At 41.6% G+C, this 288,358-nt stretch overlaps 3 protein-coding genes across 4 annotated transcripts in view; 1 reads left to right on the forward strand and 2 right to left on the reverse strand.

Annotated features, from left to right (window-relative positions):
• Window positions 1-17,776: 17,776 nt before the first annotated feature.
• HIVEP1 (HIVEP zinc finger 1) lies at window positions 17,777-137,082 on the reverse strand. The gene is made up of 9 exons (XM_058813762.1): window positions 137,014-137,082; window positions 71,601-71,654; window positions 45,858-51,796; window positions 39,527-39,660; window positions 37,979-38,154; window positions 35,870-35,974; window positions 24,626-25,143; window positions 20,785-21,774; window positions 17,777-17,878 (listed from the first exon to the last, which is right to left on the reverse strand). Exons 1-9 carry the CDS (start codon window positions 137,051-137,053, stop codon window positions 17,870-17,872), a joined length of 7,965 nt encoding a protein of 2,654 aa, XP_058669745.1. The 5' UTR covers window positions 137,054-137,082; the 3' UTR covers window positions 17,777-17,869.
• A 74,065-nt stretch (window positions 137,083-211,147) lies between these two features.
• On the forward strand, window positions 211,148-241,593 carry ADTRP (androgen dependent TFPI regulating protein). Of its 2 annotated transcripts, none has more exons than XM_058817061.1 (6): window positions 211,148-211,434; window positions 218,634-218,768; window positions 220,186-220,287; window positions 230,703-230,818; window positions 234,543-234,694; window positions 240,474-241,593. In XM_058817061.1, the coding sequence occupies exons 1-6, from the start codon at window positions 211,282-211,284 to the stop codon at window positions 240,515-240,517; spliced, it is 702 nt and encodes a 233-aa protein (XP_058673044.1). In that variant the 5' UTR covers window positions 211,148-211,281; the 3' UTR covers window positions 240,518-241,593. The 2 variants fall into 2 exon arrangements, with proteins under 2 accessions (XP_058673044.1, XP_058673053.1); XM_058817070.1 differs by having other exon boundaries at window positions 240,746-241,593.
• Window positions 241,594-272,301: 30,708 nt separating this feature from the next.
• Window positions 272,302-288,358, reverse strand: part of TMEM170B (transmembrane protein 170B) — a 20,361-nt gene continuing 4,304 nt past the window's right edge. Inside the window, exons 2-3 of the mRNA XM_058816915.1 lie at window positions 284,582-284,752; window positions 272,302-280,540 (exon numbers count right to left, since the gene is read on the reverse strand). Of these exons, the coding sequence (XP_058672898.1) occupies window positions 280,410-280,540; window positions 284,582-284,752 (302 nt within the window). The 3' untranslated portion in view covers window positions 272,302-280,409. The remainder of the gene's footprint in view (window positions 280,541-284,581; window positions 284,753-288,358) is intronic.

A 288,358-nucleotide genomic window follows, 5' to 3' on the forward strand; every position in this document is an offset into this window, starting at 1 on the left:
ATTGTTCACAGCATCTCACAGCCAGTTGCTGTGGCTCACTTGTATTTCCTGTGAAGAAAATACATCCTTTATTTCATTTTCATTCTGCTTTATGATCCTTAGTTCCTGTCATGGAAGATCCTTACATCCCTCCCTCCCAAACACGCAAGGTTTTGCAGATTCCTGTCATCACCCTGCACTCCTTCCTGCTGTACTGGGACTGGTTTCCCATTCTCCTGTGCTGGTGTAAGTCAGAAGTAGTACAGTGAAGTCTGCAGAGGCTGTACAGGAAGAGAATATGTGTGGTGTGGTTTATTAATGCAAGCTCTGGTGTACCCCTGCAATTTGGCCCTAAGTCTAACACAAGACATTTCCTTATGTTACATCTAAAGCTGTTTGGTGCCTTTAGTAACAGAGCAATAAACCAGGGATCTTTTCTCTTCTGTCCAGAGGGAAAAGAAAACAGGGACTTGAATGCTAAATTCAGTTTTCAGCTTTGTCAAGATATCGTTTCTGGTTTAAAGTTTTCTGAGCTTTGGTTTTAGAAGCATTCAAATTTATGTCTCATAAGTCCATGCTCACCCAGAAATTCAGTGAAGTCAGGGGAAAACTGGTCTCTGAACAGCTGTTAGTTTGGTTTTGAGTGCTTCAGAGGATCTTATTAAAATAATAAATTTCCATAGGAACTGCTACTGCAGCATTTTTTATTTTTTTTTTCTTCCCCAAGAGGAAAGTTATGCAAGGCCCTGGATGATATCAGCACATCTGGACAGCTCAGAGGCTGGGGGGTTTAGTGGAGGTAGATGATAAACAGCAAAGAAACTCACAGTTTTCTCAGCCTGGGGCAAGTGGTGGGATCCTGGAGAGAGAACTACAAACTGTGCCAGCACCAGGAGGGCCCTGCAAGGCTCTTTGCTATCCAAAAGGGCGCTGTGTTTGGCAGCCACCACCGACAGCAAACAGCTGCTGATTGCCGCAGTGGGAAGTGCAAGGCCAAGCAAATTCGTTCATGATTCCAGCACTAAACACTCACCAATAGCTACAGTTTGTATTTTTGCTCTTGGGGATCTCTGCAGGGAAGGTTTGTTCCCCCTCTTGCCTAAGTAAGAAATATTGCACAACAGGCAGGTGCTGGATGCCTTGGAGCAAGTTCCGCTCAGTCCTGCTGATAGGAAATCCACAGGATGTGCATGCAGGTGTAAGGGAGCCTGCAGCAGCTCTTGCGCCTCACAGCTACCACAGTGACATCCTTTCAGTGCCTTCAGATGCAAGCCAGGGCAGCAGCCACTTGCATTTTAGCTTAGACACTTGCAGCTCATAACCACAACTCCCATATCAGGTCCACAAGCCTTCAGGACACGACTGGTGGTGCAGGGAGGGCCTCTCTGGCCTGCTGCTAAAAACAGACCTGCTCGTTCAGGAGAAAGTGTTGCACAGTTTAAAAAAAATATTGCTTTCATTTAAGTTTCTGCACATATCTTCATGATATAACTGTTTTTCAATAGAGCCACATCTTAAAAATATTAATGGACAATCCATGTCTTCAAATGTAATTAGAAGCACTGATACAAAACTGCCTCTGTTCAGAAAGTTCCTGTGCTTGGCTAAACTTTCAGGGGCTGGTCATTACTCTCAGGAGTAGAGTTGCTTAAATCACGTTGCTTCATAATCTTCAGCAAGAGAAAAATCAATGCTGGAGTGCTTTGCTTGTGTAACAACACATTTTAGTGAGGCTGGAGTGTCTCTTCAATGAGATAATATCAGGCAGTTAAAATATGTAGAGAGAGCCTCCTGAATTCATTATGAATCGATTTTTATCCTTTTAATATTCTTGATTACAAAGGAGTTCCTGTATAACACATTGGTCTTTTTCTTTGGCAGTTCACCCAGAGCAGGCTGGTGGTGGGAATTCCAGCAGGAACAGGCTGTTGATGAGCTCTGCATAAACTGAGCCACATAAACTCAACATTAAAGTATCTGCAGATAGGCTGAAGAAGAGAGCAGAAGGAAGTGCCTAGTAGCCCTTACAATGACAAAAATAAGAACTCGTTATCAGTCTTTCTCAGGTGTTCTGGCCTGAGTGAAAGGGAGCTGGCTTCTCTCATACCAGCTGTGGTTTTCCAGACAGCTTTCCAGGGATAAAGTGATTTGACAGGATTTAGTTAAATAAACAGTTTCATTTACTACCTTGCAAGGCATGAAGAGTTTAGTACCGAGTGATGATAAATCATGGTCTCTCTTTAAAGGATTAACCACATGGGCTGTGGCAGCATGTGTTAGGTCTCCTCAGTCTGGACTGTCTCTGGAAAAGCACAAGTTTTGGGGGGTTTTGTCTTTTTCCAGCAGGATAACCTGTACCTGTAGGCTGAGCCCACACTCTACAGCTATGCCTGCCCCAGGTCATTTTTCCAGTGCAGTGGCATCATTCACCAGCCACATCTTCTTGCAAACTATCCTTCACAAATCCACCAGGGAAAGGACATAAATAGGCCTGACCTCCTGTTCTGCTTTTCATGGGCCACTGTAACTCTACTCTGCCTCAGCCCAATGAACTAACCAGAGCTTAGGAGGCTTATTCTGCTCGATTTTTTTTTGACAAATTGAGTACACTCTGAAAATTAGTACCTGATGTATGCATGGCTTGCATGTGCTGTATTTGACTGTCTTAGTTTGCTTATTTATAGATCATTAAATACAAAAATAGATTAAAGCCTTTGTATGCTAGAAAATATGTTTTGGATGGGGCTGATAAGCATCTTTTCATATGCTATTTTAATAGCAGTAAATACGTAGACATATGCGAAAACCAAGCGTTCCAATGGAAAATGTTTCAACAACAGATGCTGAACACTATTAAAGCAGGTTTTATGCTTAAAATCATGATTAAAATTATTTGAAGTTCCTAATATACTGATAATACCATTATTCTTCTCTGAGACTTCTAGATATTTTTGTGTCACTTGAACTGCAAAAGTATCTGTTTATTTGATAAATAATTTGTTGTATTTTCTTCTCTTCTCCCAGCTGCCCCTTTTTACACCCAGCCATATCCTCCCTCTCCTTGACCTGGGCTATCATCCCGTAGCTTTGCATTTGCTGCACAGAAACCCCCTTGCCCTGAGCTCTCAGTGCGGCTGAGAATCCTCCCAAAGGCTCTGCTTCTCCTCAGGAGGTGAGCTGCCACAGGGACCTGCATCCATCAGTGTGCTGTCATAGGCAATGGTGTTAGATAAAGTGTCCAGCTGGAAGGGGAGGAATGCTGCTTTTCCCATCATAAAATGCCACCCACTCCAGGGGCTGAATTGTGTCTAAGGCCCATTTGTGCTGATGTTTTCTATCATAGCAGTGCTCTTGCAGGATGCAGGTGGAGGAAGCATTTTGAGGCTTGGGGCTGTCCTGCACTCACAGGCATTTCTCAGAAAAGACCCCAAACCTGGGAAATTATACATGCGCTCCTCAAAACATGATGTTTGATCCGGGATCAGCTCTTTGCACAGGAAGCAGTGTTCTTCTCTGCAGTTATCCCCAAGTGAAAGTTGTTACTCATGCAAAGCTGTCACTTCCTCGGTCAATTTAATGCAGCAGAAATGATGACAACTCATGCAAGCATTCTTCCTGGCACATGGAATTTTTTCTGAGTAAGAAATAGCGATGCATCATTTTGGGGCTCTAACCTTTGGAAACTGCTCATGCACTCCACTCTTAATAAGCAGGCTCGGGAGGTTTTCCCCACCTCTATCTTAACATAAAGAAAATGTTTAAAACAGCCTTTTTGTTCTCAGTGATCCATAAAGAAGCATATTTTCAAATTTGTGCCCATGTTAGATTATTTATATCATTCCAATTAGTCTCTCCATGGAATTTGTTAACATGTTGTTGGCTATTTTCATCCTCCACATGAAGATGAATCTACTGGGTATCGCAGTGCTCAGATATTATGAGATTTTTTGATGAAAGACTTAAATTGCATCTGAGAAATACGAATTAGAGGGTCTAATGTCCCCCCAGAGGTTTAATTCAATACACAAAAGGAGCTGATCACTCCCTGCTGAGGTCATTACACGGGAATATTTTTTCTAGCAAACAGAGTAATTGGGACTAGTGGAGATTGTTTCCCCTGCCCCTCTCAAGAAAAAAGGATGGGTCAATTTTGGCTGCCTTCAAAGGTTCATAAGTTTTGTGAGTGATCATGCCTGAGATGAATTTTGTTGCTGTTGTTGTTTCTATAAGGAACAAAGAACTCGTGAGAACCGGAATTCATGCACAGGTATTGCTTGACATGGCGGCCTCCTCTTTTCCCCATTACAACATGGCACTGCAGGAAACCTCTGAGATCCAGGGCCCCAGAAACCTGGGTACCCAAACCTGGGTGCCAACGCCACCTCCTTTCACTATGAAACCCTTTGGAATGCAAAACACCCTCACAACATGTTCTGGGACAGTGAGAAGGAGGGTGCTCCTCCCAGAGGTTGCCCATGTCCTGGGTGCCTGGAGGAGTTCATGGCCAGGGTAGCTGGCTGCCACGGGACAGCATCATGGAGCTGATCCCACCCCATCTGCTGTCCCCTGTGACTGCTCTGTGGATATCTGAACTTAAGGGCTGGGCAGTGCAAGGCAGATCCAGCAAAGTCCCCACATACCCATTTAATTCCAGGATAAACAAACATGTGCTGAGGTCACCCCCAAGTTATGGCAGCGTGGGAGCCAGAGGGATGTCAGCAGGTCAGGCCGCAGGGTCAGGGAAGATGATCCCACTGCAGTCCCTGGTACAGCACCATTAACCCCAGCAGCTCCTGGGCAGTTAAAATTTAAACCCTTGCATAAGTGGTTTGCTGAACTGGTGCCAGAAGGACCAATGTCTTGCAGGACTGAGCCCATTAATTCTCACTCTCTGAGAAGTAGCAGGGGGAACAGATGAGCCAGAAAACTGAACAGCTTTGGACTGTTTGATCCAACTAGAAGGGAAAATTCCAAAGTTGAGGAAACCTCATAGGCTTTGTATAAAAAGACAAAGGGACTTCAGGGCTTTCATGCCACAGCCATGTTTGAGGCTGTGGCAACTACAGCTTTGCATGGATGCAGGATATTTTTGCACAGCAAAATAAGCCAAGACATTTTTCATCATGCCAATTTGTAGGCACAAATTAGGTGTATCACTGGTGTGAAATTCATCCTCTTATTTCTAACTTGAGAAAAACTTTCCTAACGCTAATTTTTTTTCCTCAATCTCCTACTGAAGAACAAAGCACTCAGGAGAACAGGCATCCAGGAGACACACTCACTCCCTGAGTGCCACTAAACTTCTTTAATGGATACAGATGATAACAAGTATACTAAAAACAGTAAAAAAATTATGACTCAAACAGAATTAATGTACTTGCAAAACAAGGCTCTCCACCACATGAGTTTCTCCCAGTGGGGAGAGGCTGTGAGAACAAACAGGTGACACTTTTTAGTCACATCACTTAACTGCACGCCTGGAAAGCTCTCGGAGCTGCTGCTGGTGGGGATGATGCTGTGAGACCCTCTGCAGAACATAAACATTGTGCTTCAGCAAAGCCTTTCACTATGGTGTAGATGGAACCATTATTTTTCCCCAGGGTTTTAGGCACTGGATTCTTTCAGGAGCCATTTAATTATTTTCGTTTTATTTCTGCTCAATCTGTATAGGAAAGCTTAGTAAAAGGACTGTTCATTTTGACAAGATTCCTCAGGGAAACCTCAAGACAAAATAGCAGTAATTTCTTCCACATATAACTCACCAAGAAAAGTAGCAGTGGAAATAAAGGGGTAATAACAGAAAGGGGAAGATTATCTTTTAAAAGCAATTGCTTAATACTAATGCACAGTGAATATATTTAATGTCTTAAATATTGGTTTACTTGGGGAAGACATGAGGAAATGTCAGGAGCAAAGAGACTCTTAGACCTAAAATGAAATTAAAATTGGCAAGTGTAAGAGGAGAGGGGAGGTAGGGGGAACGAAAATCCCACAAGTGGGAGTCCCATGGTCCTGATGAAGACTTGATGGCTGTATCCCAGCTGTGTGTTTCCTGCTGCTCGGTCTGCCAAGGCACCTGCTGACCTGCTGGCCTTGCTGGCTTCCTTTCTCCTTAGAGGGAGACAGCTGAGGCAGAGACCTACAGATAAACACACAGGTCTGTCCCTGGTGTGAACTTGCTTGCAGGGAGGGGACAAGTCATGAAGTCCTGTTCCCCCTAACATGTGAGATCTTTATTTCCTCTGCTCTGAAATGTCCAACATTGCTGATCCCCAGGCTCTTGACCCAACCCTACCTTTCTTCCCATCCTCTGGTACACTCCTGACTGATGACACCTTCTTTTTTCCAAGAGCAAGGACACAGGCATTTCAGGGCTCTGCCTGCCACTGGCAGTCCCTTCCTTGCAGGAGTGTCCCCATGCCCCTGCTGAGAGCTTGGTGTTACTGCCTGGGGAACTTGACCTGCCAAGCCTGGGAGATGCTGCCTTCCAGAAGAGAGGGGAAACCCAATCCATCAGTTATCAGTATCTTTTCTGATTACAGATCTTTCCTCATGCCTCCACAACCAAGGCATAATCTATGTTCTTAAACTGATTAGGAGACCACAATGCTCAAGGCCTGCAAAACAGCACAATATTTTCTCACCTGTACCTGTTCTGAACCTTCTGGGCCCTGAACCTTCAAACCCACACTCAACTCTGCAGAATTTTAGTTTAGTAGCAATGAGTTGCCCCTTGGACTTCATGGGCACCTGGCTTTAGGATTGATGTGGTAACCATTCCCCCAGTCCATTACACTGCTTGCAGCGGGTCAAGCACATAAATCATGGCAGGTTTCAGGCTTGGACTTTAGGATGTAACTGTGCCCTAGAAAATGTGTTGAAAATACTCAGTTGGATCCAGCTGTAAGCTGAGGATATTGGTGGCACTGAGTGCCTGGAGGGCAGGCATGGCTCAGTGTCCAGCACATATCCCTGCAGGTAGATTCATCCTTCCCTCACACCAGGCAACCAGCCAGACACTGGGATCTTAAAAGCAAACTCCCTTCCCATAAATTCATATGTCTATAAATTTTACAGCCATTTTACAGCATTAGGACTCTCTGCTCTATCTTCTGTTTAATTGGAACCAAAGAGGCTCATTCAATAAATTCTCTGTCAGCTCAGAAGTTGTGATTGAGCCATGGAGAAAGTTATCCAAATATTGACATAAGACTGAAAGGAATGGGGAACATCACATATTAAACTCATATTGGCTATGTATCCTCATTTGCCTTCTATCTTTGTAACAACTCATGTGTCTCACTTAAGCTTCTAGCTTCAGGTCTTTGCTGCTTCTTTATTCTTTGCCAGATTGAATAATTTTTTCCTTTGCCCCTCCCTAAAAAAGAAAAAAAAAAAGGAAAAAAAAAGAAAAAAAGAAGAAAAAAAAAAAGAAAAAAAAAGAAAAATACCCCACCCTTGTTTGAGATTTAATAGCTGGGTTTTCCAAGCTACCATCACTTATACTTCTTTCTAATCATGAGCAGGCTACTCTTTTGTTGCTAAAAGCTGATTTATTTCTTATTACCTACTCTTTTATTTTAGTGTGAGAAGCCCTGAAGAGCTTAAAGAGAGCCTCTTGAAGGAGAGACAGCAGCCATTTAGACTGTATGGCAATTTTTGTGACGGTTGCTCCTACAGATGACCCTGGCACAACAGATAGACACATGGATGTCTATCTGAGGCTCAGCTGAGGCTCCTGGTGCTTGGCCAGCAGGGCCATGTTTTTGCCATAATAACAGTGCCTTTGAAGAATTAAATTGCAGAGTTGGAATGACTTAGAGCACATGCTGATCCCAGAGTTATAATGACTGACTGGACTACTGGAGCTGTGTTTGGGCATTAAGGTATTAGGTCTTCCATATTTGATATTAATTCTCTTCATAGGGTTGTTCTCTCTAATTTTTTACAAGGCAGAACTCTTGGGAAAGGCAAAAATGAAAGCAATTATGAGAGAAACACATATTGTACAGAAAGAAAAGCCTGAGGCATGATTGCTTTTACAGCAGGCAGCTGCAGGATCCCATACATAACCAACAGCAATACAAAACTGCCTTCCTCGTGGTGCAGCAGATGTGATCAGCAAAGACTTGGAGGGACACTCAGGAATTTGGTGGGTATCAAGCAGACCTGGGGATGTTCTTTTACAGTTGTTGTGGCCATATCCCTCAGGCTCACACTGGGTCAAGAATGCACAAATTTCTGCTGAACAGAAGAGAGAAAAGCAAGTGGAGAGATACCAGAACTTGTCTTCCTCGCCTTATACAAACACTGTCTGAGAAAGATCCACTTTGAAATTATAGGAAAATTGATGGGAAATGGGAACAAGGAGGTAGGAAATGGTACTCTCTTAGCTGGAGACAGTCCTTGACAAAGAAGAGTCAAGGCAGGTTACTTCCACATCCCAAAGCAGCTGCAATCCTGAGCCTGCCCATCATTGCTTTTCCCAAAATCTTGCCCCATGCACAGACAACTTAGCTCTCTATGAACCCAAACTGAACTGGATTGATGCACTTCTAGTGCTCAAATCACTACCACAAGTATTAGAGGTCTGACTTGATGTTTATCACAAATAGATATTAAATATGAGACTGAGTGTAAAGCAAGCAGTCTGAGTCTAAAGCAGTCTAAAATCAGTCTGAGCACAAGAGTAATTCTTGCTACACATTGTGGCAGAAAGATCTGCTCATGTGAGCCCCAGTCCTGCTCCTTCCTCTGTGAGGCCACTGTGCCAATGAAAAATTCACCTACCCAGAGGCAGCAGCTTTCTTGCTGCCCCCTTCCATAGTCTGTCTCTCTCCTTAAGAGCTCCTCTCACAACCCACACGGCTCTCTGGCTGCTAAGCCCAGTTTATACCCCATTTCCAATCTATGAGTGTTTTCACACTGATGGGCATCTGCTCCAGGCTTCTTGTCTTATCTAGATCCTCAACCCATCAGCTCTGGGGCAATTCCTCACCTAGCTGTTCACATCTTCCATGAGACCAGGTAACAATGGTGTTCTCCTTCCCTTATTCTTTATCCTCTCCCTCGCCTTGCATCCTTCCTGACATAGCTGACTCCATATGGTGCTTCTCAAACTGGAAATCTGGTCTCTTCAGTGTCTGGATTATCCCTGAAATGACTGGAGAAGAGGAGGCTCTACAGACTCCTTTTGGCTCGCATAGAACAAAAGGACAACTTTCTCCTTTTCCTCCTGCCGATTTTTAAAATAGAGCTATTAGTTTTCTGCATTGTTATTCTGCCTGACTTAATGAGCCATTCCCCTCAAACACTTCACATTAACGTGTTTATGTATTTGCTTGCCTGGCTGGGTTCTTTAATAGCATGCCTTTGGTTCAGGTGCTCCCAGCAGAGGCTGCTCTGCCAGGCTGCAGGAGCTCTCCATTCACTGCAGCTGTGGCTCCAAATTATGCTCTGTGACTGACTGACTCCTTTTGGGGCAATTGCTCAACAGTAATAAGGAATTTGATAAATTTGATCTTTTTCAATGGGACCCATTCACACTGTGCCTTAGAGAGATGAATCAGTCTTATTCTTAGCAGGTTTTTTTCTGCAGTTTTAGCTGAAGGTCCTAGCAGGAGGATTATTTAAGAATAGTCTAGATTAAGATATCCTGCTAACTTGAATGTGGCTAGGAAGGCTGATGCAGGGAGTATCAATAGGTTTGGGGGATTACCGTAAAAGTAAATCCATTTTAATTTTAAACAAGTTTGGCAAGCCAGTGCCATCCTTGCCAGAAAAGGGATGTCTGATCTGGCTGATAGACTCTGGTGAAGCCAGTGTCCAGTGTCAGGCTCATTCTTTTGACAGCTGTTAGAAGATCTACACCCCCAGGGCTTTTCTTCTCTCTTTTGCCTTTGTGCTGGGTAAACTCGAGTTCTGACTGATGCAGCAGCCACAAGGAGGCAAGCAGTGAGAGCAAGCCTATCTACCATTCCTACATTGTGGAAAGCTTCCTGTGAAATTGGATTAGCTCTTAAATGTTGTGTGACAGAGCTTTATGTTCTAGGTTTTGTAAATGTTCTCAAGGAAAAAGGAAAAAAAAAATCACTCCTCAAACTCTCTATCGTTTGGGGACAATTATAGTATTGCCAGATTAATTATAGTGTTTCTACAATGCTCTCCTCTGATTCTACTGTTAGAACACAGCAGAAATCAGAGTCTGTTTTGACCTTTATTCAGAGCCTCCTGTTAAAGTGACTTTCACAACAGAACTCAATTTGTCACATTTTATTTGTACTTTAATTTTATTATTAACAGATTAATGAAGCTGGTAATGGGTTTCCCAATGCTCCCTTTGGAAATGTGAACTGTGTCCCTTCCTTACATCAATCTGCTGTCAGCAGATGAAGTGCCTTTGCAAAATGCTATTAACTGTTACCAGAAGCAATTAGTCAAAATAGCAAGTCAGCTTCAAAAGGAGAGACTCCAGATTCCCTCAGTGTGTTAGGAAAAGCGCATTAGTAGGATTTAATCTCTCCAGCAGCCACAAGCTTTAGGCCCTGCAGTAGGTGTCTGGGTAAATGACACATAGAAATGTGAACCTATCAGACTTTAATTTGCTTGAAGGAGCAATGCCAGGTTAAAAAAAAAATAGAAAAAAAAAATCACTTTCCAGTGTCATTAACAGCAATCCCCACAGAGCCAGAAATGCCCATCCTCTGTTGTAAGACACTGTCTCTGTGCCAGCGTTAAAAATCCATGAGTGAAATCCTGGCCTTCCCAAAGGCAGTAGGAACTGCTTGTGACAATGCTGAGGCCAGGCTTTGGCTTCTTTGTCCTAATTTTCTGGCCCAAACAAATATTTGAAAAGTATTTCCCATCACCTTCCCAAGCATCAAATTTCAACCCCTTCTCAGAGAGCTCTCTTTTTTTATGCTGGGCCAGAAAGTCACAAGACGATTGGTGGTGAGACACACACAACCTCCAGCTCCACTTCCCCCCTGGGAAGTGATGGCTTGGCATCATCATTACTCCAACAGCTTTATTGTCTGGTCAGTATTCCACAAGGAGGGCAGCCCTGCACATGGCAGAGGGGTTGGAATGAGATGGCCTCTAAAGTCCAAAACAACAACTAAATAAACCATTTAGTGCAGTACAACCCATTCCAACCCAAGGCATGGCATGATTTGCTGGGCCTGACAAAACTGTGTTACTGTGCACGTACAGAACATGAGGTGTGCTCAGTAGATGGTCCCCAGCAGGAGGAGGTAAGAGGCTGAGCCCTTTTGAGGAACAAGGCAGCACTGGGTAAAAGGCAGCAGTCCCCAGCTCCCTTATCCCTGCCCCAGATGAACTGGCAGGGAGGAATGTGGGGGAGGTGAAGCATCTGGTTTAATGTCCTACATGCCTAGCGAAGTCTCAAGCATGTGCTGTGGTATTCCTACTGCTTCCCAGACTGGACATACCAACAATTGCCCCCCTCCTCTTTCAAATGTTGGAAAACAATGCTATCCATCACTATTTCCAGTGCATTTCTAAATACAGGTGTATTGCATATATGGGTCCAATTAAAAGGAGAAGGTCATGAAAACAACAGCAATTCCACTGATACTGAAAATGAAAAAGATTATCCATTTGTCCTCAGGAATGGGCAGTGAGGTTTCTGTTTCTATGCAGAAGGTTAATATTTTTCATGTCATTTGGCTCTAATTCCTTCAAACCCAGTCCCAGCTCCTTTGGGTGGTTGCAGTGGCCCTGATGGCTGCCTGAGCTGGATCAGGGGCAAACTCTGGGCTCAGCTCACATGCCTCTCAGAGCCCTGCCATATGCCAGCACTCCCACACTGGGGGTTTTTTTGGAGGCAAAGAACGACTCAGCACCGGGCCTTGAGGAGATTTTTCCTCAAAGAAAACATAAACAGCTGAACCCCACCCAGGGACTTGGACAAACTACAGTCTGGATAAAAATGACCACCCTTTATTTTGCCAAGACCTCATTGATTAAAAATATGCAGATCCAATGATTTTGCTGAGTGTTTGCAGAGTGTGCTCCTGCTGGGTATTCTTTCCTCCACTGCCTTCAAGTGAGTAATCACAGTGCATAAGGTTAAAAGGGCTTCTTTTCCCTTCCAAGTGCAGAAGGATACAAGAAGAGTTAGAAGTCTAGGACAATAAAAGAAAGTCTGGCACAGTCCACTCTAAGATGTAAGAGCAGCACGTCCTATCTTCTTTGATAGGAGCTTCATGACAACAAAACACTGTCCTTTGGTCCCTCAGTCAGCTCTTTCCACTGATTGGTGGAAGAGCTTCTTGAAAAAATACAATGCATTCTTCAAACATTCCCATAAAAATGGCCTTCTGACTATCCAAACACATTGTCTGTCCTCTTAGATCAAGCATGGCTCTTACACTTAAACATAAGGATTAAAAGGCATCCATTAAAAGGAGAGTTTAAAATTCTATTTTAAAAAAAGCTCAGAAGCTTAAAAGACTAATTATTTGTGTAATCTTCAAGATCAAACGTTGCTGAAATAAAGACTTTAACTCCTTTATCAGATAAAACCTGTGTGCAAAGATTGCAAGGGGAGAAGAGACTATTAAGATAATCTAGTTTGACCTCATGACCTCAGGTTTTGGCATCTCATGGGCACAGGACCCTTTCAGTTGGTCATGTAGCTATATGGAAAATTGAATAAAACCACGGAGGATGCAGCAGACTACATAAACTTGAAAAAAACAGACCACAGGTGTTCATGTTTCTTTAATTTTTGTGTTTGTAGGCAAGGCTCAGTGCTTAAAGGGATAGTTCCAAGTCCTCTGCTGACACAGTTGGTGCAGGTCTTGCTGAAGCTCACGGGTGTCATTTTCCATCAGATGAGAATCTGGCCTGAGATGTTCACAACTGTAAGGGAGAACTAAGTACGTACAAAAGTGCAAATACCTAGAAAGGGCAAATTGCAGAAATCTTCGGGTAAACTACATTCCCAAAGTCTCTCTCCATTTTTCTTCTTTTTTGTCTTTCTACTTTTTATGACAAGAGCTTAGGATTATGTTCATTGTGCCAGTTTTCAGCAGGACAGGAGGGAGAAGCTGGGACACACTTCTTTGTGTGTGTCTTTTCTAATCTGTTAGAGCTGTCTGATGTCTTCATATCTAATACATTCGGGACCTTTGATCTGAGTTGGAGGATGTCTCAAGAAGGAGTGATGATTCACAGGAAAACAGGATATCCACAGGGGAGCCAGTTGCTCAGTCCAGCAGCATTAATCAGCATTAGATGTGTAAGCTCTTGCTCTGAAGCACTGTAAATAAGAAAAGCGTCACAGATCATTATAGGTGTGGGAATAAACAAAGAGAGAAACACAATTTAAACCTCTAAGTGTCAAAAATGCTTTCTGAACCACCCACTTGATTTTTTGGTGGAGCAAAACTGTCTGGTGTCCAGATGAAAACATGACTTCTGTTTTGCAAAGAGGCACTGTTTCAACACTTGCTTCTGTTCTGGCACCTAGACTGTTTTTGCAAACCAGGGACACACCTAACACTGGGTAACAGGTCTGAAATACAAGAGCTGCCTTCCTGTGCCCAGACAGCCCAACAGTCTGGTTACAGTGCCATGCTCTCCCTGGCTTGCTCTGTCTTGGTTTATCTTTCCCTCTTTCTTCTCTCCTGGCCTCCTTTCAGCCAGTGAGTGCCTGCAGCTGGCCTGGCCAGAGCACAGGAGCTTGGAGCAGCTCCTGGGAGGGAGGTGTAATTAACAGAGCTGTCCTTTCACCCAGGGACCTGAGGGACACCAACCTCCCTTGCTGTGTAATCCCTGGCTGATGAGGAGGGAGCTGGTGCTGCACTAGAGGATGCTGACTGCATCTTGCTGGCACCTCTTGGTGGCAGAGAGTGCCACCACTGTGGTGTTGGTAGCTGAGTGTAGAAGGAATGGGCAGCACCATCTCTTCCTCCTCATGCTCACGTGTTCAGGATGAAGCCCTTGTGGTTGGGTTGTACAAAGGGTGTGATCACTCTGGACACAGTGTTCCTGAAGGATACTACTTTGTTAGATCCTGTGGAGGACAGCTGGGTGCCAGAAGGGCAGCTGCTCAGGCTGGGGAATGTTTGAGCATTAGCAGAATCAGGGGATGTAGTAATGTTCTGTTCAAACAGGGAATTTTGGCTTCTTGTCAAAATTATTTCTGATTAGTCAAAAATTTCTGTCAAAACATGCCTTTTAATCCTTCATTTTGACTTGATTTGCCTTGATCATAAGGGATGGGAAGGGTTAAGTCACAAGATAATGGCTTTCCACTCAAGTGCTTCAGGTCTGGGTAGGTCCTGTTCACAGAATCATGTTTGAGTTGAAAGGGACCTTTCAAAGGTCATCTATTCCAACCCTCCTGCAATGAGGCAAACTCCTTTTGCAAAATCTGCTCCTGCATGAGGCCCAGCACTGAGCAAAATCCCTACAGGTGCACCTTGTCCTGGTGCTCCTGGGAGGTGGGTGGATGTTCTCAGTGGTGCTCCCTCCATGCTGTGTCCCTCACTGCAAGTTCATGTCCAGGGAGTGTCCAGGGATCATTCTTGCCTTCCACAGGCACTCTGTGAAAAATCCCTCATGAAAGTGGGGCTGCAACAGGGATGGAGAGCTGTGCCAACAAGTGGGCTCTGAAGTCACTTCCATATCTGGATCTGGAGCAGGAAGATGATGGGATGGCAAAGGGCTCTTAGCAGTCAGTGGTTTTAATGGAGAGCTTATTATTCATGATATGAAATGGAACTGTCACCTGTGTCACATGCTCTCTTTCTCAGAAGGAGGAATCCAGCCCTGAGGTACTTAGGTACCAACATCAAAACACCTCAGACCTGAATGACCTGAAAATGGAACTTCTGAAGCCCAAAGGGATGTTGTAACTGCCTGAACTCAACAAAAAGAGGAAATGCTGGGGGCATTTGACTTTATAAACAGCCTTCAGCTGGCCCATTTCCAGCACAAATGCCTCATGCATGGTAATGGATTTCAAATACACTAAAGAGCACAGCCACAAAACCAAACAAGCCTTAACATTTGACCTTATTGGGGAAAACAAGCCTACAATTACCAAAGAAAACTAAGCATGCCTAGCTAATTGACTCATCTCAGAACTCCAAGTTTTGTTTCCATGACTGAACCATTGGAATGTAAAGCCTTGCCATCTTTCAGCTAGCATGGTTTCCTTAGATCTCATGGACTATCTGAAAATCACCAGTCACCTCCTAACATTGTGAGTAGTCTGTTCAGTATAAAGAGGAGAAATGTACAAACATAAATGGCAATTACACCTTTTTTTTTGTTTTTCTTTCCTGATTTAACATTCCTGGAACAAAACATGAACATCAAATCAATGAATTACAGGCTGTTACACCCTTATTGCTGTATGCTCATCCACCCATGAACATTCCATATAAAATTACCTAATAATCAATTTGAAGTACTTTAAAGTAGCTTGTTTTCATCCTAAGTCAGTAACAGAATCAGCAGTCCAGTGTCTAGAATTAAGACAGGGGTCTTATCCTCAAAGATGTAAGCCAGAAATGGTGTTAAGTCTTTGGTGTTTTAGGTATCATTTATAATGACATCTGTAGGTGCTGAGACTCCTTACAGGAAACAGAAATTTCCCTAAGACATGGGAAGACAATTCTAGCCATGTTTTTTATAGTCATCCATAATGTAACATTCACAACTAGAGACTGGCCAGAAGTCATCTAAGACGGGTGGCACTTTCTGCTCCCATGAATAACAGGAAAGCAAGGAAAGGAGGAGATGGTCATACAGGTCTGAGAGGATCTTTCCAGAGCGATGAAGCAGTGGCCCATCAGATAAGTCAGCTAAAGGTATCTTGAGTGAGCACTCTCACTTGTGTATTGTTTGGTTTCCATGGCTCTTGGCAAGTCACTCATGCTAAAACTGAGGATTTAAAAATTTGTTTTGATGAAACTGTCCCAGTGTTACACACATGTTTGAAGGGCAGTTTACAGGTTTAAACTACAATGTTTATGAAAGCTTAGTGAGGATTATCTTGCAAAAAATGAGGACTTCTGGAGTAAGTTATATAGTGACAAATTAATTTTATATTCTGTTTAACCACATGTCAGTAAACTCAAGGCAAGAAAAAATCTGTTAAGAAGCCATACAGAATGTTTAGCCAAGTGTAAGGCATGGGGTGTCTGTTTCATGGTACATCTCTGGCTTTGAGGTGGTCCATATTGTGTTCAGCCTATGTAGGTTGTCTGAGATGAAATGCATGTGATGGGCACTTGAATTTATATGCAAAACACTGCTGTCAGACTTTCTGGCAGGGGACTGGCTGATATGGACCAACTGTGGGCTGCTCAAGCCTCAGGGCATAATTTACAGCAACCTGAAGCTCAGCAAATTACTTGAGAAAGAAAGGGACAAAGATGTGTACAGCAGCAGTAACCAAAGCAGGGCAGAGCATCCCTGCACCTACAAAGTGCTTTATTTCAGCTGGGGTCCAGAAGGTGGGAGTTGCATCTGGAGATGCAATGCTACAGGTCAAGAGATCTGAGGCCAGGTATATTGTCCATATCTGTTTCTGGTTTAGTTTTTGACCCAAGAAATGACAGGTAGGCCATGCTGTAGCTTATTAAAGCCCCAATGGGAACACAGGCACATTTAATAGAGTTCATGTTCCAAACCCATGATTATTGTTATTATATGGACATGCTGCCTCCAAAACCATGTACCCATGTCACCAGCAAATATCATGTATTGCAAAGAGAAACCAAGTAAGGTCTAAGATGAAAGAGCTACAGGCCACTGGCCACCAATTCTTTTCCTAGTGAGGGCTTTTGGCAGATCACAGGGAAGCATCTGCACAGATCCCACAGAAGCTGAGTGTCTGTACTCTGGCTGTATTTGTAGCCAGCCTTTAGCTGGCACCTGCTTGCACCCTCCTGCTGGGAATAGGTTGTGAGAAGATGCCAGAGTGTGCCTGGGTACACTGAGGGGCAAAACTTGTTCTGGCCCTTTGATGTTTAAACAGCTGTGCTGGATTTGCCAGAGGGTGTCCGACAGAGATCCCTGAGTAAACAGGGCAGTGTTATTTATTCCAATTCAGCTGTGATAATTCACACCATCTGAAGAGCAGCCTAATACTGTACTGGCAAGTTTCTGAGATATTTGCTACTGCTTTGAACAGAAGGATCCTTGGGGCAAGGCGAATGTGATTCCCCCATCACTGATGACTCTGGACAAGACAGTAAAAGTTACAACACAATTTAAAACAAAAGGAATTAATTCAGAATGAAAATGTAATTGCTAAGGCAGCAGTCACAGGCTTGTGCTCATGCAGGACACCCATGTGTGCTGACATATTTATAGATGTTGATTCCAGGCACTAACAGATGGGATGTACAGAGTTTAACCTTCTCTCAGGTCTCGTGACACTCCAAATGTTTCTTCTTGTTGCACAAGCTGTAGAGGCAACTCAAAGAATATCCATTTGGAAACACCCTAGAGGGAAGGGAAACTGTAATTTTCAGGACCACAGTCTTCTACAAAACTGTGATTTCCTACAGCCTTGATGTGAACATTAGATATATCTGCAACTACCTGCTAATAGTAGAGTTTCTGCTTCAAATGTGGCTAATCTGCTTTGTCTGGATAAGTGATGATTCAGTATTTGTCCTCAGATCTCTTGACCTGCAGCTTTACATCCTCAGAAGCAACTCCCATCTTCTGGGAGTTCTTCTCCATCTCAAGGCTCAATCAGTGCCTACTCTCTTGGTCCTTTCTCCCTGTTGTCCTAAAATGAACTTACCAAGTGACACATCTTAATGTTCCTCTTTATGACATATCTGTTGTCATGTCATTCTTACTCTTCAAGATATGCTTCCATCTCTTGCCCTTGGCATCTTCAAAACACCTAGAACAGAAAAGACAGATGCAGATCACCTGATTCACCAGGCTGAATTTTCCATTAAATTGGAGACTTCCTGGAATTAATCCTGAGCAGAATGCGAGCACACCACAAATTGCTCATCAAGTAAATATTTAAGATGTGTATACAGTAAATCTCTAGAGTTTAGTAAAATCAAGACTCAGGGGCATGTGCAACAGCAATTCCTTACCCACTGCTGCCTTCTAAAACTCAGGAAAATGATAATAAGTTGTGATGGCATTCAAAATTTGGGGGATAGTTTTACTTTGCTGTAAAGCTATCTGATTCTGTCATCTTTTTTTGCTCATGCTTTAGACAAATATGCTCAAATTAATTACAATAGTTCTACTTTGCTGGTAGATGACCATTTCAAAGGAGCTAAAGCTAATACAAAATTTCTTGAGTTCATTAACTACAAACTGTCACCAGATTCTACTGGAAAAAGCTTCAGGCTCTTAAAGCACATGTCACACGGCAATGTTTTGGTTCTAGCTTTGGCTGGTTGGGGTAATTTCACATAGGTAAAAATGATAATGGTACAAGACACGTTGACACCACTACTACACTTATAAAAAGAACATACAAATGCACAGTGACACTCCACACAGGGCTTGCACGTAAGACACTCACAAATCTGAAGTCCAGCGCTGCGGGGAGCTGAGGACTCTTAACTCTCATCAGGTTCAATGTGAGTTGAGAGTGCTTGGTGATTCGGGGGCTGGGGCCCTCAGTGAGGCTCTGCACAGCCCTGTCAGAGACAGGAGTAATTTCCCCTTTCCAGTGTGTGTGCTCCTAATGGCTAGATTAGTACAATTGCCTGATAATCACGAGTAATAGAAATGGCTTTCTGCTACCAAAGTGCTCTTTCTGGAAGTTAATAAAGCTCATTCAACATCGCCTACAGTTTTACAACACGCTGTAATGGAATAATGTAATGAGTACAATGTGAGTACTGTACAAAAGCTGGTGTAAAGTTAAAAATGGATCTAGGGTACTGCTGCTTTTGAATATGAGCAGTGCAAGGTATGAATTAGCTCCTTGAGATGGATACAGGAGTTAATCTGTGAACAATGTGGCCCAGCTCACATTCAAATTCGCTCCCTTTTTTTTTTTTTCCAGATTTGCTTCCTGTCCTTTTCTTCCAGTTGTTTTTTTATATGTTCATCCTTGTTAATTCCAAAAAAGTGATTGTGCTTTTAATTTACACCTTCCAGTTTCCTACTGGAATTTGGTTATTAAAGGGGTTATAAAAACTTCTGTAAAAATGTGATAAAAGGACACAGCAGGAAACCAACTGTACTTAAAAATTGTAGCATGAATCCCAAGTCAATTTGAAACTTCTAGAAATGTGTAGCCCTGTAACTTGTCAGACGTGTCTCCTGCCATTGTTGGAACGCCCAAACACTTCAGAGATAATTTAACATTGTTTTCACTATGCGCAAACAGAGGAGTATTAAATTTCATTATTCTGGGATCCATCCATGTTTTGTATGCCCAGTATGACAGGTTTGTTGCTAAAACAGCACATTAACTGTATGTGTAAAGCCTCTAGTCCCTTCTTCTTTCCCTGCATGAGTAAGACAGACTTGTACTTAGGGAGAAAATGGCTTTGTCTACCTGTAAATGAAGATCTCCTGAAACACAGTCTCCTGAGAGGTTGATGGTAATCGGTTATGCCAAGCCCTCATTACAGTAGTGGCATTTTCAGCAACGGCATGACGGATTTTGCAATTAACACACAAAGAAGTATTCCTTTCTTGTGTAACAACATTTTAATATCAGTAAAAAGTGGTTTTATAGTTCAAGATTACAAATAAAAAAATATTTCATTGTGACCCTTTTGCGATTTGTCCTCAGGCAAGTCTTCAAATTCTAGTTAGGAAAGAAACACAAGGTGGATGGATGCTCGCTCTACGGAAAGCTGAGGGACTCCCTCCCCACTGTGCAATTGCCACATGTTTTGAATGGAAGATTTTACTCCAAGTAAAGCCCAATGAGTTACTCTCCCTCCCATGGCAGGTGAAATCTCAGGGGCTTTTACCAACACCAGATCCTTTAAAGCTGAACCAGCTGGAAGGGCATGGAAGGGCACTGAAAGGAATGAGTCAAGCACCTCTCTAGCTACTGGACTGCATCAAGAAGGCACAACATAAGCAATGGTAAAGTCAGTAAACAAAATTTTACTGTAATATTTTGTAACACAGATACTGTATTTCTCTTTGAAGTGTAAAGCTACCGTCTTACACAAGAAAGATGGACAGACCCTTTTCCAAGACTAATATGGATACAATAAATATGGAGTTTTACATACTAGATCTGTACACAGAAACTTTGTCCCACAGCCATACAAATTTACATTTAACAGTGCAACATATAATTTAATCCTTTATTTATCTGACATAGGATGTTTACTTACTAAACACAAGCAACTACCTGGTTTTAATATACATATTTTATATATATATATTTTATATATATATATTCAACAATCTGTACAGGTTTCTAAACATAAAACTCCAAAAAGGCACAATCGTCTATACAACATGTACAAAAATGGCTGGAGCTGACAAGAAACAACAATTATTGGTCAAGAGTTCATGATTGCACGAAGATTAGTAATGGGTTTGTGTCAGAAAAATGTGCTTTAAGTAAAGGAAGGTTTGCAAAGAAACCTGCAAGTGTTATAAAAAAAACCCAAAAAACTCTAAAAGTAAAAACACAATGAAAAACAAAAACTAGGTTGCTATTACAAGTCTATCCTCATCGTCACTGCTGCCATCACTAAACTGCACCGTGTTTTGCCGCTGGGGCGGGGCGGCCGGCCTGGGTACCTGTCTGTCCGGGGTGACAGTTCGGTGGACTGGGGACTTGCTTAACGTGTTGGGATTCACCTTGGAGCGGGGCTCTGCTGGGGCAGCCCTCTTCAACTGGAGGGCAGGGAGGTCACGCTTTGGCTTGCTGGGGTTGGCGAGGTCAGTCTTTTCAGGATCAGCTTTCCCGGGACCAGCGGGGTTGGTCACGGGGTTGGGCTCGGGATGGCTCTTCCCGCCGTACCGCTGGCCACCAGCCACCGCCTGAGGAGAAGCATCGCGGCTGGCCTCAGCCGTGGGGAAGCCGACAGGAGCGGGCTCCAGCTGGACCTCGCTGGCTTTGGAGCCCACGGTGGGTGCCTCGGAGGCTCCGTGCCCGTCGGCACTGGCAGGGCTGATGGAGGGGATGAGGGTGGGCAGGGCGATGTTCAGGATCTGCAGGCCGGGAAGGGGTCCCTGCGGGCTGGGGTTGGTGCCCTGCGGGGCCGCACCAGCTGTCAGCACCTGGAGGCCCACGGCGTTGAGGGTGATTCCCGGGGGGTGCATCTGCGGGGCGATATTGGTGTTTGCCAGGCCCAGGATGTTCACTGTCTCCATGCCCAGTGGCGGCAGAGGCTGCAGGTTGGGCGTGCCGAGCCCCTGAATGCCCGGCACGCTCACCTGGCCGATGGGAATGCACGGCACCACGCTGTTCACCTCAGCGACTCCCACGGGATTCGCGGTGGTGCCGGGGGCCGTGCCGCCGGTCTCGCCAAGGGCGCTGGTAGTTCTGTGAATCACGCTCATGGCTGGGATAGTGAGCTGCACCGGCCCCGCCTGGATGGGAACGAAGGTGGAGTAGGTGGCCAGGCCGGCAGGGACCACCTGGATGCCCCCGATGGGCACCGTGCCGTAGGGAGTCTTGGCTTGCCGCTGCGAGTGCAGGGGCAGGTGGCTGAAGAGGTGAGTCTGGGGAGCTCTCGGCTCGGCAGCCGGCTTCTCCTCCGGGATTTCGCTGTAGGGTGACGGTGCTGTCGGTGTCAGCATGCTGGGGTCTGCCAGCGAGGACGGGGAGCTGATGGAGGGCGTGCTCTGGGAGAGAACAACACATGAGTGTTAATGTGGCAGCCACCATGCCTTTCAGCAACATGAAAACGAGGGAGCTGGGAGTGCTTCCCATGCCCCCTTTTCAGAAAGAACAACAACAAATGGTTCATAGTATATAGTGTTCAGCTTAAACAATGAACTGATTTCCTTCCTTTCTTTTTCCACCTGCTTCCTCACCCACTAATTGCATTTTCCTTTCCTAATTATCCTTGCTTAATTTCTCTCAGACGCTAGTGCTCAAAAACATTGCTGAGTATCTTTTGCATGTGTGTTTTAAGTGGTGAGAAGGCTTTGGAGAACTGTTTTACGTGGAAATCACCTCAGGCAAGATGGTTAAATAAGCATAAGCTGGCATTTTTGATGCACTAGGTTCCTCTCCTGAAGGCATTACAGCCTCCAGCATGCAGAGGCAGCATCGCGGCACATTTGTGCTTCTAGTGTGACAGACAGGGTGTGCAATGACAGGAGATGGCTGACAAGTACAGCTCCTGTAGAAGTGGGGGTGATGGGTGGATACTGGAGTGAGATGTGGGATCCACATCCCATTGCTGCCTCAGCTCACTGTGATTTATTTGGTGCACACACCTGGATTTATAATCCTATTTTTATCCTCCTTTTTCTTCTCTTACAGCCTACTGCTGACTAAGGCTTGCAGCTCCTTTCCTAGAACCTTCTAAAACGAGTATTCTGATTGCAATTGCAATCTCATGGTTATCTTTTTGTTTTTGGCACACTCATCACACACACGCACACCGGTGCAAATTTACTTAGTTTTTACAGTCCTAACTCTCAAAAATTCCCTAGAGCAGGCAAAAAACTCAAAATCAGAGAGAAATGCTTTTGAAATCTGCTTGTAGAAAATGTATTAGCAAAGAGAGATTATGATTAACTGGCTATGCAGTGCCATCCTGTCTAAATGAGAAGATGGATGTGAGAAAGAAGTCAACATCTTTCTCAGAACTGACACCTCACAAGAGATCCTGATGAACTGGTATGGATGCTTTTGAAGGAATGTACAACAGCCTTCCTGAGCTTTGCGGACTCCTTTTCTCTAATGCAAGATCTGGGATTCACAGTCATTCACAATAGGAACAGACTGTGGATTAACCACTGGAGACACAAGGCTGATGCTTCTTTTGGTCTAGGAAAGGAAAAGAAAATCTGGCAATTGCTTCCTCATATTATTTACATGTCTTCCTTTTTTTTTTTTTTAAATATATTAATGCAGACAATTATTAGTACTATATAAATCTGTATTTTTAATTGCATGAATATTTACTTGAAGCTTCAGTGGCTCTATTTAACGAGGGAGTACACTCAGTTAAATGTCCTTCTGGTATCCACTAGCAGCAATGGAACCTAAACTCCAAATACTAGGATACTTCCCATTTTAAGGCAGGCATATACAGTTATCAGAGACCACTTCATTTTATTCTCTGTCACACTACAAACTCGCTCCAATTAACATTTGCCACATGAACTCACAGTTCCTACAAGCCAGGATGAACCTGTGCCAAACAATACAATGCAGCAATAATTTTTACTGTTTCTCCATGTCAACAGTTTGCTACCTTAAACTGTATAAAAAATAAATCTAGTAGAGTAAATTTATAAGTTTTCAACGAAAAAAGCTACTAAGTACTTAAAACAGATTGAAATTTTTACTTTTTATGGTTTTGAAAATTTTCTGCTACTTTTTTTCAGTAACTGCATACAGTTAGGTTTAGGCTTGGACTCGATGATCTCAAGATTTTTTCCAACCTAAATGATTAATTCTTTCTATACAATATTTCTAAATACTGCATTCATCATGGAGAAGGCAGTGCCTTGATTACCCTTTTAACTAAACTATTGTGCATTTTTTGAGCATTGCTCTGAAAAGCCTGAATGCCTTCATGGTCTGTAGCAAGAATTAAAAATTCCAGAAACTGTCTTTAGGGTCAGTCTGGTAAGTGACTTGAACCACCCCCATCACAGTCCATTAAAGCCATTGCTGAATTGGAAAAGGCTCAGCACCTGCCACTTCTCTCTGTGATTTCATGGGCACAGCTAAAAAAGAAACTGCCAGAATTACTGAATGCTCCCACAGACCTGCACACAGACTGACCTCATCTTTCTGTACACTGCTTTGAAAATCCACATGTCTAACATGTGCATGGGCAAAACACATCCTTTTCCAATTAAAATCTTCTTTCGGCTTGGACAAAAGCTGAGAGCACTGGGAACTCAGGTCTCAGCCCTGTGTTCTTCTCTCCTTTTGTTATTGTGCAAGGGCAATCTCCTAGTTTCCTTGAACATCTGGTGCTCTTTCTAATTCTACTACTAAGCATATTTGGAGATTAGATAAACAACTGCACCTTTTTTTTTTTAGTGAAAAGGCAAAAAACTTTGGGACTAGATTAATTTCCCTTTGGAATTACCAATTATTGTATCATCACATTTCAGAGTGAAATGATTGCTGAATTCTATCACTTTCCCCTGAAAACATAACAACCACTGTATGTTCATTCCATGCATTAGTTATTTCCTTCTGACTTGTAATACAATCTACCAGCTCCAAACATCAGCTGAAATGACCATATTACAATTAAACCTTTCAGGAAGATTACAATCAAATTTAAGTATTAGAAAAGCAATGCTCCTACAACATCCTTGTGTCTACAGTCCTATATATTTGTGCTTGGACTAATTTTAACTCTTCTGAAAGACTCATCACCAAGAATTCTAAGAATGAAGGGAAAGGCAAACATTTTGTTCTTTGAAAAATCTCCAAGAAGATTTTTTTTAGAAGGAGGACTTAAAATCCTACTCTCTCCCTGGTTTCAGACACTCCTACCTTTGTATGAGCTGCAGTTGATATTAAGGAGAGGCCCAAGGCTGTATGTGGATCAGGGTAATCCACGGACATCTGGCGACCTGGAGATGCAGGAGCAATGTCCGTCAGTGCCGCATCAGCACCGCAGGGACCCACTCCTCTCTCCTGGGCTTTGTCCTTGTGTGCTTCCTGATGGGTGGACTCTGCTGGCGACCTGGAGGTCCTGCTGACCGACTGCACTGTGCTAAGGACAGTCATCTTGGTCAGCAGTGCTTTTGGGAGGCCATCCATGGAGTCCGTGTGAGCCCCGGTGAAGCAGTCTGGAAGCCTGATGTCGTCGTCGGTGCTGGCGGCATCCTGCAGGCCGTGGCGAGAGGGCTGGTGCTGGGGGCTGGCTGTCACCGAGGGCGTTGTGGATAGCACTGACTCAGCCTGGCTGTCTTCATCATCGTCCTCGTTGTCATTCTCATCTTCATCGCCACCATCAGACTCCTCCACGTCATATCCTGACCGGTCATAGCCAAATCTTTGCTTCTCACCTGCAAAAGTGGAAGGAGAAGTTAAGGCAATGAAGGCCCTGGACTGACTGGGAAGGAAGCAGGAGAGAACAACTAAAACCACCAAAAAACCACATGACACATGTATTTTCCACTCACACCCCCCACTGCATCAAAGCAACAGGATAGACTTAAATTTTGGTTTTTATTTTCTGGCTTACATATTTAACTGTACAGCTACACAATCTTTCATCTTCTGCTTCTATGTTGTTTTTAACCTTCTGGATTTGGCTGTTTTCCTTCATGCCACTTGTAACCATTTGCTCAAAGTCACCCTTCACTCTTCTGCTTGGGGAGCAGTGAGCAGATTCCCAGTTCATTAGGTTCCCAGTGCTGACATGAGGGGCTGGTCTGTCAACCTCAGCGGTGGGATATTTCTCTGGCTGGCTCTGACTCATAAGTGGGTGTCCTTATACCTAATGTGAATCATGGCTGCACAGGTTTTTGAAGGATGCAAACAGAAAGACTGGAGGCTGTTAGTCAAGAATCTGTCTTGTTAACAGGCAAAAGAGACCAAAATTAGACCCTAGTAGATTTCTTCACTTCACTAATGTTTTGAAGGGTTTATTAAAAAATTACCTGGGATGTCCTAGGAGCCAAGAAAGCATTAATTGTATCAAAACTTACCTATGAATCTTTGTTTGCATAAAGAAGCCCTCCTTACAGCCAAACCTCTGTCTAGGGGTAAATTCTCTACAAAACACAGTTATACTGCAGCTTTTCACCTTCTTTTGTATCTGACTTGGAAAGAGTTGTCTTTAGTAAAGCGACAGAAAATCCCATCTGCTCTGTCTGATTTCAAGCCAGACTGTCTGGGATCATATTTTACAAAAGACAAAATGCTTTGAATACATTAATATTTTGTATTTGATTAAATGTCTGTCTCTTGAGCTGTCCAAAAAAACATATCTGCATAAAAATTATTTGGCTCTGTAAAACCAAAGATGTCTGGTTAGATAAAATCTGAGAGTTACACAGCAACTTACCATCAAAATGAACATTTCTGAAAAAAATCAGACTGTTACAAGAATTTGAATATACTGCCCATACTTTAGGCTGCTAAGTTACCAAAACCAAAACAAACATTTTGAACTCCAGATGAAATAAATGGGTTTAACTGAGCTACCTTTCAGTAAGTTACCCACTACTATAAGCCTTTATGGTTTCAAATGAGCAATTCAATTGGGAACTAATAGCTTCTTTGGAAAAATCCCTCTGTAATGACTTTCCCCCTCTTTGCCTACACACTAATTTGTACATTAGCTAAATATGGAAACTAGATTTCTTATATTTACTACAGCAGATGTGAACATGTCAGACATGTCATTAAAAATACCCCAAATCCTCCAGGTCATTGGAATGATCCTAACAAAAATATTTATCAGAATTTTAAATAGTCTTAATTTATAATTCTCATCCACCGACAAAGCTGTTAAAAATAGAAAATACATTTTAGTGGAAAAATTAATTCATTAACTTCCATTCCAAAATTATGGCAAGTACGATTGTTGAAGATATTATTAACAACAACATGTGGACTGACTAAATGTTTTTGGTATTTTTTTCCTATAATTCTGTCATTTCTATTCTTCATATAAACAGTATTTTTTCAGTAACTTGCAAAGCAAACATATCTAAAATGTTAGAACATCTACATATGTTTGATTTCTGAATGGTACCTCTGCCTTCAATACCAATGACAAGTTAGGAGGGTCCCAGTGCCCTGAGCTGGAGGACCATGGCTGTGACAATGATAAACTCCCAGTTGACTCTGAAGTTGTGTGGGAACTGCTGCTCCAGCGGGATACCCAAAGTCTATGGGGTCTGATGGGATTCATCTGAGAACACTTAAAGAGCTGCTGATGTCATTGCAAGGCCTCTCTTGATTATTGAGTGGTCCTGGGAATCTGGAGAGGTCCTTGCTGACTGGAAGCTGGCTAACATTGTCCCAGTTTTCAAGAAGGGCAAGAAAGAGGACGCCAGAAACTACTGACCAGTCAGTCTCATTTCTGTGCCTGGTAAGTTATGGAGAGGATTATCCCAGGAGGTATTGAAAAACATCTGGAGGACAACACAGCCATTGGTCACAGCCAGTACAGCTTCATGGGAGGAGAGTCCTGCTTATCAAACCTGATTTCCTTGTATGACAAGATAACCCATGTAGTTGACCAAGGAAAGCCAGTTGATGTAACCTTTCTGGATTTCAGTAAAGATTTTGATAGTGTCTTTCAGAATCCTCCTGGATAAAATGTCCAGCCCACAGCTGGACAAGCAACACATCATGTGATGGGTGAATAAATGGCTCACAGGTCAGGCACAAATGGTTACAGTGAACGGGGTGACATCAGACTGGTGACCTGTCACTAGTGGGGTTATACAGGCTCCATCCTCAGCCCTGCACTCTTCAAAATCTCCATACATGACTTGGACAGGACTGGAAGGGACACTGAGCAAAACTGATATAAAACTGACAGGAGTTGTTGACTCTCTCGAAGGCAGAGAGGCCCTGCAGAGAGACCATGACAGATTAGAGATGAGCAATCCCCAAATGTATGAAATTCCACAAGGGAAGGTGACAGATTCTGCACCTTGGGCAGAACAACCCTGGATGTACAGACAGACAAGGGAATGAGAGGCTGGAAAGCAGCCCCATGGAAAGGGACCTGGGGCTCCTGGTCAGTGGCAAGCTGAACATGAGCCAGCAGTGCCCTGGCAGCCAGGAGGGCCAGCCCTGTCCTGGGGGGCATCAGGCACAGCATGGCCAGGCAGGCAAGGGAGGGGATTGTCCTGCCCTGCTCTGAGCTGGGGCAGCCTCACCTCCAGTGCTGGGGGCAGTTCTGGGAGGCACAGTATAAAAAAGATATCAAGCTGTTAGAAAGCATCCAAAGCATAACAAAGATGGTGAAGGGCCTTGAGGGCAAGCCTTACAAGGAGAGACTGAGGTCACTTTGTTCAGCCTGGAGAGGAGGAGACTGAGGGGAGACTTCATCATAGGCTAAAGCTTCCTTGTGAGGAGAAGAGGAGGGACAGACACTTCCCTCAGGTAACCAGTGACAGGACCCAAGGGAATGAATGTCCTGAAGTTGTGTCAGGGAAGGGACAGGTTGGATATTAGAAAAAGGTTCTTCACCCAGAGGGGGGCTGGGCACTGGAACAGGCTCCCCAGGGAAGTGGTCACAGGACCAAACCTAAAAGAGCTCAAGAAGCATTTGGACAGTGCTCTCGGAGACCTGGTGTGACTCTTGCGGATGGTGCTGTGCAAGGCTAAGAGTTGGACAGCAATGATCCTTGTGGGTCACTTCAACGCAGAATATTCTGTGATTTCCTCAATGCCTCTGTAACAGATATTGAAGACTTCTCCATGTGTCACATCTAAAGGGCGACCTACAGCTTTCTTGCAACTCTTTAAATAATGAAGGGCACATTGCAAAGTCTTGGAGTTCACTCTGGACTCCCTCTTAAATTCAGTCTCTTTACCAATGTCACATAACTATTCTCTATGAAATCCTACCAATTCTTGCCTTTTTTTTCTCCCTCTCTCCACATGAATCACATTTTCTATGAAAGCTGATGTCAGTCATGAATGATTGTTTCTACTGGCAGGAGTAATTACCTGAAGTGATTAGACTGACTTGATGCATTTGTAAAGCAAGGAAAAAATATGTGCAAACAATGATTTAGAAGAAACCATCTTCTTTCAAATCAACATTTAAAAATGCTACCGGATTTACCAGCAAATGCTGCTTATGTAGGAATTTTCTGCATACATCCCAGCTTTCTACAACAAAGCCATGGAAAGAGAAAGAGAAACTGTGTGTGGAACCGATTCCTTACATGCAGGACTCCATGGGATATCATTTCCTTCTATTGTTTCCCTGTTTACCTCCACCCTTTGTGCATTTGCCAGCTTCTATTTGAGTGTGGTTTTACCTGGAGCCAGAGCCTGCAGTGTAGGCGAGGTGACAGCGATGAATGTGGTTCCCTTACTCCCACACCGCTTTGCAACATCAGATGAGTAAAAAATAAGATTCCTGACTTGCTTGTTCTGGCAATGCACAAAGGAATGCTTTGCTCTGGCTTTTATACATGAGTGCACATTTGCTGGAACAAGAGATGCTCAAGCTTTTCCAATCAGTGATCCCACTAAGCATCGCTGTGGAGTTCAAGAGGATCCAATGCTGAAGTTTTAGAAGACCCAGGTAGGGTTATGGGTCTCCTCTGAAGGAGGCATCAGGCTGAGGCTGTGACCACTCTTTGTGGTGGAAGATTCTCTTCCAAGCAGTGTCTTTTTAACTAAGCGGTATTGGCTCCAATCCCATTTTGGTAATTGTACCCTGCCTACTAAAGTTCCCTGGCAGTTTTAATTGGGGAAAGATTAATTCTTTGCTTCCTATCTTGAACTATGCACAATTATAACCATATGCTTATGTAGCTGATATATACATGTATATATATATATAGATATATATATATATATATACATACATACATATAACTAAAACTGATTCAGTTTCCAGTGGGAACAAAATTACTTCTGTGTTTAACTTTGTATGAGGTTGTAAAATGGTGTACGGTATTTTCAAAGGAAGGATGTATCATAAATTTAAAGGCTCCTAACATATGGAGAAATGGCTTTTGGCATGAAAGTTCAGTTTCTTTTTTAAAAAAGAAGACAGGAAAAAAGTTTCACACTATTAAGTGAAGGCTTATGAAAGCTAATTCTCTTACAAATTTGTACCTCAACTCTCACCATTTCAACAGATAAACTGTTCAAGACAGCCTCAATTTTTTACAAAGAGTCTTTTTGGAAGAGTAGGTGATGCCTTTCATCCTCTGTCAACTGCTGCAATCTTTTCTTTTAAATTCTTAGAAAGAGTCTTTCTTCTTCCTGGACTTCACACGAGTAAGTGAATTTTACAGACCTGAACTCTGCAGAAATTAGGAACAGCTGGAAGTAAAGGCTTAATAGAAACATGGACAAAACTTTTGACCGGAGATTTTGTTCACATGCCAGCTACAATTATTTTTAAGAAAACTGAAGTTTTTATCCTAGGTATCAAAGTGTCTACAAATCATAGGCAAAAATACCTTAGTCCTTAATTTATTCCAGTTCTCAGTTGGTCAACTCTGTACTGTGTTTGTGGTATTGGTGCTGAGCTTCTTGGACAAGGCTCTGTTACAGTGACATTTTATCCCAGAGCAGAAAAGAAAGAACTCCAAGTTCTTTAGCACAATAGCATTAGCTGGAATTATCAGCATCCTAACATGTCCATTTGTGAAGTGCCTGGGGCTAGTACGTCCACATATTGCTATTTCCATAGTTAGGATGCTATGAATTGGTTAATTGAAATATGTCTCCTTATGTACTTTGAAGTTTTTCATTTTATTAGAAGTATTCCCCTATAGGAATCCTTACAGTATATGGTTTCAACAACAGCCATCTAATTATCATCATACTGCAAAGTACTAAAATAAAGGTTCTTCAGAACTTCAACTTACAGCTTTTAATTTTAATTGCAGTATCATTGCCACATGACCTGACTTACTGAGGACCTGCTACAGATACAGCAATTTCTGCACCAAATCCAGTGATGAAGTTCAAAAGCTTGTAACTTTGTCACATTTAGTTATAACTTACTAATATTTAAGTAGATTGTCACATAAAGAGAAAAATGTTCATTTTCATTCTTTCAGTGGCAGGAAGACAAGAACGGCTTGAAAATACAAGACTGGACTGCTCAGTTTTACAGATTCCTAAGGAAATGTGCAGTTATGTAGATAACTATATGACTGCCATTAGCTCTACTTAGGCAGACTTTACTAAGTATCTATTCCTATCTATTAGTATCTAAATCTAAGTTTATTACATGTGTTGGCTTTTAGCACCTGAGTAATACAAAGCAGTGTTCATTGTCTCAAGTTCTGGAAGTATCTTCAGTTATGGATTGGCATTTACATAAAAGCATTTAAAAATAAAGCATCCATTCTGTATTTTATATATTCTCCATCAAACTCAAGAAAAAATGTTGACTATGGCAAGAAAGGCAGAAGTATTTTTCAGCATGTCATAATATGATCATAAATCAGAAAGTGAGGTCTGTGTGTCATCAATTCACTCCATTCTTCTAAACACTTACAACTTAGACTTGCCTTTCACCTGTTGTATTAGACTTGCAACAGGTCCTTCCACAGCCATTCACACAAATTGAAAGAGCAGTAAACAAGATATGGTCAAACAATGCCAGCATCTGTACCCAACCCTGCTGTCCTCCTGTCACTCTAGGCCTGTTCATAGCCTTCAATTATCGGATTTCAGTCTTGCTTCAGCTACTGTCCACTGCTCTACAGGACTCACAGTGACATCTACTGGGTTAACTTCAGACTGGTGATCACCAGGGCTCCTCAGAAACGAGAAGAAAATCTGTGGGCTTTTGACTTTCATTCCTAAGATGACAGAAAGTAATGAAGTGAAACTACACCAAAAAGTAAGAGCAACTTCTGCTTAAAGAGATTATTTACACCTCAACCTTCTTAAGTAATTTGTATATTGTAAATCAAACCTAGCACTAGGTAGTCTAATGTCAGGCTGTGGGTGTAGGGCTTCAGCATGCCTAATGTACATCTAGTTGAAAAACAGACACTCATATTAACAAAAAATAAAAAAACAGTTACTGTAAACTACACAGAGCCAGCCTTCCATTCTTTTTATAAAAGAAAGATATTATTGCAAGGCTTTTCATTTATTTTCACTTCTTAAATGCAGATTCAGTGAAAATAGACTGAGTCATGGTTAAGCTAATGAAGAGCCATTGAAACTGACTTAAAATCTACTGTAAGTAACATATAGCTAATTAACTTAGAACTGTGGTAATAATACTGCAGAAAATGAAAGCATTTTCTTAATATGTGGGTGTGTAGATATCTATAAACACATATCTGAAACTTACAATTATATATTTTTACTGTTAAAAATAATGAATATTTTGGGATAGAATTTCTGCAGAGAAACCCCTTAAATGTTCTGCCCATCTGCTGATTTCATTATCAAGAAATTCTCTTGTGCAAGTTCACTCAGACATACCATAACATTCATACATTAGCTCATTACAAGTTCAAAGTTTTTAACTGTTGTAATTTGAACACATATTATTGTTTTTTTTAAGACTAGATAGAAAAATGTTGTGTGAGTGTGTGAGCAGGGCCAAAGAGGATATCCCCAGTTGCAGTCTGTCACACTAAACAGTTCACCTCCTCTGACAATTTAATTCAGATATTAACATTCCTCACATTGTAACCCTGTATTTTGGTGACAAGAACATTCCACAGAGCAGAAGATGAAAGATAAATGGATGAGGGAATCGTTTTGAATACAAAAACCCAGGCCAGAAAGTATTTACTAATACCCAAATGATGAAAAGTCCAAATACAAAGAATGCTATGTTAAAAGCTCTGATCACATACAGTCTCAGACAGCTAGAGAGCATCTTTCTTTTTTCCCGAGACACCACAGCACAACAAAATTTCAGCTTCTCAGATTACTGAGAAAACAGACTCTGTGTGTGTGTGTCTGTCTGTGCTCAGGATTGTGCATGAGTTTGCACTCCTGGTTCAGTTTGCATCCATTTAATCTGTACTGCTGTCGGTCACAGCTGGCTTCTCATATGAATCAAAAAAATTGTATATTCAAATAACTGTGATTACCCAGACTTAAAAAAAAAGCTACAAAAGACTGAAATCAGCAAATTCCTTTGGTGGCTTTCTTAAATTTCTGGGTAAATTCTCTAACTCAAAGTGGAATTTTAGTGGAAGACATACAGCTTAGTTATTTTAAGCAAAGGTGCAGACATTTCTATTACCATAAGAATAATCAGTGTTCCAAATGTTCAGATAATGAATTAGGTGGAGACAGACAGATAGACAGACAGACATTCTACAGGTCAGGAAACAGGCCATTTTCACACAGACTTCAGGAAGAAGTATTTTTTCTGAGGTCATAATTATTTCTTATCAGATTTTCTGCACCTTCCTCTACTGCTTCTCACGTTGCCTTCCAGCTGAGGAAAGCGATGGGAATAGACAGACCACTTTTTAAGAGACAGAACATTTCTAACAACCAAACCCCAAACATTTAAGCATTTGAAGATTTGGTTTTTAAAACATCTGAAGGATATGTGGCACAACTGTGCCAGCAATGCATGCCAGCAGGAGGAGGGGTGGAAGCCCCAAAGATGTAACTCCACAAGTGCAGTTCAGTACCCACAGCCCATCACGCTGTCCCTTGTGGGTGACGTGCTGCTGCCAGGGCTGTCCCTGAGCCCAGACTTGGCACAAGGGGTGCTGGCCCCAGTGTGAGCTCTGCTGCTCTGCCCCGGGGAAAGGGCAGCCAAAGAGGTGGTTGAAGCTGATTCAAACACTGCCTAAAATTAGCATGTTCAGGATTTCAGAGAGGGCAACTGAACCACACAACAAAAAACACACATGTAAATGCATCACACTTTTTTTTCCCCTCCTGATTCTGCTTTAAAAATAGGCTGACAAAAAAGATTCTGAATTATCATGAGAAAAACCTTCATGGCTGGCCTGGTTAGCAGACAGATGAAATCACATTTTTGAAGTGCAGGGTTGCTCGCTGAATTTCCATGGATAATTGTAAATGCCCTGTGCTCTGCAGCAACTCGAGAGGCTGGACTGGTTTGGCTGCAGCAAATGCACCTTTATCAAGGGTTTAATCACCCTGATTTTTGGATAAGTTTCTAGTGCTGAACTTTGTGCTGCACTGTTGGTTTTACTATGGGTACCTGAGCCAGATCCTTTGGAAAAGGCAGGGTTTTATCACCAAGTGGTTATTTTGGTTTGGGGCTCCAGTTAAAGAAAGAAGTGCTACATCTTCTATTTTGGGGAAAACCAAAATAGGCATTGTAGCCATAAAATTAAATTCTATGAAGAATTTCAAGGATTATGTAACAAATTCTTTAAGTGTCTGTGCTTTTTTTTCAAAGAGTATTTCATTTATTAGGTAATTACCTTGCTGAGCAAAGAACATATTTCAGGGCTTATATAATATACTTATGCTATGGTCAAACATGCCGGTACATGATATGTAAAAAGGGAAAGCCTCTCTCTTTTCTCTTATTCAATTGAATAGTCTTGAAGTCAAAGGAAAGCATTCATTCAACAAATGTTTGAAGTGGCTTCCTTTGACCCCATGTTACTAAAAATTCAGTTAACATTTGAAACATTTCCTATTGCATTATAATTACAAATGCAACTTTTAATGCATGCAATTTGGAATATCAATTTATCAATCAATAAAATGTTTTCAGTTTCTAGTAAGTGGAAATATCTGTTCACTTGTCGCTTACAGAACTCACAAAAATGTCAAATGCTAGAGAATATTGCTTTAAAATGTGTCAATTTTTCTGTCATATGAAGACTGAAAATATTAATAAAAATTGTTCCTCTGTAAGAAAAATACAGTAATTTACCCTGCTGCTTATCTTCTGTATTATTTATCTGGTACCTCAAATTGGGAAGGGAGACATATTTTTTGCTTACGAAAAAAGAGTACATTGAAGAAAGCCAAAAATGGGAAAAACACAGGTTTCTTTCTACCTAGTGCACTTCTGAATCACAGCAGCTGAGTCATATTCCCAGCATTATTTAGAATTAGATTCAAAATGATTCGCTTATTCTGCCAGTGGTTGTCATATGGAAGCAAGTGCATTCATCTTTCTTTTCTCTTATAGCTTAAATAAAGACCCCCACTGTTATCTTTTCTCCAAGCCTCATCCACAATCTAATAAACTATTCCACTGGAGGGAGAAAAATACACCAAGGCAAGGCAACACGATTCATCTCCCCACAGAGGAATGCGAGGGAGGGAAAAATGCCATCGCTGCACTGAGACATGCTGAGATCCCAAACTGTCCAAATGTACAATCCTGCTCTCCATCTCACTGGCCCTGCTGCAGGCACACCTTTCTTATCATGACAAGCAAGTCAGTCATGAACCTGGTTTGGGCCTCTTTGACTGTCCTTGATCTCATGTCCTCTTCAGTAGAATCTTCTTGGGATGTGGGAAGTGCAGAATTCAAGTTTTTTAGCAAATACATTCATTCTGAAAACATTCTCATCACTAATGAAGAAGTAGAACAAGTCAAGATGAATGATGTTTTTAATTTCTGTATGTTCTCTATCTGCAGATTCATCCCAATTATTTGTGACGGAGGACAGAATTTTATGCTGGAAGATGATTAACCTCCTTGCAAGGCACTCAGCAACATATTTGTTATTTGTGTGGCATGTTAGTGATTTAATTTCCATGAAATATGCATCCCAAAACTTGGACCATTCCATGCACAACTATTTTCAAAGAAGCACTACACTTGACTGCATTTTTTTCTAGGCAAACAGCTGTTTTTCTGGTATTTTCAATCTTGTCATATTTATCTGTGAAAGTGATAAAGTTAAACTGCATAACACTTTTTGAAAAATTCAGCAGCAATTTATCCTTAGCATATGCTTGTCATTTCTTTCAGGGAAAATTTTTCCAGTGTTTCTGGCTCCCTTGGACTAGCTCTTAAGATTTTTCTCTCTGTATCTTTTCCCAGTACAATAATTAAAAATCTTCGGAAAAGAAAGGGTAAGAAGTTGAGATGACAAAATAGACACAATAATTCAATAAAGAAAGAAGACTTTAATTTCTTACCAAATTCTTCTTCTCCATCCTGGTCATCTATTAAGCCTACTGAGACTCCCAAATCCATGCATTTCTTGCTATGTGCCTTTGACTTCATATGCTTTGTTAAATTGCCTGAAGAAAAAACAAAAAGAAAACATTATCTGATCTGTGACTATACAAATGTCTACAAATATATGCTCAACGTGTCCATCTCTTCTTCAGGTACATTTATAACAACCTCCTAATTTGGTTTCACACTTGCTAGAACCTTGTCCCTCAATGCAAGCTGTCAAGGGCTGCAGGAGATTCACCATCCTGAATGCTACCAACTCACTGTCTACATTTAGGAAGATTTTTATTGAGATAAAATAGAAGAGGATGGAAATTCTAAATTATTATGTGTTTTGTACTGGTGTAAGAGATCCCTCCTTTGTTTATGGCAAAGTATAAAAAGGGGTGATTCAGTCTTCAGAGTCATATTGACAGAAAACTATCACGTGAAACTGAAGTTCGTATGTGGTAGCTCTTCCAGTATTTGATGAATTCTATTTTTAGTGTAAACACTTTCAATGCCAACTTAAGCAAACATGCTAATTTTATTCAAAATCAGAGCATGAACACATTTGATCTGAATCTCAAAAGTGAATGTGCAGCTGAGAGGCCCCACAGGCCGCTCTCCCTTTCTCCTTCAAAAACAAATATGGTAAATATCAAGAAATGGCTAAGAGTGGTCCAGATCTGTAAATTATAAAATGCATGTTACTAGAAGTAACTGCCCACATCAGACTTCACAAAAAATGTTTTTTAGAGCTGTTTAAATAGGAAAAATTAAAGTGTAATGCTGATCTTCGATGGTTATGGAGTATTTTATTTCTGCTTTGAAATGAAGGTGGTAACTCATCCCAAATGTTGAAATAATTGTTGTGAATATAATTGACTCACAAACAGAAAATTTTCCAGTCTTTGCACACTTCATGAAGCTGCTGGCTACACTGTCCTGTCATGACGAGTGGCTTACCAAACATCAAACACCCAACTGTGTGACCTGACTGCCAGCAGCAATGGCACGAGCCAGGCACAGCAAATGCAGAGGAGGATGTGAATACAAATATCTGCTATGACTGACACCAGGGAGATCTTTACATGGGCAGAACTTAATTACTTGAACTTGGCCAGCACCCCTCCTCTGCAAAAACCATAATGAGAATTTACTGGGTTTGCACTCCAGTGTTTCATCATAAAGGCAGTATGATGACCCAGCCTGTCAGGATGCAGTGATGAGTTTTGACACATCTGAAGTCTATTCATCCCACTTTGTACAGCACTGCATTATTTCTTGGAAGTCTTCCACCCAACCACTGCATAGTCTCAAACCCACTAAAAACACAAATGTTCCTGAGGTTACAGCTTGGGGGAAATTGTTGCTAAATGATGTTCAAAGTCAAGAAAAATTTTACTGTTTTTTTTTTTCTGAAATTATTTTGGCTGTGAACTTCTCCTGTCTGTTTCACTTGAATTCTGGATGTACCACTGTTTAATATATTGCCTGCATAAACTGGGATACACTTAAGTATCTAAAGTTATAAATAGGCTTTAAAAAGTAGACATCCACCTCTGGGTCTTAGAAGGTCAAGTGGAAAGTGAACCTTTGTCCTTCAAGAGTTAAAAAAAAATAAATTTCAACATAGTAATTTATTAGAGGCCAATTTCTTTCCTAGAGCTATTGGTTGAGTGCCACTATGAGTACAATACATGTCCATCTCCTACCTCCAAAAGACATTGTAAGGGATTTAAAATTCTGTGTCCCATCTCTATCTAGGGTGAGCAGCTAACCATCTCACTTGTCTCCACCTAACCTTCATCATACTCCCATGATTTCCCTCTTCCACTCCTATTTCTCACCCACTGTGGCATGCCAGACAGTTCATTCATATGAAGATGTGATCATATGAATAAATATACAGAATACAAAGGAAAAGCAGGAAAGAAATTACAAACATTTGAAGCATTAGATAATAAAATGCCACAGAGAGGGAACCTCTTTAGTTCATGAACAGTCAACTGAGAGAAGAAAAGAATTGTACTTTAAAGTAGAAAGAACAAAAGGGAAAAACATACCCAGTAAAGTAGCCTTACCCTTAGTTTTGAAGGAAAAGTTGCAGTAATTGCAGTGGTAAGGACGGACATCGGTGTGTGTGCGAATGTGCTTCTTCAGCATGCTGGGCTTCTTGCAGCGTATTCCACACTCCTCACAGATATACTTCCCTCTCCCTCTCCCTCTCACATACACATAGTCTTCATTTGACTTGTACCTAGTAACAGTACCATGAGAATAGGCAATCAGTTGTAATGGAAAAATGAATCTAGCTAGAATACCTCATCTACCAGAATTTTTAAAATAACACATTAGATGAAAATCCATGACTGACAAAACCAATCATGCTCATTGCCTGCTCACTTCTGCATGTATTTGTTAAATTTGTATCTATATTTATCACTAGCTAGTCATAGACCTGTTTAGGAATAGAAGCTAATCTTTTTAAATAAAGGTAGTGGTGATACTAAGTATTTAAAGATTTCAAATTTCCTCTTAGCAACACAGGAACATATCTTTTAAAGGTGTCCGTTCTTGGAAGCAGGTTTGAGCACCTGCTTGAGGGAGCTTTAAAAGAGCATCTTGGAAGCCCTGCCTTGTGCAGAAAAGGAGTAACATTAGTTACAATGATGAGAAAGTCTTTAAAATTCCCTATCAATGTTCTCTGGACTCAGCCTATGGGGACTGTCTCTAGACAGAAAAAGTCATTCAGATTCAATTATGCCCTTCATATTTCCACTCAAGGATGTCAAATGTTGTGTTACACTTTTGTGACCTGGTCCTTGAAATGTCTGCATCTGAGCAGAGATACAACAATATTTCACCTGGGCAGCTGGTAATGATTTAACTGCTGGCCTAGACTAGATTCAAATTGGGAACCAGTAACTAAAGCCCTAGAGCTGACCATTGAGACTAATCAAACATGAACTATTTATGCTACCAAATTTTACAGGTGTCACTGGCACTTTTCTATTTAAAAATCCCCGTTTCTATTTAAAAATTTTATAAGATGTTGCACATAGTGCAACACTGTAGCTAAAGCAACAGATATTTATATCAGGCAGCAGATTTGAAGTATTATGGTGCAGGGAGGAGGGCTCTCAGTAAATATTTCCATGGCACTTTTCAAATCAGAGCTCTCCAGCCGGTGCATGCCGCAGCAAGCTGCCAGACAGAGACGGCACTGCAGGCTGCTGCTTAGCCCCTGGACTATTTCCTCTCCAGCTACAGTTATACAACCTTGCTGCAAATAGGTATTATTTATCATCTAAGAGAAACATAGGAACAGAATTTACATCTCTGGCTGTATCTAACTGCTCTTAGCACTGATTAATGCTCATTCCCTGGGAAAAAAAATGAATCACACAGCCTACTGTTCTTTATTTTATTACCCCTTCTCATAACTCTCATGGCTCCATGCTACTGATGACTTTCCATTTTTCTTGGAAACATAAACCAACATCCACAGACCACAATATGGCAACTGTTGTTTAAAATAAATCAGTCAGGAAGCAACATCTCTGCAAAGTCTAGAATCTAGGAAAAAATATCTTCCCAATGATATCTAGTATACAAAGTACAGTACTTGCCCTCCATCAAATATTTTAACTCTTCTTGGTACAGTTTTGATAAATGAATTTTCTTTATCATGTTCAGTGCTCGATTCAGAGTTTTCCTTATTGCTGAATTCAGCTGGAGTCAATTTTTTCCTGTTTAATCCTCTCTGAAAGAAAATGAGATACGCTTATCATTAAAATTAGCGTCTTTCATATGCTATTGAAATATTCAAGTTATCGTGAATAAAAGCATCATAAAAGCCACAATTCTAATAATTGGTTTTTAAAACTGTTAAGATACATGAAACAAAAAATATCTTTTGCTAAACTTCTTCTCTACTATGCATTGCCTGTTTGTGGGCTGCTAAATCTATACAGAGATTATGGCCCTGTAGGAAACCAGGAATGCTTTGAGTCTGAAGCAGGACATTCCTTTTCCTTGTCCTAGGAAGATAAAGGTTATGCTTTTTAGCTCACAAATAGCCTTCAGAGAAAGATGTGTACAATCAAACCAAAGTGCTTCCCGAACAGCAGCACCTGGACCAGCCTGTCTGCTGACCCAGGATACAGCAGCACCCCATGCCCTGCAGGAGCTGCCTTCCCATGGCACAGCAGAGAGGAGAAGGGAGGGAAGGAGGGGTGTAGCTAAGGAGGTTATTAACAGGTAACATTTCTGAGTGCTAATGGTTTTCAAGAACTACAGCTCTTTTGCTCTGGAGACTGACTGCTTCCCATTTGATGAGGTTATTAACAGGGGTTCCAGAACCCTCCCAAAGCAAGATTCCACACTTAATTTCCCACTGCCAGACCAAATTACAAGAAAAAGCATACAGTTGTCTAGCAGAACAACATTATATTTCTTCACTTTACTTGAGGAACTTTTTTTTTGTTTGTTTTAAGGAGGATGAGGTCCTCCAACATTTGCCAATTAAAATCTACTCCTTCCAACCCTAGGATATTTATAAAATGGGCAACAATGAAGGAATGATCCAATTAGCCAGCAATTATTACAGCTATATTTATAAACTGTTCTACCCACGTAGCTGGCACATTTACCTCATTTGCTCATATTGATCAGTGAATAAAATGATGAGAGGAAAAAAAGTCTGGCCTTATGTTTTTCACTCATTACAAAATTTAATGCTGTAAGCTTATGAATTCTTGGCAAGAGGAATGACTTCACTGGCTAGCTTAAAATGACTGATCAGTTATGTTGGTTGTTACATACATTGAAGGGTGACATCATTCTGGCCCATTGTCCTTCATGCAGCCTCAGACACTGCCTTCACTTCTAATTCTCACAGGATAAGGAATTAACACAGATCAGAGGAAAAGCATCCTCCTACTCAATTGAAAGTCCCAGGAAGCTGCACATGCACAAGCACTACCCCAATCCATACACCCTCACACAGCCCCCTGCATTGATTCAGGCTGCATTTTCAAATGTCTGAGCACTTTTACCAAGCACACATGACAACTCTGCCTGTGTGTAGGAAGAAAGAAATTTCACCCTGCATGTTTTAACAGCATTCATACAAGGTGAAAGGAGATGATGCTCTGCTTGAGAAATATCAGAAGTGAAGCCTGCTCCAATAATCACAACTCAGCCACTCTGCAGTTCCTATACACTACCTGGCACACAAACTACTTTTGTTTCCACTGCAAACAAAGAGTAACAAGGTGAGATTTGTAGCTTAACAGGAAGAGAGCTGTGGAAAATACAGAATACACACAATAAACCAAACACATGAATATTTCCAGCAGCTGAAATAATGCAATCTTTTAGTGTCTGATCCTTCAATACTATATACCATTTATTTTTTTTACAGATTTATTTTTAAATGTGAAAAGACAAAGGAAAAAGAAATATTACAGAAGTCCTAGACCCACGCTGTTATCCAAACTATGATGAAACTGTTACAATAAATTGTGTATTTACAAAAGTATTTAGAATGAAAAAGCTAGCATGAAACCAAGTACTTCTCACGCTTCCACCACCTAATCTTTCTTTAAACACATGTCTATGTACAGATATAAGACAGCCCAACTTTTGTGTTAAAATTATTTTACCTCCTCTGCTGTACTTAAGTTTAATGGTTATTTGCTGCTTTAGGAAATTGCTCCAGTGTCTTGGACATGTAAAATGGTGATATCAGAGTAAAAGAAACACTGAGTTTCTGTCACAGAAATCTACAGAAATCCCACTGACAATGAAAAAAGCAGTCTGTTTAGCTTTTTCTGGAAAATTTCAAACTGATGATGAAAATGACTTGGCCCCTCTGCACATTTTAAGAGCAACCAGTCTCTAACCAGCACAGGTTTCTAGTGTGGAAATCCTTTAATGCACCTCCCCTGAAATCCCCCCAAACCCCACAAGAACTGGTGGAAAGGGCAGAAAAACAGCTGTGCTGGAAAATGCTCCTCTCTGTGATTATTCTGCCTTTTGTTTTTTAACAGAGTCACTTGTCTCTCGACTGCCATAGAGAAAAGGGCCATGATTCACTCCTACTTTACTCATTTTGCTCCAATTTAACTCCACTGTTCTCAATTACTAATATAAAACGGAAAAAAATTGCTCTTAGGGCTGTCCAGAGACCAGAGTTCAACAGATACTTCTAGTACCTTACAACATCTTTTGGAAATAAAACATGCTTGCAGCCTGAATCATCAAAATTATAAATTTCAGATTAGAATATCCATTAAACATTTTTCCCACTGGCACACAGTCACTTGGGGAAAATGTTTTTAATATCTTTAACCTTTTACTAGTTTACACATAAAAATCTTCTGCATTTAACTACTTTCCAGTGGTGAGCTGGACTGCTGTGGCATATCATCCAAGAAAGGAAAGTTTTCCACAGTTAGGAGAAACTTTCCATTCTTCAGCTTCCCTTGCTCAAAAATCATCACCCTGGAATATTGCACACACTACTGATTCACTTTAGTGAGAAGAGCCAAGATCAATGTGGAGGCTTGAGAAAGATATAACACCAGTGAATTCAAGTGAGAAAAACTGGTGAAAAGTAGTAATAAATGGAACAATAAAATAAAAAGAAGATGGAGATAAAATAAGCCTTTTCCATGCAGGTGAAACCTCCTGTTACATTTTAACATGCTGCACTCATTCCAGGAGCTTCTTTCACAATAACATTTTGTGGTTTGTTTTCTGAATCACTGGAACGTGGCAACTTCACCTATTGCCTCTGAGCAGTGAATTGTGAAGAGCAAACAAAGTCCCTGGGTTCCTTTTTGTTTGCATTTTGTTCACGTGTATCTTCCTTTCCCATGGTACCTATTGTTGAAAGAGCTGCCTTTTTTGGTGACAGTGATTAGTAGTGGTTATGCAGCAGCACGAGGTGTCTGTAAACATGGTTTAGTTCAGGGGGCAAACCCAGAACAGTTCAGCAAGTTGCTTTATCTCTGTGAGAAGATCAGCAGTTAGAGCCCCACGAGCAGAATACACCAAATGAGTCTGGAAAGGGCTGCGGCTCTGAGAGAGGAGGTGAGACATAACAGTACTGCGTTTTTATTATTATTCATAAATTGGATTGTGGTAGCACTTAAAGCTCTCTGTCAGATCAGGGTTAGAATGTGCAAATCACTTGAGCAAACACAACCCCCAACACCTGCAATCCAAACCATGGTTCCCCAAGGAACTCAGGACCCTGCCAAGCTTCTAAGCAGGAAATCAACCACTTTTTTTTTTAGAATGATTTGCTATTTTCTTTGTTGGTTTTGTTTGTGCTGGGTTTTTTGACTTTGTGTTTGTTGGTTTTTTTAAATGGCTTATTAATTTCCAAAATGATCGCCAATGTTTTCCATCCTCAGACTCCAACAAAAAAAATACCAAAACAGTGGAATTACTGGACCTGAGCTGAGGAATTTCAGTTTTTGCTTTTTAAAAATATGGCTTCTGTGAGGAAGATTACAAGCTGGCATCAGCTATTCCATTACCGGGTCTAACTGGAGACTGGTAACACAGCGGTACACTTTAACAGCAGCAGCAACATCATTCTGGAAAACAGCTGAAATCCTGCTGCTGTAATCATTAGAAGGGAAAGCAGACAAACTCCGGAAGAATTAGATCAGGTCTTTGAAATTTTTTACTTCTGTCACGGTACACCTTGCTCATGCAATCTGAGGTGCCAATTAAACTTTAATTGGTGCTATTTGCTGCATTTTTTTCCTTATTAATGGCTCTGAGCAAAGCCTGCAAATCAGCCCAAGCAGAGCTTAAAAACTCTTCATTTCCATCATGCTCATGTGCTTCATTCAAAACATCAGCAAGAAAGACTGAAGAAAGATTAGTAACTGTGTTTCTTTTGTGGCAGAAGCACTGCAAATGTACTGACAGCTGCCTATTACAGCATTTAAGCACTCCTGGAGTGTTTTAAAATGGTGCTGTCAAAATATTTAAAAAAATATTATTATCCATTATTTGTATTCTAAACAGAATTTGTTTGTACAGAAAATCTGTTTTTAAGAGGCATACAATTGCTTTGCTATCACACAATTTCTTCTGAAAGACTGTTCCTCAAAAATAAAACAAATATGACTCGATGACACAAGGATGTGAGACTTGCCTTAGAAAGACTTGCTCAACTACACACAATGAAAGAGCTAAACATTTGTTTCCTTTATGTTTTTTTTTAAATTTAACACTATTCAAGTGCAACATCTCATTAAATGTATGAGGAAGCAGACTGAAAAAAAAAAAAGCAGTATGAGTTTAAACCAAGGCAGCATACTAACATGGAACCAACAACTTGATTCAAATACAGCACTAAAAACAAAATCAGCAGCCTATATGCATTTTCTACAGGGAACATTATGGATAAAGTTTTGAACTCCAATATAAATGTTAGCAAGTCTCCCACTGATTTCAGGAGGACCACATTTAACTCCACTGCCCTTTTGGCCTTAAAGGTTTTAGCATATTTTCCTGTAATTCTGAAACTACTTCACTTATCACACAGTTTCTCTTGCTATTGCTTTTCTCCCCACTGACAATGTTGTATCTTAGCAAAACATTTAGCAGACACAGAAACATTCCAGGGTGACCTCTGACAGCAGCAGTTTCTGTTCCTCAACACCCACACAAACAGGGGTCTTCTCCCGAGCCTGTGGAATGTCTCCTCTAGAGTGACTGCTGGCTTATGGACCCTGAATCCCAATGTCTGGGACCTTTTGCTGATGGCAGTAGAACAAATTTCAGTTATCTTCACCCCCTTGCCAAACCATTTCCATGCCCTGAAGGATCATGGAAAAAGGAAGGTCTATGGCTTTGTGGATGCCCTGTTTTTGCCAGCTCCAATGTGTTTGGCACCAAAGACACAGTGCATGCAGTGCAGAAGAAGGAAAAGCACGAAACCATGCTGCACGCTTCAGAGAGCTTTACAACTTCAGTAGATGGGACAGCAAAATCCACTACTGGGTCCATTACAGAGACACAGACACCTGCTGCCATAATGCAGGGCTAAGAGCCACCTTCACCCGTGCAGAGTGGTGGTTCAATCCCTAAGGACACCAAATCCAGTCTAAACCAAAGAGCTTTAGTCCTCTCTGAAACAAAACTGTCCAGCAAGTAAAATCTTGATCACATCTGTGCAGGCCCAAAACAGCTAAGGAAATAACACGAGACTATTTTGCTCTGCCACTTTGGACTCTGGAATGATGTGGTTTTTTATGTGGGTCACAACCTCTGCCTGGATTATATTCCTCGGCACAAGATTTAATGTTATCTTTGGAGCCATATCAACCCAAGAAGTCGTCAGTGGTTTTATGGCAGTGGCAATTTTGTTTAAACCTTGCTATTTTTGTCACTATTTCACACCACTGATTAACTAAGGTAGAAGAAAGGGAAATGTTCCTCTCACAATTAGATGATCAGTGATGGTGAAAACTGTTTTCATGGTGTATCCATGGACACCTGCTCAAGCTGACTACTCTTTTGAAGCAGAAAATACCCTTATTGTTCTTTCCTTAGCTGAATTTTAAGGAAACATATGTAATTATGATCTTAAATTAAGTTAGAAGTGTTTAAAAAATATTTATATCAGACTTACTTTGTTCTACCCTTTGCATGACAAAAAAATAGCCAGACACATTTCTGCCACAACATTCAATACACAGATTTAAGCCCAGGAACTAATTCCCATTAAAAAATGATAAATCCTTATTCAATTAGGTTTCCTAATTGAATTACTTAAGATCTTTTTAGCAGTTTGATCCAGCATAATTAGAATAAATAAGCACATATATGGTATGTGTCAGGCATATTACATTCTCTAAAATAAGAAGAAGCATGATTTCCAAAGCAAATCCTCTGTAAATGATCAGTATACATCAAACATAGCTTAAGTACCTTGGTCAAGCTGTTCTTCCACTTGCTTGAATAGACCAATACATCAGATCTGGGGTGAGTAGTTCTTGCTAGAGTGTACAGTGGCTTTTCAACTTTCTGTTTGGAATTGAGGAGGGAGAGAGCTACCTTTGTCGACAAACCGAGTGGATTTGGGTTGTTGGGACTAATGGTCCATGTAGAATAGGCAGAGATTTTTTGATCATTTTGCAGCAGGTGCAATGGTTTTCTCTTCATGAGGTAACACCAGGTAAAATTTGTTGTGGTCTTGAGGCTTGGAAACGACAACCTCTGCAATTCTCCTGCATTCATCACAGCCAGCGTCGCTACAGGCTTTGCTTGGCCCGGGCTGCTGATCTGGGTGCTCTCATCACTGTTAGTTGGGGACCTTCTTTCTTGGCTGCTACTTACAGCCTTGAGAAGAGAACTATTCACTGGCGACAATTCAGAAGGTTTCCTAACTACAAATACTGGTGATGTGGAAGACTTAAGGTCTTCAGATTCTGGTGACTTTTTTAGGGTTTCTGAAACCCCAGTGTCAGATGATTGATGGTCAGGCAGGTCTGAAGTACTGGCCTTGCTGTTTTTTTCATGCTGTGTAACAACATCAGGATCCAAGAGGTGATTTTCAAGAGGCTCTGTGGTGCAAACCTGTCTTACCAAAACTGGTTTCTTTTGCTTACTAGTAGGGTCATTAGATCTAACGTTCAGTGAATGCAATGGTCTAGCATCTGTCATACAAGCAGCTCCACTCTCATCTTTAACACGTTTTTGTTGTTTTTCCATGGCAATATCTAAACTGTTTGCTGGGGAAAGCATTCGTTTACTTGAAGCTGTAACTTCTGGCTGAGGAAAGAGTCCACTAACGGGCACTTTCTGAATGATATTTGAAGAGCTTGACAAAGGTGAGTTTCTGGTTCCACTTTCCAGTGGTGAATTTTCAAATTCAAATGAATTTGGCAAAGTCCTCTGATGATCTTTGTGAGATTTTGGCAGCTGAGTTTTGCCTTCAAGCATTGGCACCATCACAACATTTGCTTTGCAGAGGGACTGATTTCCCTGATCCTGGGTCACTAAAATGTGAGGCAGGGGTGTAACAGTTGCGAAGCCATAGGATGGCATGCTGCTCTGAATACGGACGGGAACCACAAAAGGAGGAATCTGATGGATCTGACTGCTGCAGTTATTAGGAACAATTTGCTTTAGAGGAGGCACAGAGTATGGATTAGACACGTCAGAGAGTTTTGTCTGCACTTCAAAGGAAGATGCATTCTGGTCCACTCCAACTTGATTCGAACCAGTCTGAGTTGATAAAGTATTTTTTAGTAATTTAGAAGAGTATGGCTGACCTATATGTAATGTTTTAACTTGAAGTTGATACTTTGGAGCAAAACAGTCCTTTTTTTCATCAGGATGACAAGAAAGTGAGTCCGCGCTTGCTTGCTCCCCTTGGGCTGATGTTTTAGTAGACGGCTGAGAAGGCTGATGAGTCAAGAATGGCTGACCTTGATTATTCAACATGTGATCTAGAGGCTGCTGAGGCGAAGACAGGCTAACAGGATTACAATTTTGAATAGTTGAATGAGGTCTGGAGTTAGTCTGTGAGTGCTGAGTACTTGAAGGAAACTCCACCGAGAGTTTGCCAGAGGTCTGCAGCCTGTGCAATGGCACTGTGGGCACATCTGTGGCATGAGGTGCCTGCAATGAAGAAGTCGATTTCACTTGAGGCTGTTGATTTTCAGGAGCAATATTTAAAGATATTTGTCTTACAAATGGCCCCCTTCTCCTTTCTAGCAGAGGCACATGTCCAGCAGCTCCGTTTGCAGACAACACTTTTGGAGCGGCTACCTCTACAAGCGGGACAGGTTTTGATGGAGACATGCTTCCACAGTCGAAAGACTTACTCCTGTAGTCCACAACCTCCATTGAGGGCTGCGTGCAGCTGATCTGCTCTGAGGCAGCACGTCTCATTTCCCGGTAATGAGGTCCAGGCACTGCCAGTGTGTGTGAGCCAGCAGGAATCATGAGGAATTCTGACGACTTACTAATGGGCTCTGCTTTGGAAAGGTTCTCAGCCTTTACAGTTTCATCTTTATCAAGTGAAGTTGAGAAACTGGAGGCATGAGACAAGCTACTCTCCCGACTTAGGCTTCTGGAAAGTGTGGAGTCAACACTGGATTCAGCAGATGAATGTTCCATTTCAGCCAGCCGAATTCTCTTCTTTTTCGGTGGAAGCTTTTCTGTTGGCAATTTTGACAGCGTTTCACTGCGTTGTGGCCAGTTAAACCTTTCTGTCTTTTCTGGGTCATTGCATTGGTTTTCTTGCTCTCTGTCTGGTTCTTCTGTGACCAGTATTTCAGGAACCTGGATGTTATGCTGGCGAACGAGTCTTGATGGCTGAAGTGGCACACTTCTCTCATTAGAAACTAATTGGCTTCCCTGAACTTCCCCTCTAGGTGGTTCTGATGACAAGGGCTGGTGACGCTGCGGAGTGCTCAGATGAGAGTGTCTGTCTTCTTGGATTACAACTGTATTCAAAGAGCGGTGCTTTGCACCCTTGTTGGGCTCTTGAGAAGAAACTGGGGATACTCTTTCAAATGACTCTGATTTCTCAAATGAGCTATTTCTGCTCAGTGAATTTGTGTGCTGTATTACTGAAATGCCAGTCCCTTGTCTTTTCAACTCCACCTTTTCTTGCACAGCTGAACTTGCCTGCTTTTCAATGAGGGAAGCCATCTTTGGCTCAGTAGTCTGATCTGTGCCACGAGCCACAAGCTGAATTTGGGAATTCTGAAGTAGGAGTTTGCTTGGTTGTTGTGATCCTACCACAGTTGCGGCACTGTGTTTTGACAGACTGGAAGAATTTGCTGGCTTGCTTTGGCCTTCTGCGTTTTTCAATGGTACACTCGTATCATTTTGCTGTGGGTCGTCATCATCACCAACACTTTTCATTTTCCTTCTTTTCCTTATCTGGGGTGTCTGCTCCCAGACACCAGTTGAAGTTGTGACTCTGTAGTGTAGAATTTGAGGCTGTGTACTGTTTGGAGCAGTTTTGTGCTCAGGCTCTCGGACTGCTGCTTTAGTTTTAGGTCCATGCAACTCTGAACAATAAAATTTCTTGTGGTTTTCAAAATTTTCCAGTTTTCTATATCTGTTCCTGCAGGTTTCACATTCAAACATTGTTCCTCGCACCTGAGGGGACTTCTTTGTTTTTTCTGAATTTGATCCCTGTGCCAGAGATTTGCTCCTTTGCAATAAGGATTCATTTGATAAATTACACCCCAGATAATTTTCTTCTACAGATCGCACAGGTCCAAGACCTTGGCTTTCACCAGTAGAAGAATCTTCTATTGCTGCCTGTCTGACCAGGGTCCGAGGATGTCCACCTTGGTTCAGTGGAGCAGCAGGTCCCGACACAAAAACATCATCGTATAAAGAGCCAATTTTATCATCAAATGACTGGCTTCCTCGAAGAGGATGAGAGGGAGGTATGACATTAGGAGGTACTGCTGAGTAACTGGTGGTAGGCATGGAATTACTTCGTGTTATAGGTAAACAGTCAAGGGATGGTACAGAAAGAAGAAAAACTTGCTTGGATTTCTCAGTGGGTGTGAAAGGAGACTTTGGTATATCAGAGCTTGAGCTAGTTCTTCTTCCCATGGGCTTTAAATCAAACTGGAAAGAGTCCTTAAATATGTAAGATTTTGGTGAATCTATGCTTCCTCTTCTTGAAAGAGATGTTCTTCTTGGTTTCACACTATCTAACTGTTTGTCATCCACAACAGCTTCATTATCAGAAATTAACTTTGAGATACGCTCCTCAAGAGTTTTTGTTGCCAAGGGTGGTCGCATTTGGCCAGAGAGAATCAGATTTTTGTCAGCACAAACAGTTTGTACCACTGATGCTACCATGCCACTTGCTCGTGGCACACAGGGCAGATTTTTATTTGGATCTTTCTCAGAGGTCAACAATCCCCTTATAAAAGGAGCTGGAGGGCTCATTGTTTGATCGGCACTTTCGGAACGAGAGAAATAACCGGAATCAGTACTACCTAAACTTCTAGGGCTCAAAAGACATTTTCCTTGCTGATCCTGAGAACCATCAGTAGCCTGTTGTCTCTGGAGCTGAGCATGCACTGGTCCTCCTGTAGATCCTGGCTGTTCCTCTAACAGGCCTGCTTCTACTTTCTGATGCTGCTTTATGTCATTCTCCTTGAATGAGGCTGCATGTGTTAAATTTGTCTGAAGGGTTGTGACTTTAGAATCTCCTTTTCTCTGTGCTGCAGCAAGCTCAGGTGCTGGCTCTGTCACTTTTGGGCTATCGGCCCTCAATGGAGAAACATTTACAGAATGAACCACTACTTTTGGTAAAGCTGCCCTTACTTGAGGTTCTGCATCATGTAATGAAGAGTCACCTGATACACAGTCTGGGTTGCTTACTGGAATAGGGCTTCCTTTCTGCAGTGTTTCTGCACTTGAAATTACTTTCACTAATTGTGCAGGTTCCAGTTCTTGATCATCTTGTCTTTCATCTGCAGTGCCTTCATCTTCACTTTCACCGCTTTCTTCCACATCTGAATGAATGCTAAGTGCTTTGTCTGAGTCATGAGATAAGAAGAGGCCACCTGAATCTGGTTGCAGGACAAGTCCAAGTTTGATAGCGTGTGCATGAGATTTTTTGTGCTTGTAGAGATTGCTTTTGGTTTTAAACGAAAACCCACATGTCACACAAGGATATGGTCGCTCTCCAGTATGGGATCGGATGTGCTTTTGGAGAACACTGGGCTTGGCACAAGCCCGATTGCAATACTCACAGACGTATTTCCCCAGCTTTTTAGGCTTCTGGTCTTTCAAGAGGTTACATATTTGTTCTACACCATGGTTTACAACTGATGCTATCTGGGCTGAATTATACACGGGACCTATAGACAAGTGTGTTGAACTTGATGTGTTAATTGACAATGAAGACGAACTAGCTACTAAGGGGTTTTGAGAAAAAACCTGAGTTACAGTGGAAGATGAGGTGTGAACAACAGATGAAGTTACTGCTATGCTGTAGATCTGCTGGAGCTTGGGGTTTTCTTGACTCTGCTGTTGCACCAGCGATCTAGTTAAACTTGGACACATAACAACCTGGTGATTTTGCTGACTGGTTTTAGTAATAAGGTCTTGTGAATGAGAAACTGATTGGCCTTGTGCTTGTCCAGTCTTGGCTGTTGTTGCTGCATGCACATTGTTCAATGTACATGGGTAATAGGGAGGTCCAGCTGCAAACTCCTGCTGTGACAAAGACGACTGATTTTGGACACTTATTGTATTGGACGTGAGACTAGAAGAGGTGCTTACAGTTTTATTTGGTCTCAGTTTCTCTATCTGCATCCCATAAGGGGGGCACTCTTGTGCTAAGGTGTTCAGTTCAGGCTCCATAGCTTTTAGTAAGACATCGAATGCAGTACGCGTACATGGGGACGACGTACTGCAATCAACAAAGTTAATACATTCATTACTGTCAGTCTTTGTATTACTTGATGAGGAGTTTGAGAGAGGCTTCCTCTCTGCTGAGTTCAGTTGGTTTGCATCAGTATCCCCTGCTGCCTGTTTACACAAATCTAAGGACTGATGCGTCAGTGAAAGCTTTGTCTGCATTGATGTCTCAGATTTGGTTGTTTCAACACTTATCTCACCGCTAAGTGCTCCCCCATTTTGTTTGGTACATTGATTTCCATTTTGCACGGGCAGGTGATCCTGTGCTGTGGCATGTTCGGAGGCATCCGGAAGAGCTTTCAGCGGTGAAGGGTCTACATTTTGCTTAACCTTGGCTTCAGCAGGGCTTCTCAAAGGCGATTTTGGTATTTTTTTAAGATGGTTTTCAGAAACAATCTTTTTTCTTTTCACACCCTTAATTGTATCTTGGGTTCCTCTAGTACCAGCATCGGTGATTTCTGTGAAAACACAAAAAGAATAAAAAGAATTTTTTAAAAAATCAAATTGGATAATGGAGTATATTTTTTATTTATACCATTTTACCATCTCTAAGTTTCAACAGTAAGCCCTGGGGCAACAGGACTGTCCGTCTCTCCAGCCTCCAATACTTTCAGCTAACAGTAAATGTATCTTAGAGAAGATCTGCTATGTTCTCATCTAAAATGAGCAACGCTTTCTAACTGATGCTTGAAGGCATTACAAAAGTAATTCACCGTAGGAAAAGCTTCAAAGTAAATGTAAGAAAAGGAAGGCTACTGAAGGAATATTTCATCAACTCCTTTTCAGACATGTAAAAGAAGCCTCTCTCTTGCACTAGTTTAAGAATTCAAATCATTATAGGAGGAAAACGAAGAACCAAGACACATATGTCATGTTTGTCACTTTTTCCATCTATATGTTCCCATAGTCAAGGAATGAACACAACTTCTTCATGGTTATATTTGTAAGTAGATTTATCATGGAAATGGCACAACCACCCACACCATCTGTCAAATACTGTATTTCAGAGCTTCAATTACTGAATTTCAATAGCATTTCAGATGAGCAGCTACTGCAGATGAATAAAATCAGTCACACTTAAATGACTTCCTATTTGTGCATCATGAAACAAAATAAACTAAATTTGAATTATTTCATTACTAGCTACACTTGTTGCTGATTTTAAGCAGATATGCGTGCAGAGTTTCGGGGGGTTGGGAATAGTAAATGAATTGGAGCATTTTTCAGCAGAATAATTTTGTAGGAAGCACTTGTATTTGTAGACAGTCCAATTCCCTCTATAACAAAAACCACAAATAGATTGAATTTCAGTGTTGATACACAGAAGCCTTTTTTTTAGTGGATACCCAAGTTACATGTCCTTGTCTACCTCAAATGTAGAATAATCTATCAGCTAATTTGTTTTTGTTTTACTTCTATCCTAACATAGTCAGAGCCACTGCCTCCACTAGCATCACTGGTAGGGCAGAGGAAGATAAATACTAAATGGATGTAAATTCACTTTTTAGGCTTTAACAACTCCTTCATCACGCTGTTAGCAAACCCCCTACTTGTCTGACTGCCAATATCAATAGCAAAGGAGGAATCCAACGTGATTGATGGCTCTGGGAAGGTTCAGACACACACATTTTGGGAAGCAGCACTGAGTAACCCCAGGCAGTTTTTCCTGCATGAGTAACTCAGGAACAGAGGTTTATGTGCAGTTCTAGGTGAAGAACAGCCTTACAGCAACACATAAAGGGATGAAATTCTCGCTGTCAAGGAGGCACGTGGAAGAATCTCAGATTTCCCAGTACTCATCAACCCTACAGCCCCTTGGACTGGCACACACTGTGCTCTTGCAGAAACACCAGCTGAATTCCATACTGTGGTGGGAGGAAAGCCAATGCATTGTGTGCATCTGACAAGAGATACTGCAGCTGATGAATCCAGAGTGAAATTCCTGTTCCATTTAGAGAAAATCCAGGCCATGCTTAAAGCCTGCCTAGCACAAGAGAATGCAAAGTGACCAGTAGGGAAAAAAACCAAAGTTGTTATGCTGTCTCCATGCCAGAGCACAACCCAACTGGGATGTGTGGTAATGCCAGATACCTGGAATTTCAAAACTTAAAATCTGCCTCAATGCCAACTTAATTATACACATATATTCAGTTAGGGTGAATGGATATTCAATTACTCTGCAAACTGAAAGATTAAAGACTACATATCACACAATGTGCTGGTTTTGGCTGGGGTAGAGTTAATGTTCTTTACAGTGGCTAGAATGGAGTCTTTGCTGCTGGCTGGGGTGAAACTACAGCACACATAATTCATTGCAAGTGTGGAATCTCCGCAGAAGCTTGCGCATACCTCTCCCAGCCCTGCTAGAGAAAGCTTACCTATGAAGAGTAAGAGTGTTTTGCTACATTCATCAGTCCCATGAAAGAGATGCTTGAATCCCTTGCCAGAACTACTGGCTCCTAGTTCTAGTAACTTTGTGCTCCTCTTGGGCATCCAGAAAGAAATTTCTGTGGTAATTGTTCACTTAACCTTTAAATGAACTTCAGATTTATTGCTGTATCATAAAAACCTATTCCTATTAGGCTGGATTTAACATACTCAAAGCCAAGCTGTCTACCATCACAATTTTCCATTGCTTCACAATTTAATAGTGACTTAAACTAATAACTTATCGTTCATATTATTAAGGGTGAATTCTTTACAGTTCATAGTCTACTGCGACTGTTTTTTCTTCAATAACAACAAAAATCAGTTTTATACAAATCAAAGAGAAAATAACAAGGTAATTACATAAAAGCGTGCTTTTAGCCATGGTTTGGCGATCTCTCTGAAACATGGCCATGTTAATTGCACATAAGTGATTTGGTTCCTTTTATGCACATGCTGCAGCTTTTGTGCTGTCACAGTCACGCCCCCACACCCATCACACTGCCGGTGTTTGTACTGGAGCACTACGGGAAGAGCTGGGCAGATTACACAGCTAGGAAGGTAAGAGTGCCATGAATTGCAAACATCCAAGCAAATGTACACAAAAAAGACTAAGCTGTCTCATACTGCAGCAATTGAACAATCAAATTATGTGGTGTTTCCTGATGTATTGGAATATTCAAAGCTACTGTTTCTGGGTTTCAACTGTACAGTGCCAAGGAACAAGGATATTCAACCTGCACAATGTACTGGTGAACTGGAAACCAACACAGCTGAAAGATATAATGTGGCTTACAAAAGCCTTAAGGGAAGTAAAAATGTATCTCTACTCTATCAACAAGCAATTAAAAAGATTCGCTCACTTTGAATAACAAGATCCGAATTTTCCATAATATCTTTACTGCTTTGCTTCTTAAAATGCAGTTCAACACATGCCAAAGTTTAAAAATTGTTTGGGAAATTGAAAAGAAAAGAAAAAAGAATAAACAAAGGCAAGCTATGCATTGCATTACATATAGAAAAAGGGTTTTTTCAGTCTTCACTATAATTGTGCTGCTTCTATACCAATAAAATTCCAGTCTACAGAAATCATGAGAACTAATTTATTATTTGTATTTCTGCCTCTACAGATTTTCTGATCCTAGAGATGGAGTCACGGAATTGCTTCAGTGTACCCGTCTATAAAATCTTGTAAAATGTACTTACTTGACAATGACTTTACATGGCTTAAAAAATGCTTAAGTCCTGTCTTCTGCCCTACTCCTGGATAATTTAGAAATCTTTATTATTATTCTTAATGGAAATATTCACCTTATGTTTGCTAATAACCAAAATTTTGGCATATCTGGAGAAAAAAAGGAACTACCAACAACTCTGCTTCACTTATTTTTAGCTTGCCATTCTTTTTGTGTAAGTCTCTTCTTTGTATTCCCAGATTATGTTGAAGATATTTCACTGCACGTTTCTTAATCTACAGCTACATGATTGCACAAAGGTCAACTGCATCAGTGTTTCCAGGGTCATCAACAAAACTGGCAGAAAGCATCGATCCCCAAATGCTAAAGACTCCTCTGCCTTGCAACTTTAAGGAGTGCGATGACTTGCCAGGGCCTTCCGTGTACCCACATCCACAAACCGACACTGAACAAAAAGAGTGTAAAAACATCCTGATGTGCAAAAAAAAGTATGAAGTTGATCTGCTTTTCTTTCTCTCCCAGCCATGCCATGTGCTCTGCTCACCCCCTCTGCAGTCACCCAGCCATTCTCATAATTCAGTGGTAATTTCCCGTTTCCTCTGGGGGTGAAGTGGTATTTTTGAGAACTGCTGTCACCTCAATCAAATGTCAAAACAGAACTTTTCTCATAAGCTGTATTACATCAAATAGAATTAAGTTACCCAGGCCAGGAGAAGAGGGGACAGTGCCACTGTGCTCAATACCTCGCTTTTCACATTCCAGGGACACCAGAGTATCTCTTTGGCTTTGCCTGGTTGGCTTTGTTCTCCCTGCTCTCAAGATTCTCCATTTAATTCCTTTGCTTCAGCATGAACTCTGCACTCAAAACATGACAAGAGAAAGCTGATGTTTCTAAACATGATTTTGTTCACCTACAATTTCTCTGATGCGCTTCGCTCTATGCACAGGAAATAGAACAACAGAACACAGGTGTGATGGTGCAGATAGCAATCTGCAGAGTAACTCACACAGCAAATAAGGGAAGTTATAAGTGATCTGATGTTTTGCTTTTAAAGCATTTACTGGTGAACCAGACAGTGTCTTGACAAAATGATCTCAATGGTTTTGTTTAAGTAACTTCCAGAACTGCCTGTCTCAAAGCCTACATGTTATTATAACACCCACTCTCTTTCTCTCCCTTCTAATAGAGCTACAGGCTTGAACTTAAAGGAAAGAGTAAGAGGGAACCAAGGAAGGGCACCACTCCCTTCTCCCTCAGTGCCATCCTGTGAACATGGAGCACTATCTATCCCTGCAATCCAATGAGTGCCATAATTTTCATCACATGTACTCACTTCACATTTCAGAATTTAAAAAAATCACGGTTGGCTCCCACACAAAGACCAGACTTCAAAATCCAAGTGCCTGATCTTTCAGCTCCTAGTCTGTACTTTGGCTCTCAGGGCACTGCAAGTAAGACCAAGTCTCTTTCAAAAGTCTTCAACTACTAATTGATGTCTTAAATGAATGGCTAAGAGGTTACTGTGACACCTAGCAATGCTAGTGATCCAAAGACGGAAGGGTCCCCAAAAGAGAGAGACTGTTACTAAAGACTTTATTTTCATTTAAGCTAAGCTTTACATACACTTTAATTTTGATTTCACCAAAACTATCAAAAGCACTCATGAATCACCTCACTGGATCTGTTTCCATGAATAAGTAAAGAATATGATTATGAAATAAAGAAATAAGAAATAAAATATTTGCTGGCAAATATAAGGCTACCAGAACTCACATTAAATGCAGCAAGGACTAACTTGCTGCATTTATGCATAAATGTTATTTTTTTAATAAGTTACCTTTTAACTTCATACCACTTCCTATGTGTTAAGTACAGCCATAAATATTTTCCCTAACAACAAAACCTTGATTACATAACCGACCCATACAACTATGAAAATGTTCACAGCCAACAAGTCAACACGAAGATTTGAACATGATTAACACAAGTGCTATGCTGAATTTTAAGTACTAATAAAATCATATTTTAAAGCAAAACTATTTGAACAGTCTTATTTCAGTGCCTAATTTCAGGCTTCATGAAGTGGCCAGAGGGTGATTGCTCCCTGTTTCAGAGGTCAGGAGGCAAGTGACAGAACTTGGGGCACTCCAAGCCAGCAGTGCTATTTGAAAGGCCCTGTCAGCAGGATTAATGCATGTTTATGGACTTTTATTACTGAGAACACCAGTCCAAATATATCAAGAGCAGACCCTTAAAAACACTCGATTTGTATGTAAAGCACATTTTAACACAGATTAATTAAAAAGAAAAGTAAGGAGGAGCTTTGACATTCAAAGGCTAAGGCAGTATGACAGGGATTGGATCAAGTGTTCATTTGTGCCAACATTTGTCCTTTTGTTCATACCAGCCAACAGCAGATGATTCCATATAGCATGTATAAAGTGAGTACAGCTTCAGGATTTCACACTGTGAGCACATCATTATTTTTCTTGGTGTTTTTAACAGACAATGTTGATATGTGACTCATAAAAGGTATTGTACTGGCTGTCAGGCATAGGGTCCCCAGTCCTCTTTCAAGGGTCATTTCCACCAGACTTTTATACTGGAATGACTATTTTATCAGCATAATTTCTCATTATTAACCAAAATACTAAATATCCTACTAACACAAGCTCCAGGAAAGGTGCTAAAATGTAGTACCTGCACCCATTTGAGTAGTGCCACTAACTTCAATGACAGCACACATTTTTGTAAAGTCAAATTAAATTTTAATGCCCTCTACCATCACACCCTAGCAAGCCCATAAAATCAGTGTTTCTCAAGTTCATATGTTAAAAGTAATTGTTGAGAAAAATATATATTGATTGATACACACCAAGAAATCACATTCAGCTCCTCTGCCACTGACTGAATTTTCCAACCTGAAAATTGGTATTTCACACCATCACAAAACAATTCATTTGGGAAGGGGCCTCAGAAAATCTCTAATCCAGCCTCCTGCTCAAATCAGGGCCAGCTATGGGATCAGACCTGAGTCCATAGGGCTTTGAACTATAAAGTATTGGAAACCTCCAAGGAGACAGTCTACACAGCTTCTGTGAGCAACATTTTCCACTGCTTGACTGTCCTCCTGGGGAACAAGCCAGTCGGCATCACTCTTGTTTCAACTTGTTCCTATTGCCTCTCATCCACTCACCATTCTCCATCATGACATCTGACTCCATGATAACCACCTCCAAAACCACCTTTTTTCAAGCCTGAACAAGCCCTGGTTCCTCAGCTTCTCCTCAGAGTGCAAATGCTCCAGCCCTGATGGCTGTGCTGCCTCAACACCAAACTCACTGCAGTTTTCTGATGTTCCTCCTGCACCGGGAAGAGTGGGGTGCTGCTGGTCTAACTGGAGCATTTGAAAGCGATCTAAGGGTTGCTGAGTAGAGGCAGATCATTCATTCCGCTGATCTGGTCATGCTTTCATGCATGCAGACCAGGATGCTGTGGTCTCCCCTGCAACCAGGTGTGCTGCTAGCGGGTGCCCAGATGCTGCCCACCATAACCCCAGGGCCTTTCCACAGAGCTGCTCCTGGCCTGTCAGTCCCCAGCCTGGGTCTCCTCCTACCTGGGTGCAGGGCTGTGCATTTGTACCCGTTGAAATGCTCCTCTGGTTGTCCACCTGGCCAGGCCTTACCAACCTCACCTGGATACAGCAATACTGTGGGAAAGAGTGTCCCCTTGTCCCCAGCTCTATAATAGAAGCCATTTTATCATAGTTATCAGAGTTTCCATTGTTATGAGATTGGAATAGATAAAGATGAATGTCTGCAAAGTACTTTTGCTTATGTTCATACCCAAGACACTGCTTGCATGCTTCCACAGGTCTTCATCTTGTTAAGTCATCATGATCAGAATGCACACCAATGATACTTCTCTTGCTGCACCAGGAACAGCAACCCCAGGAATCCTGCTTTTCTGTTTTCCTTTTTGCTTAATTCCTTTTCCCATTTGCAATTTCTATCATGGAACAAATCCCACAACTAAATTCTGTTTACATTTCATCTTACTAATGGCAAAACTAACAGGTACCTCAACAAAATCAATGCAATATAAAAACATTCTGCTAATATGGAATTCTGTGGTTTTCAACTACAGACATTCCAAGAGATACCCATAGTGCTGGCTATCAAACATAAGCAATTGCTAAGAACTGGCAAATATAATTTAGTAATGTTTAGTACAAATGGCAAAGCTTAAACTACACAATCTATTGTTTCCACTAATTCTGTATTTACAGGATTGAATTGTGAAGGTATGTTACCTATGAAGGTAACACTGAGGAAAGGAAGGAGTATTTCTTGCCTTTGAGTAATGTTTCCCTGAAATAATAGGCCTGCCTATATTTCTCCTGTGAGAGAGATAGAAGCTGGTGTGAGAGTGAGCAAGGCGCTCCTCAGCCCCCAGGTTTCAGGACCTCCCTCACCAGTGTTTAAGTTGTAAAATTACATTGAAGCTGAAAGGGGAGAATAATGTTCTGGACTGATTGAAGCTACAATGAAGAGATACAGATATGATCCAGTAATTAATTCAAACCATAAAAGGTTCCTCCCCAAGAAACAGGAATACACATAACCTCATAAGTGAAATACTGCAACTGACATGTTTAAAGGTTCCAGCGACAAAGGTGTCCTCTGGGCTAGTCCTCACATATGGTGAAATACCCCTGCGAGGGCAGAGCTGATTAGCTTTATAAATTGTGCAATAACATTTTAGCGTAAGCAAAGGGAGACACCTTTGCCCTCAGGCACAGGGCTTGCACTTATCAGGAAGCTCTCCCATGATACAGTTTCATCTCAGATGTGAGAGCCTGCCAACCCTTGTTTGGCCTTGGGACAGGTAAAGAGGAAATGATAAGCTGCAGTCTGGGCCTGTCTTCCGGCGGCACCTTTTCAAGTCATGGCTACTCACATCAAGCCACCCTTGACTTCTGATGGGGTGTAAAGGACATAACTGCCCTAGCTAACAGGACCAAGAAATACCTTCTTTGGAACAGTTTGGTTTCATTTAGTGCATCTAGCATCTCAAGTGAAGAAAGTAACAACCAGCAGATTTTTGGCCATAAAATCAGTATGCTTGATGAGGAAGACCATGAAGATCAAACAACAATAAACATCTGACAATTGAGGTAATATAAGAACATCAACTGAGACATTCCAATGTCCATATGCAAACAGCAATCAAATGCAACACTTCGACACATCTGAAAACCTCTGACCAAAGTGAAATAGGATTTTTTTCCCCCAAAAAGAATTAATTTCCTGCCCAGCAAAACACACATTAAATGAAACATGACATTTGATACTGATCAAAATTTCCCACCATTATGGTGTAAGAAACCAGCAGAGGCTGAACCACTTAGAAGTTTCATAAGACTTGACATTGAAAGACGGAGGAAAGCAATGCAAAACCAGCAGACACTGACCACACAGGCTATGGTTAATGCCTTACTACACACATGAAATGGCAATGTATGAAAATTCAGCAAGGGCATATACTGCAGAATTTTAAACATCCTGCAAAAAATTTAAAATATTTGTTATATTAAGTAGCCCTGTGGCATTCATGTACTGGCTCTGCATTATAGCCCTTTAACAGCTCTGTATTCCTAAACTACACAGAACCCTTCATACCAATCTAAGAAAAGTAATCACATTTTAAGTGCTTACTTAAGATAAAGCACATTGACTATGAGTAAGTGGCAAGACAATGCTATGATAACTCACATCACCAGCAATCACAGCCTGAGAAGTTCTTTCTTGCTTGGGCAATCCAAAGACAAGCAAAAAGAGACAGGATGCCTCCCAAAAGACATATTAATGAGCTCCGAATCAAAGCCAAAGCAGAAACCAGTTCCACCTAATTATCCATGTGAAAATAAAAGCTACTCAAATATAAATAGTTAAAGAAACTACACTGCCAGAAATTAACTAAAATATCTCAGGGACATCCAGAAATTTTCCTTGAGTATCAGGCAATGTTGTCAACAGTTTCACAACTAAAGTACCTGTTTGTAATTTAAGGATATCCAGTTGTTACTGGAAAGTCAGGGTTTGGTTAACAAATTATTAGAACAACTTCCACCTCTAACACTGCTGAAGAAGAAAGGCCAGGAAAACAGAATGGTAGACAGGCTCATGAAACAGCAGCCAGTGTAAGAGTTTTCAGCAGAGAGCAACTGCTACATGGTCAGATGAGACACTGAATACATAATATCCAAACATGAGTCTGGGGAGAAAAAACAGAAATAAAAGGAGCAAGATGTTTACTAAACCATCCCTGCACATAATGATGTTCAAACAGAACAAGCTCCTTAGCCACATTCTCTGCATTTCTTTAACATAATCTTCCATTTGAAAAGCAGGGATCAAATGGAGCAATTTCCATACTGCCTGTAGTAACTCACCAGGAATGAAGAGTAGGAAAGAGCTCACACCTAACAACCTTATTTAAAGACAGAGAAAGGACTAGGAGGTTTGGCATAGAGAGCAGGAAAAGTCCCATACAGCAGGTCTTTCTTTGTGACTAAATGGTGCTGTGAACATGACAGAAGTAAGAGTAATCAAGTCCATTTGACTGAAATCTAGAAGTGAGAAATGTCCTAACCAAGGAATATCCAGATTGAGGTTTTGTCATGCTGCAGATGGAAACGATGATCTCCCCCAGGGTAGGTTTCCTTCAGCATCAGTGGGAAGCCCCAGTTCCAAGCTACTCAGAGTCCTTCCCCCAGCCTCACCTGCCCTTTATCCATAAATGTGCACAGTCTCTCTTTTTGCCCTCTCACACATCCACACGTTCAAGGAGATTCCTGGGAAAGGATCCATGCAGGTCAGCCCATAAGCATATCGTTACCAGAGAGTGGTACATTTAATCCAATTCATCACTCATCCATTTGTATATTATATTTTCCCTTCTGAAGCACACCAAAGGAAACTTAACAACTCTCCGAGCTAAGGGAGTATCAGAAAAACATGAAAAAAACCACTCATTACTCATATGCAAGGCAGATTGCAAGGAAGCTAACAAGTAAAAACCTTGCATTTCCACAACTGGCTTGCTCCCAGTTCACATCAGCTAAAATTAGCACCCTTTTGAATTCACTATGCGCGTGTGTGTAGGTATGCTCTCAAATTAGCCAGTTTGTTAGCTCAGCATCCTCCCACCACAAAAATGAGCTTGTTCTGGCCTCAGATTCTATAAAGTTGAAAGAAATCCTTCTATTCATTAAAGCAGGACTAAGCTCAGAATTTTGTTGTGTCTGAAAACATTGCCCCCGATTTAACAATGTACTGTACAGTGGATTTGGAATAGATACTTTCCATTTACTATCAGGAAGATGCTTTTCCAATGATTGTTTTATAATGTCAGTTTGTAAAATGTCCCTTTTGAAAACTGTACTTGCAGGTTGGAATCTCTTTTGCTGAACTGTCACTCAGAAAATTTGCCATACTTGTCAGAAGAAGTCAAAATACTATCACTTTAATATCCCATTAATGTTTTAACCAAGTTCTCCTAATAGCTCCAAAGGATGAAATTTTCAATTTAAAACTGTAAATCTGTTTGTCTGCCTGTCAAAACAACACCAGCTCTTGCTATGTCTAGCACCAGCAGCGGATATACCAAGCAGATTTCATCTGCTAGTTGTCTAAATGAAATGTACTAACAGAAGAAAACTAAAATAGACATAACAGATACAGACATTGACTCACAATGCAGGAGGTCTACAGGAGCCAGAAAACTTCCCTGGGTTAAGCCCATATTCTAATGTTGTCTCTCAGAGCACAGAACACGTAAATATCTCCATTTTTATCAGTTTGTCCCCACTGGCTAAGTGGGAACATTAAAATGTACTTAACCATTGAAGACAAGAGCAAAGAAAAATGAGGTTAAATGATATCACAGACTATTTCTGTTCCTGCAGAAGTCAGGAGAGTTTTCTCACTGTTCTTCGTTGGCACAAACCCCTCTATTGAATGTGCCTGAAAACAGAAGGGACCTTTCAAGTTGTCACTGTTGTTATTAGCAGTATGCAATGTTCCTTCAATGTGAAAACATCAGAGATTTCAAGAATAGATGTGACTTTATGAAAATGTAAGATCTTGTACAACATGAGCTATAGACATGAATAGTTCCTGCATTAAGCCAATCATAGATGTCTGAGTTGATGTAAATATTTTAGGAAGACATTTCAGTCTTGAATGAAAGCCTTATATATTGACACAGAGAACAATTTAAATAAATCATCTCTTAGACAGATGTATTGACATATTTAAATGCAGATACAAAATACTTTATGAAATCAGGTACCAGGAAAATGCACAAGTGAATTGCTCGAAATCCCACTGCTAAGTGGTAGTTTTGAACACTTGGAAAATAAAAGCTAGGCAGTTCTGGTGTAGGTAAAAAAAAAATTAACAAAGCTAATCCTCTCATCAGCATTAAGTAACAAACATGACATTAGTGTAATTTGCAATTTTTGAAGATTATATACCTCCATTTAGAATGACTATATTTCTCACCCACAGGGTTGGTGAAGATAAGGATGAGAAGATGAAAAGAATCAAATGAAACTCTGGATCTTGGTTGTGTACCTTGCCCAAAAAGTAAGACAGTTTCCTACAAGTACAAAATGGAAAGAAAATGTTTTGGACTAATGATACTACACTGATACTACACAGCAGCAAAGCATCCAGAGAGCTCCTGTGCCTGCGAACCTCCTTGAAAAATTCAAGGAAACATCTGAGGAAGATGACATCACACTAAGCTGGTAGATCAAAACATGCAAATTGTTAAGCATCCCATTTCCAGATTTTTGCCTTCCCCTTCTCATTCCACTTCCTATTTCTCCCAAGTGAAAGAATATGGTATTGACTGCAGCTGTCTGGCTGTGCTCAATGCCAGGCTTGATAAGCCTTTGAGCAAGCCAGTCTAGTGAAAGGTGTTTCTGCCCATGGAAGGGGTTTGGAAGAGGCTAGAACGAGATGACCTTTAAGGTCCCTTCCAACCCAAAATATTCTATGATTCTGTGATGGCCTAGGGAGCAGGGCACATCTCCAGCACGAAGTGCTCCCACCTGTTGTTTTGGAGAGGTATAGTGGCAGAAGGCAGGAGTGGGAGTGCCTGTGAGGAGGGGAGAGGAGGGAAGGTACCTGGCTGCTTCTTTGGGGCTAGATGGTGGGCTGGTGAGAGTCATCTGTAAGCTGGGACATGACAACATGAAAACAGCAGCAATCTTTAAGGTAAGACATATGCAATGATTTGTTTATCTTAACAGAATGCTGGCATATTTATAATAATTGATTTCAAACTCCCTCTATGATTTTGTCAACAACATGCATTCATGTAACAAGAGGGATGATAAAGCGGGGAGGGTTAGGAAAAACTCTCATGATACAATATATGTCCACCATCAATCTGTAGCAGAACATATATTTGTGAACTAAAGTCTCATGCTCACATTTATAAAGACAAATCTTCTCACTCAAATCTCAGTGCTGTTCAGTTTACTAGAAAAATAACATTCCGGTTAAAAAAACAGCAGATGGGCAAACAAGGTAGAGGGCATTTAATTCTGGTTGTCTCTCCTCCATGCCAACACACTGCTTTGAAGGGACTGCAAGTGTGGGAGGGGAACATATGTGCATGTGGATTGTGCATCTCAGAGAGTACTTGGTGGTGAATGCAATCTCTCCTTTCTTTCCTCTTTCTGTGCACGACAGCTCAAAGGTCCACTCACTCCAGGGGAGGTTCCACACAGCTATACTGGGACTGAAGGAAGCAAATGGAGAGTCATGTTCTGCATGCCAACAGAGACTACAGAGCCACTCCACCAAACACTGCTTCAACCTTTAGGCTTCTGAGATGTTATAGATGGATAATGAGGCAATTGGCTCTCGCAATTAAAGGATAACTATTGTGTGAATATTAAGAAAAGTTTTATTGATGTAGAGTTATGTTATTGTAGTTTAGATGGCCTCTGCTCGCCCCATAGTTCCTTTTCTCCCCCTGTACTGTGACCATCAGACAGCCTGGGTTGTCTAGGACAGGTAGACAGAAGATGTGCACATGTGTCCCTTACCTGGAGCAGTCGGGAATGGAAAAGCTTGGTGCTTAGGGGGTGTGGCATGGCAACACCTGATCTCCAATTAAATTACAAGAAAGCAGTAACCACCGGTAAACGGCAAAGAAGAGCTGACTGGCAGACTTTGGGAGGGGCCGGGGCTGCTTATGCGACCCCTGAGGTATAAAAGACTGAGCATCCATCTTGGAGATGAACTGGCCATGTGGTATCCATGAGGGCAGTTCCCAGCCTGTGAATTTTTCCTTATATAGTCCTTTTGTTGTATTTTTGTAAAAGTTTAATAAACCTTTTTAAATTTTCAAAGTGAGCAGTTGTTTCTCACAAGGGAAGATTAGCATCCACCGAAAATGATGATGGAGGTTTCAGGCAGCTCCATGACAGAGGCTGGAAATAAAGGTGTACTTCAACAGCACCCAGAAGTTGCTTGGACCTTGCTGGAGTCCAGATCAGGGCTTTGAATGGTTCTGTTGAGGTGGTTTCTCGTGAGCACTGACAGAACCTCCAGCCATTCAAACAATCACTGATAAGTCAAGCAAAACTCTTGAACTGGCCAACAATGTTTCTGTATCTCAAGATAAAGGTGAAGAGGCTCTACTAATATCAAAGCATAGGACTCTGGAAAGAGAGCTGATCTGGGTGAAATTCTGCTACTGTCTCAGGGACAAACTGCGGTACCTCTGAAAGGGAATGCTATCATCACAACAGATCTGCCACAAATGGCCTCTGGAATAAGTGAGAGCAACTTAGAAGTTCAATTTCACAGACTAGAAAGTGAACAGCTATGCTGAGGGTCTGAAACTGATGACACAGAAGATTGAACAGCTTAGTATTTAAATTCCTGCACCTCCAGCTGAAGGCAAGAAAACGAAAAAGGTCTTTAAGGAATGTGGAAAGGATGGAGTAAGAAACTACAGCAACTTGATTGATAGGCAAATGACAGACCAAAATAGATACTAAATAGACCTTAGCACAGACCCTTTAATTCAAGTGAGTACTCCAAAATGACAACTGGCAAACTGCAAGGGACCAACATAATGCACTGACCTGAAACATAAGTAACAGCTTATTCCTTTCCGGTATTTATGGCATTGCCTTTTCTATGGGTGAGACTAGGTGTGCTGCAACAAACTGAGCCACCGCAACACGGATCCTCCTCGTTCGTGCTATGGAGCACAGACCTTGAAGGAAAGGTGTAATTCAAGATGTAACTATTCCCATGCTTTTGTCTGAACAAAGTCAGCTGCAATTGTTGAGGTGGCATGTGATACAAATCCTCAAATCCATAAAAGAAAAAAAAAAGGCTTTTCCTTGAAGATAGACACAGAGATATCTTTCTGGGAAGAAATCAGGAGAAGAGACTGGCAGATGCCTGCATACCCTTAAGAAGGTCTGGAAGTACGAGCTTAGGATGATTTGTTATACCATATACAGCCTGCAGAGATAATAAGTAACCTGTTTAAAATTTTACCTATTGAATAGGTACAAACAGTACACTAATCTCCCCATTTCCTTTATGTGCTATTTATGGCTGGGATAGAGTAAAAATTCTTCACAGAAGCTTACAGGGAGCTGTGTTTTGGATTTGTGCTGAACACAGGGTTGGTAACACAGGGATGTTTTCATTACTCCTGACCCGGGCTTGCACTGTCAGGGCCTTTTCTGCTCCTCACACCACTCCACCAGAGAGTGGGCTGGGGGTGCACAAGGAGCTGGGAGGTGACACAGCCAGGACAGCCGACCCCAGCAGACCCAGGGGATATTCCAGACCATATGGCATCAGGCTCAGCATATAAAGCTGGGGGAAAAAGCAGGAAAGGAGGAATGATGCAATTTGTCACTGGACAAATGGCAGTGGACCTCTGCTCTCCTGTAGATGGACGAACACCTGCCTGCTGATAGGAAGTGGTAAATGAGTTATTAGTTTTGCTTTGCTTGAGTGCCTTTGCTTTACCTAATAAACTGTCTTTATCCAGTTTTCTCACTTTTATTATTATGATTCTCTCCCCCATCCCACTGTGGGGGAGTGAGCAAGTGGCTGTGTGGGGCTTAGTTGCCAGCTGGGGATAAACCTTGATACTGCAGAAAGTCAAAAACTTGATCAAACAATAGGCAGCAGCTTATTCAGAGGGATGAGATCACACCTGACAAACAACTAGGACAGTCTGCAAGTCTAAACTCCAGTGAGGCTGATGAACACATGAATGTCTCCAGTCTATTACTGACCACCCTATAGTCTGAGGACACAATAGCCATGAATGAGAAGGAGAATGAAGGAATCCATCTTCATCTTACCCAGAAATTTATCATTGACCCTTCTGGTGATAAGCAAGAAGCAGTTACCTGAAATGAGGGAGTGCAAACAGCCTGAGAGACCCCGGGATTGGTAGGCAATACAGAGTATATACATCTGTATCGCCTATCAGTGAGATGAGATGGTCCTATGGAAACCTTTCATCCATTTTCTGGCAAATCTTGGTGCTGCTAGAGTTTGTCACCAGCTTGAGTGTTCTGATGTTCCCCAAACATCCAAAAAGCAGAGAGAGATTTAGGTGGCAGTCAGCATTGCTGACACCAAGTATGGAGACAGCCAAGTTAGTTCCACTAGTCCTAAGGAACACAATGGCAGTGTTGGTGGCACTGATGTATCTAGGACCCAGAGTGCTGGGACAGGCAAAGAACTGCTGCAGTGGTTAAAGCAGGAAACAAAATGCTTACAGCACTTCAGAGGCTGGACTGTTTCTGAGGATGACCAAATCAGATGCCTCTGTGGTAATCACAATCTGACAGAACGTGACTTGTCTGGAAGTAGAAGGCGGAGAGACACCCTAGGAATGGCTTTCTTAGGAGGATGGCCAATGGCAGATCAAAGATAAAGCAGATGCATTCACCTGAATGTTTCCCAGCCCACAATATCCACTGAGTCCCACACCACAGAAAACTTCAACTGCATTCTCAAGGAGAGATTTTGAGTAGTTCAAGCTCACCATCCCTTCTAGATTTTAAAGAACACCATGTGGAGCAAGAACTTCTCTGCCACATTAATTAAACCTGTACATGTGTCAGAAGACAAAATTCAGCCCTAAAATAGGGGCACACCCAGGGTGTAAAAGAGTGTTGGGAAATAGCAGCAAAAAGAAGGGGAAGCACAGTTTCCCCTCCTGAAAATTCAGAGTGGCAGCTGGCAGCAGAGAGAAGATGAACCTACATGAGAATTAGCCACCTTCCACACTCGCTGAGCAGGAAGCTGAGCACAACCTCTAATGAACGTGCTTCTGGCCTCAAGTGGTTATTTGAATCAAGGCCATTTGAATAATTTGTGAACTATCACTTCAAAAAACAAAAAAGCAGTTGGAACTTTATACTAAATAACCCCAGTGCAAACTTGAAAACTATGTCTGCCCATTTACTGCCTCATTTGTGCTTGAGTTCTACTCCAATTTGCACTTAATTGGATTACTATAGCTAATGACAAAATGAGGTGTTAAATACATATATTTCTGTAGTCAATTAAATTCAACTTAAATCCCAAACATGTACAAAGTTATGACTGATCAGAGCACAAAGCTACTCAGCAGAAACTCAGCACAAATAAACTTATGGAAAACTCCTCCCCACAAATACACTGGGCCACTGAAAGCTCCTCTGACAGAGCAACACTTAACTTATGATAAGTTCCACAAAATTACATTTCTTAATCATTTCAGATAGGAAATAAACAAAACTAAAGTGATCTAGATGAACTGAAAACCAAAATAAATTAACCAAGAGGAAAAATATACAGTCATACTTCACAATCTGTATACACAGGATTGTGATTTACAATAACTTATGTGAATATGTGCATATTTTTTGTTTACTTGTTTAGCTCAAAACATGTATTTTCTTTGTTTCGGCAGCCTTCAGAGTCTAAATCTTCAAATAAATAATTTTGTTTACTTCATATTACCAAGAATGTGATCTATTCAGGCATGTAAGAAACTAAAAAAATCCCATAGGCGTAGAGGACAGTTTTAATTTGAAAAGACTAACTTTATTACCTCAGTTATTTATGTATCAGTTTTCAATGTAAAAATTTATTTTTCAATTTCCAGCCATAAGAATTTAGGCTAGAAGCCAAAAGTTAAGTCAAATCTCTCTTTGATTCTGAGGTGCTTGAAAGCTGAGTGCTACCACCACATAAACCTTTGTAACCCCATCCCTTTCAGAGTACATTGCTAAGTTTACCCTAGAGAATTTATCTTCCTTTATGCAAAGATGTTATTGGGCCACACGTGAGAACAAATGCCTAAGAGCAGAGGTTAGCTTGTCTTTAGCTTGAACACATCTATCACAAAAAATCATCCAGAGCAGTATTAATGTTGTGAGACCAACAGCAACAAGAACAGACAACTATACCTTACTTGCCAAGTTTTTCACATTTGGATGACAATACCACTTATCTATGACACACTAAATAGAAATACATAAGAAATACTTACTAGAAGATCTAGTTTGTTTAAAAGTCTCTGCAAACATTTGCAGGTCTGCTATCTAGCCACTTATGTTTTATCTCTTCCACCTTTTACAAATACATAGAGCAGTTCTAGTACTCATATGAGACTGTTTATAATAAACCTTCTGAAATATGAAGCCAGCTACAAGTTAGGAGAGAAAAAAGCTGAGCAAAATATGGACAAGATTTACAAAATCGTGAAAGCAGTCGATAAGGTGAGTGTAGAACTGCTATTTAACAATTCACAGTGCTTGAGCTAGGGCTGTTTCCTGTTGAAAATGGAAGAAAAATTGGAAATTGAGGAGAAAAGATAAAATCTGTATTTTTAATGTTATTGCTAGTGAACTACTGCAACTTGCTGCCAGAAAATGTTGGGTGCAAGTAGCATTTAATCAACTGTACTCATAGATAACAGCTCCATGAATGTCTAGATAATAAAGGGATGAGGCAGACATCCCTAAATTCAATGTATGTGGACTTCATAAGGGGAAGACACTAAAGAAATTGGCCAGGCTTATGTGGTATCCTTTAACAGTACATCCTACTCCCTCCATGGGAGGCCAAATGCTGGGCCAGAGAGACCCTGCTGAGATCCACTTGGGTATGTCTTCTGCTCTCTAATCTTTAAAAAGTTTTGAAGTTCATTGTTTTGAAAGATAATAAACCTTCCAGGACAGAGCATCAACAATTTACAACACTGTTCACAGATGTGTCACAGGCCACCACCACTGCAAAGGTGAATGCCTACCCAGAAAAAGCCAAAGCACTGACACCAGATACTAGAAAATATCTCATCTGCTAAATCCAGCAGCTCAAGGAAGTGAGGCTGGTGCTGCTCCAAGCCCCCAGATCCAACCAGTAGAAAGGCTGAAAATGTTTTCCCAAGAGAGACATATATCAAACACCCCCCCAAACATACATACATTCATATATATGGCTGGACATACAGATCCTGGACAGACACTCTGAGCACTCCTACCTTATCCTGCTCCTTGATCTGGCTAAGCAGGGCAAAGGTCCACTAATGGAAATATTTCTACGTCTCCAAGGGGGATTTCACCAGCAGCTTGGCTCAGAAACTCAGTCTGCCCAGTAGCCACCCCTGGATCCCAGACTCCTCAGCTGCTGCACCTGGACATATCCCTCAGGGTTGCAGCCCAACTCTAATTGCTGGTACAGAGCATTCCACACCCCCCAGAAACTTTTGTCCTGCATCTCCTAATGTGTCCCACACCTCCAGCTAGCAACACTGTTAGTCCAAACAGTGAACTGCAGAGCTGCTCCCCGACTCCACATGGTGACAGTTTCACTCTGGGACACCAACTGGGGCTCTGCAGGAAGAGGCCTGAGAGGAAACTGGGCAGGATTACTCTTTTTCTGAGTCCTTAATTTGTGTTTCTCCCTGCCCCTTTGCTCCTCTAAGCTGTGGAGATGATCTCCCATGCCTCTCCCATGACGGGCCCAGTAGTAACCTGGCAAAGTTCTGTTTGGGCTCCCCACTCTGTGTCTGGGCATCCTCATGTATCACTGCAGTCAGCCATTCTTGAAATGCAATGAGTTTGCACCAGCTTTCTAAGCTCTAACACACAGATTAAATCTGCCACAGGTCATCTGTTTCTTAAAATAAGCTGTGATGATCAGTCTCTTTCCTCAGCATGTTGCTGGAAATCATCACATACTGCTCACCATAAACTGCGTACGGTTGTTAATGATTAGGTAAATGACATAAAGAACTAAGGGTTAGCACAGGCTGTGGTCAGCAGTGTGCATGGCCCTGATGCTACAGCTTCAGCAATCTCATCAAGGTCAAGGCAGCTACTTGAGTGGATAAAACAAAACCTTTGTGAAGTGGGACATTACAGACACAGCCCCTGATCTGCAAACAGACGTGCCTGGGGCCTCATCCAGTGCCCAGCCCAACCAAGCCTTTTCACTGACACAGGAAGGCTTTGCACCAGCCTCTAGGATCACAATACTTTATTTACTTTCTATTTTATTTTTTGGGGGTTGTTATTACCTCTCTGTTGGTCTTCTGTTCCATTAAGTTGTTTTTGTGCTTCTTCAATTTTGTCTGCAAGAAAGAGAGGTCACTATTAAAACACATATATAAAAAAGGCAAGATTGCAGTAAGTCATTTACTGAAATCAGTCTTGAAATATCTGTTTATATTTAGGAGTGATATCATTCATGTATAACTATGTGGTACATTATGAGTAATACAGCCATATAAAATTTTATCATGTTTTACCAGAGAGGCTATTGACATGCTAAATTACACGGAACCACTGAAAGAAAAGCACTGGCATTGGATCTGCAGTTAACAGCAAATCCCACTGCAGCTTCCTACCATCTATAATAATGTGTGCAGTCAGGGGACTCTTTGGAATAGGTATTATGGTGCATTATAGAGTGTTTTAATACATTTTTGAAAAATGCTGTTAGAGCAAGTCAATGTTGCATTAAACATAGTGAGAAGAACAGCAAACAGCATTTGCTAAGTGAAGCAATGGAGCCAATCCTCTCACATGGGAGCACAGGGAGTGAGAGGTAGTCCCCACCTTATTTCTTTGTGAAACAACCAGAAATTCCCACATGCACAGAGCAGGAGCAAAAGGAGGCCCTGAGTCTTTACTCCCAGTCTGTCTTTGCAGTTCACTTGCTGCCCCTCAGACACACTGGTGTTGGAAGGAGAGCTGTGCTTCACCTGCTGTTGCACAGAAGCTCCCATGGAAAGGGGGGGTCCTTGTTCTGCATGTGTGCATGTTTGCATGTGCATAGTAAGAAGCAAGAAAAGGTGTAACTGGACCGAATAAAAATTCAAGACCAAATTTTCTTTTGATAGCAAACAGTCCTCTGAGTAGGTTGAGGATAAAAGGTTGTGTTGGTAAGAAGTAGCACCACTGGGAGAGGCTGAGCTCTCTTGGTGTTCTGAGCATCAAACTATGGCCTGACTGACCAAGATCTGAGCTTGGAACGTGACTTTCAGATGCAAATGGTCATTTTCTAAAATACCTGTGAAAACTTTTTTCCTTGTATTATTTTTCTTCTTCTTTTCCCCTGGTGGGGTCAGTTTTTATTGAACTAAATTGAAAGAACAGAATGTAACTGGATTAATCCTAAACCTCCCAGACTCTACTGGTGCAACTCAAGAAATGCCAGACTTCATGGCCATATACAAGAGGAGTATGACAGCTCTGCAAAGCCCTCACCTCTTTCTTCACAAGCATGGAGGCTTTACTCACTCTGACTTTTACAATACAAGCTTTCAAAAAAATGGATATTTCTTCAACACAATTCTTAAAAAGTGGGTTTAAATGACTTCTCTTTTATTTATCAGCTGAATCACTCAAGCATGTTGGAACCATTTATTCACAGTTGAAGTCTGATATGGTTTCTCAATTCTTTCCTCCACAGAACCAAATAATTACAACTGAATCAAACTCACTCTGGTTCTGCATTTCTGTTTTTCAGAACAAGTACCAGGTTTCCCTTCTGATTAAAGCTCAGTAATTTCTCTGTTGTACACTGTCCCAGAGAATGGACCAGAAGATCTCACAAGGGTGCTAACTGAGCAGACTCTCAAAGCTTCTCATGAGAAAGAAAGACACCACAGCAATTTGAAAAGCCGAACTTCTTCCTTCTTCCCCTGGGGTTAGTGAGACATGCATACATATTTAATGGGAAGTTTTATCACATTTTCTTTTATACTGACTTACTGGCTGCTGAAGATCAACACAACTCAAAAAGAGCACAATCCTTCACCATCTCTTTACCAAGCTGGTTATGCAGGCTTATTTTAAACACAGAAGACTCGATATTTAATGCTTGCCTGCATTAAATACTACAGCTGAAATACTAAATGTATTAATACATTTTTTTTAATAGAAAGGGATGTAAATAACCATTTCCAACAAAAAAAGGAGGAAATGTAAACAAAGCATCTTTTATATAAGTGTCACTAATACTCTTAGAGGAAAATGCATCTAGCAATCTCATATGGTTTTTCCAGACTGTTGCTTTACAGGTGATGGAAATAAACAATTTACAAAGTTGCAGGATAGTTGATAAAATATATGAACACATAGGGAAAAAAAAAAATCAACAAATTATCCATGTAAATGGAGCTGTAGGTTTTAGCAAAAGGCAACAAGAAATCAAATCTATAGTTTGGCTCTCAAACTCACTTTCCCTATGTTAGAGATATGTTTAATGCACAATACATGGTGTTTCTGTTCTCAGAGTAAATGTTCTGTCAACAAAGCTTACATCTAAGTACGTAGACAACTGCAGTTTTATTATTAAAATTATTATCTGCATATTTCACATAAATGCTACAAGAAATATATGCATTTACATTCACAATCATCCTACTTTTTAGAGGAAAATTACTTAAGTATTTCAGAATCATGCTATATGAGAATGCCAGAAAGATTAAAGGCTTTGACCTCCTTAACTGAATACTGAATAGGAAAAAAAAATTAGTTCCTATCAGTAATTCCCAACCATTCCTTTGTCAGACTGTAATCCCAAACAAAGAACCACAGATAACAGAAATAATAGCTAGGTAAACAGGTGACTGGTACACAGCCAGAAAGTCTCCTACATTTTCCCCAAGGAGTTATTTCTGCTGTGTGTATTTCTTCATACCTATGGCGGTATCCCTGCGCAGAACAGTTTTGAACGTTCTGAATACTGAAAAATCTGGAAAACTAAAGCAGTGATCTGGACTGTAAATGAGACATGGGTATTAACATCAGTTTGGGGCTAAATGTTTTCTGAGGGCCTACATCCTCCTAATGGCCAGCATCACAAGCTACCTGCTCTGGCTATTGCACCAAGGCGTGTCCAAACCATTGTACAAAATCCCCGGCAGCTGCTTCCCACCCTGCTGCATTTTACAGCTACAGATCCTACACAGGCAACTGCCTGACAGACTGCTGTGCTCAGGCTGCAGGGAAGAACTGGGTTATCCCTAAGGGCCGTGGAGCAGGTGGCAGGAGCAGGCTTAGAGCCAAGTACCCCAGCAACACCAAAAGGCAGCCTCCCCAGGTCTTCTGCCAACTCGCACGTACGCCAGCAATAACCTGCTAACAAATTTACATTATCCAGTCATCTCCTTCTCTTGTGTGCCATTAAATTAGCTGTATGTCAAACATCTTAAGGAAAATTATTTCAGACATCATACCACATTCTGTCATAATTGTATTATAGGTGCTCTAATGGTACATACCTTTGAAAATGCTTTATAAGCAAAAAGACACCACACAAAAAATCATCTGTAAAGCCCAGGAGGAGCTGAAAACCAAGAAGTCCTCCATTTAATTGCAAATAATATTATCCAATCCAATAATTGTTTGGTCTAATATTATTTCAGAATTAAACCTGGGATACTGTCTAACCTGAACATTTTACAAAGGAAACATTTGCTTATCAATGAAATATTATCTACTTCTACTAGGATAAAACCATTTAACTAATGGGAATTTCTAGTACATGGTAGGTATAGCGCTCTCTTAATTTCCCCTAAGAGCCAGAATAGTACATATCTTGACTACTTTACTGTAAGACCTATCCTAATGGTCCATCCCTTCAGCAGACAGCCTCCTGGAGTAGCACACATCTAGAAGCAAATGACAGTGACAGACACACTCTCACTGAAGATGGGACACTTCTCACCAGGCACTTACTAGTGGAGGTGCAATGGAAGAGGAAATCATCATATGCATCACTGTAGAGAACGGAGATTCCATGTGATAGCACTGCAACGAGCCACAGAGCCAGCTTTTGGCCATTCCAGGCAGGTGCATGCCACAAAAATGCAAATCACAAGTAGCATCATGAAATTATTTTATTTATACATTATAGATATACTTATACACACAAACACACCTGCATATGTGTAAAAGAAAATGAAACAACGTGTACAATGGCTTTTCTTACTCCAGCATGAAATCTTCTCACATTATTCTCCACCACAGCTCTCCCAGCAGGTATCTGCTGTGTGGAAATACCATCAAATTCCTTGAGGTTTTAAATATGTAATGTAACTGTGCTTTTTAGGAATGCAAGGAAGGAGACTGGCGTGCAGTAAAATATGCTTCTTGTTTTACACACCTCCTGCTGTGATAGATCATTACAAGGATACCAACAGTCTGAATTAGATATGGTGGCACTGCGGTGGGGTTTTAAATGAAAAAATAAACCAGATTTTTCAACAGCTTTACAGTCTCTATTTTTGGTCTTCACTGAGAGATAGACCTCAGAGATTTTAATTAATTCATAAATAAAATGTAATTTACAGGGTTTTTTTCAAAGAGATTATCCCAATAATGTATAAAACCCTGAATATGTCTAGTATTCTATGCATCACATATGCATTACAAATTTTCAGGGAGATCTTAAAGGTCTCACTTATATTGTGAGTTAAGGAAAATAAAGATTTATTAACTTCAGCAGGGAAAGCAGAAATACTGAAGGTGTGAGGTCGGCAAAGTATAAAACCAGTAACTTATGACAGCAATTTACGCTGGAGCAGATTACATTTTCTAGTAAAGTGTTTGTGGGTTTGGTTTGTTTCATCTCTCTGGGGATTTTTCCACTGACAAGTGTCCCCACAGCAGCATAATGAGATGACTTTGTCCTGTTGCACAAGCCACCCCGCCCCACACAATGACAGCACACAGAGGAATTAAGTCACTGAGGAAGACCTACTTTTAAGCCTCCAGGAAAGCTTACAAGGGAGTGGTTGGTGTAAGTTCATTAAGTTCTTGCAAAGCACCCTAACAGGAGGATTTTTCATTGCACATATTTGCATGTGTCTGAACCACTGCAAATACGGGGATTTTTTGGCTTATTACTGAAGATGTACAGTTGCTGCTCTGAAAAAATAAGTGTTTTGTTGGATTTGGTTTTTTAATCACAAATACTCCGAAAATTAGCAGATTTAGACCATTTTGGATGCTGAAAACAGGCTGTGACATCAAAACTTTGAAAAATACAAGCTTATATCTTGCCTGAAAGGCTAGAGTTATATCTTCAAGTATTTAACCAGAACAACTGGAAGGAAAATATCAGCACATTTTTTCCCCTTCAGTTAAAGACAAGAACAATTCTCAGGCCTTAGGCCTGAGTCATCCTAAAAATACCTCCTGCAAAACAGCTTCAGATGACAGCAGATTTTCTTCTTGCTTTCTCATAAATCGCACTCTCTCTTACCTTGCTGCATCAGAAGACATTTGAAAAGTAATTTAGAAAATCACTTTGCATGGGTTTTAAGATGGACACAAAGAAAGATGTCACTTCAATTATTTTTTCTTGCACTGATCATCTAGATCAGGAGCAGAAAAGAAAATCAAAGTGACAAAATATTCTTCAGCTGGAGTACATTAATGCAATCAGTCTGTATGCACTGGGCAGTATTACTGAAAACAACTGTCAATGTGTTTTTATTTGAGGGGGGAGAGGGCTGTGCACAGCTTAAGAAAAATACTGATGAAAGTACAAAATGCTGCATTTTCCACCACTATAAATTCAGAGAGCAAGTGAAAAGAAGCTGAGTCCCTGCATGAAAATCTCAGTCTTCAGACTATTGAAACCACCAGGCTCATGTGCAAGTAACAAAGTGCTTCACATTTCACTGGATGAGAAATGTGCCTGAAAGCATTTATTATTAAATAAATTAAAAAAAAAATTTAAAAAATACCCTGAGCACCAGACAGGTGGTGCAGAATAGCACATCTTATGAATCATAGAATGGTTTGGATTGAAAAGAGCCCTTAGAGATCATTTAATTCCAGTCCCCAAGCCACAGGCAAAGCCACTTTCCACTAAACCACTCAAAGCCCCAGCCAGCCTGGCCTTGAACATCTCCAGGGCTCAGATTTGACACAGAGGACCTGAGCCCAGCCCCACATCCCATCTGAGCCATTTCACACCTCCCCCAGAGGGAAGACTCTGCTGCTTCCAGCAGCAGTGCCCATGCAGCGCAGGAAGGGCAGCCACATGAAGCCAAGGAACGACGCAAAGATGATGCAAGCTTGGCACATTTCCCAGATGGCAGGTTCCCTTGGCACAGGACGCAGAGTTTAATCCCAAGGCACCCTGCCTGCAGCTGTGGGTACCCACCTGGGACTGGGGAGCATGCAGAAGCGCCCACGCTCCCCTGCAAGGGGGCTGTGATGCTTGCCTTTCCCTTTTGCTAGGAGGAGGAAAGGCTCTTTACAACCTGCTAAAACAAGAACGCTGTTGTCCTAATGTGCTTTGGTTAACTGAGATGAATCCCAAGACTTCCTTTAACCAGCTCATTAAGAAAAAAATAAAGGAAAAAAACCCCTAACCCAAAACCCCAGAGTCTTGTCTGTGCAAGGAGCCCATTAGGTTAATTGGGAGGCGGTGCAGCCGGTGGGATGCTGCCTCTTGGGGAGCGCAGAGGCTCGGCAGGCCCCTGCACGTCCCCACACTGCAGGAGAGCCTCCAAGCCCGAAACCCAGCCAGCCAAGCTGGGGTCCTGACTGCACCCTGGGCATGGCAGCACTGTCCCTCTGTGCTGACGGAGGGGACCCTGCACCCAGGGGTGCAAGGGCTGGCAGACACAGGCAGCTGAGGATGCCTTTGATGGCCCCAAGTTTCCACCACCGCCCTCCTGCCACAAAGTGAACACCTTCAAAGCCGGCAGGCAGCAGCAAGAAGGCATTGCATGAAACCCACTGGACCAGGCACTCTTCTCACTCAGATTTAAATCTACTTTTAATTAGAAACCACTTTTCTGTCCCCATACACTTCCTTTTTCCAGTTTAATGAGAAACACTCAAGATTAAAAGGAAGAGATCAGATGAGGAAAGACAGTCTTTTCATCTTTATAATTTCATACTGTGGGAACTTGACACTTTTTGGCATATGGTTTGTTTTGTGGTTTCTCCTTCCCAGTTGGAGCTTAGAGAATCACAGCACCACAGCTTAGTGAGTTGCCAAATGCTGAGCCTGATAACTGATAGCATGGATGTCCCCAGCCTACCAAAAATGCAAGGTAAAACAGATTAAATCTCAAGTTTGTCCAGTACTACTGGGTCTGAAGATTGTTTGTACAGCTCTAAGAGAGGGGGTGAAAAAGACCTCCTAAAAATGATATAAATTCAAAACTCTTAACAACTAGTAGGGTGATGCAGCAGCAGTCATCCTATTAATAGCTATAAACTACCTTTTTAAACATCTAAAATGAGACTTTAAACAATTTTAAATGCTCCACTAGTCATCAAAACCTTGACTAATGACCTGTTTGATCAGTTTTTCAGAAAAATTTGATGCATTTTCATTTTAATGTCAACTTTGAATGCTCATCATACTCCCTGCCATATATAATTATTTGCATTTAAAAATGAAGAACTCATGACAGATACTTTATATAACCCCGTTGAAAACAGAAAATTAAAATCTTCCTGTTATTATTCTTCATTTGAAGAAAAAAAGACGCTCGTATATTTGAAAATGCAATCAGTAATCTCCAGTTTAAATTTGTATCAGCAATGATCTGCTGTACTGTATATACAATAAAACAGCCAATGCAAAGGCTGTATATAAATTAAATATATAAAGCCTTTATCCTTGCCATCACATATATTACTCAAATATGGTAAGGGCTCCTGATGAGGTTGGCAAGGTGTATGTGCATAAATTACATTAGCACTTCACATACGAACCCAAACTCTTGTCCCTGTGTCATTTATTTGTTATTGGGGAGCTTTCAATCTTGTGTCTGTTTGTTTGTTTCCATGGTTTGAATTTTTATTATGAGGCTTCTACGCTCATTAAAAACTGAGCACAGAAGGGGATGGGGAGGAAGAGAATTTTTGGATGACGCCTTACAGAAGGATATAGCAAACAGCGAGGCACCTGTGGGGAGAGGCACAGTAGCTGCCAAGCATAAGATTTCAGAAGTGTAGGTGAAGTATCTTCAGAAATCCCTCCTGCCTGGCACCTCCTCAGCCTGCGTAAGCCAACGCACAAGGGTGGCACTTGCCAGGGCCGGCTCCTTTCCACCGGCCCCACAAAACCAGGTGATCCTGCATCCTGTGTGTGCTTCTGAGAGCACCCAGCTGAGTCGCCACAGATAATTCCTTTACACATTGTCTCCCTCCGGTACCGAATTACAAACACAAGTACTGATTGCATTTCATTTGCATAGCTCCTAATTAGCCCTCTAGCACAATAATTACCCCATCGCTATGCTGATCCTAGGGCATTGTTCTATCCCGCTGCCAAATTTCAGCTGCCTACCTAGGACAGGGTGATTATTATCACTAAAATCTGCCTAATAATTACTTAACAGCCTCTAGGGTATTCACTGTTCACAAGCTTTGGCTTTCTAGGTGTTTCTTCTATACCTAACCCAGTATCACTGTTAGAAGTTAAAATATTAAAGCCACGAGTTGCTCTAGTTCACCACCTTATCCAAGCTGCAGCTAGGAAGCTAGGAGCACCTTCATACCTTCTGCTCTGAGACAGGTTCCCTCCCTTGGCAGGTTTACTGGCCTACGAACTGTTGTCCCCAAACTGGAAAAAGGAGAGGTTTTTGATTATATATATATATATATATATATATATATATATATATATATATATATATATAAAATTTTTTTTTAAGTCACACACAGAAATTAAATAAATGCCAGTGAAATAACTGAAACCATTAAACAAAAAAGAAACAAACCGAACTGACAGCTTTTCTACTCACTGGAAACATAAAAAATATGTGTAGCCCAAAAGATTTTGTTCAATTCTGTATTTTCTCAGATGCAGATCCTAAACCAAAGCAAAAAACAGTGAACCAGCCACTCCCCAGAGCCAAACAGGAGAAAAAGTTTCCATGTATCTGTCTGATACTCTGAAAGCACTTGTCTCAGCTGCATGGCTGGTGAAGGAGGGTTGCTCAACAGAAAAAGGCACAAAACTGGTTCAACAGGTACAACAACACCAAGAGTTGGTGTTTCATCACCTGAGACAACAGTGTAGAGGCTTTCTGCAAGTTCTCTGAGGGGTCAAACTTCTCTGTTATATCTTCTTCTATTTCTGGACTTCCTCAAACACTATTAAGTTTACAAGGCAGACATCAGGTAAGTAGATTCATTCAGCACAAGTAACCTACAGCACCAAGAACTCTGTTTAAGCAGAGATGAGTTTTCTTAAGATTAGCAGATAACCTTAAAAATTATTGCTTTACCAAGATTCTAAAGTGTCTACAGAAATGGTTTACAATATGAGATCTTTAGTAGGACTTTGGATACTGAAGTTGTTACAAATACCTGATACTAAGATGGATAATAAATAGTTCTGCTGGCTAAGGAAAAAGGCAGTTTTTGAGGACTAACAAGAAACCAAAACAAATTGAAAGCCCACAAGATAAGTCAGGTGTCCAGCCCAACATCTTGCCTCCAACAAAAGTTGACAGCATAAGCTGAGGGAAAAGCAGAAGATTAAGTTGCAGATTCTGAAACCAGGCAGCTCTGAAGTGAGTCCCAGGAGCTGTTCTTGAACTTCACGGGTCCCACAGATTATTCCTACATTAGTTTCTACAAGTATCATTTGAATCCAGGGGAGCTTTTCATACTGAATCTATGTAAGCTTTTCACATCTTTCTTCAAACTCCAAAGGGCTTCATCTACTTGATTCATTCCTTACACAAAAACTGTTCAACATACTTATGACCTTTGGCAGCTTTTGCAGTGCTATTTTATCCTCTTTGGAGGTGGAAGTGAAGAGGGGAAAGACAATTAGAAGAAAGACATCAGAATCGATCCCACTGTTAGAGATGAAGGCACACCACAGATGCTATCATGACAGATATGTTTTCCTGTACTACTGCGTAGATATTCCTAATGCTTTATTTGCTTCTTGACAGCTAGTGAGTATACACTTGACTTTGCCACACAAATACATGACCCCAAGATCTTATGCCCAAGTGTTAACATGCAACTCCATTTAAATGAAGAGTTTAAATAATTTTCTGTGGACATCACTTCACATTTATCTGCCCTGAATTTCATTTGTCATTTTTGCAATTTGGTTGCACAGCAACCTAATGTAATTTTGAAATTCTTTGCAATTTCATTTGCATCTTCATCTTCACCTCCCTTGATAACTTCCATCAAATCAGCAACACTGTCACTTCACTATTCCTGCTCTTTTGCTGGATCACTCAAGCAAATGGGAATCGACAGTAGCACATTTCTATTAACTGTAAAACAGAAAGCAATGTTTGTCTGCTAAGGAGCAGGTATTGACTGCAAAATGTGTAAATATCAGCCTCTCAGTAAATTTACACACAAGGGAGTTTTCTGCTGGGGTATGTTGGGGGAGTTCACTTGGTACTGGATCTTCTTTAAAACTTTGCACTTATTTCCAACCGCCTTTATTTCCAACTGTCTTTAAAATCCAGCCAGCCCAAACACTGTCATCCCTTCACCATGTATAGCCCAAGGTACAAAGCACCTCTGGGTCTCTACCTCCAGCCACCCTGCCCACTCCTTCCTCACCAGCTCCTGCCTGTGCTGGAGCATCTTCACATGGTACTGCAACAACTGGAGTGACTCTGACACACAGCTTGGGCCTTTGCCGCACCGAAGGGCAGCTGCCTTCTTATGCTATGCCGTAAATCCCCTTCCAACAGGGCTGCTAAATCACACCTTCGAATTCAAAATCACTCTTTTAGCATGACTGAACATTAAACTCAAAGTTTTTCATTAACTTGACTAAGGTATCTCATTTTTTTGCTTACCTGTTTATCCAAGAACTTAGTAAGTCTTAAATGTCAGTCTAACATATGAACTGTCATACTGTCATCAGTGAGTCTTAGTGCTCACTGAAAAAACCAAAAAAACGTAAAAATCCACAATTCACTTGCTATACTAGACCTTGCTCTACAGACTCTGTAAGCTTATTTTTCCATAGTAATTTTCTATTTTTGCCCTGAATTTCACATGCCAAATAAAATGTTACTAGCTACTGCTTTAAAGTGAAAAAACAACATCAGAAACTAGATTCATAAAATGAAAAACACCTTTGAAAAGATAGTCAATACAAGCTGATGTAGAACTAGGTGTACCTGAAACACAAAACTTTAGCAAAGGCACGAAGATATGACATTTTTTATGTTAACAGTGTGCTGCAGCCACAAACAGGGGCTTAGCCACTTTAAGAGTCTTACAAACCAAACAACCCTAGGGAGTTCATGTTCTTTTCTCTGGGCAAATTATAAATTGGTGGTAATAAATATACATATGAAGCCAATACCTCATTTCAGTGACTGATTTTACTGTTTCCCTCTATCTGCTCCCATCCTCCTTCAAGACCTGAGTCAAAAACTAGGTCTAAAGTATCCCAGTGAGCACTTGGGTCTTTTCCCACCCAAGCTGTCTTCCTGACAAAGATGGCAGGAGTGAGGATAAAGCATCTCTCCAGAAACTGATCATGCGCTACCTGGGTTTAGGCAGACCCTAAGCAGAGCAAGTTAGCTGTGTGGTGATTACCCTACATCACCCAAATTTTCCCAGACACACCCCAAGGAATGACTTGGGGAAGGAGGGGACCAATCAGCAGGCTTTCAGTGAGGAAATCAGGCGTGCCAGGGAGATGTTTGGTACTGAAAGGACAGCTCACATCATTAGGAAGGGATAATTTCTGGTCACAACCACACAGCAGCCTGCTGAAGCTGTGCTTGGCTTTAAGCACCAAGCTGCTACCCTACAAACCACATGAGCCATTTTCAAGCTCCCCTCTGCTTCTCTTCTCAAAGAGATTTCTGCTTGGAGCAAGATTGTGCTGGTCCCAAAGTACTTGTTAAAACCTGTCTCCAGCACAGCCAGCTCTGTCTCTCCTCCTCCATGCCTGCTCCAGCTGGAACCAGGAGCCAAGAGGGGAGGCTGGCCCCAGGGCTACCACTGCTGCAGCCTCCCTGCTCCTGGTCCCACCCACAGGCACCCTGCCCAGCCTGGCTCACCCATATGGACAGCAGTGCCCTTGTCCCTGACCACTGCAAGAAGTCAAAAGTGCTCAGATCATACAAATCCAGTAAAAGGGAATGGAGACAACTGAATTTATACAGAAAGGGAACAGAACAGTGAAATCTTTAATCAATCTTCCAAAGCAGAGTCTCAACCAAAATGATTTTTCTTTCTCTCTCTTCAAGGAGGGCTAAGAGTTTTTAAAATATTTGCCCTAGCTGGGCATGAATCAGCATGAAATCTGAAAAAAAGAAAATCCTGAAATGCTGTTTTTCTCGTCCCCCAAGAAAGATAATACATTCCCTCCCAGGAAATAAAAGAAAGGAGGCTGAAGTATCTGGCATTCCTTTTTTGATAATCTCCATGATACCCTTGGATAAGAAATCAGGTCTTGAAAAAAAATATCCTGGAATACTGACACTGTAAATTTAACTAATTGAACTTTCATGCAAAAAACCCTGATTATTATAAGTAGCTGAGAAGGTTTTGTTCAGTAAATAAATAACAGAAAACAAATATGGCAGTGCAGATAGTTACGTGTATTATTAATATGCTATGAAGGGTGTTGAAAGATGAAGAAACAATTTTATAGATGAATTCACCTCATCCCACAAGAAGTACAGTTCCTATTGCTATGGAACAGCAAGCTACTATGAATTATTGAAAAAAAACCCCAACAAGTAAAATCTACGCCGATTGAAAACCCAGCCCTCTTCCCCTCTTTTTCTAGGCTTAGTGGTGAAATTTTCTTTCTGTACTTGCAAGCTTAGGAAGACAATTAATGAGCTACTTAAACACCTACAAAATGATGGCACTCAGCAATGTGAACATCACCCAAGTGTTTTTTCTCTGTTTTATTTAGAATTCACGCTCAATTTTGTGCTGTCTGATTGAAGATGAGGGGGCGGTGAGGAACGTGGGGGAGAAAGCCACAGCAAGCTGCTGCACACACCGTCCTGATCCTGCATTTGGAAGTGAACAATTCAACCTGGAGGGAGCTTACTTCAACAACCATGTGCCAAAGTGAACATCCAAGGATTTCAAGTCCTCAAATAAATATTTTTTTTGGCCTTTAACACAATGATTTTAGATTAGTCAACCCTGTGCCACAACAAAGTAGAAAGAATTACATCCAACTTTATTAACTAATTTACAGTAACATTTTTTTTGTTTTGTTGGAACAATAACTTCTGGAAAATTTGGTGTGTGGGAGAAGAGATTATCAGAATGTGACACTTGACTAAAACAATGAAAACAAAAACCCAGTAGAATGTCCTGAAACTGCTTTTTGGTTTTGTTTTTATTAAGTTTGTTCGGACATTTTCTCGGTAGCACTAAAATTAATGATTCAAGAAACAGCCCCAAATTTCCTGAAATATTCATATTTTAAAGGGCATGTCCTCCCTACCCCTATATATACTCTAATCTATTTATTTCAGTTTTAGATGTTGAACCTATTTACAGAAGTTATTTTCTCTTTTTTTTTTCCAACAGCTCAGCTAAAATAAATTCCTGCTTGAAGTTTCCATGTTTCCTGGCAGAGAAAGGCTAACTGAGACAAAAATTGTGCATGGTTAATAGGAAGAAAAGAAACATTGGAAACTTCACTTGCATAAGGAAGGGAAGGAGGACAGAGAATAAAGCCAACTGGATGACCTCTCTTGCTCTCTGATTTCTCCTCTCTGAGAAGGTTCACAGTGACTGGTAAACCACGGAGTCTCCTGGGCCTGAGCACCTGGAGTTGTGTTGAGGGAAAAGGCTTGGCCAACTTCTCACTAAAACTTACATCTTGAGCATTTCAACCAAGCTAAGAAATCATAGTGATGGCCTGCCAAGGAACAAATGTTGCTTTCCTAAGACTTACTCTTCTCCACTTATAATCTTCTCCAAATTCACTTTGTTTGTTGTTAAAAATCATCATACAGAACTGCTGGAATGACTGGATTTTCTGGCACAGAAGAAACAGGAGAAAGGCTGGGCTCCGTGCTCCTCAGCCTCTCTCAGGTTTTGTCTCTTGCCAACCCCTCCTCAGCAAAGAATCACAGAGCAAGACCAAGTTCCTCCCATCTACTGCCACCAGATTCACCTGGTGCTGATATTTAGGGCTGTGAGTCATGGGCATCCTCCAAATGCACAGATGTGTTATTGCCCATGTGAACTACAGTAGGTTAAAGGCTTCTGATGCCTCTGACTTAAAGGGAGACCTCATTTTCCTCTCTTTCTTTATGGTTCTCAAAAATAGAAATAGTTTGCTCCATGTGGAGACTGATGAAAGAAGGAAAGGACATAGGAGAACAAAGGCAGCATAAAAGCACAGTGACAAGAAGAAAAATATTATTAAATACAATACAAGGCATATAAAAAGAGGCTACACTGTAGAAATGATGCACTGAAATGATTTCCTTCTTTCGCTTCCTTTTTCCTGAGAAAATGGTAGATCAGTTCATATTTTGAGGAATCTACTTAGGAGAAACCACAGCAACTACGAAAATACTAAACACATGATTTCCCATTTTCTTTCCCTTTTTAACAAAACACTGAACAATATTTTATCAGTGATTAAATTTCATTAAAATAAATACTCTTACAGCAGATGACCTGATATGACTGCTTTCATATCTTGGGCAGTCTTTCTGTACAGCTTCTACAATTCATAAATACAAACTGAATAATCTTGGGTTAATCCTGAGACAAGACTAACCAATTTCTTATAGATTGTCAAGTATTTGGCTTTTGGTTTCATGTTGTAGAATAAGTTTTAAGCACAGAATACTTTCAGAGAAACAAATAAAAGAATAAATCAACCAACCACACCCAAAAGTCAACAACACACCCCACATCCTTTCTGTTCGTATCAAGTTTATGGTTTAGGTGTTTAAATACTTCAGTTTTCATTTAATCATTTTAGTAATCACTCTCCAGCCATATTAAACTGAGACAGTTTTATTTTTAAGAACTTCCAAAAATTATGCTTTATTTAAATTGAATACTCAACCACTATTCATTAACAACTCAAGCCAAGATTCAGTAACAGAATCCAACCTTAATTACCAATTATCAACTAGATAAAATTTTCACACCCCTAGTAGATGATCTTTAAGATTTTGGTGGCTCTAATTTCATTACCTCACATGCTACAGTAAACAAAAGATTTGGAAACTATCACTCCAAATTTAGCACAAAAGCAAGGACAAACCCAGTGGCAATCATTAAATACCCCTTGAAAAATTAGGATTCAAATATGGAAAAACAGACAGAGTTTTAAAATTACTACCAGGATATAGTTCTGAGCATGCAGATAGTTTAATTTCCTGGTTTAACTCCTGGTTGAACTACAGGCTGTCTTATGGTACCTTGCGAGTCACCTCCTTACAGGACAGCTGGAAGAATGCAACCCAACCAGCACATTAGCAGCCTAAACTTTGGACTATGGGAAAGTGTTTGTACCTGGAATGCTGTGTTACAACAAGAATGCTAAGGTAAAAAGCCACAGTCAAAGCACTGAAATACATAAAGAGAGAAATAGGTCAAATCCCTGTACCTTTTTAAACTACTCATAACATTCAATTTATGACCTTTTGGTCTGTGGCGCTGAAGAACTGACCTGCAAGTCTTGATGACTCTCTGAAAATAACCACATAGCACATAAAGTTCATTCCTGAGCACTTTGCTGGTTTATTTTTTTAATTCTTTGTAGGAAGGGTCAGTCTTCTCAATAAAATATTAGGCTGCTTCAGGAGAAATACAGACAATACAACTATATCAGAAATAAAAAAAGTTCAAAGAGCAATACAAATACTTACAAGCCTGCAGATGACTCCCAGTGAGAAGAGTCTGAAAGTTTACAGCAGCTTAATTTACAGAGAGGTGAGGAATATTTGAAATAAGGGTATATTAAACAATCAACGATACAGGGAAGGTCAAACTGAGCATTAGTGGAATAGAAGACCAAAGTGAAGCTTTGTAACTTTCACTTCTTATGTCAAGTTGTAGGTCTTACAAGTTGAACTTCTCACCAATTTATCTCAGCTCCCATTTCCTCCCTGCTTTCAAGCAGACATTTAACATGCATGTGTTGGAGATTTAGCTTTCCCATTGCAAATGAATTCATTGATCAATGCTGTTTGAGAAACACTTTAAAGCACAATGAGATATGAGCTCCCAGGCTTTTATCCTGGAATACTGAAGCTGTGTACTGGGGAATCTCAGCACTTTCTTTACTAAGAAGAAGACATCCTAGGTAAGGACAAACAGATAACACTCTCAGTAAAGATCAAATGTGACTTTCAGAACACCACCCAGCTACTAACTGCACTGCCTAAAGATTAAAAAATCCACAAAACAAAATACCATGGTCCACAGCCAGTTGTTGCAAAATTGCCCACTGAACACCTTGCTATTCTCTCTTAGAAACACTTTACAGGAGTCACTTTGAGACAGGACCCCGACAAATCACACTGAATTTCTTTTAAAGAACTGAGGAAAGAGTTAAAAATAATTCTGGTTGCTTTAGAAACTGACATCCTTTGTTTTGCTTGAGATGAAATACCATTACATGCATGCAATACTCTTTAAACTTGCCACTGTTCCAACAATAACTAAAGCTATTCTAAGAAACTACCACCCAAAAGGAGATCACCACAAAGTACAGTAAGTTTGCTGCTGCAAAGCTAGACTATACTTGTAACATTACCAAAAATGCTCAGCCAAGCCTAGCTGGGAGTGACCTCAGTGTAACCACCAAAACATGACAGTGACTGCTGCTCACCAACTCCATCAAAACCACAACAGCAAGAGGAGGTTTCTATTTTCAACAACAGCTTGCAGCAAAAGGTATTTTCAGCAAACTTGATGCTCAACCCAATAACTAACTTCTTGTGTAGAAACTAACATTTCTACACAAGAAAACTAAAATACTGCTAAAATTTAATGATCAAGGTAAACCCATGTGGTTTTACCATGCATTTTTATGGCTGCATCTCACCCAAATTGCAAACTTGTAGACTGACGAATTCACATTCTCTTGTTTGCTGATACAAACACTTCAGCTGTAGTGAGAAGCACACCACATCACTGACACTTCAGTATTTCTTTTAAACAATACAGACTTTTAAACTTGTAAGCTGTTTCAAGTTGGCACTACTTTATTTCAAACCATCTCAATTAATATAATTCAAGCATGGAAAGGAATTTTTGTTTTGCAATACTTTAGCTTTCACAAACCCATTCCCAGGCCCATCCATGCGGAGTCACCTCCCACGCTCTCCCCTCCACCTGACAGCCACCCATGGCACACAAGAACACAAACTGCCTGTTTTGACATCTGTCCTTCCCAAAATGAACCTCAAAGGACCACTTTGAACCAGCCCAGAGAAAACACTTAAAACAATGTTTTGAAACATACTGATGTTCCAGTAATAGCTATGCTTATACAGTTTACAGTGCTGCATGTGACAATATATATGACATGACTTCTAAGTCTTGATCTGTCTTAACAATTTAGAGATTGTTCTGACTAAAATTAAAAACACTGATAGGCAAAACGAAGCTCAATATTTTGCAAACTAAGCTGCCATGTCTCCCTCTACATATGCCTATGAATGTACACATTTTAAGAATGCATAATTAACTGTAAGAAAATAGTTCTCAGAAACCAGAAAGCTAAAGTATTTATATCAAAAGCTGAATCTTTCTCACTCTATCTGCACAAATAAACCCACTGAAGCTGCCAGCTTTGTCAAAGTGAGCAAGATTAGGTTCTAAACATAAATCAATTTAAGCAGTCAGAAATCTACAAGAAGTTCTAAAATTGCTTTCAAATTCCTTGCATACTCTTACAAAATAAAAGTCATTGATATGTCTCTGGAAACAAAGTTTCCAGTCTCTGGAAACAAAGTTAAGTATTTTCTAAGACAGCATTGCAATCACATTTCTATTAGGGACATTTAAAAACTGATTACAATGCTGGTATTTCTACATAGCATTTTTAGGTGGTTTGTTGATGGGGAGGGGGGAGGTAGTGGTGGTGAAAGAGGACACTGATCTTACAACTACAATGTCATTTAAAATCCCAAGTATGCATCCACACTGGTCAGTCAGATTTGCACTGCTCTGATTTGGTTTAATTTTGTTGGAGTTGGTTTTTTGGTTTTGTTTGGGGTTTTTTTCTGGTTGCTCTTTTTTGCTTCCAAATTTTGCTCTATATTTATAGGCATAGAAGTCAGTAAAGTGACTTGATTTGTGAGAGGCACTACAATCAGATAGATCTAAGATAAAAATAAAACTCATTATCTTTAAGGTTGCTCTCAAAAGTCAGCTATCACACTGGCATCACAAGAAATTAATTCATCAGTATATTTTTGACAAGCACAGTTTTTTCCTCTGAAAGGTCATTTTTCTAAATTAAGCTAAGTATTAAATATCTTTGCTGTTCTGTCACACATCTCAAACCTAACTCCTGAAATGTTTTCACAGTAAAATCAAATTACATTTGAAATAAACATCTGAAATAAAGTTTCACATGCATTTAAATTTGACATTTGTACCGTAAGCAATGTAAGCAAACACTAAGGCCTGTTTGAACGTTTTATAAACTACTTTAATGGAAAATGTGCTTACTTGGTAAATACAGTATAGCCTAGTTTAGCCCAGAAAGCACACTTGTTTTACAACTCCCCTAAATGCACACTGTTAAGCATGAGAAGCAGATCTGGAAATCAGTGCTGTTCATATCACAGTCTGCTAGCGAAGGATTAGGACCATATTTACTGAGCATGTGCCAGAATCATAAAATAGTTTGGGTTGGAAGGGACCTTCAGAGGTCCTCTAAAGCAATCCCCTGCAATGAGCAGGGACATCTTAACAAGACCATCTTGCTCAGAGCCCCATCCAACCTGGCCTTGACTGTTTCCAGAGATGGGGCACCTAACACCTCTCTGGGTAACCTGTTCCAATGTCTCACCACCCTCACAGTAGAGAATTTCCTCTTTATATCTGATATAAATCCACCCTCTTTCAGTTTAAAGTCATTACCCCTTGTCCTATCACTATAAAGTCCCTCCCCATCTGTGTGAGCTTTCCTTACTGAACTAGGGAACCCAGACTGATATCCTGACGCTGCGCCCTGCTGCATGCCACCTTTACATCCCCCCGTATCTTTCCCTTCTCTCTTCAAACAGCTCTGGAATGGAATCCACCAGAGCTGCTGTCCAGGACTTTGCTTCTGACTCCTACCCTGCCTCCAGAAGGTGCTTTGCTGGGCTCTTCCAACCAGCAGGGACGAAGCCTTGGGACGAGCTATGGAAAATACCCACCTCTCCCCTTCCGCGTTAGGAAAGGAAACCTACCCGCAACACCGACAAGAAAAAGCAGCTCCGCAGGATAAAAAACGGGAATCCTCTGGTGCCAAGCACACATGCCAAAGACAACTTCTCTTTGTGAATAAACACAGCACAAAGAACAAAGGTTCTCCTCCCCTTTTGCACCTACTGGAGGTTCCTCTGCGATGAGTGGGTTTTCTGCAGCGCCTGCCTTCCTGGCAGGCGAGGGTTACAGAGTGTCTTCACTTATGTAAGTGCGTTTCTTGAGTACACAATTACCCAACACACCCAAGGCACTCCAAGGCTTTTTTTTTTTTTTCTTTTTTTTTTCCCCCTTTTTTAAAGAAAAATCAGTTCCTTTCCAGCTGGAACATTTTTGCTTTTTCAAACCTAGGTCTGTAAGCAAAGCCATAGGAGCGCTCTGAATGTGGTGCACAGAGACCCTCACTATCCCAGTAAAAGAGACATTAATTTCTTGGCAGCACAACTCTCTGCCTGTGTACTGAAACGTAGGCTGAGCTCCAGACTTGCAAGAGACCTCGACATTCACAAGAACCTCCTCCATTTTCACCTGTGCACCTATTTTCCTCCTACAGAAGGTCATCAAGTATCTGCTGAACATTCCTTCCAAAGCCACAGAAGACACCTACGCCAGCAAGCCCCATCACCAGGAACAAACACCCCTTCTGCCATCTCACAGCAGAAAATACTTGACTGTGTTCTTCCTAAATTAAACATTTCAACTCATTTTGAAAGAGTAGGATATGAAAAAACAAGAGAGTATTTGCCCAGGAAAAGGCAGTGGGGCCTTCTGTGGGGAGATACCTACAATTGTTCAGCTGCAATAACCTAACTCTGCATTTGAAAGGCCATCAGTGAAATCAAATACAGACCTGTCAGGCAGCACTGAATAGACCACAAGAGCCTTATTACCAGGATTCGTACCTACCACAGTTTTCTTAAAATACCTTCTGCCTCCTGAACAAGTCTTCAGCTAAAGGCCATTCAAAAACTGTGGAAAGCTTCCCTTTGGGCACACATTCAGGAAAAGACACAGCAGGAACATTCTGTGTAGGTACCAGTCACATCCATCATCACTAGGTCTGTGCCAGGCAGAGTGCGACAGAAATCTCTGATCACATGTTGGTAGAAATAGGCCTTTTTAACTGACATCCTGAATAGCTGAAAGCATGAAGGAATCCAAATAATTCCAATGCTGATGTAAGATTTAAATCACACTCGTGGGTTTTTATTCGCACAGGTCTGAAGGAGACATGAGGCAATCACTGGTGTTCATATCACAGTCTGCTAGTGAAAGATTAGGACCATATTTACTGAGCAGTTGGACCAGCACATATAAAAGGGAAAAAAATACTAAGTCCCTTTCTCCCAAGAAGTTTAACTTATCCATACTCTTAAAAAAATACTGTTCCTATTTCACAAACATTGCAGATGCCCAAAACCCGTATCTCTGCTCAAGACCCTACACATCCTGACAAAGTCGCTGTATCTGTTCGGGTGATGTTCACTCTTTCCCTAAACACTATTTTTGATCATTTTATCCAAAGCAAAATGGTGGAACTCCACAACTATAGTGGGCTTGGAGGTATTGTAGAATTTGCTTGCTTCATTGCTGTTGTAGTGTGTTCTGTTAGTTTGTTTAATTGCTCCCCCATTTTCTGTATTGCTCCCCCATTTTCTGTAATGGTTCTGCCCTCCCAGTTTTTCCCGCCTTATCTTTGTCAGTTATTATGTTCCCATGGCAACTCCCGCCATGGTATTGTCCGTCATTTGGTTACCCTGGTTACTCCCGCCACAGTTTATGTCAATCCTCTCTGTTATATAATTTCCCCTCCCCTGTGTTTCCTTATATGTGAATTTGTTCTCCTCCCTGGGACCAATCACTCCCCACTCCTCCTAGTTTGCCAGAATCTTCTGTGCTTAGGGAGACTTGATTGGCTGTGGCTCCGGGGCCCCTCCTTTACATTGTTTCTATTGGGTTTTCTCTCATGCCCGTTATCCTAAGTCCACTCCCTCGCCTTCTCCTATTGGTTCCTTTGTAAACCCCTCCCTGAGATCCCTCCTCCACTTTATAACCCTGCTGCACCCTTTGTTCTGGGTCACACGCTGGTAGACACATTAGATTCAACACCTGGGTGTCTGTCACTCCCTGGTTGACAATAAATCTGACAAGTCCCCAGTGAGTGTCCGGACTCTTTACTCTTGTCAGCCAGCAGCGATTCCGTCCGCTGTGAGCACAGCCCGAAGCCTTCTGACGCCGAGGGTGCACACACATTTGCAGCTGGGTGTTGGCCGCCCTTCTGCCAGCCGGACACCTGACTTTAAGGCCACACCTCGCTGCACATTGCTATGTTATACCCGATGACTGCTCAGAGGTCTGGAACAATACTTTAGGAGAAAGGAAGATGTGAAACATACCCAACCTGCAGCCTGCTCCTTGCCATGTTCCCACAGCCACCCAGGGCTTTGGGAGAGTGCATCAGTAAGGAAAGATCCCCAGGTGGCCCCCAGGGCTGGTGGTGATGCCTGGGCAGCTGCACATCACCACCAGAACTGCTGCAGAGATGGAAGCAGAGATGAACATTCCCACACCTGGCATCACCTCTGCTACAGAGGTTCTTCCAGACCCCCAAGATACTGATGGAGCTGTGAATGCATCATGTTGAAAGGATGTTGACAAATATTTGTCCTTGTCATTAGCTGGAGTAGAAAAAAAAGGTTAAGTTGTCTGAGAGAAATGAAATGTTTTAATAAAGACAAGGACAAATATGAAGTTGTCAGGATGTAAAAAAGCAACCTCCATAAAACTGCTCATGTTTTAATCTATGCAACCAATAAAGACACAGTAAAAATAACCATGCTACACTCTGCTTGAGTGCTGTTGACATAAGATCTATGGGAGAGAAAATAAAAAGTAAATAACCAATCAGTCTGCTGTTTCACTGCTGATTGCTGAAGATACACAGCAGGAAATGATACCTTCTGTCTCATACAGATCAACAAGACTTAGAGCAAACCAAAATTTTATTTCCAATATTTCATTTCCAGTTCAGACTTGAGATGGTTGGCCATGTTAATTTACAAATTTTTGCTTTATATCATATGTAATTAATATTTAAGAAGTAAAATTTGAAAACAAACAATGCAACAGTAAAGCTTTCTCAAGGCATAATGCCAAGCAAAACCTCAAAGCTGCACTAAACCATGCTAGCAAACACATTTTGGGAATATCTTGTACAGACCAATAAGAAACTCTGTGCTGTATTATGGAAGGGGCTTTAAGTATTATACTGCAAATCCTGTGTAACAAGAAGCAGATCAAATATATCAATCCATACACTCTCATCTGAAATTTCCCCTATAAAAACTAGGTTTTAAGAAAACAGGTTGACAATAAATGTCAACTGGATACTAAAATGCATTATATGGCACATTATCCTCACATTTATCCCCAAAACAAGTAATGTATATCCATAAAATCAGAGCAAAATAAATTGAAACACATCATGGGTGGGAAACACACTCTTATGGACCATGGAAACTTCCTAAATCCAAAGTCAATACTGGGACTCTTAATAAGATATTCCAGCATTTTGAAATCCTAAATTCAATTTTCTTTAATGATGTACTGGCCATTTCTCCTGTTCTAATACTACCAAAGGACACATCATTTATCTATAGTATATGGTGGCTGACACCTATCTTTCCCTAAAACTCTAAGTCCCCATGGAGATGACAAAATGACGCTGCCAGAAGGAATCTGACAAAAAAAATTCTGACAAAAAAATTCACTACCAAAATCTAAGCTATTTGTGGAAAGGATGAGCTTCAGCAAGTTTTACAATACAAAATATTTTCTGGAATGAAGTTTCATCTTTCCTAAAAAAACACAACAAAAAAAACTCAAAAAACATTTGTCCAAAGCTCCAAAGCTTTATTTCACGTATTTTAATAATTTAAACTAGAAGCCATTTAGACTTTGAAAATTCAAATTCAGTACAAAGTCTGTAAAATTTAGAACAAGTAATTCCTCATTTAATGCAGATAATTTCAGAAAAACTATAGAAATATGACAAGTTTTGAGTTTTCTAACATTTTAGTTTTTATTGGTTTTCTCCCATTAAATACAAGTTATAAAGGAAAACAAAGTCACTTTTTTAAAAATAATGTCAATACTGTCCTAAGAATCTAATTTCAATGAGCTTTAATTGTACATGCTTGAGTACAGTACAAATCTACTGTGAAGGTCATCTGACAAACTCCCAATGAATGGCATGGCACACACTTATTAGGAGTGGATTTAACATCTGTTGCTTATTCCAATCTGTGAGTAAATTTACTACTGTTTAGGGAACTCCTTCTGAAAACACATCTGTTTTAAGCAATTTCAACAGGGATATGCTTTGCTTTTTGCACTAACAACACCGTAGCCATTGTAAAGTGACATTTATGTATGTCAAAATGCAGGGCTTTTTCTCTGTTATACATTTACCTGTCCCTTGCAGGCACACACAGGTGAATATCTCACACAGAATAAATTAGAATTAGATGAAGCTGAAATGCCTCCCCCAACCCCATACTCCAGGTGAGCATTTGACTCTTCACCAAAATTCAGTCAGTACTCAGGCCGACTATAAAGTTCCCAAGGATTTTAAGGGAAGCAGAAATTGGTCTTTCAATTTTATTAGGAAACCAAAACTTCCTGGCACAACCCCACAACATCAACCTATCTGTGGGAACTCCCTTGTTATTACTTCCATTCCCCTGTGGCAAGAGACTGCAAACCAGCCAAATCTCACACAAAGGTTCACTTCTCCATCGCACCTGTGGAATCCCCAGGGTGTAGATGAAAGTCAGGACTGACTGCCTTGGAAAATGTCCAAGGAACAGAGCAGTAAAAACTGCAGGCAGCAAGTCACCTACCAGAAGCTCAAAATTCCCTCTTTTAAGGTAAGAGGGAAAAGGGAAGGGGATTCTTGTTTTTGACTACATAGCTCAGTGATGGGAAGGCAGAAGAGAATGTGTGGGATGATGATGGAGAGGTGAGGGAATTTTGTAGTGAGTGGAAATCTGGTCTCTGGGTTTAGGAACTTGTCATGGGATATGTGGGTTTGGTACCAACATCCAACACAACCTTCCTGTGTACTTTATAGTTTTAGTCCATGAAACAAGATTTCCACCCTCCAAGAATTCATTGGAAAGATAATTATATTACTAAGGAACATAGTGGCTGCACACATGAAGACTTACAGAAATACTTAGATACTTTATTGCCAACTACTTACATAGAGACGCTAGAGTTAGCCCCTTGCCTGCCCTCCTGAGCCTATCTTCTCATTTACCTGTGCCCTTTCCAATGATACACAAAAATTGTAAGTCAGCTTTTTTCACTATTTTACAGAATCATGGAATGTTTTGGGTTGGAAGGGACCTTAAAGATGATCTAGTTCCCACACCCCAGCAATGGGCAGGGACACCTTCCACTGGACCAGGCTGCTCAAAGCTTCATCCAACCTAGCCTTGAACACTTCCAGAGATGGGGCATCCACAGCTTCTCTGGGCAACCTGTGCCAGTGTCTCATCAGGTACAATTACTGCATCCAAGAGTGGCCACAAACTCCTCCTGCCCTTACACATTCTGACAGGCAGTACTAACTAGTGAGAGCAGAGACTTCCAAAACATCTAATGAATCAAAGTGCTGAAAACCAGAGCTCTCTTAAACCAGCCTGGTTTTCAGCAGGGGGCTTTCTGAAAGTCAGACCTTATCAGATTGTCTCACAATGGGCCCACACAAAGCTACTGCTAAAACTTTTGCAAAAACACAACTGTTTTGTATGTGTCTCCTAAATACAGTGTAAACCAATTATTGTGTACAGACAAAGCAAAACTGGGGTATTGAGAAAGTACCCTCTTCTTCCAACTTGTAGTAAGTAATTTCAAAATCAACAATCTTCATAATACAGTTGAGAATTTTCAAAAGGCCTTTGTGATGGGTTTTAACTAATTCATTTTCCCATAGAAACTGGTAATCTCCTGCCAATTAAAACAGCATTCAGCTAACTCAACTCTCAGGTGTTCCCAACAATCACACTCATAACTCCTAGGTGAGGTAACAACCCATTTCAATATGTTAGAAAATGATCTTTAAAGATAAAACTTATTATTAAGTCATAAAGCCCTGATATTTATCTTGCAATGATGATAAAGACGTATAATAAGGCATGAATGTTCAACCAGAATGAATACTGTGCTCTGTATGAAGTGGTTTACAATCATATACTCTATAATATATAAAATCCAAACAAGTAAAGACCGAAACAGTATGGTAAATCTGCAGAGGGTCTGAAATGGACACTTAGACCATACCAAAAGATATCCATGTGGTTCTTTAAAGACAGCTCTGCCTCCCACTTGACACATCCCCTCTGGCTGAGCTAGCTTCATCAAGATTCAAAAGCCTTATCCCTGCTTCTCACTCTTGCTGTACTACCCACCTCCTGGATGAAAGACAACTTGTGAATTTTTAGGATCACTTTTGGTAAAATATACTACAAAAATGTGCACCATCAGATTTAATATCACAAAAAAACTTGCAAATATGGGAAGATTTATGCTTGGTGTTCTTCTGAAATCTCCCTCTAAACAAATTCCATGTTTGAGCTCTAGGCACCTCCTAAATGTCTTTCCACAACATAAGCAGGACTGGATGAAGCAACATTAACAGCTGATCCTCCAGTATGTGCTGTGTTCTGTCATCAATCATCTCCAGTGCCATCAGCACTGCTGGGGGTTCTAATCAAATTATGGTCCATAACAGACAAATGAGCAAAAATTCTTCTTAATTTAAAATGTCATTAATTCCATTAAAACTATATTGACTGTAGTAAGGGTCTGCCATTTTTAAATAGTGCAAAACCGTGTAATTCCCTGTGACAAGCATACATATACCAAAATAAAGATACAGAGATGGACTAGTTCCATATCAGGGAATTGAAAATATCTGAAAGACCTACAAAACATTGATTAACACAAGTCATAAATCCAGGGAATTTTAGAAAGGCTATAGAAGTGACACAGATGACATGGCATGTTTCTTTTCCTTCAAGGAGGAATTACTTACTGAAACCCTACACTGTCAAAGGTAGCAGTGAAAGTAGCAGCAATTAATGCTCTCAGCTGCATTTTCCCAGCCTATCCAAAATAATTTTATGGCCAGGCTTCATCCATCTTAATTTGTTTATAATTTTGCCAAGGTAACTGCAATTAACTTATCAAGTTTCAGGCTGAACTACTTTGGGGTCAGGGGAGATGGGAGGAAAAGAAAAGTTAATGCCAAGTCATGTGTTTCCCTCAGACACCTAAATAAATAACTTGCTGGTGATGCAGAACAACACTGCATTTAAAATAAAAAGGAGTCAACTCCTATAGCTCAAACAACCAAAACATAAAGTCACTTTATCTCTTGGAAAGTAGCAGTCAGTATGAGCAGTCATATGCAAAAACCAGCTGAATTATGCATAAAATCCCTTCCTGTACTCTTTTACTCTAGAAATGAGGCAGAAGTAGTATTTCCAGCTTCTGAAAAGTTAAGGTGTAAGCTAGTCTGGGGGCAACTGAAGATGTCTAAATGCAAGCAAAGTTCTCATATTCAAACACTTCCAGTTCTCTGAGCAAACAACAATTGCTCATGCCCAGAGAGCAAGAGCCAATTTTGCAGGCTGCTTCAACAGGTACCAGGCCTGCTTTGCTAAATAAACACTTCAGCAACAAAACTATCTAGCAAATTCCCCATGGGAAGTTTCAAAACCAGAAGGCACTAGAAATGGCTGCAGGCATATCTTCCACCCTCCAGGCACCCCTGCTTCCCAGGCAGGGAGCTCAGAAACTGATTCTCAGCTCCTTCCTGCACCACCTGGAGTGAACTGAACTGCTGAATAACCCTGCTACAATAAACCCCAGCATCTGGCTCTCTGTGCTGCTCCTGTGCTCCCCACAGTTCAGAACTGCTCTAAGATTTGGCTTTTTGTGATGCCAGCTCTGACTTCTGCTTTTTTAGAACATCAGCATGCATGCACACAGGTAGCACCCAGGCTCTGCTAGCTAAAGCAATGATGCTCTACTAGAGTGTCTTCATACAATAAATGCTCAGCTTCTGGAAAACTGGCTTGGTTGAGATTTTGTTGGTTTCCAAGTATAACTGGGAGGTAAAGGCCTTGTCAGAGTTGTAAAACCCAGTGGTAAAGCTACACTACAGCTTTGCCTATTCATACAGCAGTGTCCTCACTTCAATGGTTCAGAGTTCTCATAGTCCATTTCTGGGTTTTTCATAGAAATAGTATCTGCAAAAGTGAAATGCCTTTTCCTCCATAATGGCCTTGAAGCTAATAACTATTTTAGAGCAATTCCAGTACAGTCGGAAGCTGTTATTGGCTGTTTATGTAACAGTGAATTAACCCCCACTGACACCTTTCAGGAATTGAGAACCATAGCACACAAAATGTGCTTTGCGAGAGCTTGTTAATATATGGTAAGTGCAAAAGCCGTCTCAATTCAGAAGACTGGCTTTCAAAGCAAACATGCTTAACCTGCAGTTTCAGTCACGGAAGAAATTACTCAATTAATTGCAGGCAACAAAAACAACAGGGTTATAACTAATGTACAGTATATGCTCTGTGGGTGTAACGCAAGCTCATTTCCCAGCAGTATTCTCTCTTACATTTCTTACCCCACTGCTGGAGAACTGTTTAAGAATGTTAAATTCACTTAAGACTTTTTCCCCACACACATCTCTTTTCTGGCAATGAATATTATTATTAACACAGGTAGGGGCTGCTCTCTTAAGAAACATGTTTACAACACAGTAAATTTGGAGACCAGTATTTTTCATACTCAATTCTAGACCAGACATCATCTTTTCCAAATTTAAAATCGAACATCTGAATTTATAAAGTTTTTCCCTGCTCTAATGACATCCTTGCAGCGACAAAGAAGACACCACGGCAAAAGGGTTCAATAAATCCTCACCTGCTTCTAGGAATTCTAGCAGGCAAAGAGTAGTGAGAAGATCAAAAGCAGAAGAAGACCCCACCAGAGTTGACTGCTCCCACTCTGACATTGAGGAAGAGACAGTGTAAAATACTAACAATGATTAAAGACAAGGGAAAGGAAACTTACCCAAGCAGACACTGATGCCTTCTCCCGTCATTCCTTCCATTCATGTAAAAGACATCTGTCAATGATTTGATCTAGGCTCACTATCAGCATAGGGCTGGTACTTGGACTCGCTGCTTAGAGATTCTCAGGGTGTGTTTATGTGCACATCTTACGATTAAAATGCTGACAACTAAATGTGATAATAAAATATGCAGATGAAGATTAAAAGAATCCCCTTCCAGCACCTGCCAGGCAGTTCTCAGCAGGCACTAGGAATGTTCATAAAGAGAGATGCCTCCCGTTTCCATCGAGGCCAATTTCTCAAACCCACCTCTCTCAAGCCCTGCAGTATTTTTCTCATCCTGGCCCCCATGCGAACGCATCTAATCCTCTTACCCCGAGAGCCACCCCCGCTCCCTCCCTCCCTCCCTCCCAGCTTTATTTTATTTAAAACGATGCCTGCAACAGCCCGGAGCTGCCCGCCGGGTCGCCCCCCCGGGACACCTGAGCGACCCTGCCACATCACGTTAGGCGCCGCGGAGTGACGGGTTAAAACGTAATCTGTCCCTCTCCCCCGGCTTACGGATCCCAGGAATCCTCCCCCGCTATCTCGCCATGGCAACGGCACCACCGGCAGGGCGGCGGGGCCGCCGCTTACGCAAGAGCCGCGCAAGGCCGGGCCCCGCGCACGGCCGGGCCCCCGCGGCGGCCTCGGGGCGGCCCGGCCGGGGCTGCGGCCTGGGCTGTTGCCGGCGCGGGGGGCGGCGCGCTCGCCTGGGGGGTTCTCCCCTCCTTTTTTCTTGTTCCTTACTCTTCCCCTCCCCTTTTCCCCCTCCTTTTTCTTTCTCTTCTTTTTTCTCTCTTCTTTCTTCTCCCTTCTTTCTTTTCCCCTTCCCCGTGATACTTTTTTCTTCCTCCCCTTTTCTCCTTAGTTTCCCTCCTTGCCCTTTTTTCTTTATTCCATTTTTCGTTTTACTTCCTCCATTTTAGTTTTCTTTTTTTCTTGTTCTTATTTACTTTTTTTGTAAAGGTGTATCCCTTTACACCTCTATGTACTCTTTTCTTTCCCCCTTTTTTCTTCCCATTTTCCACCTTCTTTATTTTGTTTTCCCCTCCTTCTTCTTGTTTCCTCCTTCCCCCACCCTTTTTATTTTTTTCTCCTTTCCCCTCCCCCCATATTTTTTGTAGGGCTGGTGGGGTTTTTTTTCCTCTCCTGCTTTGTTTTTACTTTTCTTTTTTTTTTCCCTTGCATTTCCGACAGCCAACCAAGCAAGAAGCAGCTGGTACAGATTTAACCCTCTGCAATCCCATCTCCCACCATGGAAAACTGAGCACAGCCAAGCCGTTGGACAACCTAATTCCCATTCCTACTTCCCGGGGAACGGGCGCGGCAGAGAGGGCTTGCGCCTTTGAGTTCTTCAAATTAATAACCCTGGGAAGGGCAGAGAGCCGGCAGATGAAAGGCAAGGTACGGACTTTGATCGTGCAATCGGAGCCATGCGGGCAGGCTCCCGAACCATGTGGAGCACCCCTGAAGGTCAGCCTGGGCTGATCAGATTGCAGCAAGAGAGCCACGGAAAGCAGGGCAAACGGAGGTGGAAAAATCTATACACCCAAATATCTGCCAAGAGATGAAAGAAAAGTTTGCCTCTGATGCTGGGATTTATGAATAAGGTAAATGAAGCCGTAATCTAACACTTGAGAAGATGCTTAGGTCTTCCTTCAGGAAAACACTTGAGCATGTGCTTAAACCCATTACTATTCAGGGCAGCCCTTAAGCGTTTGCTGAAGGTTAAGCACAACCTTCTTACAGGGAGCCCTTAAGTACTGTGCTGATTAAGGTGGGTTTTTTCCCTTCTAAATCTGAGCCACTGTGAACCACAAAATTAATTGCCCTCATTATATTTTAATATTGTCTCTGTCTTCTTCCAAATTAAACCAGAGAATGCAAACAGAAGATAGTACTTATTTTACATTAAGAGGCTAAAGTCCAACATTACATTCTGTCGTGTTTTATTTTTCTTTCGGATCAGCTGGCTGCACAACACCATGCATCCCTATGAATGAATACCTTTCATGAGGAAGAGCGAGCACATGGAAAAGTGATTGCTCTGCTACTCCTAAACTCTGGAATTCTCTTGATGTGCTGTTACAAGCCAGAGAGGATCACACAGAGCACTGCATACATACGTACATATGCTTTATCCAGTGATCTCTGTTGAAGCAAACCTGAAGAAAGCTGCAGATGATGTACACATTTCAGCTATTAAAGGTCATGGATAATTCAGCTATTTATCAGTTCAAGTAAGGTCAGTGTTACATCCACGGGCAGAGAGCTCTGCCTGTTGCACAAATGACACTGCCTGCCCTTAATGCCCCGAGAAACTTTTGACAAGCTAAGCATATGTAACAAGCCACAAGCCTTACATACAACTGCTGCAGTTCATTAACGTTCTACAGGAGGGTATCATATCTGAAATGGGTTCCATTTCTGTATCACAGCGCATTTCCTCTCCTCTAAGCACTCCACTGGTGATTTCTGAGAAAGAAATTGTATCCCCTGATGGAGAAGGAAAGCTCACTAACTAGTGAATTGGTGGTTGTGGCTCTCCCCAAGAACCATTCTACTTTGCTGCTATTTAGGAATATTGTACCCCACATACTAAACTATTGGTTCATTTACTTTCTTCATACATACAGAAAAAGGGACCTTGGAAAACATTATGTGCCAGTTTTAGACTTCTACTGAAGCTAAAATCAGGGTCTTGGTTGAATTCCATAACATACAGTTTTGGAGGAAAACACGGTTATGTAACTCTTCTTTTTCCCTTTCTGGGAGACAGCCTTGGTAGAAGAGTGTGTGAGAGGTAGTGAAATCTTTTGCAGGCCTTGAAACAGATGGCAAAGTAGGAGGGCAGAAGGTTACCTTAAGGTCAGGGTGTTTCCCATCCTTATTAGTTATATCCAAATGCTACAGGCAGGCAGGAACACTTCTGCTACATTCACCTCCAAGAAACAACTTCTCACTTGAAGTAATTTGCCCTGCAAAATCCTGAACTAAAGGCAGTATCTTCTTCCTGGAAGCCTTGTTATTATAAACAAATAAGGACAAAGAAATGAAGCATAATCTCAAATGTCTGTCCCTAAATAACCAATCTACCTTTCAAGAACTAAAGGTCTCACCATGCTCCTATACGTGGCATGGAAGGTGGTCAAAAGCGCTGAAGTTTGAAACCCAGACACCACAACTTTCCTGATGTGCCTCACTCAGCCCTTCAAACAGGAGAGCAAACTCAGGAAGTAGTAGGTTGCATCTTAGAACCATTTAGTCATTTAGGTTAGAAATACCTCTAAGATCATCGAGTCCAACCACTAACACGGTGCTGACAAGTCCACCACAAACTATGTCCCTAAGTGCCATGTATACACATCTTAAATACCTCCAGGGATGGTGACTCAACCACTTCCCTAGGCAGCTGGTTTGAATGCTGAAGAATCCTTTTGTTCTTTCATTCTGAACCCAACTGAATATTAAATTGTCATAGAAACATAAAAAGAAGGCCCCAGTCATGCTGCAAAAAAGTCCCAGAAGTGCATTCGTCTGTCCATGGATAGTGAAATTAACCATGAACTTTACAGAGTGACTCCTTGCATGAATGCTCTAAGATTTCTTTTTAATTATAAGAACAAAAAGGGGGGAAATTAGATGTTAAAGTCTTTCTCACTGTTCTCACAGCTTAAATACCTATGGGCACTAAATCAACACAAGTACGATGATGAAATTAGTAAGTAAACAACTACAACCTTCACTGCTGCACAAAGAAGCTTGAAACCAAAGATCAATATGAGTGATCCCAACTCCAAATTTGTAACACAAATCTAGAAGAAAATGCCTCCTTATGTGAGATCATAGTGGGGCCCAAGTGGCTTCAAGAAAAAGCACACATGAACCACTCTCCCCTGTGAAAGCTCAAAATTGGATGCTCAAGTTAACCACCCGTGAGTTTTCCCACAGAAGCAGGACCTTGAACAGAGTGTTACTGCTGGCACCAGATGCCCTGCAATGACCTGGCAGCATGTGATTACCACATAAGCTTCTCTTTCCTCCCCCAAAAACAAGCACAAAAAATGAAGGATGCTAACAGTCAGTGTCATTAGGCACTGGAGATCATTGCACCTGTAACTCCCTACATTTACTTCCCTCTTGGAGGATTATTTTAACAGTCTACTAAATAACGTTAGCTAGCAATGAAACAAGAACAGATAACAAACTGAGGATCTCAATTTTCTACAGCTGAACTCCCAGCCTCTATCACTGGAGTAAAAGTCCAAGTGATGAAATAAACCTTGAACTTTGTTGCTTTACTCATCATTTTTTGAAACAAAAGAGCACCTTGTCCCAGACACCGCAATTTAGCAACTTCATCTGTATACGTGTCAGAAAGAGGGAGCAGAAAGCTCCAGCCAGCTAGTATCCAAACAAGAGCATTCCCCTGATCAACATCATTGACTGGAATTGCACTTGAAAGGATGCACACCAGTGCAGTTACTGTCACACCCTCAGGACTCAGTTCCAGGTGGGAAGCTGTGCTCCCAACCCAGTGGTCTCAAAAAGTGGCAGCAACCAATCATCTAGATACAAAATGAGTGGGAGAATGAAAAGGAGGAACCATTTACCACCAACAGGTTCGGCAGAACTCAGCCTGCATCATCCTGTTAGCTCTCCCAGAAGCAAGTGAGCAGGAAGGATGACAGAGAAGAGCTTTGAACTGGAACTCACTGGCAGAGGAAAGGGTGGGGGGGTTGTAAGGATCGTAGCCTTCTCAGCTTCCAAAGGCTTCCAAAGTCCCCAAAGGAGTTATGGGTACCTTGTGCATGTGTACTGGTTCTCCCTCTAATCTCAGCCACCTCAATTGTTCCTGAGCACGAAACCCAATTTCATTGAAAAAGAGGATAACAATCTGTGTATTCCTGATGCAAAACATTCCACTGCAACCCAAAAAAACCAAAAGAGAACTATTTAACTAAGTATTTTCCCCATTTTTTGTCTAAGGTAATTCCAAATAATGAGCAGGGGAAGGGAAATTCACTATGTTATCCAGGTTCATCCTAAATCAGATTGCAAAATGTATTAGAAAAATATAGCATTTCACTTTAGATATGATTGAATAAGAATTCCTACCTGGGCTTGTAATTATCTTAACTAGACTTTCCAATGGTTTTGTCCTATTGCACTCTGATTTAAACAGGTATAACACAATTTTGAATCATATTTAAGCAAGGTACCTCAACCAATTTAAACTATATTTAAACCACAGTATTTTTACTGCTAAAGAAACCTAACAGAGGAACAACATGCGTAGAACATCTGTCGCAGTGACTGAAAGAAGTCTATGACAGGAATAGCAAACAGTTATTTTCTTTCCTGAGATGATGTCAATCTGTTGAAGCCAAGTATCAGTAAGTAGATTGTTTCTAAGAGGTACCTCACTCTGGCCTGTCTTCTCCAAAACAAAGATGATTAAAATACCCCCTTGCTGCATATCCTTGTCTGCTTGCTTATTATTATCTGCTATTTCTGTATCAGGGGAAACACTCTTTGTCAAAGCTAGTAAGCATGTTACAGCACTATGTGAAAAAAAAATCATTTGTTCAAGTCTAAAAACCTCCACCTAATGAAATTCAAATTTTAACATACATCAACTATTATTTACATTTAGATTATCAACTGTATGACTCAACACAATCCCTAAGATACAGACCTCTAAGCAAGGCTGTCTGTCACACAGCATGTTCTGTAGTGATGATCAGAACCTCACGTTCTTTATGACACAACTTTGCAGTTACTTCATGGAAGATGATGACAGAATGGCTCTCACTCCATGCTAATGCTGGTTCTCCAGGATGGATTTCAATGTGGTGGTCAAAATCAACGTTCTTTCCTACAACAAGTGTCCTTCCTGCCCAGACCCTGCAGAGGTGGAGAATGAAGCTGAAGGAAGGAGGCACTGCGGGGAGTGATTTGGCTCCCTCTGAGCACAAAGGTATAGGAAATGGAGATGTTCATGGAAGGACTCACAGGATTCATTACAAGTTCTTGGTGTATCACCACCATGGGTCCAACTGTGGGGACGCAGCAAACAGTACCTCTTCTGACTGTCATCAGGCTGAGGTTCCAACCCATTGCCCAGTAGCAGCCACACACTTTGTTCCCCGGAGCCAGGATCTACTGGGGCCCTTAAGCCAGGCACAGAATACGTGATCAAGAGTTGCCAGTTACCCCACATCACCCATCTGACTGACACTATCAGCACACTGCTAGGGCAGGCACGTCTCTCTTGAGCTCTGATACAATAAGCCTGGAGGCTCAGTTGGAAGAAGATGGGTCTGGTAGGCTGCCAACATGAGAGCATGGATGCCTTTAATAACCAACAACAGCTCTGCATGACATGAGGCAATGCAGCCTGTGACGGGCCCAAGGCGGCCGCGTTTGCACGGCCTGGGTGTTTCCCTTGTGCTTGGTGCTAAACTTGGTTTGGGAGAGGTAACCAGCACCATTATTAATGTTCTCAGATCAGCCTGGGAAAGGGATTCTCATCAGGTCACAGCCCTGCCATGAACCTGCTGGATATGGCAGCACAGCCACAGCTGAGAACACCAGTGGTTTTCTATTAAAAAAAAAAAAAAAAAAAAAAAAAAAAAAAAAAAGTGACATAGCTTAGGAAATGTTGTGATAGGAATTAAGACGGAAACTTCAAAAAAGCAGCCAAACAGTTTCTGACCAGTGAATACAGATGTGAAAACTTTCTGAGAAACTGAAGTATCAAATAGCTAAGACAGAACCAAGCATCAGCACTCAGAAGAAATTACTGAAAATTACTGCAAGAAGGGTGTGAAATGCCAAAGGCTGCTGATTATTTGAAGAAAAAGAAATCAAGCAAGGACAGGGATACTTACATATTCAATAGAATAGTTAAATATAAAATACAGACTTGACAGCACACTTTATCCCTCTGCGTAGTGTTTTCTTTAGCTATAGGACTGTCTACTTCAAAAGGGATTGCTACAAAGGAATTATTGTAAACTTTCAACTTAACTTTCAGCATTCAAAGTATTTTGTGTGCCAATCAAAAAAAAAAAAATCACAATTCAGCCACAGTAGAGAGCTCATTTTGGGTTCTTCTACAAAAAAAATCAGGAAAAGTTGGTGGCTTACTCCAAGACTTGCCTTATTGCACCCAGCTCCACGCATGGCTCAAACCCTACTGTACCTTTATGGAAACTGATGGATACAGATCCCACCTTCCTGAGAGCAGAGATTTGATTTCACTTTGCATCCACTGCTCCTTCCTTTGAGCTCTCCAGGGGCATGTCAGTTCTTTGCTCCTCTCTTCCTTAAATTTCAATTAAGGGACTTCAGCAAAAGCTATCTATTTTAAACTGGTAGTGTAGAGACCTTTCTAGAGCAATAGAAAGGTAGGACAGAATTTTCTGTGTAGGTAGCAGACAGGCAGGGCTCCTTTTTGACTATTCATTTTAATGCTGCCATGGATTTGTTGTAGTATTAATTATGCAGGAGAGCGCCTACAGCTTTGTATAAGCATATTTTTGAATTATTTAGAACAAAATAACATGGAAACAGTAGTTACTCAGCATTTCTGCAAACTGAGCAACTCAAATTTTAGCCTTGATCACAGAACATGCTAAACAGCAACTGAGGTAGTCACCAATGTTCAAGCCTCAAAAGATGAAGCACAGGTCAATTCTACAGGTGATTGTCCCATTTGTAGTAGTGCACATGCTCAAGGACAGAAGAAAAGTAGGATTATTAAGTGCACTACTTTGTGGATTCAGGTGGTCAGCTACTTAAAAACACAAAACAAAACAAAAAAGCAACCCCAACCCCTTCCCCCAGACCACATTATGGGTGGAAGATACACTAAATTGAACAATATAATTAATTTTTTGCCATTCTGGTTCAAAGTATCCCAAGGTAAAAGACCCAAAGGGATGTAAAGTTCTCAGAGTCCCCTGTGATTTCAACCCAGTCCTTGGTGAAGACAGTAATAGCTGGCTCAGAAATTATAAAGCAACAGAACTGCTATTTGACAACATGGTTTTGCAGCCACCATGAAGCATCCTTCCCTCCTGGCTCCCAAACCCACCCCAGCCTCTGGCCCTTGCACAGGCTGTGAAACCATCTCCTTTCCTGCTGAGGATGGAAGCAGCGTGGGGCAGCAGCTTTTAGCGAGTTCCCATCAGGCTAACGAGGAAATGTCGAAACGAAGCAGGGTGCAGTCATAGCTGTGTGACTCTCTGAAAGAAAGCATTTAGAAACAGATTCATAAACAAGGGGATTGTGGCTGTCAGTAGGGGCTTAAGACCCATAATCGGGATCAGGCAACACAACGCGAAGTGCGGCATTCGCCACAGCACTTACTACACTTCTGTCCTTCTTCCAGCAACTTCTGCTGACTCAGGAGCACAAGCTGCTGACATCCCTCCTGGGAGTGCCTCTCACACACTCCTTCACACACACACAATGTGAATGTGGAAAGGGGTATGAAAGAACAAGTATATGTCAAAGAACTTAAAAAAAAAAAATCCGTTCTCTAACCACCTCTCTTTTTTAAAAATACTCTCATTAAGTGCTACACTGAATGAAAGCAGCTGAACAAACAATCTTGGGATTACTGGAAAAAATACAGTGCTGAAATTTTGCAGGATTTTAGCCCACTACAAAAACACATAGTTTTTTTGTCCAATCTGGAAGACAAATTGTTTCAATGAGTGAGGATTTCCCCTCTTTCCATGAAGAAAAAACTCACTGTGCATGCATAGAACATTCTAAATAACCAAAACCATCATGGGACTTGCTCTGCATCGGTCCCCACTCCAGACACTGCAAGGCAACACTGCTCTTCCATACAAGGGATTTTTAAAAAGTCACACAAAAATCTAAAGTACCACTTCTTGAAACATACAAAAAACCCCTATTGTTACAAGAAAATGCATACACACAAACTCAGCTGAATTCATCTAACACAATAATCACTTGAACTGAATTTTTTTTCCATAAGGAAGATGAAAAGGTAACACAGAAAAGCAGCTTGGGCTGCAAAGTGACAGACTTCAGCAGGCACCAGAGCAAGAAGACAAATGTTAGTGTTAATACTATTAAGAACACTGTCTTGCATATACAAGCAAAACATTTCTTTGGCAGTCTCCTAGCCTCAAACACTTTATAACCTTGATACCCAAACTGAACTTCAGCACATTTTATGCCAAAATCCCTTTGGCATCTGCTTTAGTAACTGTCAAAAAAAAATACTCCATGTCTTGTCCTTTTTTTTCCAGTGAAATGTTTATTCCGGTATTTAATCAGGTAGATTTGCTCTAAGCCATTGTCAGCCCTTTTTCTATTTCACTATCCCAGGCCAGCCTCACAAACAGGTTTCTATCTTTCAGCCTAACTTGCACTGTCCCAGATAGGCAAGAGTTCTGTGAAAGAGAGCTAGAGGTTACAGCACACAATAAGCTAGATAAGCATCACCAATATCAGATTCTTGCAAAAAAGCAAATATTGTGTTGGAACAGACAGCAAGAGAGGTCTGTGAGGAAAGCCTGTTGCTGTACTCACCATCACTAGATGTCAACAGGAACATTTTGGTCATGTTTCACTGCTGCTCTCCATGAGATATGTGGACAAGTCGGAAGATATTCAGAGAAGAGTAGAAACGGGACAAATTAAATATCTAATCTAAACAAAAGGAGGCTGAAGGCAGAGAAGGTAACAGTCTTCAATTGTTCAGAAGGAAGATGCAAAGAGGAAATGAATGTACTTTCAAATTTAAAGAAGAAAGACTTTACCAAGACAGTGAGAAAAGCTTTCTCACAGAAAGAAGAAAAGCACATTAATAGATTTCATACATATATATGTATATATATATATATATATATATATATATATGTATACATACATCATATATATATATATTGTATCTTTTTATTGGGATGAGAATATATAGCTATATGTTCTGTAGAGAGATGCCAGTTGCTCTCAGAAATTACTTTGCCAACCCTGTCTTAGGGTAAGCAGGTTAGATCATTCCTTGGGCACACAGTTCAGCCCTTTGGTTCTGCATGCACGCAAACTGCCTTGCCGTTTGTCCAGCACTAAGTGCCCTCTGAGGCCTATGAGAGGAGCACTCCCTTTATTTTAAAATACAGACACAAGAGAGGCTTCAGTCTTGCTGTCCCTGGTAGTCCTGGGTGAAGGGCAAGTACAGCCTGCCCATCAAGAGCAAGTCTAAGGCAGAATGATGAAAGATGAGGTAGCCACGTGGAGTACTGCAAGTCACCTGAACTGCACAAAAACCCCAGCATCCTTCCGATCAGCTACAGAGAAAATAAAACGAGCGGTTTGCAGTTAGCTGCTAAGAGATCCAGAAATGAGAAAGGGAAAAAGTCTACTGCAACACTACCTTTCACTTCTTTATACTTTACCAGCACAACACATAACATCAGCCTTTCTGGCATGACACCCTGCCTCTATATAAAGTACATAGCTTTTTCCTCTCTTTTGTGTAATCTGTCTGCACAGATTACTAGTGGTTTGAGGCTAAAATCTATTTTACTTATTTACATCTTCCTTCAGAAAAGCAGGGATCTTGCTCATTTGATTGTAAGTACTAACCAGCTGTTAGCTGTCCAAACAAGTTGCATCTCCCACCTCACAGTGAACTCAGCTACAGCTACAAGTTTGGGTTCAAAGTTCTTTTTCCCTACTAATATGAATCTAAACCCATTCTCTGTCAGTTTAAAGCCATTACCCTATGTCAAAGATCACATTAAAAACATTCTAGGTTGGGGCACTTTGGTGAAAATCGACAGGACTGCAGTCTGGGTGAAGATCTCAGCCACCACACATACATGCTCCTTTGGCTTTTCTTTTTACCACAACACAGAAACTGGCACTATATTAAGAACTGAAGCTCTCTGAGAAAACAATCCAGGCAGAGCCGAACACCTCGGTAACAACAGTACTGATATTACTAACACACGCTTGCCTTAGCACAGCCTTGTCCACAGCACATGCATAACTAATATTCAGCAACTTGTTTTGGAGTCACATCTCATGCAAAGCAACTCTTGAGTTTAACTCCTTTTAACAAAAATGTAACTGCTTTAACTGCTTTTAACAAAAAATTTATCAGAACCATTACTGGGCAGACACTTATGTGGTATAGCCAGGACTAAGGGTGCTTATCTGAAAAGCATATTTTTCTTCCTACACATGCAGGGGATTGTTGGAACACTGGGTTTTGTTTCTCTCTTTATATATATACATATATATATATATATATATGTATATGTATATATATATATATATATATACACATATATATATCTCTCAAACACACACACATTCTCTCTGAACTTCAAGGAAAATAAAAAGAAGTTATTTTATACTTCTACTCACCCTCCTTTTTTGCTGAAGAAGCCAAAGCCTCATGCAAGGGCATGGCAGACCTGGCTTCACTGACAGGGTACCAACAGCTGGCCTGAGTGAGGTTCATGTGGGCCACAGATGTCACGCTGCACTCATTTGGAAAGTACACAGCAGCCACTCCTCAACTCATTTTGAAATCACAGAATGGTTGGGGTTGGAAGGGACTAGTCCAACCCCCTGCTACAGCAAGTTCACCTACAGCAAATGAGAAAGGCCACTTCCTGGTTTGTATAAAGTTCATCAGAAAACCACTGTTTCCCACAGCAGTTAACTAAAAAAAGCTTAGATGGGCAGGCATGTGCAAGGCTGTTTTTTTAAACGTTTCATGGACTAAACCCTGTCAGAAGGGTGGACATTCTACAACAGCTGTTTTACCAAAACCAGTTACTTCCTTTTTCCTAAAAACCAAGGGCACTAGTATCAGCAAGCTATTTGGAAAGTGAGGACCAAAATTAAGGAAAAAGAAAAGCAAAACAAAGCCATGGTTCATATGAGAGAAAGTGCTGCCCATTTAACAACTTTCACTGATTCCACCAGAACTTACTGTATTAATACAGGCACCTGAAAGGTAATTGAAAAAAAATGGGCTTTAAATTCTGTTTTTGAAGACCAATGTGCTTGGTTACACAACATGTAATAACCGAGTTTCTTCTACTTGGAGCATTAGGCAGTTATAAAAGACTCTAATGACATCATAAACCTTGCCTGTGTTTGATAATTTCTTAAGGGATTTGATAGAGGAAGCAGAAAGTTACAGAAATCTCAGTTTTACTTCTTAGGTTCCTAACCTCAGCAGAGAAGTCATGTGGAAGAAACTAATGTGAGTCACCAGATGAAAGAAGGCAAGTAAATACATTTTAAGTTACTTTTAAATTAAAATAAAATCTAATAAAATAAGTCAGCTTCAGGAAGCTCTGGCTGAAGACTGAGCATCCAAGGGTAAGAACACTACTAAGCTTTAGTGTTTTGTAATAAAATCTCTAATTTCATGCTGTGTTCAAGCCAGCAGTTACTACCTGAATGAGCTTCCAAATTCAGTGGGTTGGGCAGCAAGGGCTCCATGCACGTGTGGCAATCTGCTGTTGAAAAATGCAAAAAGATCTGCTCTATCCCAGCCATGGTCCATTCCCCACCTGCCTCCAAGGTGACCCCTGAGCCAGGGATGATGCACTCACTACCTGCAAGGAGGGGTTTTCCCCACACACTGCAGTCCTTCCCCAAGCCTCTCCAGCATCACATACATCCCATCACTTGCACACAAGACACATGTGTCGAAGGCTTGAAAATTCTGCATGGCCTCTTTTCCTTTAGGAACAACAGAGTCACTGTTTACTAGAGAATGACTTAACAGTGCTGCTTTAGCAGGATGCTGCTGGCCCTACTTCCTTCGGATGTAAAGGACGATTCCTTCCTTAGGAGCTAGGAAGGATGAAGCTATTACTCATCTAATGACAGTAACTAGTCATTTCTACTATATAGCATGTCCTGCCCTACCAGGGAAAACATAAATATGTACTGAAGAACCAAGTTCTGCCCCCAGAGTTACAGTAATTTAACTCCAGTGGGGAATAAGCATGCCCAAGAAAAACTCAGAAGGGGATTTTTTCCTTCACCTTTTCTCACACGTGAAATATATGCACGTATAGCAATATCCCTGGTTTGTTGTTCTGGTATTTGTTTTCCATTAAGCAGTATGAAACTTGCTTTAGCAAATATGTTTTGTGGGTTGTCATCCATAGCTTGTTAACCACTATATTCATTTAGGGACTACACATATGCTTTTTCAAATATAGACATAAGGGGAAGTGAAAATCATGCCAGAGAGCATTGGTTAGTTCCCAGGAAAGACAGCATCTAGAATTTGGCAGCCTTTAGACATGAGAAAAGTACAAACACAGTCAGACGCAAAAATTTTAAGTCATTTGTGTGGACCGTTTTTTTTTATCTTGGTGATCCCAACTTCTACAATTATTCATAGCCTAAATCAGTCTTATTTCTGAATGCAAAATACATACCATGGTTTCCTCATGTTGTAATGTACTAGAAAATGACATTTGCAAAACACCCTCCCACAGTTCCGAGTCCTCCCAGAACCTTATTTTTGCTGGACATTTGACAAAAAATACTGTTGTAATTTACCATATTGCTACCAAATCTCTTACAGATGGACAGTAGGGTTGTTAAACAGAAAATAATGAGTTTTCACTGGCTCACCAATAAAGCAGAAAAGGAAAGTGATCACAGCAAATCACCAGAACACACTGAGACCTGGTCACTACCACCCAGCAGAAAGTGGCACAGCAATCCCCAAGGTCAGGCTAAAATTATTTCAATTACCTTCACACATGAAGCAACAGAGGTCATGGATCCTCCCAAGAGACACAGTCAGCAAAGCCTTCTGCACTTCATGAAGCCTGGCTCCCTGCTTGGACAGGGATCAGCCTCCCTGCATGGCACCTGCCTTGGGTGCAAGCCCAAAAAAAAATCCTTATTCTCCAGCATGGTGTCCCTGGGTAGCAGCTACCATCAGTGAGCAAGGAATCTGTACCTTACATTCATGCACAGCAAAAAATGAGCTCTACTAAACCCCTGTGCTAGCAACGAGGCTCACTAATTGGGAAAACACACCCATTCCAAGCTGTCTGTTTGGCTTACTGTTTTCTTATAGCCAAGATGGAAGAATCTTATCTTAAGCTTGCAGCATTTTTCTTTCAAATAAAAAGATACTATTGGTTCTGTTAAATAAGCCAAAACAAAAGGAACAAAACAAAACAAAATGAAACAAGAAAAAAAAAGAACAACCAAAGAATACCCTTAAAAAGCCCCCAAATCCCCATCATCAGCAGAAGTATCTAAGTGCAGATAACAAGAGGAAGCTGATGTCAAACATCCCCTACAAACACTCCCTCCAGAGGGCTGTTCCCCCTGCAGTACTAAATTCCAGCCTGTCCTAGGAGCTGTCTGGCTCCCTTCCTCACGAGTGCTTCACTCCCAAAGTGTGGAGTTAGTCAGAAGCAGATCTGTGCTGAAGAACATCATGGGGCAGGGGAGACAGGCACTGCAGTGAGGCTGAAGGCAGAGCCTCCTCTCAACCACAACTGCTCTGATCTGCTGCTGCTCTCACTGTGAGGAAGACATGGCCATCACTTGGTGGTCATCCATGCACTGCCCTCTCTTTTCTTCTCTGGGAATGGCCCTGTGCCCACTCTGGCTTGTCAGTCCACTTGGTAAGAGACAATGTTTAAAGAGAAGTCTGAGTGCTGGAACATGACACTGATGAGAGCACAGGTTTGGTAGCCATCACCAAAGGTCAATTTGTTCTCTACTGATGCATCTACTTAACACTTGAGTGGGATGGCCCCACACAAGGTTGAGCCTAAGGTATTTAATACATTGCAACTGCAAAGGATATCTGTAGAAATAGCATATTTTTATCACCATTGAAGAAGAAAAAGCTATTTATATTGACATTATAAGGAGGCCTTTTTGGGTTACAAAAAAACTCAAGCAAAACCTTCAATTATGTTCAACATTTTAAATTCAAAATTAGGAGTTTATTCTGCTAACTGTGATTGCACTTTGAAAGGGGAATAAAACCATTCTGTGTGCTTCCTTAAGGTTTAAGAAAGTAATTAAATACTTCATGTTTATAATATTTTATTCACCTCAGCTCCTGAAAAATATTTAGACGCATAGGGGGCCCATTCAAAATTTTGATCTAGTTTACTTGAAAACTATTTAAAGGAAATATTAACTGATACATACATTGCTGAATCCCTCTGCCAACACTTGCTGATTATCCCAGCAGTTTTCCCTGCTATTGCTATATGAAAGAAACAGCCAGCTAATTCATTAACCAGGAGGTGCTGATTACATACATATTGTTAGCAAAAGCAAAAACTATACTTTTTTCCCCTTCTCTCAGTTACAGTAATTTTAGGTGCTTGCAAAACAAGCAGAGAGAAAACATTCAGCCTGAAACCCAATAAATACTTAAATAATACTTGGGCATTGCCTCCTTAGGAACCCAAATAAGACACGGAGAGCATTTGTACACTCAAACCCTAGCTAAGCACAGCTAGGAGCTATTCTCACTTAATTATTCTATTTAAAAAAAAGGTAAATGTCAACAGACACAGAACACTTGGTTTTGTTCCAGAACTGGAATATTCCCTAACTTTACATTTATACATCCCTTAAATTCAATTTAATTTCAAATGCATTAAAAAAAAAAAAAAAAAACCAAAACAAAACAAAACTTTTTTTTGCATGGTCCAACTACAGATGATGTGGTTATACACATAAAGAATGGATGCTGCCTTCTAATAAAATGATTCAACTGGTTGTTTTCAATTTTACAGTCCAGTTAAGGAAGGTCCCAAAACCATGAAAAATTACTTGGAATTTTTATCAGCACTTCCTGCCCATATATATTTATGAATACCAAAATTTGTAGTTACAATAGACTCTCCAGTTGTTTTCAGTAATTCATCACTGTGATGGCCAGAGCCCCCAAAAATTACTAACTGTAGAACAGGCTAGTAGCCCAAGACTATTCAGAAGCCCAAGCCCAAGTCTGTCATGGATTTAATGCATCAGGTTTTGTCCCCAAGTAAAAGTAATAGTTCATGTTAATGTCATACATAATCACAATAAAGTGTTACTGCTCTAGAAGACAAAGTGCTACCTGATACAATAAAGTGCTTCTAGTGCATGATATAAGTGAATTATTATAAGGTAAAACACAGGAATTTTAAGGATGCTCTTCAGCATCAAGACCTGTTCACAAATAGATTTAAGGATATGATAGGATCACCAGGATCAGCATCTTGGTTGCCACATAACTGAAAACAAAACAGGAAAAAAGGAGCTTAAAAAAAAATCAACAGAAACACGATCTGAAATTTTATTTCTTTAACTCTAGGTAAGATTTCTCCTTAGAAAGGGAGATTATAAAGGCAAAAGGCATCTGTACAGAGCCAGATTCTCAGATTTTTGTAGCTATAACATATCTTGGCCAAAATCGTAGAGAAACAGGTTGAATAGAACATATAGCAACAGTCTCTATGTAATTTGGTTTATGCTTTACGTTTTTTGTTTGTGCTAACTCAGTAATCAAGGACTTAAACCACCACCTGACTGAAACAAAACTAGCTTTTGCCTGAAGTTCCTCCAGCATCTCTAGTCACTTTGCAAGGTCACACTGAGGAGTAGTGATATCAAATGCCAGGAAAAGCAAGACTTTTTGCCAAGCAGGCAATGTCCAGTGCCTCCCTGGCACAGGGCAGACAAAACAAAGGCAAAGACAATCCGTGACTCTGGGAAACGTCTGATTTCACTTATTTAGCCCTCCAAAAGAAAACACCGAGACCCATTACTTTAATTGAGGAGAATTTTATGCAGCATCTTACTTCATCAGATAATGTTCAGGATGGCAAGGCAGTATTTTCACCACTGCCAGCTGCTGATGTTCAGCAGCTCTTTTCCTTCTTTCCATGATAAGCCAAAACATTCTACTTAGTAATATTATTTTGCATAATCTTGGGCGGAATACTAACTACAAAAGGTGGATTTACCTTCACGGAGCCCAATAGCTAATGGCAGTAACTTTTCAGAGTCAATGACAAATATATTACGTGTTTTATAGTTCCTACAGCATAAGGTTGGTAACTCATGCAGTATTTTCAGAAAAAGCTTTCCCTTATCAGTCTGGTCAAAAATCACATTGATTGGCATTAGGTTCACAAAGGGTAAAACTGAGTAATTTTTGTAGAAGAAGGATGTCTAGTGCAGTAGCTCAATACTGCTTCTAGCACTTGTCATGTGATGGTTGCTGAGGGAATGGGTCGCAATACCTCAATTCAATGAGCTGCTGAAGGCGTGCCCCAGCCCCCGCCTGCAATAAGGTACCTTTATTCCCTTCTCAATGTCTCGCACAACAGCTGGATATCCATGCCCAATATTATTCTGTGCAATGTCCTGAGTTATACCACAAATGGCTTACGTAACACAGCTAAACCAAACTGCTCTGAGGGCAGCGATGAATGGGGACTCTGTTGTTGCAGCCCTTGCCAACTGCGTGCATCGCTCTCGGTTCCGCTAGCACCGAGCGGGGACAAAGGCTATATTCTCTCCTTTATGGCAGCACAGCACAGTGATGATGCTGTAAATTAAAGAAAGCACAACATGCTGACAACAGACTCATTACTACCTTCTTACTCTCAGTTCCAATACATAAATATACCATAGAGTTCCTCACATTGTGCTGAAAATAATGGGAAAGGGGAATAAATGTGGAACAGCCTTTGCACAGCTCAAAAACATAGATCCCACTTCCTCCATCTGGATCTAATTTTGTTGGGTGTTTTTGCACCAACCATCTATCCTCATTCTTACCTTTTCTTCTGCATATTTTCAGAGCATATCAGTAATTTAAAAAACAATCTTCTCTGGAACAGTAAAATCTATACTCCTATGAGAAACTCCACCACAGCGTGTTGTAATGTCATATCTCTATTTTCACTTCAGGCAAACAGAAAAAAAAAAGTTTGAGGAAACATCTAACTTTCTTAACTCGATGTAGACATTTCCCATAGAGGTAAGTAAATTACACAGTTCTGATTGCTCCACAACCCCTTGTTCTACCCCTGTTCCCTGTCCACTTCTCCTTTCCCCCCCATATGTAAATATATCTGACCTGGGCTGTCTGGCTGCTAGGTGTGAGATCAACATCATCAGGATATTGAAGGTAACCTAAACGGAGACTTCAGAAAACGCATATCTAATAATAAAGCTGTTTGCAGAAAACTGGGAATTCCAGAGAATATTACAAGCCTAGAAGGATTAAGTATGCATACAGAAAAACCAGACTCAATTCTGATGTCCCCAGAGAAAACACTTCTGTATCAATACTGTGCTTGCCTTAGGAACAACAAAATGCTCATCAGCATATTTACTATCTCTAAAATAAACCCAAAGCAATGCAAACCATCCCCCCAAAAAACCCAAACAAACAAACAAAAACCCACAACAAACCATGCACAAATGTTTGGCTATTTTAGGAAGTTTTATGAGGATTTCGCCCAGTACCATTACAGTACCATTAAGAACTACAGAGATCAAAGACTAAAGGGTACCTGACCATGCCCAACACAGCCACCAGTGCCTCTGGCTGAACAGCCCCAGTTATACCTAGCCTAGACAAGCCACTGGTTAAAAAAAAAACAACCCAAAACCACCCTGGAATTGTTCATAATATGACATTTCATAGAGATGACTACATTACAATTTCCATAATGTTAAGAAATCAGATTCAAAATTGGAGAAACATTGAATGTAATCCTCCTGCCAGGAATAAAAAACAAAAAAATACCCTGAAAGTTCTCAGGTTAACAGCGCCCTGAAAAATTCCTCTGTACATTTGGGATATATTCTCATGCAAACAGAAATACAAATTAAAACAGTCACTAACAGGAAACATATTTTCCTTTTTCTGTGTTTCCAAAGGAAGTAGAGAACTTGGTGCAAATGTTACCCTTTTCTCAAAGGTGGATTTCTACACAAGTTAAGGCAAGCAAAAAGTCACTATGTGAAAGCTTCACAACACAGAGGAAACATGCAGCCCATCATAGTCTATGACAATAATTAAAATACTCTCCCAAAAAAAATCCTGAAAATAAGCTTAGGAAGAGTTCAACCATTATTAACAGCTTAGACTTTAAATACAGGCTGAAAAATATAGCTACTCATGGGGACATGTTGGGCTAAAACAGCTACTGGTCTAAGTAGTGCCCAATGCTAGTTTTAAACCGGATTTGTTGGAGAAGAAAACACAGTCCTGAGCTGACTCTGTGACACAGTGACTGACCTGAGTGCCAAAGGGCAGTGCTGACAGGTCTACAAGGATCTTTTGTTCACTTTCAGGGCTGAAACTGTATCAGCTGTGGCAAAAATCAAGACAAAACCCCAAAAGGGCTGCTGACCTCTTCCACATTGCTTCCAATTACATATTGTACTTTAAACCATTCTTACAGAGGTACTGGAGAAATCAATCCAGTGACAGCCTGACCCTAATCGACTTCTTTGCCAAATAAATAAGTAAATGTGAGTAAAGCCTGAGCAGCTTGTACTTGCTGCATGCAGCCACAGCAAACAGGTTCCCTATACCACTCACCTGGTTCTGCAGGGATTTAATCGGGAGAGGGTGTACTTTGCCATGAAATTCCACAATCACTGAACCAGGATTTTCCCCAGGGAACATAGTGTATGGCAGGAGCAGGAAAAAGAAAAATTAAGGATTTTGATGTTGCACAAACATGCTTATTTACCTACTGGACATGAGCACTGAGAAACACCCAGACTCATAAGTCTACTAACTTCCATGCAGAACTTAACACTTCAAATTAGCAACCACTCAAAAATATGCTATGTTTAAACATCCCAAAATCAAAGCATTTTGGGTTCCCTTATACAAGATTTTCTACTATTTTAGAAGACACATTGTCTGCCCTGTAAAGTTCCTCTACTCCGTTTGGTTTTTTCCCTTTTGAATTTCCCTTTTACTTACTGAGAATGTTTTGAGGTAGGTTTTTTGGGGGGTTTTCTTTTTAAATATTTACTGAAACACTCCATTAGAAAAGGGCTGCACTAATACAAAACTATTTTTTTAAATCAAGTCACACATTTCAATACCATGTAATTACCTTGATAAGAAGTCTGGCAACTTCTGTTTACATGCCTTAACTTGCTCCTTTGTGTTCTGTAAGATAGTTTGAAGTCATTAACTGGAAGTTACAGTATCCTCTCTGGTAAACAAAAGGAGCCTTCATCCTGCACCCACAGTCATTTTGTGTCATTAATCTGTTGCATGATTCAAGCACATCTGGATTTCTGGTAAGAGCTTATGACCAGTAATAAAAACTATATATAACCTAACTCAGTTTGGACTCCTGCATTCAACTGTCAGAAGAAGCTCTCCCCTTGGTTGTAGCTGTATTGCTCAACATGCAGTGTGCAGGAATTGTTGTGGAAACATTTGGTATTTTTAGGCCTGGCCTCTCAGTGGGAACTCCACACTGAAAATAAAGGTATCGTTTATACACTCAAACCCCTTACTGAATCCTCTGTTACAAATTTACATATGTGGGGGGAGGGTGAATTGCTCAGTTATAAGCTGGAATTTACAAATGTTTCTAACACCTGCTGAAAATAACTATGAATTACGCTCTTGACATGAGTACATGCTTTTCATTTTCTGCAGAGAAAAAGACTCAGCCTGATACAGGACAAGAGTACATGTAAAATGTATCAATATTGAATGAAAACCCACAAATCTGCTTTTCTGATTTCTAGTTCTTGTCTTAGTCGCTTAAATATGTTCTTTTAATCTAATTTTTAAGGTTAGATACTCTATATATAATTTCTATTGAGAAAAAGGAAAAGAAGAGCAAACAATGTCTAAAAATATTTCCATGGGCATTAATCATGAATAGAAAGGGATAATCAGGAAGAAGCAAAGATGACTCAGCTGGAATATTGGAATATTTACCCCTATCCTTCTCTCAGCTGCATGCTCCACCATTAGTGTCAGATAAAGAGAGTTATGGACAAAGCTTTTGTTTGAAAATTTATTTATTCACTTAACTGCAAACTACTTTTCTTTGGTGACTGTATGGAAGATTTTGACCCTGAGCTTGGAAGCATTTCTGTACTTCAGCACCACAGGAGTGCAGTTATTAGGAAGGGGATGAAGCAACAACCACTACTTGGAAGGGAATTTCTGTAGCAATGCCTCAGCTCCAGTTTCTGAAGAAAATGGGTGGGGCGATTGGATGTGCTTCTGGAAAAAGCGCATGTTTTTTTCCAATGAGCTTTTTACTTAGAAGGCTGCATTGTTATTTTAATGAATATTTAGAATAGCTAGCAAGAGCTCCAAAAGAAGCTAATTAATGTGTGGACCCAGCAGTTTTACCAAGGGACCAAAGAAGCAACTTACCAGGAGTGAGACATCCTTTTCTCCATGTGTTGGCAGACTCCTGGATGATTTGCACATGACAAAAAAATTGACGACGCAAAAAGCAGCAGTGTGGCTTCACGCACCCACGCTGCAGCATCATTAGCCCTCTACAACTTCTAAAGACTAAGTAAGCAGATCTGCAGTTCTAACATTGGGATTTACATATGAAGCAGAAGGAACAAACCAGGCTCTTTAAAATTCATTTGCCAAACACATTTTTCTCACTTGGCCACACATGAGGGATAAACCCATGTCAATTTTCACCAATGCAGCATTGCACCAAGGTCCTCGGCACTCCTGAGCACACAGTGGTGGAGAATAAGTTTTCCTCCCTCTGGGCAGCCAAAAGTCTATTCCCTCTATCTTCCCATGAGGATCTCACTCCCATGATTCATGTTTTATGGTTCATAGGTTAGTGCAGTTCCACAGGCATGAAGTCAGCTGCTTCACGGAGGTTGCATACAGATGAGAATTCCACAGCCTGTACATAACTGGGGCCAGGCTCCACTGAACCTGCTGGTGATTCAAAATCAAGAGTATGTGCCCTACTCCAGTGCACAGGCTGGCTCTACAGAGTTCTTCACGTTCAGCAGCATACCTGCCATATTCACGGCAACAGCCCAGCGAAACAGAAGACACAAACACAGTTGCAGGGACACAGAGAAGGACTTGGCCACTACTGAAGAAAATTAATTCTCAGCAGCAAGATATCCAGATGTTAATTACTTCTCAGGATGAATGAAAGTCTAACTTTGTCTTCAGGCACTTCATTTCAGTAATTCATTCACCACATAGAGCTTCCCTCAGATAAAACTCCTAAGAGGAAAGCGCAGACTGGGCAGCTGGTGATGCTGTTCAGTCATGTCCCACTGGCAGTGTAAGGCAAGAGCCCCTGCACAAACACATCTGTATTTCATTAATCTATACCCTATAGTAGTAGGCACAAATACATGAGTGGGTAGCTCTTGTAAAGAGAACCATAGAGCTCAAACATTTTAGGAAAGGATCTGTTGGAAAACACTGGGTCATCAGCAACCACTGCTACCCAGGCCAACCAGGAAAGACCCAGCTTCATTTCCCAGCACGACCCTAACTGACCATTCCAAGGTGCCTACACACCTTGGTTAAGCTGTCTCTTAATTCTTCTGTGCCTCCGCTTCTTTGCTTCGTGGTAGCTGAAACAGCAATATCTTATTTTCAAAGGTCTGTTGAAAGAAATGCAGCTAAAATTATGGAAACCCCAATGACAGTTGGTGAAAAATGTGAAAAGCAGAAGGGGAGGATAAAAAAAATAAGCCCGTAATATCAGTTATAGACTTGCTCACCATGAGAGGAGGGCGATTGTTCCATTTGTCGCTTGCATATGTTTACTTTCTATTCCTTCCCAGTCCTCAAAACCTCTGCCAGCTCAACAACAGAAGTCCTTCTGTGTAAACAGAAGTCTTTGCTCTACAAGCCCAGGTAGAAGACTAATAAGAAACCTTGCAGAGGGTATCAAACCTAATGCAACAGAAATACAGCACGTGGAGGGGAGAAAAGGTTTGTGTCATCAGAAGGTACAGAAAGGATATTGAGTTTGCTTTGGAAGAAGGAAGAGTCAAGTCATCCTATGCAGGAATTCTCTGTCCAACTCATGAGCACAGTATATTGTCTTTCCTTTCAGGTAGTCACATTAAGAGGAAGAGGAGCCATGGCTTTTCAGAAGTGCCCCACCTTCCTGATGTTATCCCTGTGTGAATATCCCCTATCAAAGTTAAATCACTCTAAAATTTCTTTGCAAACAGCTCAATCCTTGTGCAAGATGTCAGTTTTTAAAGAGGCATCATTTAAAATGCAAAGGGTAAAAAGAAACAACATAAAAACAGAGTCACGAGAAAGCAAAGGAGGGGAGGAAGGGAGGGAAAGGATTCCGTTTTGCCTTTCTACAGAAATTGTTTTGATACAGTATCCCTGTTGCATGAATTTTCCATATGCCTGTGTCAGATCTACTATTTCAAGCCACAGAGCTGTCAGATGCTTGTTTTTCATGGCATGCTTACGTGGCAGGCCAACCTTTCTGTTGAATCAGGCAGTTTTTCACAAAGTTGGGATCTTCTTTAACCCAGAAAGATGTGCATGCTCCTTTGGACACAAAGCACCAGCTTTGCAGTTGAAGCGATTTGGCAAAGCAAACCACCATCTCTGGTCGCTAACAACTGTCATCAGAATCAGTGCTTTGGCATGGAAAAAAAACACATTATGAGCAACAGAGAGAACTATTCTTTACACATATATGAAGCAATGGAAATGCAGATTTAGACGATCAGATGCTATCATAGTTTGGCAATTCTCAAAATAATAGAGAAAAAACTTACAAACTTTTATACCAGCTCAACTTGCTTTGTGTTTAACAAAATGAGGAGCAGGAGAAATTTAGTTCATGAACAAAAAGTCTCAATACTTAATTTAAAACTTAGTTTTGTAACTTAAATGACACAAACATTTCTTCCTTTAGTCATATCTGATTATGAAACTCCATAATCCCACAACGGAAGTGAAAATATCAGTCACATCAATATCACTTTACAAGTGCACATTCTTCACCTTACATCCCCAGCATTTAGCATCTGAAAGATAATCTCCATTCTCCATGCCTCATATTTTGCTAAAATAAAATGGCATATTTAAATACAGCCTAAATGCTAATCAGGATATAAACATTTAAATAACAGAATGTAGATCCGTTAATCAAAACTGATTACCAGCTTGCTTACCATTTACTGGGGGCTCTTCTGTAAAATACTGCCTTAGTTACTGTTGCCAAAATTGTGTTTTTAAAGCCTCTTGGAGAAAAAAGCTGATTACTTACAACATTGGCTCAAGAGACACATTTTAGGACAATGTTTCCTAGAAATGTGAGACAGCAATTTACTTGCAGGTAACCACTACATAAATGTGCATTTGCATTAACCCTTTTCTGTTATCTTAACACCAGGCTTTGTCTCCTCTTTCCCTTTTCCTCATAAGATTTTAAAATATTTCATATTTCTGAATGCCCTTGCAGAACTACGTGGTTAGCCAGAAACTTTCAGCTCTGGAAAACACTGACCACTACATCCTTTTCAGGCCAATAGTTCCCACTTGTATGAAATTAATATTCAGATTCTCACCTGTTTGCAAGTACTTTTTAACAGTTTTTATAAATTAATACATCCAACTACAGAAGGCCAATGCTGGTGAGCTAGGACCATCACTGGCCATGCTGTGCAAATTGATTTTGCAATCAGACTGAAAATCAGAAATTCACAAGCAGCATCTATAATATTTTACCACTTGACTGCAGGCAATACTAAGGTCTACAGGAAAATATATTCTAATGGCTTCAATCTACCTTTACCCCTGAGGCTACAAAGTGACACAAGAAAGGAGTCTGCCAGGCATGTGGGGCACCTCAGCCTGCTTGGCACACTCATGCTTCCTTTGACTGAAGAGATCTACTGGAAAATCTCATCAGTGCTTTGCTAAAGCATGGACATTGAACATTCAAAAGAAAAGCTGCTAGAATGTCAATCTCCTACAAACGGGAAAACAGAGAGAACTGCTCTGCCAATCATCCTCTCCTTCTCCTTCCCCTTCCCCAAAAAAGAAAAAAAGAACTAAAATTACTGTAAAAGTTGGGAAAATATTCCAATATTAACCTGTTTGGGGGTTTTTTTTTGCACTTTCAAGCAGTCCTAGATGTGTTTATACAGATCTATGAGAAATGCAGCCATATGCACACCTTCTCTTTTATCTTGGAGACACTGTTTGTAGAAACACTGCCTAAAATAATGGGGTCAGTTTTCAGATATACTGAAAATCCATTACTTGTCCTTGCTTCCCAAGCACGTTACATACAGGTATCCCATCCTTCAAACTTGGCTTCTCCACAGCCAACTTCTTGTTCTGCTTTTTCAAAGCACTATACAGATGTTACTCCTGAAGAACATGCTTTAACTGGATTTTTTTTTATTTACAACTTTGTTCAAGGAAAAAACTGAAATGTGTGAGATGTTCTCACTACCAAAGGTTTTTCAGGTTTTGAAACAGAAGGAAAAATCTGCCAGGAATAAGATCACACTATGAATTTTTCTGTTTCCTAGATGCCCATTAGACTGTTTGTCATACTTGCATTAGCAGGCAAAATCATAGAAAAGAAAAAAAGCACAGAAGAAGAAGAAAAAAAGAAGCTGTTAAAAAAATAAAGGAGAATATGCTCTTTATTTATTTTTGAAAAGGCATGATAAAAGTCAGCCATAAGATACTGGGGAAACATTAATAATTAAAATGTGTTCAAAATGTGTTTTTTGCCAAGCCCACATCCCACCTGGGTGCCTATGAAAATGTCCCACGAGCTCTGCTATGTGCCCCAACTGTGTGTGATGCCCTCTCACTCTAGGACAGGATTCTAGCCAATTAAGGGTCTAAGAGAGAGAAGATTGTCCCTTTCAACAGAGAAGCAGACCCACATTTTAGAGCCAAACAAGACAAACTGGTATGCTTTCTTCCACTGCAGCAATGGATTTCATGTACATGAACAGGGATGGCAGCCAGGTTCTGCAGCCATTCTGGTACCAGACCTTGCTGAAAGGGCACTAAGGACCAATTGCATTTCATAAGTCTGACAAAAGGAAAACCATATGGTATGAGAACAGCAATTTCTCCTGATAACTCCAAAAGTTACATCACCATTTCAGAATTTTAAAAAAGAAAAGGAAAAAAAGCATGTAAGGGAAACACTATTCTGAACATACTAACAGATGCATACATCTGGATATAGCACACGTAGGCAGTGTTCTAAAATAAATGTAATATTTTATTGTCACAGAAATGTACGTTGTTTAAAATAAAGAAAAATAAAACAAATAGGGGAAGATAAAATTAAATGTTCCATAAACTGTTAACACAAAAAAGGGTACTATCACACCTTCTAACAAATATATGCAATACTTGAGAAAATTGTGAACTACATAAAGATATGTTTGAAAAAGACTAAATCATTCTTGCAATAAAGTTTAGTACTTTCACAGTTCCTAATCTGCCTCTTGGCCACAAAAGCACTGCCCTTACACTCTTTTACAATTCCAGGCATTAAACTATGCCATGTACATATCTTGCTCTGCCTCTTGACAGTGGAGAATTACACTTGGATATATTAGGTATTCTTCTAATAAAATTATACTAATATAGTATTTGAAACACTATTAATACATACACCATTGTGTTTTCTCCATGGACCTGTGACAGAAATACTTATTTCTGTAAGAAATCCTAAAGCAGGGAGGAAGGTAAAATGCATACATCTACTGAGTATGAGACATCACTTCAAAAAGCATGGTGGCTAGAGATTCCTTACAGTAATGGAACACAAAACCACCACAGCAATTATATTATAAGTGCCACTTCCATACACTTTTTTTCTTTTACCTGGCTCTGTATTCTGCCTGCATTGCAACCTTTAGGGTAAGAACAAGCCTGCAATCTCCCATCTGACTTAACAGAGCTCAGTAGTTAAAAACAATGCCACTTAATATTAACTTACCCTACTTCCCAGCCCCCAAAATTAGGCCAAAAAATCAGAGGAAATCATGCAGTGTGCTGTGGATATTCCATGACTACCACTGCTGGCAGGGAGTAAGCCACATATTTCATAGGTAACTAGGAACACACACACAGTTGTTTTGTAGCGACACTACACCAAGGGCTCCTGCTGAACTGCTGCTTTTCCTCCCTGCAGCTCATTCCAAACCTTTCCCAGTTTTAGCTCAGGAGGTCTATCCTGGAATTTACAAAGGGCACTTGCTGGGAACTTATCTTTAAAACACACAGGAATTCAGCAGGAAGAAAGTTCATGGGTATTTAAAATATGAACATGCATTCTCTACTTTCTGTTGGTAATCAAAGATGTTAAATCCAGTTTACTGGACTGGCCACATGCATACGATAAAGATTAAATTTTCAATTACAGATACTTTTTCAACTTTGCCTTAGCAAAATCCTCCTTCTGCTTTTCAAAACCTGTGGATCCTGACAAAGAGATTTCTTCTTCAGCCCTCCACTAAAGGTCGTACAGGAATTGCTAAGCCATCACAGTCTCTGAGCAGCCTCATTCTGAGAGAAGCTTTAAAAGCATTTATAAAGCTTTTATTTAAAAACAAACAGCACTGCCTCACCTACTGAACTAGAGCTCCCCTACTTCCCCCATAAATGCTTCACTGAAGGCTCCAAAAATCTGCCATCGTATTTTCCCCACTCCTTCCTCTACATGTAAATATTCTGACTTATGATACATTTAAACAAGTGGTAGGAAAGACTGCAGTTTGCCCAACACATGTGATTTGGAAACCTAAAGTCCACTTTATTCATCTGTTTTAACACAGCAAGGAAAATCTTACTTTTCCAACTAAGAGCCCCAGTTTCTCTCTCCATAATCTCATAAGCCATTTCTGAACTAAAATGCCTAACACAGAAGTCCAACATACCAAAGAATGAACCAGCCTAGGAACTCTGTACTGGTATAACCAGCTCTTTAAAAATGTGTGGCTCTAGGAAGTCTCCTTTATGTTTTCCAGCATAAATATTTACAGCAGTTTGCAATTTGAAATCAAAATATCTGATTGTAAGAAGAAACTCAGAATACACACCATGAAGGGGAACAATTCCTGCATTAAAAACCAAAACCGAACAAGATAATTCTCAAAACAGTCTTTTGCAAAGTTTCCTGAATACATTAAGGTGGGCTCTGAGTGATTGTTTTGAAGGTAGCAACTGACTATGGTTAGAAAAAAACCAGTTCTTATCTTCTCAACAATTTTGCAAAGGGTTAGGTCAAACAGATGCTCCCACCTAACATACAGGCAACTGCGTTACTGAGCTCCCTGCCCAAGGTCCCACATGCCTGTCTGGCCAGCTAAAGACTGGGAGTTCTTTCCACAGATAAGAATCCTCACCTGGAGCAGCAGGCAAGTACTTGGAACACAAGCCCTTTCAATCATAGTAATGCTGGCGTCATTATTTGTTATTTGTTACTTATTCCTCTGGTATTTTTATTAAGGAAAATTAATTAGAAGTATTTTTAAATGGTAACAATGTTCTTGGATAGTTTATTGGGCTGGATATAAGATATGGCAGTAACACTACCACAACTATAAAGCCCAGTGGACTGAAGACTTCAAAGTTTGAAAATACTGATAGGAGTCAACTGACAAATTTGCATAGTTCTGAAGCCCTAAAAAGTCAATTGTGAAAACACCAGACCACAAGCCTTTGCCTTTTTCAAAACAGCCATTTAAGGTGTAGTTGACCATAAATCTGCAAGAAGGCTCTCTTAACCAAGGTTCTCTGGAATTTTGCTATGTACATGTTTCTTTCAGATGGTTACATATTATTGGCGGCTGTTGGATTTTTCATTTGTTTGTTTTGGTTTTTTACACACAAACACACACACACCCTCCTGCCACTTAAAGTTACCTTAAATACACACAGCAACCCAAATATGGATTCTGAGATGCGAGGATTTAAACCCCAGAAAACCGAACAAAAAACCATTTCTCCTAAACGCCCATAAGAAAGCTTGGTTCTTAGAAAATGTTATTGTTTCTGGTCTAAAATGACTGGTCTTAATTTCATCCCAAGGTCAACTGCCTGCTGTAATACAAATACTTGCAAGAACAACAGCTGAAATCTTACTTTTTGTTTCTCTTTCCACAGCTACCATTTTCTTCATGACCTTCCTAACACGCTGGAGTTCGTGCTTCAGCAAATGTCAAATTCTGTAGCATTTCTTACTCCACGCTCAATTAGCAATAAAGAAGATATAGATGTAAAGGTGATGCAGATTTAAAGATGTGCATTGTTTCCACTTCACTGAATTCTGAAAGAAATTTAAACTGGCTTACACATAGCTTTCAAGACCCAGTCCTCTGCTACTTTTTTGTTTCCACAGGAATTAAATTTTTTTGACATTACCCTTGACCATCCCTTTCCAGCTCAAGACTGGTATCTAACTGCAATTATAATGCTTTTCTATTCCATAAATATACAATTTGTTGTTTCCTGAAAGCAAAAGAGCAGAACTAAGCTCCTTCCTCCATTCTTTTATTTTTTATTAACATTCTAGCAAGTATTTATTTGCAATCCTGTTAGCTGGAATACCATTCTTACACCTTCCTCCTTCACATTATTTTAACTCCCTCTGAGAGCACCTATTTTCACCATGGTCTACATCCAGCAGATTCTCTTTGTATTATTCCAATTCTCTTTTCCCAATATTTAGCATGAATATGCAAAAATCTATACATACTCAGAACTGTCAGTGCCAGCTACAATCAAGTTTAGTTTTCTGGGCCTCCTTATTAATTTCATAAATCTCAGCTGATTTTTTTCATTCTGAATGAAAGTTCTATGCCAAATTTTAGAGACAGTGTTTTATTTTATTTTTCATTAAGGTGTCAGCTGAGACCAGTTCAGTTTCCTGCTGGCTTACCAGTACAATGGAATTCCTAAAGTCATCCATTAAGAACCTGCATCACTTGTGAAGTTTGGAAATTCGTCAGTAGAAGAAGGGTTCTGGAAAGCAAAGCAAAGAAAGCAGAAAGAGGGAACACACCTTTTGTTATCCTCATGAAAATCTAGACCTGCTTTTGGGCAATTAAAGAAGCTTTAAAAAGCCTGCTGCTCACAGATGGCAAATAGAGGCTTACAACATAGTTTCACCATGAGTTCAAGCAAGAGGCTCAGGGCAAGTCCTGCCTCTGCACTGTCTCTCCCTGTCTGTCACTGCCACCAGCTCCAGCAAGGGTGTACAGCATCAGGGAACAACCAACCCAGCCCAAAAAGCCAACCCAGATGATGCTGGCATAACTTGCCCTGGGTGCCACTACTTCCATGGTGGGGCCAGCAAACAGACAAGCGAGAAGGGCAACAAGCATCTGAGGTGGGCAGGAGGCAGGACCACTACACCACCTCCTCTTCCAGCAGCAATGGCTTAAACCAGGCTCAAAACCAACTGGGAAATGACATTAAAGGAGTTCCTCTCTAGAGACCTTTCCTGCCAGTGAGTATTCCCTCCTGGCTTCAGGGGCTTTCTCAGCAACACTGTGAAACTCTGACACATGATGAGGAACACTCACTGATGGGAGAGATTCCTTTCTCCAGAGCCCTGTGCCAGGTCCAGGCAGGGCACACCAGCACAGGCTGCCCGACTCACACAACAGAAACCTGCGCTGCAGCTTGAGATCCTAAAACATCGATGACTCATAGAAGAACTTTGTGGTTAGATATGGTGGAATGTCTTGGGCTTTTAGTTTGGTATTTCAGAAGCTAGGAAGTAAGCTTTAAGAATACCTTCTAAATGTTAAGACTGTGAGGTGAAGCAGCAAGAAGTTGGAGGATGCCAAAAGCAAGGGTGTTTATGCAAACGAAGCCAGTTGCAAACTGAGCTGTGCTCACTGCTTGGCTCTGTTTACTACCAGTTTCTTCATCATCTTTTCCGTTATTTAGCCACCAAGTGTCTGCTTCACAACACCAACAACTTCATCTTCTGAGTCATTAAAAGCTGATGTGGAACTGGTATCTTCAGTTTACAGCAGAAAACAGAGGCATAGAGAGATTAAGAGACAGAGAGAGATTAAAAGATATGCCAAAATTGCTGGCTAATTTTGATCTTCAGCTTAGATCACCTAGACCTTGATTTTTTCTTTTTTTTACTGTACCTTGCACTTTTGCAGTATTTTGCACCAAACTGTCACTATAGTCAAACAACTGTTTTTGCATAAACTCAGAACTTGTGCCTGGGTATCTCAAGGCAAAGTGCAGCACTCACCATTAGTGGGTGGCTGCAAAGGTTTCTCTGCAAAGGAATTTCTCAGTCTCAACACAAGAAACTCACTGGTAGATGCAGAAATTCAATAGAACTGTCTTAAGGCAACAGTGACCAGTGTTACCCACACTAGTGTACCCTGCCCTTTTGCAATCCACTCTCAACAGGCTTTTGTCCATCAACTGTGGCTACTGACAAAAGATCCCAACCATCCTGGCAGTGAATAGGTCTACACCCTGCTGAAAACACAAGATCAAATTTGGGAACATGGCACAATGAGACAGAAACAATAGAGGTGATTGGAAAAGGTGGCAAATTGCAGCTTTAAACATAGCCTTTCTTACACCATGGAGTATGTGGGACAGTTTATTTCATTTAGACATCATTCACATTACAATAAAATTTAAGGTCTGCAGGCACATTGATATCTAATTTGCAAGATGCTGGACCATACACACCATAAGACACAGACTAAAGATCCTACACCTTTAACCAGTAAAACAAAAAAAAAGCAAAAAAAGAAACACTATCCTTCCACATCCCAAAAGAGAAACTCAAGACACACAGGAAGAGAGTACTTCTGTGGTCAACAGGAGATCTGTCTATTCACTGCATTACAGGTGGATCTGCTGGTACTCCAGTAGGTGATAAATCAAGAGCCATCCATTCTCTCTACCTTCATGAGAGATGTCTGGAGCATGAGAGATGTCTGGAGCACAGATTTGGCTTGTAGAAGAAATTATACAAAACTATCTGACATACAGAAACAAAAACTGCTGCCAAATCGTGGGATATTTTCTGTAGCAAAGTCATCAAGTCAAAACTCTTCTTGTTCCAACTGTGTCTCACCCTTGCTCCACAAACTTAGGCAAGACACATACGCAACACCTTTACAAGTAAGCTACAGAGTGCAGACCACCAGCACTTCTGGTGTACTAATACTGCACCAGCAGCCCCTCTGGAACATCCTAAATTAGGGCATCACTTTTGTCTCAGAAACAATACAAAGACCCAAAAGTCAAGTGTGCTTTTACACTTCTTTTGACTCAAGCAAGCACAAATTCTAGAAGCAAGCCTTGAGAAAGCTCAATATTTTTATTAAGGCATTTGATGAAAATCATGCATAAAGTACAGCACACAAATCTATTCATAACTTAGACTACGAAACCAACACTAATAAGGAATATCAATCTGTCAGCTTTCAACACAGACAGACCTATTTCAGCACTAAAAGCACATTACAATCTTAAAACAACACAGAGAGACTTTGTTGACTCACACTTGAGAAGCAGAAGATGCCCAGCTCTTCTGGACATTTTAAAGCCATTACATACACAGCTTTCCAGCAAACTTAAGCATGATTTTTAGATTATTGCAAAGCTATCAACCTATTCAGCAAAGTTACTCATATTATACTTGCATTTCCTTATCAAATGCAAAGCACTAGAAGATTTGGAAGCGGCTGTTGAACATTATGGGCCTGTCTGCCATTGTTTCCAAAGAGAAATACTGATTGAGAAGGAAAAAAAGCAACAACTTGTCTTCTGAAAAAATAACAGAAAGCTTATCAAGAAAGAGACAAAATTCAAAATATTTGTTACAGTTTTGTTTTGGTAAATCACAGCACTGTGCTAAACAGGGTACACATAACAAAACTTTTCATTTTAAACTCTGCAATTGGGAACTCCTAAGTAAACAAAAACATGAGCCGTTTTTCCTTCTATATCCTCACAACCATCTGACAACAAACCAAGCCCACTCAGCCCTGCTAAAAGCATGATTCTCTAATGTAACTGTACTTCTGGGAATACATTACAGATTCTGTGAAATGTTTTGTTACATGTGTGGATCAATTGGCCATGTAAATACAGAGTGCAGCCACATGCAAAGGAGTCTTTTTGTTAGTTTTAGTGAGCTAAAACAGTAAAGAAAAATAAGAAAATGAGACCTCTGGGTGTCTGAGCAAGACAGGTATTTTCCTCTTTTGCAAATATTGCCCTTTTTGTTTTCTGAAGGAGGAATCATGCTTTTGATTAGCAACACAATACACACCCTTAATATTTAAAAGACTAGGACAACATCAGGAACATCTGCTTATGAACTTAGCTCCAGTCACATCACTAATGGACAACCCATACCAGGCTTTTCCCAGCCATACCTTTGGCCTTCACCTCTGAAACCACTAAACACTCCCCAGAACTTCCATGCACCCAATCCACATCTTTCTTTGAGACATACAAAACTGTAATTTCTCTCAAATTTTAGCCACTCAGCCCCACTGCTGGGGATGACAACTACTTGTAAGTTGGTCAGGAGACTCAGCCTGTATGACTCCCCTTACCAATGCAGCCCACTGGTGATGGCAATGTGTTTCACATTAGGGAGGCATTTGCAGCGAGGAGCAGGGAAGGCTGATATGACAAAACAACCTAATGAAACAAGGGCAGCACAGCACATGCCTTATTGCTACCTTCATATTCAACATGCTCTCTTTCAGATGCAAACAGGCATCAAAGCCATGTCACTAATACACTCATGAAAACAAATGGTCAACTAATTAGATTAGTTTTTATTTGCAAAATAATGTTTCCCATACCCCATCTTATATAGGTTTCTTCTCCTGTGGTAAAATCAGGTCAGTATAGCACTATATTCAATCATCTATAAGCAGACAGCGAAATCTTCAGAATATAAGGATCTTCACTGATCCTAACACTTTAGGGCAGCTGCTTTTCTGCCAAAGGCTGTCAGATTTCACAGAATATACAAAATGAGCAAAACCAAGCCACGACAGAAAGCAAAGAGCCTTAAGGTTTCCTAACAAAATCTTAAATTTAGCTCTCTATATTAAACAATGTTACTTTATTTTCCCCAGACAATAAGGTTGCTTACGGTAAACACAGCCAATATTAAAACCTTCAAAACTTATTCCTTCATTGCAGCAAACCTCAAATTAACTAATGAGAGTGTGTGGGGGGGATCTCTATGGTGGTTTTTCTCCTGTGTCTTTTCTTGGCAGGAAGGGAGAGAAGGATTGTGTTGGGGTTTTTTTTTAAGGGAAAATACTTTACGTTCTTGAACATGGTTATTTATTCTCCAGGCTGATTTGGACTGCAAGTGCAACCCAAATAACTCATCTAATGCACAACAGCATAGAGAGAGTTTCAAGGGTTCTTCTACAGTGATCTCCAAAAAAGTTAAACATTGATGGGCTCTGAGCAAGTCTGGTTAAAGCTGTTGGCAACTTGATTGCTATGGGGCAATGAGAGGAGCTGGCAGCAGGGAAGGAGAAGCCGGGTAAGGCCATGGAGTGTTCTTTGTACATAGCACAAAAGGTGACATCAGGTTTAGACAATGTAAAAATAGCTTTTAACCTAAAAACCTGTAAAAACACAGGTTACTTAATCTTACACCTTTGTTTTTCAAATGTTACAGAACATATTGTTTTAATTGCCAAGGTTGCTGAGTTTCACCTTTGACCATATACATTTATGCTTTTTTGCACACTTAGTTGTCATCAATACCAATTACCATGGATTAAACCACATGCTAAACCACCCTTTTTTTAAAGTTTTAATGGTTAGTTAATAGCATCAATTTAAGATGTGTCTAACTTTGCATATGCACAAATAAGCTGACAGAAAACAAACCTGTGAAACCTTTCAGTTTCCCCAAGTTCCAGCACAAACTGAGAGTTCAAAGCAAGTATTTTCTGCAATGCTCTCAGGGACTGATAAGAAGACTAAAGAAAGTGAAATCCAGTTTTCTTCATTATCTGGACTAGAAATGGAAATTGTGTACAACTAATGAGAAGTAAACTGATTTTTCTAATCACTTCACCTCTAACAACAAATGACAGTAGCAATATCTGCTCACAAGGTGTTGAAGTTTACAGCAACCTGTGTAGTTTTGACAATCATTGAGCTGTTCCAACACAATTTCTAACTAAGGGCTTGCTGTATACACTGCTATTTCCCTTCCCGACATTTAACCCATCTTAATTCATTCAAGAACTCCATACAACTATTTTTCCATTAGTTGTAGAAAAATAGGAACTGATGAAAACTGCTGTAACGGGGTTGATAAAAGCTAAATGACTGGAGAAATTATGCAAGGAAAAAAGGCAACTAATTTCTTACACAATTAAAGAGTTTAATTAGATTATTTATTTAAGTGAATAGAGAGCTTTACAATAGATTTAACTCCTATTAAGTTCCAAACAACACAAGAGTAGATATCAGAGTACTAAAATTAGATCAGTCTCATATTTGATCAGAAAACATAAGCTCAGTTATGTCAGCAACTTGGTAAGCAGCAATATTGAAAACTCAGCTCTGATTTATTACTTCACATTCTGTAAGAAGGAGAAATGTAAAATTCCTGATCTGTGAGAGAGGTTTATCCATCATAGCAAAATGCTACTCAGCACTTCCTGAATAAAGACACTGCAAAAATGTCTTCTCCAGCAGAGACTGTTAGTGGTAGCAATGACAACAGTCTGCAAACATGAGGTCCCAGATACAGCTGTATGCACAAGCCCTTGAGAGACTCTCAACTGTAAACTAACTGAGACACATAAGAATGTTTGCTGTGTTTTGACATAAAAATGTTAAAACCAGAATCAAATGCTGTTCCTGCCCCTAAAGCTTTATGTTGGTGCTTGTGCTTTTGTGATGGTTTTTTTCCTCTGAAGGGATGCTTCCATACTGCAACTGTAAAATTAACCTGAAAAAAGCTGATGACAGCTACATGTAAGGGTGCAGGTGGAAGCATGTTCTTCCAAGAGCTGGGCAAAAGGGCGGGGATGGAAGCGTGTTCTCCCTCAACGTGGATGTCTGCTCTTCAACTGACCTGCATTTTCCCCCTCATTTAATTCCTCTAGGGCCACTTCTACCAAGGCAGTAACAAATATCCATAGGATCAGATTCCTCACATTCACATGGGATTGGGAAATTGCACTGGGATTTTGTTCTAGGAAATGCCAGGACATGTAAGCTTGCCAGTTTGCAGAGCAGCTTTCTCACCTGCTTGCCCCTTACAGCCAAGCTACCATGTGGCTGTGCAAAGGCAGGAGAGCAAGGAGACCAAGGTCAAACCTAGCAGTGCTCAAGGTAGCATGGCTGATAGATAAATAGAGAGAAGCCATGCATGGGAGGAGGTTTTGATCCCCTCAAAAGCAAGCTGAACTGACAACTATTAAAGAAAAACAACTACCAGCTGCAGGACGTCAAGTTCTGCCATGTCACACCCATTTCCCACCTCCCCCTGTATTTCAACCGTAAATTCTCTGATAAGGAAACTGCTTCTTCCTTTGCATTTTCAAAGTTCATGCTGGCTATTGCTGTAAGCTGGAGAATATCAAGAATGCTGTCAAGTACACAGACTGGAGCATTAAGGACATGTTCCAGTTATTTCTCTGTGGAAATTAGAGCGGTCTCACAGACAACTCCTAAAACTTGCTTACAAGTTACTTTTGGAACAAAACCAACTTCTTAAATACATATTCCTTTAACCTCGTAATTGAAACTGCAACTGAGTTTCCCAAGAGCTTTTCCTTCTCAACTGAGAGCTACATACCTCTCAGATTTCTGGGATGTATCTGCTTTGTCCGAGGCATTTTCCTCTAATCTCATGCACCACTTTCTCCTCTCAGAAACGGAAAGTACAGCAAGCAGAGAGATGGCAGCTCCATAAACTTGTCAAAGGGCTCAGTTAATCCGTATGCTAAAAAAACAGAGAGAAAGTTATGAGATGTAGGCATCAATAAGAAAAACAAAGATACCTATCTGATTCCTTTCATCCTCAAATGACTATGGAAATTAGCAAGAAATATTTCTGCACCTATGATTTGCTAAGGGAACTTTCCTGTCTGACAGCCCAGGAGCCACCCTGGCAGTCACACTCCGACCACCAGAGTTACACTGCTGGGACCGAATTCTCTTCCCAGCAGGCTTGACTCCCTCCACTCTCGCACACAAGATTTCCTTGCCGGCTCAACCCACGTTTCCCACAGCAGAGTCACAGACCCCTGGTCCCTTTAAGTAATTTTTTCACGGTGCAAGAACAGAGTAACAGCCCAAGCTGGTGCCTCAGAGGAGGGATCCTCAAGGATCCCCTGGGCTGCTACTTTTAAGTCTGCTACTGATCCCAGACTTATGCGTGCCAGAGTCGGGGGTCTTCCAGCTGAGTCCCGGGTTCCCGCTGTGTCCCCGTCCCCTGGCAGGGCCACAGATCCTGGTGCCCTTTGTTGTGCAAAGTGTCGGCACCACTTCCCGGCCTCTTGCCCCGGGCTCCCGCCACCCAGAGCTGAAACTGCAGCTCCCAGGGCGGCTGCACAACCTGCACGGAACGGATTCCTCAACAGGTTCTATGGAGGCAAGCGTTCCAGTACCTTAGGAGAACCACGTGAGGCTGAAACTCCTTTCAGGATTACTCAGGAAGCATGAGAAAACGAAAACACTTTTCCACATTGGTCAGCTGTTTTCTAGCCAGAAAACATCTTCCAGCAACCCTCATCTCATGCAAATAAATCCAAAAAGTTAAACAAAATTTGGCATCTGGCTTTCAGATACACATCTTCAGCTTCGGGTGGGGGAAGTACAGAGGGGAGGGCAAGCACACAAAGCATCATCCGATTTGTAACATTACCTACAGAATCCTTACAGGCAGCATGTAAGTTTGTAAGAATTCTCCATGGGATATTTCTGCTGAAATATCAGTGTACAGCCAAGGATCACACTAGCTCTTGACCTACCTGCACTTTCTTACTTTTCAAACATTCTTAGGAATCGCTAACAGTTCAATGAGTGTTTTGTTCACTTTCTGATACAGGATGTGAAATGTCTCAAAGACCTATGGAAAACTACCTACACACAAAAACCTAAAGAAGAAAATAACTGGTGCAATTACACTCTTCCATCTAAACAAAATTTAAAAATAACAAGTTTCTGCTCTTTTTAAAATAATTCTACTTCATGTTAACAAATTTTTCTTTTTAGTAAACATTAGAATTTTTTTTAACTGTATGAACTTTGGAATGGCTCCTAATATAGGCAAATTGATTAAGGACAGCTGTTTGAAGCAGGAAGGATGTAGAGTTCTTAGCATTGGTTGTAAGTATTAATTTAGGGGCACTTACATTGTTTTTCAAGGCAACATGTTTCTGAGAAAATTTAATTCAAACTCAATTAAAATAGACTACTTGCAACCACCCCTTCAGTCTACATACTGTTAAGGAATATAATCATTAATTTTTAATGCTTCTTTTGTCTGATGCTGCACAAAAAGACCCAAACAGGAGAAAAAAAAATACTGCAACTGACACAAAGGAAAGCTGGAAAATGTTATTCTGACTGAATGATTCTTCACTAGGGTATTACCGCACGTTGAAGGAAAAAGACGGAAAAAATCCGAAACAGAGCACAGTGCCTGTCAAGCTGTTAACTCATAACAGTTTATCTTCAAGCATAACAGAAATATTTAGAAATCAAATAAAACCTTATAGTAACAGGTCCATTTTCCAGGTCTTAGGTGCAAACTGGAAATGGAGAAAAGTGGCTGGATGGCTTGAAGCGACCAGCACTCCCTGAGCCCCAGTCCCCACCTTTCCTCCGGCTCGACTGGGAAAGTCCTTGGGGCTGGGCTGAGGTTTCTGAAGACGCTAATAAACACCGCCACTTCTTTACACAAGTTATTCGGAGCGAGAGTTTGAAATCCCCCGGTGTCTCCGTAAATCGGGAGCCCCTTCCCGACGCTTCCCTGCAGCACAAATGACATCCTACTGACGCTTCAATGCCACCAAGCTTCCCCGCTCGCCAGCAGGACCCTCTCCTTCGGGGAAGAGATGGCCGTGTGAGAGACACGGCGGAAACACCGGGCAGGACCCACGCCAAAAGTCATTCCCTCTCCCGCTTGAGCAAGGAGAAAAAAAAATAAAAAAAAAAGGCGGGGGGAGAGGGAGAAGAGAGGGAGAAACGGGCCTTTGCGATCGCAGCGGTCACATCGCCCCGTACCCACCCAAAAATGGGGGAGCGGGGCGGGAGGCAGCCCACTGCAGGGCCCGGGGAGCCGCGGGTATGTGCGAGCGGGACTGCGAGGAGAAGGGAAGGGGAAGGGAGGGAGGCAAAAAATCCATGAATGAATAAAGAGGGAGGAGCCTGGGAAAACCCCTCTGCAACGCCGCACCGAACAAAGCGCTGCACACATGCCGCGGGAGGGTGGGGGGGAAGGGGGACAGAGGGACGGGGGGCGGCCGCGGCCCGGCACCCGGCGGGGACGGCGGCGGGGCCGAGAGGAGCCGGGCCGGGGCTCCGCGCCTCCCAGTGCCCCCGAAACCCCGGCTGCAGACCCGGGGCGGAGGGGGGGACGCCCGGACAAGCCCACCGGGAGCCGGGGCGCACCGGCACCCCCGGGGGCAGCGCGGGCGCAGCCGGAGCGCGGAGTCCCCGCGCGTCCCGGAGGGGTCGCGGCGGAGCGCGGTGGGCTGAGGGGGGAATCGGGGCCTGCGGTCCTCCCCGTCCCCGCCCGCCCGTCCCCCCCCGCCACCGGCGGAGGACACATTGTGTTGTGGCTGCCGCAGCTCCACGCCGAGGGGGGCGGCGGGGGGCGGCCGTCCCGCCCCGCACCCTCCTCCCCGCAGCGCCTCCCGAGCCCCCTCCCGCCCCGCGGGGCCCGCTGCAAACCTGGCGGAGGGGCCGGCGCGGCGGCTGATGGCGGCGGCAGCGGCGGGGAGCGCGGCGACCCCTGCGCGGCGGCGGCGGCGGCGGCGGCGGGAGGGAGAGAGAGGGAGGGAGGGAGAAAGAGCGGGGGGAGCGGGGGGGCCGGGAGCCTCCTTCACTTGACAACCTCAAACACAAACATGACCCAGCGCCGCCGCCGCCGCAGCCGCCACCGCGCCCGCACACACACGCACACACAGAGCCCGGCAGCGGCACCCACCCCTCCTCCATGCACCGTCCCCCCGGGCCGGCCAAGGCGCCGCCCCCCGGCACGGCCCCGCTCCGCAGCCCCCCGGCCCCCGGCCGCGCCCGCCCCCCGCGGCAGCAGACCCCTCCTCCGGGAGCCCCATCCCCCACGTCCCACTCGGGAGCCCCCATCGCGGCCCTGCCCCTCGGCCGTGGGGCGGTGGACGGGGGGGGACACAATGCGGGGGAACGGGGGGCGGGGGAGTGGGAGCCTCCCCTGGCAGGCGGGAGAGGCGGGGCGGGCCCGGCGGGGGAGGGAGGGAGGACGGGCGGGCGGGTCGGCGCATCCGCCGGGGTCCCCTCGGGGAGAGCCGCGTTCCCCGCCGGGCCCGCCTCGCCCCTCCCCCCGGCGCCCCGGTCACCGTCGGGGGGAGCGCGGGGGGGCGGGGGGTGTTTTACCTTCTCTCACTTTCTATTGCAGGAAGCGCGGCCGGAGCAGTGACGTCACCGGGTCTCCCGGTCCCGCCCCCTCCCCGGGTCGGGGGAGGGGTCACCGAGGGGGTTTCCTCGCGGCCCGGTGGGGGAGGCACGGCCGGGGGGCCGCCGCTGCTGCCGCCGCCCCGCTGCCTCCTCCCCCTCTTCTTTCTCCTCCTCCTCCTTCTTCTCACCGGTGGGACTGCCCGGGCGCCGCCGCCCCGGCCCCTGCTCCTGCCCCGAGGCAGGGGGGCACCTCGCCGCCGCGGCTCCCGGGGGTCTCCTCAGGGGGGGTCCCCGCTCGGCGCGGCACGAGGCAGCGCCTCCCCCCGACGGCCGAAGCCGCCGCCGCCGCCGCTCGGGGCGCTGCACGGTGCGCGTCGCGCTCCCCCCTGGCAGGGCCCGGCCCCCGGGGCACCGGCACGGCCGGGCGCGCACACACACACACACGGACGGACACGCAGAGAGACCGCGCTGACGCGGAGATCCCGGAGGTTCCTCCCTGCCGCCCGCCCGGACGGGCTTCCCCGCGCCCCCGCCCGCCCGGCCCGCCGCGCCCCGGCGCCGCCGGGGAAACTCACCGCCGCGCCGCGCATCCCGCCGCGGCTACAACTTTCCATCCCGGGCGGCAGCCGGCGGCGGCAGCGAGCCCCTCCGCCGCTGGAAGTGGGCGGGGGAGGAAATACGAGGAGGAGGCGCGTCGTGCTCTCCGCCGCGGCGCCCCTTTTTTGGCCCGGGACGCGGGTTTTGCCGGTGGGGGCTGTGCTGCCGCGGTTGGTTTCCTGCATCAGCTGCGGGGGTGTGTGTGCACAGCACACGTGTGTGTCTGTGTGTGTGTGAGCTCTCCGTGCCGGGTCAGCCTGCCCGCCCCGGGGCTGCCCTCCCTTCTCCCGCACCGCTGGCAAGAGAGCGCTGGGCCGCCCTCCAAAAGGCGAGGGGGCCCGGGCTGGGCTTTGCGTCCTTAGGAGGGGAATTTGGCATTTTTTTGTCACCTAAACTCCCCGACAAAGCAGTGTTGGCAGCTTTTCATTGCCACTCGGGTTTTCGATCGGGTTTTGCTTTTGAATCCAGTACATGATGTCTTTAGCAAACAAACCCAAATAAATGTTTCTTGCATCACCTCCGTGTTCTCCCTCTTCCCGTGCCCGCACTCCCCTGGCAGTCTGTGTGCTCAGCTGTGAGCACCTTGGCCCTGCTATGTCCTTCCCTTCGGAGTTCAGTGTCCGGACCAGATCCTGCCTTAAGCGAACAGGACCACCATTCTCAAGAATTTTCAAGGTTTTTACAGGGAGTTCTTTCAACCTACATTTAATCATGTTTGTAAGACAGATGAGTATTTTAATCCCCATTTCACAGGGGAGAAACCAAGGCAGGAAGATGCAGAGTAGCTTGCTGCATAGCTGTGGACTGACATGACACCACTTCTGCCTGAGCTTTTGGCCACAGGCGCTGTCTCTGGGCTATTTTTCCTCTTGAGTTCACTTAAATTATACCTTGAGAACAATTCCAGCTTACAGTGGTGGCAGGTTCTCTGCTGTGGGTAACCTGTCCTATGTCCTGCCCAGAGGCAACACGGGAGGCAAATGTAAGTGAAATCCCTGGCCAGTTTGCAACTGGTGGTTAGGGCAAGAGATAGTATTCATCGCTGAACTGGAGATTCATGGAAAAATCAGACCCTCAAAGAGTATCTTCAGGAGAAATGTGTTCTGTTGCTCCTATTGGACAAGCAAATGATGATTCTTTATTGTTAGAGACAGTGCTTGTCTTCTCCCTTGTCTGTCCCCCCCTCCTTTGCCTTGTTCTTCCTTTGTCTGGTTTTTAGACTTGGGACTCTGACTTGCTAAAGAACAGAGTTACTGTTATCCTAAACACATCAGCATGAATATGATCCTACAGGTGCCATAAGCTTAAATTAGTGTACCAAGTCTGACCAGTGAGGATCACGCAACTTCTGAAGCTAGGTCTGAGCCTCTACTTGTTCTGCTCAGCTGTCCCTTGAAGTCTGTCCTGCAGGCCTCTGGGACACATAGCATCTAGATCCTTCTTTGCTACTCATTGTCTGAAAGCCTCAGATTGTGATCAGCAGTCATCAGGAGAAAGTGTCAGATACTGGCCCTTCCTCACAAGATGCCTTAGGAAGAAGGAGCCATCACAGCTGCTGCTGGTGCCAAAGGGAGTTCTAGGTCACTCATCTTTTCACTCATCTTTTTGAGTAAGTTCAAAATAGATGCTCCAGCCTGCAAGTTGACATGAGACCATAGCAAACCCCCTGCAGCCTGCAGGAAAGGTTTCTTCTGCTAGAAGTAGTCAAACTTCCTCCCACCCGTGAGTGCAAATCCAGCCCTCTCACCACACCTATGTTCACAGGAATATAATAAGTGCCCTTCAAGCACAACTGTCTTAACAAGACAGACTCAATGAGGTGTCCAAGAGGAGACAGGTCCTCAGGGATGTGTATCATATGGTGGCAGCTGATCCTCCTCTGAACATAAAACCAGTCATCCCAAAGTCAGTTTGGGTCAGAGGACAAAACCAAGAACTGAAAGTCTGGCCCCTTGGGGTTATTTCCAGGGCCATCTGAAAAAGCAGCCAAAGAGGCAGCTGCGAGCCGGGGACTCTCCTCAGCCTGTTCCCCTCCAGCGAGCACAGCTCAGGGCCAAAGGGCTGCCTGGAGCACAGTTCAGTGTCGTTCCAGCAGGCTGCCCCCTGGCCAGGTAAAAAATGCAGTCCTAAGGGCTTTGAAAAGGCAGCATACCAAGCTGTTTATCCCAGGCAGAGCACTTCATCTTTTTTTGTCTGTTTTTCCATCAGTAAAAAGGAAGTGCTTGCCCACTCAGTAAAGCACTTTGGGAAAAATACTGTGGATGATTGCTAGTAGGAGGCACAGAGTAATCTTCTCAAACCTGCAAATGAGGGAAATTCTTTAAAACTTTTCCGTGAGATTTAAAACACCACATCAATATGCACATAGGAAAAAAAAAACCCCACACCACCTTCACTGCAGAATTTAGATACTTTTAAAATTTCACCTAAAAGGAGTCCTGCAGGATATAGATCCTCTTTAAATGACTATGTGTATAGCTGAACAGGGAAGATTATTGAGGTTTTCTTCTCTCTAAAACTCCTCTGTATTTTCAGGAGGACACCTATTTTTAAACATCCTCTAGTTTTACTCTTGAAACCTCGTTCAGAAACTGGTTTTCTGTAATGGCTCACAGGTATTTTATGTATAAATATATACACATACACACATTAGGCTCTCAAGAAACCACGATACATTAGGTAGTCTTGAATAATTCATTGTTAAGCACCCCATAATAAATCTCTAGTTGAACAGTATGTGATTTTGATAGAATTCTTGGGATAAATTGAATATGAAGCACTGTGGTAAATTTAACTATGCTGAGCGTCAAATGTGAAAACTTTACATTGTACATTACATCCTGACATGCAACTGAGAATCATTATTATTAAGGCTTCGGGGAATTTTCAAGGGAACTTCTGAAGTTCTGAAAAGAAAAAGAACAAGACTGAGTGCTGTTCTCTATAGAAGTTGAGATTTTCTCAGAGAAGGGAAATTCCATAAGTAGTCTGGATTGAATTAACATAAAGGTTTCACTAAAAGAACTGCTGTCTATTAGCTTATGCTCTGAGGCTTCTCATTGAGCACTACATATAAAATTCAGAGGATCTTGGCTTACCTGGTACCAGCGTGTGCTTAGAGCTTTTCTAGGGCTTGCCACTCCTGCACCAGGGCTGGAGAGATAGGGCAGCAACTGCTGATGTGAGGGGAGGTCATTTCCCCTTTTCTGTAGCAGTAGCTGTCACCCCAGATACTCACAGCTCTCCCTTGTCAGCAGCATCCAGACGCTTTCCTGGAGCTAGGCAAAGGCAACAGCACAGAGACCTGGTCATGCACTGCTCCTCACAGCCTGCAGCTCCAAACAAGAAGCTGGTCTTCGTTGGGATACTTTGCATGGCAATATCCTTCATCTCCCCCCTTCTCAGGATGTCCTGAGGATGGGTTGCTTTTCATTGTCCCATAAGTGGGCTCAGTTCTTTCTGATTTGGAAAAACTGGCATTAAATAATGCAAACTGTTCCATCGAAGAATTTTGGCACAATCTTCCTTTTTATTTATGCATATACACTGCAGCTCTGTGTGGTGGTACCTGGTACCTGGTAGTCATGTGGCCAGGAAAAGGTACAAATCTGTCCAGCTTCAGGTTAATCACCTGATATAGGGCACAGTTCACTGACAGAGCTTCACCTTTTTTCCAGGTATTATTAACCAAACATTTCAATGAACTTCAACATCACTGATACCGTATCTACTTATTTATACCATGTTCATCTTAATTCTATCAGAGCATCTCAGACAAGAATACCTGTGTTTAAGAGGCCATGCTAAAATCTCTTTTGGTGACTTTTTGTCCTTCTCCCTCTTTGGAAGAGTCCCAGCTGCTGGGGTGCTTCCCCAGGGGTAATCACAGGACAGCTCATGGAGGCAGGGGAAGAAATCCTAATTTAACCCTACTTTTACCACCACTACCACCACCACAGCCTGACATCAGCCTTCTGTTCCTCCCAGCACACGAGGCCTCATGTGGCTGGTCACAGGACAGAGATCAGGCAAGAGACCAGCCACAGGCAATGAGAAGAATGCCTTCTGACAGAGTCCCTGTGAGCTGTCCTTCAGTACTGCCAGCCCTGGTGACACCAGTGCCGGGCCCACACCTTATGCAGCATCCTTCCTGCAGAGACACCTGCACAGGCCAAGAGACAGGGAGGCACCCTCAGCCCTTCCCAGGCTGGCCCCACTCCCTGTCTGGCCAAACCATTTATGATGGCATGCCAAAGTCTAAGGAGGAAAACAAAAAATGATTAAAATTGTACTGGTTGAACCACTGTTGCCTTTTTGTCCAAGAGGAAGCCCCAGTGGCGGGCAGATGGTGTGGCCCTGCTGCTGACCTGCCCTTAGCAGAATAAGGAGCAGGCTGGACCTGGACCACTGGCAAGCTGTGAATGCCTCATACTCAGCACACCACACATTCAGCAGGGTTTTGTGGGATGTGACATGAAGCACTTATAGGAGGGAGATAATTGCCACACAGAATTATGAGCTCTGGAATGGAGGATTTGGGAGAAGGCAAAGGCTCATCTCAAGTGCAGGGTATGATACCATTTGGATTATATAAAGGGTTGGGCCCGCACAGACTCCCCACCTCCTCCCAGAGATGGAGCTCACCCAAGGCCCTGAGCAGAGTCTTGTGTCCAAACATGAGGCAAGTTTGAGCTTGGGCCGGTGCTCTGAAATTAGTGTAGATGTACCCATGAAAAGCAAGTCCCAGAGCTTTTGGCTTTCCACTGAAAATTGTTTCTGGCTTTTCACAAAGAGCTGCTTCTCTATAGGTCAGCAGGCTCTGCCCTTTCACAGCCCTTTTACTCCCTTCCACCCTGGTATTTTTGCTTCTGAGTTAGACAGGTTTCTGAACTTTTTCATGAAGTTTCTCATATTTTCCACTGCATCTCCTTTCTACCTCGCCCCACCAGTTCACTCTGATCTTTCTTTCTCAGTAGCTCTAGGTTCTGAACTGTTCATTTAAATATGGTGTGGCTTGCCAGCCTTTTTTCCTAAGCCTTTTATTTTATCAGTTAAAGAAACAGGAGACACATGAGGCACTTAACACAAGTGCACCTTGCCAAGATGCCTCCAGTGATATGCTTTTTCTCTAGGTTTGACCACAAACATTTTAACATATCTGAATGATTAAAAAGCATTCCAACCCGTGCTTTCTTCCCCAAGTATTTTTGCCATTCAGTGGCCCTCTAGTATTGTTTGCCACAGACATGTGTGGGAGAGTTCTTTTAAATATCACTTTTTGAGCATGTTAAGTTAGCTTAGCAGCTCAAAGGTTGCAGGGTTAAAAGGAAATAAGCAAAACAGAGTTCTTTTCTGTGGAAATGTTTTTCCTTGCCTCCTTCCCAGTGCAGATATGAAGAGAAGAAATCCACAAAGGAGAAAATAATCCCCATTCTATTGAAAAGTCTCAAATATATTAAAATTTATTTGATGACTGGAATGTTTACTTTGTAGGCATATTGCAGATCACTAGGTACAGATCAACAACAAAGCTTCAAGTTCTTTTAGCCTTTATGTTCCTCAGAACTGTGAAGTGGCATTCAAATAGTACACAGAATATTTGCAGTGGTGCATCACAAACCACACAGCTCACCTTTGTAAGCTGTGCTCTATCATTTAAAGATGTTCAGTCATCCTTAAATCCAAATGGCTACAACAATAATTAAACATATGGCTTTGCTTTGAATTATTGTGGTTCTATGTAATTTCCCTGTTTATGTGGTCTCCTGAAAAATCATTTTCTCTAGTTGTGGCCAGTGAATTTATAAATCTTTTTAGTCTAAGGCTAAGAAGGTCAAGCTCCAGTGCTGAGGAGTGTAGAAAATTTTAAAAACACACTGTAGGAAACAAATGCAAGCAGAAAACACAGCACTTGGAATCTTGCAGCTGCCCCAAAATTTCACAAGGCCAACACTGTAAAAGCCATGGATCTCATTATCCAAAAGTCCTATCACAGCAGTATGACTGCCTCCTTTACCCATTTTCACACATGGATCAACAATTACCCACGTAGCATACAAGACAGAGGAAAGACAGAGGAAGGAGAACTACAGTGATATGAATAAGAAACATGGGTCAAGGCTGGCTTCTCACTGCAGTAAGGACAGAAATAATTGGGGCTTGGTTTTTCATGGATTAGCTGATGGCAGCTGATGGCTGCAACACCCAGTCCTGTTTGCCCCTGACCCGAGCTGTTCCTCCAGTCTGGCTTGGCAGCCTCCACACCGACTTCTTCAGCTCCAGCTGCACATTGCACCCCTTCCAGAAAGCTGTGCCATGGCTTCATCACATTCCAGTTGAAGCTCCTTTTCATCAAAAAGGAGTAAGACATTTCACAACTGACTCTATCTTCTGTTTAAACACTAGAAAGGCAGCATCAAAACATGTTCTAGGGTGCAGCAGCAGGTCTCAAAGCTGTTTGTCTGTTGGCTTAAGAAGTGGTACAACAGAAACAGCACACTATTTCCTTCAGAGGTGAATCATTCCCCAGCCTTGTCTTTATAGCAAGTGGTAAGGCCTTTTTTAAGTCACAAAAATGTGGTTTATATATTATTTGGACCAAACTGTGGAACAACCATTCTGGTGAATTAAATGTGCGTACATTTGTGGAAAGTAGAATCTGACACTGATGCACTGTTAAGCTTGCAGATAAGCTCATGGAAACACAAGAAAAAGCAGAAGTTAAGATATTGAATACTCCACTGGCTTAAATTGTCAAAGTTCCTTCAAAATACTTAGATTATATTATTGCCATATAAATACTACAGGAGGAGCAGCCAGTCAGCCCATAAACCCCAAAAATGGTGTGCACTCACTTCTTAAAAATACTGGGTTTTTCTACTTGTCCAGAAGAAATCCAGTTTGGAGGCCAGGCCAGTTGAGATAAAGAAAAACCAAGCTACATGAGGCAGATGCTGGACACAGATAGGAGACAAGCCTGTGAAGAACAGCTCAGCTCCCCAAAGGCTTCAGGCACCAGAGTGCAGTGAGGGGGAAGAGTGCACAGCACAGCTATGAGTCCCTCTAAGGAGAGGCATTTCCTTTGTGGAGTAATTTTTCCTGCACCTATCTTCAGGAAAGAATTTGTGTGTCTGTTAAAAGTCCCACTAATGTACTCTCAGAAAACCGGAGCATGTGCTTAAGGGGTTCTTGTATCAAGTTTTACAGGCATCATTTGAGCATGTGTATTATCCCCTTGGCTTAGTGGGACCTTGCATTCCTGGAGTCCCTGATGATCTTACTGTAGCCTCCACAGTAAACTCAAATGAAAAAGGAAAGTGAATTTTACTAAATCAAGAAAGTTCAAAATTGAAACATTATTGAACCCCTCCTCCCCCACCTAAGGTTCCATTTTGGGGTATCTGATTCTGTGAACAGCTTGCACAACGAGGCACTGAGGTCAACGGGGCTAACAAACCACAGGTTGTGCTTTCTGTTGAGTCAGAGGCTTTGCTGGCAAACATTCAAAGCCAATTCTGCAATGATCCACCATGCATGTTCTTATTATCAAGACAGTAGTGCCATTCTGGTGTAATGTTTTAGAGATCTTTCTCTGCTAAAAAAACATATCCGTGCATTACTTTTTGTTGTCTCTTAAACAGAAATACACAAAGCTGTAAAAACACTTGTAATTATGTTTAAAAACCAATCACATTAAAACCAAAGCTGATGCCAAGAACATATTATTCACACAAACCAAGAGATGCAGAAACACTTCACTCCACTGCTAGGGACTGCAGGATAAAGTAAACAGGATAATTCAGTCTGGTTTATGGAGGCCAAAGTCATGGCACCTACCTTTGTATCTCCCCTTTTTGTCCCACAGGCTGCATACAAACTTTTTAATATACCCTTTCCACTACACATTCTTTTTAACTTCTTCATTCTCTACTCCAATTCCCAGGGCCTGTCTTCCTGCTGTGTTTTGTCTCTTTATCCAGTTGTTCTCCACACTACTCCTCTCCCAGTTTCAAAGCACCTTTTTCCTACCCAGACTGTGTGAGGAGACACTGTGTTCCATCTTTTTTTTTTCTCAATCTGGATGTATCTTGAGAAGTTGCAGGTTAGGAAAGGAAGGATTGAAGCTTCCTTCACTCATTTCTCTATCATCTTCCCTCTGGACTGACCATTTGGTGGATACCTGTTAGGCATCTCCCAGTGGAAGCACAGAGAAGACATGGAAATACAAATAGTGGCTTCTTGTTTTCAAGTTTGGGACCTGCTGCCCAGCTCTGTTACTACTGAGGCCAAAAACATTCCTTGATATTGTGGGGTTGGTTGAATGCAGTGACAAAAAGTGATCAAAGGGTGGTTCTGGAAGCTTACTGCAGAATCCCAGTCCCCTTGTCCTGTAAAACACACGTGGATCAGTCTGAGAGATAAGAAGTACCGAGTGTGACCTGAACACTGAGCTCTGGAAACACAAGAGGCATGCCAGTGCACATTTCTTACCTAGGCAAGCAAGGCTTTGCAGTCAAGTGAAACATTGAATAGAGGATTATCTATATTTGTGGGCAAAGTCCTTTAGCTAAATCTGAACCACAGATCTTCACATCTGAAAATAAAACCATTATCTAGATTTTCCTCCCATGGTGCAGATAATACAGCAATGCTGCCAGAGACTTCTATTCCATATCACTGCCTTCTGCTGTATATTCTGCTGCTTTCCTGCTTCCAGGGGAAGAGTAGACAGTTAACAACAGCTCCTTTCTCCTTAGGCAAAAAGATGGCTTCAGTTACAGCACTTCTGTAGAGTGGGTAGGAGCCACCACCTTCTGTCACTGTGACAGCACAGCACCTCACCTCTGTGCACTCACACACACGCTTGACGAAAGAAGAAGAGAGAGCAGCAAATCCAGGTCTTTTCTCCAAGGGATGGCAAGCCAGGAACTGAGCTGACCCCATAGCCTTCCCTTCAGCCTCAAGTGACCCAAGCAGGATGGGCTCAGAGATAGCAACCGAGAGTCCAGACCATAAGGGAAAAGCATGCTGACAGGGCAGATCCAAGATCAAACCAGGAAGGCAGAACCAGGAAGCCAGTTCATAAGTCAGGTCCAGTGACAGTAGGGCCATGATGATGAGACAGTGGCCAGTTTAGCCTGGGAAACCAGTCCAGACAATGAGTTCCAGAGAAAAGGTCTCCATAGCAAGCCTAGACAGGCTGAGTTGGAGACCAAAATACCCCCAAGAACTCAAGCGGAGGCTGACAGTCCTCAGCTGAACTAAAAAGGGGCTCTGCTCACTTTTAAGGTGGTTGGGTGGAGGTCTCAGCTGGGGCTGGCCAGGTTTATTGAGAACTGTTAAGTGTTCTTGGGACTCTGATGGAGAGAATGAGCAAAAGAAACTGCAAAACATACACATACATATATACATATATATTTATACACACACAACCTATGTGTTACTATGTTAATTCTCTGTTTCTCTAAGCCTCCCTCTCCATTTCCAAACATCTTGTTTATGATTTTAGAACCTCTAAGGCGTGGAATAGACCTTAACTCTAAAAATCTATCTGATGTCACAAAGCAAGCAAAAGATTAGGAAGTTAAAGAAAGACATAGATGCAATAAAGGGATTGCAAGTACTTTAAGGAAAAAGTTTCAAGCTCCAGATAATATGGCCTGCATTCCAATTTGCATCCAGGCTACTTTAAAATCTATTCAAGGGCTTCCTAGTTTGCTTGTCTACAAATCATTATAAACCTGGAAAGAATTGTTCTTGCACTTCCAACATCCTTCCACATACTTTCTTTTTTTTTTAATTTGCTTTACTGATTTGTACTTTTACCACTACCTGTTGTGCTCACTTTTAGACTGTTTTCCCCAAATTGATTCTCCCTTTGATCTTTCTGTTCCATAAGGATAATAACTTCTCTAAGGTCCTCTCTGTTTTTTATGGTCTTTAGTGTGACCTGTACTCCTTCCTAAGTTAAAAATCAACTGAAAAATTAGTGCTGCTTGCCTTGTCCCTGCTCTCTAGTAGATACTAGTGAGTATCTGGCACATCAGTCAGGTTATTCCAAGCAGTGTGCAGACAGACTTGAATGCAAACACACACAGGGCTGGGCTTGCAGGTGCTGGATTTCCTGGAACAAGATTACACTCTAATTATCCTGCAGTAAGACATTTCAGAGCTGTTGAAAAAAAGTGTACAAAATATGAAACAATGATTCTTATTAATATCTTACTTTACCTCATGTCTCAGCTTAATTTGGTTTTCTCTGTGTTTACAGTCTGATTTTATTTGATAATTATTCCTGGCCAAATTATCTGAAACAATTTTTAAAGCATTTAGTTTTGCAAATGTTCCCATACAAATGCAAATCCCTTAATAGAGTTCAGTTATTATGTTTATTCTTCCCTCTTCATTGCAAGTTTGTGTAATTAGGTTTTAATTTAGTTTATGTTGGAATTTTTGAATATTTAAAATCCTGTCCATGTGCTACCATTACCTCGAATGGACCATGTTGAAGTCAGATGGATTTCCAGGCTGTGGATAGATGTCTTCTTCTTGTGTTACTTTTCCACCTGTGATTGTGTGCGTCCGAGTCCCACCTGAAGTTCACAGCTCCTTCTGTGCCAGCAGAAGGGGTTGGGTGGACAGTCCTTGAGCTGCTCCACTGCACATGGGCTAGTTCAGACTGCCTTCTTCAGTGGTTTGAGATAACTGAGCTCATTCTGTAATGAAGCAAATGGTGTATGTAAACACATTTCCACCTGCTGGCTGATCAGTGGGAATGGAGATCTCTGTGCTTGAACAGTCACCAGTCCCTCTCAGAGCACCATCTTCTACCAGCAGAGACAGCCCCACAGTAAACACGTGCTTATGACCTGGCTTAGCTAAAACCTGGAAAACAAGGATGCTGCAAAAGCTGCATTACCTTTGGAAAGAGACGGGGGATGACCAAGAACAGTGCATGGTACTGCAGTGCAGTACAGTGCAGGACACCACGAGCGACTGCGCGGGCCATTTCCCACTGGCTTGTTCTGGAAAATGCAGGTGTGGAGCCAGCACACGGCAAACCCTCCCAGATTGCACAGATGACTCAACAGAATGTCAAAACCATCTCTGTGGAAGAGTTATTCAAGGATGATTCATGACCACCGTCAGGAGGAGATTATCCAGAGAGAGGACAAGGACAGTTTCAGCTTCTCAAATTGCTTCAGAGAAAATGCATCTGATTCACACTAAGCTCTGGCCACCACAACTGCCCATCATGCCCTGATCTCTAGAGACTGGCAGCTGCTTACTTGATGGAGGAGGTCTGAAATATTTTAGAAACTACAGAGCAGCCCATAAGGCTGGAAGCAACAGTTTCACACAAGGGAGATTTGGGCAGGGACTGCAGCTATCTGCATCCAGGAACACTCTCACATGCTGGAGAGATGCAGTGAGGGCTCCTCTTCTCACCTAATGAGCGTGTTTTATCAGAAGAGGAGCCTCACATCTGAGAGAGTAAAGATGAGGACAGTGAAAAGAGAAAACCAAACTTGATAGAAAGAGCATTACACATGCACATTTGAGCCCAGGCAGCTTCTTGCACCCTTTTCCATCTCTGTAATTATGGAGGGGCTGCCAGGATCCAGCCTTCAATAAAAGGCATCTGTTCCTGAAGTGAAAACCAGCACTTAGTTGCTAACAGCACACAGTAACTCTACACATCAGTGCAGAGCAGGAAATGAAAAACGCCTTTTCTAACTATGTTATAATGGCAATTTTAGGTAGATGGAACATTAGCAGCAGATGCCAAGCTGGAAGCTGGCCACACCATTGGCTTTTCAGCAGCAGCTTTGGTCTTTGGAAGCTTTTCACAGGCTGACAATGCTTCAGAAGAGTCTACTTTTGTCTGGGATTACAAAAATCAATTGCATCACTTGTACATAGCATGAATGGTTACCATGTGGACAGCCTCTTCAACCAACTGGCATTTATTCTAGGTTATCACATCAAGAGTGCCACAGGAAGCTTTCTCCACCTTTGTGGTGCAGTTTGTCAGAAGATGATTTCCATTTTTAAACTCAGTTTTTCTCATTCAAAGAAGAATAGATTATTTTTCTCCCAAAGGGCAAAATTAGTTCCCTCAGGAAAGGTTTGTGTGGAAAAGTGGTAAAGTGTCTTTTAAGGCATTTCAAGGCTTATGCACAACACTCATGTCACTGTAGTGGTGCACCTCTTGTCTTTTAAATTTCTATAAAATGGATCTTGAGCTCTAACTACCTTTCAATCCTTCTTTCAGTGCAGAAAACTGTACCAGGTGGTGGGAATGATAGTTCTGCCAATGTCAAGCCTCCTTGCCATTGGTAAATCCTTTTCAATCAAAACAGATGCATTTCATACATGAATATCACTCAAGGTACACCAGAGCACAGGGGCAGGTTTCCCAGCTCAGCCCACGTATCTTCACTACAGTCTTTTGGAATAGCAGAGACAAACCAAAATGTCCTGAAAACCATCTGGTTTCACTCTGGGGGAGTTGCCTGACTTGCTAATATGAAGTTAGCAGAGCACCTTATATATCCTTTTAACTTCTCAGAGGATGACATGAGGATTAAGACTCGGGCATCCTCACCACTAGTCGATGCTTGGTTGCTGCCCTCAGCCTATTTGCTTCCCTTTTCAAAGTACTCTTGGGACCACTGGCTGACACAAATCAAAGAAGCTTTCAGACTCCACCTTCAGTTAGGAAACTTGTTTTGTCCACTTCTGGCCTAAGATTTAGGTTATGGGTATGGTTTAAAAAACATCTCCCTTTTCAACTTCCCCCACCACCACCCCCCAGCCCAGTTATGCCATGTATCTAATGCAGAGACTTGGGACACACTACTTAGCAACTCTGTAGTGAATCAAACATGTTACACAATGGTTTGATTAAAGGAATCATTCCTTTTCAACTGAGACACCGTTATGTCATGGATCTGCACAAAACACTTTCCAAAAGATCTTTCGTCCAGCAGTCCAGAGCAGCTGTTAATATTTAAGGAGCACCAGAAGTTAGTAAGTGTCTCTGAAATACCTATGGGATTTAAATGTTCTCTGTGAGGTCTACTTGATAGACTCATTGTAATTTTGACTGGGCCATAGGACTGATTCATCTGCCCCTTGAGTATTTCCTAGTGCACAGCAAAGAAAAGGTAGCAAAAATATATTTCCATACATATGCATGGCACACATTTACCTTATGTAACATGTATTTCCATGTGTACTGACATATAAAAATGTGCTCAGAATACATTTCACACTGTAAAGTTCACCACTTAGCAGTTGGGAAACACCATAAGAAATGTCACCTGTGCAGCATAGCTTAGTCCTGTGCAGTGAGTACTGGAGCCCAGCATCGTGTTGTGCTCCTTTGCTGTGCGTGAAGGCCAACCCATGCTCTGTGTGTTGCTGAGGGGGGGACCCCAGTGAAACAGGATCAGATGTGTTTTGATCACAGCTCATCCCAAGAAAGAGTCACTGCCCTGGCGCTAGCACCAGCTGCTCATCACCCCTTCTCTACCAGGGACATAATCACACTTTCTGATCTGCCAGCACAGCTCCATCTGTAGTCATTTCCTAACTCAAATTCTGTCAAATGATCCAGTTTTTTGGGGAGGCAGCACGGGGGTGTGTGTGCTTTTAAATGGCAGTCAAAGCAGTGCCCACGCTGAGGCAGATCATTTTTGCAAAGCCGAGGAACAGTGAGATGTGCTCTTCTACCAGCAGACCTGAGAGGTCAGCAACCCGTGAGACAGGATCTGCTGCAGCCAGAAAATTGTGTGTGATTGCACCATTAATGAGCTCCTGTTCAATATTCCTTTTTACCATCTTGCTCAAGGCATGGTACCAAACCTTAGTAATGGTGCCACTCAAACCCTGTGGTGGAGACAGAATTACTAATATCCATAACACCCGCCACTCTAATATCACAAATACCCATTTGTTCATTAATTTTAAATGCCCAGTTTGATTATTTTTTTTTCTTTCAGAAGCTTTAGCATTATATAGCACTTTACTTGACAAGGGAACAACTTACATTGACTTTTGCTGCAAACATAAGCAGCAGCACCTGCAATCTGGAATGCAGTACATAAGAAACACACTTGCTTAAATAAGCTGTCAAACTGTCAAAGCTTGATTAACATCTTATAGGAATTAGAGCAGAACCAAGATACAGCTCTGACAATCTCTAGTCTCTATCCTTAGTTCTTTGTCTCATGCAATACCCAATTGACAGTTTCTACATAGAGTGAGGAACGGGACCCTGGGTATGTCCCAGAGCAGATCCATCCTGTGTCTTCAGCAAAGAAGTGTCCTGAGGGGAAAAGTATGTATGATGATGCAGTTAAAATTGTAGGTCTCAGGGCTGACAGCATTTTGCAGCCTTAATTCTAGCATTGCCCAAAAAGTAAGGACTTTATGTTTTTAAACATTAACAGGAAAAAAAAAAAGGCCATTATTTCCTAGGTTTATAAAAACACACTGAAAGTGCAGAAATGTGCTTCTGTTTTCTCTCAGTACCCCAGCACACAGGAGCCTTCATACTGCCCTTGAAGGCATCACCTACTTTAACTAAAGGACAATTTTCATTAGTGTTTGACCATGGCCTGGTGTATCTGACAGGCTCTCACCTGCCATGCACGTTTGTGTATGTGAGTGTGTACACCACAAACATACACACACTTTGCCAGTGGGTTTCAGTGCTGTTTGCTGACACTGTATGAACCAAAGAAATATATGCTGCAAGAGACACACAGAGTCATAGAATCACAGAATTGCTTGGTATGAAAGGACCACAGAGATTATCTGGCTCCAACCCTGTTGCTAAGGGCAGGGACACCTTTCACTGGACCAGGTTGATCAGAGCCCCATCCAGCCCGGCCTTGAACACTTGCAGGAATGGGGCAGCCACTACTTCTCTGGGCAACCTGTTCCAGTGCATCACCACCCTCACAGTCAAGAATTTTTCCCTAATATCAGATCTTTCAATCTGAATCCATTCTCCCTTGTCCTGTCACTACATGCCCTTATAAGAAGTCCCTCTCCATCTTTCTTGTAGTTTCCCTTCAAGTACTGGAAGGCCACAATTAGGTCATCCTGAACCCTTCTCTTTTCCAGGCTGAGTAAACACACCTCTCTCAACCTTTCCTCATAGGAGAGGTACTCCAACCCTCTAATCATCCTGGTGACCTCCTCTGGACTCGCTCCAGCAGGTCCATGTCCTTCCTTTGCTGGGGACCCCAGAGCTGGGTGCCAGTGTTCCTGGTGGGGTCTCAGAAGAGCGAGCAGAGGAGCAGAATCCCCTCCCTTGCCCTGCTGGCCACACTGCTTTGGATGCAGCCCAGGACATACTTGGCTTTCTGGGCTGGAAGCACACATTGTTGGCTCATGTCCAGCCTCTCATCCACCTGCACCCCCACATCCTCCTCAGCAGGGCTGCTCTTGACCTGTTCATTCCCCAGCTTATCAGGGGTTGTCCCACCTCATATGCAGGACTTTGCTCTTTATCTTGTTAAATGTCATGAGATTTCCATGGGCCACTTCTCAAGCATGCCCAGGTCCCTCTGGATGGCATCCTGTCCTCCAGGCATGTCAACTGCACCACTCAGCTTGGTGTCGTCTGCAGATTGGCTGAGCATGCACTCAATCCCTTTGTCTGTGTCTTTAATGAAGTTATGAAATACCTCTGGTCCCAGTACAGGCCCCTGAGGGACAGCATTTATCACTGATGTCCATTGAGACACATGTTCTTCTGCTTTTCCTTCCCAAGCTTGACTGATCTGTCACACCCCACTATGATGCTTCTGCTTTGATTCTTTTCCTTTGGCTCTCCTCAGGCCTATCCATTTCTCCTTGTCAGCTGAATCCTTTCCTTCCTTTGCCCCTTCCTCCTCTGAGCTGGGAATCCCTATCTGAGGCTCTTTGCCAAACCGCACTTTGCCCCACCTGAGTCTCTTCCTCCCCTCAGTCCTTCTGCTTCATAAGCATCCCCTTGCTCTACAGGCTTCCTGCCCCTGATGAATGCTCTGCCTTTGCTGCCTTGCCCAGACAGTACCAGTTCTACTCCAAAGATTCCTCCTAAAAAGCTCCTCAGCCCACCAGGGTGCCTTTGTAGACCCTGCATCCAGCTCCAGTCTTCTGCCTTTTCTTATCCTGACTACTTTCCCCTGTCCCATGGTCATTCTGATTTTCCAAAGTCTTGCATTGTTGAGCCAGTTCTGACTCTACTCGCTCATCTTCCATACTCATCCTCCTTTTCCATTTCCTTTTCAAGCTTGTCATCTTCCTTTTAGCTCCCTCTATCTCATTATCACTTATACCCTGCTTCCCAGACTGCTCTTCCACAACTTCTCCTCCCTCTTGGAGCTACCAACTGCTTGGCTGGTAGCATGTGGATGGATTATCGAAGATGGAAAGAAGGGCACCCAGTCTAGTTTTGTCCCTTTCAACCCAAGGCCTAAGTGGGAGCTGCTGCTGGCTCTGTCCTTACAGACACCTTGACATGATCTCAGACACCTTAAGTACCTTTGCATGTCAGCTGCACAAATAAAGTCTCTTGATTGCTTACAACTTGAGAGCTTAAGCTCCAGTCCTCAGGGAATGGCAGGCCAGACCTTGGGGGTCAGAGATCTGGCACTTACACAACTATCAAAATAGCCAGGACTATCTTTATCCTTCTAATACATTACTATAAAGCCTATATTGAATATCGGGATCAGTTACCTGCATGTACTTACATTAAACATTACAAAATATGTTTCAAAATCCATTCAATCTAATTAGACCAAAAACTACCCGCCCCAAGAAACTAACCAGGAAAAAAACCCTCCAAACCCAGATGGAAGTGCTATTGCCTTAGTATAATTTACTAGTTCTGGACACTCTCTGGGAATGCTGATAGCTTGCTCAGCAAAGGCCATTTACACCATGCTCTGAAAATCCCGTGAGGTTCCCTCCTGAGCAGGTACTGAGGACCTGGAAGGACACAGTCGTGAGCTCCTAGCAGAGAACTCTCACACACTTCCATCATTTGGGATGGAGCACACACTGCACTGATCCTCTGCATTCACCTTCCCTCCACCACTCCTGCTGAGCTAGCAGAACAATCCAGGTAACTCAGGACTTCCCAGCCAGTGAGGGGCCAAGTGAATATGCTCTGCTGGTGTCTGTGGCCTTGTTCTTGGGAGCTGGCAGTCAGAAGAAGCAGCAGGAGCACAGGGACCTGGGGCACAGGAAAGCAGCAAAGACTCTGTCTGGCAAGACGAAATGGGAAATTTCAGCTGATGTGGGCAAAGGTGGAAGCTATATGCTGGGGACAAGGGCCAGGAGGAATAGTGCTAAGAGGTTGGCTCCAAAAACTTTGGTAACCAGTGGCCTAGAGACACTGGCAGCTTGCAGTAATTAATGTATTCCATTACCTCATGATTTTATGCTTCAGATGCAGATTAATAACACTCATTCAAAGAAAGAATGACATCATCTGCATAAAATCCTTTCCAGTGTCATACAGTACTCTCTTGCTCTCTGATTATTGCTGGTCTACTGGATTAGTGATGGTGTTTCAGATTTTGTTTTACAATTAAAAAAATATAAGTCCCTCAATCCTCTATTCAAGCCCATTTTGTAAGAATCTTCTTAATGGAGAAAAGGACATTATATCCAAATATATATTTTCTGTCTCCTCCACCTCCTCATTCCTACAGGAAACTTTCTGCAGAGGTTTCGTGTGTCTTCACAAACTGAAAGGAGGTTGTAGTGAGTGGGAGTCAGGAGTCAGCTGTGTCACAAGTACCAACCAATAAGGCAATAGGAAATGGCCTCAAGTTGTGTCAGAGGAGGTTTAGATTGGATATCAGGACCTTGCCCAGGGAAGTGGTTGAGTCACCATCCCTGGAGATATTTAAAAGAAGTGTAGATGTGGCACCTGAGGGCATGGTTTAGAGGTGGACTCACTTGTGGTGGGTGAATGGTTGAGCTCAATGATCTTAAAGGTTTTTTCCAACTTAAATGATTCTATGATTCAGCCTTCATCCCAGCAGGGTTATCTGGGGGCAGTTTGCATACTTGTGGGATTTTTTTTTTTGAGGAAAAACAGTCATTAGACTCCTACACACCATTCTGCATAGGCAGCACAATCTAGCTCTGCAATTTTTTGATGTCATTGCCTTATTAAAAATAAATAATCTCTAAAGATAACAGGGTAAAGGAAATAAGCCAGACAATATTCCTTTGGACAGAAAGTCTCTCATATGCCCATATGATACAACCTGATATCAAAGTACTACTTGAATTTCAGAGAAATATAGTTTTTCTTCAGCATTTTCACAAAGCTTCCATTAAACACCAATTGAGTCCACACACATGTGGCAGAAGGAGAAATACCCGAGAGTGCATATAAAAATAATTGAGTGAAACAAATTCTAAATACTTTACTGCTTTATTTGTCTATTCATTTTTCAATAAATTTCTAATCTGAAACCTGCAATTAAGATGTTGTGCTATTGGAAACAATAGGCTGGGTTTACATATAGCTGTCAATTCCCACAGAAGGTGCTGGGAAACATTCTGTAAAACTCTGTCTACACTATGCAAAAAGGAAATCACAGATGCAGCTAAGCGAGCAACATAATAATAATTTCCCTGAAGTCATCTGCTTGAATTTTCAAATGAATTCACCATGAGCAGGCTCAAGTTCAAATAACATTCGTTTTCCAGCAGCTTTCTCTCAGTTCCATAGCCCAGACCCTTGTGGAAAGGATACTTCCAGGACCTTAGAGCTGGGAAGATTTTCTTGTGTCTGATTATTGTTCCCTGCTGGGGCTTGCAGAACACACTGCATCTGAATTCGTATAAATAACAAAGCCCTGTCTTTAAAAGGAAGAGCCAAGGAAGGAAGAGGTAAGGCAATTCTTTCCATTAATTCCTCTAAAAAGATACTGTCTGTTCAGAAACACCTCGCTGCCAGCTTGAACTTTTCTTAACTAACCCAGTCTTTTCATGCCAGTGATCTTCCCACTGTTTACCCAGTATTTATCCACCACTCCCATAATCTCTCCCAGCATTGGTTTTGACAAGGTAAACAAGCTAAACTCTTCTGGTATCCTCCAGAAAGTTTCTAGGTAGTCCAATATAGAAAGTTTCTAGATGGTCTAACAAACAAACAAACAAACAAACAAAGCAAGCCCCCAACCTAAACAAAACCAAAACAAACTAACCAACTGAACAAACAAAAAAAATCACAAAAGCAGACCTGTATCCAGGCCTACATATGGAGGTTTCCATCAAATGTCTGTCACCTTGCAAATATCATATAAAATCTCAGTACTGTTCTGTGTTTTTGCAAGAAAACAGACTAGCCCCAATGCTCCAGAGGGAGGGAAAGGACTGTATTGTTTAAACCCCTGGCTGAACATAACCCAGTGCATCTTAGGCCTGTTTTTCAGAAATGTTAAACAGCACCGGCCCTCCTCAATTTCAGGTGGAGTTGAAGATGCTCAGATAAGGCCCTTAAAATCTTAAAATCACAGTTTGGCTCTTGAGGTAGGTGTAGAATGTGTCTGTGTTCACACAATAGTCTGATACAGCATCTCATGCCCTCAGGTACATTTACAGCTGAGAATGGTGGCAAGCTCTCACACCCTTAGAAACCCTTTTGCTCTTCCAATCGCTTCAACTTGGCCCTCTCATTCTCCAAGTGAATCACAAGTGGTCAAAAACTCTCTGAAGGAAGTGTTCTCTGCCCATTGGAGAAAGCTGACTCATCCACACAAAATCCTCTGAAGAGACTGATTACAGAAAATGTCCAATTGTTGATGCTATGTGACCCTCTTGCTTTCAGAGATCTTTCCTGGGACTTGTGCTTGGGTAATGGATAGATGGATGAAATCTGCATACTGTAGGTGAAAGAGAGGTGAAGCTCTGTCTTTGGTAAGGGATTAGATGGGTCACTAACACTTTCAACAGATTTAGATAATGCAATAGATATGGTAAAGATATGCAACAGATATGATAAAGAAAATAGTGCAAAGAGTATAATTTTTACTGTTTGTTATTAATGTTGGAAGAAAGAAGGGGTAGGGCCCACAAAAGGGAGAGGAAAACTATTGGCCCATGTTGTAGGGTCAGGTCCAGAGATAAGAGGCTCTGCATTTCTCAGAGCAAGACCCCAGAAAGCTCTCAAAAATGTTCAGCAGGATTAGAAAACTGAGGCATAGTATGGCACACAGACATGTTATTGTTTTGCCTAGATCTGTATTTCTCTTGTGCTGCCTAAAATAGTGTTGAGGGAGCTGTAAGGGGGAGGATTGGGATGTGGTTGGAAACCTCATGCAAATGCTGCAGTATTCACTTCAGCTATCATGTGTCCCCGAGGAGGTAGCCTGCCAGAATATCCACAGAGCTGGTGCTCTGGGAAAGAGTTTGATTAAGCCATCAGGGAGTCTCTGAGACCTGAGACCAGTCCCAGGGTCTGCATCAGCAGGAGCAAACCATTACACGGAGGTCAAGTTCACTCTGACTAAAGATCTGGGTTGGCACCAAAGGCAAATCAACTACAAAGCTTTTGCTCATACACTTGGCACTCAGCTCCAAAACTCCTGCTGAATACCAAGGCTGACTGAATTCCAAGGTCCCAGATCTCATAAGGGGATGCTCAGAGAGGGTCTGCACTTTGGGAACCTTTTGAGAAATCCAAAGTCGTGAAGCAAAGACATGCAGCAGACTGGACCAAGTCACACAAGGAGGAGGGAGGGAAGGGCTACAGCACCAAGATCTCCAGAGATCACCATGTGGAATGCTGGTGAATGATGAATTGAATCACCTTGCAGCTGCCTGGGAAAATGGGAGATGCTGTGATTTTCAGGCTCACTGGTCCCAGTCCTGCCAGTCACATGGAAAGCCCTCGGATGAGAAACTGAGGGTTTCCAGCACCCTCCCTTGTTCATCAGCCTGCCAGAAATGCAGTGACCCAAGGGTTTTCCCTTTAATGGAAAAATGTTGGAATTTAGGTTTCATTCCAATTTGAAACAAAACCAGATTTTGCAATATCAAAATCCTCCACAAAACGAAATGACTTTTCATAGCACAGCTTTACTGATTGATGCAGACTGCATGTAACTGAGAAGAGCCTGATAAGTGGGTGTTTCAATCAGAATTTCCTGGTCTGTCACTTCCAAGAAGACAATCCACTACAGAACTGATGGCTGCAGTTTTGCAGGAAGGTGGTGAGAAAGCAGATTAGGGCACAGCATCGGTGCAATGTCACACAGTGTCTGGGTGCTGCTGCTGGTGTGACACCTTCTCAGGAAAAGGTCCTTTCACACACTGCACCTTCCCTTTTTGGTGCTGCTGACATGCCTAGACCGTGGTGAGAGCCTTTTCCTCATGGACACAGGCACAGTTACCCGGCTCTCTTGGCTTAGAGGTGTTCACACTGCAGGTAGCAAAGCTACAGCAATTGGGGTTAGCTGAGCTCCCCAGTAAAAGTAACTGATTTAAGGTGAATAAACAGGAAAATAAACTGGCAATGGAGGAGCTCTGTAGATGAGGGAACGCTGCATCAGATGTTTTTGCACAGAAATGACTTCTGTTTATCACCATTAAGCTCACACACATGGCTTCAGTTTTTACAGCAGTTGCCCAACTTACCTGCTGCGTGTGGATGATAAGATACTCAACTGTGAGGAGGATTCAATTATTCTACTCCACAGTTAGTTTGGTAAATTCGCTTGATAGTCTGGTTTGAGCGACACAGTGTTATTAATATCTGCAGGAGGCACAGGAGAATGCTGCAGAGTAATATATCTGAAATGAAGGCTCTAAGACATGATTGAGACAATAAAACTTCTCCCTTGTACAAGATGATTACTTTAAACTCACTTCTCTTTAAATATCAAAAAGCTGGTGCCACAAAGATGGGTTAAAAATACTTATTTTTACTATTTCTTTTACTGGAAGAAGATTAGAAAAGAATAAGCACAGACTTTAAATGACGCTAACCAGAAAATACAGCTTACAAAACAAAGAAACAGACTTGTATTGCTTTTTTCATCTCTTCACCTCTGAAACAAATCCTGAGTTTAGCTGCATGTATATGTTGTCCTTTCTCCTGTAGGTGTTGCTTTTTTGCTGACTTTTTTCATGTTATTAATTTGTTTACCTCCAGCAGCTATAACAAAGTGGACAGCCTTCTTTCCCAAAAGAAGAGCAGAAATGGGTCCCCCTTGAAGGAATTCCCCACCTAAGGAAACTGAGGCACAACCTGTTCCTTCAAGCTACCCAAAAACAGGGAGCACAGATTTCCCATGGGTTTTATTTAAGCCATTTAAATTGTTTAAATAATAAAATAAATGAATAACATTATTCTTGAGACACCCAATGACAAGATGTCCCAGATGGTCTAAATTCTGTCTGTCTGTAGGTGTTTATAAGTATGGCACTCCACTCCCCTCCAAATTCTGATTTTCTGGATGCAGTTTTACAATGAAAACCCCAGCTCTGCAGCCCATACTTACAGCAAGCACTTGCACTGGACCTCTGCACTGTGGCACCCAGCTTGCACCAGTATGGCCAAGGCAAGTGAAAATATGCTCCCAGGAAGGTTTTCTGCAGACAGAAAAGGAGAAATCTGTATTGAACAAAGTAAGCAAGAAAGTACGTTCAGTACTTAAAAATCAATATTCTCCGGGAACTTCACCTCCTCCTTAAGGTATCTAATTACTTTTGAACCTCCATTCACAGTGACATGTAGTGTTGAAGGGGGGAAAGCTAATGGGAACTGTTTGTCTTCCTTTATCCTGCAGAAATGTCAGGTTTAAGAGTTGTATTTGTTACAAGCACACTCTTTCCTTCGGGAAACATTACATATTTAATCCACTTAGTATCTTGCTACCAAGACAGGTGCTGTTTGGAGCAATATGTATCTTTTCAGTGCAGTCTGGGATCTCAGTTTACCAATAAATAAATTACAAAAAATTCAAGAGAGTTTTTCTCTTTGGCCAGGGTTGTAAGGCACACAAAATCCAGGCCTGATTGTAGCACAACCTCTTCTTCTACTCTACCAGAATACACAACCATTGCAAAAAAAAAAAAAAAAAAAAAAAAAAAAAAAAAAAAGAAAAAAAGGAAGCACAGTGATTAACACAGTGAGCTCATTTGAAAAATATCTGAAAAGTTTCTAGGAGCATTTCCACTGACCTGCTCTTTCATACCAGACATCTTTTGTTCCCCTCCTCTTTAGGCTGCAAGCTGTCTGTGAGTACTTACATGTGAGCAATAGTTTACACTGGAACAGTAACATTTCTCTGGGGACTTTCAGGTGTATGCACAAGGTGTGGAGGTTTTTATTTTGTCCAAAGAGGAGCTCTTCCAGGACAGGCCAATTGCTTTAATCAAGGAGAAGGAAATGCAGCTACCCATTCTCTTTCAATTTTTCCCCTCTTTTCTATTATTTTGTTTCAAATTAACTTTACACTGAATGCTAAGCAAAATAAACATCTCCCATGGAATTTTAATGAATGAAAGAGTAAATTCCAGAACTTTACAAAAGAGGTAAATGAACTGAGAATCCTCTCTGGTGTGCTGGTGGAAATGTGGAGTAGCCCAGATGAAATTATTGAAGTAATTACACATAAAGGAATAAGTATGAATTAAAAATTCATTCACGGTGCTAGAAAGGATCAAAGAAGAGGAATGATCAGGTAGGAGTAGGGATGATGGTACACAGACTTTGTCATGGTAGCATAAGAATGAAACATAGACAAAGGGAATCAGTCACCCTCACTCACACACAGGGCTGCTGCAATACTGGAGAGTATTTTGTTACTTGGGAGAAATGCTCGGCATTGCCTTATGGGGTGTGCATGCCTGCAAAGTTCAAATATTCTGTGTGAGACCTATCTGGCCTGGAGGGAAATTCCTGCTGCCCCTATATTTAACTTGCATTACAGAAGGCCAATAAAATTCCCCTTGGAGTTAACTGTCTCAGTAACAAGTGTCCAAAATTAGCAGGCAGCCTTTTTTTTCTTTTTTAAAGAGTCTAGAGCAACCCATAGAAATTTTACTAGATTAAATAATGTTTACCCTATGCTAAAGTGGGATGCCTCCTGAGAGGAGCCTGGCTTGTGGCAGGGAAGGGGATGTGAAGGGCATCTGGACCCTCACAAATGACCACCCCCTCTGGATCAAGCAGTGTGGCCAGGCAAGGGCAGGTGCCATGCTGGAAGTGGTCTGGGACATGCTTCCAACTGCATCACTTCCTGCAGCATGGGAAGGTGCTCGTGCCTGCGTCTTGTCTCTCTAGCAGCATCCCTGGACACCTAACCCATCCAAGGATGGGCTGAATGGGGCTCTGAGCAACCTTATAGAGTGGATGATGTCCCTAGCCAAGGCAGGGTGTTTGAGCTAGATGTCTTTAAGGTCCCCTCCACCCCAAAGATTCTGTGATTCCATGAAGAGGTTTCGCACCAGGCACATGCCAAGAGGTGGCGTGTCTGGCTGGGGCAGGGTGAGGCTGGAGATGTGCAGCAGCAGGAAGGTGTCAGCAGCACTTGCAGGGCAACACCAGCAGCGAAATCTCACCAGCAGCCTTGGGAGCAGAGCTGAAGCTCCCCACAGCCACTTATGAGGGACAGACTGCAGCTCTTCCTTGTCACCTCTTCTGCCCCCTCCTTTAGAGGCAAGCCATGTGCTCACCAATTCCTTTGGCAGTTGTGGAGCTGTTGGAGGTGACAGCACAGGAGAGGATGTTTTATGCTCCCCGATTTTGCTGTGCTGCACCTCAGCTACACTGACACCACCAAACTACAAAACTGATGAAGTGAGCAGGGACTTCTGGAGATCATCCAGTCCAACTTCCCTTCTCAAAGTAGGGACAACTATGAGCAGTTTTTGAGAGCCATTTTTAGCTGGGTTTGGAAGCATTGAGATTTCACAACCTCCCTGGACACCTATCCCAGTGTTCCACCTTTGGAGTGAAGGCTTAAACCTATATTTCAGTGTGTGCCCATTCTCTCTTGTCCTGTCGCTGGGCACCACTGAAAAGAACATTTACATCACTTTACACTGAAGAAAGTTACTTCACATCTTTCCTTCAGATATTTATACACACAAGGCCCATCTCGAGCCTTCTCTTCTCAGCATGAAACAGTCTCATCTTTTTGAGGACAGAATACAGCTGCAGGGCATGGCCATACAACCACACTGATCAGTCAACAGCTTATGGACAACCACTCCTTTTTATACCTTTGCCCTGCTATTTTCCCACTTTTGTTCCTGCTAAAATCATCTAACTCCCTCCCTTGTACCATCTATCACATAACCTAACACACTAATATTGTTGTAGAAGGCTCTCAGATTGATTGAGCACACTTTTGCCCTTCTGAAGTCCATGATGGCTCCTAGCCACCTACTTGTTCTTCATATGCTTGGAAACCATCTCCTGGATGAGTTTTCCCGTCATCTTCCTGGGGATCCAAGTGAGGCTGACTGGCCTGTAGTTCCCCAGATCCTCCTTCCTGAAGAGAGGGAGGGAATTTTATTTTTTCTTCCACTCCTAAGTTACCTCTCCCAAAAGTTAGGGCCTTTTAAAGGTTGTCAAGAGCAGTCTCACAATTTGTCAGCCAGCTCCCTCAGTGCCTGTGAGGGCACTCTGCCAGCTCCCATGGGCTCAAGCATGTCCAGTTTGTTTAAATGCTCCCTAACCCAGTCGTCTGGTGCTGAGAGCACATCTCCCTTGCTCTGGGCTTTCCCTCTGGTCTCAGGGCCCCTGGATTGCTGAAGTCCAGTCTTACAGTAAAATCCAATGGGAAGAAGGCATTGACCTTTTCTATGCCCTTTGCCACCAAGCCTCCTGCCCTTCTGCCCCATACAGCACCAAGCCCATATTTTCCCTAGTTTTCCTTTTCCTATGAATGTGCCCAGGGAAGATGTTCTTGTTAACCTTTACTGCCCCTTAAAGATTCAGCTCCATATGGGCTGACTTTTCTTTCCCCAGTCATGCACTCCCAGTGTCTGTGTATTCCTCCTGAATCACCTGCTCCCACTTTTCCATACTTCCTTTTTGCATTTTAATTTGGTAAGGACCTTCTTGTTCATCCATGCTCATCTCCTGCTGCCTTTGCTTGATATCCTGCTCATTGGGATGGTCCATTCTGGTGCTGGGAACAGATGACCTCTGAAAATCAATCAGCTCTCCTGGACCACTTTTCTCTCCAAGGGTCTTTCCTGTAGGATTCTTCCAAGCAGATCAAAGTCCAAAGCCTGCTCTCCTGAAGACCAGCACTGTCATGTTGCTTTGAGCCTTGTTTCCTTCCCTCAGGATCCTCAACTCCAGCATATCAAATGCTGAGGAGCAGACAAGCACCTTGTTCCCAGCTTGGATTCTGGCATAAGATGCATATGAAAAGCCAATTCTTCATGTGCTTGAACGAGGAAAAAGATTGAGTCTAAAAATAATAATAATAAAAATTATAGATCTTCCTTTGGAAATGTTGGCGGAAACATTTGTTGTTGTCTCTTTTTTTGTTCCCAAATGGCTTTTATGAGAATATTTCTTAGTGCTTTTACATAACATTTTATATTGTGTTAAATCACTGACCAGATTTCTTTGAAGAGAATTCTTGAGGGGCTTTTGCAATGCTAGGAAAAGAAGAAAAAAAGGAAAGCATATCCTTTAATTTCTTTCCAATTGGAAAAAGTCAACCCAAATCAACAGGGAAATGGTTTAATTTCAGGCTCCTAGAGAGATACTAGAAACACTGGCAAGGAGGAGAAAAAATAATTTTAAAAGGTACAGCTGATACTTCATGTTCATTCTGAATGTTTTGTATTGTTTTCCTTGTCTACTAAAATGGTGTCAACAATTGTTTTAAAGATGCAGATTTAAAATCTCCTGCTCAATCAGATCCATAGTCTTTGTTTGCAAAGAAGAAAAGGCCAGTGTTCCTGAGAGGCAACACAGCATGATGAATTCAGACTGCTACCACTGCCCTGCTTTTTGACAGACACAGCTGAACCAGGGAATTTTTTATTTCTTTTGATGAGGGTAAGAATGATCTCATTAAGGTTTTTCTGTTCACTGTTTATGGCTTTTAAACTAGATACATCTAATGGCAAGGTATTTAAATTGGACTTCATATAAAATTTGTGCAAAATAATCTGATACTAGATAAAGAATGTACATCATAAATATGGCAACAAAAGTCCGTAAAAGCACACAAAGCAGTTAGTGTGGCTAAAAGGTTTACAGAGGTTGCTGGCACACGTGGCAAGTTTTGGAATCTGTGAACACTGGTGGAAGGAGGTTTCATCTCAAATGGTAAAACTTGCATGTTAACTATCACCAGGCAGATTTTCCATTCTGTCTTGTAGCCTTTGGGAGCAACAGTGTGGAAGATGGAAGAATACTATTGCCCTTTCCATGGTCGTGGGTGTGATGGACATTAAATCACCAATTTGTGGGTGGTGCTCATTTTGGCACCCCCAGGAAAACCATCTCTGTCTGCTCTGGCCCCTGACTGAACAATGACCGTTTTTATTTCCTGCTTTCCAAGACTCCTGTGCAAATAATTTTCATTTTAAGACCAGAATGAAAATAATTTAAGAAAGACTTAGTACTCAATATCTTTACAGAAATAAATAGCTTTTCTTTTCTCAAGAAAGCTCAACAGCTTCTCTATGGGGGAATTACTGACTGCCAAACTTTCTTCTGATCATTGCCTCAGTTTGGCATTTTCACTTGAATGTCTCACAAGATGAGTACTGGTCCATAACAAACACTCTTGACTGGGTTTCTAATTGAAACCATTAACATTTTTTGAGTTCTGTAATAAAAAAAAAAATATAATACAAATCAGGCTGAAAATTTGGGGGATTTTTGATATCTAAAAGTAACTCCTAAACTTGAGAGAAAGAGTTGTTGTTATTCACTGTATAAGCCACTGGAGCACATTCCAGCACAGATAAACGAAGTCTCTGCTGCATTAAACATAGATAGCAAAACAAAAAGAAGTCTGCTTACAAATCCAGGGAGATTTTTGTGCATAAAAGCAAAGCTGCTGAAGTTCTAATAGGATTAAAAATTAGAAAAATATGCAATTGCAACCTAGTATTTCATAAAAAACAATTAAAAATTATTCCACCCTTTTTTAAATACCGGTGCCTATTAAAACACAGACATATTCATGTGGCTTTCAAATGCATTCCAGTAGAGTGTAAACTGACAAGTCACTGCATTTCATCACACCATAGTCAGAAGCAAAAAATGATGTCGCATTCTAAGCACTCATTAAATGCAGAAATATGCACTGAGGATGTAAATGTTGTATAGATTCCCGGGGAAGTTTATAATTTATGTTCAAAACTAAGATTCATATTAAATACCCAGCTTCAAATCTCCTTGGACAGTGTCTCTCCATAGATTTCTAAAAGTGTACATTTATGGAGTAAACAGAATATTTAATGGCTGCTAGCAGTATATCAGATTTGTTATGCTTATGGCAGCTGTGGTCATCAAATATTCATGCTGATGGTTCTTATGCAATGCTGACAGCTTTCTAACTTGTGAAAAGTAATGGGTGAGTGGGAATTGATGAGATAAGTAGACTGCTTTATCTAAGAAGGGTGACCAAGCTTTTCTGTGGCAGAAAGAAGATTAAGAGTTGCATTCTCAGAGAAAGAGGAAAAATCTGAAGGTGTATTTCTTTAGATTACAAACCAGACACATCTCTTGATCTTGCCATATGTTTTCTTATTCTTCTCACTCTAACTGTCCTTTTCAGCCCCTGGGATTTATTTGTTGGTGTCAGGGTCAAGTAGTGGGAAAATGGCTCATGAGTTTCTGCTACTAGACAGACTGAGCTGAGGTACTGGGTCGTTTCAGTCAAGCTGGGGGAAGAATGATAACACATACATAAACCAGTCCCGTATTTCTTATTCAGGCAGTTTGCCCTTGCTCCAGTGAGGGCAAATGAAGAATTTTACCTCTTTAAGGAACATAGGGGATGGTCCATTAGAGGTTTTGTTGTTGAGGCTTTTTGTTGTTTTAATGGACTACAGTCCTCAGTGTTGGCACATCTTTATTATATTGTCTCACTACTGCTACTAAACTGTGTACTTCAGTTTGATAATTTGGCCTAATTGCATTGGAAAAAAGCTTCAAGTTAACCAATTATCCTGTACCATAAGCCAAGATCAGATCATAGGAAATTTCAAGCACACATGTTCTTCATTCTCTTAATAAATTTTTATTTTGTACAATAGCCATTACTGTGCAGTAGTTACACATCCTTCATATTATCTGATCTCAGCATCCGGCCTTCAGGCTTCCAATTCCTGGGATATCTCTGTTATAAGTCAAAGAAAGAAAAAGTATCTCCATAACATTCTGGAGAAATAACTCATGTCCAGTACATTTTATGATCAATGACAGTGACTTAATCACCAATTATGGTTTTCTAGAATTAAACCACTAATATTATCTTTAATTCTTTCGGTATGAGTTTCCTTACCTATGAGACAACACTTGAAATAACTTTGGTTCTCATGTGTCTACCTTGTTAGTTTTTTCAAGTGCTAAGTAAAGAATTGCCATAAAATAGTTCAGAAAGTCCATGTACAGTGTGATGTGAGTTTAAGCAAAACTATATATGCAACTTAAAAGTCTGTTTTTCAACCATGAGATAAACGGTTTCAGAACATATGCCAAATCCAATGCTCTTTCCAATAAAAAAACAAAAAAACCCTCCCTCATACTTAAATCAAGCAGAACTGTATCTGCACTCCCAAAACCAACTTTCCTCAAACAATGATGCAAAGGCACCTGGGTAAGACCAACTTTCTATTGCAGACCTTGAACGATAGGAACATTACTGAAAGGATAAAAGCCCTAAACCATGGTGCTACTCTCAGATTTATCATAAAGGGTGAGCAACTTGAAACCAAGTCCTGCAAATTTGACTTGGGAGGTGCCTTAGAACAGACTGAGCAATAAAAATAAGGGGTATAGTCAGAATGTCTACTTTTTGTCTCATGGAGTTCTCCTCAAAGCATAAACTACGGTTTAGTGAGGATGTGCAGTATTAAAACTTTTCACCGAATTTCTTTTGCTGGAAGTTGTATTGACATGATACAAATAAGGTTACAGGACACACAAGAATTTTTGTAGTAAATAACGAAGGGATAACTAAGTCTTCCTGCTAGAGGAATTTCTTTCTTGTGTTCTAGCAGTCCAATGTTCCCTCACTTCCTGAAGAAGGACAAACTGTGTTCTTGCCCAAACTAAGCTGTTTTATTCTCCTCTCCCAGAAATCTTTGTGCTGTATCTTTTTAGGCAAGAGACAGGTCCTATTCATTTTGATGTCCCAAGTGAAGTCATATTCATCACTCATGCTGTTCTAACAAGACTTTAATTTTTAAAATTGTTCATTACTTACAAAAGGCTGTTACAAACATGTAATACATAGGCAAAATGAAATTCACAGTCATCTACTTCTCTGTGTTCTTTTCCAAGTACAGATTTGTTTAAAAAAAAAAGATATTCCATCCATCTTTTGACATGTTCTAGGTTCTCTTGGGCTTCCTTTCACCAAACACCAAACCCAGAGGAAGCTGCTACCTCAACTCTGCTCTAATTTTCTGCAGCCTTTCTGTAAACATTCTCTCACTACAGTTCCATATTCCCCTTGTGCCTTTTTTGCCTCAGACTAGTTGAAGTTAGCAAGTGTAGATCAGCAAAGGCTCAAAAACAGAGGGTGAAAGAAAAATACACTGAAAAGCCTTGTTTTCAGGCTTTTCAGCCCACTGGAGCTTTTTCCGTATACCCCCTCCCCCCGTAGGACCTAAAGTTTTAAAATAATTCTTTGCTTTTAATCTTATTTTTAAAACCATTCTTCTAAAATACTGTTTAATGGCCATCAGTTGTGTTTGAAACGAGATTTATACTTTATCAGTGTACTATAACATACATGAATAGACTATGACCACTATTTTTATTCTTTAAGACATCTAAGCATTCTCCACGAGCTCCTGTCTTCCACAGGGTAGAATAAGTCCACCTGCTGAACTGTATGCCCTTTCCCCTCATCTTCTATGTGCAAAATCTATATGGATGGAAAGTTCAGCAGCTTCCAAATTAGCTTTTACAGTGGGAATTTGTATTGGCTAAAATTGGTTCCTGGTGGAACAACAGCTGGCCAGCACACATGCTTCTTTTTCCAGTGAGGTTTCTGCTTTCTCCTTCAGGTGGTTTATGGGTTTTATATAATAACTCATGTGTGAAAATACTTGACTGGCAGTAAAACATGACGAAGAATTTATCAGTCTATTCCTGCACCTAATTCATAGGTCTGTAATTAGGGTTGTGAAAATGAGCAAAATCTTCTCACATAAGACTTTGCTTTTTATTCCTGTGCTTAGCCTAAAGGTATGAAAAAATCCTTTGCATTGTCCTACACAATATTTTTATTTCTTTTCCTAGAAAGGCTCAGCAAATTTGCACAAAATATACAGTTGTTTAACCAAAGTCTTATGGAAATTCTGCAAACCCTTGTTAAGTCTGTAAATGTGAGTTATAATAAAGACAGGAAAATACACGTGATATAAGGCAACACAAAAAAGGTACAGCAACTTTTGCAATATTGAATTTGATTCACTTCTCACCAAATTAACTTACTCAACTGAAATTAATAGAGTTGCACAGCTATCCAGGTGGTGCTAGCAAGACAAGGATTCAAAACCCAACTGTTCCTCTACTTTCTCACAAGAGAATGAATCAGAACCCCACTGGAGCCCGAAGAGCAAAACTAGAGAGAAGAAGCCATCCCATTAGGGGTGAAGAACAAGAAAAGAGCACGTGCATGGCCTCTAAGGCAATGACCACTCCTCTTCCCCACACATATAGTGCCTTATACATAGCATCCCTCATGAAGAGTTTTGCAGGGCTGGTAGAACAGATGGGAATAGCAACAAGGAAGTGGCAGCAGCCTTTGGGATATGTTCCTGTGCAGAGCCATATAAGCCCCTAGCAGTCAGTGTTTAGATGGGTACCAACAATTTGCTGGCTCAGATCCTTAGCACAAAGCAGCTGGCAACCTTTGAGACTTGAAGGAAGCAAGCACAGCCAAACTAAAATAGCTTGGATCCTCAATGATGTGCAGTAATGCTTCTCAATAAACAATTCCATTTGGCTAAGAGGAAAATGAATACTAATAAACCAGCTGAAACACAATAATATAAATTATTTCTAAGATGCTGAGGAAAATCCAGAAGTGTTTTACTAGGAAAGACAGACCATGTGGATGGAAAGACTGTATTACATGCAGTGGCTTTCCTCTTCTGATGATGAATTACATCCATCCTATTCTTTCCTTTCCTTCCTCTCTAACTCCATTAGGACAATGATACTTCAACACAAGGAAACAAACCTTTAATTAATAGTCTATGGAGGAATTAACTTATCTGCAGCATACTCAATCCCAGTATGATTTCTCAGTGTGATCATTCCCTATTCTTCTGTCTTCTACCTCAATATTCCTGTCTTCAGGAATATTCCTATTCTTCATTTTGAACTTTTGTGTTAATTTTTAAACACGACATGAAATAAATACTACTACAATATGTCTGAGTGACAATTACACTACTTACTAGGTCAAGCCATTGTGGATGCTGAATGCCTTCTCTGTGTGAACACACCACAATTGTATTTCAGAGGTACTGATGATATTTTACGTTTCTTCCTTCCTCTCCCCTCCCATGGTTTACTGTTATTTTTTTTCCTCCTTTTTGCTGTTTTATATGCTGGCCAAGTATAATTTTTAGAAAATTTCTCTAAAAGTAAGATATTAAAAAGCCAGTTGCACACATTCCAGTTTGTAGCCAAAGAATACAAGATAGATGACAACCATTGTATCACACATATTACCTGTGTTTTTATATGGCTTCTAACAGAGAAAGGAAAAAGAAGGCAAATCTTAGATTTTCACTTACGACAGCTCTCTTTGATAGAAATAGATCAAAATTGAGGGAATCAATTATTGCAATCTATTGAGGTAAAAGGTATTTACCCATTGTAGCTAAAATACTTAGCATTTCTATGTACAGATTCTGCAAAGTGCTGAGCATAAGGCCTCAGTAATCCCACAGTTATGGAGATGCTCAGTCCTGAACCTACAGCTGGTTCTGTGGCAGTCAGAGACTCAAACAGCCAGAGGAGAGGGACTGGAGGTGCAGCCTGAGCCCTCCAGTTCCTCCCTGGAGTTGGGTGGAGGCAGAGACATCACCAGCCTCACACAGCAGCTTCCTACCTGCTCTGCAGACGGGGAGCAAACCCTCTTCTGGGTGAGAGCAGGGAAAATGGCCACTTTTCCTACCCTTCCCACAAAACTGTCTCCCTGAAACAGCTGACAACCTGCCATTCCAGGGAAAAGAGTGAGACATCTGCCTGTAGTAATATCATCTTGAATTGTGAATTAATCAAGTCTCAGAAGTTGAGCTTAGGTGTTACAAGCTTCTCTGGGGAGCTCAAATTTACCTGAAAGAATTGAAAGAGTTTTAAACAAAATTATAGCTACAATTTAGCACAGGAAACGTGTATAGTTCTGTTTCTTATCGCTGGAGTGCTGTAAAATTGAAGTGAATTTTCAATGTAATTCATTCAGAATGATTCTTGTTGAGTAATTATCTTCAATAAAGATCTGTCAATACAGTTTCAAGCTATTGTCATTTTATATCAAATATAAATTAGACAGTATAATGAATTCAGGTGCACCTAAACTCAATGTCAGATGAAATTCTTCTATGATAATCAAGTGAAATAATTGCTCTAAGGAGATAAAAACAAAACCATTTAATACAATAAGAGTAAAACTCCTTCTTTCTGCATTAACATAGCATAGACGATTTTGCAAAATCATCTGGGGTGTACATTTCAGGAAAATTCTATCTGACAAAGTTTTCAGGATTGATTTTTGGAAATAAAATGCCATTATGTTGGGTGGTATAAAATAGCATAGCTTTAAAATAGATAAAATCATGTCTATTTAAACTGGGTGAAGATTTGCCATACAAACACTGATTTAAGCTTGTCAAGGTGTTTAGATAAAGGCTGTGTAGCCAGAATCACTGACAGGGTGTGCTGCCCAAGGGGTTAATTTAGCAATCCTAATATTTTCTGAGACACAGAGACAGCTGTTTAAATACTTTTTGGTTAGGGCATCACCAGCTGATGCATGGCCTGACACATCAGAGCAAGAAAGAGTGTCAGTTCAGCAGCTATTATGACTGGACCTGGAAAACAAGGCTGTGCTGGATCAGAGGTTAGGTCACAGCTCCCATCAAGACTAAGGGCAACTGAGTGTCTTTTTCCCACAAGACCTACTCTGGGGTTTATAGTGAGTGAGCACAAAGCAGCAGAAGCTCATTGTCCTCCATCCTGTCCTCTGAGGCCAGCAGTGGCACAGCCATCAGGTTGTCATTTTAACAATCTTTCAAAGTGTTAAAAGTAGTGAATAATTTTTAAGGAGAAAGAATCTGTGCTTTCAAGTCCATGCATTGTTATTCTGCTGTCTTTTTTCTATTTCTAACTCTGAATGTTTCTCCAAGCCAGGCTGCCACAGATATTATTTAAATTTGTCCTGCATAACCACAATAACTCAACACTTATTATTTCTGAATACAAAATTAAGCTAAAAACCACTGCTTTTACACATCTATAGTTAATGAACAGAGAAAACCCAAGGATAGTTGGAGAAAAGGGGACACATTTAGAGGCTCTTTCTTTACAAGCACAGCAGCAAATTGAAACATGGATGATCCGAAGCAGAAAAGCCAGCAGCACCAAGCAGTGCCACACCAGAGATCTGAAACCAGCATTCAGCTCTTGTAAAACAGAACAGAAGCTACTGAGAGAGTCCTGTCCTGACTCTGAGTAGCAGGGAGTGGTGACAATGGGGTCCTGAAAGACAAATGGCTGCTGAAATGGCTTTTTTTTTTCAAGTTACTAATAACTTTTCTAAAATCCTCCACAAAATGTGGTCTTGTCCAGTGTCAGTACGGCTTATGTGCATAAAATAGGACAATGCATATGACAGGAGGAGTGTCTGTCCAGTAAACACAGCTCATCTCTCCAAAGGGATTTAATAACAAAGCATTTTTAACAGACCTTTGAGTAGTCAAATCAATCCTAAATGGGAGACTGGTGCTGCAGGATGCTGAGCTCTCAACCTCCAACTATATCTGTGGGGATGTCCAGAGCCTTGTTGGGTCAAGTCTCTCCACCTGCATTTGGGGATCATTGAGGTGGAAGTCAACAAAACCTTTAAGTATTTTAAGAGTCTGCACAAGCACATGCTGTGAGGTTAGCTCCTTAATGCTTTGCACCTGACATTAAGACTAGATTATGCTGCAATTTACAATTATTTCTCTTCCTGCCTGTTTAAATCTGTTTTCTGGTTGCTGTAAATCCCTGCTTTGCTTTGCAGTGCTCCTTGGCTTCAGTTTCTCTATTATTAGTGACAGACCTGTGCAATACATCAGCTCAGACAGACAGACTGCAGAGTTACTCTTACATTTACCCTCTGCCTGACCAGGGACCAGCAGGAGTCACATCCAAGTACCCAGTAAAGCTGGTTACCCACAGTTCAAAGTAAGGAATGACCTGTAGTGCAGGAATGACCTGTTACTTGCACTTGTGCCATGATAAACTGTGTCCCAATGGAGAAAAAAGGAATTCCATTTTGAGAGACACTGGAGAAAATACTGATTAAACCCTGTTTTCTTGCCCACATTTGATATTTTATAGTAGGGTAGTTAGAATTGCTGTTTTGCTTCTTCTTTTACTTGCATTACTCATTACATTTCTCTTATACCCAGACAGAGCAATCTGGAAAGATTTGTTTCTCTGAAACAGTTAAGTGACCATCTACATATATAAAAACACAGATTTATTTATGCTTTTGCAGACTGCAATATAAAGCAGCATTTTTATAATCACAGGAGAGTGAAACAATGGAATTCCATTAACTTTGAGCTGGGCACAAAGAGGGTTACACTCCATATTGCCTTTAACCTGTTTTTATGAAACAGAAATCTGCAGTTGTATTGGCATTCAACAGCACAAAGGTAGGTAGAATAAAAGCTCTTGAAATTATTTTCCTCATTGTACATTTTGGAGCTGGTTGAACAGAAGGGGAGAAAAAAAGGTAAAAAAGAATATGTAACGAAACCTAGAGTATTTGTCTACTAATGTATAATCTGGTTAAAATGTTCTTACCTTTTGTGAAAGCAGAAGGGATCTAGTGAAAGAAATTATTACAGTAAACAGAGCTAGAGCAATTTGAAGTTAACTTGGGTGAAATCAGTACCATGGGAGCAGTGTGTACATTTATAAAAGCACGTGCCACACACGCTAGACTCACAAATGGGCATCTGTCACTTCTGGTGCTGAGCCACAGGGCTGAGCTTGGCCACACCAGCACTGTGGTCCCTCATGACATCTGTTCATCAGCAGACATCATCCCCTTCCAGCAAACACTGTCCTCTCTCCCACTCCTTCCCATCCCTCAAACACTGCACAGAGGGCAGGAGTGCTCTTGCTCCCTGTTTGTTTGGGGACTTGGAGCATTTGGCCACTTTCTAGGCCACCTGCACTGTCCCTGGGGACCTGAGGAAGCATCACCAAGGAGCCACAGTCACCAGCCTACGGGATGACCAGGTGACCACTGGATTCTTTCTGCTTTCCCCTGAGATGCCTGGATACTGGGACATGAACTGAAGTACTGAAAATCCATTTTTCCTCACAAAAAACAAATACACTTGCATAGTTACTCCTAGGCCACCAATAACCATCCCATGTAGTTTGATGACTGCTCTGGCAGCTTGATGGACAGAACTTGTTCACTTTCTGATTATAATCCACCTCCATTTCTCCTGCCAAGCTGGAGAATGGGGAAGGCATGTGAGCAGCTTGGATTTGGTTTGCTTTCTGATTTCAGATAGGTTATTTAAGGGTTACACAGCCCTCCTTGGGCAGAGCTGGTGTCAGGGGCAGGCAGCCCTCAAGTCAGAAATTGCAGTCTTGCACTGCAGTTCTTGACTGCCTTCAGGGTGCTGCCCTGACCCAGGAAACCTTGCAAGCAGAGAGCAGAAGCCAATTTTTATTACCAACTTCTCTGGAAAGAAACTGCCTTAAAGGTGACAACAAAGTTGTCTTCTGAACTTAGACCAAAACTGACACATTTAGAGGATGAACACATGAATCTCTTACACAGCACCCTCTGGCAATCCCCAAGTAATGATTTCACCTATCCTGCATCATGAGGCCACATTCCTTTTGCCCTCAACTCAGGGTCAGACACATGGGCAGGCTGGAGGATTGTGATCAATAACTTCAGAGATGTGCATCCCCTTCAGGACCCTTTGGAACATCTAAGAACACAAGGAGTGCAGAGGCCACTGGCTGCCTATCTGAAATCTCCCAGGGCTGGGTTCTGCCCCCACAGTTACTGTCACACATCTTGCAGCTTGTGCTTGAACCTGGCAGAGAAGCCAAGAGCTTTAAATGGCAGCTGTTTTTCTCCATGGAGCCCCTTCCTGTGGGGCATCCCACTGCTACAAGGGTCACCAGCTCAGGTGTACTTTGTTGGGAGCCTCCCATGTGATGGCAGAGGACCCCAGGACTGAATTACAGTAAGGGCAAGATTAAGCATGCTGATTTTTTTACCAGAGAGTAGCTTCACTTTCCTGCCCCTACAACTTCTTTCACTTCTCATCTCTGTAGAAAGCTGTGCTCTGTCAGGCTGTACAAGCCCTTGGCTTGCATTTTCCTGAAGAGTGGCCACAGCCACTAGATCATGCTCTCTGCAGGAGGAAATAAAATGTGCCACCGTAGCAGTGGTGTGTGCTGGGCAGAGACTGCTCAGATGGGCTGAGCAGGTAAGAGCTCACACACAGACCTGACAATGTGCTTTAAAAAAAGGCAAACACAACGGGAGGCCCCTGTGCCACGTTCACCAGATGGTCTCACACCTGCCAGTATCTTCTGCTGGTCTCACTGGGGTAACCACAAAGCTCTCTTTTCCTCCCCCAGGCCATTGCATCTGTGGAAAAACAGCTGCCACCTTACAAGACATCCCCAGAAGTCAGCCTCCTGCAAGGCTGTGGGCCTCAGTGTGGTGGTGACAGCCCCATGTGACAAAGGGCAGTGTGAGAGCAGGGCAGGATGTCTCAACAGGCATGGCAGTGTGTGTTTGCACAGATGTTCCATGCTGGGCATGATCCCCCACTCTTTGCTGCTGCAGGAGTGCAACAGGTCGGAGTCGGCCTCTCCGGCTCCCCACGCTGATACACGTGTTAAGTTCATTATCCTGTTTGCAGCTCCTTTTCAGGATAACTGAGATGTGAATGTTTGAGCTGTGTCAACAGCACACACTGTTAGACCTCCAAGGAAATTAAGGCCCCGAAATGATTGCAAATGGAAAACCTTTTTTTTTTTCCTTTTTAATTAGTAATCCAACCAACCATTTAATAGAGAGCAAAATAATCACAGAGGGGTGAAGGCAAGGTATGTAAACTAGATTTCTGCTTGACTGGACCTGCTCTCTCAGGGTGCAATTGGTAACACTTGTCTGCATTAATAAATCTGCACCTACCTGAAACACATGGGAAAAGCTGGAGAAAAATGTCATTGTTGGTTTCTACAAAGATGTTTCTAATACTCCTATTTGCTTCCAATTGTTCCTCAAAGGCCAACTTCAATCCCACTCAACTTCAATTTCACATTATTTTGAGAAAATTAAGAATATGTTTTCCAATTGATATTTCCACTCCTATCACTGAGGTTTGAGACCCTCATTAAAAGCCGTTAAATCTTGAGGAATAATTACACTGTTTCTTCTTAGATGAGGTCTGTGCCAGTAGGGCTTCTTAGCTCCATTTATTTACAAAAAAAGTAAGCTTTTGCAAAACATCCAGTCCTGAAAGATACTCTTACATGTGCATATCTGAGTTACATTCCCCATTAAATTTTAGCCCATACATTGAACCCTTGAGTCCTCCTTATTTTAAGAAACGGGCTTTTCAAATTTATGCAACCGTATCTCAAAATCTGCACTCTTCCTTTGCACTGAATTTTTGTTCTGTGTTTTTTTTTCCCAAGCTAACCCAGCAGGAGGTATTCTTGCTGAATATTTTACCTGAATATCTAATCTGTGTCAGCTCCTCTGCAAATAGCTTTTGTGGGGTTTTTTCCAATTTTGCTTGTCAAGAGAGCTCATTGTTAGAAGGGATGGCTTGGGCATTAGCTGTGTGTGAAGGGAGCTGGCACGGCCCTGGTGCTTCATGTCCTTGGTGAGAGCCAGGAGCTCACATGGTGCATGTCCCTGGTGCTTCAGCTCCTCGGGGTGAGCCAGGAGCTCACATGGTGCACGTCCCTGGTGCTTCACCTCCTTGGTGAGAGCCAGGAGCTCACATGGTGCACGTCCCTGGTGCTTCACCTCCTTGGTGAGAGCCAGGAGCTCACATGGTGCACGTCCCTGGTGCTTCACCTCCTTGGTGAGAGCCAGGAGCTCACATGGTGCATGTCCCTGGTGCTTCACCTCCTCAGGGTGAGCCAGGTGTTCCCTGCTGCCAGATCCCAGCCTCCCCTGGCATGCCAGGCTCTGCTGGAGGAATCCCGGGTTTCACTTCATTGTCTTCTGCCGCCTCTCACACAGCAACCACACACATCATTGCAGGGAGGTCTCCCAGCCATGGGCAGGGCAGCTGTGAAACACGAGGCAGCTTCTCCACATCCTGGGCTGCGTTCAGACCTTCCCTACATCCCAGGCTGGGTTCAGACCTTCCCCACATCCCAGGCTGGGTTCAGACCTTCCCGTGCTCGAGGGTGACCTGCCACATGCAGCAGAACAGGCATCGGCTGCTTTCACTTCAGCCATTCCCACTGCCTCCGACAGAGGCTTTCTTGCCTTTGTCTTCCCTCTTTCCCAGTGCTTAGGAAGGGGGAAGACTCTACCCTGTCAGAGATGACACGTAGGAGGGTGAGATTCAGAGATAGTTGGCAGAGAATTACCACTCAGGCTAATCTGGTGAAAGGCATATTTTAAAGCAACGAAGGAAAAAGAAGGAGGATAAAGTACATTGCTTTATACTGTGGGGTGCCTTCGGACAGAGATCTGTAGAGAGTCCCAACATACAGGGTTGTTCCAGTTCACAAAATGAGAAAGCAAAGCTTCTCCCTTCCAGATTCATCATTAACTCCAGAAAGGGAAGATTATAAATGCTGGACAAACGCTGGAAATAAAAACATAAATCTACCACAGAGAGCGCACTATTCAAACAGTGTTACTCATAGCCTGCACCCCTGAATAGCCCCACCGCTGCTATTTATAACACCACAAGCACCCTTGGAGGTGTGGAAAGTCCAAACACTACTGGGACAAGCATTTTCCCACCCGTGAGAACAGAGAACCTGTTTGTGCCACGGCAGTGACTCGGGAGCGGCTGGGGCTGCTCTGTCCATCGCCTGTTTGCAGGGCAGTGGTGGGACACAGACCTTGTGTGCACCAAGCTGCAGCTTTGTGAAGCCCAACGTGTCATATATGTTGCAGACTTGCAGAGCAGTTTTAGGCTAAGCACTGGAAAGTAACCAGTTTTCTTTTCAGGGGGTATTTAATTAACAAAAAAGAAAAAAAAAAAAAAACCAACCCAAAACAAAGAAACAAAACAAAAAGATCACGGAAGAATGGAAGAATTTGTGAATAGAAATATGTCCAGAAAACTCTTTCTGTTGTCTGAGGCTCTGCTGTTGTATTTGCAACAGGAACTCTTACAGGTTTGTCCTTTTCCCTAAGAAAAATTAAGGCTCCTTGCACCTTGAGGTCACATGTCCTTGAATTTTCTCAAAGAAATGTCCTGTGGCTTTGCTAAGAATTTTTTCTGGCCATTTCAAATTCACTATTTCACTTGTTCTAGTCAAGGGGTTTATATGCAAACTTTCATGCAAGTCTTATCCTTTAGTAAGCCACAGTAACACACTTGGCACTGGAAGTATTCAACAAGGAAGCCTCCTTTGGTGTGAAGGGTTGCACAATGATGTATGAAGTTTAGCCCTTCCAAAAATGTCTTCTCATTCTCTTCCTCTGAACTCTAGAATATGCCATTCATCTGAACCTATCTAGAAGACATCTGATGCTTGAGGATGAGAGAGTTTATCTGGCTCAGTACCTTGACTGCTGTCTCTTGGAAAGTTTCAGCTGTTGCAGAAAATAAAGAGAATGGTAGTGTACAACTGTGACTTTTTTTTTCCTTCTGGGACCCAAAGTCAGGATTTTGTTTGGTACATGGAGATTTTGTTTTAAACAGATACTGCATCTAAGTGGAAACGAAATTTCTGCTCCAATCTTAACATAAAATTAAAATGTGTAATGTTTATTCCTTGAGAGCACCTTGACAGCATAGAACTTCCATCATCACATTCCAGAGTAAATATATAGATATGCCTATCTGCCAGGGACAGTGACTTAAAAACTAATTTTCAACTGCAGAAACCGCAGCCTCTGGCTCTTGCCCCTTGGGGCCAAATCCAGTAAAGAGAAAAAGGCAAATGTCACATTTCCCTGCCAGTGAAGTTTCTGACCACCCAGAAGGCTATTCAGCCCAGGGAGAAGCAAGCAGTTTTTTATGCAGCTTCTATAACATCTCCTGCCAACCCTATTTAGACACAAACCAGGCCGGTACAGGCAACAAACAGACTCTACAGGGGCTGTAATTCTGCATTTTAGAATCATGGTAAGGGGTCTCACAACACTGTCCATGGTGACAGGCCCTACAGAAACCCAGCATAAGAGGCAATACTTGTCCTGGGGAGCACCAGAGCCTAGAGAGAGGAAAAGAAAAGCTCATCTCAGTGGGAAATATGCCTGTGATGACCCAGCCCAGCAGCCAAAGTGCAGAAGAGCAGACAGATCAGACAGGGAATCACAGAACCATTTAGTTTCACAAACCCCTTTAAGGTCATAGAGGCCAACCATAAGCCTGACACTGACCAGTCCATTGCTAAACCATCTCCCATACCAGTGATTCTCATGTGCTATTTACATTTTATCCTGCATCTAATTGTCTGTGACCTTGTACAAACAGCACTGAGATGGACAGGGTAGGGGCAAGATAAAGTGAAACTCTGATTCTCAGGTTTTCTTTGGCAGGCCTCTTCTCCTACACATTATGTGGGCATTTATCTGATTTTCTAATCTAGACCTGGTTTAAAGCTTATCATCCTCAACACAAAGGACAGCAGCTCTCATCCTGGCAGGAAGGGGCACTCCAGCAGTCTTGCTTCAACTTCCCTCTCCAAATCAGGCAGATTGGGGATTTTATCATGGGCTTTCCCCAGTGATTTCTGAACCACAAGGCTGCTGACTACTCTGCTTAAAGATTCAGCATTTTCTGGTGGAGCTGCTCCACTCTGTGCCAAATAACTTAGTGTGAACAAATGTGGTTTGGTCACTCCTGTTAAGCTTTAAGGGAAATAGGACTAGGGAAGGGTTTCATAAAGACAGTCATGATCTACATCACATCATGTCATGAACGGAAATTGCAAATTTCCTCCACACAGAAAGAAGGAACTGAAGTGGAAAGTGCAAACCCTGGACAACCCCTATTGGTCCAACCACAGAGTGAAACAGAAACAAACACAGCTGAAGGAGGAAGCAACGTGACCAGCAAAGTGTCACGTCAGCACGGCTCCTCTGGAAACCTCCTCACCCAGGTCTGCCTGCCCGTGGGTGGGAGAAGACTGAATGAGGCAATGAGGAGAGAAAATGTCTCTTCACTCTGCTTGTCCTCAGCTCAGCAGGGTTTCTGAAAAATCCCTTGTGTGCTCTGGATGTGCACATCTATTGGCATCCATTACCTTGCTCAAGGAAAACTCTCTTAGCTATTTGAGATCTGAGCAAATTTCTCACGGATGCAGAGCAAATTATCAATACAGGGATGGCCTAGGCAAGGGGAAAATGCAGAGGTTTGAGAGCCACCTCCTCACACAGCTCAGTTCAACATAATCTGGCTTCTTGAAGATCTTGTGTTTTGTAGTTGATTTCAAACTCCCAGGGAAGCTTTTCCTGTGGTTGGGACACTCATAAAGTGTCTCTCTCTCATGTGGGTGTTCCAGCAGTTAACACCATCTGCAATCATGTTGCAGATATTCCCTGTGCTGGAGTACACTTTTTTTCTTTCTTTTTTTTTTTTTTTTTTTAATGGAGACACTAATTTTCACATGACTGATTGAATTTAGTGACATCTCAGACATTTCCCCCTCTGAAAAATGTGCCTAAAAATGACCAAAGGATTCAGACATTGAGAGATTCAAGCCAGGCAGCCAAAGTGCTGCATAAGACTTGCTTCCTTAGAAAAGCCATGCTAGAAAACAATGAAATTCAAAGTAGCTGCTTTTCTGTTCTCTTAATTCTCTAATTCTAACAAGCTAGTCTGCTAGTATGACTGGAAAATTTTCCATTCACAGAAGCTGCATATCTGTGTCTGTAAGGTCCTTGAGATTCGCTGAAATTTGTGGGTGCCCAATCCTCTACAGAGGTGTAGAAATCAACCCTGTGTTTAACAAAATATTCCCTTGTTTGCCAGTGTCTTTTGATGAGAATAACTAATGAAAATTCTGTTGACTATTGTCACAGACCACTCAAAGAACAGATACAAATCTGTGCAAAATTGAACAGATTCTCTTCTCAAGAAAAAAAATTAAAGCAAGAAAAATGTTGATTGATGGTGTTCATCAACTTATATAGCTGAGGGGTGAGCAAACAACCTCACTTACAGGCTGGCAAAGGTAAAAAGGAGGAAGATGACAGGGCAAGGGAAAGGACCATGCTCCACACCCACTGTATAAAATCCAGGGAAGCTGGAGCTGCTTCCTCTGAAGAAGCTCAGACAAATGCCACAGAAACACCTGGGAGAGTGGCAGTGTTGATTTCTCAGTGGATCAGTACTCCAGGGTTGGACAGCCTGGCTGGGATTTCCCACACCCCCTACAGCCTTACCACCCTCAGGGCAACCCCTGAGTCAGGTGAGATGCACATGTGCTGCTGGCAAGAAGGACATAGCTGCAACCCCAGAACAGCCCAAGGTGGCAGATAATGCCAGCCTCTCTCACTGGGGGCTGGGAACATCGACATTTGGGAGGAGGAGGAAGAAGAGGAGGAGGAGGAGGAAGTTGGTGTCCGTGACATATCTCACACATATGGCAGAACCACAGCAGCTGAGAAGGCTCCTGAGCCAGGAAACAGGATTACAGATAACTGAGAGAAGTTTCTCCTGTGTCCTGGGGGCCCATAACCTGCCTGTGGTGAGTTTTCTGCCTGGGAGCATGCCTTGTCTCTTGACCAAATCTGGGCCAACAGCCCATCATTTCCAACAGTACCCAGCTTTGTGTTGAGGAGAAACTTGTGGTTTGAAAAGTGACTTTGTCATCCTATATATAAATAGCAGACACAGCACAAGCTGCATCATGTCTAACTGGAAGACAATCATAACTTCTCTGGATTTATTGTTGACTGTGAACACACTAACATGAAAATACTATTTTAAAAGTCTGAACGCAGTACATGTTTTCTCCGTCTGTGTTCTTAAATTGATAAAATACATCTGCTCTGAAGAGCCATTACAGCTTATCACAGAAACTTGGATCTAATTTATTGCCAGCAAAAAGCTTTCTTCAAGCCTCTTTCTTTTTCAGATGCTCTACCATATAACATGATAATTCACATTAAGAATGCATTTAAACACTGCTGAAAAGACAACTTGTCCTGAATAAAAGGTAGCATTCAGGGTGATGGTTAGGATAAAATATAGCCAAGATTGGAATTACAAGCTTTAGTGATTTGGAATGCATCAAGTCTTGCCTAATAACCCTATATAGCCAAAGTGGCCTACAGCCTGCTGAAAATCATCTCTCCTCAAATCAGCTTCCTTTTGAGTCCTCAAAATCGCCTGCCAGACGTTTGAGAAATCCAGATCCATTGCTTTCACCCAATACACTTTCTTTACCCTTTTTTGTGGCTTTGGGAGTGCAGTCATCAGGCAAAACTTGTTGCTTCTCAGAGGTTTTAAAATCAAATTAAGTCAAATCAAACAGAGGGGTGTGCAATACCAAACATAATTGCTGACTGTGGCCATAGGCTGAGGACAGGCATGGTGATGGACAATCTGAGCCCTCCTCCTCTAGAGGGTTGAGCAGATATCACAGTATCTTCAGGGACAGTCAGGGGAAAGAGCTTACAGAAGGAGCCTGAAGGGTCAGTAGGGTCTGCATGAAGCAGTCCTGCTTGTGAGAGGTCCCTGTGCAGGAGAGGATGCTGCCACAGCCCATGATGTTCCATAATTATCACCCAAATTCCTCCTCATTCTCTCCAGATTTTCATAACTTTGTTATGCATTCTGCACCAGCCCTTGGCTCTTGTGCTCTCCTTCCCCCTCTGGATAGCAGGGTGAGCACAGAGCAGGTGCTGGGGAAAGGCGATGTAAACATGTCCCTGGCATTCCCAAGCAGCACATGCTTCTGTAAGCAAACTGTGTCCCAGAAGCTGTGCTCCTTTTGCTCCTTCATCAAGGATGCTCTCCAGATCCTGCATGTTTCTCTAGTGGCTCTGCTGGATTTGGACAGGGAGAGCTGCAGTTGCCTGCTAGAGTTGGTGCTTGTTCACTTGCTCAGGTCTTCTCCTCGGGTCCTGTCTCAGTGCTCACAACATGAGTGTAAAGGCACTGTGGGAAGCACTATGGGGTAGAAACTCCCTTCTCCTAAAGAGAAAGTGTAAGGCCAGACTTTATCTTCTGGCACAAGAACAGATCCAGCCTTCTGGGTGATCTCAATGATTTCCAGGCAGCTGGCAGCTTTTTTGCAGCCTTGTCTTAGACACTGTTCCCTGCTTGCAAATGGAAGTGAACCACTTTTCCCAGGAAACAAGGGGTGCTGAAGTGTTGCCCCACCAAACCCAAGCCCTAACCCTAACTCTAACCCTGACCCTTTTTTGTTCCTGTCCAAAGCTCCCCTATTGAAGGCCCAGGGGGTGGTGGGGCAGGGCAACCCATTGTGCTCAAGACCACTGGGACTCACCAGGCAGAGTCACACCCCTGCTCCAAGATTTACTCTCCAAGCATTCAGCAGCCTCCCTCCCTAGCACTCATCAGCTCACCAAAGCAACCATGCTGCTCTGGCCACTCTAAGATCTCATAGGGCAGCAATACTGGGCTTGGCCACACTTCTAAGTTTGTTCCTACTTCTGTTTTAGTTTCATTAAGTGCCCCTTAAAAGCTGCTGTTTTGAGCATTGCTTTCTTAATTCACTGGAAACACAGAGTCAGTCCATTGCCCCTGCTCAGTGCCACTGGCAGATGCACTTCTGTGCAAAACTCATCTGCTGACATTGGTGCTTTCCTGAGCATCACCAGCAGAGCACAGCTGCACACAAGCCAGGAGCTGCAGAAGGCAAATGAATGTTGCACATTAAAAGTGCAATGTAATAGATTAGTAGAAAGAGGGAAAAAAACCCCAAACCACCACATAGGTAACTCTGCTCCCTCAAAAGGACCAAGTTCAGTGGCAGATTTAGTCGTTTGAAAGCTAGCAATGCTCTTGCATTGTTGCTTGAACAATGTGGGCAGATCTTCCTCCGTCTGAGCAGAACTCAGACTTTCCTGGAGGCATCTCTGCAGCCATGGGTAAATCCTATTTTTTTGGCAGTACCTAAGCATTACTGGGGATCTCTTTTCATGCACTCAGCTATCCATGTAACAACACATCAAGGTCTCCAGTGCCAAGCACGTAGACATCTTTGTGGACATCTACATTAGATGCTTTGGAAATGCCACCATGGAGTATGCTCCTCCAGACACTGACTCCAGCTATTTGCTTGCCATTAGAAAAGGGCCTGCTCAGTCCAACACCCACAAATCAAGAGTGTTGTGCAGTAATACAGCATTGTTCACTTTCTTTTCTCAAAGAAAAAAAAAAAAGAAATCAGATTTCATCGCTTCTTTATGTGTTACAGTTGTTTAAATGAAAGACTTTGCTTTGAATTTTCCTACAGTCATTTTCTGTCTTATTTTTGCTATGCTTCCAAATAACATTCACTTGGGCATTCACTTGGGAAACACAAGAAAAGGAAAATGTTGAAAAGCTATTGATCTGCCAGGTGGAAAACTCTACATTTCATTTCCAGGACCTTTTTTTTTTTCAGCTTGAGAAACAACATATTATCTGTTCAGTAAAATTCTGGAATCATAAAATTGTTTTATAACAAGAACAATCACAAAGACAAATTGTTCTTTGAATTTATTTTGAAGCCTGCACATATATTGTATGCCATGCTTATATGTATAAGTCAGTTGTGAATACAGCTTTGGGTCTTGTTCACAAAGCTGATTACAACAAGAAAAGAAAAAACTGCTAGCAATGCTAAAATTCGTCCCTATGGAAAAAGCATCTCTAAAATGACTTCTCATGTGCCATGGAAGATGCCAAATTACAGTACCTCCCTTTCCATTAGTCACTCCACAACATTGTTCCCAGTTGCCACATCTTGCTCTTCCCCAGCAAGAAAGCAAAGAGGGCCACCAGACTCCCTGCTGTCCTCAAGAGATAGATTGAAAACATTTCCTTTTTGTTTTGTCTTTTAGGAAGAGGAGAAATGGACTATGCATTTAAAGAAGAGTTTGAGATGCTGCAGTTGTAAATTTCCACAAAAATACTCAATGGCAGAACTGTGAGAACCAAGAAGGCTCTGCTTAGGGGGGCTTCAACACCCTGTGCTACATATATTTTCTCAAACTATAATAAATTCTCAGCTTATCATGTCACTTCTCCCCAAAATAAGGTGCCTGTCCTGCATTGCCTTTGGCAAAGCCTATACTCTAATGTCTCCTGGTCCTTCAGCAAACACAGAAGCAGCAGCAGATACTCATTAATTGCCTACCTCAGCCATTGCTATTGTCGGACCTAAGGAGGGGTGACATCACAGGTTTCTCTAACTTAATGAACACTGCCTGCACTGCAAGGGTCAGAGAAACCCTAGACAAAGATCACCTGATGTTGAAAAAGAGACTTAAAAAAAAAAAATGGTCAGAATCCTGTTCTTCCTGTATTTGCTCCAGCGCGGGTGAAGTTGTAGAGAAAGAATAGCTTTTAAAGGCACAAAGTGGATTCTGGCATGTTTCCCCTTTTGTATTCCAAGCTTCAAGTTGGAAAAGGCTGCATTGAGGGTTGGGTTTTTTGTTAGTTTAGTTGTGCTGCTAGACATATATTTAATCTGTTTCCCTGATATTCCTGTTATGAGAAGTGGCAGCCAGATTTAGGGAGACATTTATCAATAGAGAAAGCATACACACAATTGCTACAGCATGGTCTAAAACAAAGGGAGTTCACTTTTCATTACCCTGAGGCATTGAAAAGGCTCTGCCATTCTTAGTATTCCCTCTCTCTTTCCAATATCAAGTTATTGGGAACTGGCACCCATCCTTTCCCCATGAAGACATAGGAAGTTTGCAAGCTTTAAGTGAAAGCTCTGGAGGTGGATCACATCAGCCTGGTTGGGGTGACAAGAGACCCTGTGCGGATCATCTGGTCAAACTCCCCTGCTCAAGTGAGGTCACCCAGAGGTGGTTGCTCAAAACCATGTCCAGAAGATTTTTGAGTATCTCTGAAGATGGATATCTGTGCACTTAGAAGCATTTGTTTACCTCATGTAAATGCACAAAAGTGCCTTATATTACCCCAACTGTCCTTCCACAAGAAATAAATCTCACAGATCATGGATCGGTTCCCACAAAAGGGAAAACAGAGCAAGCCTGCATGGTCAGGGCAGGCATTAATTTCTCCCATGACACAAATCAATCCTTTCATTTCTTGTGAGAGAAACAAACTCACTTTCTCTTTTCTCTGCATTTTACCTTTTTTGCCCCTCCAAACACCCACACTTTGCCTGTGGCACTGGCCCACCAAAGGGAATTACCGAGATGGAGGGAGCCCTTTGCCAAGATGTCCAATAACCACACAGACAACTTTCTAATCATCTTGCCCCATCACGAGGTGCAGTAGGGGTGACAGACCTGGAATTTTTACATGGGTCAGATGGGTGGTTTTTTGGACAAAGGAGTGACTAAGCAAGTTTCAGTTCAGCCACCTTCCTGCTCTTCCCCTGGGGAAATACATGCCCATGGTAAGAACAAAGAAGTGGTTAAATATGGGGTTATCTGACTAGATCTCTCACCAATCTTCCACACTTGGGAATTCCTTCAGCCACCAGTACATACATTTCTGAATTTTGATAACATATACTAGTGCAGCTCTGAATATTCTCATTAACCTTGTGACTGTTTGTTTGGGAGTCACGGTGGGGGTTTTGCTGTTCTTAGGGGGCTTTTGTTTGTTTGTGTTTTTCTTTGCCTGATTTTTGTTTTGTTTTGGTGGGGGATTATTTTGGTGGGTTTTTGTTGTTTTTTTGAATTGCAGCTTGCTAACTTGTGGACTTTACTGACTTGTGGTGGTAACAAACTTTTCAAACAATTGTCCCTTATTTAAGGAACTTTTTTCACCATATGCTCAACAAAGTACTTTTAGAAGCTGGCACAGATTCCCAAGAACTTTCCAGTTTTCCTGTTAGGTGTTATAATATCCCTGCTCCAGCATGAGTGGAAATAATTAGGAGACATCTCTCTGGGCTTCAGCAGGCTAAGAGTGAAGTTTCCAATTTGCTCTCTGAGAGTTTTTGTAAAATCATACATAATAAGTTGCCCTGAGGTGTGAGTCTTACTCAAGAAGGTGTCTGGGGCAGCTGGGGCTGAGGCCTCCTTCCCTTACCACTAGCAGGGAGATCTACAGAACTGTTTTCCTGTATTGACTGCACTTTTAAAACAATCTTGTCTTGTATTGCAGGTTTGCTTATCCCAATTGCTATCCTAACTTATTTCTTCATTAGAAGGATGGTGTGATTTTAACAGCCCAAATATTTTGGCTATTAATTAATTTTCTTGCCTAGACTGAGAATTGAAAATATCCTATTAATGAAAAAAAATCAGCATGATACATTTGGCTTGTGTCAGCTTATATTTTTCATTTGCCTCATATCTCAGCTTTGGTAATCAAGTTGATTTTATTTTTATTTACACTTAAGTGCCACTGCCCAACTCAATTAACTCAATTGCAAAGGCTGAAATAGGGAGGGGACAGAATCCTGTATGAAAACCAGCTGTTGACATTGGAATTAAAAAAAAAAAAAAAAAAAAAAGGGAGAGAGAAACATATTCTGCATTTCTTTGCCTATCATTGCCTAATTTGTGGCAAATCCCAGACACATTCCTAAGGGTGCAGATGATGACAGTGTCAGAAGACTCATTGTTCTGGAGGTCACAGGAAGTCAGTGGTAATCAGAGGACCCAAGTTTCCCCTACAGAGATACTGCTAGTGTTTTTTGTATTTGTCCATAACAAGGTGAAATTTAAGCTGACAAACCTGCTTCAAAATCAATGCCTTGGAAAAGATATTGCATATGTTTTCACTTCTACCACATACATTTGATTGTTATGTCAGGGTTTTTTTTCATACTTTTTCCACAAACACAAGAAGTGCCAAAACATGAAATTCTCTATTAACTGTGCAGTCTATCCCGTAAGCAGACTACAAATCACAGCATTACTCTTGTCCTTAACCCTATAAAGTGCATTAGAAAATCTGACTTATGCTGTTTCAAAAAGCTCATACCCTAGAGATGGGGTTCAGCTGTGACACATTGATATCACACATAAAATATCTCTCCTGCATGATGCCACCCAGTCGTAGAGGTACAACACCACAGCCCCACTCAGATGCCCAGTAAAGCCAGGAGGGAATCACAGCAAGGCACAGGCACAGAATTTGCCTGCCTCTACTGGCAACAAATACAATTGACACACAAATCTCAGGGGTGCTAAAATGCTTCACTCCAAGGAAAGGCCAGGACATCCCAGGGAAGCAGTCCGCCAGACACTGATAAATCATCCCATTTACACAAGGCAGTGAGAGCACCTCAGCCACACTTTAAAGAACACAACTTTTAACCCAGCTCACAAAGCCCTGGGGCAGCACTGTACTGTTTGCTCTTTTTCCTGAAGTCAGCAAAGAAGCTCTGGATACCCCATCCACAGTTGCATCCAACACTTACCCCCAAGTATTCAAGTCCAGGTTGTATGGGATTTGGATTAATCTGTCTCATGGAAGGTGACCCTGACTGTGACAGGGGAGTGAAACTAGGTTATCTTTAATGTCCTGTCCAACATAAACTATCCTGTGATTCTATGTCTTACACAGTGTTTTCATATTCTCTCTTGCTCCATCATTCACTGCTTGATTTGGTTTCACACGCTGATGAACTCCTGCATTTTACTGTCTCTCACCTACCAACTCACTTTAGTTTCTTTAATCAAGCCATTGCTTCTCTCTGATTCAGCAAGCCAGCTAGTTCCACTTGAGTAACCATCAGCTTCACATACCAAAGGCTGTTTGTTTTATTCCTGCAATTTCAATTTTCACTAGCTCTGCCTACCTCCCCAGGCTGCACTTGGCAGCAACATGAGGAGTTGCAGGACACCAGCAGAACAATCAATCTGTGGCTACACAGCTCCAAGGAAGCAGCTCTGCAGTACAGCAGCAGACAGCAGCTCCCAACATCTTCCTTTTGAAGGGAGACAGCTTCCCCATAAATGCTACCCAGCAGAAACTCAGTCGCACATCAATTGCTATTGATGAAAAATTAAGACCTGAAGATCTTGGAATCAAACTCAGAAATGAATAAATGATTCATAAGAAATTACCTCTCTCTTCCTCTGTGTGCATTTTGTTCACCAGCATTTCCTAACTTTTATACATGTGTCGTCTGACATAATTCATCAAATAACTTAATCTACATGACAAAAATTATGCACATAATTTGAGAGCAGACTCCACAAACACTTAATATTCAAAATTCAAGCTGTGGTGATTAGTCTTGATTGAACACACAAATCAGCCAGTGTCTTACTGTATTTGAATGATTAACTCCATAGTTTTTGGAAAAAAACTCCACACTTATGATTATGATGAATTCAGAATCTGCTTTTTTGGGACTACTCTGATATTTGCTTGTGATTTTGCCACCCCTCCCTTTTTTTTTGGTTTGAATTCTATAACTCTCTCACCATTTAATCCATTTGCAGACAGTAAACAGAAAAGGAGAATGTATTCCAGAAATGTATTCCAGGATGCATTCTGGTAGAAACTTGGAATTGACTTTTTGTAAAAGCTTTCTGCAACACTTGCTCTGACCTCTGATTTTCCAGGCAAATAATGAATTCATGCTGGTGAACAGTGTGCAATTTGATGATACCAAGTCAAAAATGCTTTAGAATTATTTTTCTTCTCCCCGCTCCATCTTTCATTCCTAGGATCAGATCAGTACATATGAAAGACCATAATCTGGATGTCTTCCATTTAACTATTTTCAGAGGAACATCTTGAAAGTTTCCTTTCTCCTTCTTAAGATGAAAAGTTCTTTTGAACTCCATTGGCACTTCAGTGCCAGAAATGAGATCAAAATGCAGGGTTTCTTATTTCTTCCCTTCAGTGAACACCTGGAAGAACACCAGAGGCTATCTGATATTCTGAATATCTGCCACTTTTCTCCTGGTAGCAGATGGTCTCCTCATCCTTGGACACTGCTGTCCTGGACTACACTTAGAAGCTCAGAGTCAAGGTAGAGTGCTTTAGAACAAAAAAAAAAAATCAATTACTAGAACGTAAACATCAGTATAAATACCTCATTTGTAATCAGTTTTATTCCATTGTTAGGGCAAAATGCACATTTCACCCCCATGTGGGAGATGACTGAAGCAGTAAGTATACAGCAAAGCAAAACCACCATTGGAAGAGCACAACTTCCCTTGGAAAACAGCCTTAGAGCAAAATCAGAGAAGCACAAAATCCTGCCAAGACATCAAGTTTTGCTGACATTTTGTTTTGGAAATAACATCAAAAAGTAAATGTTGTCAATACCAAAAAGGAATCTGATAGCAGTATTTACAGTTTCGGTGTGCTAAAATAAAGTTGTTTAACTTAATTCCAAAGCCACCTTTGCTTCAAATTTCAGTCAGTCGTGGTACCTGACTTAATGCCTAAACCCTCAAGAAAAACAGTGGGCTGGAAATGCTCCAGTTACACTGAAGTATGCTGAGAGGAAGATTTGACTTTTATTATTGTAAATATTTTGGGCAAGAATAGCGCAATTTGGGAATGTTAGTTTGAATTAACATAAAGTCACAGCTGGAAAAAAAAAAATCAGAAGGGATAGTTAAAGAAAACCTCAATCCTGCACTCAGCTCCTGGTGTGGCAGCAAGGGGAAAGTTGTCCAGATGCTGCGGATGTTCAACTTCTACCTGGCAGGGAAGATCTAAGGATCTTTTGGGGTTTGCAGTCTCTATACAAGGGGGAAGGAGATGCTCAACATCCTACTGCCAGTGATGGAGCAACCACAGGGCTGGGACTTCTGCAATAGAAACCTCAAGAGCGCAGAAAGGATAGCAAGAAATTTGGTGGGTGTATGGAAAAGGGAAGAGCAAACAGGGCCAGCTGCTTCTGGATATGGGGCAAAGGCGTTTTCCTGAGGTTTCTGCAGGAGGGAATTCCCCAGCAGCTATTTATTGCTGTTTCTGACTTTAAAAGACAAGACTTGGAGAAATACAGCACAGGGGCAGATGGTGCTGAGAAATACCCATCCCTCCATCTCCCATTTCTTCTTTAGATGAGGAAACCAACTGAAGCCTGCTTCTGCTCCTCTAAGCAGCTGCATCACACACAGAATTTATATGCATATTTCTTTTTATGCATCTTTTCACATGCCCAGGAGGAGGACAGGGCACGGGGAATGATTACATTTACAGAGGTAGAAAGCCTAGATTGGTTTCCTGGAAGGAGCAAGGTGAGGTCAGACAAGGTGCAAATTGGCAGAGCTATGCCTTTTAATGCTATGAGGTATTTCTGGCAGAAGGGGAACCCCAGTTTCAAAGTGAGCTTTATCCTACAAATAGAAGCTATCTCATGACGAGGAGCCCATCTCCCATGTGCTTGTAGGGAAATGAGAGTCACAGCACTCCCCAAAACAGTGATGCCTCCAAAGCCCAGAGAGGAGTGAGTGGTACTCCACCTTGAGGGTTCCTACTAAACACTGCAAGATTGGGGATGGATGAGACCCTGTGCTGACACCATTCCACTGAATTAAAGGATGATACCCTGCAATCTTGCTGCAGCATCCTTTTGGGGTACTAAATTCCACACTAGCAACTTTTCACCTCCTTCAGAGAGATGGGGCTATGCTGTGGCCAAGGATGAGGGTGCTCTTTACCACGCCAAACCAGACCCTTTCTCCCAGAACAGAGTAATTTCATACACCGAGAGACCAGATGGCAAAGCTCAAATGTCATATTAGCTTGTTTCTGAAAAAAAGTCACAGCCCAGGACAAGACTGGCAAAGTAGAGAGAGCACAGCACATGAGCACACACGCCCACTCACCAAAACACAGCTGGCTGGGGTTATTTTTAGACCCGATTTGACAGGGTCCCTTTAAATTTCGCTGGCTTTTGTCAGTTTGTATCACAGAGCGAACGTTGTTTAAACAGAACACATTATTTTTGGCCCGTGAATCACAGGACCCGCTCAGCAGCCTTTTCATGCAAACCACTGAGAGGCCTCTGTTTTTCTCTGCACCGGATTATTGCAAAAAAAACCCTTAATCACCAGGTACGGTGATTGGCTTCAAAGATTTGCAAATTAGGAGTAAGCTATCAAATAGCCTCCTAGGGGCTGTCAACCACACAAATCCCATTGCCATTAATGAGGGCTTATGCCACTAAATGATATCTTTCTGTACATGCACACACATATATATAAACACATACACACAGGGAGTGTATAGTACGCCTGGCTGGTTTGCTCCTGTAGGAGGCACATGGGATTTCCCTGATGTAACATCCTTGGTAAACCTAACTGGCAGGCAAGCGGGGAGATCTCCCGGGGACCCCTCACTCATCCCTCTGGGAGCCAGCGCCCTGGGAGCAGCAGCGGTAATTGCTCAGCTGCAGTTCTGAGGGAGATGCTGGCACAGGAGCTGTGGGAGTGTTACGAGGGAGGGTGAAGCACTAGGGGACTTTTAAGTGTGGCAGGGAAGAAAAAAAAAAAAAAAAGGCAAAGGGAAAAAAAAGCAAAGGCAGTTGGTTTAAAGGTCCCAAGGACCTTTGTAAATACGTGTGCCTCGTGCCTAAGCGGAGACAGGGATCTTCCTGGCTCCTCCGTGGCGGGAGGAGGAACATCCCCATCCCTGAGCTCAGCGCCTACGTAGGCTCGTGGTTCCCCGGTCCCGCTGGGCTGCGGGCAGCCCTCCTGCAGCCCTGGAGCACCACCAGCGCCCTGAGTCACACGCGGCCGGGCCGAGCGCCTCGGCCAGCGGACCGCAGCCTGCGCAATGCTCGGGGAAAGCAAAACAAAAACAAGGCACACGCTCCCCCACCCCGCTGCCACCCCGGGATGGGTTTGAAATTATTCGCAGCTGCTGCACAGAACTGTCAGCCTCGGCTGCGTCAGTCCCGTCTCAGCGCCGAGGGGACGGCTCGGCAGCGCAAGGGGAAAGCGAAGCCCCGAGGAGGGCACAGCTCTGGGAAACCCAGGCCTCCGCTGGGCCATGCCAGTGGTTACTGCCTTCCCTCAGCTTGTGCACATTCAAACCCGCTCTTTTAGCATGGCAGGATTATCAAAATCATGACATGCATGTGAAAATGAAAGGAATGCAAGTGTTCGGTTTGTTTGGGTTTTTTAAAAACTCAGATCTGCAGATTCTCTTCTGGTCTGAATTAAAAAAAAAAAAAAAAGAAAAGGGGGGGAAGGAAAATTTAAAAAAAAAACCAAAAAAAACCAAAAAAAAAAAAAAAAAAAAAAACAAACCAAAAAACCCGCATAGCTTCCATGTCCCAAGTTGAAATGAAATAATGCAGCGTTTGCTCTTTTGCACTGGGGATTTCCAGGACCTTCCTTCCCACAGGAGGAGCGGCCCCCGAGCGCCGCTGGGCTGCCCGGCACAGCTGGGGCCTGTGTCAGGGCCCGGGCAAAGGGCACGGCACCAGTGGGCGGGCTCCAAAACAAACTCAGCTGCGGCCACATTTCCTCCTCACGGCCTTTCTGTGACAAGGCAGGAGCGTTGCCCAACCCTGTCTAGCCCCGTTTTTCTTAGCCGAGGCAAACGCTGCTGCAGTTTGTCCAAAAGGGGTAAGGAGAAGGCTGTGGGGAGGGATGGAGAAGAGCCCAAAAAAGCAATGAGGCTGTGAGGAACAAAAGGCAGGATTAAAACAACAATACATTTCTAGGATAAAAATGGTAACTCCTGAGCAAAGATGGCTTAGAGAGTCTCCAGGCAGAAGGAAAGTCTCAAAACTTTCTATTTCTTTATTAAAAAAAAAAAAAAGAAAGGAAATAAAGCAGAAGGAGAAGGCCCACCTAATGGTCTCAGTTTTAAAGACCACTTTCCCAGTGTGGCAGCAGCAGTTGTTGCCCTCACTGGCTGCACAAGCCCTGTGGGGCAGGCACTGAACATCACAACCCAGTAACATGTCTAAGCCCAGCTCCTTGTCCATTTCAATTTACACCATCATTCCAGCATCCCCAATTCAACCATTCCTGAAGGGCCCAGGAAGCTCAGGACAGGGGGCCTGAGGTTGCAGGTGAGGCACCGGCCCTACCCCACACAAGTCACTTCACCTTTCCTCACTGTACCCACAACAAACAGTGAGCAAAACAAATGCATTCAGGTCTCAGGGGAAAGTCTGGAACAGGTACTGGACAAGGGTTCAAAGCAACACAAAAAGAGGCCTGTGAACACAAGGTTGGATAGATGGTTCTTTTCCCCTAGCAGACATTTCCATTTTGTTCACCCCCTGATGACATTGTCTCCTTTGTGCAGTACTCTTGGAATCTTGGCCCCCTTCCCCATCTTCTTTGAAAGACATATCATCATCTGGGATTTGTGGATAACTTATCCACTTAAAAAAATACACATTACATACAATTACAGCTGTAGCTTAATAGGAATTGTATTCTCTCCAAAATAAGCACTCTGGGCCAGTGAGCTTCAAGTGACTTTCAAGCAAGGTTTACCAAAACAGAAACAAAAGTGAAAGACGATACCTACTTTCTGTCTCCCTACCTCCCAAATAAAACAGTTTTGTCCTCAGTGGAAGGTTCCACCAGAAACAGAGGAAAGATAGGATTACATGGAGTCTCCCACATTTGGGGGGGGGGGGGGGGGGCTATTGAGAGAGGAAAAGACTGATTACTATCTGCTGTTTCTTCTCAACAGTTGAGAAACAAGGGAAATGAGTTAGTTTTGACACTGGGGCACTGGGGACACACAGATCTCAGCAGGTTCCAGGGACCAGCATCAAGAGAGCTTTTCCTGAGGTCCTTGGGGCAAAAAAAAAAAAAAAAAAGACACATGAGGGCAAAGGAGTTAACACTTTAGTGTACGGCAAGCACACTAGTTTCACCTAATTTTGAGGGTAGGTCAGGTTCCAGGATTTGGGACAAGGCTGATATGTCTATGCTTTGTCATTTTAATTAATGTCTAATTCCAGCTCCAGATCCTTAGCAGCACACTAGAAATATACTGGATTTACTCAAGCTTTCAATTCACCCTGCTTTGGGTAGGGGCTTAACCAAAGAAAACGCAACCTGCAGGTGAAATGTGAGTTTTGACTGAAGAGTGGTTGTCAATCACCAGGGTCTCATACAGGAGTCCAGTGCAGACAGACCCTTCCTTCCATCATGGCATCTGATAGAAATGGAGCAGCCCATGTGTAAGGTTTTCTGTGTTGCTGTTCTGGTGGCCTGGAAAGGCCCAGGGATGGCCTTGGAGAGCCGACGCTTCAAAGGACGAGGAGAGACTTCTGATCTTGTCTCGGTCTTGGTGTTTATTAATTGTTTATCTAAAAGATTTTCTTTCAGCCCGACAGAGGTCTGCACAGCAAGTCAGCCATGGGCACACTGCGAGCCCCCGGGCGGTCACTTATCTTTATACTCTAAGTTACGTGTACAATATTTATCATTTCTCCCCAATGCCTTCTACCCTTATTAACCGGTGCACTTTTAGTAATGACCAATCCCAAAGTGCCACCACCACCACAGAAGATGGAGGCCAAGAAGAAGAAGAAGAAGGACAGGACACGCCCCAATTCCTCCATCTTACTTCTTTAGACCCCCCTGTACCAAAATCCTAAACCCTGTGTTTTACACTTTAACTAACTTATCCCTTCACCATTCACCCAGTGAATTCCTCCCAGTCCTCATACAGGTCTCATCTCCTGTGTAGGATCAAAATCCTGCCACCAGACACTTCTGGCAACATTCCAGGATTCCCGAGCCCCCCAAGGGTGGTCTCGGCCTCTCTGCACCTCCATCCTGAGGTGCTGAGATCCCACACCCATGGAAGGCCATTCAGCATCTCATCCACATGCCTGGACATTATATATTAAAATAAACACAGGGACTCCAGAAAGACAGAATGCTCCTCCCTGCTTCGCCCAGCCTTAGCAGTACATCTTCCTTTAGGGAATCAATATCCAAAGGTAACAAGGCCATTCTGAGCTCCTGCTCCTGACCTAACTACCTACTTGCACAGGTGATCTTCTACATTTGAAAAGCAGAATACTTTGGAAAAAGTTATGATCCAGCTTCCTGGAGATTGTTTGCTCTTTCCTCTTTCCATTCCTTTAGGCTGCGTTGTCTTTGCCCTCCTTCTTTCTTCCTGTAGTTCTCATTATATTTTTGAATCCTTGACTTCACCTTTTCTTGCCAGCCACACTTCTCTCAGTGACCTAAATTCAAATCTAAACATTGAGGCTCATTGAAAGAGAAGGTACACTCAGTGAAACCAATTACACCGAACAGACAACCTGTTTCTCCACTGCAAAAAGACACTTTAGGTAAGTTTTAAGAGTCCATGCATATCCCACAGGATTGCATGGCTAACTTCAGATTTGCAACAGCAATCCTCAAACTCATCAGTTAAAGATGCCCAGACCACTGCACTACTGAGTCAGTTCAGAACCCACTTAAATCTATGTTCTCCTACATGTTTCCATATGTATTTCTGGCATTATTTAATATTTTCTTCTATCTATTTAGGAAGAAAATCAAAGAGTAAATGAGATATCCATTCGCTGCTGACTGTATGTAGTCGAAGTCCCAACACTGAAATGCAAAGCCTCTGTTATAGATTGAAAAATCTGTTATCTTCTCTCTCCTGTAAGCTGGAACCACTACTGGAGTGGCTTCTGCAAGTCCTGCACAGCCATGAATTTTGTGGAGTCACTTGGAAGTCACAAAAACTAGTTCTGTGGAAGAATCAGCTTTGGGGCAGCTTAGTTTTCTTTTTATTTTTGTTTTTTTTTTTTTTTTTTTTTTATTATCCCTGTAGATGACATCTTCACTAATCTGTAGCAAAGTCCTCACATGCCCTGACTTTTGTGTTGTTGGGAAACAAGCTTCTGTTCCACAAAGGTGCAAGCCACCTCTGTTGCAGCTCAGATCTGCTCAATATTTTACACTTCAATTTCACTCTGCTCAACATCTCTGGAACTGCTTCTGGCAGAGCAATGCAAAGCTGCACCAGCAAATCCCTCTGTCAACTGTGGGTCCCAAAAACTGTCCTGGGAAGGAGCCCTTCCAGTCCTTTGCAGGGCCTCTCCTAATTGACTTTCACTGTGCTCATGGAAACCACCTCCAGCATGATCCAGCCTTCACTACCTCCATGGATGATGCCCTGTTTTGCCTGTGTGCACACAGCCCATCAGGATGCATTTCAGGGCTCCATGGAAAGACACTCAGGCGTGTGGCAGGAGGGAAGTTCAACAGAAGGCCTCATCTGGATAGCCAGGGGAGCAGGGCTGCAGAGTGCAGCACTTTCTACCTCCCACACAGTACAGATGCAGCCCAGGTGGCTCAGAGTTTTTATTACTGCACTGGTGGAGAAGCTCGAAGGAATGTAGATTTGGACAGTCTGGAAGTCATTATCCCATGGTGCTGTCTTTAGAGTTGCTATTCTGCCTTGGACAAGCTCCCTGAAAATATGCACAGGCTAACTCTTATGCAGTAATAAATGAAATAGAGCTTTACATAAAAATAGCAATTGCCAGGGTGTATAGATTTGTCTTTGAGGGAAATATGCATTTGCTGAATTACAAGAACTGTTGTGGAAAGCAAAGATGCTCTGCTCAAGGTTGTTACTAAATATCTGCAAAGAACCAGAGGCCCAACTTCATTCAGCACAGACCTTCCTTGTGCTGTGCAGTCAGCAATATTCACATGTGATACTTGACCTTCCTGAACTGCATATTTTACAGCTCGATTTTTTTTTTTAAAGCAAAAATAAAAGCAAAAAAAGACACTTCAAAGCATCTTCAGCATGTGCTGCAGGCATGTGCTACATCCTAGCTACAGCTAGTGGGATTGAACCAGACACTGTCAGCAGACAGTAGTTTGATCCAGTCGCTGGGGTCCCAGCAAAGCCTTTCTTCTTGAAGAGCATCACTTTGCTTCAGCTCTCACACCAAGGTGGCTAGCAGATTACAAAGCTTATAACCTTTTACATGTTAAGAGTGTATTTTTTCCATTTTCCAGTCACATACAGAGCAAAAGTTCTTTCCCCTTTTAGTGTCCTAAAACATATTATATTTTGAGTTCAGAAATTTACATCTCTGTGGAGAGGAAAGACAAAGAAAAGGATAAAAGAGCAAAATCTGTGAAACTGGGAATGCTCATCCTTTTAATGTAGCAGCCTGTGTTCCTCCCACTGTTGTGTGAACTGCGAGTCCCTTCCTTTAACCAGCTAGGTCTGCTATTTGGTTATTCCTCAGCTGTCATTGTCCTCTGGTTTGCTCCTGGTTTCATCATGAAGCAATACAATACTGCCCAGTATCCCAGCACTGAGCCCACTTAGCTGACACCATTACCTTTCCTTCCAGGCAGGGTAGTCTGAACCAGGTTCTCTTACTGCACAATGACTACAGCATTATTGAGAAGAGTGGTGGCATCTGGAATCATACTTTTTGTGTGAGTGCACCAGCAGGCATGAGGAAAGAAACACAGACTGCTGACACACATGGCTGTGAGAGCTTCTGCCACCCAAGTCAGTGGCACAACACTGAGCTAAAACCAAGGGCACCAGCAAGCTCTAGGCTCTCACTATCAGCACAGCATCACCTACTGTTCCCCCTGTGCTTTCTGCATACGTGCTGGGCTAAACTCCAGGGATTAATTTACCACCCACTGAGCAGTTTTGCAGAGGAGGAAGGGATCAAAGATTAGTTCAACAACATGAAGTTGTCACTAATGACGCAGAGGCCGATATTTCCTCTTGGCAGCCCGGAGTGCTGAGAGGGCTGGTGCTGGCACCTCCTTAGGTGACACCAGCACTGCTCTCCGTGCCAGAGTAGCACCACTGGAAGGCAGCACTGCCCAGACCCATATACATTTGGCTGCCAGAAAAGCTCCAGGTGTGGTATCCCAGGAAAATGCCAGCTCAGCTTGCATGAGACTGGTGCTGATGGTACTCAGGGAAAGCCTCATCCAGATCTGAGGTACTTCTGATTATTTTCACACTATTATATTTTCCTGCCTTGATCACCAGCAGATGACTGAAAGGAGTCACCACAAGTCTGACTCCTGCTCTCAGACACCTGCAGCAGCACCACTTAGCATCAGTCCATGTTAGCATGGGGCAAAACTTGTGAAGAAACAAAACTCTCTCAACTCCTAACTGTTCTTTGTCTTTTTACCAGCTTCCATACTATGTATTGGAACCAGCACATCTGCACTGCTTGTCTAGAAACTCAGGTTTCCTTTTTCAAAGTAAGGGAGGTGACACCCTCCTTCCTTAAAGGGTCTTGGAATGCTCATGGAGAAAGCAGTACAGCACATCACCGCTGAGTGCTACAATAAAACACCAGCAGAAAGCTCCTGAAGAAAACAAGCAGGCAGCTCTGTCCTGCACTCTGCAGATGAACTCAAGCTCACTGCCAAACACAAGCAGTTCACTTGCTGTGTGAACAGTAAACAGTAGAATTAGCTGATAACCAGCATCTTGAATTTGGCAAAGAACCACTTTTTTCCACCCCCACTTTTAGGAAGCAAGAATGCATGAAAACTCCAAGGCTTTGAGATGGAAAGTGAACAGCAAACACTGCCTCCTTTCACCAGCTGATCCCAGAAACATAAAGGTGTACAAACTGCCTATGTTTTCACTAAGCAGCTAAAGCACATGATTGAGAAGGTTCAGATCCTGCAAACACATTTAGTGTTAATGAAGCACAGCATGATTTCAGAGGGCAGGGAAAAGGAGGCAGCACATACAAAATTGCCTTATTCCAGTCTCAAATTCCCCACAAATACATCTGATTATCTGACCAGTAATCAAATGAAATGTTGCAAAAACTGGAGGCACTTCTCCTCAGCACTGAAAATAGCTGTAAGGAAAGGAAATGTGCGAATGCACATCATGTAATGGAACTGACAGTGGGAGAAGGAAACTTTAGGTGTATGAAAAAGTGGATTTTATGAAGAATATTTTTTGTCTTTTTTTTTTTTCCTCCCTCTCCCCCTCACTCAAGTTCATTTCTATACAGGATAACTCCTGAAGGATAACATTTTGTTATGGGAGACAGCCAGTCTTATGAACAGCTATGGCAAAATGCCCTGTGGGAAGCCATCACTAAATCAATCCAGTCCATGAAATTGTGACGTGCTAAAGCAAGTAAAGAGGCCCTGGCTGCAGATGCAAAGGTAAGCCACAGCTGCTACAGGAGCACAGGGCTCCCATTGCCTCTCACTCCCCTGCAGAGGGCAAGCTCAAGCTGTGCCCAAAGCACAGCCTGCAAAGCAGGCTCAGAAGCAGAAAGAAAGTGCTTGTACTGCCACCTCCCTCACATGTAGGACTGCTAGAGCACAGGTTACTGCAGGCAGGTGCTGTGGGCCAGAACTTGGTCATGCCTGGCTCAGCTCTTTGGGCAATACACATCACCTTAAGGAGGTAGGAGAAGCCACCTAGGGAGGAAGACCTGTGAAAATTAGGAGCTACAGTGAGTGTGGATACATGTGATTACTAAGAGGAAGCTGGAGGGAGTGGATTGACATACTCAGCAAGGTGCTGGTGTTAGGAAACATCTTTATGTGGGGGTTACCAGGGTCCTGGTGATCAGGAGAAGAAGAAATGAAGCAGAGGCAGCAGGCCACTTCAGCTTGGGGAAGCAGGGCAGGGCTTGTCCCTTCCCCATCCCAAACCTCACAAAAGAGGCAAGAAAATTCAGAGAACTTCCCGGGGTAAAGGGTCTGAACAATAGGGACAATTTGCCAGCTCTTCACAGTTGCAGGAGTATTGCAACTCATACATTGCTGGGGAAGAACAACAGCCAAGACACTGAGATATCATTGGTATCACACACGGCTTCTGCTGCATGATTTGCTTTTTTGTTTGAGAAGGGGGAGATGAAGAGCAGGATTGACTTGGTAAACCCATTTGCCTGCTGGCAGTGCCCAGCCACAGTCTGATTGCCATGGCAATGCCTCCCTGGAGAGCTGAGCAGGGGGTTTAGGCTGTGCCTGAGCCAGAACAGCCCTCTGAGTAACCCCTGCTCCAGCAAGGGCCTACTAACAGCTGACTGCTCTGTACACAAGTAGGATTCAGAGCCACAAGCTGTGTAAGACACTGCTGAGGTTTTTTGTGAAAACCACAGCATGGCTCTTATGTAGGAAACCCACTGTCTGTACCCATTGCTCGAACAGCAGTTGGACCAGCCCACTGGTTCAAACTTCAGTATTTTATCATCATAAAAACACTGCAACCTTTGTTTTATCCTGTCTTTGTCAGACTGAAAAAATTACTTTGTTCTTCAGTGCCTGGTAGGAACTGGAGCAGGAACTGGACATGGATTTGGCGTACAAAGGATATTAGTGTCCCAAGGGAGAGGAGATCCTTGTACTTGCCACCCTGGCCAGCTTGCAAGGTCCCAGCATCTAGCTGGGTTTAGGAAATTCTTGGCATTTACACATGTTTTGTAACCCACTGAGTCATCCATCTAGATTATACCAGTGGTGGGAAGCAAACCAGAACCTCTTCAACATCTCTTGCAGAATTATGTCTTTTCCTCCAACATGATTCAGAGGTTATCAGGACTTAATGGGAATAATCATTAATTTACATTTCAGCAGAAGATTTCCATGTGACTGGAACACTGTTTCACTGCTCTGGATCACCCTTCTCCATGCACATGGCAGGGATAAGCAGTTCCATGCTCTGCTCTGCATTTGTTGCAATCTAAGTACCAAAGGTTGTGAAAACAGATTTAGGTACTATACTAATACGCAGTATAGATCTTATTATCTAATAGATAATCCAATATTATCTAAGATAGAGTTGCACATAAATGACACCAAGTCAGAAGCACTTAGTAGAGTCAGTGCTGGATCTCTATTGCCTTGCATGTGGAATAATTACTTATGGTTATAAATAGACCACATTAAGAGTAACATGATATGCAGTATGTTATCAAACACACATCTATTTACAAGACAAGTTCTTGACCCCCCTCTAGAAAAGCCAAAGCAAAAAAAAAATAATATAAATGCATATCTTAGCTTGCCCAACAGAATTTTCTAGAAGGACAGAATCTGAGAATCAGTTATACTTTGTGCATGCAGGATAAATACCCTGGCGTTTTTTCCCTAGTACACTGTGGTGTGGTTTTTTCACTCTGAACTTCAGGTTGCTTGTGCACAATATTTCTGAATAGACATATATTAATTTTGCCTCTCTGACAGAAAAGGGAAAAGGTAAAATTAGGAAGCAGCTTACATATCCCTTTAAAAAGAGTATGTAAGTTCTTGGAAGCTGTGGAAAATAAGTGAAAAATGTGCCTTTTATTTCTAAACAATATTAACCTTGCCAAGAGAGAACGCACTCTTGGGGTTTGGTGGTAAGGTAAACAATTACTAATTTCCCCTATGAGTAGGAGATAATGAGATAGGCAAGCATTTTTCTGATAAAATGTTCCTTAATTTCAACATATCTACTTTTAGAATCCAAGTTGTTAGCTGAAAAGATTTTGTTTTGATTGATGTCATAATTCTCATTCATTTAAAAGAATCAGAAATGTCAAATCATTGTTACACAGGAAGTTTTGGGCTTGGATCAAAGTGACATTTCATTTAGCAGTCTGAATAAATGCGCAGTTTAAAAGCCAACTCAATGAGAAGGAGACACTGAAATCTAAGCAAATACTTCCAACTACTGAATCCAATTTCTGCTTGTACACAAGTCATCCCTTTGGGACTGAGAAATCACTCTGAATTTTGGCTTTTTAGAACAAACTTTTAATTCAATTCAGAACAAAGATATTGAGATGAGGTAGGCCATTTCTTGCCTTCTCCTTAAAAGTACATATTAAAAATATTCATCTTACACAAGAGAGAGAGGAGAGGCACATGCAGGAGGATGCATAAGCTGTCTAAGAGCCATAAAAGCTTCCTGCTTGCTACAAACATTAGGTAGATGTTGCAGGGGTGCTTATTCTCAGATTTGTACTGAAATATTTCAGGATATTTTTAATCAATCTTCATTACTTGTTGCTATCACTGCTGCATTGCTGGGCAAAGCCCTCAGCTTTTATTAGAAGCTAAAATATTTTTACACTTGTTACTTGCACCGCTGTGAAGAAAAGTTAACTCAACCAGAACTCCCAGAAGCTACCAAAGCCCAAGACAAATAAAACCAGAGAGAATTAAGTCTTGTGAATTACACCAACCATATCACTTTGCCTCAGGATTTGATGATGCCTGGAGCGGACTATGCCAAGCTGGCAATTTTGTCAATTATGTTTCATTTCATACATTGGGGCTGTCATAGGATGAATTGTTACTGTAGATGTCCCTGGGGACATTGAGCTCAGGCAGCCTCACACTACATGCTAAAAAGCTTTTTCAGACAGAGTTTGTCAGAAAAAAAAAATCTTCCACACAGAGCCCTGCCCTACCTGCAGCTGAACCAGAAGGAGGGAAGCAGAGCCCCCAGACACATTCACATTCTGCACAGAGGATGCTGCACAAGAACAGCCCTGGGCCCCCCTTGCAAGGGATGCTGACCCTAATGCAAACCAGCTGACAACAGCAGTACATTAAAAACAACCAAACTAGGAAATCGACGTGTGAAATAGCAGAACTGCGTCAAGGACAGAATCATGCATCAAAAAACTAGAAGAAATATGTACTTGCCCAACTCCTTGTGTTCTTTTCACCTTATAAAATCACTCTGGCAGAAGCAAGACCCCCTGCTGTACCGTCTCTTATTCTTAAATGGTGCCTAGAAAGGAGAACTAAGCACAAAGATGGGGTTTTTAAAGTCCTCAAACCTTTCCTAGGCTTTTGCATTGCTTTGAATCTGTTCCTGTCATCTGATCCCAACTGCTGTCACCTACCAGTAATTTCCTGCCTTGCTCTTGCTTGTTTTGCCATCACTGGATGCTGCCGTGGCAGAGAGGAAGCCTTGCCAGTGCAAAAATACTGAAGAAGATTTGAAAGGCACCTATCTGGTCTCTAAACAAATTCTCAGAAGTGAGGAAGCAAGAATATTTGTTTCTATCAGCTGCTTCATTAGTGCAGGTTGAGGTGGTAATTAAACAATATTATGGTAATGATGGGCTTAACTGGGGGCTGCTCGATGGCCTAGAAATACCATGCCCATCAGTGAAGACACAGAATTACATTGCCACTTCACACTGTTTGCTGTCATCTCTGTACCTGAACCATACTAATAACATGAGTGAGTCAAACCCATTTCAGTGCAGCCAAGCAAGCTGGCCTAAGTCACTCTCATAGAATTGGGAATGAGCAGAGGACATTTTGTGGACATAAACTGGATTTATGCCTCCAGTTACTTGTTCTATCCTTCAGCTGAACCATGTTAATGAACTAAGTGGGAGCTCCCAGTTTGCTTCAGCACAAAGTCAGCTATTGCTGCACAAATCAGATGAGCCCCTGAAGTGCGTTGGAAGCATTGTCAGTGTTTGTGAATGTGGCTCAGCTCCACGGGAGAAGCAGATGCAAGCTGGGGTGTGGTACCAAGCAGATGGAAAACGGTGTTTCCCTAAACAGTCCCACTAGATCTGCAGCAGCACATCTGCTGCACCCCAGTGTGTGCCTTCTTCCTTTTTCCAGTCACTGCAAAAAGATTTGGACCGAATCCCCTCTTCCACTGAACCTTCAGTTGATGTTCAGACCCATGGAGAGATGACATAAGACATGACCTTTCCTGTGCATTTGCTTGCCACACCACACTGGCCGGGAAATAAGAAAGACTCCATGAAGTGTGAAGTGTTGGGTTTCAGATCCTATTTGGTGCTCATGCTTTCTTTGCACTGTTTCTGCATCCAAATTCTATCCCTTAGCTAGGCTGAAGGGAATGTATCTTCCTTTTTTGTATATGGGAAAACAAAGCAGATGGTCTCAGTCTGAGGGACAGATGTCCACATCAGAAAACTGTCACCGCATGTGACACTTTCCCAGTCATACTGGCCAAAATCCTCCAGAAAAGAAAAAACGCACCTTGCCATTTTGCATACATTTACATTCATTTGCATGCATTCAGGGACCTACTGAGCAGAATGCTCAGCCTTCCCATTTCTTAAGTTGCACTCAAGCTCAGAAAGACTGGTGTGAAGATTACTTGTTAAAAGAGCTGACTGCCTGGTGACTTTGGTATGCTATTAATAAAAAGGGCCCTTCTGTGCCAGTGTCCTATTCTCTTCCTGCCTTTTGTCAAATGGATGGGTCTAGACACAGAAGAGTAGCTCATAACGACACTACCCCTACCCAAAAATTCTGTAAAGATATTAGGAAGAAATTCTTCACTGGTGGTGAGGTACTGGAACAGGCTGCCCAGAGAAGTTGTGGATGCTCCATCTCTTCAAGTGTTCAAGGCCAGGTTGGAGGGGCTTTGAGCAACCTGCTCTGGTGGAAGTTGTCTCTTCCTGTGACAGGGGAGCTGGAACTAGATGATCTATAAGGTCCCTTCCTACCCAAATAATTCTAGGATTCTGCGATTCTATGAAAAGACTGGTGATGGTCAGAGTACAAGAAACACACAATCCCATCCTGTTTTCCTTTTTTTTTTTTCTGGCAGGGAGTTTTCTCTTTCAACCTCAAACAACCACAGAAGGCTCTACGTCTTTATTTTTCATAAGTGAGGCAGCAATAATTCACTGGGATTGTGGTGGCTGGAATGCCTGGGGGATCTGGATGTGGGCAATCTGAATTAGGGGAGAAGTCAATGAAACACAGGAGAATACTGAAGCGCCTTAGTGTGCGAGGTCTGTTTCCTAACACGCAGGCACATTGCTGTCTGAGTTCATAGGAAATTATCCCACATGGAGCTTTGCATCTAGTAGGAGGGGGGGGAAAAAGCCAGATAAAAACAAACCAAACCAAAACACAGCAGATTGCTCAATGCCGTGTGCAAGCCAGTTAAAAGGGGAGGAAAAAGAGATCTCTTAATGCAGTCTGCTTGGCCAAAGCTGAGCCCTGCTCATGGGGTAATGTCTGCAGGGGCAGGAAGAGCATGCTGCCTCCCCATCCTGCATGAGGAAGGTCCAGCTGTGGGCTGGGGTGTGATACCTGCTCCCCATCAAGGCGCCTGTGAAACACTCAGGTAGCAATTACTGCTGAGAGCACAGCAGTTATAAAGACTCTAGGAAATATTGTGTGTATTTTGCAGTGCTAAATAGGCAGGTGAGGCAGGAGGAGAGGAAAAAGCAACCATTCTCATGGGAACTTTTTTGTTTGCTTCATTTTGGGGTCATTTTGTATTGGTTCTTCTCATCTTCTCAGCCCTGGTGATGTGGTGATGTTGTGCTAGGGAGGAGGGGCTGTCTGAAGGTGAATAGCAGCACATAAAGAAGAGAGAGGAAGACAGGCTGCTCAACACTTCCTGTTTGTCACCCAAGGCCTTTGCTCTGTTGTCTCTATCCCTGCCAGAGCTTCAGAGTGACTCAGGGTTTGTCTAACCTGCCATGCACAGCTGGGATGAATTCCAGCTGCTGGGAGCAGCATAAAGGTGGCAGAGTCTTTTCCCACCAAAAAAAAAATTAACAGCCAGAGAAATTTTCAGCCCCAAGGACCTTTGCCTATGAATCCTGTCAGCTTCCTTGCCACCTCCATAGCTTATCAACAAATCAAGTAGGCTTTTCTTTCACAGACCATTACATTTCCCACTTCTTTCTTTGGCAAGAGGCAAAAACAGTCAAAAACAGAGGCTTCCCAAGCTGAGTTGGAGACATGGCTGTACACACAGCTGCAAGTGAGGAAAATGCCACTTGTTTTCACTCTCTACCTGACACATGACAGCCTGTTACACAAAATCAGCAGCAAAACTCCCCCCACACTTTTGCAAAAGAATAACCCAACCCAAAACTTATGTAACTCTGCAACTAATCTTTGGTAATCTTGAGCAAGGCATTTAAATCCAGGGAATAAGCCTATTCTTCTCATCCCCCCCACCCCCAGCCTATCTTGTAAAGTAAAAAGGGAAACAAACAGAAGCAAAGTTCATAGCCTTGTGGTTTTTCCTTTTGACCAGAGCAGAGTGGCATCGTGTCCCAAGACTGCTCTGAAGTTAACCCTCCTGCCTTGCCTTATCCCATGCACTGAGCACCTTAAGAGAAAAGCTGCTTTCAGAGCAGCTGTCAGTTGCTCTTGGCTGAAGCATGGAAATCTCTACTCTCGCCACGTACCACTGCCTTGCTTTTGTCTGGTACTTTTTCGTTGCCTACTCCATCGCACACGTGAAAACAGAGGAGCGGCCATCTGAAGTGTTCCTTTATGGTGGGCAGTGGAAATATTTGACAGTCCTCAATCTGGTAAGCAAATCCTGTTGTACAGTGATACCAATATGTCTGTTTGTTTGTCTGCCATCTGCGCCTCAAGACATATGCAGCTGGTGTATTTGCTGCTGTTAAACTGCTTCCTTTGGTGGTTTTTACCCCAAAGGAAACCAAGGAGGGATCTGTGCTTGTGCTGTGAAATGTATTCACAGGTTTCATGCAGAAAGAATATTGACTGGTGAGATGCTTGGTTTTCAGAAAGTACTTCAAAGCTAGCTGCCTCCTTGTAAAAGAGGCATTGTCAGTGGGGAGGAGGACAGAAAAGTGGGAGTATGTCCTGCCAGGACACATACAAGCTTGGTGCCTGTTTTCTAACCTTTGATTCAAAACATTTCAACACTGCTTGGAGTTTTACTTCAATTTTTTAAATAGGCTTTTATGTCCTCTAAATTACAGGAAAAGTGAAACAAAGCAGAGCACCTTGCTAATTTGGCCATTCAGAGTACCTGCTTCATTTGACAATCAGTTGAGAACACAAGGGAAAGAAATTCCAGCCTGTGGAGAGAGCTGCTTGTGATATTACATGAGTGTCAGCAGTGCTTTCAACTGGCTGCACATTTCCTAAAAGCACACAGAAAAAGAGAGACTGTAATGTGTTCTGGTTCTTCTAATATTTCACAGGATAGAAATTCAAAGTGAAAGTACATGAGATACCCAGGGGAGAAGGCTTGTTTGGAGTCCAGGGTGTTCATCAACAACTGAGGGAAGTAGTGCTGGTGGGGTGGAAAGACCAGGCTTGTGGAGAGGTTTCCTATGAGGGAAAAATTTCAGGCACACTTGCTAATTTGAAGGATGACCTCAGGGACCTACATAGCTTTTCATCCATTCTGTGTGACCATCAGAGTTAAATTCCAATGAGAGGTCTGATATGGGGCATGTTTGTCTCTACTATTACCCTTCAGAAGGAGACATCCTATGTTGGAATTCAGTGGAAGGCTAAAGGTTCCCCAGCTCCAAGAGGGGCTTTTGGAGACCTTCAGGGAGGCAGAGAATTTGGTTTTCCTCTATCCTCAACCATTCTGTGACTCTGTGAAACATTTGCAAGCAAGAGGCAGTGAATGGCAAGTGAAGTGACCACAATAACCCAGGGATTCTGGTAGCCCCAGCCCTCTCCTCAGTGGCCAAGCCAGCTATGGGAGGATGACGACACATATATCACTGCAGTTGGGTGGCATCACTGCTAATTGCAATGGTGCCTGTTTATCAGTATTGCCATTTTGGGGGAATAGCTGACCCCACTAAAATACCACCCATTCTTTCAGGCAAAACAGCATCTTCACCCCCATCCCCTGGCACCATTATAATGAGATTTACCACCCAGCTCTAAAACATGAGATCAAAAGGACAAAGCAAGTAACCAATCTCCCAGTATTATGGGATGAAGAAATACTCACTGAAATTGTCATCCAGCTTCCCTTAGTGACCAGCAGTGGATGATCAGGGAAAGGCTGCACAAGGCAAGGGCATGTACAAGCATGAACTGAAGTTTCCATGGCTTTACTGTCCCACTAGCATAGCCAGCCAAAAAATAAATCCAGGCTAAGGTGGCTAATATCTATTCAAAGCCTTCCTTTCATCTATCTAAAGGAAAAACATGCCTGTTCATACTGATGGTGCTTTCCCTATCCTCTGTGCCATGAGGCAAGTGTGTCTTGTGTGAAAGAGCAGTTCATTTTGTTGGTGTAAACCTGCTTCCTTGACAGCTGAGCTGGATGCCTCATTATTTCTGTGTTGTAATTTAATCATCCATCTCCGTTCACATTTTCTTTGCCACAGATTAGAATGGCATTAGATTATCCTCTCAGTTACTGTTTTCTGCAGGCTGGAAGTCCAAACTGTTTTCATTTCTCTTCACAAAGCATTGCTTCTCATTAAAGCATCCATGTCACCCTTTGCAGCAGTTTTTCAAATTTCAGGAGGAAGTAGGTGGGGCAGGCCCCAGCAGTCAAGTTATGAGCATATATGGGTTGATACAGTGGCCTACAGGTGTTTCCTTGTTTGTAGTTTAATTCTTCTTGGCTGCTCTTAACTCTCTGTTTGTCTTTTTTGATCACTGGTAGGCAGCAAGTTGAGAGAGCAATCCACACTGAGACTAATATTTCTTTATTGGATGGTGACAGCTAATATAGAATCCATTGTTGAAAAATATATAATTGAAGCTGCTTTTTAATTTTTTCTGAAATGCTTTACATTGCACTTATCAACACTGATTTTTGCCTACTATTTTATCACTCAGGCACTCAGTATCCTGAGATTCTTTGGCAATTTTACAGTCAGGTCACTTTGACAGGAAAAAAGCCCACATCAGATTCACATAAGTGTACACCTTAGTATTTGCTCCTTTGCCAGCTCATTTACAGATGTGCTGAACAGCTCAGGTTGTATTAGATCTCCATAAGAGAGGGCTCTTGCTCCACTTCCCCAGTCCTTTGACTCCCAAATTTTAACTACTCATTGATCTGATCCCAATGCTGAAATGGAGCTGACAGCCAGAAGGGAAATGGTTTGGGCTGAAGATATTGCCTATCTCCTGCAGAAAATGTGGCAATGGGAAAGGGTGTGCAAAATTACTCCTTCATGGATGGTAGTCCTTCTTCTTCAGAGATTTATTTATTTCAAGAAAGGATTGCCAAAAAATGAAGAGGCACTAGGGAAAGAAGTGGTGTCACCCCCTTCTCCTGCTGAACTGGATAGCATTTTTTGGTGAAGCAGCAGCAAAAAGGTGGCAAAAGGTTCTTGAGCTGCTGTATAAGAGAGGAAAAGGGTGAGAAGACAACATGTCCCACATGCTGTGGTGCTCTCTGTGGGGCTCCTCTTGACTTAAAGGACTCATCCCATGGCCTGGCATTAAGCCACTCCCTGTTGTTGCTGAGGAACATCGAGGAACAAGAGGTGCCTGTCAACCACACTTGTCCATTGGGTGCACATCCAAGACACTGAATTTTGGTCAGTCTGGACAGAGCCCTGGAAAACAGGGGATGTTGGGAGTTATGGTTTTGGGGAAGAAGAGCTGGCCAAAGCTTCACACTGGGCTGTTCTGGTTCCATGGATCTGCTGTGCTGGGCAGGCCTGGAGAGTGCCTTGGAGGCTTCCCCAGAGCCAGGAACACAGAGACAGCCTTTGTCCAGCTCTTCTGCCTGTGTCCTGCCAGACTGGGATTGCCTGCCTTCTGGCACTGCCTGTCTGAATCACTTGGAAATTTTCCCTCCAAAATTTCTCTTATTTCTTTGGAATAGCATTTAAAAATTTCTTTCTGTGGAAAGCTGCTCTGGCCGCCTCACTGTAATCGGAATTATAAATACTGGGAAAACTAATATTTTCTGAGGATGGAAATGCTGCTTGTCTCCCAGTTTTGCTGGAGAGATGCTGGAAGAATTCCTTCTAGATATGACCCTCTTTTAGCACCTCATTCAATTCCTTGCTAGTCTCTCCCAAGAGAGCTACATCTGTGACATTGCTTCAGATCCATCTTCTTAATGATCATAGCAATCAAGATTCAGTAAGGAAATATTTTTGTAAGAGGGAAAAAAGGATAAGTGGGCTTTGTATCAAAGAGGTTCATTGACCCATTATTGAAGAAGCAGAAATTACAGATAAAACCAATTTTGTATTAATTTCATTCATCTGTGACACAAAACAGTGCAAGCAGAATCATTCATTGCCTGAAATATCTGAGCTCATAAAATTCTGCTCACTGCTTACAATCCATTAGTAAATCACTGCATAATGAGCACACTGCACCTTTAAAAACTATTACTTGTGTTCCTGCCCCAGTTTATTCCTTATACTTTTGTCTTTCATAATGAAAATACTGTTCAATGTCCTGAAAACTGCTTTGTATTTATTTCAGAATAGGCCGAGTATTTAGTAAAGATCTTTTCCAAGACACTATCATGTGAATGGATGTGGGTCTACACTAAATGTTGACTTTTATGTCTAATAACTTGCTCAGAATATTGGATTTATCCCTCCCTAAAGGGCAGAGCTTGGAGCCCAATTTATTTGTACTAGTTGGCGATTTCAATATACACATATGGCAAGATCTTATACACAAAAGTAAATCATGTCAGGTTAGTTAAACAGAAACACCCTTTTGATCACTGCACCAGATAAAAATTGAGCTTTGTCTTTGTCACTGTGAGTCTCAGTTTGGAAAATTGATCTGGCCAAATTAAATGTTTCTACAGCACCCAGCGCCATGGAACTCTGCAGGGTCTAGAGGAGAAAGCAGCCTCTCTCCAGCAGGGATAATCATATCCATATTCTCCTCTTTGGGTTAATCATTAGCTTTCTGAATGCTTCCAGTCTTCCTTCTGTTCGTGTGGGAACACTTTAGGGAATCCTTTCTATTTACAGCCAGTGGATTTATATTCCATGAGTGCCTGCAATGGATTTGCGAGTGCCAGCACTGCTGCTTGGGAAATTCACAGGACATCTGGAATAATTTGATGTTTTCACATATTTATTTTTTTTATGTAAACATTTTCCCTTTAATGGAGGGCTACATGATTTGGATGCACCTTTCTTACAATAATAACCCCCATGGGTTTGGAGCTTGGATCTTAATCTACTGGGGGTGTACAATGCCAGACTGTGCAGTATTAGGGATGATCCTAGCTGAGTTCAGTTTTCTGGTTTGAAAATTACTTGTATAACCTTCCATTGCTCTTGGAAATGCAGAGTGATCACTAAATTGTCTGCAACACCTTTGAAACTATGGTGATGAACAAGGGTAGAGTTACAGCAGCACAAATCCAAACTCCTGAGGCTGAGTTCAAACTTCTTCAGGAGTTGTTCTTCCCCCTGTTTAGCTGGAGAAATGAGTCAGGTTACACATTCAGATAAGAATTTTCCATATAGAAGATAACATTGTCCTCCCCTGTGTATAACAGAATATTTACCAGGCTGAGAATGTGGCTGTTTTGGGACTGTTTCTTTTCAGTAATGTTTATTTTAGGTAATTTTGAAGCGGGGAAAGAAGCAGCCTATCCCTGCCCCATGATTAATGTAAGGCTGACCATGAACAAGATAATAATAGCCCCATCCTCTGGGAACCAGGCTTCTCCCTAATTGCTTTATTGGCAATTAGTCACTGTGCGTCACTGGACTGTCACCACCCTCATGTTCATTTTTCATGCCTTTTACAGAAAGTTACTGCTGACTCTACAGGGAGTAACAAGAGCTTCTGGTCATTACCAGGCTTTTCTTAGCTCTTTGAGGACTCGGTATTGGTGTCCTGGTGAGACCAAGGACTGGGACAGACATTTAGGCTGAACCTGTGTTTGTGTCTAAGTACACTGCACCCCAGCGTGGGCTTTACTGAACCAGACCCATGACTTGGAGGGCTGAATCCCTACTGACTGAAAAAGTGTCTGCTAATTGTGATAATGGGGAGGGGGAAGTCACACTCAAAAGAGCTGCTTTGGGTGCCTCAGAATTAAACAAAAACCTCTGTGGGCTCTGATGAAGCTGCTTGGGTTTTTTTTTAATGTAAAGATATGTCTGTTCACCCTAGGCCTTGATAGGAAACATGTGGCCTTGCAGCTGAGCTGGGTGATGCACAACCTCTGGTCCCTGGTCCTGGGTGACCCTGGGCCAGTTACCCAGCCCGTGTCAGCGCCTCCCTACCTCTGCTGCTGTGGGTCTGCACAGGGAGAGGGACAATCCAACAGTGGCACTTACTGTCCTGGCTCTCTGGGCTGTGGAAAGGACAGGGAAGGAAGACTGTATCTTTTCCCTGTGCTGGGAAGAAACAAAATGTTTGGGGATGGTTGCAGATAAGTGCAAACTGTAGTAATTTTGTTGCCCAGGAAGACAGTCTCTGGAAACTAATGCTTGCAGAAGCCCTTGCTTGACAACAGGCATGATGAAATCATAGTCTCCTCCTCCCCTCATATATTTTGATAATAAAGGAATTTCTGATGGAAAAACATTGCACTAATTCTGTCCCCTCCCAAGCACCACCCTTTTCAGCTTCTTCAGAAACTGATGAAATACCCAGCCACAACTTCAGAGACTTAGCTCTAAATAAATATCTGAGTCAGAATAAGATCATGGCAAAAGAGATCTCATCCTGAAAGCTGTAACCCTCTTTCCATTTGAGCATCACTAGCTGATCCAGTGTTTGCAGTAGGCTGCATTTCCCATATTACATTACTCTGGGACAACCTAGCCTTAAAAAGAAGAGGTCACCCCATGAGTTAAGTGAACAGAACTGACTTGGTGCTAAATGCAAGACAGTGGGAGAAGTATTTTTCTGCAAGGTTCTATTCTGCCTTTTTGTGTCTGACAAATCTGGTTCATCTTGATCTGCTGTGTAGCATTAGGAGAGAAAATGAAGCAATTAGAAAAGCAATATTGGTTTAAACCACAGTAATATGACAATTTTACACATAATTTGGAGAACTCTGTTTTGTCACTGTGCATGTATCTAATTCTTTACCAAATCCTCCTAGTGTCCTCCCCCCAAAAAATCCCACCCTCACTACCTATAAATGATTTAAAGAAAGAAGGAAAAAAACTGCAAAACACAACCTCCCAAACCTAAAATTCATTAGTTATAAATTGTTTCATTTAAACTTAAGTAAAACTTCATTTTTAGTTTGAAACATCTGGATTATTGCTTCTAAGCATTTGAAATCCTTTCTTGAATCCCTTTGAGTTCAGCAAAAGAGGTTCTGTTATTTTTAACTTCTGCACCTAATTCTCACCTTAGATCATTTTGAGCTACTTGACACTGAGATCAATTGCACTGTGAGTCCCTAGAAAGAAGAACCTGTGTTGGCTAAATAGTGGAAAAGCTCTCTAGCAATTGCTTTACAGGAAAAATGTCCTGGCATAATTTGTTCCCTCCTGCTCAGATATATGCAGTGGTCAGCCATTAACATAGGAAGTATGATGGAGCTGGCTTTCAACTGTCCCTTCACTTCACCCATCTGAATCACATCAAACATCTCTGTTTAATCTATTAACTGGGATACTGTTAAAGTTATCTCCTGACCAACTTCATTTAATCAGTTTGGGTTAGTAAAAGAGATTGAGCCAACAGCTATTTCCCTCACACAGGCTTGCAGCTCATGAACAAAACAGCTCCCTGAAGAGCATGAACAGATTTCATTGAGGAACATGCTAATAAATGCTGGATGAGTTTCCCTCATTACGTGTAATTACTTTAGGTTTTGCAGGCTGTCTTCTATGGGGTGTCCTTCCTGGCTGATGTGTTGAGACTAATTAAGAAACTGCGATGTGCTAAGTGCATAATTTCCAGCAGAGACCTTCTTTTCAGTGTCCTGGCTTTCCCAGTGTCCACAGTAAGTACCCTTTGTCTCTGTATGTGAAAATAACGTTTGCATAAATGATTAGGGTCTATAGTACCAGAAGTATGTGTATGAAATAGATAAGAACTAAAGGTTTTCTTTTACCATTGAATTTAGAATGGATTTGGACCATTTAGAAGAAGAAACAATGCTGAGCCTGTCGTGGTTGAGAGCAAAGCCTCTTGCACAAACATGAGGGTTGCTGTCCTCAAGTGGACACAGATTGACCCCAAAGGGTGAATGAGGTGCAACCTCTCTGTTAATCTCATGGTCCAAATAGCTGTGGATTTATCAACTTAGGGCTTTTCTCTAAAGGGCAGCACAGGTCAGGAGGACACAAGAGGGTACCTAAGAGGCAGCAAAACCTCACATCTCCTTCTTTGATGCCAGAGTAACTTTAAATAAGCACTGGAGAGAAACAGATTCACGGAGAAAATAATTATAGTCACAGCCTACGTCAGATTCATCATGGATCACCTACTCCCTCACGGACAATGCTGTTTATCAAAATGCCGTGGGTTGGACAGGAACTGATGGGTTATTTATACATGTAGGTACTCACTGTGAGAGTGATGCCTGCAGCCAGTACTGAATCTCAGAGGGCTGAGAAGCACTGCTTAAACAAGGTCTACAAGCAGCTCAGCTAGCTGGCTCCATAAAAAAGCCCTGCCAGGGATGGAGTCAGGGTGTTCACTATGCTGCTCTCATATCCTGCCAGGCATCCTCACCATGCCTGCAGGACTCTGGCACAGGCTCACTCTTCCAGCATCTCACACCCCTGATTTCTAGCCCCAAGCACAAAGTGTGCTCAAATACAAAGCCAGGCCAAAATTGCAAATCAGCTCCCAGGTATCAGTAGCTGATACCAGGGATCATTTCCTTCCGTTAAGTTGTCCCACTGTAATTCCTGATTTATTGGGGGAAAAAAATGGGTGCCCACAGTGTGCACCTTTCGCCTGCAGTTTAGGAATTAGACTTACGAGATGTGAAGGTAAAGAGTAAGTTTATGTGAACTGCCTTATCAAGATCTGTTTTTACTCTTTTACTGAGCAAAATAAAGGCTTAACACACAGTCCCTTGAGGAGAACTACTTGACCATCAGAAGATCCCATCTGCAAAGGGAAAGGGAAAGAGGGAAAAAAAAAGCATCAGCTAATCTCAGATTCCACAGAAAATGTCAGTGTTGGCAGTTTATAAAGCAGGGGGTTTTTTTCTCTCAGTATCAACACAGAACACTGCATCTCTGAGTAAATGTGAGATAACATGAGTTTATCTGGCAGTGTCATCATTTTTCATGTAAAAAAAGCATGGAGACATTTTGCCTTCTCAGAAATGAAAGCACTAACCAAATCCTAGCAGTTATGTTTGTCTTCCATTTTAAAATTTCTTTCATTTTGCATTTTGGTTCCAGTTTGTGTGTGTATCCTTTTGGACACTGTATACCTACAACAGAGAGCTGGTTTACCCCAAAAGCCTTGATGGAGTCATCCCGCTCTGGTTAAATCATGCTATGGTGAGTAAGAAACACCTCAGCCTCTTGCAGAGAAAAGGGAGACTTTGCAACGTGTGCCCCACCACTGCATTGTGCCGTTTTCCAGAAGGGCTTCACAGCTTTTCCGTTCTCACCTCCTCCTTGCTGCTTATCTGAATCTGATGTTGAGATGTACGCAGCAATCAGATGCGTGTGCTTGAAGCTGCCTCAAGAAGCCTTTTAGCACACAAGGAGCATCAGCTAATCGGTGCTTGTCAAACCTCTGAAGTCAATGAAATGATGTGTAGTCACAAGGAAAGAAAATCTCACTTATTGTAGCTCAAAAAAGAAATAGTGTCTGCTAACTTAAGTCTCTGAAATACAAAATGGCTGTGAATGTAACAAAGCAGCCCCTCATTTTTAAAAAAGGTGAAATAACAAAAGAGAATCTGACAGGTCTACAGCTAATAAGCTAATGTGTGCACAGCTTTGAATAGCTGGATTGCAGTGATTGTTTACAGATTTTCTATAAATACTTTCCAGATTTTTCCTTCATTTGCTCTGGCCGTTTTTATGATGTGTTGAATAATCACATATTTCTCATCAGTCAAGTGAAAGGAGGCTGACAGTAACATGGAAACTGTGGGTGGATTGCAAGGTCAGGGAGGCCTCGTGGGACGAATGGGAAGTGGGAGAGAAGGGAGAGGTTCAGCTCTAGGCTGAATTAGAGAAGCCAAAAAGTATGAAATAATCACATAGAAGACTCATGTCTCTCCAGACTTCATTTCTTAAGAACAGTGCCTTGCCATCCACTGCAGTGGATGTACCCAGTGAGTGTTGAAGGTAAATCTGGGAGGGTTTGGGGTGTCTGGCTGAGGACAGCTCTAGGTTTGAGCAGCCCTTTGATTTAGACAGGTGCATTCAGAGTCGCGTGACTGGAATCCAAACGCACAGAGGCATGTCCGCATTGCTGATACGCGAGTGGTGAACCACAGCCATCATGCACTTTTAACCTCATCACCTGCTCTCTGTCCACCAATTCATTTCCACCAGGACCTTTCTGTGGCTGTCCAAACCTTTGCACAGGTGCAAAAGGGCTCTGCTCTTTCTGAAAACCATCATCCACCAAAATGAAAGATTCTTTATGTCCTCAGCATCATGCTAATTTCAGGTCCAGGATTTAGTATGGGGAACTGGTTTAAAATTCTCACAGTGGTGGAGGTGCTGAGCAAGGGGGGAGGGGGGAGTAGCACAAAGGGAAGCTCAGAGAAGATAGGCTTTGCTGCTTGCTTTAATCCTGGCTCACAGCTGAGAATTTGCCCTTTCCATTTCCACATTTGTTTATGACATCGGAAGGTTGAGAGGTGTTAGGGCATACATTTTTATTTCATGTGCAAGAACTCTTTTCAGGAACCCCTCAAACATATCAGTTATAACATCTTCTTACCTTACCTACATCTACATTTCATAACAGAATCATTTTGACTACAATAAAAAGCTTTTCTGTATCAGAAGTGTCAAAAACAAGTGTTAAAAAGGAAAAACAATTCTTCCTGAAAATTATTTTGACGAGAGAGAAACATCACATAAAGCAAACCTCTATCACAACCTGATATTTTATTTCTGAAGCTCTTAATACACTGCAGACATCTTGTACTTGACAGTTCCTGGGTAGGAAATTTTCCTTCCAGTCACTATCAAGCATAAAACATCTGCCACCAGCGTAGACGGATCCCTGCTATTGACAATCGTTGTGTTTTAGAACACCTTCCAACAGGTGCCTTCAGGCTTAGCTGAGGCATTTTCTTCTTCCAACACAAAATATCTGATGGAGACACTAAGGAGATCCAGGGACACTTTAAGTGACAATCTCCAAGTTCTGATTGCCAAGCAGATGCTTTTTCTTTGGGTTCCTTTCCTTGCATATTGCTGTTACATTATGGCTCTGAGATTACAGGCATTTCATGGCAGATTGAAGCAGCATGGAGCTGGCTTTGGAGGAGAAAGACACGGGTGTATCAGTAGTAACCATCAGTGCCATATCATTTGCAGTGGGAGTACTTTTTTTTTTTTTAAATCTCAGTCTATTTTAATATTGTACATAGGGAAAGCATATGTTGTTATGTAACTGGAGAGTGAGCCTAAAAAATAACCATGCAAATCCACTTCAGGAATATTGAGCTCCTTGGCTTTGTAGTGATGCTGCAGCACCTTCCTTGCAGAAATGAATAACAATTTTTTTCCTCACATGAACTGCTCTTACAATGGGAAAGAGTTGTTGTTGCCCACCTGCTAGCCCAGAGTTGCAGAGTGAGCGCTACAATTTAGCCATGTTTTTGCGCTCTGAACAGAAACATTTTGTTTTGCAGATGGGATGGTTAATGTAGAAAGGAATTTTGCTCATAGTTGAAGGAGACCAAATATTCCAGAGTATCTAGGTTTCTCTCTTTGCTTTTCTACTGAGTTTAACCCAAAAGCTGGGCTTCAGTTTCCACTTCTGTTTGCCTGGGATAATTATGTTTTACCATCTTTAAACCTTGACCTTTGGGGATGAAAAAAATCCACTCTACTTATGTCTCAAGAACAATTATTTTATTTGAACAAGATTTTTGAAGTGGAAGATGGCTGAGACAAAAGATACGCTGGCCAATTCATCAAGCGAATTTGTTTATTTCTTTCCCAGTCATCGCTTTTCAAGCAACATCTGGATACTCTCCAGAAGGAGACTAACTGCTGGAGACAGCTTGGATTAAACCATGTGAATGTATTATTCAACTTAATGGCAGTATTGGGGAACACTACACTTTGAAAGGTCTGACAGAATTGAATGCTAAATAAAGTGGGCCACTGGTGGGTCAGAAGAGATAACTCAAAAACATTTTTGATCTATAACAAAAGATACATATAAATGTTGAGCAGATGTGTTCACAAAAATAGAAATGGTACAATTGTGTTTTGTAAAAGAAGATTTATATTTTCAGTCTGTTGGCGCAGTTTTCTTTATTTTCAGACTGCAGCTAAGTTGAGTTTGGCCACCTCTTTTTCTAATTTACCCTGTAGCTGTGTTATGCTTTCACCTTTACAAAAACCAGCATTTTAGTTCCACGGGCACTCTACTGACATGGTTATGAATTGTGCATGTTCAGAAGATATTGTAAGCTATAAAGCTGAGAATAGACAAGGAAGGAAGGTAAATGGAAGCTCAGAAGAAACATCTCTTACCTGGCAGACTTTCAGCAAAGATGACAACAAATTCCCCATTGCCTGAGTTTCTGAAGCTCCTTTGCACTTTGCCCTGTTGTGGCTAAGCTGTACCTGAAAATAAAAAACGAAAACATAAGGGAGTGAGAGAACAAGTAAGGTACATACAAGTAATTTTCCTTCACTGAAGCAGGCCATTGTTGCCTTGACAGTAGGAGTACCAGCAGGACTCACTATGTCCCCTCTCATCTTGGATCTTCTTGGTATGTACAAGCTGCTTGTGTTCTGCCTACCTAGCTATACCTCACCTTCCCCAGTGTGGGCACATCTACATCAACAGAAATGGTATTTTGGATTACTGTGATTTACATCCATCTGGAAAAAATGTAAGTTATGTGAATATAAGTAACTCTTACCCTCATGTGAGGGTATCTGTGTGAAGGATTACATCTTACTACAGCTATTTCAGGAAGCTGCTGCATCACTAACCAAAAAAGGGGGCACAAATTCAGTTTGTAGGGCAGAACCCTTTTGTCCAGGCCACTCTAACTTGACTCCTACTCCAGGTGTGTACACAAGAACAACCTCAGGTTCATCTTTGGCCATCTTAAACGATTCTCTTTGCAAGCGTTATTTAATGCTTAATAATTCTTGCATATTTACACAAGGGAGAAACATTTCCATTTGTTTGCATTTCACAGTATCTCAATTTTAAGCTGTCTGGCAACTATGGACATTCACAGGCTGCCAATTACATTCAGCTTTTGGCAAAAGAAGAAGAATGTGTGTGAGGAATATGGCACACAAAATTAATCACCCCACACATTCAAGAGCAAAGATGCTTAGCTTTTCCCAGCACTACACAGATTTTTTTGAAGTTTCCATTTTTGTTGACATAAGCCCATTTCCTCAGGGAGAAAGTATATGTTTCACAGACAAATGTTATGGCAGGGAATCCTCCCGGGCTGCTGCTACCCCAGCGTGCACAGGTGCAGTCCCCGTAACCCTCCCTGCACAGGAACAGCTGGAGAAAAATATTCCACAGCAAAGGATGTGTCACTTCAGTCTCATGTCAGCCTCCAGCTGCAGTGCAACATCAGTTTCTTAGACTACATATCTAATGTCAGGGAGAAAGGCAATTAAAATTCTGGCATTGACATTGAGACAAAACATTTGCTAGTAAGCAATAGGATATTCAGCCAGGGCCTTATTCCCAAAAATGCATGTGTGCAGGCAAGAAAATATCTCTGAAGCTCTTTTACCTTTGATCATACAATTGCTCTAATGTTTCATCCATTTTTCACTATAATGTTCCCAAACTGCCTACACATCTAAGAAAAAAAATTATGTTGCTTTACAGGTGAGAACGAATGGATCTGGAAAGGGCAGAAACAGGTAGTAGCTGATGGTTCAGAGAGGAATGCTGCTGGAATTAAATTGAGCAATAGCTTCCTCACTAATCTGCTACACGCCTGCTCAGTAACAGGACTCCCCGTGCCTCCTGCTCTATCCATAAAATAAATCCGTGGTTCCCTGAAAATGCACTGATGGTTGGAAACACAAAAGACATGTAGCAACCCTAAGAGAGAATTATATCTTCAACTAAACATGGCAAGGTACTAGTTAAAGAAATAAAATGAACAATAAAGCTTAAGCCCTGTCCACCCAGAAAAATTAAGAGAGGTTAAGGGAAGAAGAAAAATGTATAGGGAAAGATTGCAAAAGAAAATTTTGAAGGAGGCACTTGAACACAGACAAAATAATAGCAAAACAAATCAAAAGAGGGAATTAGTTCCAAAATTAAGCCAAGAAAGTAGAGACCATACAGAGATTTGGAAAATTATGAGTATAAAAACTAAACAGAGGTTATGGTGACAGGAAGTCGTTTAGTTTTATTATGCTCAGATAACACAGGCAGTAATTGTTCATGAAAGCATCCAACTGAAGGAAATTTCCATAGACAAGGGGACATCTTCTAACAAAGAGCTGAGTATCTGAGTAAACACCTCAAGGGACATCCAATGAACACTGGCTTATGAGCCTCATAAGGCAACACCAAAGTGGGTTTTTCCTTTTGCTTTGCAGTAACATACCGATGGGGAAGAGAGAAGCACGAGTATTGGCCACAACTGCTTGTCAGCGCACAGGCTCTGCAGGGAATTGGTCTGAAAGGAGAAGCACAGGCAGTTTTTCAAAAGCACTTGATGGTCTCCAACTGTGCCCAGTGGAGTTTAGTTTGGCCAGTGGTAACTGTTTGTGAAAAGATTCTTCCCTAAAGTCTCACATGTTAATGGAAAGCAGACATGGAGGGTATGTAAATGCAGACGAATTAGAAACAAACAGCTCTGGTCAAGCGAGGCATCATTTCCTCCGCTCCGGAGTCAAACAAGGTCACACCGAGTCAGCTGCGACACACGCGTCAGGAGCACCAGTGATCTCAGCAGCTCTGGGGAGACTTTTCATGGGCTCAAAGCTCAGCCCAGGCTGGAGCCTGCAGCTGAGCATAAACTCTACCCAACCCTGCCTTCTCAGCCCCAGGAAGCTCGCTCTTACTTGAATTCTCAACGGTGAAATGAGGATATAGCATTAAATAAATACACGAATTACTCAAAATATGGGAAGTAAAAATTCCATATGGTCTTAGCAAACACTGTAAATAATATTCAGAGAGGACTATTTATCTCAGCTTAAACTCATGAACCTGAAATGTATCCTGGGAAACATTCAACACAGGGTAGGAAACAAAAAGTAAAGAAGCAGGGGAATGTTCTTGTCTGCAGGAGAAAAGTTAACGTGCCAATATTTGAGATAAAGTTCAGAATATGTTTAAGAAACATTCTTCCCCCTGTATTCATATGCCAGAGTTTGTATGAGCAACAAAAATAAATTTGTAATTTTATAACTAGTTCAGTTTCACCTGAGTTTTTCAGGAAGGAAGCAAAGAAACTAAAACCAAATGGAAAATCAAAAATGACTGCCAAAAAGAGACACAAAGGATTTTAAAATGGAATGTTTGGAAGCAGAATTTAGGCTAAAAGTGCGATTGGTTAGCTAAATGTCTGTGATAATTTTGAAAGTCCCATCACTTTTATCTCTTCACTCAAGGAAGAAATTTTAAAAATTCTGCTCTTGCAAAATTTGTAAGTTGAAAGCTTTCCTCAACAAACAGAGGTTGTTAGACAAATAAATACATTAATATTTCAAAGAACATAAAAAATAAGTACCAACAGGATCCTTGCCAAGAGTAGGGAAAAGCTCTCTGATTCAGCTGGGTTCATTGATAGCCTGATCTGTACACACAGCTATTGTTTTAGCCTGTTTTCCTTATCTTGGAGTGAAATAGGTGGGGTTTTTTTCCCCTCCCTCTGTGATAATTATTTTTGACAGTTTCACTGTTTATATGTGAAACTGAGAAACTGTTAATTGAAATAAAAAATGAGTCATTGTTTCCAGCAAGTTTTGCCAATGTTTTGATCTGTGTCAATCTGAGCTTAATAATTAAAGTTTTCTTTAAAGGAAGAGGCAAAACTGTATATTTTGATTTGGCCCCATACAGATACTGTGCTGCTCAGTTTAAGAATATGAAATGCTGCTAAGTAGGACTGAAAATATATTTAATGACTATGCACGAGAGACCTACAGTTAAAAATAATGCAGATGAGAAAATACATCTTTTTTTTATCCTTCCTTTTTTTTTTTTTTTTAGAAAATGATATGAGAAGCCTTTATAGCCTTTCAGCAGATCTGATTAACCATGATATATGCTCTATCACTAATGATGTTGCCAAAGTCAACGTCTCTGGGCTGTGAGAGGGAAATCATGTGGAAAGCCAATTGTGTGTCGTAGGCGAGGGGCAGGCTCTGCGCCCTGTAGCCATCCACACATTCCCCTGGTGTCTGCTCTACAAACATTCATCTGCTGTCATAAACTTGCTTGGGTATTGCGTAGGAATTCCTCTGTGATTTTACTGTTAATGCACAAATTTGGCTTGGCAGAAATAGGCTCTGGGATAGCAGAAGTGCGAGGAAAGATTTTCCCACATGTTTATGAGCCTGGGGTGTACATGAGAAGGAATTGGGGGGCAGAGGGATAAATGAAAATAAAAACGCCTTTATATCTACAAAGGGAAAATAAGAATTTTTTCTTTTTTAATTGTCCTGGGAGTGCTTGAGGAAGCTGAGAACTGTTGTAGAAATCTGTCTCAAGAAGGCATTTTAACAGCAAATTTAAATAACTCTACAAAAAACCACCACATCTAGTGAATATACTTGGCAAAATATATTTTAAAAGATGCAATTATTTGAACCGAAACACAGCACACGGTCATGGGCCAGTGACATCACTGGACTTGGGAAGAGAGAAGGTTGCAGCTTTCCTATGTCACAACAAATTTCTTTCTTTGTTTGTTGGTTGTTTTATTTTTGCATTTGTTTTTCCAAATCAGTATAGCTCCAAGAACTTTAAGAAGCTATTTGCAAAACAAGAGGCAGATAGTCCGACTCCTGAATGCTCTTGCTGTCCTTAGACATTGAAACACTCTTACAAGCAGTGGCAAGATCATTGAATCAGGAATAGCAGAAATTTCAACCTACCCCTTCCACTAAACTCCTGGCTATTCCCAAAAGCAGGCACATTTTCCAGTTTTGCCAGTATCTTTCAAGCTTCTATTGATTTATAAGCTCCCAAGTGTTTTCTCTAACTCCTACATAAGTGGAGGAGCCTGACAAAAATGAGTAGTAAAGCACATCAGCCTTTTGTAAACCAGCACAAACTACAAAGCAGATCTGCCAGCAATCTGTTGCAGGCAGTACCAGCCCGCTGCTCAGCAGCAGTGCCGATGCACGGCGTGTTTGAGCAGCAGGCTGCCCCTCACACCCCCAGCCTCTCCCTGTGACTGTGTCCTGCTGTCCACACGTTGTCTGTGGGCTGCTGGAGCATGTGTGCTTCCCAGCATGAAGCTGCATCTCTCCTGTGGGACACTGAGCCACTCACCCCAGGTCAGGGACAAGATGGACATGGAACACTCGCCCTTTACAGCCATCACTGCGTCAATCTCCTAAACCTTTGAAACTTCTCATTTTCCTCTCCTCTCTAGATGCAACAACACATTCAGTGCATTCACAGGTTCTGTGCCTGCCTTTGGGCTGCTTCACTGTTCATACTTTCTGGCTCTTTGTGCTGCTCTTTCCTGGGCACGCTCCAAAATACCTGCCAAAATGAGGTGCTCTAAATCACGGTGCCCACCAAAGGCTTAGGCTAAAGCCTAAAAATGAGGACAAGGGGTAGGTTTTCCACCACTGTTGCCTTGCCATGGACATTTTGGGATTTGTTCAAGGACAAACTATTGTTCAACTATGGAAAATAAACTCTTTTAACTGTTTTTCAAAGCAGCTTAACATAGATTTCTGACTGAGAGAAGTTACAGGGATTACATATGAAAACTGTGTGCCCTGAAGATATTTTTCTGGTTAAATGAATTCAGGAATCACTTGTACTGATATGAGACTTCTGCAATCAACCAAGCAGGTTGTAGAGCTGAAGAATATCTTTGTGAAACAGAACAGAAGAAAAGAACAGTGCCAATTACTGAAAGCAATTGGAACATAAAAGAAATATTTTCTATCTCTTTTCTCTGAAAAATGAATACCTGAGATGGAATGGTTATTTTGATAGAAGGATAGCCAAGTATGAATTGCAGCTCCTGGTTTTGGTACGAGGGCTCAGGAAGAACACAGCTTTCAGGGAGTGGTTACTTGGAAGCAGCAGACAAAAGTGGATGTCCATCTCTTAAACAAATAGCTAAATGCATGCATGCTGTTTATAGCTCACTGTGCATTTAAAAAAATTAAGGTGTATTTTTCACAACCTCTAGCATAAATACAAGGCAGTAAAACTTTGACACTGTTACCATATCAGATAGCGACCACAGTTTCTGAAAAACATGTACATTAAAAATGTTAGAAGCATTTATTTGCGACAAGAAAAATCTTCATACCATACACCCAGCAGGTTATGCCTTTAGGGAGAAAGACAAAAAAAAATCCTGAATTTGACATTTTTTCTATTTAAAACTCTATCTATCTTTCTCTGTTGCCTTCCTTCTATACCTCCCCCATCTACCTATGAAACTATTTACTTAATTACCAGGAAATTAAGCAGCTAATCAGCTACAGTTGTTACAATAGTTTTTCTCCTGATGCATTTCATTGACTAGTTTTGCTTTGTTGCTCCCCAACATTGTTTAAGCCATCTGTCCTAGGTAGTGCATTTCAAAGTTATTGTTTGCTTGCACAAGAAATACAAAATTTTCAGTGGGGAAATTTCACCCAGGCAAATTATTTTCTAAAATTGTTTCAAATCAGTCAAAAATTTGAGGCATTAGCATCCCATGAATCCCTGCATTGCCTATTTAACATCTGAGCCCAGAAGCTTTCTGCTGTGCTCTCAGCATCCCCATGGTGAGGAGCATCCCTCTTGGAGGCAGCTCCTCACCACAAAACAGTCAGTGCCACCAAACTGTCTGCCCAGAGCTGAAAATCCTCCATGCTCATACAGTTATCATTAAAGCCCTTGAAACTGAAGCTGCAATTCAAACTCCTCAACAAGAAAAAAAAAAAAAAAAGAAAAAGAAGAAGAACACATTTCTCCATCAATTTAACTCCTTTCTGATTCTGGTATAAGCTTGCTTGAAGTTTCTTCATCCCCTTCAATCACAGCCAACTGAAGTCTCCTGTATGTTTACAACCCCATTTTTCCATTTACAAAGGGAAGCACAACACACTGGGATTGCACTGGAGCAAGTAATAAACAATACTATATAAAGTACAATAATGACTAGAAGAGAACATGAAGGCAATTCAGCAATTACTCAGTGAGTTCAAGGAGCACTCCTCTGACATCTTCAACTGCACATAATGATAGAGCTCAATATCTTTTGTACTGTAATAGGAAATATTAAAAAAAATCTTGCATTAAAAAATGCAAAAGGAGAGCTCACCTATTATAAACATAGACCACGCTACAGGCAAGACTCATTTTTATATCTTATTAACAAGAAAAGTTTTGTGCTTATTACTCTAGGGATACTTCATTGTAAAAATGAAGTATGCGAAGAAGAATGCACATTTTTATGCAATTATTCTCAGTATTGTTAAATAATTCTTTACTTCTGAGCAGGTGCCTGAACTTTATGATCAGCAATGACTGAAGGCAAGGCACTGTGATCTGTCAGTGACAGAGTCTCTTTTATCCCCAGCACACAGCTGTATTGCCATTTGCTCTCCTGGAACTCCTTGCCTTGCCGCATCGTTACCCAGCAAAGAAGAAGGGATTGATCCTACTGGGATTTGTCGCTTTTCTGTATATCAGTTGGTAAGAATTTAAGTTTTTTTTCTCCAAGTAATCTACTTTTTAAAATAAGGCCAAATGCTGTACTTTCGACCAAAATTTCTCCACAGTCTTTTCTGTGGAGAAATAATTTAAACTTCAACTGAGACTCATGAAAACTATTTCCAAACATAAGCGAGGCAGGTTTCTTCAAACACAGTATAGGTCCTGAGAGCTCACACAGTGTCTCCTGCTCTTGTAAGGCCTCTTAAAGGAAAGTAACTAAACTGCCATTAATTCAGGGATAATTTGAGTAATTTCTTTTGGGCTGGAGTTTTTACTTCTACTGGTACCATCAAATTTACCTCCACTCACTGTCCTGCTTGCTGCAAAACCAGAAAATCTCAAAAGGTCTGGGGGTCATGGGAGCAGGAGAGGAGTAAAACTCAGTTCAGTGTTTGGCAGGGACATGTGGCTGGTTTTAGAAACTTGAGACAGAAAATGATACTTTGAGCCAGGTGCAAACTGGTGGGTAGCGAGGAGACATCCACCCACCACCACCTCCCAGTCCACCAGTGGACACTGCCCACATTTCCAGCAATGCACTCACTGATCCCCAACCTGCTGGACAATGATCCTGAGAGAATAAACTAAATCTAATCAGCACCTCCCACATCTCATAGCCATCTGTCCACCTGCTGTGTGTATGTCATGCACCCCTGGAGTGGGTTTGCTCATTGCATCCTGGCTGCAGTGCTGAGATATGGAGGCACTGCCATCCCATGTAACTGTGGGCATCTGCCAACACCTCAGAGCTCTCAGAGGATGCCTTGTATTGAGACGCAACTCAGGAAGAAGGCTGTATAATTTCAGGATATTATACAACTTTCCAGAGCTGAGGAAACATCCTGGCTTTAGGAGGAACAATATAGAGCATGTGTATAACAACAAGAGGATACTGGTCAGTGAGGAAGCAACTTGTCTTCGTGCAAAGGTTTCTGAGAAGTCACTGGAACTAAGAGGAAACCCATCCTTCCCATTCCTACTCACCAATTCTCACTCTCATCTAGACACCATCTTCAGCCCAGTGAGTGAAAATCTGAAATAGAAAATAAACTGTTCAGATGAAACACTGGAGTGACTTGAAGCCCATCAGTGGCTGTGGAAACAGGGGACTTCACTGATACATTACATAAGCAAATTAGGAGCCATTTATTCTAATCCTGCCCAGAGCCTAATAGGATTACGACCATGGCTTCCTAAATTCCTTTTCTATGTTCTGATTCACCCCATTGCTTAATGCCAGCTTTGTTTTGCTTGTCTTATGACAACATTTGGGTTTTACTGTCTTTGAGACCAGACTGCCCTTACAGCCATGTGAGCCATGCTTTTCCCTAAAATCCCTATCAGCTGAGCAGTTTCATCCCTCAGGAGACGTGGCTCATATCAGGACCTGAATCTACACCAAAGAATGAAGATCAACACAAGCATCAACACATTGGAGCCCTCCCAGTATCTTCTATGAGCTGGTGCTGCATTTGTTTCCAGGGTCCTGAGTGGAAGGTGATCCCTTAGAGTGCTTGTCCCCTGCGTGCCAGGGCCCTGATGAGTGGATAAAAGATATTAGGATGTCAATACAGTTTTCAAATCAGCAAGGAACCTCCTGCCTGCTTTCTTTTTGCCTCTACTTCGTGGTTCCCTGCAAACCACAGACAACAGCTTTCAACCAACAGAAAAATTTTCTGGCCTGTGCACTGAAATCTCAACACACGTACATATTTTACTGTTGATGCTACAACCTGGTGATTTAATAGCCCCATTTGGGCACCATATGTTTCACAAGCAACAGAGTCCTTGCTCCAAGCCTCTCCTTGGACTGTCACTGCCATCGCTGCAGCGCCAATGGGCTGAGAAGTGACTGGTCCCTCCAAGGCAGCAGAGAAACTGAGCAGCCACTTACACCTCGCAGCAGACACCTGCCTCTGAGCAGGGTGTCACTGTGGCTTTGAACAGTCATTTATTTGGGTTTGGAAATACAGGTTGGAGTGCTTCATATGAGACACACCAGCTGGCCAAATTGCATGAAGATAACCTAGTTCCTCGTTGTATAAAAGAAAGGTGGTTGTCACTCTCTGTTTTACTGTTGGAGCTACAATATGAAAAGAGGAGTCCTGTACAGTGAAGAACACATGCTGACATTTGCACTCCACTTAGCACTTGGAATTCAGTGTTTCTGCTCAGCCTCTCAGGGGCCTTTCCTGCAGGCTTTTTTTCTTTTTTTTTTTTTTTTTTAATTACTTAGGTGTTTCACAGCTCTGTTTGTTAGATGAAAAAATCTTGAATCATAAAAATGAATCCCTACATTTAAGTATTTCCATGCTCAGTCCAGACAGCTCTACTATCAATCCCCTCCATTACTCCACTCTATCCCTCAGGTGAGGATAGTAAATCTTTATTTACAAGCAAGACAAAACCACCTTTTTATGCCCCACTTCTTCCTTTTTTTTACTAGAGAAAGGAAGAAGCATCCTTTCAGCCTTTTTTTTTTCCCTCCTTAGCATTCTCCCATTCCTCAGTGTCATGACACAGTTTCAGGATAGTGTGGCAGCCCATTTGTCACTTCTCTTTGAGGCATGATGCTCAGTAGCAGGATGGGTGACATCAGAAAAAATTGCAATTGTGTTCCTATGTTAGCACTGGTGGTGGAAAGTAGGGCATAATACTCAGATATGTTTTTTTAAATGAAGAATTAAACTTTTTAGGACCATTTGGACCCAAAAGTTTGTTTTAGGGAAGTACTGTCCTTGTTAAAATGGCACATCCTGATAACAATCAATGAAGACATACCCTATTTCTTAAATTCTTTACATAATCAATACAAATATAAATAATTTTATTCACAAAAAGTATTGACAAAAAAGCATTTTTCCTATACGTAAGATATATAAAGATCACTTTTATATTCTTTAGTTCAGGCATTCTCTATTAACCACTCATATGAGCCATAAACAATGAACATATTACCAGCAAACTGACAGCCACTACAAGATATTTTCTGAGAGAATAAAATAGGCAGAAAGAGAGGGCACAATTAGAAGAAAAGAAACCCTATAAAGCAAGCATATTAATCTTCTTTCTTTTCCAAACCATGCTTTACAAACAGTTCTGGCACAAAAGGGTGAAGCAGCCACATCTGTTTCGCACCTAGCCATTCTTCTTCTTTTCCTTCTCTTACAAAAGAAAAGCTGCTGGAGAATTCCCCTTGCTCTCTCACCTTCTGAAAACTTCTTTCCACTCCTCAAAACAGTGGTCAACAGCAGAAGGATTGGGACAGGCAGGAACAGCTCTGTGTCCCCACAGACTCTAGGGATCTGGATAGGGGCTGAAAGGCTGTTGTATCTAAAGAGCAAACATATGTGAGAGCTTATCAGAATAAGCTTCACTAGCATAGCCAAGTGCACATCCCTGTTCCTGAGCATTTTGCTACTTTACTGTGCTTTTACTGCTGTTAATAGCCAATGCCACCAGGGTGACAGAAAAATATTGTGTGCATTTCAACCTGCACTGAAACCCATCTAATTTAGCACTGGCTCAAGTGTGCTTCACAGCAAATAGCCCAAGTGCCGAGGAGATATATTGACAGCTGAGCTAATTTTCTCTGTAGCAGGCCTGCTTTGATAACTCAGCCCCTCAGGAGCTGGAAATTTTGAAGTGGTTCTTCTAATTGAATGGTCCTAACCAAAGGTAAATTCTCTCCTTCCTTGCCTAGGGTCCTGTGGATTTATTCTGTAACAGGAGAGTGGGTATATCCTCTCTTTGCTTTGTTCAACCCCCCTGGACTAGCAGCCTTTTTTGCCGGTAGCCTTGCCATCATCATCGCCTTCTACAACTTCGGAGAGTTCCTCAACCGTATGATATGGGGTCAGTCCAAGTTTTCTTCATTACTTCTTACATATGAAAAAATACCCCTGAAATGAACTGCTGTGATTGCCCAGGCAGGCAGGAAGAGGAAGGGGGCATGAGCACACTGGGGAAGGTGTTGGGATGGTGGCACTTGGGTGTCAGGTTATCATTGTTTTGTCCCACCCGCATGGTAACAAATAGAGAACAGACTGGAGCAAGGATCCCAACCCTACCAGACAAAGGTTGGACCAGCTTCCCCTAATTTGGCTCAAGAAGCACCTCTTACCAGCATAATCACTGGATTTTGAATTTCTGCTCAAAGAAGGGTCCAGAGAAGCCACGTCCTGGGCTAAAACTCTTACACCTGCATCACATGTTGTTTGTCAGACTAGGGATTAGCAGCGTTTACTGCAAATTTACAGGAATGCATTCATGTATCCAAGGAAAAGCACTGCAGCAGCAGCTCCATGACTAAAACAGCACTTTGGAAACTTTTACAAACTGTTGAGAATTTTTCCCTTCTGCTTTAGTAGTGGTATGGCCAGTAGTGACCTAAAAAAAGTGAAAAGCAATTTCCTTGGACATAATGAGCAGTTGGAGGGAGAAAAAAAGTGTAGTTTAGGAAAGCACATTTAACAAATGGAAGAAAGAGAGAACTGAGGAAGAACCTTTGGGGGTTTGGCATGGGATACTATTATTATTATTGTTGTTATTATTATTATTTCTGTCATCATTATTCCTTCTGGTTTCCTCTCCTTTTTCATTCAAGATTGAATTTTTGAGGATGAAAGTGTTTCTGTCAGGAAAACATGTGTATTTTATTTAGGACAAATGTGGGAACATTTGCAATTTCTTAAACTAGCTTTCTGATTAAAGAAAAAAACACTGCAAAAACACCTCTGAAAATAAATAAGACAACCTCCCTCTGTTCTCAGGGAACATTTGATGCATAATCCATTTTGCAAAGTCTCACATGCCTGTCAAGCCAAAGTAGAGTGTCTGTAGCTAGTCTCTCACCATCCATACTCAGCTACCTAAAAGCAGCAGATTGGCTTTCAAATGTGCTGAATAACCAACTTCACTGCTTGCTACCTTTGTAAACAAGATGATCGCTCTACATGTCCATGTTTGGAGATTTTGGCCACATTCTATTCTGCAAAAGCATCATATGAGATGAGGATTGCTGGTAAATGAAAACAGATCTGCAGCCTTTCTGTACTAGCTCTGGTTTAAGAGGCTTCACATATAAATAGTAACTACTGCTAATCAAAGACTGCACCATCACCACATGATGGCATAAGTCTTTATATGAGATATCTGATATATTTATGTATCCGATTTTTTTCATCACTGAGTACATATTAGTAATTTTAGGGCTAGGGTATGCCTGCTGCATAAGCTGGAGATAATCAGAATTAAAAATAATTTGATTTCCAATGTGTTAACTGATTGGACAAAATATTGTGCCAAGCAGAGATCAAATTAACTGCAAAAATTAGATGCATATTCAACAGCTGACTAAAGAAACTTGGGCAAGCACTCAACTTTACTGTGCACACAGAGAGGCTGAAAAGCACCCCAGTTGTGGTAGCATGAATGTAACCTCAGAATATGTATATAAACAATACACAATATTCTCCATTGATATCTGGTGTGCTCTTGTGATCCCTGGAGGCCTCATCTGTGTGGTGGGTCTGCCTTTCCATGCATAGTTGCTTTTTTTCAAAGGAGCCACAAAATCCTGGCCTTAACAATTACATGGTGTTTTCATCCACGTGCAAGACACTCCCCTTGAGTTACAGTTCTCCATGTTGGTGCCAAGTGTTTTTACTGATCCACATCCCAACTGTGTCCACCCAAGAGAAGAGTAGGACTTCCTTAAGCTGGTATCAATAACGAAGTCCCAATAAGCCTTGAAACATAGCCACAGGGAAGCTATTCCAAATTACAGTGTGCCAGAGTTTTAATATATTCCTGACTGAGACAAATTTTTGGTTCAGCATTGCCAGAGAAAAAAGAGCTGCAAACTGAATGAAGATGCAATTCCAACATACCTTTGTTCCCACAGCAAAAATGGCTCCGTGTACTTTTTTTCATCCTACCCTTTCCTCTCTCTTCTTCCCAATCACAATAAGGCAGAGGATGCAGTGGAAATGATCCTGCAGAAAACAAAAAAAGAAAACAAGCAACCAATCAAAAAACATTCCCCACTTCCCCCAAGCAAAACAATCAGTGGTGGTAGAGGACAGACCTCTTCATCTTTCCATACTCTCCACTTTGCCCACCTTCTCTCTCCCTCAAAAGATAAAATACACGGAAGCGCACTTTTGATCTCTCTTTTGCTTCCTCCTCATTCCCCAAAGGCAGTTGGGGTTACAGGTTAATACAGATATTTATTAGGTTCTTATAGGCACATCTGAAAACACCTTGTCTAGTAACACCTGAAGCCACCAAAAAATTAGACCTGATGCTGGTGGGATCTGACAAGGCAGAGCTCTCTGACTGGGCTGCTGGCACCAGGATTCTCCCCAGTGGAAAAAAAATCTGAGGCTGTTGCTTCTTTTTATTTCTTTCCCACTCGAATGAAGAACAGCTCCCCAGAGGTGTTTATTCAAAGGTGCAAGAAGCATTAACAAACAGCTCCACCAGGGTGGCAAAGCCTGGCTCCCTCCTGGACTTACATACATCTTGTGGCAAACCATAGGCTGCTAATCAAGCTTGTTCTACAGCAAACCATGCTTCATATGGGCTCTTCCACACTCCCTTATAACTCCAGGCTATTATTATTTTTCCTAAAACCAGCTACATAAATATTTACTCTTTTTCACACTTAAAGGTGTATTTAGTTCCAACTTATTCCAAAGTCCGTAGATGGCAGTTTCCAGCTTCAAGCAAGTATGTGTTAAATCTATGTCCTGTGCTTGACCGAAAAGATGCAGAATCATTTCTGAGAGCTGGCAAATCTAGGCTGTAGAATAATATAACCTTTTTATTCTTTTCAGGATGCCAGACCCTAAATTCATGTTATTATTTATAGACAAACTGCTTCATACAGCATTGGAGGTTTTAAAAATGTATTATCTCTCATGCGCCTCTCCTCTCCCTCCCCTTGCACAGTTGGATTGGTGGTAACTAAGGCAACCCAGCTGCACAGCCTGAGAGGCACAGAAAATAGTACCAGTAATGACTTCTTTTTGTTTTAAATCCCAGAGTTTCTAGAGTACAAGACAATGTTGAGCAATAGAGAAACTCCAAAGAGGATAATTTGAAACAATGAGCTGATTCTTTTACTGCCATAAATTTACCTCAGCCAAGAACTTGGCTGCAGGGTCTGAGTACCAAAGATGAACCGTGTGATCATTTCTCCCCTTCCTGATGGGTGGAAAACATCACACAGGCAACTGAGCTCATGTTTCTTTGACCAGTCAAACTAGAATCCTCAAAAATAAAGCAAAGCAGTGCTTGCTTGGGGTTTGCTCTGTTTGGGACAATCAGATCCTTGGGAGAAATTTGGATCAAAGTTCTCCACATCAGACAGAGCAACCTTTCAAGTGAGGTCTCTTATCTAGAAATCGCATGTGAAGATGGAGCACATTCATTTGTCTTCCATCTAACACATCTGAAAAAAAAACCCAAAATAACATTCATCAGCTGCTTCATTTCAATACTCTGAAATGCAGCTGGAGAGGAGCTATAGCTAGCAACAGCTACTTGCTCCAGCAGTGATTGAAAAGCCTCCTGATGCTTTTGCCTCTATTTGCAAGATTTTGTGGGCCCAAGGGCTCTTCCCAGAGAAATGCTTATCCCCACATGGGTGGATGTGTCCTTTGAGAGAGAAACAGGGGAAGAAAAGGAGGCTGATTGCTGGAGTGGGCAGCAGCTGCAAGAGACCCAACCTAGGTGCTTGCTGTCCACTAGAAGGGAAAGCTTTGGCCAGCAGCTGGCTGAGGAACACTGTCAGGGGAAAAACAAAAATTAAAGATATTATATTGCAAGGGGTAAGGCAGCTCAACAGGAATGAGAGCCATTGCTTTCAGGAAAAAGAGAAAACTTATGGTGGAATACCTTTCTCATGCTCAGTGCATAGATGGATGCACTCTTCCAGATCTTCTATGAGCTCTTAAATATCTTGGGAAGACATTGCTGAAACCTATTTACCTAAGGCTGAAATAAAGTTAAACAACATTCTTCTCTCTAGCCTGTTTTTCCTCTCTTTTTTTGCAGTTCTTTTGCATTCAGCGCATTTTCCAGAATCATATAACATGTTTTCACAACTGATTATTTTCCCTGAGTTTTATTTTTGTATTTATGGGCTTTTGAAACCAAGCTCCCTTAATACCCTGTAGCCTTGGGAAATCCTGCCTATGTGACAGCTCACAAATCTGTGCAATACAAAGCAATACTATAATAAGATTGAATTCTTGATGCTGTCATTATTCTGAGCAGCTGTTGAGATTGCAGAAACCCGAATGGCAAATGAAGGGATGCAAAGGGCAACTGTGTGGGGCATGAAGCCGTGCTACATTGTACTGGTACAGGCTTATCAACATCAGGTTTTGTATGAATGTTAAAATGCTGATGTTATTGCTCCAGACACAGGTTTTACCCTTTGTTATTGCAGTATCCAGGAGGGATTTTTAAACTGAGATTCCTTTCCAGGGGATTTGTTTTGTCATGCAAAGAATAAGAGTCTAGAGTCTATCTATTCCTTTCAGTGACCAAATTATGTTTATATCCATAGTTTTCCTATATTGCCAATGATTAATGGAACTCAGATTTTACAGGATTTAAATCCCAGAGTTTGAAAACTAAATATGAGTATTTACTTTTGACTCATCCTAGTTGTACCACAAACCTGTGATGGCACATTTATGTCCTTCATATTTGTCACTCCAAAAGCTGCAGTTTATCCCTCAGGCAGAGATGATCGACTGTGTAAAGGAAACTTGCACTATTTGTCACAGGTCCTATTTTTGGTCATAAGTCTATCTGGCAATCCACTGGAGGCAGACTGGATCAGAACCTCTCACAAACCAGAGCTTACAAATTCGTCAGTGGAGGCCAGACATTAGGAAGTACTGGTTAACACGCTGGTCCTGGCCTGCCAGGCTATTTTCTTTCTTTGTGGTTTGGATTTTTTTCCCCTCACCCATAAATATCAATTTGGTCAGTACATACCAATACAACGCAGCAATTAGTGTTTCAGAGCCTCTGAGGTCCATGAACAAGGAAAGATCATTTAAAGGAGAGTTTCCTATGAGTGAATAGAAGGGGAAGAAGAGAGGCTGAGACAGTGTGTTAGAAAAGACACCCATAAACAGTTGATTATTGGGTGCCCTCACAGCAGCAAAATAGCTGGTGCTTCAGAAAGCTGTGGGATTTCAGTAGGTCCTGTGCTGTCCTGACCAGCCGTGTGAGGATCCTCCAGCTTTCCACATGCTCTTACAACAAACTAGGTTGGCTTGATGGCTGACACTTTCTCCCTCTGGCAAAGCACAATTATTCTCAATGGGTGTGGCCCATGGCAGATTTCAAATAATGCCTCAGTCGTTGAGTAATCAGTTACTTGCTGGGGACATCCCAGGCTCATTCGACTTCTGCAGCACTTCAGCATTAGCAGCTGGTCCAAGACATGCACTTGCAGTTCACTCCCTCTCTCAGATGGGTAGAGTTCCCCAGGGATGTTGGGAGGCTGGGGCCAGTTTTACATCCTCCTCATCCCTGATGTGTGAAAGGACTTCTCTGTTGTGCCTTCCCCTCAGAGCCCAATAATGTCTTCTCCTCTGTCTTCAAACAGGAGATTCAATAGTAATACTGGACCACAAGTGGAAAGGCAAGTGAATCCTCCTCTTGAAGCCAAACAATCCCTCCATGAATTCTGAAGCCATGAAGTAGAGGAAAATAAACGTAGCTGTGATAAATCCTTTCTCCAATGCATTGCAGCTTCTGGTGAAGCCATTATGACATCAGACATATGGAAAACTGGTGGAAAATATGAAATGTTTGCCTCTTTCATGATAACTCTGCAACTGCTATGAATAAGAAAATTGTGTTCATCTGTTTACACAGATTTCTCATCTCTTGCACAACGTACATGAGGATGTGTCCATGGTTAAAAGTTGTCACTGGTAAATGCACTCCCTCGTGAGCCTCACACCACTCTGTAAAAGACCTGTGAATGCAAGCCAGCTCTTGTTTGGATTGCCCTTCATCAAGTCTGGAAAAAATTAAGAAGAGAGATAATTTTAACCATGCTGTGACTTCCAAGCTAGCTAGATAACAAATTGGGCTAACAAGCACTGTAATTAGAAATGTCTGCTCAGAAAGTTCACCAAGAAGCCGAGTTCTTCTAACGAGAAACTTTCTGTAATATTAATATGCTTATATTATGCTTAATATCTCCCCTCCATTTTAACAGGAAATCCGAAGGCAACAATTTCTTCCTTTTTCTTGGTTTCAGTTAATCTCGCAGCAAAAGTAACCTAATTATACTGACTGTATGATTGCTTTGACAGAAAGCATGTTAATTTAAAGCACTGTTTAACATAAAGCTGCCTGCCATATAATTACACTCCATTCACATGTTTACTAATTTTCCTCAATATAGTTGATTTCTGTTATTAGCCTCAACATTTTGTTAACATCCAAAACACTGGAGATCTGCTTTGCAAACTCCAATAAACATGCAAAACCGAGAGTAGCACAAGTGTTCCTTAATGGTCAATGTGAAAAAGAAAAATCTCTCTTATTATTCCTGCATTCAAAGAGTATTTGAAACTAGTTGCAGTACTTAAATGTCTAAATCCATCCTCATTGCCAAAACCCCTCGCTTAGAGCTACTGTGCACGCTGTTCACCAGGGTGTTATTTTCACCTTTCAAATGCCGCTGGAGCTCAGTAAAAACAAAACACATTGTAAGCTGCCTGTGAGCAATAAAAAGATAATGTGTATACATAAGATTGTTCTTCTCATGTGTTAAGCACCTGATAAAAATTCTAATCTGGGAAGATAACATGCTAGGCCTAGACTGTAAACTAAATGAACTCAATGAGATGCGTGCATGCATTCAGTAATTCCCAGCCTATCTAGATAACTCGCTCCAGCTAACTTTGCAAGGGGAATGTAAGCAATTACACATGCCCACCCACAAACACACTCCTCCCTCATTTTTTGTTGAAGCTGAAAGATGCTGGTCAGAGGAAATATATTGTAGAGACAGACAGAAGAAAAAACACAGAGGGAATTAGGGAAGAAGAGAAAGTTATGGGAACTGCCTGTACAGGTTTGTTGGGTGTTTTTGTCTCTACCTCCCTTGTTTCTAAAATCATTTGTTTCATACTGATACTCCAGTACAGTTTAATTGTCAGAAACTCAAAACGAAGCCTGGGCCCCAGCACAGACGGATAGGTCTTTCCACTTCCAACCAGAGAAGCCAAATTACAGACCTCACCCTCAGCTCCTGCTCACACCAGTGGTACCTTTGGGATCTGATGTGGTGGCTGAGCTGCTGGACTACAGGGCTTTGAGGAGAATCATGGGGAAGGTTGTTTATTTCTTTGAAAAAGGCTCAGAAGAGGCACTTCTTTCTGCTACATCCTGTATGGAGAGAAGCTGGATTCCAGTCATGCACTTTGAGAAATCAATGAGGAATGCCTGTTCCCAAAATACAACTGCTGGGATCTTGGATTTGCTTTGTTCTTTTCCCTCATATACACAAAGCTCTGAAAGGAGGAAAATGTGTCATTGCTCACAAACCAACATTTTCCCAGTGATTTTTCAAAAGGCGTTACGGAGACACCCTGTGTAAGGATCTGGCCTTGACAACATTTACACCAGATTTCTCTTTCCAGTCCATCAGTCTCTCCCATTTCATTTTAAGTGTGCGAAGCCAGTCAGAACTGTTTATTTATAGCCGTAGATGTTCATGGCTGTATAAATTAGCTGTTATTACTGAAGAAGGTGCCGCCCACTCGCCCAGAGCAGCTGCACAGGAGCCCTTTCATGCTGCTCCACGGAACGCAGCCCCAGCGGGCAGGGAAACGACGCTGTCCCAGGCAGATGAAGGGACCATGGCTCAAGCCCCTGGGCGAAAAAACAGCAATTAATTTTTTCCACAGTGCAATCTGCAGCATGACAACCACAATTACCTAATACTGTTTAGACCTGCCACTTGCATTTGGCAGAGAGAGAGAGAGAAAATGAAGGATTAAATTCACCAGAAGACAAAAACCCACCCAGACTAGAACCTACCCCTGGACTTTTGTTTTATAAGATTAAGCGATATTTGTTTAGAGGGGGTGAGGGGGAAGGGACGGGGGGGGATGGAAGTGCAAAACTGGTTGCTATTTGAGACAGAGCACCATCAGAAAATAAGAACCCATCCCATACAAACAAACACTGAGCTGTTTCCAGCAGAAACAGCTGGAAAGCAATATCCACCACCACAAGGAGCTTTCATCTTAACTCACACCTTTGTAACAGTTTACTTCCACAAAAAGCATAGGCAAGTGCTAATTTATTCCCTCCCAGTTTCCCACACAAATTTCTTAGTTTGGGTCTCGGCCAGAGCTTCAGGGTCACAATGTGACCTCAACAACATAATTTAAGATTGTTCCAAGCCTTCAGTGGAACTACTGAGGATTTACTTTGATGGATATGGAGCCAGGATCTGGCATGCAGAAAATATGCATTTACATTCTACCAAAGTGTCTAAAATAGTTGCCCAGGGATGCTGAAATTCAATTTGAGACCTTATATTCACTTGGCAGAGCACATAATTACATATTTTGTGCCACAAAATTAACCAGAGTCTCAGGGGTATGGGTAAGAGACGGCTTAGAATCAACCATGAGAGCCAAACTAAGACCTACTTCCCAGGCAAGTTATTCAGTAAATATTGGAAAAAAATCATTGCAGTCATAGATAGGTTCATAATAATTTTTGTTAGTATTTAATCTTCCTGATTATCTGTAGTAACCTCTTACCTCAGAGGAAGAGGCTATCGGCAGTGTGGATTCATTTAAATAACCCCAATATCAAGAACTACTCTTGAACTAACCATTCTTGAATGTTTCTTGTTCTTGAATTAACTATTTGGAAAGAAGCATCAGGTAAAACCCAAATACAATGAGAATAGGCCAGACATCAGAACAAGTGGTTAAAAGTCCTAAAGCAGAATTTTTGCCTTTTAAGGTCTCCAGAGACCCTACACTGCAAGGAGTTCAATGTTCCTGAAAAGCAAACCAAATTCCTTTAGTGTTTGATGTCACAGTTCTTCAGTTTAGATTTCAGACATGGTGAGTCTAAAAACAAGGGTTTGAGTTAAACCCCTAGGATATGGCCCAGTAATAGTTCTGAACTATAAAATTTAATGGTAATACTTGGTGTTTCAAATGTCACTTTCTATCAAATGCTCTCAAAATATAAACATAAAGCTGCCTGCCTTGTTTACGAAGCTTTAAGCAAAGCTTCAAGTTCCTTTCACCTTGAGAGGGTAATTTCCCTCAGTACCTGGAGAACAGCACACATATAACAGAATAATGCTTTATTTTACACCTAAGAAAAGCAGAATTACCTCCTCCGAGGAAGCAGGACAATATGGTTTCACGGTTGGTATGGACTAGGTTCCTTAGGCAGAGAAGAAACCAATATATACCAACACAAGACTGCTTCTTGAGATGTTAGTTCAAGATGAGATGCTTTTTGAGATGTTAGTTCAAGTTTTTGGCGTGGAAACCCCCAGTGGGTGTGCAAAAGCATCAGTGCTCAAGGGGGGAAATGAAGACACGTGTATAAAAGGAGCTCCATCGTTAAACATTTCTTTCCATCAGCTGTGGACAGAGAGAAGCACAGGGGTGCTTCAAAGTGTGCTTCAAACAGGGAAGAACCACCCTTTCAATCATAGAGGTATTAAGGCTGGAAAAGATCTTTAAGATCATTAAATTCAAGCATTAACCCAGCACTGCCAAGTCCACCACTAAACCATGTCCCAAAATGCCACATCCACGCGTGTTTTCAACACCTCTAGGGACGGCGCTTCCACGACTTCTGTGGGCAGCCAGCTCCAGCGCCTCCAGCGCTCAATGTCCTTGCTGTACCGCGGTGCCCAGACGCGGACGCAGCACCGGGGGCGCGGCCTCACCGGTGCCGAGCACCCGCCGCACTCAGCACAGCAGCGGCAGCGCCAGAACCAGCGCGGCACAGCCCGGCAGCTCCACTCCGCTGCGGCCGCTCCGTGAGGGGCAATTCCCGGCAGCTCCGCTCCACCGGCGGTGCCGGCGCTGCGGCCGCTCCGTGAGGGGCAATTCCCGGAGGGAAGGGCGGCAGGGCGGGAGCGCGGCTCTCATCCCGAGGCGGCACAGCGCCCCCTGGCGGCGGCGCGGCGCCATCGCCCTCCCGCCCCCTCTGCCCTGAGGGGCCCGGGCGGGAGCGGAGATCCCGGGGCGACTCCCGGGACAGCTCTGCCGGCCCCCAGCGCCGGGAAGGGCTCTTTCCCACCGCGGAAAGCTGCCTTGTCCTCCCCACAGCAGCTCCTTGCATCGCCCATGGGTGGGTGATTTCAGCGTTTCAGGGGTTCAGCAGCCTCAGCGTTCTAAGCTGAGTAATTCCCCTAAACTGAATCATTCCATCAGGACACGTCTGATGGATGCTCAGGGATGCAGCAGCATTCAGCTCTGGAGTACGGGGACAGTCCTTTGGCACTGGCGTTCTTGCACTCGCACATCTGCGAGCCCAAAGCAGCCCCAGCCCGAAAGCGAATCCCCGCGGTGTCCCAGTGCGGTGCCTCACAGGCAGCCAACACCACCTTATTAAGTCAAAAGCACGGGAAGAGGGAGAACAAATAGAATGTCATTTTGATCAACGCATCTAACAATTATGCGCGAGAGAAAAAAACCCAAAATTTAATACAGCCCATTGTTTTTGTCCTTAGGTTCAGTTTTGTGGATGCTTTGCACTTCTTTCATTTTTCCCCCTCTTTACCACGCCCCTCCCCCACCCTTTCCCCCCCCCTTTTTTAAAAAACAGATGTTGCCAAATGTTTTTGAATCACACATACTCCAAAATGCCTCAGAATCATTTGTGGAACCACCCCCAGGCTCTAAACCCTTATATCACTGATGCAGCCTCCTTGTTGCTAGCTTGCCAAACAATAGCCATTGTTCCTGAAGGGTCCAGCCAAAAATAATATGATGTGCAACTGCCTTCCCACTGTTGTCTTTGCAAAACTACTTAAAAGTTCCAGAGATGCCTTTACGGATGGTGTACAGTACAAATAAACCCGAAAGGAGCAGAACAATTGGAAAAGCTTGTAGGAACATTGGAAGTGGGTGGAGTAGAAATAAAAAAAATTGTGGGGGGTGAAAGAGAGGAAAGCATTATGAGAAAGAGTTTATATTAAATGATAGTGAAGTGTTTAGTTATGCAGCTGGTTTTGTGTTGTTGCAGAAGTGAAACCACAAATATTTTAGTATTCATATCACTACAACTTGCATATAATTAGCAAGTTTGGTAGCTGTGCAATTGCACCTTAAATGATTATTTTATGCAGCTTTGATTTTGGAAAGAATCGCTTTGAATGAAGATTTGGGAGGGAATAGAAAATGGCTACCATTCCTGCTTGGAGAAATACAATATCTGAAGAAGAAATATCTGGAAATCATAGGGGTCACAGACCCACAGCTATATGTATATATAGCCTGTAGCTTATGGACAGTCTGGTCTGTATTGAATTCAAAATGTAAGCATTGAGGCGGGGGAAAAACAAAAAGAGTTATTTTGAACTGCCATCATAAAAATTGAATTTATTTCTTATGTGTAGTTCATTACATATCAGTGAAGGATCAGCTTGACCTTTCTGCTATTAGTAGTCCAGGCCATGAAAGAAGCTCCTTCATGAACCAATGGAAGTTCATACTGTTGTTCTCTGTGTAGTACATCTCTGGATACAAAGATCACGCATCTTCCGTCAGCAATACATTTATTGATAAAGAAAGCCCTGCAAGGCAGGTCAAATCCACAGGCACACTGTGTGTGGTGTGAGAATTGACTCTCAAGTGTTCCTTTGCATTTCTACTTCTAATCATCGATCTATTTAGTCATCCTAAGTCTCAGTCCTAGACTCTGATACAAATTCAGAGCTGAACTTTGACCGCAGTCCTGAACAGAGGTATAGGAAAAAACTGAGCAAGTGAAAAAAAGTCACCACAACTACTTCAGAGGAAAGTTAATTGAAAAAGAAAACCCACAACATTCTGGCAAATATCAAAGCTGATATTTCTACATAATGTAACTCAATTATGAGGTATTTACTAATCACATCATATTTATTGTTAACAAATTGTTGCAAGTGCCTGCTACAATGGGCCTCTGTTTAGCCATTACTGGCTGCTTGACAAATGATCTGTGGTGTCAGAAGGTCACAGAAAGAAGTTGAGAAGCACTGGGACGGGGAAAAAGGGAAGGAAAAAACCCCAAAACCCAATTATATAGGAAGACAAAACTGTGGGAGAATCTCCGATATGCTCTTTAAGTATAGCCATCCCTTATAAGGAAGAAAATCATTACCAACATCAAGCACAGCCTGTGGGCAAAGCCTGTGCCACTCAGATGTACCCCCAGCGTGTGTCCCTGGTGACGTGTCCGTGTACTCATCATGCAAGTATGTCCCACTCAATGTACAGCTGCAGCGTCTTCCTCCCTGGGGGACACGGCATCTATATGTCCAGAGAAACAACACGTGGGCCCAGGTCTGACCCCCCGACCTCCACATACTGCAAGCTGCTTCCAGAGCTGAGGGAAAGGAAATGACCCAGAGGAAACAATGCAGGACATCATTCCGTGAGTGCACTCTTGTGGTCAGCTGGGAAAACAAAAAACCAAACCAAGAAATGAAACAGTCATGACAGAAATTAGGTTGATCTGGTCATTACACTGACAGAAAAAATGCCTTTCCTTTTAGTGGTTGTGGTGCCTTTTAGGAGTTTCTGTTTTGTTTTGCAGAATTGCTGGGGTTTGGAGTTTCCTGATTATCAGAGCCCTCCCAAAGCACTCCTACACTCTCTGTCTGTGCATGTGAGTGCTGTCTCCTATTCCCCAATGAGAAAGGCATTTTTAACAAATTGATAAGACAGAATTTTCCCATACAGTCACTATCAGGCAAGCAGAGCACTGCATGGCGTGTTAGAAATGAAAAAATGTGCTCTAACTTGGACTAGCCCTCCAGTTCCTCCCCCTTCCTCATCCCAGGGTCAGAGCCAGATAGAGGAACATCTCCCAGTCTACAGCACTCACATTCCTGAAGCAAATGCCAGATGCAGTCCTGTGCCCTGGGTTTGATCCATTTGCCCACCTATGTTAACTGTTGGGGAATTTCAAGGAAGCAGGAAAAACAGCAGCTGAAGGAATGAAAAACCAGCCACTGTATCCAACACTGGCAGCAAGCACACAAAATCTATGTGCTGTGTCTTCCTTGTGTGTTGCCCCACAGGCTTTGAGGAGCAATCAGTAAAGCCTGATTTCCCTCATACAGATGGAAAATATCTGAGACCTGAGCTTGTAATGAAAACCATGCTTGGACAGGGGTTTCTATAGGAGGGTTTTTCTATGCCTCATTCTAGGGAATGAGGCACGGGGCAAAGTAGAATTCCCTTTTTGCTAGCATACCATCTATAAAACAGCTAAAATGTCCAAAGCATTGAAGAGGAGATTTAACTTTGGGCAAGAAGTATTGTCACAGAATAATTTAATAATTAATGGAGGGGTTCTTTCATTTAACTCCAGTTGCAGTGAGCTTTCGGTTCTCCTTGGTGTTGGGAGCAGCCAGGGCTTTCCAAGGGTGGGTAGCACGAGGCAGCAGGTCATATCTGTCAACAAGGCACTGTGTGGGCCAACTTAAAAACCTCTCTTCCTGCCATTGTTATCCTTAAAGCCCTGGAATTTCATCCAAATGGATTTGACCCCTTGCAAAACAGCCTGTGCATACTTCCCTGATTAGGGTATTCCTGTTAGATGAAAAGGAGGGGGTGGAAGTGGAAGAAGAGTGGCTTTCTCCACCTCTGCCCAAGCAACACAAGTGTCCTGCTGCATGCTGGACTCCAGGGTGGGCACATGGCTTTGAGGAAAACCAGCTTGTCCATTGTCGAGTGGGGGAGCAGGTCTGAGCACCTCAGGCGTGCCCCACAAGCAGCAACTGCTAAAGGGGGGAGCAAATAACTCAAAGGAGTTGAGTTCTTCACCCTGCTTGCATTTGCTTGTGGAAGAAAGTTGTTAGTCATTTTGACCCAATCTTTAGGAAAGGTCTTTTATTATGGCATATTCAAGTCTGAAATGCATTGTCCTTTCCCATGGTGCAGCTCTCAGTCTGCCCTAATGCTTTGCCATGCTTGCAGGTAGTTCTCAAACCTCTCCATCTATTTCCTCCCTCATTTTTGTGCTAGTCTTTGCCCTGCTAAATTCCCTGTACCTGACTAGATGATCTCAAAATTTCATATTACTCAGAAAAATTATTGATTAGTATTGCCATCTGCTTCCAGCTCTCCCACCTTGTTTTTCTCCATTCTATTTCCCCAACCTTCCTACAAAAGGAACTTCACAGTTTCTTCCTTGACAGGGCTGCTGATGTCCAGGACAGGCCACTGCTACCACTTCAGCTCTATCACTCAGCATATCCCTCTGCCCATACATGAAGGTGTTCAATAATCAAACTAGATTTTTTGGAAATAGAAGAACACTTAAAGCAAAAACTACCTTTAGCACACCTGAAACTAAAAGGTTTGGACAGAACATTCCAGACTTAATCAGAAGAGGATCTGGGTCTTCTCTCTTCTGGCACAAGACTTCATTCCCTTTGTCTTCACTAGGCTTTGGATCAATGCATGCAAAAAATATTTCCACTGGGCTTTAACTTTGGCCATTCCCCCAGCTATGCACTCCTGTACAGCCCTGTGCTGTTATTGTGGTTCTAATTAGCAAAGGTTACACAGCCATATCTATTGTTTCAGCAAAGTTTGGGCCACGAAGTTCACATGATCATACTGAGCTGAAAATAGAGGTTATCAAGCAATCAAGCTAAGCACATTACTTGCAATTAGAGCTCCTTATTTGCTTTATTCTCATGCACTCACCTTCTTGTCCTGCCTTCCCTTCTGCCTACTGCCAGCATACCACTTGGAGCAGTGCTGCAGCTTTGCTGTGAGCAGTGACCCTGCAACGTGTAGGCAGCTGAATTAAACCCTATTGCTGTACCCATCTAAAGTGACATTGGGACAGGGGTGACACGGGTGTGCCTTGGCAGCTACATGGCAGTAAATGATATTACAGCAAAGACACACCACTGGAAAGGACAAAGCACATTGAGTTAAACCTCAAGCCAGGCTGTTTGTAGGCAGTGGATGCAAATGATTGACTGAGAGCTCTCTCTGTGCCAAAACAATAATGAGAGATAAAAAGGGATTTGGACATTGTTCCCCTTTCACTCTCAGCCAGAGTCCAAAGAAACAAGCATCACACATGCACACATTCAGGTATTTTGAAACAAAAGTGCACACAGAAGATTGAAATTGTGCAACCAATTCTGTTCTTAGCATCACTGTCAGTACTTGTGTAAACCACTATGACTATATGGCTATATATGGCTGTTTTCTTATTTACATTTCACTCATCTTGGACTCTGTTGTTGAATGAGACCATTTTACTTTTATACTCAGTCTGTCATGTTTTTGGTTCTAAGGAGATAGCATGAGGTAGTTATGGTTGGATCACAGTGATGAATACTAATATTCAAAATTTGCAAAAAGCTTAAGATAGATTGTTAATTGAATTAGTTCAATACCTGGAAACTATTCTATGGATAGTGTTACCTGTTTAAGCCCTGCTTGTTTCAGTTTAATTGTGCCTCTTAGAGATTCAGGTTACTGATAAGTGTGGTCTGCCACCACACTCTGCTTTTCACTGACTTTAAATGCCATGCTGAAAAACTGTGACATTAAAGGTACTTCAACCTGGGATTCTTTTTGTTTGTATTCTGCCCAGAGACCCCTTAAACCCTATGCTGTTCTCAAAAGCAAAGTGATGTCTAGAATCTCTTTTTTTGGCTTTTGTGCTCCATTTATGAAAAAGATTTCCTCATAATTAAGTGACACTAGAAGAGTGGACTCTAAACCAAGATGACATCCCTATTCATGGAAGGAAAACTAGGGGCTTCCAATATGGCTGCTGCACTCCATAGAAACAGCTTGGTACTAAAGCCTCTTCCCAGAGACCACCTTTTGTTCTTTAACTTCTCCCACTAGTTTATTCCTCAACAGCTTCTCTGTATAGAGGAACCTTTAATAGCTTTTCTTGAGCTCTCTAGCTTGAGAGAAAAGGTTGCCAGCTGTCCTCAAATCTAGCTGTGATCCCTCCACCAAAACTTGCTTAAAGTGGGACACATAAGTCTGTTGCGAGCCAAATACTTTTTGCCTGTCATGGACTGGTTACTTCCTTTCTCATAAATACAACCACAGAAAAATCACATTCCATTTAATTAAATAGTAAGATTTATCCTTTTCTCAAGAATTAGAGGTGTTTCAAATATGGTGATGAAAACAAACTTTTCTAGATCTCAGAGCAAATGAAACCAAGTCCTTGAAAACAACTATTCTTGGAATATCACAAAATGAACATTAAGAGAAAAGATGCAGGCAATTCTTTGATAAGAGGTGAGAGGTCAGATCTGATATAGCAAGCAGAAAATTTTTGTTCTTTCTCAAAAAATAAGGGGGGAGATCTAATCAGGATTCCTCAAAAAACTGTGCAAGAACTGACTTACAAATAAAATGGTAATTGTGAATGGTAATTCTGCTCTTCTCAAACATCTGTTTTGTTTTTCCAGGTAATGCATTGTTAAGCACAGTATTGATTAGCTTTGATTTAATGCAGGTTCTCCTGTGACTACTTACCCATAACAATGAAGGTTTTTCCTCCCTAAATGGAAATAAGAAGCAATAATATTTTAGAGCAGTAGATATCAAACCCCATGGTGGCTTATACCTGGAATATAAGAGTTCAGAAATGAAAATAAAAAATACTGTTCATTCTTAATAAACCAAAATTTAAATACTCCCTTTATTATACCTACTTTTTTATTTCCCTTCCTAACTTCCACATTAATAAAGGCTGTAGCTATAATAAAGTCTGGGAAGCTAATGGAGACATAAAGTACCTTCAGAACCACGTTGGAGTGGTAAATATCAACCATATTTCATTTGACTCCGTGTAAGAGAAACACCTAGTTGTCCTTTCCCAAGCAAATTTTTGTGGTTCTTTAAGAGCACAGAACTGTTTGCATTTTGTTAAAACTGGTGCCACTTATGGAAAGAAATGAGGGCTTTCTAATACAGTGATTTCTAATACAATTCATCTATCCCTGTAGGAAATTCATATTGCAATGAAAAATGAGCAGCATAGCTTAGTTGTACACTGGAGACTTTTTGCTAACTATTTCATTCCCAAGTTCTGCAAAGGCTTGCAATTAAATCTGGCAGGCACAAGAAATTACATAACATGAGGCTCACACAGCACAGAGCTCCTGAGAAAGGCCAGAACAGCAGACACTCCCATCCCAGGCCTCTGCTGCCTCTCAAGAAACAGTGGCAAGAACACCTTATTGCACAAATGCCATTTATTTAGTTAATCTAGTTCAGGCTGTCCTCATGTGAGGCATCCAGTCACTGGATGGCTGAACAGGACACAACAGGGGACACAGGAGGTAGGATGCCATCAGACAGTGCCAGACAGATTGTGCAAGGGCACTTGACTGCTGAAATAAAGGTGAAAGATCATGCCACCTTCTACCCCTTCTGGCAATGGCCCTGAGTCCTCTTCCATGTCTGTTCAGCTGACTCACTTATACACATGTAGAGAGCAGAGAGGAGCAGTGATGTAAAGCCTTGGTTGGCATTTTGGAAAGGTCTTTGGTTGAGTTTGTTCCCCCTGCCTCACCCCAGGAATAGTATTTCTATTTCTGTCTCTGCCACTTCTCCATCTCTAATGGCATCTTTAATGTCAGAGTAAGAAAGAAGTATAGCAGAGTGAGATTTGGAAGCTACTACAAACCAAACCCTTTTGCTAAATCTGTCTCTGCATTCACAATTTCTATAAGTACAGGTTGAGACCAATATGAAGCTGAAGAGACATCTAAAAGCCCCATGTTACTTCACAGCCTTTTAACCAGGTTTTCAATTATTTTCTTTCTTTTTGTGTGAAAGGGTTCAATGAACCTAAAAGAGCATTTTATTAGAAATTTTTAAAGTGCTTAAAAAACCACAGTGGTGTAAGGACAGCAGTTGGAACTCTGTGTAGTGGATACAAAAATATTTTAACACCAGGGCTGGTGTTATAGACTTACTTTCTATTCCACAACTTGCTCCTGTTTTCTTCCTTTTTGGTCTCCTACGTGTTGTACATATTCATGGCAGTCTTCCAGTGGTGAGGTTGCAATGAGAGTGCAGACAGCAACCCTCACCTGCAACAGAAAATGAGCTTTTATTTATTCCATGAATATCCTATGCCATTTATAAATGCCAACTTGTTTGGTTGTGGATTTGGGTTTTGGGTTTTTTTCCATGATATATGCAATTTGGAAAACATGCTTGCTTCCTCAAAACGCTAAGCAGCTTCACAATGTCTCATAGGGAGGAAATATAACTAATAGTCATCTTTTAAAAAGTGACAACTGGCACATGAGTAGCAACTGTGCCTCATGCAGCATAATTGCTGGTATTTCAAAAGGTGACTTTGTAAGTAGGGATGTTTATAAGGCACCCTGCTGTCTGCATGCTATTTGAAAGTTGCTGAGGATTTGCGTGATTTTCTTTTAAATTTTTGTTTGTTTTCAGCTTTTATCTTCTCTGTAAAAGCAACACTTTGACATTAAAGCTGAGTTTGGCAGGCAATTTAACTCTCAAGTAACAAAGCTGTGGTCTCATATAGTGTCTGATATCAGAATAGAACATGGAGAATAGAAATGAAACAGGGAGATAAATTCTGAAAATTATTTTAAAAGACCTACTTCTAAAATACTGTGTCTCTGTGTGAAAAAACAGCCATGTAAGAGAGAAGCATAAAATGAACATCTTTCTACCAAATAATTTTTACTGAAAATTCCTCAAGTGATGCATTTAAGTTACCTGCTTTCACCTCAAACAGGTTCAGAGGATCATGGACTAAGCCAGGTTAGAAGGAGCCTAAGGAGATCATCCAGTCCAGCCTCCTGACAAAGCAGAGTCAGCTGTGAACATGGGGGTTTTAAAAAACAAAACTCCCAATCTTTTTGTTTATATCCTAACCACCACTGAGGACTGGAAGGCAGCCTCCTCCTCATCAAGCTTTTGAAAACAATTACACAGGAATTTCTTTTTATTCTTTAGGTACAAGGGTATTTATTTTAATATGACAGAACATGAAGCCTTTTCCGTGGTGCAGTGAACAAGGCAGGGAAAGAAAAGCCTCTCTTGGTAAATAAATACATCAGCACATACAGGCAAGGACTCGTGGAGACAATGGAAATGTGGACACCTGACTTGTACCAGCTAACTCCAGGGAAAAGAGGCAAAAAACACTATTGCCTTGGACATCTATAGTTACAGCTTTGCCATATGGAATTACAGTGATGTAAGCCCAGACTAAGTGAGCTCATAATCAGACTTTTCAATCTAGTCAAAGGAGGTGTTGGGGAGAGGTAATGTTGACAAGTAACTAAAGTATAACTGAGACAGTATTGTGAACAAGAAGTAGTAAAAGAAATCAGAAAAAATATTGCTCCCCCCCCCACCCAAACCTCCCTCAAGACAATAATTTTACTTTCAGGTCTGGCTTTGATGCTGTTTTTCACATGTAGTGAACTTGAGTTTAAGCCCAGGACAGCTTAAGGGTTTCCAGGAAAGAAACTGGCTCAACAACAGAGTAATAAAAAGGTAAGGAAGTCCACATCATGTGCTGAATCCTGAATGTCTGCACAAGGAGTGAGCTAATGTGCAATGTGACGAAGTAGGAAGCTGCTAATGACAGACAAGCTCCAAACTGGATTGTTCCTGGGGATTCCCAGGTGCATATCAGATGAAAAAATAATAGCAGCAAGGAAAATGCAAGAAAACGTTAAAAAAAAAAAAAGAGTATTCTTATGATTTCTTGGTTGTGTAACTGTCTCCATAGCCTCATCTTGAGTCACTTTTCCAAAGCTTTGTCAAGTCAATTGTAAATACACCTCCTAATGAAACAAAATTGCATTGGCAGGGAGAAAGATGTGGTGATCCAAAGGGTCTTTTCTATCTCTAATTACCATGACCTCAGCTGGACATGCCCAAAATCTTTTAGAGAGGAATGTGTGTTAACTTCCATGAGGACATGGGCCCCTGGGGAGGTGAATGTGTAATTGCTCCAGCAAAGAAACATCATCTAACTAGTCAGGAATGAAAAGTTATTGTACACTGAGCCAGTGTTAGTCCAGTTGAGAAATTTCTTGTCTTTTTTTTTCCTTTATCATCAACAGTTTCATAGTGCAATCCATTTCAACTAGGCTTTCTATCCCACTTAGCAAAGAATCTCCCAGATTAGAAGTATTTTTAAACTTCAGATGAACAGTTTAATTCAGTAGTATTTTATCATATTTTTTTTACTTTATTATTATCAGATAAGCAAAATTTAGTTTTGAAAAGAAATTCCAACGTGTTTCAGATGATCTCTTCACTGAGAATGGCTCTCCTCTAAAAATCAGTGTCTGTAGTAATAACTAGAAATGACTGTACTGCTGTTGTTAATGCTACTTGAATGAAAAAGAACTTTTCAGGAAATCTTATAACTATTCCTATGCTGGAAAGTTTTTACCTAAAAAACCCCAAGTTTTAGAAAAAATATTGATATTTTTGTTAAGTTTTCAAACAACAAAGATTTTCTTTTAAATTGTTACAGAACTTTTCAGCAACATTACATGCAAGTTTTTTATTTACATCTTTCTATTCAACAGGTACATTAAAGCGTCATAAGAGATTAAAAAAAAAAAAAAAAACAACAAATTCAATCATAACCATCTATTTCCTGTGAGGGAAAAGGAATTACTGCCTTTTCAATGTTGTTTTATTTTAGCAAGAGGAGGCACAACTGGTCTGTTTTGATAGCAAGACCTGAGAACTTATCAGAACAAATATTACTTATGACTAAAGTGGTGATAGTTGGCTGCAATTTAGGTTCAACATTCCCAGAAGACCTTATTGCATAATCAATTTGAACCTACATGGTTAAATCAAATCAAATCAAACGAATAACATAAAAATCAGCACAGGAGCATATAACCACGTCAGACCTAGGCAACTTTATCTCTGCTTTCAGTGTTTGAGGCAAAGACCTGGGAAAAACATCAAGAGTGGAACTATATGGAAAGTGGAAAGTTGGGGAGGCCTCAGCTTGACATAGGGCAGCAACAGGGTGCCCTGTAAGTCTGAAATCAGGGAAAGGTGTTGTATTTTAGGGTCTTTCCCACCACAAAACCTGCCCACCACAACTTGCTGAGACTGAGGGGATTGGAAAAGCACATACCTGTGGATGTATGCCTCTGGCTCTTGATACCAGTTTTGTCAGTGCTGAAGATAAATATTTGAAGATAAAAACTTACACATTTTTATTTTTCATTGTTAAAACAATAAGGGAAAAATCTCCTGCTTCTTGCTTCACAGTGATGTGACTTTTTTTGGTCAGTGATAGCATTCAAATTGCCTTAAGGGCTGTGACAGGAAAAAGCTAAACCTTATTTAAAATAAGGTTTGAAAGAGGCATGAACTGCCACCCAATCTCTGAGGGAAGTGGGGATATTTTTATTATTATCATCATCATCATCATCATTACTTTGTTATTGTCTTGAGATTAGCCTTAAATACAAGAGCTATTTTTGAAACTAAAACATGGGCGAAAAATGCTGGGGTACTGAGCCAAGGTTTCCTAGGGCACTGTTCCTTAGTTGGGTTTTTAAACATTGTAGAAAACACTTCAAAAAGTTTATTGTTTTTAACTTTTTTTTCTTTTTAAGTAATATACACAGTACAATGCTCCTTGATAAGGCTAAACCAGAGGTGGAGATGCTCGAATGCAGCTGGAGGCAGGCAGGGCGCCCCCTGCTCCAGCACTGGGAGCCGCTCACCTTTGGGGCACTCAGGGGAGACACAGCCGTGCCAGAGGAACCTGTTTCTGTGCCTCAGAAATCCCTTTGTCCTCCAGGTGGGTGAAAGGGCTGCAGTCAGAAACTTACTTAACCATGCTCTTTGAGGGTCACTACTTAGCAGGGCCATTAACCCCACATGTGGAGCCCAGCTGGGACTGCAACAGATGGGAAACTCTGCTCCTTTCCTCCCTACGGACTGGCTTTCCATAAGAGCAATGCTCTCCTAGAATGCAGCTTGGCTGTGTTTGTTAAAAATACCAAACTGCATGGACTGCACATGACAGATGCACATCAGCAAGGAACTTGAGTGTGTGCCCCACCTTTAACTCGTTGAAAACAACCTGTGTGTAGCTGAATATGCATTTACCCATCTTGGTAAAGTGGAAAGGGTAAGATCTACAAGGCACTGCTACAATATAAATCAGGCACATATTGCTCTGTTTTCTCAGTTCCGAATGTGCTGTTAAAACTTGGAATGACAGTTTAAGGAATGTAAGATGAAATGAATGTTTTTCTGTATAGTTATGAAAATTCTCATTGATTAAAAATAAATATATTACAATTGACTTTTTTTCTGAGGTAGTTAAGGAAAGAAGAGCTTTTCCTGTCAGCAAAGTGTGATCTTTAGAAGATCATTACTTGGTGGAGAGGACATAGTGGGTACCTGTTTCCAAAAATGTGACATCTTCACTGTGTCCTCAACAAAGATAATTAAGTGCATATTGGATTAAAAATTATGTTCTAGGGGGATCCTGTGAACTGTACAAATGCCTTAATGTCTACAGTATTACCATTTAAGAGCTGCAAGATTGTTTGGCAATGAATTCCTAAAGGGGGATTATTTATTGTTTTCCTCTCAAAACTGAGTTGTTAAAAAAAAATGAAAAGGCAGAATCAAAGAAAACTTGGCATCTGCCCAGCTGTATGTTGGCAATAACTTATGAATTAGCACTTTGTAAAGCACAAGCTCAGCCCGTGTTTTGGAAGGGTTTTCTGCATTGCCCTTTGTTTGTCACTGGGCTGTTCTGCACCTGTTTCATACTGTACATACTTGGAATTTTTCTGTATTCTTCACCATTTCAAAGACAGGAACATAAACAGCTCAGCTTTTCCTGAGATGACTGTGTCTGTGTGTGTGTCTGTGTGTATATATGCATCACTGAAACTTCCTAGACTCAAATGCTGTTTTCTCTTGCCAGACTCGCCTGTGGGTCTTCCTGAACAGCAGGCACTTTTTCAATAGCAACTTGGAGATACTGAGGGAGAATAGAAGGTCATTTTCTAAGACAGGATGCCAAGAGGACAGGAATTGAATGGTGCTGGCTGGCCACTAGACGCCATGCAAATCAAGAATGCAGCGTGGTCCCCAGGGAAATGGCTCATGAGCCTGGAGTATATGATAAACCTGCAACCAAAGCCTTCTCAGGCAAGTGCGATAACAATGTGTCACATTCCAGAGGAGTCAAAAACAAAGGTTGCAAAAGTCCTTGCAAAGCAGCACTCCCTCAAGACAACTGTGCTTTCAAGGAAAAGGAAAGATTTGGCAGGTTCTGTCACTTCTGGCTGTTTTCTGAAAACAACACTGAACGGTTTGGGGTCAGTCTGTCTTGAAGCCTCTATGTAAGTGACAGCAGAAAGGAGATGTAAGAATCTCTAACCTTTAAGAGGTTAAAAAATTGATATGCATATGCAGCCACACACTGAAAATAAAGTAAATGCCACAATAAGGAGGTGGTAAACAGATATTTCCACAGTACATTACAAATAATTACCTGTTTTAATGTAGTGTTAGCCACCAGCTAGACTAAGTCATCTCTTTAATGGCTTTCTTACCTTTCTCATTTGCATATTGTTCTGCTTTCATAAATAAGTAGTCACTTCATTGCCGCTCATAAATTGAGAGTAAACAGCTCAAGATATGTACTCCTTTTGTTTGCCATTGTTCAGGGACCAGTCTGTGCAAACAGATTATGAAATAACTGTGCAGAGGAGATGTTATTTACTATTAATTACTGATGTTGGCTGCCTGGTCAAGTCCCATGGTCTGCAGGAGAGGGGGACAAGGGACGGGCGACCAAATAAATCACCCTTGCTAAGGTGATAGACAAAATCCTGACATGTATGTATGAAGCTCAAGATTCTGCAGGTAGAGCATAACTTATGATGTCCTGAGAATCAAGGAAGGAAAGATCAAGTGTGCCCCAGAATTCAGAAAGTAGCTACCCTGTTCTTGTGTGAATCATATCAAGCTTACTGCCTCACCCTGCTTTCAACTTTGAGGTTTGCTGCTCCTCTTTCAGATCTGAAGGTTATCTGAGCTCATATGCTCCTTTGTTCCAGATATTTCTGCCAATAGCAGTACAAACAACACAGATCTTTGTGGTGTTGCTTCGTAAAAATTCTTTGATATCATCAAAGATCCCTTCTCCCTCGCAGAGTATCACAGTGCACCTCACAATGCATCACTTCAGCAGTGGGATAAAAGCCCTTGTGCCAGGCTCTAGAGCCAGAGATCATTGGCTGAATTGCAAAGAAAGAAGTAGAAAGCCTGGAAGAAAAAAAAATAAAAATAGCAAAACTGAAGGCTGGAAAGACTGCCAAGATCACAGCTGAGCTGTCTGTAGCAAGGCCATGTTCTTCACATGGATCCCCAAAAGCTGTTAAGTCAGGCTAAGGTAGGCACTGACTCCATATTCCTAAAGGCACCCAGAATTTATGCACAGATGACTATGAAACACATCCACATGAGAAAACAGCTACAAAGAGAGCCTCTAGAACAGGATCTGCTGGGCAAGAGTGTAACACCATACAGCCAGGAGACCAACAGTGTTCAAAACCAGATTGATGTCCTGTATAATACCCTCCATTTTTGGCACTGTTTCTTAAGGCATTTTTCTGACTGTCTTACTGTTTATGTAATGCTCTATCTCTGACTACAATTACATGACAACCTCTAACAGCCCTCAGAAGGAACCGTCAGACCATCATATTTAAAAATAATAAATAAAGGCTAGCAAGTTACTGGTCATTCACATCTTGCAAGGACCAAAACTTATCCTCAAGCACTCCAGCAGCTTCTAACTAAGAATAGAGAAAGTGTCAGCTGCATCATAGACAGTGCTAATAAGCTCTTTAACAAGTGCAATTTGCCTTCATAACTGTCTCCTGAAGAAAAATCCAAAGGTTGCCATTAATTTTACTTTCTCTTCTCAGAAGTGCATTAAAGGCAATCAGCTCTTTGCTTCACTGGTAATCCACACAGTGAAAAAGCTTTCCCTTTCTCCGCTGCCCCCATCTGTGCTTCCGAGGAAACACAGAGCCTTAGAAATAAAGGAAAGTTGCAATGTCAGTCATTCACTTTCACAGACCCCTCTTCCTCCCAAATAATGTCTGCTGGCAGTAGTCTGCCCACTCTGGATAGACAGAAAAAGTTATCCATCAACTGGCCAGAGCATTACAGGGGTTTGGGAAGCAAGGACATTCTGTTGTTTCTGCAGCTAGAGAAAATGCAGTCTTTGTGAGTATCTGAGCTGTGCAACAATCACAGGTCTCCTTTCCTCCATCCCATCCCTATCCTGGGCAGTCATAGTTTTCCAACAAAGCTCAGATCTCCAGGTGATATTATCTCTCAAGGTCTCACACATACCAGAGATGAGTATGAATCTCAGGTTGGGATTTGCAGCCTGAATTTTCCCCATCGCTGTAAATTGGTCACATTTAATCTTCCAGTTTAGACTCACCTGCAGGGATTAATACATTTGAGAAAAACAATAGCAAATCAGAACAGTGATTCAAAGTCTGCCCACTAAAAATAGATCAGTTTTCTATGCAGATATCATTTATAGCTGAACATATGTATTCATCACAAATCTGTCTAAGTCCTGGCTCTTATTTTCTGTTTCCTCATACTTAAAAACTGCCTACACAATTATTTCCTATATGATTCTTTCCTTCCTACCCAGCCCAGCCACTGCCCTTCCTGGTAGTGTGCCAGTTCTGTTATTGTTCAGAGGTGAAAAACAAGACCTATCCCAGGAACTCACTCTGGCAAAGCTTAACCCAAAATGATTAATTCAAGACGAGGGACACAGCCCAGTGCAGGGGCCTCTGAGCAGGGCTGGTAGTGCTGCTATGGCACAGAGAGCCACGTGCAGGGCTCTGCTGTCCACTTGCTTCACAGTGACAGGGGGGACAGTCCTGCAAGGACAGAAAGCTGATCGTACTCAAGGAGGCCACAAGTTACATTTAGGATTAACTTTCTGGAAAAGAAATAATGAGGTTGCCATGAGGATGCTCTGAGAATGAAATGGGGGGCGAGCCATTAAGTTGTGAAGAGAATCAGTGCTTCCTTCCCACATAGCCTGAACGCACAGCTAATGATTTTATCCATTTGTACCATTTGAGGAACAATTTGACTTGGCATCTGAGCTGCCCAGGGGCAACCTACAGCTTCTGCAAAGCCACCTACAAAATGAAGCTGAATAATGAAGTTCTGAATATTTGTACCCACTGGAGACCTGCTCCTCCAAGGATTACAGGCATTCCATAAAATGCCACTGTTGAAATTTCACACTTCTCTTTCCAGTTTACAAGATCAACTCACTGGTACTCTGTTTTATTATATTCTTTTTTTCCTGAGAAAATAAGCAGACACTATATGGAAGTGAATTAGCCTTCATTCAAAACATGTTTTACAAAAGGCTGGATTTCATTCAGTGCCAACCAGAAGATAGACAATAATCTTATTTATGAGGTCTGGATCTATTGTCCAGGTGTAATTAGCTGATTATTACACTTCCCATTTCTGTTATTGTAGGTCCTTAGTCCTTTTTGTAACCTGATGTTCTTTGATGTTTTTCAGAGCAAGCAAAAGACATTTCTATTTGTCCTAATTGTTCAGGAAATTAAAACTGCCAATATTTTTTCAGCTAATTAGAATGAAATACTTTGTTTGCTACTCCCAGAACAGACCTGTAACATCTTTGTTGCTCTCTCTAAATCACCAACTGCTCATTTGCTTCCTTTCACCATCCTCCATCACTCAGCAACTTTTTCCACAGGACATTTCCTCTCACCAGTTGTTCATTTGCCCATAATGTATCCTAATGGAGACATTGAGCTTTTTTTCTCTCCAGATATGACATAGCATACTGCTGTTGACAGCAGAAGTCACCTCTGCAGGAATAGAGGCTGCTGCTTCTCGTAGGAGAATAGGAGTAAGGGTGTACAACAGACCTGGGCTGTGGGATGCTGCAGGCATGGGTAGGTGGGATGCTGAACAACTACTTCTTCATGTTCATTGTATTCTTTAAATATCTTGATTGTGGGGGGAAAAGAAAAAAGGGAAAAGTTTAGGGCTTTGCCATTGCTGCTTTAGCTGGTAATTAGTGTGATCACATTTGTAAGTCATAGGGGTCTTTAGATACCTCTGTCAGCACCATATAGGACCCATCAATTAACTCTTCCACATGACACACGAGTTTTAGAGGCCTGTTTTAACAACACTTGTCTACACCTGATCTAGGCTAAGCACTCCCATGTAACTTTCTGTAGAACCCTCTTACCTTAGAATTAATTATTCTTCCACCTTAACTTCATATTGTGGAAGTCTTCCATAGGAAGGCAGGCCCTACACATCTTACCTTGCAAGCCTCTGTGGTTTTTGAAGTGTTTGAGATTGTGCCTATCCATAGGCAATTTGTTTCTGTAGCCATTGCACCTGGTACACCTCATCCTTCTTCAGATCCCAGACTGCTGTCACAAGGCTGAGGATTTAAAACTGAATTGACCCCTCCTTTTGACATTGGGTCGATGCCCCCGTGAAGTGTGCTGCAATGAAGAATCATGAGTGAAATTAATTTCCTAATGTATGGTTTGCTTTTACTGCTGCTTCAGTGAAACATGGAGTGCTTACTTACAAAGGTCAGTGGCATGAGACATCTATCAAAAGTTTTTCTTTGAAAATAAATCAGAGCATGCTTAAAATAACAGTAATTCTCCTGAAGGGTTGACAAATACTATTTGGTACTGAGACAGGGAACACTCTCTCTATCCATAAATCAAGATGTCACAGAAAAAAGCAACACGACTTCTTCATATTCTCCTTTCCTACAACTTCACCCTTTTTCTCATGATATCATTGCCCCAGGAAAATGATGAACACTTACAGGAAGAAAATCATTCTACTGCCAAGCCTGTTCATTACATGTCATCCTTCAGATTGTACTAATAGCTTGTTCTGGTGGCATTTGCAATATGAACAGCCATCTGCAAAGCCTGAAATCCTCAATATACTTCTAAATATATCCTCCATAATTGAAAAGTTTTGAAATGCCTGTGTCTAGGTTTGGGGGTTTGTTTGTCTTTTCAGGTTTTTTTTTTTTCTTTTGGTTGGTTTCGTTTCTTTTTATTCTAAGTATCTTTTGGTTTAGGGAAAAGATACCAATGATTTTAAGATATGCATATTGACAAAAGCAAATTTAAAGCCCTGTACATGTGCTAACTAAAGCTGTGGTAGTGCTCATCTAGCTAAGGAATATTGCTAACTTAAGCTATTATCCTAGAATTGCCATTCTCTAAAATAACCCCGGGTTTCAGAATAAAAGATGGGACTACCCCAGTACATCTTTTCCCCTTTCTCCACTGCAACACTAAGTCCTCATGGCAGGAAAGCAAATGAACAACACTATCCTGTAAGATAGACACATTTGCAATAATATTGCTCATCTTCAGCTTGAAATTCCTTACTTCTCCCTGGCAGATTGCCTTTCCTAGAGAACAAGAAGGAGAGGAGATTTTATGTTGTACACCCATATGTTTCCTCTCACTCCTAAAATCCAAGAGGCACATCCTCTGTACTGGTGCCCTTTTGTCTGGCATAAATCAATTATTTCTTTTCTCTTATATAACTAAGATGAGTCATAAATGCATAAAGTCAGACAGGTACTGCATGTCCTGAAAGCACCTGGAAAAAGATACCCAGGGGTAGGAAGAAAATAGTAATTTTGCTTGCCCACAATATAATGATGGGGGTTTTTTCTTTTAATTGATTTTTAAAATAGATTTTAAAGAGTTAGTTATAGGCTGCATAATTTCTGTCCCAAGCTGCATGAACATAAAGTTCTCTTTCCATAGCTCATTTAAGGAATCCAGCCAAAAGTAAACCTAGGTGAAAAGGAATATCTGACAGTACTTTTGCATAGCGTCATATTTGCAATATCAACTATCCCAGGCAGTTCAAGGAAAATAATTTTGGATATCTTGCAGCAAGTTTTATTGGAACTGGGGACAGAGGGGAGAATAATGCAGAAGCATGAAAAAGCAGCTGTAGTTTCACATCAGAACATAAATGAAAACATTAAAAAAAGGTGTCATCTTAAACAAAAAATGGGAAGTCAGACAGATAACTCCAGGAAGAATTAAAAGCTATTTGAAAGAAAATTATACTCACTGAAAAAGAGGCCTATGATCAGCATAGCTGCCAGAAAACCACAGCATGAGTAAGACCTGGCAGACTACTGAAAACTACTGAAAAACTCTTTAAGTGCTCTGTTAAGAGCAACTAAATACGATTGTGTGTGTTGCAGGACTGATACACACTAGGAATTTCTCCTTCACTTCAGCTTGTGCTACTCTAATAAATATATGTACATATGAGCCACACCTAGGGCATACCTAGAGGATTATTGCTTTGTATAAAACATCTCAGCTGACTATGGCAATGAAAAAAATGGATCCCATAATTTTACTTAATCTCATTCTCACTGTAAGAGGTGAGTTACTGGAGGCCAGGGGGACCAGTAGGGAGCAGAATCCAGTGCAGGTAGGTAGCAGCCTTTTAGAAGAGTCCTGCTGCAAAAACTACATCAAGAACCTGTGAAAGAGAAGGCAAGAGAGTAGCAGCTGTGAGTGAGTAGGAAGTATTGAAAAAGAAGCTAGCCTTAAAGATATTCACACCTGGAACTCATGGCAGGCTACCACTGACCACTGCCTACACACCACTCCCTGTGCTGTTTACACAATAGCAGAAACTGTGCAGGCAGTGGGGAGATTTCACAGAATATTCACTGCCACAGAAAGGAACACCCAAAATTTACACCATATTTGGTTTTTGTAGGGCTCTTATTTATTGTATTTGTGGGGTGCCCCAATGAAGGAAGGAATGATGAATCTGACTCTATGTTCTCAGAAGGCTAATTTATTATTTTATTATACAATATTACATTAAAGAATATTATACTAAACTATACTAAAGAATACAGAAAGGATACTTACAGAATGCTAAAAAGATAATAATGAAAACTCATGACTCTCTCCAGAGTCCTAACACAGCTTGGCACTGATTGGCTAATGAGTGAAAACAAATCACACCAGAATCCAATGAAACAATCGCCTTTGGGTAAACAATCTCCAAACACATTCCAGATGAGCAAAACACAGGAGAAGCAAATGAGATAATAGTTGTTTTCCTTTTTCTCTGAGGCTTCTCAGCTTCCCAGAAGAAAAATCTTGTGTGAAGGAATTTTTCAGAGAATGTGAATGTCACACTTTTTCACTACAGACTAACAATAAATGTTATGACACTCCACCCTGTCCCCCCAACCTGTGCATGCTCTGTTGCTGAGCTCTCAGCATGTATTTTTATACAACCATAGGAGCCAAGAAATTCGACCATGCTCCCATTAAATTACATGTTTGTGAAACTGAGCCTGGAAAGGGAAATTTCCTGGCAAGTACAGAAGAGAAGTTGGAAAGATCAATTGATATAACCTGTTTGTGACCCATCTGTTATTCATAGGAAGCAATTGGGCAGGCAGTGTTACAAACTTTCACACAGGTGTAGCACCATCTGCTCCTGCTCTTTTTGGTGTGGGGCTATTAGAATTCAGTCCTAACTCCCTGATTGAGGTATAGGATGAAATTGCTAGGTTGAACCTTTACAAACCAAGGGAGACCAGTGTCAAACCCTTGAAGGAAGATCAGAGCAGAGAACACTTAAGAAGCCTGAGACTAGGCTGTACCTTGCAGACCCGTGGTATAAAATTTATAAGAGCTATTTTATCAAAGAGCAGACATACTTTGAAAAGCCTCAGATGCACATTTTTACAGGGTTCATTGTTTAGCTAACACTGAGACTTCATTAAAGGAGGTTGTCCCCTTCTCTCACGTGGAGAGAGAAGTTGGGCAAAGAAGCTCTTGGCCAGCCCCAGCAGCACATGCTCACCCTGACTGCTCTGCTGAGGAGCACGGGGTGTTCAGAGGGTTAGGCTGGACTCTCCCCTCTCAGAAGATGGATATCCATGCTTGTTCCTCCTGTGCCTCCTGAACTCAGTCTGACCTTTGAGTATGGACTTGTTTTGCAATAGCTCAGTCTATTTAGCCCTTTGTTTGCTTGCTTTGTTTTTAAATTAAGGCATGATGTCTTCAAAACTCATAGCTCTACAAGTTTCAGGTTCAAAACTAGAACTATGTGAACTCAATGGCTCTTCTACCACTTGTAAGTTTGTGTTTTGACATGGAACAATGATCCCTCATGTAATCTCTGGCATTAAAAACCTGCTTGCTTTACTCTTTCTGTTTAATTACTGAAGTAATAAATCTCTCCTTTACAGTTTATTTTTAAAGTACCTTCCAAGCACATGATCCACGCACTACATTGTTTGTGCTTAAAGGCCCCTCAGCAAAAGCAAGAGCATTCAACTATTGAATTGTAAAATTACTAGAAAACTCACTCTTCAGACTTATGGTAAAAGGCAGAATATTGCTGTTATTGGCATTGTTGAAAGTTTACAACAGGGACTCACCATTTATTTTTTCAACTGGAAGTTTCCTCGGGATATCTAAAAGATGTTTATATCTTAGATTTAACAGATTACACCATGTTGGAAGAATTAGTTGGATGGCTTCAGTTAGAAGAAGCACTCCAAAGACTGTTTAACCTACTTGAAAAAGAAAAGGGGGGAAAAAACCTCAACAAACAATCCCCCACAGCTTTTAAATTTGGAGATATGAAGTCTTCTTTATCTTATTAACCTACTTGAAATCTGTACTCAGAACCTGACAAAGTTAAATATAAAGAGCTGACTCTTACTGATCCAAAAAGGAGTTAATTTGAAATCAAGAGGATTGTCATAGGCTGAAGTTCTTATTTTCCCCTTGACTGGCTCCAGGATAATACACTACTATAAAATACATAAAAATAGTCATTAATCTTCAGTATGAAAATGGGTGGCTCAGCTCTGGGCATAGGCAATCACTGTGATTGTGGGGCTGTTTAGGCAGATAAGTGGAGGTATGGGAGGTCTAATGTTTATATGAAGAATTTCAGGCACTTTCCCTCTCTACTGTAAAGCTGTTGGAGTTGAAGCTCACTACAGGACTGTTTGGAATCTTTCCCACCAGACATGAAATCCTGTGAAATAGCTCTACTTCCAGTGGGAACTGGGGAGTTTCTCTTGCAGTTGACTGAGATTTTAATGTGACTTTGACAATCTGGCTGTTTTCAGGCTGATCTTCCTCAGACATGCCAGTCAAGGCATTAGTTGACCAAGATCCTCTCTGTCTGCAAAGTAATTACTCTGACTGCCAAACCCTTGGGAAGTGCTTAGCAAAGATTTAAATGCCAGACCCTGTCTTGGCACTGAAGTGCTTCTTCCTGAAGTATCTCATATCTCAATCTGACCAACTGGAAAGCCAAGCAGGACTCCACTTTCCAAAACACACTGAAATGAGAGCATTTAATGCAATGGCTGTGCACTGAGAGAGGCAAGACTGAAACTGGCCTATGGGATTCTGAGTCCCAGCTTGCATGAGTGAACACAGATGGCAAAACTGTCACACTCAGCTCCTGAAAAATTCCCGGTTTTACTGGCCCACTTTGCCAGCCTGCAGAGCTGCACTGCATGGAAAGAAAGGAGGGGTTCCAAAGAAAGCACGTGCTGTGGCAGGCCAGATAGAAGTATAGCCTCAAGAAGAGATTCCCTTCTGTCCCAGTTTGTTGCACACTCCCACTTTTACTGTTTCCTTACTGCATCTCACCAGACAAAATCTTGTGCCCTGAATTCCTGAGCCAACACACTACTGCTCTGTTCCTTTATTTGGAAAAGCACCCACCACCTTCACCACCAAAACCCCATTTCTGCTTTTACTCAGGTAAAGAATAATTTAACATTGAAGTGTTCAAGATCTAGATTTTATCATCTGCTCCTATAGTTTTCAGTTTGAATTTTAGAAATATTCATGTCATATAGCACAATGTTAAACATGCAACAAGGAATAAATAATAAATAATACTTTGAGTACCAGACATCATAAACAAAGATAAAGTTATGAAGAAAACTGTGAGAATGAATAGTTTCAGTCTGTCCTAAGCTTTTAAATATTAAGATTACTTACCTTTGTAAACATAATATTCAGAAGCAGCATAAAACAGGATTGTAGCTTTGGTCATTATCTAGAAGTGCAGCGTGGGAAGAAAGACGAGGGAGAGAAATCATGGATAGGCCAAGATTACCACCTAGTGACAGAACTTCTGCTTTGCAGGGGTTCTGCCTAAATATCAGACAAACTCCTGGTGCTGGAGAAACAAATTATCCAACTCCTACACAATAACAGTCCTCTAAAGGAAGGATTATACATTACTTCAGGATTACAAAAAAATTCATAGCATATGATCTGGTAGAGTGAAGAACGTAGCACTTTGTTGGCTCTTTTTGTTTGCTTGCTTTAAAAACTATCAAGAAAAATATTTTCTTGTGTTTGTGGGAAAACAATGTGTTTAAGCACTTATTCTACTATTCCTCAAAGTAACAATTTAGATAAAAATAACTTAAATATTATTTGAACTTGAACAGGTTTTTAATTAATTATTTTGTTATTAGTTAATAGAGGCATGAGTTTTCTGAACTGGTGGCATCCCAAAAAACACAGAATAAGGACTACATGAAAGAGGAAGTGGTCCTTCTGTATGAGGGAAACAGCCCTGGGTGTGTGTGTTTGTGCAGCACCTGACTCTGAAGGAGAGCTGGGTGAAGAAGATGAATCTGTTTTTAATTCTTCCAGCACATTATTGTTTTCTTTCATATCTCACTGTTTTCTTTCCCTTCCTGTCCAGAACTGCCATAATTAAAAATGCTAAACTTGAGGCATGACCTTTGAGGTGGATGTCTACCTTTTTATATTCAGAATAATAAAACTCTCCTAGCCTTCCAGATGAAGCTCATGCTGCCTCCCTTCTTGTAATTGCAGCATCCTTTCCCCCCATTCTGAGAAATACACCTTTCCTTGCTCCCTTTCACACCATAATTCAGTGCATCCTCCTCTTGCCCACCCTGTCTCTTGCTCTGCTTCCCCACCCTAGCTAAGTTCCATGCTTTTATTTCAAGTATGTGCCACTGAAGCCACCTAATGGACTGTCAGGGCATTTTCACCCACATCCAGTGAGCCTGTCATGTCACAGTCTGGCAGTGACTGACTTCTCAAGCACTGTTATGTTTTGTCCCTAATCACTCAAGTTACTTAGCTATGTGATAACTGCCCCAATTTTGACTTTTTAGAAGGCAATTTTCTAAATGCTATCATTTCAGCACACTCAACAGTGCTATGGGCTCGTACTCCCCATCCTGCCTTTAGGTGACATTTTTCTACAGTCTCACACTTAGTTACAGCTCTGTAGGGCAGGTCCTGTGCATGCGCGCCAGCAAGAGGGCTACAGTCAGGGACCAAGGCTCTAGGCTGCCCAGGGCTAGGAGCAGGGCTGCACACCTCTGCCAGGGTGGTTAGGGAACAACAAATAAATGAGGAAGGGCACTTAGAATTGTACTAAAAGCAGAAGCTGTGCCCAGCAAGGTTTGGAAATGGAAAGGCATCCATTAGCTGTAACTGCTCCAACACTGAAGAGAGAACAAATAGTGCAGGCATTAGAAACATTCTTTTTTAAGGCACTTTTTTTTTTTTTTTTTTTTTTTTTTTTTTTTTTTTTTAGATAGCACCAGGGACAGTTTAGGCAGCTGCAAAGTAAAATGGAACCACAATACAAAGATGCTGCTCAGCTGATGGTCAGGCACTGTGCAAAGGGGCAGCTTTGTCTGGTTCTGAAACAGTTGTGTTGGGAAAAATTCCATGTTAAATAGGAAGATATAGGCTCAGACTACTGATTACTCTGGCTCCCCTTCCACTGATAACATTTCAAGCTGCTATTCTACAATAATAGCAATTTTAAAAACCCCTGATAGTGCCAGTATCTGTCATGCCTGGAATGTCAGTAATCAGTGTTATTCTAATATCCATCAGCAGAGTTGAGCTGACACATGCCATAATTTATGTGGACAAAAGGAGCATACTTGAAATACAAATTGTGTCCTCATGCTCCCTGAAAAATTTAAACTCATATCCTATTTTACAGTTGAACAAGCTTCATCTACACTGTATTTCTGTGCCCAAGGAAGACCCCACCACCATTTACAAAGTATAGCCAGGAAGAGAAGCTCAAGTAAATATGGATATATATAGATATATATATATATATATATATATATATATATATACATTTGTGTCTATATTTACATATATGTTTGTAGATATATATGTTAAAATATGTAGAACACTTTAACATAGTTTTATTCTGGTTGTACCCAGCCCAGAAGGCTAATTACCTTTGGCATTCTAAAGTTGACATTTTTCTCTCCCCATCAGCATTTACAAAGTATAGCCAGGAAGACAAGCTCAAGTAAACATGGATATATATATTTTTTTACGTGTCTATATTTACATTTATGTTTGTACACATATATGTTAAAATATGTGGAACACTTTAACACAGTTTTATTCTGGTTGCACCCAACCCACCAGGCTAAGTACTTTTGTTATTCTAAAGTTGACATATCATTTTTCTTGTGTGTCAAGAAGTTGCAAATTCTGTTTATAACCTGATTAAAAAAACTTTCTGTGAGGCAATGTAAGATGTAATGCTAAACAACATTCCCTGAAACTAAGCTTCTCAGAAAACAAGAAAATCTGTTCTTTGGGAGAGTATGTGTCTTTTAAATAAGCACATCTTACCTTTTAAGAATGAAAAAAAAAATTCAGCTGTGAATGAGCCATTGTGGGGCACTAGAAATAGCATTTGGACATTGCTCTTCCTGGGATGAGGGCTCTGGATGGGCAGAGATGACTTACCTTGGAGCAGCTCTCGTGCTCTCAGCTCCTGCTGTCCCTGGCTCCTGCTGGGGACACAGCCCAGGTGTCACAGACGTTCCTGCAGAGGTCCCAGGCAGGCAGGCAGGCAGGGAGCAGGGTGGCAGTGGAACATCCCTGCTGTGTCCAGGGGCAGATCCAGAGGGTACCCAGCTGTGCTGCAGAGGCAGGCACCCCACCCCATGCAGGGTGCAAACTCAAAGTAGCTGCTTGCTTCTGGCAGTTACTCTTAAAGCTGAGACTTTGGCACAGCATTGCTTTGTGCCTTACACAACTTCCTCCAGAGTCAATAATCAGAAGATTCAGGTATTTTGAATCCTTCCCTCTAGACTGATTTCCCTTTTTGTACCCCCATCACTCACAGTAAAAGCTCGTTTTGAAAGCAACTTTAAATTACAAATTAAAAAACCCCAAAATCAAATTATCAAAGGCACAAAAAAATCACAAAAGAAACAAAAAGACTCACTACCCACCACTACTTTGAGACATAGCAATGTAGTTTTATACTCTCTGCAGCCCCTTAAGCACTTCATAAGTCAGCTCCTGCAATGCCATCTCTAAAAGCAGTACTTTCAGCCTCCATGGGAAGACCCACAGATTTACTAATCAATGTTCTCAGACAGATTATTTAAGAAAATATAAAGCAAATTAAACTTTTTTCCTTTAAAATAAGCAATACAAAGCTTACACTGCAGTCTGTCAAAATAGCATCTCCAAGAGATAAGGACTAATCATGGTGAATTAGACTTCCTTAAAAATTAAGGACATGGGGCAAAAGCAGGAATAACTAGCAGCTAAAAAAAACAAAACAAAAAACCCCCAACTATAAAAACATTTACATCATGTTGACTAAGCATATTTTTCCCAAACTGCTTTCTCTTGTGAGCTGGCTTAACCTGATGAACTGTATCAATCTGGTTCTCATTTCTGCAACCAATTTGTTTTCTAAACTCCATACAGCCAGTTGCATAAACAAATACTTATTATAACCACAGAAGCAGCTGCCTCAGTTTCTGCTGTAACCAGCCATTTACAGGTGATTCATTTGCTCAGGCATTTTTTTTCCCACATGCTAAAGTTTAGCTGTAAGAAACAGAGGCCATAGGTTATAAAGTTTTGTGAGGAAACAACAGAGAAATGAAGGTATTGCTCACAACACACTTCAGTCTGGTGCTCACACAGGTACCAGTGAGGGGGTTTTTCTATCTATAAATCAGACAATTGTAGGGACACACCACTGTGGTCTACAGGAAGGTACATCATTTATTTACTATTTTTAGCTTTATTTTTATGTGTACATCTGTACACTTCAACCAGATTCACAAAATGTAAAACTTGTGTTGTCAGAGTATTTCATACAGAGGTTGACACATAGCTTCATGATTACTTAGAAGAACATGCAATAAGCTACAGAAAGTTTATGAAAATATTTTAATAGAAAATTTCAGTTAAATAAATTGCACAAGAAATCATGTTTAACTTGCAAGTTCTGTTTATAAGCTGCTATGAGACATTTCCTACTACCAAAAATAAAATAAATATAAATAATTACCTAAGATTCTTTAAATCTTACAATTGGACAACTGTTCCACTGTGTCTGCATTCTAAAGAATGGAAGTGGAAATTGTGCAGAAGAATGTTTTACTTTAAATAGTTGTCCAACTGTTATTGCTGTTTTTCAGAGAACCTGAAAGCATGCAATGAAAACTTCAAAGACAGCTGAATGCACATATTAAGGTTGTTAACACAATTAAAATGCAAAAGATAACTACAAAAGTTTCTCAAAATGTTGTGGTTTGTTTGTTTTAGGGGTTTTTTAAATATGTACATAGAGAACTGTACACAAACAGGGAAATAAAAAAGTTGCTTAAAAATGAAATAGAGTAGTATACAGTATTTACAACTTAAATGCCATCCCTTTTTTAACTGGGGCTAAACTATTACATGAGCATGCAGTACACCCACTCAAAACAAGTACCTTTTGCACACTATAACAGAGTCCTGTACAAAGCATAAATCAACTAAATGTTAAGTCACTCTTCTCCATCACAGTTGTTGCTATCTTTGAGCTTCATAACTTTGCCTAGGTCACAACACTTTAGCTTAGGCAACTTCACAAAGTGAAGCTATGAACATCTATTTCTAATACAAGTTTGAAGAATGCATTCTGTCAACAAGACAGTTTATGGTGAGACACCAACAGTGTTCTGTTGTTTAAGTCATGCTTGGTGAAAAGCTGTACTGAAGGTGCACAAGTCTGTCAGTGGACTAATGGATATTTTTTACCTTTGTCATTTTTAAAGATTTTTAAATTCCCGTTTTCCTCTCCTCCTATTTGTTCAGCCAAATCCAAATGATTATAACACTTGTATTTGTAAAGCTTATAGTACAACTGTTAAAGTTATGAATACAGATGCTAAATACTTTTTCTAACTGTAAAATAGGTATTTATTCTTAGTGGCCACTGTAAGCACTTATTAAGAATTATGTGCTATTCTATATATTGTCACAGTCAAAAGTTTAGTTCTATAGATACCTGATTATCCTCTAAAACACCCAAAATATTAAGGACCTTCAGAACTCCATTATCTGTATAAAATTTAGGCACATTTCAAACAAGCAATACCTCTAGCCAAGTAATGCTAAAAGGTTTTAGATTTTTAGCTCCCATATACCTTATATTGGTGGATAATCCAAAATGGATTTTACAGTGTTGATACTAAATTTCTCAAGTAAGCCTAGAGAGTTAGGTCTCAAATCAAAAGGAATGCCATTTGTATCAATCAAGTATTGTTTATTTCACTGAAAATATTTCACTCTTCAGTATTTACTTTGCCTTAGAGTTGGTGTTTTGGTCCACAGAAGCAGCACAAAAGGACATATTGTCCATTCCCTTCAACAGCTATCAAATCCTGCTAGCATTCATGCAGTAGCTTCCTAAAGTCTTCAGTAACTACAAGATGAACAATCAGAAGTGACAAAATGCACGTTCCTGAAAGAAAAATATTTCTTTAGATCATTATTTTAGAGCGCAATTGTTTTTATACCTGCTACACTGGGAGAACACCCCAAGCAGTAATACATCTTCACAGGCTTTGAGATGTCCTTGTGATTACATTTAGAATTAATGCACAGCCTGAATTTCACGTCTAACTTCAGGCACAATTGTGGGAAACAGCAGAAACAGCATGCTTCAGGATATAATCTATCACAATTTTAGGATATCAAATGTATGTACTCAGGTTGAATTCTACTTTCTATGATAATTTCATTTCCCCAAAATTATGTGCAGCTTCATACACCAGTTAATGAACCCAGATGAAGATTTCACTGCTGTAACAGAGAATACTTTTCCCACTGACTTTAAAGGTTGTGATGGTGGTGACCAATGTCTCCACCAAATATCTGACCACTAGCCCAAGACAAATGTTCAGCTCTGTTAAATTCATCTCTACTCAAAGAATATTTATTACTTCAGCTGAGGATTAGAACAGTCTTTCCACCTGGGGCTGCTCCCAATCTAAAGACCAAAAAAAAGTTATAAATTAAAAGGTATCCCATCAATATGCTGGTGCAATGGTATGTTAAATTTTGGTAACTCTGAAAAAAGGTTCTGCTTTAGCATTTTTGTGTATTTAATACTCCATCATAATTTATGAACAACATTCAGAATTTCATTTTGTCTCAAATTACATGGGATTAGATTGGTTATTAGGATGACAACTGTGACCTATCTCCATGTTTTTTCCCCTTAACTGAAATACCCATATGATAAAACCCCTATTTCTAGAAACAGAAGAGCAACTGAAAAGCATCTCAGGTTCACAATTGCATTTCTGGGCCCTATTAGAGTCACAGACTTTCTGGGGCGGGAGGCTAACTTATTAACCCACAATACTACACCAAGCAATACTATTGTGTCTATTCATTTGGAATTATACATATGTGATGTTGAATGGCTGTGTACAAAAACATCCAGTTTAATATGCTCATGATATAAATACTTAGATTTAATGCAGGCAATGCATTATTAAAATATGCCTAGTGCACGAAATACATAAATTAAAACAAAAAGACCCAGTTCTTATAGTTATTAGAACTCAGACTCCATTACAGTTCCTCATTATATATGTGCTCCCCACAACAGAACTCAAATACAAATTGTAAGCTAAATAAATATTAATGTACAATATGTTGTGACAGCAACACTATTTTCTTTATCAAAATCAAAACAATGTGCTTCAAAAATAGAAAGCTACTTTAGACAAGTTTAGACAAGCTTCACATCCATGTTGAATGTTCAAAACTGGTTAAATTATTGGTTTCTTCAAAAAAAATGCCAACAGCAAGTCTTGACTAGCCACAACACACAGCTTAGTTTCATAAATTCAAAATTACCCAGAAATTTAAGGACAATAATTTTTGGAACCTTTTTTTCCTGAAACATAGCTGCAGGTTTTGACTCAAAACAGAATTTGTGATCTGGGGAATAAGTCAAGCCAATCAGAGCAACGCCAAATGCTCCTCAGCTGCTTCCCAAGAAGAGAAGCCAAAGAGCAACCACCTCCAGTATATGCCTACAGAGATTGTGGAAGCTCAGTTGAATGCCAGAGTCAAGGTCAGAGAGGTCATCTCCAAGGGGAATCTCCAAGCTCATCTGCTACTGACCTCCAAACTCCATTATCTCCAAGGAAATAATACTAATTAAACAATATTTGGGTCACTTAAGAAAGCTTTGGGTCAACAGAACTTGGTTCTATGTGTGATTTTGGCTGCCTAGACACCTGTTGGAAGAACAATACAGCATCCCACATGTTATCCATCAGGTTCCTGGAGTATGTAGAGGATAGATTTGGAATAAAGATGGTTAGATGTGCCAATCAAGGATGGGGCATTGCTGGACTTGCTACTTACAAGCCAAGGAAACCTGCTTTGTAAAATTCCAATCAGGGACAGCCTCAGCTGCCATGGTCACAGTACTGGGATCCTGCTGAGCATGCTGAAGGTCAGTGTTAAAACAAACATTTTAGACTTATAAGAGCAAACTTCACTACGCTCATAGCCCATGGGAAGGGTTGCTAAGGAGGATAAAGTACTGGGAGTTCTTCACCAACAGTCTCCTGGAAACACTAAACCAGCTCATCCCCTTTAAGGTCAGCAAAGAGGCAGAGCAAGAGACCTCCTTGGTTTAACTGTGAACCTCTGAATTTGCTCAAATCCAGAAGAGAAGTGTACCAGAGATGGAAAAGCAGAAAAATACACACTGAGAACTAAAAGGACATTGATAGGATGTACAGAGAACTTTAGGAAGTTCAACAAGGACAAGGGTAACATCTTGCACCTGGCAAAACACAATGCAGGAGTGCAGCACGGGCTGGGATGGACCTGTCTGAGGAGCAGCTCTGTGGAAAGGGATCTGGGGGTCCTGGTGAACAAGCAGCTCCATGTGAGTGAGCAGTGTGCTGTTATGGCAAAGGAAGCCAACAGGATCATTGACATGATGGATGGACTAGATCGACAAGAGCATCACCAGCGGAGTTAAAATCACCATTATCTCACTCAGCCACCTGACAGGCCACATCTGCAATAATGGGTTCTCTGTGTCTAGCTTTGGTCCCTGACATGCAAAAAACACACAAAACCATGGACAGGCTGGAAAGACTCCAGAGAAAGGCCACAGGGATAATCAAAGGTCTGGGAAGCCTGACATATGAGGAAAAGCAAAGAACTCGGCTGATTCTGCCTTGAAGAAAGAAGGCTTAAGGGAGCCTTTATCAACATATTCCAATTTTTAAAGGGAGGTTGGAAAGAAGAGACTCCCTTTTTACAAGCAGTCACATGGAAAAGATGAGGGGTAATGTATACAAATTACTTTGTGATATTCCAGTTGGACACTGGAATAATGCCATTGGAACAAAATCACAGGGAAGTGTTGGACTCCCCAGTACTGGACACTTTAAAGACTTGGTGCTGGGCTACCTTGTCTAGACCATGCTATTGACAGGAAAGGTTGGACCAGACCATGGCTGAGGTCCCCTCCAACCTGGTATTTTACAATTCTATGATCATACTGATAAATCAAAAGTGTGTGGAATGTTTAAATCTTTGATAGCAGCAGCTCCTAAAAAAACCAGTAGCTTTTCCTCATTAAATAATATATTCAGTACTCCCCCTTCTTCCAAATATTAAACTGTGTCGATGCATTATTTGTTCTGCACAGTGCAGAATGTGCACTTTGATACAATCCAGAGACAGGCAGAGCTGATTGAAGATAGTGCTAAAACATCTGTGTGGACAACACTGCATTGTCCAAGGGTGAACCAGGGTACCATCAGTGCCATTCACACACAAGATTCCTTTGTAGCTTCATTAAGAGAGGAAGGGGGAGGGGAGGCTAGCTAAAGTAATTCTATTTTCTATTGGAAAAGCTATTTCAGTTGTTAGCAAGTGTCAGGTATAAAACACACTCCACAAAGCCACCATTCACTCATTCAAATATACATATATACACAGACACACACACAAACACTGACTAAAGCACCTTATGCTTAACAACACTGTTTCTAGGGATATGGAATGAAAGTTCCAAGTTTTGCAGACAGAAGGCCACTTACACTCTCTTTCACTGCTGGAGTTATTAAGCAGTACGTTCATGCTGTGATCAAAGAACACTTCACAGACAAACTTTTCATCATTATAAACTCCTCACAACAAACAGCTGAAAACAAACTTCTGTCAAATAAAGCCTTGTCCCTGTTAGGCCACTTAAGCATTACATTATCTGCCTGTCCCCTCTTGCCAGGCAATAATGCCATACAACGCAGAGAGAGCTAAACACACAACAACATTCTAAAAGTGAATACAAGTACCTATGCAATAAAAAATTATTTGGAGAAAGGTAGCTTAAAACCTGCAAAGATGCCTCCTTGTCCAAGGGGGAGAGTTACAACAGCAACAACTTCATTGGCACAGTAATTAAAATGAAGAATGAAGTTCATCAATACAAACACATGTATCTCATCAGTTGGCAGCAGCCTGCTGTAGTTTAGCTTAGTGAAAGACAGCCAGCCATTGGCCAGTGGCAGCATAATAGCCTCCTACAAAAATTAAGAATTGAGATTAAAAATTAAGAATTTGGAACATGTGAATAAGTTTCAGTGTGAGACAAAGGCATGAGACAATCTAAATTACTGAACACAGCGAGTGCTTAGTGATGCGTTTGGTTTTGATCCAGACAAGCATTTCCAGGTTGTCAAATAAAATGTTTTAAACTCTGTTGAACAAGACACTGTATCAAGTAACCAAATTAATCAGAAATAATCAAAGTAGAACAAGAATGAAGATGTGACAATTTTTTTTAAATCCTCTCACCTAAACATATGTGTAACAAGGCACATTAGGAAAAATATCTTCAATCACTTTATTATTCAATTTGACTTAAATACCTGAAACCAGTTTTCTCACAATTTAAGACAATGGGGGAAAGTTTCAATTGCTTGTTACAGATGTCATAATTTCATTGTCTATTAAAGTGCAATGGTCATGTGCCAAAAATTATAAGCAAAAAGTAAAAGACAAAAGACAAAAAAAACAAACCACAGGAAAGTTTTTGAAGACATTCAAAAACAGTGACAGTATATGTATTCAGCCACATTTTTGAAGCAATTAAAAGTAAAAATAACACTGAAAATATTTACAAACCTATACTTTAACTTGTTCCCTGCAAAGCCCATAACTTTGTATGTTTTCCAAACAAGACTTTGATGCTTTTAAAGAAAACAAATACTATTAGCATTCCTAGCACTTCAAAGAAATGTGGAATAAGATAAAGGCAGACATGTTAGTTCATTATATTTTAAAGTACTAAGCAATGACTGGATTGCAAGTTATATTTTAAACATATTCTTTTAGGTGTGCAGTAGGTGCCAGTGTTTGTGACAGTCCTGAAAGTCTTTTTGACATCATAACAGCAAAACCTTTGAGTGATTTATTCCCCGTCATCATTAAGAGACAACTGCTGAAAAGCATTAAGCTGAAAAAAGATGTAAAAGATTCCTCATTCTTCACAGAACTTTATGCCCTTTTAATTTTGTATTTCATAAATAATTAGTCATTAGACTTAATTTCTCTTTACTCCAAACACTCACATTTATGACATTCACATGCACAACACCACTCGGTCCCTTTTAAACTAGAAAAGCACAAACCACTAAAAGCTAAGTATTTGAAAGTTCTAGGTATCTTGACCTTTCCAAAGATACAAAGTGTTCAGAAACAAGGTAGTAAATACATTAGTGCTGCCCCACTTACAAATTTTTGGAGTACGGTAACTATTTTATTACACTTAATATTTTTGTTCAGTAGAAAACCAAGACATCATATTGTTAACCCTTTCCATTTTCCTCATAGGTTTCCTCTGACAGTTTGTTGTATTTGTGTTTTCCTTACAGAATGCATGTAGGGGTAAGGGTCCTACCAGCGCTTAATTAAATATAGGGAGTTCATTTGCAATGAGCACCCTTTCTCTGAGGTTTGCAGAAGGGCTGGTAGCCATGTGTATGCTTAAGACAAAGTAATTTCAAGGAAAACAACAGTTTAAGATTTGTTTGTACATACACAATGGCTTGTACTTAATAACCTTCATATAGTCACCCTAAACTCCTGATTTCTGACAGGCTAAAATCACAAAGAAATGTGCCAAGGAACGAAACTGCCACGAGCCATTCTTCACACAGTGCTAATTATATCAGGGTTGTTAAAGCTGTAGTTCTTGAACCCCATCAAAATTAATCTACATTTTGAAACAGATCTAACAGTTGTTTTGAATGCTGAACAAGAATATTCAGCATTCAGAGAGATTCTTCTAACACACAAAAGTCAGTTATCTTGCTATTTCACCTGAATTCAAGGAGAATTGTGCACATTCACAGAATTCTTCTACATTCCAGAGCTTACCCAGCCACCTGCTCAGAATTAAACCCCAAGTTTGGCACACGGAGCAGCTTTCAGGACGGCCCCTCTGTTTCCTTCCAAGGTGATAAGGACAGCGATGCCACCACCAAGCAGGGACCTGCCTGGCAGCTGCTGGAGGTGCTCCATCTCCATCCCTGGATCTCACAGGGATCCCCCCGGCCCGCGATGGAGGCACGTTAAGGCGCAGTGCAGGAGTGCAGCAGTTCCAACACTAGAGGACAGCCTGCTCATTTGACTGAGCCTCGATATTTGTAGTGCACTTTCCACATAGCTTCCTTCCTCTTGCACCAGAATTCGAGTTCATAAGCTGATGAATCCACTGTCAGGACGCTTCTCTTCAGATTGAAGACATTTTTCTCCCCCCTTTCTACATGAGCTTCAAAGCGTTGCAAGAATTCTTGAAAATGAGATAATTAATGTCAGTACTGTCTGTCCAACACCAAAGACGAGAGCTTCTAGGGGAGCCATGTTCTTTCCTGCTACTCTGTAAATTCCAGCTACTGCAGCACCTAAGGATCACAAGGAAAACAATGATCAAACCACAGAAAAAGCCAAGGTTGAAATATGTGACAAATTATCTACTCTATGTGACAGCTATTTATAGAACATTACCAAACACTGCATTGCTTCATGGCATTACACAATTACCAGCCTTGCTTGTATTTTTACAGTTATATATATCCTTCAAGAATGATTTTCCCAATTGAACCAGATCAACTTTTCCATCATCAGTTTAAGAAAATCAAATCTTGTTGTTTCCCTTTACACATCTTCAAAATTTTTTTTAACCTTTTTTGCCTTGTGCCAGTTTGAAAAGGTAGCAAGACAGTCCTCTAAAAATTGACCAGGTCTGAAGAGTGGTTTAATACTGCTTGTATAGGCAGGGAGAAGACAAGAACAATAAAGCTGCTAGTGTCAACAAAACAATTGCAAACACACATTGACCAGCTTCATTTAATATTTCAGCTGAATAAACTGGTGATACTAAATGAGTTTATTTCAACTTAAAGTACTGAATTGTTAACAGTTGTTTAGTAAATCCAGCAAAACATGAAAAAGGCCAAAGTATTGCAGTGTTTGCCATAAATGTGTATGAGAGGAAATTTCTAACCAATACAATTAGAATTTGAGCTATAGCACATAAAAAGATTCCGAACTCAACAGATCATTTTTCTTGTACATTTGTGTGCAAATTCACATTTGAAATATAATCTAAAGAGGCCAGAACCAACCTCAACCAAACCCAAAACTTAATTGTAGACCTTCAGTATGTATTGTCTCAGATGTTATCTAGTCATAATTAAATGCTTTCAGAGATCACACAGGCTCTTTCAGGCTCAAAGAGAACTGAAAAGTCATCACAATTTTTTATATAATATAAATATAAATATGCAAGATTTAAACTAAAAATGGGACTTTTTTTTTGGTTTTGCACAGTTACTAACAGGAATAGTCTGCTGGAGTGATCAAAAATCCATCAGTGACACAGAAATACATTGAGTCACAACAGATTTTCTGAAAGTACAACCAGCATCTGAATCATCTGACATCTTCAACAAGTAACACCTCAGTTTCACAACAGCTTTAGGAAGAGTAGAATTCAGTCATGACTGTGGCCATAACAGTACTTACAAACACTATTATTCACACTGTTAGGCAATTTTTTGGTTATTTTTATTGTTGTGGGTTTTTTTTAAACATATTCTGTAAAGTATATTTTGCCTGAAATATCTCACCAGAAGGCTAGCCTTATGATATTTCACTCAGCTACCTTTCATAAGCTTTTCCATTTGTTCCTTGGCTAGCTGCTGTCAAAACTTGAAAGAGATCCATTAGACTGAGCCCACTACTGACATTAAAATTATTTTTCAGATTGAACTCTCAAAGCGAATTCAAATTGGCCAAAAAAGTATACCAGAATTGTCACTACTAGATCAGTAACAGAAATTTTGGGCTTTAAGAAAACACTGAGATACTCTGGGAAGTATCCAGAATAAAGCAATAAAAATTTGGTAGTTTGCTAATTATGTATTATTACACAAATAACACTGTGCAGTACAACCTGTAATGCATAATCCAGCACAGATGGTATGGAGCCAAAAGTATGTACAATAGGCTGCCAATGAGGGAAATGAGAATTGTTACCAAAAAGGAGTGTGCTGGCGAAGAGGAGGAAGGACAGGCCCTTCTGGATCAAATACAGCTAAAATCCTTGCCTTAAGCTGCCTGGTGTTTATATATTCTTGTCTGGCTTGGTGGGGTATTTTTGGTTGTTGCTTTGTGGGTTTGTTTTTATTAGGGTTTCAGGGTTTTTTTGTTTTTTTTTTACTGTATTCCCTTCTGATTAGTAATTTTTCAATACCTTTTAAAATTTTATTTAATACCTAATTTAATTTTAATTTTTTAATTTCCATGACTTTTCAAAGCTAAGAAACAGAGGAGTCTCCTGCTTTTCTATATGCTGCTAAAAAGGTTCCAGAACATTAGAAAGTTTGAAAGATCTTCCTGACCAAAATTAAACTTACATTTTGCAATAGTCTATGCTGCCTTCATTCTCCTACACAAACAATGCAGAACACTGGAAATGCAAAGTGGAAATTGAAGTCAGTTGGCTATTTCAATTTCTTAAGCACTGGACCAGGCATATTCAAATAGCTGATATTTCAACTTGCATCTCTCAGTTTGCAGCATAATAGCTATTAAAACTCCTCTTTAATATTTGATCACCATAATTTGCCTTCAAAAGCTCCCCACAGAATTTCTATCAGTATGAAACAACCGAGTTCTGGCCAGAAACAAAAAATGCTTCAAGGTGAAAGTAGTTGCCTAAGCAAGCTGCAATGCTCTGTGCAAAACCTTTGGGAACAGCATAACAAGTCTATAGTCTAAGCTTGGAGAAGTTCTCAGATGAATCTGCACACAAACAGGATTGCTCACGTGCTAAATGCTTTGATCTGCAAAACTGGATGCCAAAAATACAACTGTGTTGCTCCTTTTTTTATGCAAAGATAAAAGACACAGAGTACTTTCATTTGAGAGACACTGATCCTGAAACCTCCCCACCACAGAAAGCTGTGAAAGTCTCTGCTTGGATCTTTCAACACCACATTTCCTATCTCAGTTCTTCAGAAATGCTCCTGCATGGCTGACCTTGTAACAGGCCACTGCCATTTTAATCCTAAGACAAAAATCAGCATAACATATAACATAAGGCACTCAAGTAGTTCCAACTTATCTTAGCAAAAAAAAAAAAAAAAAATCCAACCTCCCCCAAAAAATAGCTATACTGAACCATACTGTGTTAACTGGTGGAAATTCTAAGATGAGAAATCTGTAGCAATTAAAACAACATTTTGAGGAAAGTTTTAGTGAAACTTCTCATACATTTGCATTTTTATTTAGCCTTGAAAAACAATAGTCAGGAATGTCTTTCAGCAGCAATAAGAAATAATCTGACACAAATCCTCTATGAATGAGTAGTGATACCACTATTCTGATAACCTGGGCAGAACACAGGAAAACCAAAGTGAAAGGTGGGAAGTTTTGCCTTCAGACTATATGGGGGTTGCTAGTATTAAGGTGCCTAACTCGAAAGGTCTGTGAGGGTAAGGAAATCTTTTCTGCAACACTGAAGATTTTTGGGCAGAAACTACTGCTCAGTTAACATAGGCACCATTCAACACATGGTTTTTAATGCTGAGAACTTCTTACCAGCACTGCTGCAGGCAAGAGTGTGCTTCTTTCCTGAAAAAATAGCATTCACTATTTTTCCCCCCACAAGAGAAAACTCACCATGCTCCTACTTGCTTGGGAAAGCTACTGTAGTCTATTTATAAATTTGATAAACAAAGCTGGATATGATAAAACCAAAGAATGACTACAGTATCCTAGAGGTTTTATGGCCCGTGTTTCAGTGCTGACATAGATAACAGAATTTCTTGGGAAAGATGGAAAAGCAGCATCTGATACAATAACTCTAGATGAGGACAGATGAGCAACATTTCCTCAAAACATTGTTGGCAACAAATTCATGTCGTATTTGGTCAGGTGTAAGCCTTCCACATTTCACTACATAACACACTCCTACTTTCTGCAATGTTTTAAATATGAGTGTGGTTTTTAACAACAGCTCTGTGAACCTTTGGGCTTTAACAGAGAAAATTGTTGCATCTATCTGAGGATACAATGTCAAGAAATAATGAAAAAATGTATTTTGAGTGGTGGCCATTCATGTAATTCCATAAGAAACTCTGTAACACATGCCCTTGCCAAACAATATTCCACCTAGAACATCAGCAAAGCTTAATTTTTCTTTTTTGGGAGGTGAGGAGAAGCCACTCTATAACTATTGTAAAAATCCTTAATAAACAATTAACTAAGAAAAGCAGTTTGGTCTTTTTTTTTTTTTTTAAGTTAGATGTAAAATAAGAAAGAAACCCCCCCCCCCAAAAAAAAAAACAAAACACCCAAAAAACAAAAACAAAACAAAACAAAAAAAAAACCAGAAAACAAAAAAAAAAAAAACAAACAAGAACAAAAGGCAGACTTACTGGTTATCATTGCTCCAGTTACAGAACCCAGAAATCCAATGCTGACCACAATGACAGATATCAGCCTCCCCTGCCTATGCCTCTGCAGCATCACAAACATTAACACTCCCACAGCACCATGGACAAAGAGAGAGGAGAAGAGAGCCCAGAGGAAAACCCAGTACCACATCTCTGAAAGAAAGCAGTCAAATAAAGGGTTAATGTTTTTAAGATAAGAACTTCATAAGTAAGAAACTTTAAAACATTGCTAACAATCAACAGTAGGAGAAAATCAATACTGATTTCCATTTTAAAAGTGATACATGTGACACTATCAGCACATGCTCAAGACTCTTTCCTCATTTCAGCAGTCTGTCATAAAGGACTAGCTGAATTGCATTAAAAATTATGAAAAGGATTTTGGCAAAAATATTAATTCAGATTTTTTTTACAGGTAGCCATAATTCCTTAGATGGCTTCATTAAATAGTGTTGACTGCAATTTCATAGTGGGCATTGTAATTGCTTCTGTCAAATGAAATATTCTGACATAAAGACTGAAGGAGGAAAAAGTCAAGAACTGGTTTGGGGTTTGTTTGGGTTCTGAGTTTTTGTTTTGGGGCAGGTGTGGATCTTTTGTTGTTTCCCAATCCCCCACACTCACAAATAAGAGACAGCATCAGGTAACATCAGATGGGAGAACTGAGATTAAAGACTTTAGTTTATCTACACCCAGGAGCTGTAATAGAGTGCTCCATCAAAGTGGCTTCAAAAGTGCAAATAAAAACGTTATCATTTTAACAAGAAATTTTAACACATCTAACTCCTTGCTTCTAATTCCTTAGTAGAGAACTTCAGAGAGAGGCAGTGACTATTATTTGAATTACCAAAAAGGGCATCAGATCATGAGAATGTTTGGAGCACAAACATTTCTTTGAAGAATGGCAGACATGATGAGCACCTTCAAAGAAAAGAGCTGGAACCCTGGAACCATCAATGGAGCTACACAATAACTCAAGAAACTTTCTCACTTGCTGTCAACTTTCTAAAAACATTCTACAAATCAAAAGGGTGAGTAAATAAAAGAAAAAAAATCCCTTTTAAGTGAGCTACAGTGGGTATGTATCATTACAGAACTTAGCAAATTAGGGTACATATTCCATAATCCCATGACACTGTCATTAATTCAGCTTTTGCTGCAGTTCCCCTCAAAAATAGAACAAAACAAAAAACCCCAGCTTCCTTACAAAAGCAAGATACTTATTGCTTATGAGGCAAGCCTGTATTAAAGTAGCTTGACTCATATCAACTATTTGAGGAAAAAAATACAACCCAATTAGCTAACTTTAAAAATACTGAGCAGCACAAAACATACTGTGAAAAGATGCTGAGAAAAAAAAATGTTGCTACACAATAACCACAGCCCTGGGAGTCCATTGTCAGTAGGATATGTATATAGATAGCACAGATAGAGAGTTTAAGCTTTTTATTTAGCAGTACTTTGAGAGTTGCTCAACCCTTCCCCTTTCACACAATGAAAATCTGTCTGCCCAAGGACGTACAGCTCCTCTAAATCATGAAAGACAAAAGACTCCCTTAAAAGAGCAGCAAGGAAGGTGGCTGGCAAATCCACATCCAATGAATTCTTCAACTGTAGTTCAAGCTTTTCCTTCTGAGTGCCTGGGTACATGTGTCCACATCCTGAGGGTGGCTCAGAGCAGCTCTCATCAGATCCTCCATCCCTTCACCCCTGGCCCCAAGATGGGTGTCAAAAATCTTGGCAAAAGGATAATGACCATGGTACTCTGTTCCACTAAATTAATGTCTCGTCATTCTCAGAAGCCACTGTGACAGAACAGTGGCAGGAGTGTCAGGCAGTCACTCCACAAACTTCCTTACTAAAATGAAGAAAGACTGGCTGACCTAATCTGTGGGAAGGGAACCTTTCCTGCTGTCCTAACAGGCCTGGTCCATTACTAGCACAGCCTGGGTATTTCCATTGCTTTATTCAAGTGGCAGCACATAAACAAAAGGATTAACCAAAGATCCACCAATATAGAACATGGCAGCCCTGCCAGACCTACAGTTGGACAACAGGAGGATTTATTAACCAATCTGGACCAAGAAAGTCTGTGGGAATCTGCCACTGCCACACCCCGTAATTTCTACAGGATTTGCTAGGCACTGCATCACCTTTTAGGAAATTGGTGTTTGTAGGCATTGCCAACCTTTAGCAGGTAGAAAAGACAAATGACTTCCAGTCTTAGGAAAACTCACTAGGATGACTGTATTTTTAGAAGAAAATGAAAGCTTATGGGAAGGCAAACTACTCCCCTGTAACTAAGAAACCAAAAATATTTACAAACTCTTACACAACAAAATAGCTCCACAGTGAGCGACGATCTTCGGTCTTATTTACATTCCAAATAAGGCTCAAGGAAAATTAACATCACCCCTCACTTTATATTTAGGGCAGGAGGCTTGAGAATAGAACCAGCACCAAAATGTTCTGTTGGCTAAAGAAATATAAACTTCAGTTCTTTGCTACACACTTTCTCCTCCTACTCTTTAAAAGCAGCAGGCATATTGAAAAAGAAATTAGAGAGCATCCAGAAATATTCTTTGTTTGACACAAAAGCTGCTGGAGCTTTGTTAAACTATGACCTCCCTTCATTAAGACATGATGTATGTCTTAAAACATCATGTAGGAGCTGAAACAGGACAATCACTTCCAAGCGCGTTCCCTAGGAAAGGCCAGAAGTTATCCTTTCTTATCCTCCTTTATTTACTCTTTCTATGCCTGCTAGTTCAACACATTTATTTACTTCTGCTTGTAGGGTGAGTGATGAAGCCAGCCAAGTAAGTTGTTTAACAGGGATGAACAAGGTAAGGAGAGAGAGAGAGAGAGAGAACTCTTCAAGCAAATCAGGAGACCTTAAGCTCCATTCACCTAGAGGACAGCACAGACACTCTTACCCTGATATGGTGAGGGCAGAGAATTATTTATGTTCTGTAAAATTCAGTATCACCTAACCCCTGAACCACAAAGAGAGATGACTCTCAAAAGCAGTATGTCAGAGTAACACTGAAAGACACAAAGAATAGCTTAGGAATAACACTGAGAGGTGCCACTAAAGAATAGAGAAAGAGAATGAGGACCTCTGAACACAAATGGCCAAGACTTCACTTGTTCAAAAATGACTGAGTAGTTTGATTGCTGAATTGACTTGCACCATCTCTAAGGAAGAGGAAGTGAGACTGAAGTGTCTCAGCTATTTATGTCCTATACACTGACTGATCCTTTAAGCAGCATAAATTTATGTATTGCTACCCTGACAAAAAAAGCACAGTCCAATTTCAGTCTTTGTGCAGCTATTCTAATTAGCTGGCTCTTTTGACAGCATCAGCTGCTGTTACGGAGGTAATGATTTACCTATATCTGTCAGAGAGATTCAAATACTCACCTAGCCTCAGTTCATTTAGTCATGCCCTCAAAGAGATATGAATCGTACAAAATAAAATAAAAAAAAAACCAACAAAATTCTTGCAACTTCTTTTGCTTGACCCTAAAAAAAGTCAGAGTTTACTTTTAAAGTATCCAAGTTACTTGAAGTCACCAAAACACAACATACATTATCAAAACTCCACAGTTCCTAGAGAAACACAGGAACTAGGGCAGGCCCAGTAGTTTACAAGCATAGTGACATTCAGTAAATTGCAAAGATGTCACAGCTCTTCTAACAGGAACAACTAAGATATATTTTTCATGTTTAAAATTCTTAGCGCTTAAACTGAAAAG

This window comes from Ammospiza caudacuta, chromosome 1 (genome assembly GCF_027887145.1).
Source record: "Ammospiza caudacuta isolate bAmmCau1 chromosome 1, bAmmCau1.pri, whole genome shotgun sequence".
Lineage (NCBI taxonomy): Eukaryota > Metazoa > Chordata > Aves > Passeriformes > Passerellidae > Ammospiza > Ammospiza caudacuta.

Excerpts from the sequence above, each read along its gene's own strand:
- HIVEP1 (XM_058813762.1), bottom strand. The coding sequence starts at position 137,053 with ATGCCTCGGACAAAGCAGATACATCCCAGAAATCTGAGAG. Across the intron at positions 39,661-45,857 it reads GGAAGAACAGCTTGACCAAG|AGAGGATTAAACAGGAAAAA; the intron begins GTACTTAAGCTA and ends ATTTTCTTTCAG. Across the intron at positions 35,975-37,978 it reads CTTTTCCTTCAAAACTAAGG|GCAATTTAACAAAGCATATG; the intron begins GTAAGGCTACTT and ends TTTTTTCTTCAG.
- ADTRP (XM_058817061.1), top strand. The coding sequence starts at position 211,282 with ATGGAAATCTCTACTCTCGCCACGTACCACTGCCTTGCTTTTGTCTGG. Across the intron at positions 220,288-230,702 it reads TCTGGTTAAATCATGCTATG|CACACAGCTGTATTGCCATT; the intron begins GTGAGTAAGAAA and ends TTTTATCCCCAG. Across the intron at positions 234,695-240,473 it reads CCTCAACCGTATGATATGGG|GAGATTCAATAGTAATACTG; the intron begins GTCAGTCCAAGT and ends GTCTTCAAACAG.